We start from the raw sequence: 279531 nt of genomic DNA on the forward strand, positions 1-279531 counted from the left end.
CCGCTGGACTTCTGAAAAGATGTCCTTCCCGGGCAGTAGTGTGCCATCAGAGAGGGTGTTTAGTGTGGCAGGGGCCATAGTCACCCCAAGGAGAACTCGACTGACCTTTGTGAAGATTAATCAGGCATGGATCAGCCAGGATTTCCACCCACCAATGCCAGATGCATTGGAGTAGATTGACCATGGTGCTACACCAACACTTCACAAATATGGATAGAGCCAAACAGATTTAAGTCACTGCTCCCCATTTACAAACATTACAGCTAGCTTCATCACTGGGTACTGGTATTGCCACCCACCGCACCACTCTGTTCCCGGGTCACTTTCAGGACTCCTGATGCTGCTGCCACCTCCAGGCTGTTTCATTCAGCCACTATTTTGTCTCGTTATGCTTCTGCAAACTCCAGGCTGTGCAATTCAGCCACTATATGGTCTCCTCATACTTTGGCAACCTCCAGGCTGTACTCCTTAGGCTATCCCCACCACCAGGCTGTGTCATTCAGCCAATATATTGTTTTCTGATGCTGCTGGGACTGTCTTGGATATTACCTACAATTTTTTAATGGTAGCACTAGCAAACATACATGCTCAGTAGAGATTTCAACATTGATCTTTTAATGTTAGGGGTTGTGAAGCCCTCTTATGTACGCATCCTACCGCCTGATCCAGGCTGTGTGGTTCAGGAACTACCTGGCTTACTGATGCAGCTGGGCCTGTGCCTACATTTTTTTGATGTTAGCACTAGCTAACATACATCTTCTATACAGATTTCAATATTCACCTTTTCATGTTAGGGGTTATTAGACTGTGTGTTTCAGCATTTTAATGTTAGGGGTTGTGAAGCCCTTTTGTAAACTTATGCTGATGCCTGCTTCAGGTTGTGTGTTTCAGGAACTACTGTGCTTAGTGATGCTGCTGGGCTTGGGCCTTAAATTCTTTGATGTTAGCACGAGGTAACATACCTCTTCAATAGATATTTCAACATTGATCTTTCAATCTTAGGGGTTATGAAACCCTCTTGTGTACTGCTGATGGCTGCTCCTGACTGTGTGTTTCAGGAACTTCTTGGCTTACTAATGCTACTGAGCCTTAAATTTTTGGATGTTAGCACTAGCTTACATACATGCTTGAGATTTCAACATTGTTCTTTCAATGTAAGGGGTTATGAAACCCTCTTGTGTAGTGCTGATGCCTGCTCCTGACTGTGTGTTTCAGGAACTTATTGGCTTACTGATGCTGCTGGGCTTGGGCCTTACATTTTTGGATGTTAACTCTAGCTTACATACATGCTTCATTGAGATTGCAACATTTATCTTTCAATCTTAGGGGTTATGAAACCCTCTTGTGTACTCCTGCTGCTGACTGCTCCTGTCCGTCATTCAGCAAATACATGGTTTAGTGATGCTGCTGGGCTTGGGCCTTAAATTTTGGGATGGCAGCACTAGCTAACATGCATCTTCAATAGACATTTCAACATTCACCTTTTAATGTTATGGGTTGTGAACCCTTCTTGTGTACTCATGCTGCTGCCTACTCCTGTATGTGTCATATAGCAACTAAATGGTTTAGTGATGCTGCTGGGCCTAGGACATTACCTACATATGTTTATGGTAGAACTAGGTACCATACATCTTCAATTGAAATTTCAAAATTCATCTTTTATTATTAGAGATTGTGAGGCCCTATTGTCTCCTCATCTGCCGCCAACTTCAGGCTGTGCCATTTAGACACTATATGGTCTCCTCATGCTTCAGCCACCTCCAGGCTGTCATTCAGCCACTATATGGTCTCCATATATTGACTGTGTATTGTAGGAAACATGTGGTTATCCTTGAGTTACTCTCCCAGCATTATTGCCATGTTAATACCAGACCAGTAATAAAAGGACTATTGCCAAGGATTAGCAGAAACAGGCAACTGTGGATACTGACCACCGGCTGTTGGAATTGACTGACTATCTCAGGTGATAGATTTACCATTTTGAAGTTCCTCAGTTACAGTAGGCTTTAAGTTGTTCATTCTTTGTTGTGGTTCTTCAGTTGCAGAATTATGTTGTATCATGTTTTCCTGTTCCTCCGATGAGCTAATGTCACTGGAACAAACAATACCCATATTTTCTTCTAATGAAGGATCCTTTTCTTCAGAGAACATATGTATCATTTTATTCTTTTGAATGTCAGGTGGTATTTTGACAATTTCTGATTATAAAGGAATTTTGTAATCTGGGACACAGGTAAAAATAAGTATTTTTAAGCGTACTGTTGCACATTTTTCTGCCCTCATTAGTGCATTACAACATACCTACACCTACGTAGTGTACTATTTTGTACCTGTTAATCTGTCAAGGGTCTATATACTGTGAAAGGACAGCCAATAGTACACACCTTCTGCTGTTCTAGACAAATATTGTTTTAAGCAAATTGAAGCGTATTGGACTCCCCTCATATACGCAATAAGTGTGTCAGGCAGAGTAGTGACATTTCAATTTCAAAATCCTTAATTTCAATATCAAAATCTTAAATTTAAAAATCATAAATTTCAATGGTCTCCTGAGGCTGCTGCTGCCAACTTTAGGCTGTGCCATTCCGACACTATATGGTCTCCTCATGCTTCAGCCAACTCCAGGCTGTGTCATTCAGCCAATACCATATTTATCGGGGTATACCACGCACCGGCCTATAACACATACCCTCATTTTACCAAGGATATTTGGGTAAAAAAAGTTTTTTACCCAAATATCCTTGGTAAAATGAGGGTGCGTGTGTATACCCCCGATACACTGTTTCTGACCCTGCAGAAGCCCCCAGGAAAGGCAAGGGGAGAGAGGCCGTCGCTGCCCGCTTCTCTCCCCCTGCCTTTCCTGGGGTCTAGAGCCCTGCTGCTGCCGCTTCCCTCCCCCTGCTGTCGGCGCCGCTGCCCCTTCTCCCCCCTGGCTATCGGTTCCGCTGCCCCTTCTCTCCCCCTGGCTATCGGTGCCCCATTACCGGTGCCAATAGCCAGGGGGAGAGAAGCGGCGCCGGCAATGGGGCAGTGGCGCCGACAGACAGGGGGAAAGAAGGGGCAGCGGCACCCATTGCTGGCGCCGCTGCCCCATTGCCTCCCCCATCCCCGGTTGAATAATTACCTGTTGCCGGGGTCAGGTCCGCGCTGCTCCAGGCCTCCGGTGTGCGACCCCTGCGTCGTTGCTATGCGCTGCAAGATGCAATGACGAGTGACGTCACTCGTCATTGCGCCGCGCAGCGCATAGCAACAACGCAGGGGACGCCTAGGAAAAAAAACTTTTGTTATGGTAGCACTAGTTACCCAAAATCTTCAGTTTAAATTTCAAACTTCCTCTTTTTTTCTTAGGGATTGTGAAGCCATGGGGTCTCCTCATGCTACAGCCAACTCCGGGCTGTGCCATTCAGACTCCTTGTTAGATTAGGTCCTTTGTACCCACACGCTGGGGCCCGGGACACTAAAAAATGAGAGTTAAAAGTTCCATTTCAAAATCCTCAATTTAAATTTAAAAATCTTAGATTTATTTTAAAATTCAATGGTCTCCTCATGCTTTTGCCAACTCCAGGCTGTGTCATTCAGGCAATATATGGTTTACTGATGCTGCTGGGCCTGGGTCTGGGAATAAAAAATTTGTTATCGTCTTTGGTTTAAATGTCAGAATTCATTTTATAATCTTAGGGATTGTGAAGGCCTAGTGTCTAATCATGTTGCTGCCAACTCCTGGCTGTGCCATTTAGACACTATTTGGTCTCCTCATGCTGTAGCCAACTCCAGGCTGTGCCATTCAGGCAATATATGGTTTACTGATGCTGCAAGGACTGGGTCTGGGACAAAAATGTTTCTCATGGTAGCACTAGCTACCCAAAATCTTCGGTTTAAATATCAGAATTCATCTTATAATCTTAGGGATTGTGAAGGCCTAGTGTCTACTCATGCTGCTGCCAACTCCAGGCTGTGCCATTCAGGCAATGTATGGTTTACTAATACTGCTGGGACTGGGAATAAAAATGTTGTTATGGTAGCACTAGCTACCCCAAATCTCCGGTTTAAATTGTGAAGCCCTGGTGTCTACTCATGCTGCTGTTAACTCCAGGCTGTGCTATTCAGGCAAAATATGGTTTACTGATGCTGCTGGGACTGGGTCTGGAAATAAAAATGTTGTTATCGTAGCACTAGCTACCCAAAATCTTCAGTTTAAATTTCAGAATTCATTTTATAATCTTAGGGATTGTGAAGGCCTAGTGTCTAATCATGCTGCTGCCAACTCTTGGCTGTGCCATGTAGACACTATTTGGTCTCCTCATGCTTTAGCCAACTCCAGGCTGTGCCATTCCGGCAATATATGGTTTACTGATGCTGCTAGGACTGGGACAAAATGTTTTGTTATGGTAGCACTAGCTACCCAAAATCATCGGTTTAAATATCAGAATTCATTTTATAATCTTAGGGATTGTGAAGGCCTAGTGTCTACTCATGCTGCTGCCAACTCCAGGCTGTGCCATTCATGCAATGTATGGTTTACTGTTGCTGCTGGGACTGGGAATAAAAATTTTGTTATGGTAGCACTAGCTACCCAAAATCTTCGGTTTAAATGTCAAAAGTCGTCTTTTTTTCATAGGGATTGTGAAGCCCTGGTGTCTACTCATGCTGCTGCCAACTCCAGGCTGTGCCATTCAGGCAATATATGGTTTACTGATGCTGCTAGGACTGGGTCTGGGACTAAACATTTTGTTATGGTAGCACTAGCTACCCAAAATCTTCGGTTTAAATTTCAGAATTAATTTTATAATCTTATATGGTCTGCTCATGCTGCCAACACCTCCACACGGTCATCTAGACACTATATGGTCTCCTCATGCTGCCAACACCTCCACGCTGTGCCATTCAGCCACTAAATGGTCTCCTCATGTTGCCAACACCTCCAAACTGTGTCATTCAGCTACTATATGGTCTCCTCATGCTGCCAACACCTCCACGCTGTGTCATTCAGCCACTATATGGTCTCCTCATGCTGCCAACACCTCCACGCTGTGTCATTCAGCCACTATATGGTCTCCTCATGCTGCCAACAGCTCCACGCTGGGTCACTCAGCCACTATAAGGTCTCCTCATACTGATGCCATCTCCAGGCTCTGTCATTGTGCCACTCTGCGGCAGTGATTCTAAAAGTGATGCTGGTAATCTGCATGTCTTTCTGAATAACAGTATTATTTCACTACCCCAGCACACTCCATATCCATGTTAGAACACAGCAATGTTTTCTACACCCCTATTGAGGCTCTCTGTAGGCCAGAAATAGCCGTTTTTATTATAGATTTGCCACAAATAAATTCGGATCTAAACTAATTTTTTCAAAAAATTCAGCGAATCGGCCGAATCAAATTTGTCAAAAGTTCGCTCATCTCTAACCTTAATGAGTCCCTACTGAGTTGATCCAGAGGAAGGCAAAAAACCCTCATACTAGAGGTAAAAATTCCTTTCTGACTCCAAATATGGAAGTCAGAATAAATCCCTGGATCAACGTTCTGTCCCTATAAATCTAGTATACATAACCAGCGATGTTATTATTCTCCAAAAATGCATCCAGACCCTTTTTGAACTCTTTTACAGAGTTCACCATGACCACCTCCTCTGACTGAGAATTCCATAGTCTCACTGCTCTTACAGTAAAGAACCCCCGTCTGTGCTGGTGTAGAAACCTTCTTTCTACGTAGAAGAGGCCCTGTCCTCTATAGTGTTTACCGCTTTACAGAATTTAGCATCATCTGCAAAGATTGCTACTTTAACCCCTCTAAAAGGTCATTAATAAATATATTAAATAGGACAGGACCCAAGATGGACCCCTATGGTACCCCACTAGTAACAGTCACCCAATCAGAATAAATACCAATAATAACCACCCGTTTCCTATCACTGAGCCAGTTACTTCCCACTTACAAACATTCTCCCCAGCCCAATCCTTCTCATTTTATGCACCAACCTTTTATGTGGAACCGTGTTAAATGCTTTGGAAAAATCCAGATATACGACATCTGGCGATTGCCCCTGTTCCAGTCTGGACCTCACCTCCTCATAAAAGCTGATCAGGTTAGTTTGACAGGACCGATCCCTCATAAAGCCATTCTGATATGGGGTCATACATTTATTTTTATCAAGATATTCCAAAATAGCATCTCTTAGAAAACCCTCAAACAATTTACATACAACCGGGGTTAAACTAACAGGTATATAATTCCTTGGGTCACCCTTTGTCCCCTTTTTAAATATTGGCACATTTGCCATGCGCCAGTCCTGTGGAACAGCCCCTGTCACTATAGAGTCCCTGAATATAAAAAATAGGGGTCTGTCTATTACATCACTTAATTCCTTTAGAACACAGGGGTGAATGCCATCTGGACCTGGTGATTTGTCTATTTTGATTTTTTGTAGGTGGCACTGTACTTCTTCCTGTGTTAGACAGGTGACCTGTACTGGGGAGTTTACCTTATCTCGCAGTATTTCACATGCCATTCCATTTTCCTCGGTGAATACAGTGGAGAAGAATTTGTTTAATATATTTGCTTTTTCCTGATCCCTGTTTATAACTTCTTCCTCATCATTTTTTAAAAGGGCCTACACTTTCATTTTTGACCTTTTTGCTATTTATATTGTTAAAGAACATTTTGGGGTTAGTTTTACTCTCTTCGGCAAGGAGTCTTTCTATTTTTGCGGCTTTTATCTGTTTTTTGTTTAACATATTTTACCATTTTCTCTATAGCTTTTTAATGCTTCTTCGCTGCCGTCCTGTTTTAGTAGTTTAAATGCTTTATTTTTGTCATTTATTGCCCCCCTTAACGTTCTTATTCAACCATATTGTTTTATTTTATTTTTTTTCTGACCCTTAAATTCTCACTGTAAGATGTATATATCTTTTGGGAATAAAAGATATTTTTAAAAGTTTCCCATTTAGTGTCCGTATTTTTGTTTTTGAGGACATTATCCCATTTTATATTGTTAAGGTCTTCTCTGAGTTGATCAAACTTTGCCTTCCTAAAGTTCATTGTTTTTGTGGCCCCTCGAGAGAACAAGCTATAATGTATTATATTATGATCACTATTTCCTAGGTGTCCTTCTACTTGCACATTAGTTACTCTGTCAGGTCTGTTGGTTAATATTAAGTCCAGTAGGGCGCCCACTCTGGTCGGGCCCTGCACCATTTGTGACAGATAATTGTCTTTAGCTATAGTCAGAAACCTGTTTCCTTTATGAGATTCACAGGTCTCAGTCCCCCAGTTTATATCAGGATAGTTAAAGTCCCCCATTATTATCACCTCATTCTGATTTGCTGCCTTGTTTATTTGCCTCAGTAATTGATCTTCTGCCTCTTCCATTATGTTTGGTGGCTTATAGCAAACCCCTATCAGAATTATTTTTATTCTTATCTCCATATATTTTTACCCATAATGACTCCACATTATCGTTTCCCTCCCAAATATTCTCCGGCAGTGCGGCCTTCAGACTGGACTTTACATAAAGACAAACTCCTCCCCCTTTCTGTTTTGTCCGCTCCTTCCTGAATAGACTATAACCCTGTATGTTGACTGCCCAGTCATAGCTATCGTCCAACCAAGTCTCTGTTATACCTAGTATGTCATAATTCTCTTCAGACATTATCAACTCCAGTTAGTTTTATTGGTCAGACTTCTAGCATTAGTCAACTAGCAATTCAATGGTGTATGTCTTTTTTTTTCTATGAAGCCTCTCCCTATTAACTATTACTAAACCCTCTCTCCGCTCCACCCCCAGGTACATAATAAAGTCCCCCCTCTCTCTCTACACTATATTCCCCCTCTACCTCGTAGGTTCCCTCCCCCCAGTCCCTAGTTTAAACACCCCTGCATATTTACCCTCCCTGTCACAGAAACTCCAAGAAGACTGTGGCAGGGGAAATCGGGACCATAGAGGCCCGCCATGGAGCTTTGTAAGGGGGAGCCCTGAGGTGCCAAACTACACCGCCTGGCTAGACAACTGATCCTGCTGCCAGCCCCCAGGACCAGGAGGTAACAACCTCAATGCTTCCCATAGGAACAGGAAACACTGAGGGATTGTTTGGGGAGGGGCCTTTTAACCTCTTTGTGCTTAATTGGGGCAATCTCAGGTGTAGTGCTGTTGTTATGATGATGTAAAAAATTGTCTTTTTGGCAAATATTTGGGGCTTTCGTCTCCAAGCAGTACACTTTTCGGTATAAATGACACGTTAACTTTATTCTGTAGTTTAATATGGTTACAACGATACCCAATTTATATTGGTTTTGTTTTATTTTACTACTTATAAAAGTTATAACTTTTTGCAAGGAAATTAGTATGATTAACCTCTTGGGGATGCAGGGCGTATGCATACGCCCTGCATCCTCGATCCTTAAGGACTCAGGGCGTACCTGGTCCAGTATAACGGGTTTAAACTGTTCTCACCACCGGAGAACGGGTTAAACGTGGGTCCCGGTTGCTACGGGCAGCAAGGACTAATGCTGTCTAATGCCAGGCACGGCCGATCGGGCTGATGCCCGGCATTAACCCTTTGATCGCTGCATCTAAAACGAAAGTAAAAGAATCCTGGCAGCTCAGCGGAGCTGATCGGGACTATCGTAACAAAATCTCGATGTCCTGATCAGCTTACCAGACGACGGAAGGGTCCTCACCTGCCTCTCCATCGTCCGATCGGCAATCTACTGCTCCATGCGCTCTGTTGCTCAGGCTAGAGCAATAGAGCGCCGGTTACACTGATCAATGCTGTGCCATTGCACAGCATTGAACAGTGTGTGCAATCAGAAGATTGCATGTTGTAGCCCCCTATGGGGGCTATAAAAAAAAAGTGTAAAAAAAAATGAATGTAATAAAAGTTAATTAACCCCTTCCCTATTAAAGATTTAAATCACCCCCCTTTTCCCATTTTTTAAATAAAATATAATGTAATAAAGAATAAAAATAATCATATGTGGTACCGCAGCATGCGTAAATGTCCGAAATATTAAAATATTATGTTAGCTAAACCGCACGGTCGATGGCGTACACCTTAAAAAATACCAAAGTTCAAAATTGTGCATTTTTGCTTCATATACCATAAAAATATTAATAAAACACGATCAAAGTCCCATCAAAACAAAAATGGTATTGATAAAAACTACAGATGACAGCGCAAAAAATAAGCCCTCATACTGCCCTGTACATGGAAAAATAAAAGGTTATAGGGGTCAGAATATGGCAATTTTAAACAAAAAAAAATGTAACTACATGCACCAAAATTTGTATAAGTATTAAAATAAAACCTATATAAATTGGGTATCCGCGTAACCGTATGGACCTACAGAATAAAGATAAAGTGTCATTTTTACAGAAAAGTGCACTGCGTAGAAACGGGAGCCCCCAAAATGGCGTTTCTTTTTTTCATTTCACCCCATAAAATTTTTTTGGGGTTTCGCCGCAGGTTATAGTATAAAACAAGTGATGTCATTACAAAGTACAATTGGTGACGCAAAAAACAAGACCTTATATGGGTCTGTAGGTGCAAAATTGAAAGTGTTATGATTTTTAGAAGAGGAGGAAAAAATGAAAATGCAAAAATGAATTTGCTGAGTCCTTAAAGAGTACCTGTCATCATCTAAACTTTCCCTGATCCCCCTTCCCATCTGTCCCCTTCTCTAACTATGCCTATCCCTGTGTTTATTGAGGTTTAAAACGCTGTGGAAATACCTTTTTTTATCCCTCTTCATTAGCTCACGAACACTGTCTTTCTGAGGGGTGGAAGGAGGCGGGTCCCAGCAGGCATGATGTCACATGAAGCCTGGCTGGGGCTCTGCTTCTGCCAGTCTTCCTGTATGCTGCTCTCCCTCTGCAGCAGTGTTTCCCAACCAGGGCGCCTCCAGCTGTTGCAAAACTACAACTCCCAGCATGCCCAGACAGCCAACAGCTGTCTAGACATGCTGGGAGTTGTAGTTTTGCAACAGCTGGAGGCACCCTGGTTGGGAAACACTGCTCTGCAGTGTGCATACAGACTAAGTACAGGTGAGGGATGGCAGCCTGTATCTCTCTCCTGTGTCTCTCTGCACTAAAAAGTCAATGCTGAGAACCAGGGGCAGTGGGAGCAATTATAGAGGCAGTGATTAAGATGAATGTCAGGGGGGGGGGGGGGGGCACAGAGCAGGGAGTGCAGTGAGATAATACAATGTATAAGATAACGTGTGGTGAGGGGCAGGGAGAACACAGAGCAGGGGGGAGGGGGAGGTGACTGGCCTCTGTTATATGAGAGGCATGTGCAGGCTTGTAGCTCACAGGCTGGGAGCGAGTCCTGAGCTGAGAGTACTGAACTTCCGGTGGAAGGACCAGAGCCCTTCAGCATTAGTCCTAAAAGCTGTATACTTACTATGAAAAGCATAGGATGCTGCTTGCAGACCAGGCATAGAAGAGTGACCCCTAGTGGCCAAAAGTATAAAATGAAAAAACTGGTATAAATATTAATATTTTTTAATGAAGATATATTACAATATCTCTTCATTAATGATTATGAACAACATATTAAAAGTTTTTGTTGATGACAGGTGCTCTTTAAGGTGAAAATAGGCTGACTCCCTAAGGGGTTAAAATTTTCCTCTTCTGACCCCTATAGCACTTTTATTTTTCCATATACCAAGCTGTATAAGGGCTCTTTTTTTGTTCTGTGATCTGTAGGTTTTGATATAACTTTTTGACTGCTTTTAATTATTTTTTTCTGATATAAAGTGTGACCAAATATCAGTTTTTTTTTACATTTACACAACAGCATAGCATTGATCAGTGTTATTGGTGCTCTACCTGTACAGGCTGCTTGCATATTTGAAGCGTCTATCAGACAGAAAAAAGCAGGGTAAGTGAGCTCTGTGTCATTTAAGTTGATCAGGAGCCTGCAATTTCACTGTGGTAGTCCCTGAGCTAACCAGCAACTCATTTAAGCACTTTCAGACTCTGCAATCAACTGTATTCGAGGCATCTAAAGGGTTTATGTCAGACATCAACTTGATCAGTGCTGTCCGGCATCCACATTGGGTCCTGACTGTTGATCACAGACGGTACCAACCGAGCATAAAGCGCGTTCAGCTCCTGAGTGAGCTTCATAGACCAGGAGCAAGCGCAAGGTGTACATGTACGCCATGCGTCCTCTAGAAGTTAAAGGAGTTTTCCCAGCTTAGAAAATACAGGAAAGTGCCTGAGTAATCAACTTTAAGGATTACTATTCACCCACAGACAGTGCCTCCATTTACAGCTGCCGGCATGCCGCTCTATTACAGGGTTAAAGTTAGTGCTGTAATTACTTGTCTTCACACACAATACAGATTTTCTACTGACACATTGCTCTGTTGTTTCGCTACTCACCAAAGAGGACACTATCTGCTACCCAGCATATGAAACATTATTCCCCTTATGAGACAGGAAATGGTATTAAAAAATTAAAAAAAGGCTCATTTACATCCTTTTTTTATATTGATTTTGATATCGATGGATGATATATATTTAAAAGAATGAAAAAAAAAAATGCAATAGAACATACTGGCCCTGATTTATCAAAATGTGTGACAGAAAGAGTGGAGAGATTTTGCCCACAGCAGCCCATCACAGCTCAGCTTTCACTTTGCCAGAGCTCGATAATATAGAAAAGCTGAGCTGTGATAAGTTATTGGCAAATCATTTCAGTTTCTCACATACAGGGCCATCGTTAGAGGGTGGAAAACAGGGCAACTGCCTAGGGCCCCCCATCTTCCACGGGGACCCCTGCAGCAGCCACAGTGTTTGTTACTCAGGGAAGGAGTGTAGCACTGCAGCCAGCACCATCTAGAAGTGAGCCTCACTGCAGAGGTCACTCACATACTGTGCTGGCAGGGACAGGCTCCTTTAACATCCCCGCCCTTCCCCATCCTCCTCCTGCAGCTACTGGTAGATATCGCACAATGTAAAGGTGAAACTCGAAAAATTAGAATATCATGTAAAAGATCATTGTATTTCATTAATGCAACTGCAAAGGAAACATGAAGTGGTCCAAAATCTCCTGGTAGACTGATGCGTTGACCCTGGACTTGTATGATATATGTATGTGCATATGTATAGTTTTTTATGTATGTGATATGCAGTGGTGTATCTGTCATAGGCCAACAAGCCCCAGGCCTACCTAGTGCAGCACTTATTGCAGCGGTAGCCAAATAGCATGGCACCCCTAAAGTACAGGGTGGGCCATTTATATGGATACACCTTAATAAAATGGGAATGGTTGGTGATATTAACTTCCTGTTTGTGGCACATTAGTATATGTGAGGGGGGAAACTTTTCAAGATGGGTGGTTACCATGGCGGCCATTTTGAAGCCGGCCATTTTGAATCCAACTTTTGTTTTTTCAATAGGAAGAGGGTCATGTGACACATCAAACTTATTGGGAATTTCACAAGAAAAACAATGATGTGCTTGGTTTTAACGTAACTTTATTCTTTCATGAGTTATTTACAAGTTTCTGACCACTTATAAAATGTGTTCAATGTTTCCCATTGTGTTGGATTGTCAATGCAACCCTCTTATCCCACTCTTCACACTGATCGCAACACCGCAGGAGAAATGCTAGAACAGGCTTCCAGTATCCGTAGTTTCAGGTGCTGCAGAATGGGCAAAACAAAAATTGGAATAGGACCCTCAGTTTACGCAGAAGATTTTGTTCAGTGATGAAGCAAACTTTTATGTGAATGGAGAAGTTAAAGGGGTTATACAGGAAAAAACTTTTTTTATATATATCTCAACTGGCTCCAGAAAGTTAAACAGATTTGTAAATTACTTCTATTAAAAAATCTTAATCCTTTCAGTACTTATGAGCTTCTGAAGTTAAGGTTGTTCTTTTCTGTTTAAGTCCTCTCTGATGACACCTGTCTCAGGGAAACGCCCAGTTTAGAAGCAAATCCCCATAGAAAACCTCTTCTAAACAGGGCGTTTCCCTGAGACAGGTGTCATCAGAGAGGACTTAAACAGAAAAGAACAACCTTAACTTCAGAAGCTCATAAGTACTGAAAGGATTAAGATTTTTTTAATAGAAGTAATTTACAAATCTGTTTAACTTTCTGGAGCCAGTTGATATATATTAAAAAGTTTTTGCCTGGAATACCCCTTTAACAAACAAAACCACCGCTATTGGTCTGACACTAACCCACATTGGATAGATCCCTCCAAGACTGTTGGAACACAAAAATTGATGGTATGGTGTGGTATATGGGGTACAAAGATAGTGGGGCCATTCTTCATCAATGGAAACCTAAAGGCCACTGGATATGCAAAATTGCTACATGATGATGTGTTTCCCTCTTTATGCACTGAAGCTGGCACGTTCCCTGAGTTTTTCCAGAAAGATGGTGCACCACCACATTATGGGTGTCAGGTCCGAGCATTCCTAGATGAACAGTTTCCTGGAAAGTGTATTGGTCGTCGTGGGCCAGTTGAATGGCTCCCAAGGTCTCCCGATCTGACCCCCTTAGACTTTTATCTTTGGGGTCATCTGAAGGCAATTGTCTATGCTGTGAAGATACGCCATGTGCAGCACCTAAAACAACGGATACTGGAAGCCTGTGCTAGCATTTCTCCTGCGGTGTTACTATCAGTGTGTGAAGAGTGGGAGAAGAGGGTTGCATTGACAATCCAACACAATGGGCAGCACATTGAACACATTTTATAAGTGGTCAGAAACTTGTAAATAACTCATGAAAGAATAAAGTTACGTTAAAACCAAGCACATCATCGTTTTTCTTGTGAAATCCCCAATAAGTTTGATATGTCACATGACCCTCTTCCTATTGAAAAAACAAAAGTTGGATTCAAAATGGCCACCATGGTCACCACCCATGTTGAAAAGTTTCCCGCCCCCACATATACTAATGTGCCACAAACAGGAAGTTAATATCACCAACCATTTCCATTTTATTAAGGTGTATCCATATAAATGGCCCACCCTGTACACTAACATTTGTGTGAGTACATTTTTATATATGTATGTAATCAGTGTTTTCCAACCAATGTGCTGCCAGCTGTATAGGCTGTCTGGGCATGCTAGGAATTGTGGTTTTGCAACAACTGGACACACCCTGGTTGGGAAACACTGATTTATGCATGTGTGTGTATATATATATCAATGTTTCCCAACCAAAGTGCCTCCAGCTGTTGAAAAACTAAAACATTTCAGCATGCCTATGCCTGTCCGTTTCACAATGTTTTTATTGAATTTTATAAAACATAAGAAATGTAACATATAACATATTATGACATCAGATGTGTCAGAGTTTACATATGAACATGCAAATACCAGACAACTGCCTGATGCAGCAATTTTGATTGATTTTGTAGAAGTTATGGAGACTCACTATTTTATTGTTTTATTGTTTTCCTTCTTATTGTTATTATCTTGCTCTCAAATTTCAATTAAGGTCCCTTTGGACCTAATAGATCCTTTGTGAATATGCATAACACTGTTTGGATGAACAATTATGCTCCACCAGTCAAGGTTATTATGCCTATGCCTGTCTGGGCATGTTTAGAGGTGTAGTTTTGCAACAGCTGGAAGCACTTTGGTTAGGAAACATATATACAGGGATGAAAAATCATAAAACAGAATTTTGTAATACCTTTTTTTTTTTATTGTACTTCGGCTGCTTTTACACTATAAAAATACCTCCGTTATAAACGCCCTGGAAATCGGCCGTTAAAAAATCCCATTATAGTCTATGGGATTTTTCCAATAGCCGTTTTAACCCGTTATCGACCATTATCAATAATGGCTGTTATTTTGTGACGGGCACTATTTCTTCCATTCATTCGCCCGCCACAAAATAACAGCCGTTATTAATAATGGGGGCGATAACGGGTTAAAACGGCTATTGGAGAAATCCCATAGACTATAATAGGATTTTTTTTAACGGCCGATTTCCAGGGTTTTTATAACGGGGTTTATAACGGAGGTATTTTTATAGTGTGAAAGCAGCCTAAAAGTGTTTAATAAAATCCAGTAAAGAAATTATTATAAGTTTCTGCAAAATCCTCTTATTTTGAATCTGCATCATTGGACCAATATGGCTACTCCAATAATGTATGTGTATGTATATATACAAACACACACAGTAGTGTATTTCAGGGGGTGCCATTCAGCAAATATCTACCGCTATATGATCACTGTATGTGAGAATATTGGTCTACGTATAGTGGTTTTTATTTAGGAACAATATACCGGTATTGAGTGTGTCTAGCAAATATTGTGTGTCTAGAGGGACATATGCCTTGTGCTTCTGATCTTTTAATAAATATGCAACACTCCGGTCATGCTGCATCCTGAATTAACTAAATGTGACTGACTAGTTAGTTCGTTTTAGCTTTTGGGGCCCCACTTTTAATTTTGCACAGGGCCACATTAAGTCTAAAACTAGTGCTGCTCACATAGGTTGTAAAATGATTTTTTTTTGAACAGTGGCCCTGATATACAGCCTATTTTTCATATATTTAATCATCAGTTTTTATTTTAAGGCATGCGCAGTAACAGGATTTGAACTGAATCCTACAACTTTAATTTACAAAAAAATTATTTTTTGTAGAAACGTATAGTTATATGTTTAACAATACCTAAAAGAAAAATGCAGAGATATGCATAAAGGTGTTTTTTAGGTATATACGTGAAACATACATTAAAAAGGTAAAGTGAATCCAGCCTTGGAGATATGTGATGTCCTGTACAACTGGGGGGGGGGGGGGGGGGGGGGGGGCACAAATAAATTCAAATAAGAATCTATTATTTACCACCCCTCAGTTCCCGCAATCATCCTGTTTTGCCTCAGTGTGCTGCTCCGATCTTGATTAAGGTGATGGCAAGTAGAGATGAGCAAAGTTGTGAGGAATCGAATTACTGTAACTTCGCTCATCGCTAATGGCAAGAGTACAGAACATGACTGTCGAGGCCAATGATTGGCTGTGGTGGTTACGTGACCTCCACCTTCTTAATAAAGGCCCAAGTGCTGAATTAAGGCAGAACAGGGGATCAGTGTGGGGATGCAGTGAGCGGTAAGTAACTGATATTTAAATTTTGTTGGCATCTTTAAAAAAAAAAAAATTTTTTAAGTGGATAACCTCTTTGTAACCCAGTCTCACATGCAGTCACATGATCGTGCATCTAGTGTTAGAGAAATTTCCGCTACAGACAGTATATTAGTGAATAATACATATCAGTGCATACCAATCATTTGTACAAGTTGTATAGATTGGAAAACCCATTTTAAATACAATATAGTAAAAACCACATTTGTAAAAATAAAATAAACCCATTGCCGTTACTTTTATTTAACAGTTTTCTTTACTTTCAATATATATATATATATACATTTTCATTATAATGCCCCTTCTCTTTAGTATGATGCCGATAGGGAAACACCTCTACTAAGAATCACTGCCGCAACCTTAAAATTCTTATCTTAATAAATGAGAAGGATCACCATTATAAAAATATCCTGAGAAAATGTGTACTCTTACGCATTATAAAGCCAAACACCAATATTCCACTACACCATGCCACACTCATGGTAGTTTAGGAAACTGAGATTTGTTAGGGTCTTTACATTTACTTTAAAGTGTACCTGTAAAGTTTTATTTAAAAAAAAATAATTATTACTTTAATATCTATACAAGTAAGATAGATTGTATATGGTCTATCAACACTTTCTTTAAATTCACCACCTAAATACCTTAACGGTGGCAACGTTGTCCCGGCTGCCGCCATTTTTTTTAAAACTGTGAGTTAGGGGAGAGAGAGCTTCCTACTCAGTCTCCAGTGTGAAACCCAGCGCCGTAGAATCACATTACACTGGGTCTCGTGCTGTAGAACAGGTGCTATAGAGACTGATCAGGAAACTCAGTCTTCTTATGCACAGTTACAAACAGTGGGGAGCCAGGACAGCAGTGCCTCCATTCGAGTATTTTTGTGGCAAATTCAAAATTAAAGTAATTAAAGAAAATGGCTATTGTGCACAGTGTTGTACTATAGTCATATCATAAAACTTTACAGGTACACTTTAACTGTTTAAAGTGTAACTGAATTTCTGCCGGAGATTGAGCCGGCGGTGCTAGGACCGAGCAGACTGCATTGCTGCCCCCATAGACTGCAATGTATTTCTAGGTGGATATTTTGGGAGATCTGCTCAGAAATGCATTGCCATCTATGGGGACGGCAATTTAGTCTGCGTGGTCCTAGTGCCGCCGGCTCGATCTCAGTCAGAAATTCTGCCCAGAAATTCCAGTGTGCAAAGTTGAGAACTAATAATTTTACATTCCAGACTAACAGAAGAAGGGTTCTCAAGAGTCAAACTATTTTTGACTTTTGAAGCCTGCAGTTCTATTCAATAATTTTAAAAAGTCACGCTGGTCACCTGACTTAGAGACAGCTACAGCAGCCTTTGGCTATGTTTGCACATAGTGGGAGATTTAGCAAGTTGTTTTAGTCAAGATTCTTTTTGTTGCCTATAGCAACCAATGACACCTCATCTTTTGTGTCTAATATTTATCTGGTAAAACTAAAGCTGAGCTCTGATTGGCCAAAAAAGTCCATCCTTTTCCAGTTATTAAGTTGAAATAACATGGAAAATAGGCTGATATTGCACACATTTAATTTAAGAAGAAAAAAACTGTACTTTTTTGTGCAAAAGATGGCTGCAAAATGTTTGCAGGTAAAAAGATGGGATCAAAAACTGTGTGCGAACATACCCTTTCTGTGTTAGGATTCACATCTCAGCTTTCTTTACTCTCATGAGCATGATGCAGAGAATAAGGGGTATTGGGGCCTAACTGCAGTCAAATCTGAATTTTCAGGTTTTGAGAGCAGTTTAGGTTTTAGGGTTGTTAAAAATAAAATACCTTTAATAGTTCTTTTAAGGAAGACAGCAAGCCTTCACACACCTGCTTGTGTGCCCTGGTATAGATTTATATAGTTCAACAGGAACGAGTGCTCAGTATTCAAAGCTGCCACCAAAGCAAAATTCCGACTCCACTAATGCTTTGCTCATACAACATAGTGCTCTCATTAGTACAAGAAGGTTCAAATCATACGATGTAACTTCCCATAAAGTTATGCTTGCGTCTAGATCAATTTAAACACGAATGGCAGGAGAATGTAGAGTTATGTAGTAGAGACCTTGATAACGTAATAAAACTAGTGCCCCTTTCCTCTTAGCACACAAGGCAAAGTAAAGTTATTGTTCTATACACAGGTTAACTTCACGTTTATTCTGCTTATGTCTTGTGCATGAAGTGCTCTTGTGTTCCGTAATGAGGAGGTAATTGTGATCTTTGCCTTATAACTGAGGTTTTCTGGGCATATTGTGACAATACAGTTGGATACTAAATTGATTTAGTTCTCTAACCCTCCCCTGTTTTTCTCCAGAGGAAAGTGGAAACTCTACTTATGTCCAGACATTACAGAAGAGAATCATCTGTGCAGCCACCCTCCAGACCATAACGGAACTCCTGTAGGTTGGAAACCCCATAGAAGTGGATAAAAGCCGCAGCTACAACCAGGACATGAAAAATCTGGTGGGACTGAAACTGAAAAACAAAGAAGAAACAATCCTAATTAGACATGTTGCCCAAACAAAAAAATTACCTCAGAATGTACTGTAAAATATGGACTGAATCATAAAACACACCACTGAAGGGGCATTCTGGAGAATTTTTTTTGAGGTTAGTGAAGAGCGAAAGTATTATTATTATTATTTTTTTTTTTTTTTTAACTGTGCCATGAGCTCAGTCAGATAAAATAACATTTCTATAGAATAATCCTAACCCTAACAACAGGATATTCTATATATTGTATGGGCAATATTCACACGATATAGAATGTATAAAAATTCAACAACCACAGTGCCCTTTTCATTTTCAGGCAATCACCTCAGCCATAAGAAAGTGCTCAGAAAAAGGGATGGATAAACCATCCTACAGAAGAATATCCTGGCTGCCCCTGTTCTAGGCAGGGGGGCTAGAAGACCTTGGCAGTGCAGAGACAGCCTGTGCTCAGTGAGCAGCTAATACAGAGGTTCTGAATACACAGCACAGTACCTGCTGTTTCCTGAACACGGCACTACCAGAATCTTTTATACTAAAGTTGCTCAGATTGTCCTTTTGCATGTATTTGGATTATTTGCACCAGCAGATTGCAGAACATTCTTTAGAAAAGAAACAACCTTTCTGATACAGTCAAACGTTTACAGGTAAAATGTTATATCCTCCTCTACCAGCATGGTATATTGCATTTGAATGAAAATCTTATTTACCCAGATATCAAACTTTCCAGGGAAGAAGCGTTCAGGGATCCGTGCTGCATACAGCCCAGCTCCTGTTATATACATAACGGCCATCAAGAAGAACCAGCCCATCTGACCCACTGTAGTTGCTTTAACAAAGCCCTCTGCAATAGTGAAATGGAGGGTAGGGACAATGCCACTCAGACCAAGACCCAAAAATACACCTAGAAGGACAAAATCAATAATTTATTACCCTTGGAGTATAATACATGCTTAAAATATAGTAGTTTTATGTTTAGAATGCTTATGTAGGTGTATGCTACATGTTTACATAGTGGAACTTTGCTATTGAAAGGGCCCTACAAAAAATCGGCAATACATTTTCTAAAGGCAATTAACATGGGAACAGAGTATCTTTTTCTGCCAAGTTGAAAAATTCTTGCTGAGTGCCATAAATCAAAATAGCAGAGATCATACAATATAACACTTCCGTAAAATATCATGTATTTTAGCGCTTAAGTAGGACTTAAGAGATTTATTAATTTCAAGAATGTACGCATTTATTACATGAATGTCAATATATGTACTTACGATGACATTTTTCTGTAACTGTAGTTCTATAGGTTTGTGTACCGTACTGGTAGGCATTACTGGAAATAAATAAATGATAAGATCATGCACTTTTCCTTGTTACTCTTACTATTTAAAAAGTTTTTGTCCAAACATAGTACACTCATACAATTCGGTTTTCAGTGCTGTGAGGGTAATATTCCGGTCCCCGTTGAATTTTTATATAACAAATACAATGCTCAGTGTACTCCGTACTTCTGATAAATCGGCACACTATTGAAAAGGATACAATCTTGAGACTAACGGTATGAGGTAGCAACACCCCTATACAGTGACCCCCCGACTTATGATGGCCCGACATATGATCATTTCAACATATGATGGCCTCTCAGAGCCCATCGTATGTTGAAGGCAGCCTCGACATATGATGCTGCTGTGTGTCGGGGCCATCGTACAAACAGCTATCTGACAACTTCAGCAACTGACAGTTAGTTGTTTAATGTGCCCCCTGTGCCCAGTTCTGCCTCCTGTTACTCACATGCTGTCCTGCTAACTCACGCCGACTTCCACTGTGAGCTCTGTGTAAGCCCCGCCCCCCCAGTGCAGCCATAGCCAATAGCCTATAGCATCTTGCTGCAGGCATCCAATGAGCTGCTGGCTGCCCTCCCCTTCCTTTCCTATAGAGCTGTAGTCGGCAGGATGGTAATGGAGGACATTCTGTCCCCCCTGAAGGTATTTAAAGAACTGTACAGTACTGTATGCGATGTCACACATCACATACAATACATATACACACAATACACCCCATACATCAATGTTTCCCTATCAGTGTGCCTCCAGCTGTTGCAAAACTATAACTCCCAGCATGCCCAGACAGTCAATGGCTGTACATGCATGCTGAGAGTTGTAGTTGTGCAACAGCTGGAGGCAGCCTGGTTTGTTAAACACTCCCCATACACTCCACATACAATGGTCATCCCAGAACCAATTAGCAGTTTCCCATAGAGATATGTATTCAACATACAATGGTTCCGAGGCCCCAGAACCAATTACCATTTTTACATAGACATATGTACTCGACATATGATGGTTTCAACATATGATGGTTCTCCTGGAACCAATTAATATCATATGTTGAGGGACCACTGTACTCTATATGTGATATATCAAACAGTACCTTAGGATGGGTCATAAGAAAAAAAAGAGCTCCTTGGGGTGTCCAAGGAAAGCCCTGGCTGAGATCCGGATTAGAGATGAGCGAAGTTACAGTGATTCTATTCATCATGAACTTCGCATAAATTAGTTCAGCTTTCAGGTGCTCCGGTGGGCTGGAGACTCTCTCCTAGGACTGTAACCACCTTTCCAGCCCACCGGAGCACTTGAAAGCTGAACTAATTTATGCAGGCTAAAGTCAGCATCCACCGAGCCGAGAAGTTCGTGAAGAATCGAATCACTGTAACTTTGCTCATATATAATCTGGATCCTGTTTATGTACTATTCGGGTCAGGAGTGAGATTGCCCCGGCCGGTAGCGTCTCAACCTCGCCTATCCCGCCTGGAGTACACGGATGTGGTTAGAAAAAGTCAAGTGACGTAAGTACCGGGGACCAAGAAGGACAAAAAACTGACATGTTTCGAAAGCTTTTCGGCTTCCTTTGTCGAAGGAAGCTGTAAAGCTTTCAAAACGTGCCAGGGCTTTCCTTGGACACCCCAAGGAACTCTTTTTTTCAAATGACACATCCTAAGGTACTGTTTGATATATAACATATAGAGTATAGGGGTGTTGCTACCTCATACCGTTAGTCTCAAGACTGCATCCTTTTCAATAGTGTTCTGATTTAGCGTAAGTACGGAGTACACTGAGCATTGTATTTGCTATATAAAAATTCAACAGGGACCGGAATATTACCCTCACAGCACTGAAAACCAGATTGTGAGAGTGTACTATGTTTGGACAAAAACGTTTTAAATAGTAAGAGTAACAAGGAAAAGTGCATGACCTTATCATTTATTTATTTCCAGTAACGCCAACCAGTACGGTACACAAACCTATAGAACTACAGTTACAGAAAAATGTTTTTATATATGTAAGTACATATATTGACATTCATGCAATAAATACGTACATTCTTGAAATAAATACAAGCGCAAAATACATTATATTTTACCCTTGTATATTTATGTGGTGTGGTTATCAGGGGATTCCACCCATATTTTTCTAGCTGCTGTAGGCAATACTGTCAGTAGCGCTTGTATAAACATATAGATTACAATATAACACTTTGTTAATGAAAGGAGCCTTTAACAGAGCTGTCAATCACACTGCAGTCTCACAACTGAAAGGCAAAGCATTCATTTAATATACAGTATAAGCTTCACTTGTTTAACATAAATATAATGGGGAAGATCAAAACCAGTGTAGAGGAAGATTGTTGCCCATTGTTACAAATCAGATTGCTTATTTCATTTAAAAAAAAAAAAGCCTCTGAAAAATACAAAAGGCCTTCTATAATGATTAATAATAACATTACCTGCTCGTGTTGCTCTATGCTTTGGTGTTGCAAAACGATCCCATTGTGCTACAACAATTGCAGTGATGCCAAGCACACACACTATGGACAGGTATATGAGACGTGGCTGAGGAGAGCAGTAGAACGAGTAATACAGCCAGGGAACAAAACTTCCCATAATAAGTAGGGCAATGCCAGAGTAGTCCAGCCTGGAACATTGAAAGTGGTTCATACAATGAAAAACTGAAGGGTCACAAATCTGGCATTAAATCTTAAAAATAAATAATATCAGCTCATTCTATTAAATATGAAGAAATTATTCATGTGTTCTCTGTTTCCCTATCCAGATGTTAACAGCACTTATCTAATTTAATAGCAGATACATTTAAATCTGTAAGTCCTCAGGACAAAGTACAGGTTTACACCAATCTATATATATATAAAACTCAATGGCCCTTATTTACTAAGAGTGGAATGTAGGTTTCTTTGTGGGTTTTAATTCCCTACAATTTATTTTCCACGGTATTTACTAAGGTTTCCCTACACTTTTTTATTTTTTATACACATGTTCTGATCTGTAGGGTTTTTTTTCAATAGTAAATGAGGGCCAATGTGTGTGTGTGTGTGTGTGTGTGTGTTCCAGCATTATGTCCAAACGGCTAAAGATATTAACATGAAACTTGGCACACATGTTACTTATATGTCAACAACAAACATAGGCTAGGTGATTTAACCCTTACTCACCCCCATTTGCCAGGGTCAGGGTTTTTGTTTAAAGTCCCATACAAGTCTATGGGAAATATATGTTACTGCATAACTTCCAAACGGCTGGAGATATTTCGATAATACTTGGTCACATGTTACATATATGTCCACTTAATATATAGGATAGTTAATTTAACCCTTAACTACCCCCATTTGTGAGGGTCAGGGTTTTTGTTTAAAGTCCCATGCAAATCAATGGGAAATGTATGTTCCCACATAATTTCCGTACTGGAGATATTTCAATACCTAGTACACACATTACAGGTCGGGATGGGAGGTTGGGATGGGAGGATTAGGAAGGAAAAACCGGGCAATGCCGGGTACTCAGCTAGTATAAACAATAAAAAAGGGAAGTCTAAGTGATATGTAAAATGAACACAGGTAACAAGCTCTTTGACCTCTACAGATTTCCAGACTGATAGAGCCCTATAAAAAGCTCAATATTCTGCCCATGCTTCACCGTAGCATACACAATTGTTTAGGCAGTGCCAATATTCTCAAAATTCATTGTTGAAATCTGTGTTAAAATATCCAAAAGACAAGGTTATTGGTGGCATTGCATGCAAGTATTTGAACAGTATGGGATATGGGATATGAACACACACACTTACTTAGAGAATGTTCGGGATACTTTCTCTGAGTGACAGTACACTGTGTGAAACAACCAGGAAAAGCTGAGACACAACACGGCCCCCAAAAAGAACATTCCAAAAACCACCTTCTCTTGCAGGGGAGCCATGAAGTACATGTTAGGTCTAAGCATTGTCAAAACTCCCAGGAAAAGGAACAGAACAAAACCTGTACAGAGGGAAGTAATAAAAATCAAATGAAAGTGAGACAAAAAACAGAATTCTTACATGGTGTAGTTTTGTTATTCATGGGCCTAGAAGTGCCTCTGTGCTTTGGCAAGGGGATAAAGGGGGAGGATTTATCAAAACCTGTGCAGATGAAAAGCTGTCCAGTTGCCTATAGTAAGCAAAAAGATTGCTTCTTTAATTTTTAAAAAAGGTGATCTGATTGGTTGCTATGAGCAACTAGTCAACTTTTCCTCTGCACAGGTTTAAAAAATCTTCCCGATAGTGAGGACAAGAATGACCATGTGCACATGCACAGCTGAAGAGGTATGACAGCATATTATATGTCACTTTTTGGCAGTCATTGGATATACAGTTTGTCTAGCTAAACAGGGGTCCTGTTTCTTGCCCTTTCATATACAGCCATCAAGAGTAGAAGAGCTTCCATTACATAGTATTCACCAGAAATGTACCTAGTAAATGAGTCCATATATTTCCTGTCTCAGTATGTATCCTGAAAATGCTCCTGAAGCAGGCTCGGAATGAAGGCATTGGTGGACGGTGTCCATGTAAAAGATAATCATTGTCCTTAAGCCAATCTGGAAGCACATCATATGGAATAACTCTCCATCGGCCTTCCCACACCTTTTATTAAAAGAGGAATATTTAAATTATGACCTGAATATAGCAGTATTTTTTAAGAAAGCCAACACAGACATTGTTAAACCAGCCAGGATTTTTAAACACATTCATTTTATTATTTTCTTAGCCACCATATGTATGCAAGCTTCTACAAAGGGAACATTTACTACCTTTTTAACTGGTTAATCTTATACTAAATTATTTAAACTGCAGCTATTAAACTAGATGGGAGGACTAAGGAGATTATTTACTTCTTCCCACATTTAGCAATGCAGATTCATGTCAGAGACAAACTCTGGACCCGAGAGTTCTTTGTAGTCTTGGTAAAAAATAGATAACCCATTAGCTGCTGCACTAAAGAGAATGGGGGAGATTTATCAAAACCTGTGCAGAGACAAAGTTGCTCATAGCAACCCATCAGCTCGCTTCTTACATTCCTAACAAGGCCTGTGAAAAATGACAGAAGCGATCTGATTGATTGCTATGGGCAACTGGGCAACTTTGACTCTGCACAGGTTTTGATAAATCTCCCCCAATGTGTCTTTGGAAAGATAAATTAACTCTTTAATCATGCAGCAATTTTCATTCTCTCCTTCTGAGAGCTAGAAGCATTTAAAAAAATTTCTTGCTACACAGCCATTTGAAGTCTTCTTTTCTGAAGGACATATTGTATTTTAAAAAGGAATCTGTCAGCTGCAATTTGTAGTCCAAACTGCTGACATTGTTAAAAAGCTGTTAGGGCAAGGAGACACAGGGGATAGGGATGGGAGGGAGGCTCTATCAATGACAAGGCCACAGACACCAGAGAACAGAGGTAAGCCCTCCGGCTACCTCTATAGTGGATCTCCGCCCCTACGATCACGCTGCAGGGGGCGATCCACCCCACTTGCCCACCAGGGAGCATTCACATGTCCCTTTAGACGCCGCTGTCAGCTTTGACAGCAGCGATCTAAAGGGTTAATAGCCAGCCGAGGCGATCGCAGCATGCTGGCTATTAGCGGCGGCCTCCGGGTACTGAAAACAGCGGAGAGCTGCAGAGTACGGAGCCGACTGGACTCGGCAGCCCACTCCATACACCCTGAGCGCCGCCGTGCTTGTCAGGTCCGGCCCTGCTTGCCTGAAGCAGGGCTAAGGGCCAGAAAAATTCACCTGTCCGGCGCCCGGAACTGCATGTCCTGGGCGTCGGGCAATAGGAATTCCACATCCCTGGTACAAAATGAGGCAGCAAAAGGAGAAGTGTGTTCAGTATATACACTGCTCAAAAAAATAAAGGGAACACAAACAACACAATGTAACTCCAAGTCAATCCCACTTGTGTGAAATCACACTGTCCACTCAGGAAGCAACACTGACTGACAATTAATTTCACATGCTGTTGTGCAAATGGAACTGACAACAGGTGGAAATTATAGGCAATTAGCAAGACACCCCCAATAAAGGAGTGTTTCTGCAGGTGGTGACCACAGACCACTTCTCAAATCCTATGCTTCCTGGTTGATGTTTTGGTCACTTTTGAATGCTGGCAGTGCTTTCACTCTAGTGGTAGCATGGGACGGAGTCTACAACCCACACAAGTGGTTCAGGTAGTGCAGCTCATCCAGGATGGCGCATCAGCGAGCTGTGCCAAGAAGGTTTTTTGTGTCTGCTAGCGTAGTGTCCAGAGCATTGAGGCACTACCAAGAGACAGGCCAGAACATCAGGAAATGTGGAGGAGGCCATAGGAGGGCAACAACTCAGCAGCAGGACCGCTACCTCTGCCTTTGTGCAAGGAGGAGCAGGAGGAGCACTGCCAGAGCACCACAAAATGACCTCCAGCAGGACACAAATGTGCATGTGTCCAGTCAAACGGTCAGAAACAGACTCCATGAGGGTGGTATGAGGGCCCGAAGTCCACAGGTGGGGGTTGTGCTTACAGCCAAACACCGTGCAGGATGTTCAGCATTTGCCAGAGAACACCAAGATTGGCAAATTCAACACTGGTGCCCTGTGCTCTTCACAGATGAAAGCAGGTTCACACTGAGCACATCTGACAGACGTGACAGAGTCTGGAGATGCCGTGGAGAACGTTCTGCTGCCTGCAACATTCTCCAAAATGACCAGTTTGGTGGTGGGTCAGTAATGGTGTGGGATGTCATTTCTTTGGGGGGCTGCACAGCCCTCCATGTGCTTGCCAGAGGTAGCCTGGCCGCAATTAGGTACCGAGATGAGATCCTCAGACCCCTTGTGAGACCATATGCTGGTGCGGTTGGCACTGGGTTCCTCCTCCTAATGCAAGACAATGCTAGACCTCCTGTGGCTGGAGTGTGTCAGCAGTTCCTGTAAGAGGAAGGCATTGATGCTATGGACTGGCCTACCCGTTCCCCAGACCTGAATCCAATCCCGAGCACATGTGGGACATCATGTCTCGCTCCATCCACCAACGCCACGTTGCACCAGACTGTCCAGAAGTTGGCGGATGCTTTAGTCCAGGTCTGGGAGGCCACCTCATCAGGAGTATGCCCAGGCGTTGTAGGGAGGTCATACGGGCACGTGGAGGCCATAAACACTACTGCGCCTCATTTTGACTTGTTTTAAGGACATTACATCAAATGATGTGGTTTTCCACTTTGATTTTGAGTGCGACGCCATATCCAAACCTCCATGGGTTGATAAATTTCATTCCCATTGATAATTTTTGTGTGATTTAGTTGTCAGCACATTCAACTATGTAAAGACGAAAGTATTTAATACGATTAGTTCATTCATTCAGATCTAGGATATATTATCTTAGTTTTCCCTTTGTTTTTTTGAGCAGTGTATATGATAAATTCTAAGGTCCATACATTATGCAATGTGCCATCTTGATAAATATACCAAGTTGTGCCAAGTTAATTGATTTACTTGCCTTTTTTGTGCCATGCAGTATACGGGAATAAATCTGAAATCATTTTGTCTCTCGGCTAACAAAGTCAGGCCAGGCATATACTGTAGAAGGGATGCATTATGGGGGGGAAGGTTACATAAAACGCAGTACCGCAATCCTACATAACCTACATTTTAGGTTAGATAGCAATGTGCATATCACCTAAAAGTGGCTTAGTGATGCATCACAAAAAATTATTGTTTCATGCTATCACTAAAACAAATAAACCTACCAAGAAACATCAGACACAAAAAGTAGTACTGAAATCATATCCAAATTTTATCATAATCTCAAACAAATATAAAAACACAATAAAGTAGACAGAATCCAGAAAAAAAGTGCACTGGGGTGATTGAATATCAATAATGTGATTTAAATGAACTAAGCTGGGTAACAACTTATACAGAGACAATAAAAAAAATAAGAACATGAGCCATGTAATTCAGTACCTGAAGATTTAAGCTGGAAAAAATTGCATACACAAATTAAATTAATCTACGACATAAATAGACCCACAGCACATACATTTTAATGAAAACCCAAGGATAGACAGAGGGTGTGAATGGGAAGGGAGATAGATGCACTCTAACCATCAACATTTGATGAGCAACTGTGCTCGGCAATGAGAAATCTGGAGGGAGGAAAAAGAACAAAAGGTCCATTCCTAGAGAGAGCGCAACTCTGTCTGCCCTGCAGTATGCACACCCCTACACCGCTTTGCTTCCTGCTTCGTCAGCGGCATAGGGGTGTGCATGTCGGTGGCGGGTATTGAAGCTGACAGGGCTTTGTTTTTTCCCCCTCATATTTTAAATATCAAACACCTCCCTACACTTCTTTTTCTGGATTCCATCAACTCCATTTGGATATGATTATAGTCATACATGTTTCTTGGAAAGTTTATTAAGATAGAAATGTGACCAACTGTAGTGAAAAATTCATGAGATTTCACAAAATGAAATAGAATTGATTTAAGGCTAAGGAAGCATTCCGGCCACTCCCTGATAACCTCGACATTTCCTTACAAAAAGGTGGGAGTTATTGGGAGCTTGTTGCCACAAAAACTTTCTACCTTAAGAGAAGCTGGTAATGTTAAAAATAGTAAACAAGAAAAGGGCCTTGTGATTGCTTGTCCATTTGTGTATTAACACTGAAAGGCAAGGCTCAGTGTGCTAGTTCCTTGTAAAATGTACATAGGGCACGTAGATGAAAAAAGAAGATATTGCTATTAAAATGCGTTACAAAAATTAATAAAAGAAAATTGCAAAAACCTAAAATGTATCCAGTCCTTAAGGGGTTAATATCCTCACCTTATATACAAACTCTTCCATTTTTTCCATGGCATGATGTGCTTGAAGTGGTAGAGTCAGTACCCTAACCTCTTCCTCCTCCTCTTCTTCTTGAGGCCCCTTTGCTGCTTCATTCTCTTTTCCCTATAACAGAATCAGATTATTATGTCATTGTGTAACTTTAAATACTACTTGTGACAACATGTATGTTTCCAGACTATCGTTAACTATACTGATGCTAAAAAGTAACAACTGTTTAGTGCAACTATTTAGCTATGAAAAAAAATCTATAGATTGTTGGGTATTATGCATTCTCTCAGTTTCTTTAGGAGGCAGATAAAAAGGATTTTTGAACTCACTGTAAAATTAATTTCTCGTAGTCTTCATTAGGCGACAAATGTGACCATGGGTATAGACCTCCTAAGCAGGATATACCTACCCACTGGCACGGAGCTAATCAGTTTGTACCAAAGCAGTAGGAGAAGTCAAGAGAAGAGTCAGAGAACAAGAAAAGGAAGGAACTCCACTAACTGGAGTACCAACTAGTCAAAGAAAAAAAAAAAAAAGTGCTATGAGTGCTGTGTCCTCTAATGAAGACTACGAGAAAGATTTTAGGTGACACAGGAGACCATTAGATGTCCAAAAGGAGACACTGCTCCCAACAGAACAAATGGGGATAAAAGTCAACAAGCACTAATGGAAAGGAAGTAGCTCGAAAAGGGTGGAAGAGTAGAACAAGGGTTCTAGCAAGGAACGTGCCACAGTAAGGACTGTGGGGGAACATGTCCAAGAAGCAGATTTAGAGGATTATGGCCATCCAGTAAACCAGGAACATCTTACAACATAAAGCTAGGGAAAAACTACAAGGTTAGCTGTTTAAATGAGAGAAAGGGAAAAACTGTTCCAAACAAAATAAGGAAGGAATGACCTACAGAAGGTAAGGGAAGGCACGCAAGGTACATATAGTATAGTTACATAGTTAGACGTGTCATTTTTTGAACCGTCCGATCAAGTTTAACCATAGATGACCATACCCAGAAAGGAAACTGTGCAACACCTGAGACGTAAGGAAGATCACTCCCCCCCCCCCCCCCCCCCAAGTACCCCAAAGGAATAATGCTTAGAAGAGCCAAAAGTCCTGGATGAGTGACATGAGGTAGGAGTCGGAAGGAAGGCTACATGTGAAAGTACAAGGTTTTTGAAAAAAAAAATAGCAGGAAGCTGACTCTGCCTTCACAGCCTTGAAGGTGGATGTCCAGGTATCGAAGCAGAGACAGGAATGAAACTGTCCCTCTAGTGTTCAGAGTGGCTAGCAAAAACGTTAACAGATGTATTTAACCAATCACTGGTTAACCAATCACGTGCCCAGTTACAAGAAAGGTAGTAGGGAGGAATCAAGCAACTATAGGCCAGTGAGTCTAAAATCAATAGTGGGGAAATTAATGGAAACCGTACTAAAGGATAGGATTGTGGAACATCTAAAGTCCTATGGATTGCAAGATGAAAAACAACATGGGTTTACTTCAGGGTGATCACGTCAAACAAAGTTTAATGATTTTTTGGATTGGGTGACTAAAATGATAGATGGTGGAGTTGCAGTAGACATCACATATCTAGATGTAAGTAAGGTTTTTGACACTGTCCCACATAGAAGACTTATCAAACTACAGTCTGTGAACCTGGACTCCCATATTGTTGATTGGATTAGGCAGTAGCTGAAAGACAGACAATATAGAGTTGTAGACAATGGAGTATATTCAGAGCAAGGTCTTGTTACCAGTGGGGTACCTCAGGGATCTGTACTGGGACCAATTTTGTTTAAAGGGAACCAATCATCACTTTTTACCCCCTGTAACTATTAAAAACACGTCCTAGAGCATGTAACCATTGTTTCTGTAGTGCATGGCAATGAATAAAAAGCTACGAAAATCAACATAATTAATGTAACATAATTACAATTCCCAGCTTGTCCGGAGAGCCAAAGTCTGTCTGTGCATGCAGAGAGATGTACTTTTGCAACAGCTGGAGGCACACTAATTGTGAACCAATGGGTAACATGCCAGTGTTTCCCAACAGGTATGCCTACATTTTGCTACAAAGTTACAACTCCCAGCATGCCCAGAAAGCCAAAGGTTGTCCGTGCACGCTGAGAGTTGTAGTTTTGCAACAGCTGGAGACACACTGGTTGGGAAACACTGGTTTATCTCATTAGGTAGCGTCACTCAGTCAGGGTTGCTATGTTATAGAAGTTGCTCAACTACAACTCCCAGCATGCCCGGACAAGCTTTGGCTTTCCGGGCATGCTGGGAGTTTTAGTATTGCAACTTCTATAACATAGTGACCCTGACTGAGTGACGCTACCTAATGTGCTAAGCCAGTGTTTCCCAACCAGTGTGTCTCTAGCTGTTGCAAAACTACAACTCTCAGCATGTATGACTTTGGCTTTTCGGGCATGCTGGGAGTTGTAGTTTTATGGAACAATAAATCCATAAAACTGCCCCCCCCCCTCCCCCAGTGGATAACTATTACTCCCACTAATCCCCTAATCCCTCCATCTCTGCCCCCCCCCTTCATTGATTATCAGCACTAGTGATCATCAGATCCCCCCCCCACCACCACTCTTTTCAGTGTGTAACATAATTTAATACATACACCTAACTAAAATTTAGTAATCTACCCAAGAAGACAGGTGGGCAGGAGGATTGAAGTACAATATGTCCTATGTATCCCACGCCGATCTCTTGATGTTCTGCTCTGATCTCTCCACTGACAGCAGGAGAGTGTATGTATCCGGCTGGCACTAGGACCCAGCTGCACTCCAGCAGTCTGCAGACTCACGCACTCCTTTCCCTGCACGAGCTGACAAGAGAGACGAGGCTGATTCCACTGCGGCCGGGCTGTTAATCACGCCCATGTAGGCGTGTTTAGGACGGGAGGGGCGTGATTTCAGCTCTGGCCACGGTGACTAAATAGGAATGCAGCACCGCCCAAGTGACTACTTACAGAAATTAACATACAGCGCGGGACATTTTATAAGTTGATTTTCGGAGCTTTTCATTCATTGCCATGCACTACAGAAACATGGTAGGAACAATGGTTACTTGCTCTAGGACGTGTTTTTAATAGTTACAGGGGGTAAAAAGTGATGATTGGTTCCCTTTAATATCTTCATTAGTGATATTACAAAAGGTCGATGGTAACTTATATCTTTTTGCTGATTACACAAAGATATGTAACAGGGCTGATGTTCTTGGAGGGATATGGCAAATGGAAGAGGACAGTTTTAAATTAGATGGGCAAAGGTTTAAAAGTAATATCAGGAAGTATTTCTTTACTGAGAGAGTAGTGGATGCATAGAATAGCCTTTCTGCAGAAGTAGAAGCTACAAATACAGTGAAGGAGTTTAAGCATGCATGGGATAGGCATAAGACTATCCTTCATATAAGATAGGGCAAGGGACTATTCACAGGATTCTGATTATTGGGCAGACTAGATGGGCCAAATGGTTCTTATCTGCAAACACATTCTAGGTTTCTAAAAAGGAAGAATCAGAAGCCTCAGAAAGGCAGGCTTGCCTGGAAAAAAAAGACCAAGAAGATGCAAGTGGTAGATTAGCCCCTATGGGGGAAGGTATGGAAGATCTGGAAAATACTGGGGGTGACAATAACATATCTGACCCCACCAGAGCAATGGACGCCTTCTATCTGGATCCTCAATAGTTCACAGGGGCAAAGAGAGGCACAGGGAAAACATGTGCTTCCTGATTCAGATGGCCTTTTGTCATGGAAGAATGAGGCCCTTGGAGCCATACTGGTCTGCTCATCAGAGGAAACACAAAGGAAAGATTCCAGAATAGACAGAACATCTGTATGGAGTGTACAGCCCCCAGAAGAAGTAGCTAGCAACCCCAAACCATTCTCCACCAGGATGAGGCCAGTGACAGCTCAAGAGAAAAGATTATATATATATATATCTTTATTTGGAACATTTAGGAGGGAAAGAAATAGGTTTACACCATGCTTAGGTGCAGTCTTCAACGGCTCTGGGCAGGGAACTGTCAGAAGTGCTGTGGGAGGGAAGTATGCAGGGTAGGAGGACTGAAAAGGAAATTTGAGTAAAAGCAATGTATTCTGGGAACTGTCATACTGAGTAACTGCTCAACCAGGAAGTGCTACCAGTAAGTACAGAACTAAGGCAAATAGATTTTATATGGTTTTAGAACTGTGGCAGATAGGTAAGAAATGCTATATGCTTTATATTTTAACATTTAAGACATTACTCCATGCAATGATATCAATTAGGTGACAGCAGATCAGTTACAGCAGACACTGAGGCCTTTAGAAGGCTCACTGCCTGCAATCTGGTTGTGAGAAGCCAATCCGACCTGTGAACCACCATCGATGCTGTGTATAACTATTTCTATTCAGAACAGTTAAAATAGCCAGCACTTAAAATAACGCTGTGGTGGCCCTGGAAGCTGCTGGCTATGGAGTGGGCTGGGGTCCGAGGCCCACTCCATATAGCACTCTTAGGATGAAAATACTTGTTCTGGGTGGTTAAAGGGGTACTCCGGTGGAAAACTTTCTTTTTTTAAAAGAACTGGTGCCAGAAAGATTTGTAAATTACTTCTATTAAAAAATCTTAACCCTTATCTTTATTTTTTTTTATTACTTTTTTGTGTTGTCCACGGTGCTCTCTGCTGACATCTGATGCCCGTATCAGGAACTATCCAGAGCAGCATAGGTTTGCTATGGGGATTTTCTCCTGCTCTGCTGGCATCAGGTGTCAGCAGAGAGCACAGTGGACAACACAAAAAAGAAATTCAAAAAGTAAAGAATTTCCTCTGTAGCATACAGCTGCTAAAAAGTACTAAAAGGATTAAGATTTTTTTTTTATAGAAGTAATTTACAAATCTGTTTACAAAAAGTTTTCCACCGGAGTACCCGGAGTCATCTATATACTACATATGAATGGCCACCATATAATACTTCATTACCCTTGTAGAAGAAGCTGCATAGCCACCTAGCTGACCGTTCCAACTTTATTTACAAAGTGGCTGTCTTGAGAGGACAACTCATACTGAATGTGTCCTGTGGTTTTTGATATAGTGAAGTACAGCTTCAGACCATCATGTTAATCCACACATTTATTTTAAAAATTTCGACAGTATTAGGAAAACAAAAGCAGCACAAAACACACCACAGACACTTAATATATATACACTCAAAAAAGGAAAAAATGAGTGACCTATTTAACTCACACATAGCAATATACTTACACAGGTTGATGTCTGACTCTTTCTTTCTCTTCCAGTTTCCAACAGCGGTCCCAATTCTGTTAGCTCTAAGTCTTCACCCTCTCCCCTAGTACTGCTAGGCAAGCCACCCTCCTGCCCTGCTACTTTACAAGTGGCCATCTGGCCAGTGTATGAAGGGGCGGGGGAGAGGTATTCTACAGCCGTTTAACTGATGGCACGGTGTCTTGAACCTAATAAACCAGAAATATCTTATTTTACGCTTCCTGGAGATGACCATAGACAAAGAACAGGTTATTCAGTATCCATTTATTCTAAGTATCTTCACACCCTGGAATTTCCGCACGTGGAATTGCGCTTGAGAATTCCGCTATGTGAACTTTAACATTGGTGTGAATGGGTCTACAGATTTCGGAGTGTATACGTACCCTAATAGTCAGAGGCATCTAATGCAATACATTTATTTGTTGTGCATATAAAAGCAACAGTCACATACACCGACATACTCCAAATGTTTTGGCTTCCTGAATTGGCCCTGATTTACTGTGTGAGAGAAAAACTGGAGAGATTTTTCCCCACCAACCAATCACAGCTCAGCTTTCACTTTACCAGAGCTTGTTAAGATATGAAAGCTGAGCTGTTGGCTGTTATGCAAAATCTCTCCAGGTTTTCTCCCACACAGTTTGATAAATCAGGTTTATTATCAGAGCCAGGCTGTACAAGAAGATCACCGATAGTACTGATCAGTACTATGTTATAGGGCTGGGCGGTATACCGGTTCATACCGAATACCGAAATTTTTGTGCCGAACGATATGAATTTTTCCCCATATCACAATACCGGTTTGGCCCCTCCCCTTCGGGAATGAATTATCAGCCCAGTGCTGCACAGTCCCCACATCGGGGAACTAATCATATGTGACCTCCAAGCGCTGTTCTGCTTCTCCCGCCCCCCACAATTAATTATTAGCCCAGCGCTGCGCTGTCCCCATCGGGGAACTAATCACACATGTCACCCGCAAGCGCTGCCCTCCTCGTCCTGCTGTTTGTTGCGGCCACCGGCGCTGACACTCTATACCAGTGGTCTTCAACCTCCAGATTTTGCAAAACTACAACTCCCAGTATGCCCGGACAGCCGTTGGCTGTCCGGGCATGCTGGGAGTTGTAGTTTTGCAACATCTGGAGGTGGGCAGATTGAAGACCACTGCTCTATACTGTATCCCCATGCCTGGGCTGCAAAAGGTAAACAAAATAAACTTTAACTCACCTTCCAGTCTGGACCAGCTTCCCAGGGAATGAAACATCGGAGAGCCGGCAGCCGCAACAAACAGGACGAGAAGAGCAGCACGTGCGGGTGACGTGAGTAGTACCCCAATGGGGACAGTGCAGCGCTGGGCTAATAACAAAAAATTTTTTTTGGGGGGGGAATACCATTATATACCGTGGAACCGCCATAAGTTACAAAAATACCGCAATACACATATTTGCCCATACCGCCCAGCCCTACTATGTTATATAAAACAGGACAGTACATAGCAATCTAATGGTTGACAGTTCTCTATATAAAAGTCCACCCAATAAATAAAAATCACGCCTTTTCCCATAAAACTACATTTCCGAACCTCATTAAACTGCAAATACCAACTGAAAATACCCTCCACTTATATTGTATACCATATTACACTGTAATGAACATTATCATGTGTTTCTATCTCTACGGCTCTGGAGTTGTGAGTCCAATCTTCTATGATCCAGGATCTTAGACCTGACCGGTATAAAATTGTCATTTCATGAGAAACCTAAGCTAGTCACATACCCAATGTTGGTTTACTGTGTTTAACATTACTAATATCTTACCAGTAGTTTGATAACACAAAACTATTCCATTTTTCTTTATGGCTCCCTCTCATTTTCCTTACTTCTTTTTGTCATTAAAGATGCTAAACAAAGAGTTAAATTTGTTGGGCTCAGCCAATGTTTACCATAATGCATATGGGCACCTGAAGGGCCTGTCCACACTGCGGAATTCCACTTGCAACTGTGTCCCATTTCTTTTAATGGGAATTCAGTTGGCAGAAAGTACGTCCGCTCAAAGAATGAACATGTTCTGCATGGTCCTAGTGCCGAAGCATCTGGCAGCGCCCACTGCAAGCAGACATTCAGACAGCGGAAGTCTGCAGGCTAAATGTCCGTGGTGTAAATTAGCCCTAATACCAACAGTCTTGTGTAAAAGCTTCCTGTCAAAGCTGAAGGTCAGATTACTTATCTGTATTCACACTCCTGTCATGCATCAGATTCCAATGTGGACATGGATCTGCTCCATCTGAAGATTTATGGTGAATTTATAAAAAATAAAGACATGGGGGGAGATTTATCAAAACCTGTCAAGAGGTAAAGTTGCCCAGTTTCCCATAGCACCCAATCAGATTGCTTCTTTCATTTTTCAGAGGCCTTGTTAAAAATGAAAGAAGTGATCTGATTGGTTGCTATGGGCAACTTTTCCTCTGGACAGGTTTTGATAAATCTCCTCCTTTATCACTAGGTTTATGCTGTGATATTTGTGGGCAGAAATCCCTTTCTCCACACTCTCTCCTCTCCAGTCCATCCTTAATGCCGCAGCCAGACTCATCTTCCTCTCCAGACGCTACACCGACGCCTCCTCCCTGTGCCAGTCACTACACTGGTTACCAATTCAGTCCAGAATACAGTACAAAATCCTCAGTCTCACACACAAAGCCCTCCACAATGCTGCACCTCCCTTCAACTCTTCTCCGTCTACCATCCTACACGTTCTCTCCGATCTGCTAATGATCTCACATTAACATCTTCTATAATCCGAACTTCTCACTCCCGTCTCCAAGACTTCACTCGTGCTGCACCGGTTCTCTGGAATGCTATCCCTCAATCCCTCAGACTCAACAACAACATCCATAGTTTCAAACGTGGCCTAAAAACAGCTCTCTTCAGACAGGCCTACAACAGTCTCTAATTGTCCCCAACATATCCCCAACATATCCTCAACATATCCCCACACCTCTTGTTTGAATAGTTATTGTGTAATATTATGTCTGATACTTGTCTTTGTTTGTACCCCATAATTGTAAGCACTGCGGAATCTGTAGGCGCTATATAAATAAATAAAAATCCCTAGTGACAAAGGCTCTAAATACAATGATGTAGAACTTACATTGTTCTGTGCAGCACTTCTCCTGAACATTAAACACACTATTCTTCCTCATTGTGTGCATACTCTACAGTCCTCCATATGCATGTGAACTAGGGCTTGGCGGTATACCGGTTCATAACGAATACCGAAATTTTTGTGCTGCACGATATGAATTCCAACCCATACCACAATACCGGTTTGGCCCCTCCCCCTCGGGAATGAATGAATCAGCGCTGCGCATCAGGGTACTACTCACATGCATGTCACCTGCGAGCGCTGTTCTGCCACCCCCCCCCCCCCCCAATTAATTATCAGCCCAGCGCTGCACTGTCCCCATCGGGGAACTACTGACATGTCACCCACGAGCGCTGTTTTGCCACCCCCCACCCCCCCCCCCCAATTATCAGCCCAGCACTGTCCCCATCGGGGTAAATACTCACGTCACCCGCAATCGCTGCCCTCCACTTCCTCCTATTTGTTGCGGCCGCCGGCGGTGACACTCTATACCAGTGATCTTCAACCTGCGGACCTCCAGATGTTGCAAAACTACAACTCTCAGCATGCCCGGACAGCATGCGGAGGTCCGCAGGTTGAAGACCACTGCTCTATACTGTGCAGTATCCCTATGCCCGGGCTGCAAAAAACAAAAACTTTAACTCCCCTCCCGTTGGTCCGGTACCGGCCTCACCTGCTTCTTGGGGACGGGAACATTGCACAGCCATCAGCCTATCACCGGCCGCAGCAATGTTCCGCCTCGGCCGGTGATAGGCTGAGCCCACTGTCATATGTGAGAAGCCAGCCAGAGCTCCTTACATGACAGTGGGCTCAGCCTATCACCAGCTGAGGTGGAAAATCGCTGCGGCCGGTGATAGGCTGATGGCTGTGGAATGTTCCCGTCCCCAGCTTAAGGCCGATGTCGGAACATGCGTTAGTTTATTTTGTTTACCTTTTGCAGCCCGGGCATAGGGATACCGCACAGTATGGAGTGTCAGCGCCGGCGGCCGCAACAAACAGGAGGACGAGGGGGGCAGCGCTTGTGGGTGACATCTGAGTATTTACCCCGATGGGGACAGCACTGGGCTGATAATTTGGGGGGGGGGGGGGATAAGGAAATAACGTTATATAGCGTGGAACCGCCAAAAGTTACAAAAATACCGAGACACACACATTTGGTCATACCGCCCAGCCCCAATGTGAACTCGCTCTAGATTCCCACAAACCGCTGATTGGCAACTGCTTGTCCGCACTGTGTGCAGGCAGACATCAGTCAATAACCAGAGGTGGGAGCGGAGAACGGCTGCGCAGAATGATGTCTATAATGTTCAGCACCTCTGACGCTACTTTATGCTGTCCTCACAGAGCGGCATAAACCTAGTGACAGATTCCCTTTCAATGGGGCTGTGTGGTTTCTCATCTTTAAATATGAGATTTTATAGAATACGGAGATAAAAGATCTAGGGTTCGGGAGATGCTGGCTGGTCAAAGCCGTACACAGCAAGACCATTGAATTTAATAGGAAGTGTGCCATGCCTCATTCCTCTTACGGTGGCGGTGCAGGGAAACGGAATACTTGCTGCCAGGGTTAATTCACAGCAGATTGTTGGGGAGCAACATAGTATCAGCTTAGTATTGTGGCTTCTTTTATCATTGTTGCCCCTATCATCTAAACTCAGCTCTCCTAGTCTTGACAGGGAGGGGATGGTGAGGAAGATTTTACCTTACATAACGCTATGCATTATATATAGTAAAGTCACATGACAGGTTCCCTTTAAGTGAACAGACCAGTGCAGAGGGGAATTTAGCATGCACGTAAGGGTTTCTTCAATATTTAGATAGGTATAATGCATATTCTTGATATAAACTAGGGCCAATCCACCTCACTGCCTGCTCCTTATACAGGGGGCTGATCTCTCTATAGGGATCTGGGCAGTGATCACATACCAGATCCCTGTGAATAGATAAGCAGTACACTGCTCTGCTCTATATAGTCTACTGCTGCAGCACAGACAGTGTACAGCCTATTGTGTACGTGGATGGCCTCCATTGTACTGTCCATAGCCCACCCATTACACACAGCAGACACATACACCTGACTACATAGCGACATCACCAAGCGACTCCCCCGAGAGCAGGGACATAGAACAGGCAGCCGTGCATGTCTGCGCCCACGGAGGACTACAAGCGAAACCCATGCACGCGACCAGACACGCCAAACAACAACCTCAGCAACGCCAAACGTCGTCCTCGTCGCTATTAGGTAAAAGAATGACATGTTTACCTCAGGCTTCCACCTCTCCGGAACAACCAAGCCTAGGAAATGACAACATCCCAGAGCAACTTCCGGTGTCAGCGCCGAGCTCCCGGGGGCGGGCGGCTTCTTTCTGACACACGGACCTGGAGACTGGTGCAGTGCGGCTGGTGACTTGAAACACTGCCCTCTACTCTGTAGGAAACTAGCAAGTCTCTATGTCCGCGAGCTGCAGTACAACGGAAAATATAACGTCTTCCGTCTCCTCGGCGGCCATATTTCCGTAGACTGCTACTGTGGAGGACACAGCAGCTGGATCATGAACATTTCTTCCTCATGATAGATTTCTCATGGTCAACATTAGTTATCTGCTAATTTAGTTTTTTCTTTTTAAGTACACTATGTGTTATTTGCACATTTTTGGAGGAATCCTTATTGAATAAAATTGTATTGCATTTATTTATTTATTTATGCATGTATTGCAAGTATTGCATTTACAGCAATGTTAAGGGTACGTTCACACGTACAGTAGTAGTAGTAGTAGTATATGAAGCTGCAGATTTTATGTGGCAGATTTCAATGTAAACTAAATGACTGAACACAGCTTGAAATCTAAATGTTATTGAGATACAAATATAATAAAACATGTAAAACACATACAGCAGGGGTACAACAGAATACTGAGACAGGAGAGTAGAAGATGGGGGTGCATCTGACTAAGCTGTATTGCCAAAACGCGTTTGGGGTAGGAGGTAAGAGGCATTGGGGGAGATTTATCTAAGCTGTCTATGTCCCGCATCAATATAGACCAAATTACAGAGCGTAAGGCTGGCCTATCGTGCGCCTAATTTATCAAAAGGCGCACGGCTCTTGACAAATTCTGTGATCTATGCTTTAGACTGTAAACCTGCTCCAGTATGAAGTATGACTGACATTTCGGTGTACTTTCGGCCGATGCAACTTGTCGCTCAAAAGTTGCTTTTGATAAATTCAGCACCAATGCATTTTTCTGTATAAAATAGACTAGAAACGCATCATGTTCTAAGAATCCTCTAAAGCAAAAGTCGCACATATTTAGACTGCGATTTTCTGTGCGACAAATTTAGACAGGAAAAACAGGTCTAAATCCTTTAATAAATCTCCCCCATTGTCTTTTAGGGTGCATGATTTCCAGCAACTCTGCTTTTCTTTTGAAGTCCGTTTGGTGCTGTCTCTGGCCTGTGATTTTGCCATTTGTATCATCTACTATCCATATGTGGCAGCTTCATTTTACATGATATCTATCTGGAGAGTGACTACTATACTTATATATAGAAATAAAAATATTTTTGTTTCCTGTACTCCAGGATTAATTACAGGACTTTAGGTTCCTACATATGTTTCATGCATGCTCCCCTGTTTTGTACTTCTCATGATTGTATAATACAGATTTGAGCCCCCCATCTTCTACTCTTCTACTGTCTGAGTATTCTGTTGTACCCCTGCTGTATGTGTTTTACATATTCTTTATTATATTTGTATCTCAATCAAATGTATACTTTTATTTGCACATTCACTAGTTCATTATGGTCTCTGTGTTGGTGTGGATAGTTTTGGTGACCATAGGACACTTAGTCTCAGATTGCTATTGAGTTATAGGGTAATTACAGCTTGAAATCTGCAGCTTCAAATCCTGTGCATCAAATATGCGCAGGATACTGTACATGTGAATACATCCTAAGGGTAGGGTCACATATGCTGTATTTTGCAGCTTATTTTTTTTTGCAGTTGATTTTGATTTCAATGGAAAGGAAAATACACAGCTAAATACGGCACGTGTTACTCCGCCGCTGGGGGCGCACTACAATGCTCAGAAGAGAAGTCGTCACATTTGGCTTTTGGAAAGCAAATTTTGCTGAAATGGTTTTTGGGGGGCATGTCGTATTTAGTAGGGATCGGCCAATATTATCAACCGATAATCGCCATATTGGACATTATCGGTATCGGCAATTACCTTGCCGATATGCCGATGATGCCCTGCCCCGCCGCTCGGGCCAGAGACGACCATCGCCGCCGCTGCCCCATTGCCTCCCCCCATCCTCTGCCCACATACCACCACCGCCCCATCGCCTCCCCCCATCCCCGGTGTTATAATTACCTGTTCCCGGGGTCCGCGATCGTTCTGGCTCCTGCGATATTGCTGTGCGCTGCGCTGCGTAATGACGAGTGACATCCCCAACGCGACATCACCGTCAGTGTGCACAGTGACAGCGCAGGACGCCGACGGAGCCAGAAGGATCGCGGACCCCCAGGAACAGGTAATTATAACACGGGATGGGGGGAGGTGATCGGGCAATGGCATGTGTCCAGAGCATGAGGGGAGGCAATGGCGCAGCAGCGGTATGTGGGCAGAGGATGGGGGGGAGGCAATGGGGCAACTGTGGTGGTTAGACTCAGGACCCCAGGACAGGCAGGGGGAGAGAAGCGGGTGGCGGCGGCCTCTAGCACCGCAAAAGCCGCTGCAGTTTATTGATTTAAAGCGCCCGCTTTAAATCATTGATCTGCAACGGCTTCTGGAATATCGGTATAAGTTATCGGCTATAGACCTGAAAGGTCACAGATTATCGGTATCGGCCCTAAAAAAATCGATATCGGTTGATCCCTAGTATTTAGGAAGCCCCTTTGGTGCCAGAACATAAAAAAAATAAAAATAATAACATGTGGCATACTATTTTGAAAACTACGCCCCTCAAGGAGCGTAACAAAGGGCACAGTGAGCCTTAACACCCCACAGGTGTCTGATGAATTTTCCTTAAAGTTGGATATGTAAATAAAAAAAATTTCATTAAAATGCTAGTTTTTCCCCAAATTTACCATTTTTGCAAGAGGTAATAGGAGAAAATGCCCCCCAAAATTTGTAACCCTGTTTCTTCTGAGTATGGAAATATCCCATGTGTGGCTGTAAAGTGCTCTGCGGGCGAACTACAATGCTCAGAAGAGAAGGAGCGCCATTGAGCTTTTGGAGAGAGAATGTGGCTGGAATTCAAATCAGGGGCCATGTTCGTTTACAAAGCCCCCATAGTGCCAGAACAGTGGACCCCCCCCACACACACACGTGACCCTATTTTGGAAACTACACCCCTCACAGAATGTAACAATGGGTGTAGTGAGCATTTACACCCCACTGGTGTTTGACAGACCTTTGGAACAGTGGGCTGAGCAAATGAAAAATTACATTTTTAATTTTCATGGACCACTGTTCCAAAAATCTGTCAGACACCAGTGGGGCGTAAATGCTCACTGCACCCCTTATTACATTCCGTGAGGGGTGTAGTTTCCAAAATGGGGTCACAGGTGGGGGGGGGGTCTACCCTTCTTGCAGCATGGGGCTTTGTAAATGCACATGGCCTTCAATTCGAGCCAAATTCTCTCTCCAAAAGCCCAATGGCGCTACTTCTCTTCGGAGCCCTGTAGTTCACTTTACGTCAACACATGGGGTATTTATATACTCAGCAGAAATGGTGTTACAAATTATGGGGGGCTTTTTTCCTATTACCCCTTGGGAAAATGAAAAATTTGGGAAACACCAGCATTTTAGTGAAACATTTTTTTTTGGGGTGTTTTTGTCAGAACCGCTGTAAGGATGTGAAAATCATCTCAAATGTACATGGCACTCTCATTCCTGAGCCTTGTTGTGTGCCTGCAGAGCATTTTACGTCCACATATGGGGTATTTCCGTACTCAGGAGAAATTGCGTTACAAATTTTGGGGCGCTTTTTTTTCCTTTTACCTCTTTTGAAAATAAAAAGTATGGGGCAACACCAGCATGTTAGTGTAAAAAATTTTATTTTATTACAATAACATGCTAGAGTAGACCCTTAACTTTTCATAAGGGGTTAAGGAGAAAAAAACCTCCAAAATTTGGTAGGCAATTTCTCCTGAGTACGTAAATACCCCACATATGACCCTAAACTGTTGCCTAAACATACGACAGGGCTCTGAAGTGAGAGAGCGCCATGATCATTTGAAGCCTTAATTAGGGATTGCATAGGGGTGGACATAGGGGTATTCTACGCCAATGATTCCCAAACAGGGTGCCTCCAGCTGTTGTAAAACTCCCAGCATGCCTGGACAGTCAATGGCTGTCCAGCAATACTGGGAGTTGTTGTTCTGCAACAGCTGGAGGCTCCGTTTTGGAAACACTGCCGTACCAGACGTGTATATGTAGTGTTTTTTTTAACTTTATTTTATGTGTTAGTGTAGTGTAGTGTTTTTAGGGTACATCCACACAGGCGGGGGTTCACAGCGAGTTTTGCGCTAGGAGTTTGATACCCTGTACATTCAAACGGGGGGCAAACCTCCAGCTGTTGCAAAACTATGACTCCCAGCATGCCCTTTGGCTGTCTGTGCATGCTGGCGGTTGTAGTTATGCAACAACTGGAGGCACACTACATAACTACAACTCCCAGCATGCCCAGACAGCCAAAGGGCATGCTGGGAGTTGCAGTTGTGCCTCCAGCGTTTGCAAAACTACAACTCCCAGCATGCCCTTTGGCTGTGCATGCTGGGAGTTGTTGCTAGGCAACAGCAAGAGGCAAACAGCCTACCTCCTACTGTTAGATCCCTCTGCCGAAGACTGCCGGGACCGCCACTACTGGTGACCGCTGCCACACCGGACCCCGGGTAAGCCTCACACCCCCCACCGCCGATCACCTCCTCCCTCCACTGCCGATGCCACGCCGATGCTGCCCAGCAGGAAGGGTGATTGGTCGGCCTGTCTGGCCGACTAATCACAATGATCGTGAGGTGGCACCGATGCTACCTCACTCCTGCTGGTAAAGGGTAATAGGTGCCGTCTCGGATGCCACCTATCACCCTTTTTTTTCCGGGTCACTGGAGACCCGATTGACCCGGGATTGCCACTAATTTGCGGTGATCTTTGACATGGGGGGGGGGGGGGGGGGGTTCAGGACACCCCCAGGGGTTTGCATGGGGTGAACAGTTTCAGCAGGCATCACGGTCCTGGAATTCCCACGGGCGTACAGGTACACCCTGGGTCCTTAAGTACTCCACTGGAAAACATATATATTTTTTTTTATATCAACTAGTGGCAGAGAGTTAAACAGATTTGTAAATTACTTCTATTAAAAATCCTTAATCCTTCCAGTACTTATCAGCTGCTGTTATGATCCACAGGAAGTTCCTTTATTTTTTTATTTCTTTTCTGTCTGACCACAGTGCTGTTCAGAGCAGGAGAGGTTTGCTTTGGGGTTTTGCTCCTGCTATGGACAGTTCCTAAAATGGATAGAGTTATCAGCAGAGAGCACTGTGGCCAGGCAGAAAGGAAATTAAAAAAGAAAAGAACTTCCTGTGGAAGCAGAATTTACAAATCTTTTTACATTTCTGGCACCAGTTGATTTAAAATAAATAAATGTTTTAAAATAAATAAATAAATAGCTATCACGCCCCCTCCCGTAGGCTTGCATTGCGGGGCGGAGCGTGACGTCACACGCCGGCGCAGGCGTGACGTCACACGCCGCCCGCCCTGTAGTCGCCCGTAATCAGACCCGGAGCGAACACGCTCCGGGGACTGAATACAAACGGGGTGCCGCGTGCATGATCCCGGGGGTCCCCAGCGGGGTCCTTTGGATAGGGGATAAGATGTTTAAGCACCGGAGAACCCCTTTAAAGGCATATTATCCCACTGGATCACCTATACAACAATCAGAGCAGATCACTTCCCAGATACAAGGTTCACTCTTCCTCCTTGTTGTTACTACTATTTGGAAAACCAATTAATCAATGCTTATTTCTGGCTCTGCCTGTTAGATAATTCAGCAGTAAGCCTGGAACAGGAACACAGAGGCCCTTATTTACAAAGACTGGAGTGTCGGTTAGGTTTTTTTTTTCAGTGTACTCGTCTTTTTTTTTCCTTGTGATTTACTAATCTGTCGCATGTGTCGGGTATTTTTGTGTCACATGATATTAAATTCTGTCGCACTGGAAAAATAAAATAAACCAAATAAATAAAGTAAAGTTACTCTGCACAAGGATGTAACTTTACATTCATGATTGTTAATGGGTTAACAACCCAAAAGTTTAAAAAAAAAAAAAAAATATATATATATATATATATATAAAAAAAAATATATATATATAAATTTAAAAAATCTATTACATAATTTAATCATAAAAGCGTTGAGGGGTTAAAAATGCTTTTAAAGTATAAAACAAGTAATTTAATCATGAACACAATGGTCAGCTGTCCCTTCCTCAAAAACACTCCATTTTTCCATTTTCACTCGACCCCTGGGCTGTCGGTTTTTCAGAGTTGAGAAATCACACTTTTTTCAGAGTGATTTCACAATTACTCCAAGTGATTTTTCCATTTTGGCGGATTAACGCCCATTTTTTAGTAAACCACGCCCATTTTGTAGGTAAAATTTAACTCTCCGAGTGTTTTTGAAAATGTAGGTTGTGCACCTAAATTTTGGGCGAAGATTTGGTTGCACAAGGGATGCAACCAAATTTTGGCCGCAATAACCGAGAAAAACCGTTGGTTCTCCTTTAGTAAATGAGGGCCAGAGTTTTGAGTCCAGATCAGAGCTTAAAGGGTACTCCACTGGAAAACATTTTTATTTTAAATCAACTGGTGCCAGAAAGTTAAACAGATTTGTAAATAACTTCTATTTAAAATCTTAATCCTTAAAGTACTTACCAGCTGCTATTTGCTCCACAGAAAGTTCTTTTCTTTTTGGATTTTTTTTCTGTCTGACCACAGTGCTCTCTGCTGACACCTCTGTCCATTTTAGGAACTGTCCTGAGTAGGAGCAAATCGCCATAACAAACCTATCCTCCTTTGGACAGTTCCTGACATGGATAGAGGTGTCAGCCGAGAGCACTGTAGTCAGACAGAAAGGAAATTCAAAAAGAAAATAACTTCCTGTACAGCATACAGCAGCTGATAAGTACTGGAAAGATTAAGATTTTTTAATAGAAACAATTTACAAATCTGTTTAACTTTCTGACATCAGTTGATTTAAAGAAAAACGTTTTCCAGTGGAGTACCCCTTTAAGAGGATTTTTGCAGAGAGACCCTACCAGCCGCCACACCCCCTCGTATAGACATGAATGGGGAGTGCTTGGCGTGACGTCACGACCATAGCCGCTCGAACCTAGCGTTCTGAACATAATGTTCAGAACACCGGGTGCATGCACAGTGATTGCGGGGGACCTCTGCTATCAGACATCTTATCCCCTATCCTTTGGATAGAGGATAAGATGTTTAGGGGCGGAGTACCCCTTTAATACTCTATACTTCAAAAATCCAAATTGTTAAGCCCAATAATAGATATTATGACCATTTAAACTTGCCTCATCTGACTTAATATTATGGAATAGCACATCATGATTCTTTTGAGGTACCTCTGCTCATGTGTTAGTCATGGGGACAAGGGGATTACGAGTCCCCAAGTAATCACGTGGCAGGAAGCTTTGACCACACCCACCCGCCCACATCTCATTAGTTTATACCTGTCCTTTTTTTCTCCTCGAGTCCCCACGGATACTTCCTCGACCAACGCGCATCGCACTGCGCATGTCAGCAAGCTTGAGTGGGGATATAAGGAGATAAATTAGTGTACTTCTGGATGCCATTGCTGCTGGTCATGCTATTTTATCTAGACACTTCTGTAAATGGAGAATCTTCATTTCTCACTTGGTTACCTTTCAGTACAGCTTTTGTGTTTTTTGGTGATCTTGTGTCTGAAAATGCCTCAAAGTTTTTTGAATCTGCCTGACACATTCTGTTACAGTGGGTCAAAAAAAAGTATTTAGTCAGCCACCAATTGTGCAAGTTCTCCCACTTAAAAAGATGAGAGGCCTGTCATTTTCATCATAGGTATACCTCAATTATGAGAGGCAGAATGAGAAAAAAAATCCATAAAATCACATTGCCTGATTTTTAAAGAATTTATTTGCAAATGATTGCATTATGCCTCTCATAGCTGAGGTATACCTATGATGAAAATTACAGGCCTCTCTCATCTTTTTAAGTGGGAGTACAATTGGTGGCTGGCTAAATACTTTTTTGCCCCACTGTATGTTTATGGAGAGCTCACTTTTAAATCGCAAAGTAAAAAATTAACGCCATTGGTTTGCAAAAGTTATGAACTATATTTTGGTAGCAAAATCAGAGACAAGGACAAGTCTTGGGCTAGACATATATGTTGTGCATTCTTTGCTACTTTGCTTGCAAGTTGGTTAAGAAAGAAGCCTCGCCAAACGGCCTTTACCATTCCTATAGTATGGATAGAGACATTTTTCTGACTGCCATCTCTGCATTACCAAAATCACTTGAATTACAAGTTGAAAAATTCTGTACAGTATCCCAAAATACTCTCAGCCATTAGGCCGGTCCCTCACAGGGAAGAGCTACCCATTCTAGTACACCCGTAAACATGGAGTCTGGACAAGGTGGAGGGGGACCGGGTTCATGTTGAGGTGGAGGATATGCCCGATGATGAGAATTAGAGATGAGCGAACTTTTGAAAACAGTTTCGGAAAAATTCGGTTCGATCAGAATTTATTCATGGCGAATCTATAATAAAAACAATTTCTGGACTACAGAGAGCCTCAATAGGGGGTGTAGAACACTTTGCTTTGTTCTAACACGCATATGGCGTGTCCTGGGGTAGTGAATTAATACTGTTATTCAGAATGACATGCAGATTACAGGCATCACTTTTAGAATCACTGCCGCAGAGGGGCATAATGACAGAGCCTGGAGGTGGCATCAGTATGAGGAGACCATATAGTGGCTGAATGACACAGCATGGAGGTGTTGGCCGCATGAGGAGACCATTTAGTGGCTGAATGACAGCTTGGATGTGGCTGAGGCATGAGGAGACCATATAGTGGCTGAATGACACAGCGTGGTGGTGTTGGCAGCATGAGGAGACCATATAGTGGCTGAATGATACAGCTTGGATGTGGCTGAAGCATGAGGAGACCATATAGTGGCTGAATGACACAGTCTGGAGGTGTTGGCAGCATGAGGAGACCATACAGTGGCTAAATGACACAGCGTAGAGGTGTTGGCAGCATGAGGAGACCATATAGTGGCTGAATGATACAGCTTGGATGTGGCTGAAGCATGAGGAGACCATAAAGTGGCTGAATGACACAGCGTGGAGGTGTTGGCAGCATGAGGAGACCATAGAGTGGCTGAATGACACAGCTTGGATGTGGCTGAAACATGAGGAGACCATATAGTGGCTGAATGACACAGTGTGGAGGTGTTGGCAGCATGAGGAGACCATGTAGTGGTTGAATGACACAGCGTGGAGGTGTTGGCAGCATGAGGATACCATGTAGTGGCTGAATGACGCAGCTTGGATGTGCCTGAAGCAAAAGGAGACCATATAGTGGCTGAATGACACAGCGTGGAGGTGTTAGCAGCATGAGGAGACCATATAGTGGCTGAATGACACAGCTTGGATATGGCTGAAGCATGAGGAGACAATATAGTGGCTGAATGACACAGCGTGGAGTTGTTGGCAGCATGAGGAGACCATATAGTAGCTGAATGACACAGCGTGGAGGTGTTGCCAGCATGAGGAGACCATATAGTGGCTAAATGACACAGCTTGTATGTGGCTGAAGCATGAGGAGACCATATAGTGTCTGAATGGCACAGCCTGGAGTTGGCAGCAGTATGAGTAGACACTAAGGCTTCACAATCCCTAAGATTAAAAGACGAATTTTGAAATTTAAATTGAAGATTTAGGGAAGCTAGTGCTACCATAAAAAAATTTTTAGGCCCAGACCCAGCAGCATCAGTAAACCATATATTGGCTGAATGGCACAGCCTGGAGTTGGCAGCAGCATGAGTAGACACCAGGGCTTCACAATCCCTCATAATAAAAGATGAATTTTGAAATTTAAATTGAAGATTTAGGGTAGCTAGTGCTACCATAAAACATTTTTAGGCCTAGGCCCAGCAGCATCAGTAAACCATATATTGGCTGAATGACACAGCCTGGAGTTGGCTGAAGCATGAGAATAGACTGTATAGTGGCTGAATGGCACAGCCTGGAGTTGGCTGAAACATGAGGAGACCATATAGTGGCTGCATGGCACAGCCTGGAGTTTGTGGCAGCATGAGGAGACCATATAGTGTCTGAATGGCACAGCCTGAAGTTGGCGGCAGATGAGGAGACAATAGGGCCTCACAATCTCTAAGAATAAAATATGAATTTAGAAATTTCTATTGAAGATGTATGGTACCTAGTGCTACCATAAACATATATATATAGGTAATAGGCCCAGCAGCGTCAGTAAACCATGTAGTTGCTGAATGACACAGACTGGCGCTGGCTGAAGCATCAGTAATCCCTATATTGGATGAATGGCACAGCCTGGAGGTGGCTGAAGCAGGAGAATACCATATAGTGGCTGAATGAGACAGCCTGGAGGTGGCATCAGCAGTCCTGAAAGTGACCCTAATGCAAGGAATTTCTCAAACTGGGAACCAGCACCTTAATTATGTTTTGCAGTATCCATGGAGCCTGGAAGTGGCAGCATCAGCATGAGGAGACCATATGGCGGCACAATGACAGTTCCTGGAGGTGGTAGCATCAGCATGAGGAGACCATATGATGGCACAATGTCAGAGCGTGGAGGTGGTAGCATCAGCATGAGGAGACCATAGAGCAGCACAATGAGAGACCCTGGAGGTGGCAGCATTAGCATGAGCAGACCATATGGTGGCACAATGACAGAGCCTGGAGGTGGTAGCATTAGCATGAGGAGACCATAGAGAAGCACAATGACAGAGCCTGGACAGAGCAAGCAGCAGCATGAGGGCCATGCCAACTGAGCGTTAAGTCTGAGGAACCCACCGACTATTGACTGGGGGTGTTGGATGTCACTTGGGATGAAGTGGATGACCGAGTGAACCTCACTTGGGATGAAGTGGAATGACCTAGTGAACCGATTAATCATGGCTGCTGGGTTGCTGGTCGCGACACGACTGCTAGCTGACACCGGAAGCTCAGACCTCTTGCTGCTACTCCAGCTGCCACACACCCCTACTCTGCTTCAACCTCTGCCTGCGCCTGATGAATTTAGGCCTCTGCCACTCCTCTGTGCACGTCCTGGCACTACTCTGCCTTACATACTTATTGCATAAATGAGGGAGTACAATACGCTTCACTACGCTTAAAACAGTATTTGTCTAGAACAGCAGCAGGTGTGTACTCTTGGCTGTCCTTTCACAGTATCTGGGCCTTGACAGATTAACAAGTACAAAATAGTACACTACTTAGATGTAGGTATGTGGTATGCACCTATGAGGGCAGAAAAATGCTCTACAGTACGCTTAATAACAATATTGGTGTAAAACACCAGCCGGTGATTACTTTTGGCTGTCCTTTCACAGTATGCGGGCCCTTAACAGATTAACAGGTACAAAAAAGTACACTACTTAGATGTACATATGTTGTATGCACTTATGAGGGCAGAAATTGCGCTACTGTAAGCTTAATAAACGTATTGGAGTAAAACACCAGCCGGTGATTACTTTTGGCTGTACTTCCACGGTATGTAGGTCATTGACAGATTAACAGGCACAAAATAGTACACCACTTAGATGTAGGTATGTGGTATGCACTTATGAAGGCAGAAAATGCGCTACAGTACGCTTAAAAAAATTTACTTTAGTAAAACACCAGCCGGTGATTACTTTGGCCTGGACTTTCACAGCATCTAGGCCCTTGACAGATTAACAGGTACAAAATAGTACGCTACTTAGATGTACATATGTGGTTTGCACTTATGAGGGCAGAAAAATGCGCTACTGTAAGCTTAATAATTGTATTGGAGTAAAACACCAGCTGGTGATTACTTTTGGCTGTTCTTTCACAGTATGTAGGCCCTTGACAGATTTACAGGTAAAAAATAGTACACCACTTAGATGTAGGTATGAGGTATGCACTTATGAAGGCAGAAAAATGCGGTACAGTACGCTTAAAAAAACATATTTTAGTAAAACACCAGCCAGGGATTACTTTTGCCTGGACTTTCACAGTATGTAGGCCCTTGAGAGATTAACAGGTACAAAATGGTACACTACTTAGATGTACGTATGTGGTATACACTTATAAGGGCAGAAAAATGTGGTACAGTATGCTTAAATTTTTTTTTTGCACAACACCAGCAGAACACAACAGTACTGCAGCACAAAAAAGATGTGTACTCAACACAAACTCCAAACTGTTCTCTCCCAGTTGTTGCATAACTAGAACTCCCAACATGCCCTTTAGCTGTCTGGGCATGCTGGGAGTTGTAGTATTGCAACAACTGTAGACACACTGGTTGCGAAACATTGTCTGTTTCCTAACTCAGTGTTTCCCAACCCGTGTGCCTCCTGCTGTTGCAAAACTATATCTCCCAACATGCACCTACAGACCATGCATGCTGGGAGTTGTAGTTTTGCAACAGCTGGAGGCACATGGGTTGGGAAACACTGAGTTAGGAAACAGACAGTGGTGCGGAAACACTGCGGTAGTCTGTTACCTAACTCAGTGTTTCCCAATCCGAACCAGTGTGCCTCTAGCTGTTGCATAACTACAACTCCCAGCATGCACGGTCTGTCAGTACATGCTTTGAGTTGTAGTTTTGCACCCCCCCCTTGAATGTAGGGTACACTACACTACACTAACCCTAAATAAAGAGTGAAACACTACATATATACTACACCCGTACACTGTCCCCCCCCCCCCCCCAGTAAAAATTTTAAATGTCTTGTACGTCAATTTTTCCAGAACGGAGCCTCCAGCTGTTGCAACATAACTCTAAGTATTGCCGGACAGCAATTGACTGACCAGGCATGTTGGGAGTTTTGCAGCAGCTTGAGGCACCCTGTTTGGGGAAAACTGACCTACAGTATTTTTGGTGGAGGAGGCAAGTGTAACGTTTGCATCCTGGTACACCCCTATGAAAATCTCTAATTTAGGCCTCAAATGCGCATGGCGCTCTCTCACTTCAAAGCCCTGTCTCATTTCAAGGCAACAGTTTAGTGCCACATATGGGGTACGCTACAAAATTTTGGTGGCTTTTTCTCCTTTTACCCCTTATGAAAAGGTAAAGTTGGGGTCTACACCAGCATATTAATGTAATTTTTCTTTATTTTTTACACTAACATGCTGGTGTTGCCCCATACTTTTCATTTCATAAGATGTAAAAGAAAAAAAAGACCCCCAAAATTTGTAACAAAATTTGTAACACAAGTACGGAAATACCCCATATGTGGGCGTAAAATGATCTGTGCGGTGCACAACAAGGTTCAGTAGTGAGAGCGCACCATGTACATTTGAGGCCTAAACTGGTGATTTGCACAGGGGTGGCTGTTGGTTACAGCGGTTCTGACATAAACGCAAAAAAATAAATACCCACGTGTGACCCCATTTTGGAAACTACACCCTTCACGAAACGTAACAAGGGGTATAGTGAGCCTTAACACCCCACAGGTGACACCCCACAGGACAGATTTTGGGAACAGTGGTCCGTGAAAATGAAAAATTTAATTTTTCATTTGCACAGCCCAATGTTACAAAGATCTGTGAAACGCCAGTTGGGTGTAAATGCTCACTGCACCCCTTGTTACTTTCCTTGAGGGGTGTAGTTTCCCCAAATAGGGTGCCATGTGGGGTGTTTTTTGCTGTTCTGGCACGATGGGGTCTTCCTAAAAGAGGCATGCCTCCAAAAACCATTTCAGTAAAATTCACTTTCCAAAAGCCCAATGTCGCTCCTTCCCTTCCTCTAGTGCATCCGCAGATCACTTTACATCCACATATGAGGTATTTCCTTACTCGAGAGAAATGGGGTTTCAAATTTTGGGGGACATTTTCACCTATTACCCCTTGTGAAAATGGACAATTTAGGTAATATCAGCATTTTAGTGAAAACATTAAAATTTTTCATTTTCCGTCCAACTTCAATGCAAAGTCGTCAAACATCTGTGGGGTGTTAAGGCTCACTGGACCCCTTGTTACATTCCTTCAGGGATGTAGTTTCCCAAATAGTTGCCATGTGGGGTGTTTTTCACTGTTCTGGCACCATGGGGGCTTCCTAAATGTGACATGCCTCGCAAAAACCATTTCCGCAAAACTCGCTTTCCAAAAGCCCAAAGTTGCTCCTTCCCTTCTGAACCCTCTAGTGCACCCACATAGCACTTTACATCCACATATGATATATTTCCTTACTCAGGAGAAATGGGGTTTCAAATCTGGGGGGACATTTTCACCTATTTCCCCCTGTGAAAATGAAAATTTTGGGTTAACATAAGCATTTTAGTGAAAAAAAAAAACATTTTTCATTATCATGTCCAATTTTATTGAAAATTTGTCAAACACCTGTGGGGTGTTAAGGCTCACTTTACAACTTGTTGCATTCCTTGAGGGGTGTAGTTTCCCAAATTGTATACCATGTGGAGTGTTTTTCGCTGTTCTGGCACCATAGGGGCTTCCTAAATGTGACATATTGGAAAATTGCTGCTTAACTTGAAGCCCTTTGATGTCTTCAAAAAGTAAAAAGATGTCAACTTTATGATGTCAACATAAAGTAGACATATTGTATATGTGAATTAATATATAATTTATTTGGTATGTCTATTTTCCTTACAAGCAGAGAGCTTCAAAGTTATAAAAATACTACATTTTCAAATTTTTCATGAAATTTTTCAAGAAAATTTACCACTAACAAAGTAGAATTTGTCACGAAAAAACTGTTTCAGAATCAAATTCATAAGTACAAGCATCCCAGAGTCATCAATGCTTAAAGTGACAGTGGTCAGGTCCTTAGGGTCAAAATTGGCTTGGTCCCCATGGGTTTAAAGGTGTACTCTGCCCTAGACATCTTATCCCCTATCCAAAGGATAGGTGATAAGATGTTTGATCACGGGGGTCCCGCTGCTGGGGACCCCCGCAATCTCTCCTGCAGCCCCACGAGTCAACACTGCACGGAACTAAGTTTGCGCCGTGCATGATGACTCATGATACAGGAGCCATAGTATTGCGACGTCACGCCCCTCCCCCTCAATGCAAGTCTATGGGAGGTTACGTGACAGGGCATATTGCGAGTCATCACGCATGGATGACAATGCCACTTAAATGACACGCATTATATGAAAAGGCCACTTAAAGATGGAAGTACCAGGTCTGGACATGTTTGCTATTGGCCTTCCTAACAACTTTGATGCTCCCAAGACCGATTGGTACAGGCCAAATGCCATCATAGGATCTACTATACTTTCAACTTCACAATATGGAATCAATAGATTAGGCGTAGTGGAGTGCACATAATGTTGTCTGTCAATGCTGCATTGCATAGGTTTGAGAATATCCTTCAAGCGGAATGTTCTTGAACTCATGAATTTCCACTTGGGCACCACATGAATGATATACCCTAGGGACTCTCTATCTGGCTGGTGGCATTGTGTCTACACTGAGTTTATAAATTATTACCATACTTTGTAAAAGGGTCATGCATCTTTATTGGAAACATCCTAAAGTCCTCTCAAAAGGCACAGAACCATAAAATAAATGTTTATAAGAAGATCATTTTCACGAATTTCTGCAAATTGCAGAAATTAGTGAAAATGATATTCTTATAAAAATGCACATGGAGTAAAGTATTTTGAAAAGCTCGAAGTAATGTATTATGTCGTTTACTAATCTTTGCTTAAGAGTATGTTTTTCTGTTTAACCATTGTCCTGTTTCATTAGATAATAGTTGCAGGTAAGGATCTATTTTTGCATGGCTGTTCTGCAGACTAAATTGCTAAACATTACATGAACAAAATAAAAAATGTAATACTAAAGAAAGTCTTATTTGTTTATAGCTAAAATACACATATATAGATATGATATGGTTGGAAAACAATACAGTAGCATTATACAACCGTTATTTATAAAAACAAATAATAAACATTAAAAAACATAACACATATCTTGGTCATAACCTAACATGTTAAGACTTGGTTTACAAGCCAGTTTTATCATGGCAGGAGGACCACATAGTAAGATGATGACATCATCAGCAGGTGGTGGTAGATGCTCTTGGATCATCTTGGAGTCAATAAATCCCTTGCTGTATTTCCACTCTGGACACCAGCATAGAAACAGAGGAAAACGGTATATTAATAAATGAGCAGTATTAGATTTTGTCAGACAAAGTTTGGTGGGTCGTTATTGAGTGTATAGTAATGATTATATTAGATTTTAGTCCATTTTGTAACTGACCCATCACTCTAACGTGATGTGTAAAAAAAAAAAATCTACAGTAAACTTAAAACAGTAAGTTATACAGGGTGGGACATTTATATGGATACACCTTAAAAAAATGGGAGTGGTTGGTGATATTAACTTCCTGTTTGTGGCACATTAGTATATGTGAGGGGGAAACTTTTCAAGATGGGTGGTGACCATGGCGGCCATTTTGAAGTCGGCCATTTTGAATCCAACTTTTGTTTTTTCAATAGGAAGAGGGTCATGTGACACATCAAACTTATTGGGAATTTCACAAGAAAAACAATGATGTACTTGGTTTTAACGTAACTTTATTCTTTCATGAGTTATTTACAAGTTTCTGACCACTTATAAAATGTGTTCAATGTGCTGCACATTGTGTTGGACTGTCAATGCAACCCTCTTCTCCCACTCTTCACATACTGATAGCAACACCGTAGGAGAAATGCTAGCACAGGCTTCCAGTATCCGTAGTTTCAGGTGCTGCAGAATGGGCAAAACAAAAATTGGAACAGGACCCTCAGTTTACGCAGAAGATTTTGTTCAGTGATGAGGCAAACTTTTATGTGAATGGTGAAGTTAACAAACAAAACCACCGCTATTGGTATGACACTAACCCACATTGGATAGATCCCTCCAAGACTGTTGGAACACAAAAATTTATGGTATGTTGTGGTATATGGGGTACAAAGATAGTGGGGCCATTCTTCATCAATGGAAACCTCAAGGCCACTGGATATGTGAAATTGCTACATGATGATGTGTTTCCCTCTTTATGCACTGAAGCTGGCACGTTCCCTGAGTTTTTCCAGCAAGATGGTGCACCACCACATTATGGGTGTCAGGTCCGAGCATTCCTAGATGAACAGTTTCCTGGAAAGTGGATTGGTCATCGTGGGCCAGTTGAATGGCCCCCAAGGTCTCCCGATCTGACCCCCTTAGACTTTTATCTTTGGGGTCATCTGAAGGCAATTGTCTATGCGGTGAAGATACAAGATGTGCAGCACCTGAAACTACGGATACTGGAAGCCTGTGCTAGCATTTCTCCTGCGGTGTTGCTATCAGTGTGTGAAGAGTGGAAGAAGAGGGTTGCTTTGACAATCCAACACAATGGGCAGCACATTGAACACATTTTATAAGTAGTCAGAAACTTGTAAATAACTCATGAAGGAATAAAGTTACGTTAAAACCAAGCACATAATTGTTTTTCTTGTGAACTTCCAAATAAGTTTGATGTGTCACATGACCCTCTTCCTATTGAAAAAACAAAAGTTGGATTCAAAATGGCCGACTTCAAAATGGCCGCCATGGTCACCACCCATCTTAAAAAGTTTCCCCCCTCACATATACTAATGTGCCACAAACAGGAAGTTAATATCACCAACCATTCCCATTTTATTAAGGTGTATCCATATAAATGGCCCACCCTGTATATTGGGTAATAGTATAATGAAAATGCAGTAAATAACAAACATAAAGCTACAAAATTGGTATAACTAAATGCAATATTTAATAAATATTGTTGAGAAACATAGAGTAAACCACATTTAAAAAATACAAGCAAACTAATGCATAGGGACTTTAAAAAATTGTAGGTGAAAGTTGCTAGCTGATTTCTCCATTTTTATATACACTACACAAGTGTTGGTAAATGCCCCCCTTATTTAAGTACTTATTTAATGGTTATATTAATGGCCATGAATGGTCTTGTCTAGCATTACAAGTGTTTTCCAGGAATTATCCATGTTTAATTGATCTATGTCTGATCGGCATGGTGCCCACAACCAGAACTCCCTCCTGATGCTCTTTGAGTGAACTCCGGCACATACACAATGAACGGGGCCAAGTCCCACTCAGCTCCCATTCGATTTATTGGAAGAGGAGCTGCAGTAACCTAGTCCCACAACTACACAATGTATGGTGCACATCTTCTGGCCACATTCATAGTGTATGTGTTAAAGAGGTACTCCACCCCGTAAACATCTTAGATGTCTGATCACGGGAATCTGGCCATTGGAACCCTGTGTGACCTCCAGTGTAGCACCCCAGTCAACCTGTGCATGGAGCGAACTCCACTCTGTGTCTGATGAAGGGCGACCACAGCCATCATGCCCCCTCCATTCATGTCTATAGGAGAAGCATGACAGCTATGTATTAATGGTCATGCCCCCTCCAATAGACATGAATGGAGGTGGTGTGGCATGATGTCACAAACATGGAAGCTCCAAGCTTCCGTGTTCAGAATGCCGCAGTGCCCTATCCTTTGGATAGAGGATAAGATGTCTAGACGCGGAGTACCCCTTTAAAGCCATGGCTTGCCTGAACAGCTAATTGGAAGGGGTGCAAGGTGTCGGTACTCCGCCAATCAGACATTGATGGCCTATCCTGAGGAAGGGTCATCAATGTATAATGGTGTAAACATGCTGTTTTTACACACACACACACACACACACACACACACACACACACACACACACACACATATATATGTCTAATTCTATGTATAATTTTTCATAACTAGGTCCTTACCTTCTGAAGCACTATCCACAGTGAACCAAAGCTTAAAGCGTTCTGAATACTCATTCTGTAGCTCCATAAGAGCATTACATAGGATGATATCTTCTTCTGACTAAAAGGAGAAATAGTTTTAGATTTTTCTCTTTTTACACATTATCTGTTTGCTGTTCTTTTTTGTTGTAACTTTATTTACATGGTTGTCAATGATAACATAAAGGTTAACCATACAACACTTAGCCAATGAGGGAAACACAATTAGAGGATGTTCACACAGCTTTTTTTTCTTTTGTATTAAAGATACAAATAACTAATGTGACTCAAATAAAAATGTTTGTACATTATCTTGTGAGTCTGGCTTTGTGACACAAACTCAAACAAATACAAGTAAATTATTAAAGAGAAATTGACAGCTTGTTCACCCGTACTAAACCCAATTATATTGGGTTATAGTGAAGACAAATTGCTTAAAAAAGAGGGGTTACTCACATTTGTTGGTGAAATATTTCCTGAGCTCTGGCTGTTTATATTTCCATTTACTATTGCACAGCTTTGCGAAATGGAGCCGGGGATCCGAACTCCCCTGCCTCAAAAATATTCCCAGCCCACCCCAGTAATGAATATTTAAACGTCATCACTCTCATGTCACTAGGACGTGAGAGCCTGCAGTGGGAGAGGCATTAGCACCTGCACTCTACTTAATGTCTCAGCCATTTGAATATTCAAAACGGGGGACCTTTGGGGTGTCACTAGGATAGGAATGCATAGTAGAAGTATGGTGCATTATGGGGAGGGGGTGTGTGGGGGGGGGGAAGGGGGCAGTAATGGCACGGGAAGATGGAAAAAGGTGTTCCTTTTTTTTTTTATTAGGTTAATATGTCTATGCTTAAATTGTTAGTTTGGAACGTGCGAGGCATGTCCGATAGAATTAAAAAGTGTGCAATCTTTGATTATATTCGGAGGTGCCTTCCTGCGATCATATGTTTAGTCGAGACCCATAGGTCAAGAGATGAGCAGATACTACCAAGGAAGTGGGCCAAAGAAGAATACCATTCCAGACTCTCTTCGTACTCCGTGGGAGTATCAGTATATGTCCATAGGAAGGTACCATTCGAAACAAAAAATGCAAAGGTAGACAAGTATGGTCGATACGTATTTCTTTATGGAATGTGGGAAAATAGGGCCATTATTTTGGCCTTTGTTTATATTCCCCCACCTTTTAGAGTGGATGTTCTGAGGGACCTCGTGAGTTAAAGTGAAAGTATTATGCGGCATTATGGATAGTTGGAGATTTGAATAATGTAATGGACCCTAGTATGGACAGATACAAACTAGGTAGGAATGTAGGGGGGAGTGAAACAGCATTGGCGAGGTACTGTGGAGAGATGAATTGGGTTGATGGGTGGCGGAAATTATATCCAGGAGTAAGACAGTACTCATGCTTTAGTACTTCCTATAACACTGCTTCCCGAATTGACCTATGCCTTTGTGATAAGAATGCGATGACCTGGACCAGTAGGGTGCAGTATAGAGCTAAAACCCTATCGGACCATTGCCCAGTAGTGGTGGAAATTGGAGGTAAGGCAATGGGTGGGAAAAGGTTGGGCTTTCGGCTCAACCCCCACTGGATAGAATTAGTGGGAGACCAGGACTGGTTTAGACAGGAAATAGAGGCATTCTGGGAGATTAATCATAAGTCAGCGAATCCTCAGGTAGTGTGGGATACCATGAAGGCATACTTGAGGGGCCTATATATAGGGCGAATTAATAAAAAGAAAAAGGAATTTGTACAGGAAGAATCAACACTGAATAGTAAAGTGGCAACATTAGAAGCAGGGATAGATGAGGATAGTGGGGGGGGACGGCTGTTAGAATTGAAGGCAGCCCAAGAGGAGTACAAAGAATATCTACTTAAAAAGGCACAAAATAAACTATTCTTTAGTGGGCAATTTAAGTTTTTTGATAAAGGGAGACCAAATAAGACATTGTCAAGATTACTTAAAAATCAAGGTGAGGAATGTGGTATTATGGCTCTGAGGAGGGAGGATGGCAGCATAACCACAGAAACAGAAGAATGTAGTGGAATTTTTGAGGGGAATTAATATTCCAAGTCTGACAGAGGATGCCAGGGATTCCTTGGATGACCCAATCTCCCTCCAGGAATTGGAGGAAGTATTGGTATCAATTCAAGGGAATACATCCCCTGGGTCCGATGGTATTCCATTCCAGATATATAGGATATATTCAACCCTGCTACTTCCAAAACTGCTGGGTATCATTAATGAATCCTGGAGGGGGAGGGGTGTTCTCCCTAAATCAATGTGTGAGGCTAATATCAGACTCATTAGGAAAAAAGATAAAGATCCTTTGAATCTGGGTTCATATCGCCCTATCTCCGTGCTTAATACGGATATAAAGATAATAGGGAAAGTATTGGCAAGGAGATTAGATAAAGTGGTGGAGGTAGTGGTGGGGAACGACCAGGGAGGATTTAGGTCAGGAAGAACGGTCCACGACAATATCCACCAGGTGTATGAGGCAATCCAGAGTGGATCCCGGGGCCCCCGCTCCATTCTGTCACTGGATGCTACTAAAGCTTTTGACAGGGTGGAGTGGGAATACCTTTGGGAAGTTTTGAAGAGGGTGGGGCCGAGACTTTTGAGTTATATTCAGTTATTGTATACTAATCCGGAGGCGAGTGTAGTGGTGGATGGAATCCCCTCCTACCCATTCAAACTAAGTAGGGGAACAAGGCAGGGCTGCCCCCTCTCACCCTCTTTATTTTTAATTTATATTGAACCCCTAGCGGCTTGGATAAGAGATAACAATGTCTATGAGGGATTTGGAGTAAACGGAGAAATGAATAAGATCTTATTATTTGCAGATGATATCCTCCTTTTTGTAACTAACCCACAAGAAAAAATACATCGTATCATTAAGCAGTTCGAGGTATTTGCACCTCTATCTGGGTTGGAGATAAACTGGAGTAAATCTACTATGCTCCCCCTGGATGAAGATATGGGGGAGATGGCGGGAAGACTATCCGTGCTAAAAAAAACCGAATGTTTCCCCTATTTGGGAGTAAAAATAGCAGCCACAAATGATAGGTTTGTGATTAACAATATATGCCCCTTATTAAATAGCCTCTAGAGAGTAGAAGTATGGATTAAAATGCCTTTCTCGATGTCAGAAAGGATGGCGATAGTAAAAATGGTGGTCCTCCCACATATCCTTTTTTTCCTTAGTGCCTCGCCAATGTGGATCGGCAAGGGCTGGTTCCGGAAGATAGAAGTGATACTGGGCAGATTGTTATGGGGAAGAAAAAGGGTCCGTTTGAAGTACAGATATTTTATGGCCCCTGGAGATAGGGGGGGATTGGATATGCCCAACTTTCTTGTTTATTACCTGGCCGCGCAGTTGGTACGAGTCGTGAATTGGAGGAATTCTAGATATCTGGAGAAGATTGTAGTAGACAAGGAGAAAGAGAATATATATGAGGTGTTGGAATTAGATGATTATGAAGGGAATGGTTCAAATAACACGACGCTACTGCACAAATACAGAAAAGTATGGGAAAGATTAAAGGAAGAATTACATATAGAAAATAGTTTTGGGTTCACACCCTTATGGGGTAACAGCAAATTTAAAGAATTGGTGGACTGTGAGTCAACTTTTTGGGATAGTAAGGGTATAAAACGATTGGAACAAATATTTGATAAAGGACAACTTTTTTCATTTGAGCACATAAAAAGGGGGTATGACATTAGTGACAATGATTGGCTGTATTACTGGCAGGTTAGCCATGCAGTCCATAACACGATAGAAAAGGAGGTATATATAGCACAGAAACACAATTTGATAGAAGCACTAACCCAAATAGAACACTTTTAAAAAAAAGGAATATCAATTTTGTATAAGAAATTAAATAAGATTATTGGAGTAAGGGGGACCAATAGAATTAAAGAAAAATGGTCTGGGATAGTGGGTACTGTGTCTGAAGAAGAGTGGGACATTATGGCCCAAAATATAAGTAAGGTTTCTCGTAATATGGAACATAAAATTACAAAATTTAAGATACTACACAGGACCCACTATTCCGCGCTTCATTTATATAGGATAGGGGTGAAAAGTACGTCACAGTGTGTTAAATGTGGTTTGGAAGAAGCGGATTATTTACATAGCTTTTGGTCGTGTGAGAAGATATCTGTTTTCTGGGAATCTGTAATAAAAGAGGTAGAAAGTAAAATCCCTGTGAAGGTACCTCGTACGATAGAGTTTATACTGCTGGGAGCTATTGGTAAGATGGGGAAATTTGAGTGTCTGCTACATCGGATTTTGTTCTTCGCCAGACTGACCATACTAAGAAATTGGATATCCCCTGCAGATAGAGGAATGGAAGGAAGGGTTAAAAATCATGAAAGATAAGGAGTTTAGATGGATGAGGAGTAAGAAGGGCCAAAGAGAATGTAGAAAAATTTGGAATGTGTGGTTGACTTAAACATAAACAATTATTTACTAAAAATGTAAATTTTTTTTTTTTTACTTTTGTAAACAAGTATAAGTATGGCTATTTGGCCTTTTGTCTTTTTTTCTTTTCTTGATTGGTGACGTTGTTATATCTGAATGGTACAATGTATTTTTGTAAATTTTTATTATTTAAATAAAGGAAAATATAAAATGGACTGCAGCTACGTATTACAGCTATTGCCCAACTCCTGATCATTTGGACACACTTGCTGTGGGTAAAAGTTTGTGTAAATAGGGAGAAAAAATGATTGCATAGTCTTATTGCATAGTCTCATTGCTATTACAGTAAAGAACCCCTGTCTGTGCTGATGTACAATCTTTCTTGTAGACCAGTGTTTCCCAACTTTAGTTGGCTCTGGCACCCTGCAGAAAAAAATAGCTAAACAATTAGCAATGTGCAATACCTTTATATTTGTTGGCTATGCAGATTACAGTGTGTCTTTATGCAGCGACTTACAGGTAATGTTTTCTCTGTTTAAAGTTGTTCACTTTCCCTTTTCTTCTCCACACTTTTCCAGCATTGCCCTTCCCTTTTCCCCACCAAACAGTGCCAAACAGTAATTAATCTGCACAGTAAAGTAGGTGCGTAAGTGGGTTGGTGGAGAGGTCATTTGGGGAGGGGTAGGTACGTCCCACAATCCTATTGGGTTGAAAGGTTGCTCCAGTCCCTCCTGTAGGTAACTTGCCAACTGTATGTATGACCCTCCTGTAGGTAGCTTGCCACCTGTGTGTAGGACCCTCCTGTAAGTAGCTTGCCCCTTGTGGGTAGGACCCTCCTGTAGGTAGTTTACCACCTGTATGTATGACCCTCCTGTAGCTGTAGGTAGCTTGGCCCCTGTAGGTAGCTTGCCCCCTATATATAGGACCCTACTGGGGGTAGTTTGCCCTATGTATGTAGGACCCACCTGTGATTTGCTAGGTAGGTAGACAGGTAAGTGGTAAGTTTGCTAGGTAGGCAAGCAGGTCCCATCCCTGACCCCATACCCTCCAAACCTGTAGCAACCACCTAGATGCATTACTAAAGGCCATCTCTCACTTGTGGGAGAGAGGTGGCTGTTAGTAATATATGCAGGGGTGGGCATACAAATGTGCTGCTGAGCCAACTTACCAAGAGCAGTCAGCAAAATAGAGGGTTCTCTCTGGCGGGAAGCGTCCGAAGTTATGGGTGGGATTTTCTTCAGTGACGCTTCTTGCCCTAGTCCTTTCAGGAGAAAGTGTCAGCATCATAACATGAACATCCCGGAGATTTAAGACTCCATTTTTCTTCTGGAATGTCGCAGCATCCCTGGCAGGGTCTTACGGCACCTCAGGGTGCCACCTCAACCTGGTTGGGAATCACTGACTAAGGGAAAAGGTGACTTTTTATTTATTAAGCTAAGTGGATTTATTTATTTATGAGTTAAGCTAAGTGAGCCTTCCCAGAACAGTTTTTTCCAGGTATGTCCGAATGTAGGTAGATCCCACTTTATGTAGTAAATTTCCCCCATCAGGCAGATAAATCCACACATTGGGCAGGTATGATCTCGCCCAATTAGACAGGTATGTCTTCCCCATTAGGCAGATATTACATCCATTAGGCAGGTATTCAAGTAGGCAGGTAGTCACCCCAGTGGGCAGGTAGTCCCCCCCCCATTGGTAGGTAGTCCCCTCCCCGATAGCCAGGTAGCCGCCACCCCAGCAGGCAGGAAGTTTCCACCATAGGCAGGTAGTTCTCTCTATTAGGTAGGTAGTCCCCCTTTAGTCAATCACTAATGACAAGTGACATAACCACACACCTGCATCAGAGAAGAGGTCATGATGTGTTCCTTGTGTAGGCTGCAGCTTGAAGCTGCCTGCGGCCTACACCCACAGCTTTCAACTGTATGTATATGTCAAGTACACTGTCTCTATGGTAGGTACACCACTGCTTGACCCAGTTTTTACCACTATGCCAATAATATCTATGTCTTCCATGGTCAGCTATGCTGGAAAGCATTTGAGTATGCTCACTTGAGCTGATAGAGTCTGGACAAAACAAGCAGTTGATAACTTCTCTATTTGTTTTCCTCCTCAACATCAACATATTCTGATACCTATAGCTTTTTTTTTCTTTTATAGCCTTCCCATTTTGTTAATACTTGCACCCAAGGGCGTAGCTAGAATCCTGTGGGCCCTAGGTCCAATTGTAGAACATAAATTGTAGGTCGAATTGTAGAACAAAAAAAAATATACCAATATAATACAGTAAAAATATAATACTGTAAAAAGCAATATAATACAGTAAACAAAAAGTCAAATAATATCACCACACCATGACCCTTACCACTCACACCACAGCACACCATTACTGTTACGCCGAGCGCTCCGGGTCCCCGCTCCTCCCCGGAGCGCTCGCTTCACTCTCCCCGCGGCAGCGCTCCGGTCACGTCCTCTGACCCGGGGCGCTGCGATTCCGCTGCCAGCCGGGATGCGATTCGCGATGCGGGTAGCGCCCGCTCGCGATGCGCACCCCGGCTCCCCTACCTGACTCGCTCCCCGTCTGTTCTGTCCCGGCGCGCGCGGCCCCGCTCCCTAGGGCGCGCGCGCGCCGGGTCTCTGCGATTTAAAGGGCCACTGCGCCGCTGATTGGCGCAGTGGTCCCAATTAGTGTGTTCACCTGTGCACTTCCCTATATCACCTCACTTCCCCTGCACTCCCTTGCCGGATCTTGTTGCCTTAGTGCCAGTGAAAGCGTTCCTTGTGTGTTCCTTGCCTGTGTTTCCAGACCTTCTGCCGTTGCCCCTGACTACGATCCTTGCTGCCTGCCCCGACCTTCTGCTACGTCCGACCTTGCTTTTGCCTACTCCCTTGTACCGCGCCTATCTTCAGCAGCCAGAGAGGTGAGCCGTTGCTAGTGGATACGACCTGGTCACTACCGCCGCAGCAAGACCATCCCGCTTTGCGGCGGGCTCTGGTGAAAACCAGTAGTGGCTTAGAACCGGTCCACTAGCACGGTCCACGCCAATCCCTCTCTGGCACAGAGGATCCACTACCTGCCAGCCGGCATCGTGACAGTAGATCCGGCCATGGATCCCGCTGAAGTTCCTCTGCCAGTTGTCGCTGACCTCACCACGGTGGTCGCCCAGCAGTCACAACAGATAGCGCAACAAGGCCAACAGCTGTCTCAACTGACCGTTATGCTACAACAGTTACTACCACAGCTTCAGCAGTCATCTCCTCCGCCAGCTCCTGCACCTCCTCCGCAGCGAGTGGCCGCTCCTGGGATACGCTTATCCTTGCCGGATAAATTTGATGGGGACTCTAAGTTTTGCCGTGGCTTTCTTTCCCAATGTTCCCTGCATCTGGAGATGATGTCGGACCTGTTTCCCACTGAAAGGTCTAAGGTGGCTTTCGTAGTCAGCCTTCTGTCCGGAAAAGCCCTGTCATGGGCCACACCGCTCTGGGACCGCAATGACCCCGTCACTGCCTCTGTACACTCCTTCTTCTCGGAAATCCGAAGTGTCTTTGAGGAACCTGCCCGAGCCTCTTCTGCTGAGACTGCCCTGTTGAACCTGGTCCAGGGTAATTCTTCCGTTGGCGAGTATGCCGTACAATTCCGTACTCTCGCTTCAGAATTGTCCTGGAATAATGAGGCCCTCTGCGCGACCTTCAAAAAAGGCCTATCCAGCAACATTAAAGATGTTCTGGCCGCACGAGAAATTCCTGCTAATCTACATGAACTTATTCACCTAGCCACTCGCATTGACATGCGTTTTTCCGAAAGGCGTCAGGAACTCCGCCAAGATATGGACTCTGTTCGCACGAGGCGTTTCTCCTCCTCGGCTCCTCTCTCCTCTGGTCCCCTGCAATCTGTTCCTGTGCCTCCCGCCGTGGAGGCTATGCAGGTCGACCGGTCTCGCCTGACACCTCAAGAGAGGACACGACGCCGTATGGAGAACCTCTGCCTGTACTGTGCTAGTACCGAACACTTCCTAAGAGATTGTCCTATCCGTCCTCCCCGCCTGGAAAGACGTACGCTGACTCCGCACAAAGGTGAGACAGTCCTTGATGTCTACTCTGCTTCTCCACGTCTTACTGTGCCTGTGCGGATGTCTGCCTCTGCCTTCTCCTTCTCTACAGTGGCCTTCTTGGACTCAGGATCTGCAGGAAATTTTATTTTGGCCTCTCTCGTCAACAGGTTCAACATCCCGGTGACCAGTCTCGCCAGACCCCTCTACATCAATTGTGTAAATAATGAAAGATTGGACTGTACCATACGTTTCCGCACGGAGCCCCTTCTTATGAGCATCGGATCTCATCATGAGAGGATTGAACTTTTGGTCCTCCCCAATTGCACCTCGGAAATTCTCCTTGGACTTCCCTGGCTTCAACTTCATTCCCCTACCCTGGATTGGTCCACTGGGGAGATCAAGAGTTGGGGGTCCTCTTGTTCCAAGAACTGTCTAAAACCGGTTCCCAGTAACCCTTGCCGTAACTCTGTGGTTCCTCCAGTAACCGGTCTCCCTAAGGCCTATATGGACTTCGCGGATGTTTTCTGCAAAAAACAAGCCGAGACTCTACCTCCTCACAGGCCTTATGATTGCCCTATCGACCTCCTCCCGGGCACTACTCCACCCCGGGGCAGAATTTATCCTCTCTCTGCCCCAGAGACTCTTGCCATGTCCGAATACGTCCAGGAGAATCTAAAAAAGGGCTTTATCCGTAAATCCTCCTCTCCTGCCGGAGCCGGATTTTTCTTTGTGTCCAAAAAAGATGGCTCCCTACGTCCTTGCATTGACTACCGCGGTCTTAATAAAATCACGGTTAAGAACCGCTACCCCTTACCCCTCATCTCTGAACTCTTTGATCGCCTCCAAGGTGCCCACATCTTCACTAAATTGGACTTAAGAGGCGCCTATAACCTCATCCGCATCAGAGAGGGGGACGAGTGGAAAACGGCATTTAACACCAGAGATGGACACTTTGAGTATCTGGTCATGCCCTTTGGACTGTGCAACGCCCCTGCCGTCTTCCAAGACTTTGTCAATGAAATTTTTCGTGATCTGTTATACTCCTGTGTTGTTGTATATCTGGACGATATCCTAATTTTTTCTGCCAATCTAGAAGAACACCGCCAGCATGTCCGTATGGTTCTTCAGAGACTTCGTGACAACCAACTCTATGCCAAAATTGAGAAATGTCTGTTTGAATGCCAATCTCTTCCTTTTCTAGGATATTTGGTCTCTGGCCAGGGACTACAGATGGATCCAGACAAACTCTCTGCCGTCTTAGATTGGCCACGCCCCTCCGGACTCCGTGCTATCCAACGCTTTTTGGGGTTCGCCAATTATTACAGGCAATTTATTCCACATTTTTCTACCATTGTGGCTCCTATCGTGGCTTTAACCAAAAAAAATGCTGATCCCAAGTCCTGGCCTCCTCAAGCAGAAGACGCCTTTAAACGACTCAAGTCTGCCTTTTCTTCGGCTCCCGTCCTCTCCAGACCTGACCCTTCCAAACCCTTCCTATTGGAGGTTGATGCCTCCTCAGTGGGAGCTGGAGCTGTTCTTCTACAAAAAAATTCTTCCGGGCATGCTGTCACTTGTGGTTTTTTCTCTAGGACCTTCTCTCCAGCGGAGAGGAACTACTCCATCGGGGATCGAGAGCTTCTAGCCATTAAATTAGCACTTGAGGAATGGAGGCATCTGCTGGAGGGATCAAGTTCTCCTGTTATTATCTACACCGACCACAAGAACCTCTCCTACCTCCAGTCTGCCCAACGGCTGAATCCTCGCCAGGCCCGGTGGTCTCTGTTCTTTGCCCGATTTAATTTTGAGATTCACTTTCGTCCTGCCGATAAGAACATTAGGGCCGATGCTCTCTCTCGTTCCTCGGATGCCTCAGAACTTGAACTCTCTCCGCAACACATCATTCCACCTGACTGCCTGATCTCCACTTCTCCTGCCTCCATCAGGCAGACTCCTCCAGGAAAGACCTTTGTTTCTCCTCGCCAACGCCTCGGAATCCTCAAATGGGGTCACTCCTCCCATCTCGCAGGTCATGCGGGTATCAAGAAATCTGTGCAACTCATCTCCCGCTTCTATTGGTGGCCGACTCTGAAGACGGATGTTGTGGACTTTGTGCGAGCCTGCACTATCTGTGCCCGGGATAAGACTCCTCGCCAGAAGCCCGCTGGTTTTCTTCATCCTCTGCCTGTCCCCGAACAGCCTTGGTCTCTGATTGGTATGGATTTTATTACTGATTTACCCCCTTCCCGTGGCAACACTGTTATTTGGGTGGTCGTTGATCGATTCTCCAAAATGGCACATTTCATCCCTCTTCCTGGTCTTCCTTCTGCGCCTCAGTTGGCTAAACAATTTTTTGTACACATTTTTCGTCTTCACGGGTTGCCTACGCAGATTGTCTCGGATAGAGGCGTCCAATTCGTGTCTAAATTCTGGAGGGCTCTCTGTAAACAACTCAAGATTAAATTAAATTTTTCTTCTGCATATCATCCCCAGTCCAATGGACAAGTAGAAAGGATTAACCAGATCTTGGGTGATTATTTGCGACATTTTGTTTCCTCCCGCCAGGATGACTGGGCAGATCTCCTCCCATGGGCCGAATTCTCGTATAACTTCAGGGTCTCTGAGTCTTCCTCCAAGTCCCCATTTTTCGTGGTGTACGGCCGTCACCCTCTTCCCCCCCTCCCTACTCCCTTGCCCTCTGGTCTGCCCGCTGTGGATGAAATTTCTCGTGACCTTTCCATCATATGGAGAGAGACCCAAAATTCTCTCTTACAGGCTTCATCACGCATGAAGAAGTTCGCGGATAAGAAAAGAAGAGCTCCCCCCGTTTTTTCCCCTGGAGACAAGGTATGGCTCTCCGCTAAATATGTCCGCTTCCGTGTCCCTAGCTACAAGTTGGGACCACGCTATCTTGGTCCTTTCAAAATTTTGTGTCAAATTAATCCTGTCTCTTATAAACTTCTTCTTCCTCCCTCTCTTCGTATCCCTAATGCCTTTCACGTCTCTCTTCTCAAACCACTCATCCTCAACCGTTTTTCTCCCAAATCTGTTCCTCCTACTCCTGTTTCTGGCTCCTCGGACATCTTCTCGGTCAAAGAAATTTTAGCTGCCAAAAAGGTCAGAGGGAAAAATTTTTTTTTAGTGGACTGGGAGGGTTGTGGTCCTGAAGAGAGATCCTGGGAACCTGAGGACAACATCCTAGACAAAAGTCTGCTCCTCAGGTTCTCAGGCTCTAAGAAGAGGGGGAGACCCAAGGGGGGGGGTACTGTTACGCCGAGCGCTCCGGGTCCCCGCTCCTCCCCGGAGCGCTCGCTTCACTCTCCCCGCGGCAGCGCTCCGGTCACGTCCTCTGACCCGGGGCGCTGCGATTCCGCTGCCAGCCGGGATGCGATTCGCGATGCGGGTAGCGCCCGCTCGCGATGCGCACCCCGGCTCCCCTACCTGACTCGCTCCCCGTCTGTTCTGTCCCGGCGCGCGCGGCCCCGCTCCCTAGGGCGCGCGCGCGCCGGGTCTCTGCGATTTAAAGGGCCACTGCGCCGCTGATTGGCGCAGTGGTCCCAATTAGTGTGTTCACCTGTGCACTTCCCTATATCACCTCACTTCCCCTGCACTCCCTTGCCGGATCTTGTTGCCTTAGTGCCAGTGAAAGCGTTCCTTGTGTGTTCCTTGCCTGTGTTTCCAGACCTTCTGCCGTTGCCCCTGACTACGATCCTTGCTGCCTGCCCCGACCTTCTGCTACGTCCGACCTTGCTTTTGCCTACTCCCTTGTACCGCGCCTATCTTCAGCAGCCAGAGAGGTGAGCCGTTGCTAGTGGATACGACCTGGTCACTACCGCCGCAGCAAGACCATCCCGCTTTGCGGCGGGCTCTGGTGAAAACCAGTAGTGGCTTAGAACCGGTCCACTAGCACGGTCCACGCCAATCCCTCTCTGGCACAGAGGATCCACTACCTGCCAGCCGGCATCGTGACAATTACCATTACCACCCACATTATCACCACACAGTGACTTCATAATACACTGTTACCAAATAAAACTGTTTTTCCATGATCACTACAATTATTTCTAATACTACCATACTTTTACTGAGTAAAGAAACCACTACATTAATACCAGTATTCCCCTGTCTTCATGCTAGCCTCCACATAAAAAGTTAGATCATTGAAGCCACTGAAAAAGAAACAGTTAAAGGGAATCTGTCAGCTCTACCATTGAATAGCTGTTAAGTTATAAAAGCAAACTGAACCTTTCCTGGAGCTTATGGTGGTTGCCATACTTATAAAAATCATCTTTTTTTTCTCAGCTAAGTGTCAAGGAGGCAGAGCCAAGCTGCTCAAGTGCTGCAGACTGAAATGCTTCCTTGCTCACCCAGACCTTCCAGTCCTACTTAACCAACCTACAGGGCTCTGTACATCAATCAAGGAAGGGCTTGGGGGAGAGGACAAGTCAGGAGATTTGCCAAGTTGTGAAACTTGAACAGCTCAGCTCCACCTCCTTGACACTTGACTGAGAAATTATAAGGCAATTTTACAAATTTGGCAACCCCCATCAGCTCCAGCAAAGGTACTATTTGTTTTTATACCCTAACAGCTACCCAATAGTATCTGCAGTTCATAGCAAACAGAGCTGACAGATTCCACTTAAAGGGGTTATCCAGCAAAACTGTACCCAGGCTGTCTGATAAAAAAACAAACAAAACTCTCTTGCTCCTCTGTAGCCTCTGTTATCATGACGCCTGGTCTCTACCTCACACCACTGCCAGGGGCGGCAGACAAAACATCACTTTGCTGCTTAGCCAATCACTGGCTGAGGTGATATACTAATTTAGCCAGTGATTAGCTGAAGCGCAATGTGAAGTACAGTTTTTATTTTATTTTATCAGACAACCTGGGTATGTTTCAATCCAGAATAGAAATGTGCATGGAAAGTGCAAAGAAGAAGTGCTATGAGAACATCTTTAGGGTCAGAGTACCAAACTATTCTTCTGTTATAATTATAGTCACAGATATTTTATTATAGCCTAGCAAAAAACATTACATAAGTGATGGAAGGGAAAAGTTTTGGGTTTCTCCATAGCAACTATTCAGGTCACAGGTCCACTTAAAAGCAATGGTTGCATACCCAGGGTTTAATACGATATTAAGTGGTTTTAAAGATATCTCAAAATCAGTCATCTGACCATTGGGGGGGGGGGGGGGGGGGGTGGATGGGCAGTATAGAATCATTATTATGTTACAGCTTGGGCTTACTGGACAATGTTTTGTTACTCTGATGGGCTAGTCCAATGTTGTTGGTTACTCTTGGCTTTTATCACAGCTTGGTTTTCATTTTACCAAAGATCAAGAAAGAAAAGCTGAGCTCTACTTGGTTGCTTTTGGCAACTAAGTGTTCATTTTTTAATTATTTAGAAAAATAAGAGCACATGTCACTCACCTTATTGGCAAACAGTAAAACACATTTGGTTTCATCTTCCGGGTCATGTAGAATAGTTTGGATCAGCTGAAGCATTGGGGTAAGGCCTAGAAAACATAAACATACACACTGTTCAGCCATAACATGTAAACCACCTGCCTAATATTGTGTAGGTCCCATCCAGGCCACCAAAATAGCCTGATCCAATAAGGTATGGACTGTACTGTGGCATCCTGTGTGTCAAATGAACATCCACATGAATGTTAGAATCCAAGTTTTCTCAGGAGAACATTGCCCAAAGCATTTCACTGCTTCCATCAGCTTGCTTTCTTCCGATAATACATTCTGGTGCCATCTTTACTCCAGAGACAGGGGCAGACTGACAACTCTCAGGGCCCTCGGACCAACTAAAGCAAGGGCCCCCTGTGAGACTCCACCCTGGCCACACCTCTACCATGTCCCTATTCCACCCAAATCCCTCCTCATGCCCCACCCCTACACACAAAATAAAATTGTATATATATATATATATATATATATATATATATATATATATATATATATATAAACATAGGTAGGATAAGGTAAGATAATTTTCCATGACCAGTAAAACCAGTATACAAGGAGGAAATATGTAACATCCCACAATGACTGGATAATACCGCCATACTGTCTTGAATAAAACCACTATACACAGACTAGTATTCCCACATACAGTACCCATATAGCGGTAGATACCAGCTGTACACAGGATCAGCAGTACCATATACAGTGGGGGAAAGAAAGTATATTGTGCAAGTTCTTCCACTTAACTACTTAACCCCCAATGGACCAAGCCCATTTTCACCTTAAGGACCAGAGCATTTTTGCACATCTGACCACTGTCACTTTAAGCATTAATAACTCTGGGATGCTTTTACTTATGAATTCAATACCGGATTGTTTTTTGTGACATATTCTACTTTAAAATAATGGTAAATTTTCGTTGATACTTGCATCATTTCTTGATGAAAATTAAACAATTAGAAAATTTAGCATTTTTCCAACTTCAAAGCTCTCTGCTTGTAAGGAAAATAGACATACCAAATAAATTATTTATTGATTCGCATATATAATATGTCTACTTTATGTTTGCATCATACAGTTGACATGTTTTTACTTTTGGAAGACACCAGAGGGCTTCAAAGTTCAGCAGCAATTTTCCAATTTCTCAGAAAATTTTCAAAATCTGAATTTTTCAGGGACCAGTTCAGTTTTGAAGTGGATTTGAGGGGCCTTCATATTAGAAATACCCCATAAATGACCCAATTATAAAAACTATACCCCTCAAAGTATTCAAAATGACATTCAGAAAGTTTGTTAACCCTTTAGGTGTTTCACAGGAATAGCAGCAAAGTAAAGGAGTTTTAGAATTTTTACAAGGGGTAAAAGGAGAAAAAGCCCCACAAAATTTGTAACCAAATTTCTCTCGAGTAAGGAAATACCTCATATGTGGATGTAAAGTGCTCTGCGGATGCACTAGAGGACTCAGAAGGGAAAGAGCGACAATGGGATTTTGGAGAGTGAATTTTGCTGAAATGGTTTTTGGGGGGCATGTCGCATTTAGGAAGCCCCCATGGTGCCAGAACAGCAAAAAACAAACAAAAAAAAAAAAAAAACATGGCACACTATTTTGGAGACTATACCCCTCAAGGAACATAACAAGGGGTACAGTGAGAATTAATACCCCGCAGGTGTTTGACGGCTTTTCATTAAACTGGGATGTGTAAATGAAAAAAAAAAAATGTTTCACTAAAATGCTTTTCCCCCAAATTTTTCATTTTTACAAGGGGTAGTAGGGGAAAATGCACCCCAAAATTTGTAACCCTATTCCTTCTGAGTATGGAAACACCCCATATGTGGATGTTAAGTGCTCTGCGAGTGCACTACAATGCTCAGAAGAGAAGGAGCCACATTTGGCTTTTGGAAAGCAAATTTTGCAGAAATGGTTTTTGGGTGGCATGCCACATTTAGGAAGCCCCTATGGTGCCAGAACAGCAAAAACAACCCCACATTGCGCACTATTTTGAAAACTACACCCCTCAAGGAATGTGACAAGGGGTTCAGTGAGCCTAAACACCCCACAGGTGTTTGACGACTTTTCATTAAAGTGGGATGTGTAAATGGAAAACATTTTTTTTTCACAAAAATGCTGGTTTTTCCCCAAATTTTTCATTTTTACAAGGGGTGCCCACCACAAAAAAATTTTGTAACCCTATTCCTTCTGAGTATGGAAATACCCCATTTGTAGATATTTAGTGCTCTGCAAGTGTGTTACAATGCTCAGATGAGAAGGAGCCACATTTGACTTTTGGAAAGCAAATTTTGCTGAAATGGTTTTTGGGGGGCATGTCGCATTTAGGAAGCCCCTATGGTGCCAGAACAGCAGAAAGCTGTGACACCATTTTGGAAACTACACCCCTCAAGGAACCTAACAAGGGGTGCAGTTATCATTTATCCCCAAACAGTATCAGGGTCTAAATGTCATTGTACCCCTTCTTACATTCCTTGAGGGGTGTAGTTTCCAAAATGTGGTTACATGTGGGGGGGTTTCCACTGTCCTGGCACAATGGGGGCTTTGCAAACACACCATGCTCCCAACCTCCATTCCAGCCAAATCCACTCTCCAAAAAGACTGATGGCACTCACTCCATTATGAGCTCTGCAGTGTTCCCGCACATCACTTTACATGCGCATATGGGGTATTCCCATACTCAAGAAAAGTTGTGTTACAAAATTTGGGGGCCTTTCCCCCCACTTATCCCTTGTGAAAATAAAAAAGTGTAGGGCTACACCAACATGTTAGTGTAAAAAATAAAAAAAATGATTTTCACGGCTCATTGTTCCAAAAAATCTGTCAGACACTTGTAGGGTCCAAATGCTCACGGCACCCCTTGTTACATTCCTTGAGGGGTGCAGTTTTCAAAATGGGGTCACTTGTCGGTTATCTTATTTAAGTTTTTATGTCTGAACCTCTGCAACTAACAACCATTGTGGTACAAATCACCAGTTTAGGCTTCTAATGTGCACGGTGCTCCCTCACTCCTGAGCCTTGCCATGCACCCGCAAAGCCCTTTACGTCTACATATGGGGTATTTCCATACTCTGAAAACATTACGTTACAAATTTTGGGTGTCTTTTCCCCTATTACCTCTTGATGAAATGAAAAAAATGGGGCTACATTAGCATGTAAGTGTAAAAAAAAAAAAACATTTTTTTTACACTAATATGTTGGTGTAGCCCCAAGGTTTTCATTTTCAGAAGGGGTCAAAGCTCCCCCTAAATTGTAAAGCAATTTCTCCAAAGGACAGAAATACCCCATATGTGGCCCTAAACTGTTGCCAGGGAAATGCAACAGGGCTCAAGAGTGAGAGAGCTCCATGCACATTTGAGGCCTAAATTAGTCATTTGCACAGCGGCGGCTGATAGTTTCAGAGTTTTACTTACTGCAGTGTTTTGGTACACCGCTTGTAAGTAAATTTCCCCCGATTGTAGTGTTTCCCAACCTGGGTGCCTCCAGCTGTTGCAAAACTGTGACTCCCAGCATGCTGGGAGTTGTAGTTTTGCAACAGCTGGAGGCAGCCTGGTTGGGAAACACTGCCCTTCTGTGTTGATCCAGAGGAAGGCAAAAAATAACCTTATGAGGCGGATGTCAATTTGCCCCATACCAGGGGAAAAAATTCCTTCCCGACTTCAAATATGGCAATCAGAATAAATCCCTGAATCAACGTTCTTGGGACTTTTTGGGGATTATTACAACCAGGGACTGAAAAGTCCCTGTGTTGCCAATGCATCGGAAAAGGTCTGTACATAGCCATGGTCCCAAGCTCATGTACAGCGTCACCAACACATTGGAAAAGAACAAACACACTGTACAACACCGCATGGCTCGTGTACAAAGCGCAGTTAATGTGGGTAAGGATAAAAAGGGGTTATATCGTAAATGTAATACTCCATAGACATATGATAGGCCTTGAAGCATTCTTTGATGCAGAGGCCTGGTTTTTCAGGACAGGTGTCACACTGGAAAGTGGTGTCCTTTCTTATCCCTTTTTTAAGACAGACTTTGCATCTTTTCTGGGACCGTCCCTTCTTTCCAGTGTGGGGGACCTCTCCTGGAAAATTTTGCTGTCAATGTGTGATGTCAGTGTGATGGTGCAAGGTGTAAAGCCACCAAACCTCTGGGTATCCACTACTAGTCCCAGCAAGTCACCAAATTAACCCTTTGATGAACGTGTTTCACCAGAGCTTCCTTCAGAAAGGTGAGCTCCTATATTTAGAGATCAAAGACCAGAGCTGATTAATTAAACATTTAATCTGAAAAAAGGTATCACAATGTTACGTATAAAACATACAAATGACATACAGGTGCAAAAATATATAAAAGAGTTCAGCAAGACAAGTGCAGAAAGCAAAAAGAAAAGTCCTTACAGCATAATGGTATAGCAGTCCTTGTGAGTGAGAGTCCAGCTGTATCTTAGGATGTCTTGTCAGCTTTTGCCACAGGTTTGAACAAAGGTTTGTCCAGCATCTCAGTTTTATAGTGGCTTTTTAGGAGGGAAAACTTCATTACCCCCTTCCCTCTAATCCAACCAGGTGGGGGAAATCTCTGTTCGGGTCCCTTAACTCATTTTGATTTTATGATGGGACCAGAGACATCTCATATCCGACTGCTACAAAGGATTTTGACTTCAAAAGTTTAACACAGGCAGACAGACCCCCCAATAAAACTGGAATCCACAAAAACAAATACACAGTCTGAATGAACACTCACCCATGCCATAGATTATACATTATACACAAATACAATCATAATACACATGTAGTATACCATAATCAGGTCTTGGGCCTGACAGTTGCCCTGGTACAAAACGGGGGCCTACAGTTCCAGAGGTACTTGGGCCCGCTCCTTCCCAGTCTCCAAAGATCAGGGCCTTGATCACTACCTCCTGGAACTTCCTTTTGGGGGATGTCGGCCTCTGCAAATGTATTAGTGAAATGATCTATGACTGGCCTGATTTTGAATTTCGGGACTGGCACGTTGCCTTTTCAACATAATGTAAACATTTGAGGATGGCCTCAAAGAGCGCCCGTGGCATGGCCATACGGTAGAGTGGGGTATTATACAGAACATCCCCACTCCAGTATTGCCTAATGGTCGGCTTTTTGACTAAGCCCATATGCAGCATGAGGGCCTAAAATGTCCTCATCTCAGCTGCATTGATGGGAGCCCATCTATAGGGCCTTGCCAAAAAATAATAGGGGTGCTGGGTCACAAACTGTTTGGCGTACAAGTTTGCTTGGGCCACCATCAAAAAGTCCATTTCAGTGAGGCATCTGGTGTCAATTTAGATTCCTGGGCGGCCAGCAATCAGTGGCGCATAATCGTCCGGAACTGGGGTCCAGACAGGGTCACTTGTACGATTGACAGGGAACACTGTACAAGGGACAGAGCTACTAGTCTGGGGGACAGGGCTACTAGTTTGGGGGGCCTCTACCGACATTGCCTTGTGGCGCACGCACCACCGCCTTCTAGTGGGCTCATCATTAGTGAATGATGAGGAAGAGGAAGAAAAGCTGGGATCTTCCTCTTCCCCATCACTGACTGATTTGGCATCAGAGGCAAGCATGGCGTATGCCTCCTCTACCGAAAACACCCTACTGGCCATTAACAATTTTTTTTTTTGGGGGGGTAGGGACAGGGACAGGGATTGTAATTGTGTGTGTGTGAAAATGTAGTGTTTTTACATACTTAAAAAAAAACCCTGCACAAAACAGAAAGAAAAATATAGGGGCAGGCTTCATCAGCAAAACACACTGATGGGTCATATAGGGGCAGGCTTCATCAGCTATACCCACAGAGCAGTGCTGCTCCAGAACCCAGGAACTGTCCCTGCCTGTACTACAGCTCATCCTCACTCACCAACGATAAGTCACTGGAAGCAGCCGCCGCGCACTTCCTGCAGGTCTGTAGATGCTTCACATGCCGCTCCCGCCGCACACTAGACCCGGCTGCAGCCGCTGCAGAACTCCGCTCACTGCCTGGACTCGAGTGAGCAGGCAAAGTGGGGGAATGAGTTTTCAAAGTTGTTAGACTGTGCTGCCATTGGTCGGTTGGTCCTGACCGACCAATGGCAGCAATCGGAGGAGTGGCAACCTTGCCACCTCCCTCCTTTACTGAATGGTTATTGGCTTGGCCAGCGCTAATCACCATGTATTACCAGGTCACCGGGAGGCCGAAATGAACCTCAAACAGTCACACTCAAAACTCCAATATGGCCAAGACCAAAGAGACAAAATTGTAGACCTGCATCAGGCTAGGAAGACTGAATCTACAATAGGCAAGCAGCATGGGGTAAAGAAATCAACGGTGGGAGCAATTATTTGAAAATTGAAGACATACAAGACCACTGATAATCTCCCTCGATCTGGGGCTCTACTCAAGATCTCACCCCGTGGTGTCAAAATGATCACAAGAATAGTGAGCAAATATCCCAGAACCAACACGGGGGGACCTAATGAATGACCTGCAGAGAGCTGGGACCAAAGTAACAAAGGCTACCATCAGTAACACACTACGCCGCCAGAGACTCAAATCATGCAGTGCCAGACATGTCCCCCTGCTTAAGCCAGTACATGTCCTGGCCTGTCTGAAGTTTGCTAGAGAGCATTTGGATGATCCAGAATAGGATTGGGAGAATGTCATATGTTCAGATGAAAACAAAGTAGAATTTTTTGGTAAAAACTCAGCTTGTCGTGTTTGGAGGAGAAAGAATTCTAAGTTGCATTCAAGGAACACCATACCTACTGTGAAGCATGGGGGTGGAAACATCATGCTTTGGGGCTGTTTTTTCGGCAAAAGGACCAGGACGACTGATCCTTGTAAAGGAAAGAATGACTGGGGCCATGTATCATGAGATTTTAAGTGAAAACCTCCTTTCATCAACAAGGGCATTGAAGATGAAACATGGCTGGGTCTTTCAGCATGACAATGATCCCAAACACACCACCTGGGCAACAATGGATTGGCTTCGTGAGAAGCATGTTAGGGTCCTGGGTGGCCTAGCCAGTCTCCAGATCTCAACCCCATAGAAAACTTTTGGAAGGAATTGAAAGTCCGTGTTGCCCAGCGACAGCCCCAAAACATCACTGCTCTAGAGGAGATCTGCAGGGCCACCGACAGGGGGGTACAGCCAGTACTCCAGTAAGGGGCCCGAGCTTCAGCTGCTGCAGCACAGAAGCAGGGTACCGCTGTCTACACAGAGGTCTCCTGCTTCCATTGAGATGAACTTTTGTTATTGACCAAATACTTATTTTCCACCATAATTAGCAAATAAATTCTTTAACAATCAATGTGATTTTATGGATTTTTTTCTCATTATGTCTCTCATAGTTGAGGTATACCTATGATGAAAATTACAGGCCTCTCTTCTTTTTAAGTGGGAGAACTTGCACAATTGGTGACTGACTAAAAACTTTTTTTCCACACTGTAAGTGATTATATACAGGACCAGAGCTGCGATAGTAAATGTTGGGGCCCCTTACACAGCTCAAGGCCTGCCCCTCCCCTGCTCGCTATCCCCCTTATCTATGAAAAAATTTTGGAAACACAGGACAAGAAAAACCATGAGCCCTTTAGTTTATAGAGAAGAGAAGGAGGGATATTATCAACATACATACCATCATACTGTTACTGACCTAATACAGTATACTGAGAACAATATTACCAGTAATACCAGTATACAAGGAGGAATATTATCACATACATATTACCATAATATTGTTACTGACCTAATCTGATATTATTGGTAATATTGGTCTCAGTATACTGGATTAGGTCAGTAACAGTATGATGGTATTATGTGTGGTGATAATATTCCTCCTTGTATTCTGGTATTATTGGTAATCTTGGTCAGTATACAGGAATACAATGAGGAATATTATCACCATACATATTACCATCATACTGTTACTGACATAATGCTGTATAATGACTAATATAATAATATACTAAAATAATAATAATACCAGTATACAAGTGAGAATAATACCTCACACCATGACCACCACATAGTGACTGTATAAAAACCACTGAACAAAAAACCAATGTCCCCCATACACATAAGCACTGCAGACCATTTAAATGGGTACTCCACTGCCCCAGCATTCGGTATGCCTCTTCCTATAGACTTGCATTCAGGGCCAGACTGGGGATGAAAACCAGCCCTGGAAATAATTGCAGACCAGCCCCACAGCATCGTGTCAGCCATCGGTAGCCACGCCTAGATTCATCACTTTACAGTACACTAATATATATATATATATATTTATTTTAATTTTTTAAATTTTTTTTATTTATTTTATTTATTTCCTCTATGTATATTTTGAAGAAATAAATTGCTACTGTATTTTACTATGGCACCCCTCCGTAAAAAAAAAATTGCGGGGCACCCTGACCAAAGTTGACGAGCAAAAAAATATATAATTTTTTTTTTTAAAACCCGCAATGCACACAAATTCCAATATCTATTTATCAGTGGGTATGTAGTTTAAAGTGCTGCTTTATACAGCAACTCACCAATGACGTCTTCTCTGATCAGCGTCGTTCGTCTGGTCCGGACCGTCCTGATAATTTCTTCCAGCCACAACTCTTCACCGTTAAACCTGCAAAACAAATCTATTAGGCTCCGCACGTTACCAGCGTCAGCCTCCAGATTCCCCTTTTACAAGTGAAGAGGAATACAGGGGCGTATAGGTGTAAAGAGGTAACAGAGGGGGTGTACATGGGAGACAGATGTGTAGAGGAGTGTACAGGGGAGACAGGGGGCTGTACATGGGTGACAGAGGGCTGTACATGGGTGAGAGAGGGGTGTAGAGGAGTGTGCAGGGGAGACAGAGGGCTGTACATGGGTGACAGAGGGGTGTAGAGGAGTGTGCAGGGGAGACAGAGGGCTGTACATGGGTGACAGAGGGGTGTAGAGGAGTATGTAGGGGAGACAGAGGGCTGTACATGGGTGACAAAGCTCTGGCCGGCTTCTTACATGACAGTGGGCTCAGCCTATCACTGGCAGGGGCGGGACATCGCTCCGACCGGTGATAGGCTGATGGCTGTCCGACGTTCCCGTCCCCAGCGTAAGGCCGACGTAGGTAAGTTAAAGTTTATTTTCTTTATCTTTTGCAGCCCAGGCATAGGGATACAGCGTACAGCAGTGGTCTCAAACCTGCGGACCTCCAGCTGTTGCAAAACTACAACTCTCATCATGTCTGAAGCCTCAGGCATTATGGTATGCAGTTTTGTAACAGCTGAAGGCAGACAGAGCAGGCGGACACTGACCGGAGCGGGCAGCAAATTTTGCGCCCCCCCGGACTGCGGACCTGGCCGCCCCTAAGCAGGCGCTTGGTCCGCCTAGTTATAGAGCCGGGCCTGGGGCTGGGAGGCGGAGCCGGAGCTTATAAGCTTCTTCGCTATGCGGCCGCTGCTGCTCTGCAAACAAGGGCCTGATACTAGTATCAGGCCCTTGTATTCTAGTGTAGTGTAGAGTGCATGGGCGGGCCGCGGCCTGACCGCACTGTGCCGCAGGCAGCCCGACCGTACTGCGCCGCAGCCCGCAGCCGCGCTGAATATATAAACATGGGTCAGCCATTGTACCTGAGCAATTGGCCAGCCATTGCCGGCCCCAGGTTGAGCGGCCCACAGGGAATTTTCCCGGTATCCTGCTAAGCCAGTCCGGCCCTGCTTGCATTGAGGGGGCATGGTGTGATGCCACGAGGGGCATGGCCGTGACATCACGACCCCCGCAGCCCGCACCCAGCGTTCAGAACTAAATGTTCTGAACACTGGGGCAGTGGAGTACCTCTTTAAGTGATTACAGTGCAGTTACATCTACTGAATCACAGTAAGAGTCTTCTTGGAGTAGTTATTTTTCCTTTTCTTCTCTGTCTTGCTGAGACCGCCATGAAGTCTTCTTCCATCCATGACTCGTATTCACAGAATCTGCTGGACAACATACATATTTGGCACCTCACTTTTTCAGCACGTTCCCCACCTGTTCCCTACCCTCAGTGCCCCAAATAATTCCTCCCTTGGTGCCCTGCATAGTATAAGGGGGTAAGTATGTGTGTTGGTGGGAAAGGGTAGGGGCAATTGGTGGTGTGTAGGTAATTTCCCCTCCCCTATTAGTTAGTGCCCTCAATAGGTAGGTATGGAATTCCCCCCATAAGGTAGAAGTCTGTAATGCCCCCATTAGGTAGGTAGTAGATAATGCCCTCAGTGGGTAGGTTGTAGTTGATTCCCCCAGTAAGTAGTACATAATGTTCCCAGTTAGGTCGTAGGTAATGCCCCCAACAGGTAAGCAGTACGTAATGCCCCCGGTAGGTGGTCGATAATGCCGAGGTAGGCCAGTAGCCTGTCCTAGTCTCTAAGAAAGGAAGGGCATGGGGGGGGGATAGATAGACAGAAAAATAGATAGATAGATATAAGATAGATTGACAGTAGATAGGAGATAGACAGATAGATAGATAGATATAGATAGATAGATGATAGATAGATATGAGAGACAGATATGAAATAGATAGATATATATGAGATAGACAGATATGAAATAAATAGATGGATTGATAGATAGATAGATATGAGATAGATAGATACAGTGGGGATCAAAAGTTTGGGCACCGCAGGTAGAAACTTGTATTAATGTGCATAAAGAAGCCAAGGAAAGATGGAAAAATCTCCAAAGGCATCAAATTACAGATTAGACATGTCAACAAGTCACAATATGTCAACAAATGTTAGATTTTATTTCCATCATTTACAGAATTTATAGCATGCACTGCCCCCTTTGCAAAGCTGAGACCTGCCAGTGTCATGGATTGTTCTCATCATCATCTGGGAAGACCAGGTGATGACAATCTCAAAGGTTTTAAATGCCCAGACTCATCTGACTTTGCCCCAACAATCAGCACCATGGGTTCTTCTAAGTAGTTGTCTAGAAATCTGAAACTGAAAATAGTTGACGCTCACAAAGCTGGAGAAGGCTATAAGAAGATAGCAAAACGTTTTCAGATGTCAATATCCTCTGTTCGGAATGTAATTAAGAAATGGCAGTCATCAGGAACAGTGGAAGTTAAAGCAAGATTTGGAAGGCCAAGAAAAATATCAGACAGAACAGCTCGCAGGATTACGAGAAAAACTATTCAAAACCCACGTTTGACTGCACAATCCCGCCAGAAAGATCTGGCAGACACTGGAGTTGTGGTACACTATTCCACTATAAAGAGATACTTGTGCAAATATGGTCTTCATGGAAGAGTCATCAGAAGAAAACCTCTTCTATGTCCTTCCCACAAAAATCAGCGTTTGAACTTTGCAAATGAACATATAGACAAGCCTGATGCATTTTGGAAACAAGTTCTGTGGACCGATGAGGTTAAAATTGAACTTTTTGGCCGGAATGAGCAAAGGTACGTTTAGAGAAGAAGGGGAACAGAGTTTAATGAAAAGAACCTCTGTCCAACTGTTAAACATGGGGTGGATCAATCATGCGTTGGGGTTGTATTGCAGCCAGTGGCACATGGAACATCTCACGAAAATGGAAAAAATGGATTCAATAAAAAATTTCAGCAAATTTTGGATGCTAACTTGATGCCATCTGTGAAAAAGCTGAAGTTAAAGAGAGGATTGGTTCTACAAATGGATAATGATCCTAAACACACCTCGAAATCCATGGGGATGTAAACTGAAGGTTTTGCTATGGCCTTCACAATCTCCTGACCTCAACATAATTGAAAATCTATGGATAGACCTTAAAAGAGCAGTGCGTGACAGACAGCCCAGAAATTTCAAAGAACTGGAAGACTTTTGTAAGGAAGAATGGGCAAAGATACCTCAAACAGGAATTGAAAGACTCTTGGCTGGCTACAAAAAGCATTTACAAGCTGTGATACTTGCCAAAGGGGACAGTACAAGATATTAACTCTGCAGGGTGCACACACTTTTGCAGATGCCATTTTTTTGTTTTCTGTTATTTTGAAAGTGTAAATGATGGAAATAAAATATAACTTTTGTTGACATATTATAAGAATGTCTAATCTGTAATTTGATGCCTTTTGGAGATTTTTCCATCCTTCCTTGGCTTCTTTATGCGCATTAATACATTTTTTTTTACCTGGGGCGCTCAAACTTTTGATCCCCACTGTAGATAGATAGGAGATAGACATGAGATAGATAGATATGAGATAGATAGATAGATAGATAGATATGAGATAGATAGATTGGAGATAGATATGAGATAGATAGATATGAGATAGATGGGTAGGTAGATAGATATAGACAGACAGACAGATAGGAGATAGATATGAGATAGATAGATAGATATGAGATAGATAGATAGATAGATATGAGATAAATAGAAAGATATGAGATTGATAGATAGATATGAGATAAATAGATAGATAGATATGAGATAGATAGGTATGAGATAGATAGATAGATCAGTGTTTCCCGACCAGGTGCCTTCAACTGTTGCAAAACCATAACTCCCAGCATGCCTGGACAGCCAAAGTTATGCTGGGAGTTGTAGTTTTACAACAGTTGGAGGCACCTGGTCGGGAAAAACTGAGATATAACAAAGATATGAGATAAACAGATAGATATGAGATAGATAATAGATAAGTAGATGATGATAAATAGATAGATCAACAGATATGATATAGATAGATAGATAAATAGATATGAGATAGGTATATAGATCGATCATGTCTCGCCACGTTGCACTCCAGACTGTCCAGGAGTTGGCGGATGCTTTAGTCCAGGTTTGGGAGGGCATCCCTCAGGGGATCATCCGCCACCTCATCAGGAGCATGCCCAGGCATTGTAGGGAGGTCATACGGGCATGTGGAGGCCACACACACTACTGAGCCTCATTTTGACTTGTTTTAAGGACATTACATCAAAGTAGGATCAGCCTGTAGTGTGGTTTTCAATTTTTGTGTGATTTTGTTGTCAGCACATTCAACTATGTAAAGGCAAAAGTATAGGATGTGTTATCTTAGTGTTCCCTTTATTTGTTTTGAACAGTGTATACAGATAAATAGATAGATACGTGTTTCCCAACCAGGTTGCCTCCAGCTGTTGCAAAACTACAACTCCCGGCATGCCCACCTTGGTTAGGTAACGCGGAAAAATTTTGCATTCACCTCCCACTGATCCCCAAAAAGCAATTTGCCCCTCATAAAGTTACCTATTAGATGGATGGCGTCAGCGTTGGGCAGGGAAAGTCTTCCTGTTCCTCTTCGGCGCGGGCGGTTGTTGTAGTCAGTGGTGGAACGGGAAGCAAAGCACCTGCCTGCTCCGCCAATGGAGCTGCAGCCTGCATGCAGAGGAGTGTGGGGGAGGAGCATCTTAACTGCTCTCCTCCCAGAGAGGCATTGCAGCTGCGGCCCCTGCACTGACTGAGGCTGTCCTGCAACGGTGGGTCCCCTCCCAGGCTCGAGTGTCTCACCATCAACGCGGCCCCTCTGCTGCAGCTGCCACGGGGGGGGGGGGGGGGGGGGGGGTACAGTGGAGGCCCGAGCCCCTTACTGAGGTCCTGGCTATACCCCCCTGGTGGCGGCCCTGAGCACCGGCCGGTCAGTCTTCCCCTGTCCATAGACACATGTACCCATCATCCACATTATGTAAAAGAAAACATGACCAGGGCAATTTTTTTCATTCTTTTACAGTCCAGAGTTATCAACTGCGTAAAGAGAACACCTCACTAATCCTGCTGTTTTGGAGATGCTCTGACCCAGAACCTTGCCAAAGTAGCTTAGATTCTCATGTTTTACTCTTTGAAACCCATCAACTTCAAGAACTGACTGTTTACATACTGGCTAATATATGTCATCCCTTGACAAGTGCCATCATTTGTGACAAGTAGGACTGTTGCAGGATCATGTCTGCAGGATTTGCCTGCTGTTGCTCAGAGATGCACAATTTTTTTTCAATGCATGCGTTTTTTTCAATGCATTTTTTGACATCAGTTTGGAAAAGCATCTCCACCTTGACCCAGGCAAGGCATTATGATACTTTTAAAATAATAGAAATTAGGAGGATGCTATAAAAGTTTTTTTTGTGCCATAAGGGAACCTCTCCTTAATGGTTATAAGGGGGACATTTATAAAAGCATTTAGTAGACTTATTTTTGCTTATATTTGTCTCTCAAACGTCTCACGTGCGACTAGGCACTTTTCAGTGCAATTTTTGACTGGTCGAGCGAGAAGAGCAAGCAAATTTTCAAAAATGACTTGCAGTGGTCAGATATTTATAATGTCGCAAAAAAGTTGCACGCCATCAAAAAATGCCATACATTTACTCCAGCTTGACCCTGGCTTGACCCTGACTTACACAAGCCAAAATGGAAAACAGAATGGAGGAAAAAAGCTGAGGTTTCTTTTGGTTAAGTGCACGAAAGGTCTGATAAATAATGCTCTGTGAGCTCTGTGTAAGGTATGCTCAATCTACTGTCATCTCTTCACATTCGCTGTTCTAGTGACTTATCTAGCCATTGCATTCCATTGCATTACTTTTACATGACAGTTGACACTGGGGGGCAGCTAGCAGCTGTATTGAGTTATTTGCACTTTTTTTTTTTTACAGGTTATGGGTCATATTTTTTCAATTGTATTTTTTTAACCCCTTAAGGACCCAGGGCGTATGGGTACGCCCTGGCTTCCTGGTAGTTAAGGACTCAGGGTGTACCTGTACGCCCATGGGAATTCCGGTCCCCGCCGCACGCTGGGCGGGGACAGGACTGGGATGCCTGCTGAAATCATTCAGCAGGCATCCCGTGCAAATGCTCCTGAGACCCCCCCCATGTCAATTCAGACCGGCGATTTCAATCGGGTCTCTGGTGACCCGTTGACTTGGAAAAAAAGGGTGAATGGGGCTGTCCGAGACAGCATCATTCACCCTTTCCCAGCAGGAGGGAGGTGGCATGGCTTCCACCTCGCGATCACGTGATTGATCAGTTGGAACGACCGATCAATCACTGTCCTGCTGGGCGGCGATCGGGGCCGGCGGGGGTCTCCTACCTTTTCCTGGTCCGGCGGGCGCCCCCTCAGGAGCGGCTGTTGCGGTCCCGGTGGCAGGAGCGGTGGCAGCAGCGGCGAGGTCCCGGCATTGCAAGCGGCAGGATACAGCAGGAGGTGAGGCCTGTTCACCTCCTGCTGTGGCTTAGCAACAACCCTCAGCATGCACAGCCATGCTGGGAGTTGTAGTTTTGCAACAGCTGGAGTTCCAACTACAACTCCCAGCATGCCCTTTGGTAGTCTGTGCATGCTGGGGGTTGTAGTTGTGCAATGGCTGGAGGCACATTTTTTCTATGAAAAAGTGTGCTTCCAACTGTTGCATAACTACAACTCCCAGCATGCACAGACTATCAAAGGGCATGCTGGGAGTTGTAGCAGTGTGCCTCCAGCTGTTGCAAAACTACAACTCTCAGCATGCCCTTCGACTGTCAATGCATGCTGATTGTTGCAGTTTTGCAACAGCTGGAGACACATTGGGTGTGAAACAGAATTTGTTACCTAACTCAGTGTTTTGCAACCATTGTGCCTCCAGCTGTTTAAAAAATACAACTCCCAGCATGCACTGAGAGACTATACATGCTTAGAGTTCTAGTTTTGCAACAGCTGGAGGCACACTGGTTGCAAAACACTGAGATAAGTAACAAACTCAACCAATGTGCCTCCAGCGGTTGCATAACTACAACTCCCAGCATGTATGGTCTGTCAGTGCATGCTGGGAGTTGTAGTTTTGCAACAGCTGGAGGCCCCCCCACCCCTTGTGAATGTACAGAGTACATTCACACGAGCGGGTTTACAGTGAGTTTTCTGCTGCAAGTTTGAGATGCAGCAAATTTTCCGCCGCAGCTCAAACTCACAGCTCAAACTCACTGTAATCCCGACCATGTGAATGCACCCTAAAAACACTACACTACACAAAATAAAAAGTAAAACACTACATATACATATACCCCTACACAGTCCCCCCCCCCCTAATAAAAAAACAAAAACATCTTGTATGGCATTGTTTCCAAAACGGAGCCTCCAGCTTTTGAAAAACAACAACTCCCAGTATTGCCGGACAGCCACTGACTGTCAAGGCATGCCGGGAGTTTCGCAACAGCTGGAGACACCCTGTTTGGGAAACACTGCCGTAGGGTATTTTGGTGGCGGATATAAATCCCCAAAATAGACCTCAAATGCGCATGGCGCTCTCTCGCTTTGGAGCCCTGTCGTAGTTCAAGGAAATAGTTTAGGGCCTTATATGGGGTATTTCCTTACTCGGGAGAAATTGCGTTACAAATTTTGGGGGCTTTTTCTCCTTTTACCCCCTATGAAAAGATAAAGTTGGGGTCTACACCAGCATGTTAGTGTAATTTTTTTTATTTTTTACACTAACATGCTGGTGTTGCCCTATACTTTAAATTTTCACATGCGGTAAAAGGAAAAAAAAACACCCCCAAAATTTGTAACACAATCTCACAATCACAATTCTCCTGAGTACAGAAATACCCCAAATGTGGGTGTATAGTGATCTGCGGGCGCACAACAAGGCTCAGGAGTGACACGGAATGTAACAAGGGGTATAGTGAGCCTTAACACCCCACAGGTGTTTGACGAATTTTCATTAAAGTTGGATGTGAAAATGAGAAAATGAAAAAAAAAATTTTTTTCACTAAAATGCTGGTGTTACCCTAAATGTTTCATTTTCAAAAGGGAGAATAGGAAAAAAAGCCCCCCAAACTATGTAACCCTATTTCTTCTGAGTATAGAAATACCCCATACGTGGATGTAAAGTGCTCTGCGGACGCACTCCAAAGAAAAGGAGTGCCATTGGGATTTTGGAGAGAGAATGTGTCTGAAATTGAAGGCCATGTGTGTTTACAAAGCCCCCATAATGCCAGAACAGTGCCCCCCCACATGTGACCCCATTTTGCAAACTACACCCCTCACGTAATGTAATAAGGGGTACAGAGAGCATTTACACCCCACAGGTGTCTGACAGATTTTTGGAACAGTGGTCCGTGAAAATGAAACATTTTATTTTTCAATTGCACAGCCCACTGTTCCAAAGATCTGTCAAACACCAGTGGGGTGTAAATGCTTACTGCACCCCTTATTAAATTCTGTGAGGGGTGTAGTTTCCAAAATGGGTTTTACATGTGGGGGGGGGTCCACTGTTCTGGCACCACAGGGGGCTTTGTAAACGCACATGGCCCCTGGCTTCTGTTTCAATCAAATTCTCTCTCCAAAAGTTCAATGACGCTCCTTCTCTTCTGAGCATTGTAGTTTGCCCGCAGAGCACTTGACGTCCACATATGGGGTATTTCCATACTCAGAAGAAATGAGGTTACAAATTTTGGGGGGCTTTTTCTCCTATTACCCCTTGTGAAAATGAAAAATTTGAGGTAACACCAGCATTTTAGTGAAAAAAATCTAATTTTTCATTTTCACTTCCAACTTTAGCAGAAATATGTCAAACACCTGTGTTAAGGCTCACTGTACCCCTTGTTATGTTCTTTGAGGGGTGTAGTTTCCAAAATAGTATGCCATGAGTTTTTTTTGCACCATAGGGGCACCATAGGGGCTTCCTAAATGCGACATGCACCCCAAAAACCATTTCAGCAAAATTTGCTTTCCAAAAGCCAAATGTGACTCCTTCTCTTAAGAGCATTGTAGTATGCCAGAAGAGCACTTGATGTCCACACATGGGGTATTTCCATACTCAGAAGAGATGAGGTTACAAATTTTGGGGTGCATTTTCTCCTATTACAACTATTCAAAATTTTAAAATTTGGGGGAAAACTTGCATTTTAGGTAAAAAAAAAATTACACATCCAACTTTAACGAAAAGTTTTCAAACACTGTGGAGTGTTAAGGCTCACTGTACCCCTTGTTACGTTCCTTGAGGGGTGTAGTTTCCAAAATGGTATGCCATGTGGGTTTTTTAGCTGTTCTGGCACTATAGAGGCTTCTTAAATGTGACATGCCCCCAAAAACCATTTCAGAAAAACTCACTCTCCAAAATACCACTGTCGCTCCTTCCCTTCTGAGCCCTCTAGTGCAGCCACAGAGCACTTGACATGCACACATGAGGTATTTCCTTACTTGAGAGAAATTGGGTTACACATTTTAGGAAGATTTCTCTCCTTTTACCCCTTGTAAAAATTCAAAAACTGGGTCTACAAGAACATGCCAGTGTAAAAGATGAAGATTTCGAATTTTCTCCTTTAATTTGCTGCTGTTCCTGTGAAACATCTAAAGGGTTAACAAACTTTTTGAATGTCATTTTGAATACTTTGAGGGGTGCAGTTTTTATAGTGTGGTCATTTATGCGGTATTTCTAATTAGAAGGCCCTTCAAATCCACTTCAAAACTGAACTGGTCCCTGAAAAATTTCGATTTTGAAAATTTTGTGAAAAATTTGAAAATTGCTGCTGAACTTTGAAGCCCTCTGATGTCTTCCAAAAGTAAAAACATGGCAACTTTATGATGCAAACATAAAGTAGACATATTGTATATGCGAATCAATATATAATTTATTTGGAATATCCATTTTTCTTATAAGCAGAGAGCTTCAAAGTAAAAAAAATGCAAAATTTTCAATTTTTTTAAAATCAAATTTTGGAATTTTTCACCAAGAAATGATGCAAGTACTGATTAAATTTTACCACTAACATAAAGTAGAATATGTCATGAAAAAACAATCTCGGAATCAAAATGAAAAGTAAAAGCATCCCAGAGTTATTACTGCTTAAAATGAGAGTGGTAAGATGTGCAAAAAATGGCCGGGTCCTTAAGGTGAAAATGGGCTGGGTCCTTAAGGGGCTCTTTAAATCAATGAACTGCAGCGGCTTTTTCAGGTCCAGAGACCTGCTGTCGCTGCCCGATTCTCTGCCCCTGCCTATCCTGGGGTCCAGAGACTGGCGGCACCGCTGCCCCATTGCCTCCCCCATCCCCAGTTTTTCTGACCCCGCAGAAGCCCCCAGGAAAGGCAGGGGGAGAGAGGCCGTTGCTGCCCGCTTCTGTCCCCCTGCCTTTCCTGGGGTCTAGAGCCCTGCTGACGCCACTTCTCTCCCCCTGGCTATCGGCGCCGCTGCCCCATTGTGTCCCCCATCCCTGGTTTTATAATTACCTGTTGCCGGGGTCGGGTCCGCGCTGCTTCTGGCTCCGGTGTGGCGTCTCCTGCGTCGTTGCTATGCGCTGCGAATGACGAGTGACGTAGCGTTGAAGACGTCACTCATCATTGCGCCTCGCAGCGCATAGCAACGACACAGGAGACGCCACACCGGAGCCAGAAGCAGCGCGGACCCAACCCCGGCAAGAGGTTATTATAAAACCGGGGATGGGGGAGGCAATGGGGCAGCGTTGTATCGGGGTATACACATGCACACACATGCACCCTCATTTTACCAAGGATATTTGGGTAAAAAACTTTTTTTACCCAAATATCCTTGGTAAAATGAGGGTGTGTGTTATAGGCCGGTGCGTGGTATACCCCGATAAATACTGTAATTTCATTTTTTTTTATTGTGGTTGCATATAGTTACATAGTTACATAGTTAGTATGGTTGAAAAAAGACATACGTCCATCAAGTTCAACCAACGAATTGAAGAGAAGGGGTATGGTGATCAACTCTTGGGATAAATCTGCAGTTACTGTTGGTATGGGTGGACTGGGGTTATCAATTTTGTACAAAGATCCATATTGTCATGGAAGGGGATATTATCCCTGTCATCTCACTTGGTAATTTCTAACATACAAATATTTTGGGAACAGACAGAATATCTATACAGTACTATACAGTATATCTATACATCACTGGTTACTGTCCCCTCTTGTTGGGCTGAGCACTTTGAATCTGGTCAGCAGGTAAGGAGTAAAACTTTTTAACCCCTTGGTTGCTATACAGTTACCAGCAATCTATTTAGATCACTGGTTACTGTATACAGTCTGGAAAAATGGTTAGTGCAAAGTACAAAATGCAAAGCAATTGCAGGCTGTGTTCACACATTAAATTTAAAGTAAAAGGCATATTAAAATATACTATGTAGACACAGCCTGCTTACCTTTTACCCGTCCTGCTCCAGTCTGTTCTTCATCTGTATTGGAGCCTTTAGTGACCGTGACTTTTTTAGGTCTCTTTTACATTGCTGTCGGGCTCCGTTATGTGGAGCTCTGTCAGCAATTCCGTCAGGTTAAGTGTAGAAAAATATTGTACATGCACAATTTTTTTTCTCTACTAAACTCTAGTAAACTACCGGATCTCCGACTGAGTGAGTGGGGTCTGTCGTGACCTGGCAGTGTCCATTGCGCCCAACTCGTTTCAGGGTCTGTTCTATGCAAGAAGAAAAAAAAATAAAAAGCTGAACGGACCCTGAACAGGACGGGTGCAAATGACAATTTGAACTTAGCCTTAGGCAGAAAGTAAACAATGAGTTATTTTTGGAAGCAGGACAAGTGGGCAAGCATGAGGATTTTAGTGACTAGGCTAGATGACTGGGTTAGAGCATTTCCAAAACCAGTATAATGGGGTATTTATGGTATGCAGTGTTTAGAACTTACCAGAAGTAGTTCACTATAGGAATAGTATATCTCTCACAGGATGATGGTGCCTGTAAGATAAGAAACCTGATTGCCAAACACGCCAACCCTAGAACAGGGGTACTCCGGTGGAAAACTTTTTTTTTTTAAATCAACTGGTGCCAGAAAGTTAAACAGATTTGTAAATTACATCTATTAGCACATCTTAATCCTTCCAGTACTTATTAGCTACTGAATACTACAGAGGAAACTCTTTTCTTTTTGGAAAACAGTGCTCTCTGCTGACATCTCTGTCCAGTTTAGGAACTGTCCAGAGCAGCATATGTTTGCTATGGGGATTTTTTCCTACTCTGGACAGTTCCTAAAATGGGCAGAGATGTCAGCAGAGAGCACTGTGGTCATGATGTCAGCAGAGAGCTCTGTGTTCCAAAAATAATTTCTTCTGTAGTATTCAGCAGCTAATAAGTACTGGTAGGATTAAGATTATTTAATATAAGTGATTTAAAAATCTGTTTAACTTTCTGGCACCAGTTGATTTAAAAAAAAAAAAAAAAAAAGTTTTCCTCCGGAGTACCCCTTTAACCCCTTCAGGACCGAGCCAATTTTGGCCTTAAAGGGGTACTCCTGTGGAAAACTTTTTTTTTTTTAAATCAACTGGTGCCAGAAAGTTAAACAGATTTGTAAATTACTTCTATTAAACAATCTTAATCCTTCCAGTACTTATTAGCTGCTGAACACTACAGAGGAAATGGTTTTCTTTTTGGAACACAGAGCTCTCTGCTGACATCATGACCACAGTGCTCTCTGCTGACACCTCTATCCATTTTAAGAACTGTCCAGAATAGGAGAACATCCCCATAGCAAACATATGCTGCTCTGGACAGTTCCTAAACTGGACAGAGATGTCAGCAGAGAGCACTGTGGTCATGATGTCAGCAGAGAGCTCTGTGTTCCAAAAATACTTTTTCCTCTGTAGTATACAGACCCTAAAAAGTACTGTAAAGATGAAGATTTTTTATTAAAAGTAATTTACAAATCTGTTTAACTTTCTGGCACCAGTTGATTTAAAAAAAAGTTTTCCCTGGGAGTACCCCTTTAATGACCAAGGCCCATTTTTCAAATGTGACCTGTCCCAATTCATGTTGTTATAACTTAGGGACACTTTAACTTATCAAAGTGATTCTGAGATAGTTTTTTTGTGACAAATTGTATGTAATGTTAGTGGTAAATTTTGGTCAATAAATTCAACATTTGTGTGAGAAAAACTCAAATATTTCAGGAAAAATTTAAAAATTTAGCATTTTTACCGAGTTCCAGATTCTCTACTTTTAAGAAAGATAATCCCACAACATAAAGTAGTTATTAATTCACATTTACAATATGTCTACTTTATGTTGGCATTATTTGTTAAAAGTTGTTTTACTTTTTTAGGACATTATGGGGCTTAGAAGTTTGGCAGCAATTTTCTAAATTATAGAGAACATTTCAAAATCAGATCTTTTTAGGGAACAGTTCAGTTCTGAAGTGGATTTGAGGGGTCTGCAAGAACCCCCTATAAATCACCCCCTATAAAAACTGCACCCCTCAAGTTAATTAACCCTTTAGGTGTTTGACAGAAATTAAAGCAATGTGGAATTAAAAATTTGGATTTTTTTTTTTGCTCCACAACACAGCGGGTGCTAACAGGAAAATACAACTCAATATTTATTCCCCTAATTCTGACATATTTAGAAATATCCCATATGTGGCCCTTGTGCGTCCCATGACTTACACACAGGCCTCAGACATGACGGAGCACCGTGTGGATTTTGGGTCTTTCTATTTTTAGTTAGTACTTGTCACCCTATTCTAATATTGGTAACGTTTTTATTTTTAACCAAGGGAGCTGTCTGAGGCCTTTTTTTTTTGTATTGGTAGCGGTTTTGAATAGTACTATTTATGGGTATGTCTGACATTTTGATCACTTTTATTACATTTTTAGTGAGGTGGGATTACCAAAAAGCAATAATTTTGGCAAGATTATTATAATTTTTTTTACGGTGTTCACCATGCAGTATCAATGACATGGTAATTTTATTTTGCAGGTCGGTACAATTATGGTGATACCTCATTTATGTACTTTATTGGATGTGTATTTTTTGTATTTTTATACCGACAATCCTCTGTGATAGCACATTTTTTTCGTGAGGAGTTGACGTTTTAGTGGTACCATTTTGGGGGTACATGGGACATTTTGATCACTTTTTATTTTAGTTTTACAGAGGCAGCATTGATATAAAGCCATAAATTTGGCAAGGTTTTTATTAATTTTTTTTACGGCGTTCATCATGCGGGAGGAATAATGTGCTTGGGTTGTTACGGATGTGGCGATACCAAATATGTGTATATAATTTTTGGGGGAAGGGAAAGAAAAATTGTGTATGTTTATTTATTTATTTTTATGTATTTATTATTTATATTTATTGTTTATTTTTTATTTATTATTTATTTAGAGTATTTTTTTAAACTTAACTTTACTTTCTTTTTTTACTGTCCAACTAGGGGACTTGACACTTATAATACACTGCAGTACAGATCTGAACGCAGTGTATTATCCCTATCAGTGTAACGCTGACAGCTGTCAGCGTTTCACTGATACACATAGTAGATCAGGCTTTGCCTCTGGCATAGCCTGATCGGCTTTCGTAGCCAGGTAACCAGGGGCCATTTGTTGGGGTCTCATTGGAGGACAGAGGGAGCTTTCTCCCTCTGTCACCAGCAATCAGTGCTGCGGTCACATTGACCACAGCACTGAAGGGGTTAACTGTCAGGATCGGAGCTCCTCGCTGCTCCTGACAGCTGCATCGGATGCCCGGCGATATGCGATTGCTGGCCCCAGCCGCCGATCACTGCTTGCGGCGCCGTGATCGGGATTAGACGTATAGATACGTCCATTTGCGTTAAAGCACGGGAAAAATAGATGTATATATTCGTCCATTTGCGGGAAGGGGTTAAGGAGGAAAATCCCAAAAGGGAACCACACCCTGAGTAGTCCTTGTGAGAAACAACACATACAATGAACAAAAAGTGACAAAAAGCATTAAATCAGATGTGCACTGTGAAGTTCAGCCCACACATCTGGGGGGATCTAGAATAATATCTCATAGTGACCACAGTGGTGCTATGGGCAAAGCTAGACAGTTTTGGTTTAAGCAGTTCGAGTGGGACCTAAGGGGTAATGTTTCTCCAAGAGGAAAGTGTCACGAAGAGATATGGAAATTTATAGGCCATTCATGATCCACTGGGACTTCTTGGAAGAAGGATATGCACAGCAACTCTTCTTTTGGATGCCAGTTTTTGGATCTGGGCCATTGTGTTTACTTACCTGTTCCACCTGCTATCATTCCAACATGACGGGCAAACTTCCTCTCAGCTAGGGATCTCTTGTTTGATTGAATAGCAAAGTAACCTCATAAAATGAAGAACAAAGAAATCATACTTTTAGTGTGTCTTAGAAATTTATGTCCAGATTATTTTAACTGTGGTCTATAGGGCTTATGTCTGATACTGATACAATGCATTCCTGTCAGCTAAATGGGATTGATGCAATGCCGACCCAATATTGTATTTATGGGCTCTTAGGTTAGCTAAGTAGGTTCGGGTGTGGTGTATTTGTTGCAGATCTTTAGTGTGGATTTCTAATGGAGAAAGTGTCAAAAAAAGTAGGTAAACCTATCTAGACTTTGTACATAAATAAAGCCATACATTCTTATGTTGTTTAACCAATTTAGGGCGAGTACTGGTATATCATGTACAGTGCTGCCCCCTAGGTTTTTCCGTTAAGATTGATTTATAGTCAGTGAGTGATGTCTGCATATGCTGATGTTAGTTATTAACTCATTAAATGCCACAATTGTTGGATTTAAGACGATTGGCAACAGGAGTGGCATCTGTCAGCTGTCTAACTGACACCCCTGCAATGTGACTTTACAGGTGGCCTTCTGAAGGTAAGTATAGAATTTTGATTTAAATGACGTGTTTGATAATATTTGTGAGTAATAGCTGTGTAATAAAAGCAAGTTATTTAACACAGAAATAGAATACCTTTTCCTTGATATACAAAAAGTCCTTTTGGACCTTGGAATTCAATAGTTTCCCCTATGGAGAGATTGTCAAGGTACTGGGACATTTTACCTCCTTCTGGAAAGTCTGGGTTTTGATCTTTAAAGTAAACCTTAAATAAAAGAAAATCAGAATTAGAGCAATGTGGTTATATTCCATTCTCTAGTCTTTAATTCTGTGGAATAATTTGTTTTTCTTTTCCCAAACATACACCGAGCATGGTCATTGCCTATATTGGGTAATCACACATTTTCCTTGTAATTGTTGAAAAATTACCATAAGTATTGAATTGTATAGGGTGAGTAAACAAGGTTTACTAATAATGACTATTGTAAAGCCAGCAATTGGTGCTCACCAGTGTACAGTGTATCCTGGCACTCAACTGTGCCAAACCACGATCTCTGCCTCACCTCCCCGCTGACAGGTCCAGACTTCCTCCTCTGACCTCTGTCTTGCTTCTTGTACTTTGCACCACTTTTGAGTTCCACAAAATAAATGTATAGGTGTAGGAAATGGACAGAACTAGTTGACTATGTTTGGACGCAGTATACCTCGGCTTACCTTTTTAACATGAGATGTAAATCCAGCTGGAGACACATGAAAATACAGTATGGACTAAGAAGGTGTACAGTGGGTATCGGGATATGTGTAGTACAGAACCTGAATATTAGCATGTGTATTATGAGACCTAACCACATTCTATTAGTGTTTATGATTAAAAGTACATTTAGGGTTTGACACTCAACTAAATTAAATGCTGGCTTGACAAACTCTTAGTTTGTTTGGGATTTTTTAAAGGCCTTCCTTAGAGGAAATCTTTTTAGAGAAGTTAGTTATAAAAAGGCATATGTAGACAAGTTGTTGACTATGTAGGAAATTTTTTTATAGATCTGCCTTTGTTTTATTTTATCTCCCTGAAAAAGCCCTAGATCAATATGCTGCATTCCTAAAAGATAAACCGCAAAAAAAAATAATATATATATATATATTTTTCCAGGGACATACAGTGTATATGTAAAAAGTCTACACACTCACACATTTTAAAATACCACGTTCTTGTTATATTAAAGAAAGAGAGAAAGATAAATTATGCCAGAACCTTTAATGCAACCTATAAACTAAAATCTTTGAGGGGGAAAAGAATAAATACATAGCACACTATAACATGATTATTGTGTACACCCTTAGACTAATACTTTTGTCATGTCTGGGCAGGGAAGGAGTGCAAACAATTCTCGCCCACTCCCCCTATCCCTGCCTACTTATGTACATGTCCTAGGTGGCGGGTCCATAACCAGAGTGACGGTCCCTACTTACAATAAGTGAGGGCAGTCCAGACAAAATAATAAACTATAATGCAGACGGAGGTTGGGACTCTGAATGAAATCACTCAGACTAACAGAAAAATAACTAAACATACACACAATAAGTCGCTGTCCACAGTCCGAGTCGATACCAAGAGGTCACAGATAAGTCAATTCGCAAAGCCAGGAGAAGAGTCAGAGAGCGGAGCCAAAGGGTCAAAATGCCAGATATAACAGATGCTAAATAAATGCTAGCTAGGAGTACACAGAGCTCTTAAGCAGGCAAAGATTGGGAGTAGACTGCCAGCTTATATAGGCCCAGACCAGGTGCTCACATCAAGGTCAGCTTACCAATCCAGACAGCTGGCGTAGCCCAAACCAAAACAAAACAGAGAGAGCTGTCAGAACCGTTTAACCCCACGGGTTATGACAACTTTATTGAAGCATCTTTCGACTTTATTAGAGCAATCAGTCTTCTTCGGTAGGAGTCTATTAGTATGGCACATTTTGACATGGTAATATTTGGCCACTCTTTTTTGCAAAAGCGCTACTAAACTGTCAGATTGCTCGGGCATCTATTGTGCACAACCCTCTTCAGATCACCCCACAGATATTTAATTGGATTAAGGTCTGGGCTCTGGCTAGCCATTTCAAATAGTTAATCTTCTTTTGGGAAAACCTTGCTTTTGCGGATTTGAATGTGTGCTTCTTTGGATTGTTGTCAGCTTTCTAATGGACAAATTAGACAAAGTGCCAAAATTGCATATTTGGAACTGTTCATGATTTCCCTCCACCATGACTAAGGCCCCGGTTACAGCAGAGGAAAATAAGCCGCTAAGCATGATGTTGCCACCACCATGCTTGACTGTATGCAGTTCTTTGAGTTTTGTGCAGTGTTGTTTTTGTGCCTAACATATCTTTTGGAATTATGGCAGAAAGGTTCAACCTTGGTTTCATCAGACAATAACTTATTTTTTCACTTGATTTTGGGCAACTTGATGTTTGTTATTGCACACTTTAGCTGTACTTAAGAAAATAGCTTAGGTATAAGAAAAGACTTCCGTTTTGCCACTCTACCCATAGCCCTTTTATATGAAGAATATAGTAGATTTTTGTCATATGTAGCACACAGCCTTTACTTGCTAGACATTCCTGCAGTTCCTTTAATGTTGCAATAGGCCTCTATGCCCCCCCCCCTGGCCTGTTCTTCATGTCATTTTATCAATTTTGAAGGGATGTCCATTTCTTGGTAATTTCTCTGTTGTGCCATATTTTCTCCATTTGATAATAACAGACTTGGGCTCTAAATAAGCCAATTACAGAGCAAGAGCTTTAAGAAGCCTGGGTCGGGTGGCCTCTCTTTCAAGCAGTATAGAGAATATGGGGGACAGTTATCATTGCATTTAGAGCTGTTTTGTCATCTATGTTTTGCGCCTATTGTGCGACTTTTCAAATAGACATACTTCATAATGTTGTCTTGCAGTACATCATTTATCCTTTTAACCATGCAGTGGTCATGCTTTTATTTATTGTGACTTTTGTAAAAATTTGCTAATTTTGGCGAAAAAGGCTAAATCGAGGTGCAAATTTACACCATTTCAAAGGAGATGTTAGAAACACCTCTACACTAAGGAAGTGTACCAAGTACTGATATCGCATCAAATTTATCATTGTCCTTGTGACTTTCGATAAATTTGTTGGGCGCACGTCAAAGACACTGTAAAAAAAAGGGTGGAGAAAAACAACTACACTAAACATCCTTTGATAAATGTCCGCCTATGTGTTTCTACTGATGCTTTTGGAAACATTTTATAAATCCTGTGATACTAATCCGTGAGAGAAGCAAAATAGTTTTGAATTTGAAAAAAATATAAAGACTCACCGAACAGAGTCATAGCAGCCCATTTCTTTACTCAATACTGAATGAAAAATCTCAGCTAAGGTTGTTTGATAAAGGCGCTCTGATAAGCTTTGAGATGATTAAAAGTTTATTGTTACATTATACGCTTCGGCCGCACACGCTGGCTGTGAGTGCATGGTCCCATTACCTGCTGCTGCCGGCGGGCCTGAGACTCGCATCGCGGGATGCGCCCGCATACCAGCCCCAGTTCGTTACTCACCTGGTGTTTCTCCTGCCCCCGCCTCTGCCTCTCTGCTCCGGCGCATGTGTCCCCGTCCCCTAGGGAGCGCGCATCGGAGCTTTAAGATTTAAAGGGCCAATGCGCTCATTAGTGTAATTCCCCTGTGACTCATTGATAAATTCCTCCACCCTCCTCGCTTCCCTGCCGGATCTTTGTTGCCTTGTGCCTGAGAGAAAGCATTCCTGAAAGTTGCCTTGCCGTGTATCTGATTCTTTGCTCCTTGACTTGACCTTGCTCCTCTGCCGCCTGCCTATTGACCTCCTGCTACGTCCTGATTACGCTACTGTGCCATCTACCTTGACCTTTTGCTATACTGACTACGAGCTGCCTTATCTCTCCTGTGCCTCGCATTTCCTTAGCCGCCTGTGTGGTCGAGCCGTGCCAGGGGTAGTGACCTGGGTGCCACCTGCCACAGCAAGTCCATCCCACTTTGCGGCGGGCTCTGGTGAAAACCAGTGGCATCTTAGACTCCGCTCTCCGGTATGGTCTGAGTCATCTGCCACACAGGTCCAGCAGATCCGGAGTTCCTATCTTCTGAAACGTGAGTGTTACAATTATATGGGTAAAGGGACTCACTAAAATGTTGGTATATACAGATTTACGATAAATATAGAGCTACTATGATTAAAAAGATTTTCATGATGGAACTACACAACTTAAAGTGGTCCTTCAGCGAAAAGTGTTTTTTTGAGTGGCCCAGTCTACCTGCTTTAATAAAACCAGACCTGTACATACCTCCTGAGCTCCCCTGGTAACACTGCCCCACATCTCCAATGCTCTCTTGTGCCGTGTACTTGTAGTCAATATGTCAGTTGCCACTTAGCAAAACACTAGTAGCAGTGGTGTCAGGCAGTGATTAGTGGTAATTGCTGTATTGGGCCCAGCCCTGGTCTCACCCCCCTCTGGGACTCAAGTCATCACATTGCTAATCAGTCAATCACTGAATAAGGTGGGACACCGCTGCAGCCAGTTATTCTCTAAGCAGCAAATGACATATTGACAACCAACACCCACAAAAGGAGAACTCCAGTTACCAGAGGGAGGGAGGGAATGCGGGAGATATGTGCAGGTTTGATTTTTTTAAAAGCCACAGCTTGAGCATCTTTATAACAAAAAACTTCTTTCCAGATAATCCCTTTAATAGATAAAGGGTAATTGAAAACTATTAGAAAAAACAACAGTGCAATTTCCTGCCTCTGACATTTTTTCTGGCTTTTTTTTTCTGGCGTTTTTGCATTTGAGTGGAAATTGCATTTTTGGGGATGGGATGGGCAAAAATGAATTTAACAAAACGTTTACTTTTTATAACCAAATTTTTATAAATTTTTTATAAAGTGTGTGTGTTTCACTTTTTTTTCTCAATTTTTGCCTTTTTTTAGGTAGTACTACTACTCCCAGCATGGAATAGAGATTCGGAGCAACTCTACACAGCTCTCGCATCTCTGCTCTGTGCTCCAGGCCGGCCAGTGATGTGAATAGAACATCACTCATTCATATTTTCCGCCCAGAGTGGAGATCGGCCGGATGGTTGCAGCCAATCACAGCTCTCAGCGGGAAATATGTATGAGTGATGTTCTATTCATATCACTGGCCGGCCGGAGTATAGTGCAGAGATGCGTGTGCTGTATAGAGCCGCTCCGCATCTCTGCAATAGACAGGACGATCGCATCGGGTGTCAGGAGTGACACCCACTGTGATCTGTCCTTAACTGCAGGTACTACTACTCCCAACATAGAGCACACTGTGCTCCATGCTGGAAGCTGTAGTACCTGCATTAATAGACAGATCGCAGCAAGTGTAACTTCTGACACCTGCGGTGATCTGTCTATTAATGCAGGTACTACAGCTCCCAGCATTGAGCAGAGTGTGCTCCATGTTAGGAGCAGTAGTACCTGCAGTTAAGGACAGATCACAGTGGGTGTCACTCCTGACACCCGATGCGATCGTCCTGTCTATTGCAGATATGCGGAGCGGCTCTCTACAGCACTCACATCTCTGCACTATACTCTGGCCGGCCAGTGATATGAATAGAACATCACTCATTCATATTTTCCGCCCAGAGTGGGGATTGGCCGGATGGTTGCAGCCAATCACAGCTCTCAGCGGGAAATATGTATGAGTGATGTTCTATTCATATCACTGGCCGGCCGGAGTATAGTGCAGAGATGCGAGTGCTGTAGAGAGCCGCTCCGCATCTCTGCAATAGACCGGACGATCGCATCGGGTGTCAGGAGTGACACCCACTGTGATCTGTCCTTAACTGCAGGTACTACTACTCCCAACATGGAGCACACTCTGCTCCATGCTGGGAGCTGTAGTACCTGCATTAATAGACAGATCGCAGCAAGTGTAACTTCTGACACCTGCTGTGATCTGTCTATTAATGCAGGTACTACAGTTCCCAGCATTGAGCAGAGTGTGCTCCATGTTAGGAGCAGTAGTACCTGCAGTTAAGGATCACAGCGGATGTCTTTCCTGTATAATGTACAGGGTGGGCCATTTATATGGATACACCATAATAAAATGGGAATGGTTGGTGATATTAACTTCCTGTTTGTGGCACATTAGTATATGTGAGAGGGGAAACTTTTCAAGATGGGTGGTGACCATGGTGGCCATTTTGAAGTCGACCACTTTGAATACAACTTTTGTTTTTTCAATAGGAAGAGGGTCATGTGACACATCAAACTTATTGGGAATTTCACAAGAAAAACAATGATGGTTGGTTTTAACGTGAGTTATTTACAAGTTTCTGACCACTTATAAAATGTGTTTAATGTGCTGCCCATTGTGTTGGATTGTCAATGCAACCCTCTTCTCCCACTCTTCACACACTGATTGCAACACCGCAGGAGAAAGGCTAGCACAGGCTTCCAGTATCCATAGTTTCAGGTGCTGCACATCTCGTATCTTCACAGCATAGACAATTGCCTTCAGAAGACCCCAAAGATAATAGTCTAAGGGGGTCAGATCTGGAGACCTTGGGGGCCATTCAACTGGTCCACGATGACCAATCCACTTTCCAGGAAACTGTTCATCTAGGAATGCTCGGACCTGACACCCATAATGTGGTGGTGCACCATCTTGCTGGAAAAACTCAGGGAACGTGCCAGCTTCAGTGCATAAAGAGGGAAACACATCATCATGTAGCAATTTTGCATATCCAGTGGCCTTGAGGTTTCCATTGATGAAGAATGGCCCCACTATCTTTGTACCTCATATACCACACCATACCATCAATTTTTGTGTTCCAACAGTCTTGGAGGGATCTATCCACTGTGGGTTAGTGTCAGACCAATAGCGGTGGTTTTGTTTGTTAACTTCACCATTCACATAAAAGTTTGCCTCATCACTGAACAAAATCTTCTGCGTAAACTGAGGGTCCTGTTCCAATTTTTGTTTTGCCCATTCTGCAGCACCTGAAACTATGGATACTGGAAGCCTGTGCTAGCATTTCTCCTGCGGTGTTGCTATCAGTATGTGAAGAGTGGGAGAAGAGGGTTGCATTGAAAGTTACGTTAAAACCAAGCACATCATTGTTTTTCTTGTGAAATTCCCAATAAGTTTGATGTGTCACATGACCCTCTTCCTATTGAAAAAACTAAAGTGGGATTCAAAATGGCCAACTTCAAAATGGCCGCCATGGTCACCACCCATCTTGAAAAGTTTCCCCCTTCACATATACTAATGTGCCACAAACAGGAAGTTAATATCACCAGCCATTCCCATTTTATTAAGGTGTATCCATATAAATGGCCCACCCTGTATAGATGCGACCGGCCACTCTTCTATGGTTCCCTGCACTGCCGTATATATACACCTATTCATATTTCCCACAGAGAGTTGTAATTGGCTGGAACCATCTGGCCAATCACAGCTCTCGGCGGGAAATATGAATATGTGTATATATACGGCAGTGTAGGGTACCATAGAACATCGTCTATAAATTATACAGAAGGATGGCAATGGGTGTCAGAAGTACAGGTACTACTACTCCCATCATAGAACAGTTTGTTCCATGCTGGCACTAGTAGTACTACCTAAAAAAATGTAAGAAAAAAAAAGTGAAACACACACTCACAGAAAATTTTTATTTATGTCGCCTACATTTTTAGGTCCCTGCCCGCCCACATAAATTGATCCCTGTTTTGAAAATTAATAGAAATTTTGTTATAAAAAAGATCAATTTTGTTAGACACAATTTTTTCCATCACTACTGTATCTTTTTTTCTCCTTTTTTTAATGGTACCCTACCAAATTTTATTAAAAAAGGTATCTTCATCACTTTTTTGGATCGCTAAAGTCCAAAAAAGAATAAAAACCGCCTGCAAAAACGCCAAAATTAAAACACACATGTCGTTTTTTTGCCATTTTTTTTACTCCCATAGACTTCTATGGGAGAAAAATGCCATGATTTCAGGGAAAAAACAACATAGGCTCAACATGCTACGACTTTGCAAAACCGCCAAGGAGCTAAAAAAAAGAGTGAAAAAAATGCCAAAAGGATAAAAAAAAAAAAAAACGCCAAACTGAAAAACGCAAAGTGGAAGAAGTTTTAAGATTTCTCATTGATTTACATCTAACATCTGGCCGCAGCATTTTTTCAATGAAAAAACGCCATGGGGAGTGTTTTGGCATTTTTTGGGGGAAACTTAGTCTTACACATTTTTATAAATCAGGTTTATTGTGTGTTATTTTGACACCCAAAATCCTGAGTATGGGGGGGGGGGGGGGGTGATGTTTTATGAGGAATAAAAAATATATTGTATATTTTTTTTCATACATGTAATTTGAGTTAAAAAAAAGGATTTGACAATTATTGACAATTATCGTTAGAAACGTGGTATAAAACATAGGAAACTATATATCAATTTAGAATTATAGATGATGTGTACGCAATGTAGACATTTCTAAGCAAGCATTTGTGACAAGCTTGGATATAAATTATATTTGATATTTGAACTTTCTTCCTGTTTTTTATGTATTTCTGTGACAGTATTCATGTGCACCTTAGATTTATTGTTTATTTATTTGGTATATTGTTTCTAATGTACTAGTGATTTTAACACACACACACACACACACAGAAAATATGGTTGTATTTTATTGAAAACTAGCTGAGTACCCGACATTGCCCGTTTTTTCCTTCCTAATCCTTTTTGGGGAGGAAAATAAACAAAGGAGGAAGCTTTTAACTTCATATTCAGTCCTCATATATTGTTGTCATATCCCAACCCCATATCCCGACCTCCTATCCCGTCCTCCTATTTCGACCTCCTGTCCCGACCTCCTATCCCGTCCTCCTATCCCGTCCTCCTATCTCGACCTCCTATCCTGTCCTCCTATCCTGTCCTCCTATCCCGTCCTCTTATCTCGACCTCCTATCCCGTCCTCCTATCCTGTCCTCCTATCTAAACCTCCTATCTCAACCTCCTATCCCGTCCTCCAATCCCGTCCTCCTATCCCGACCTCCTATCCCGACCTCCTTTCCCGTCCTCATATCTCGACCTCCTATTTCGACCTCCTATCCCATCCTCCTATCTCGACCTCCTATCCTGACCTCCTATCCAGACCTCCTATCCAGACCTCCTATCCTGTCCTCCTATCCTGACCTCCTTTCCCGTCCTCCTATCTTGACCTCCTATCCCGTCCTCCTATCTCTACCTCCTATCCCAACCTCCTTTCCAGACCTCCTATCCTGTCCTCATATCCCGTCCACCTATCATGTCCTTCTGTCCCGACATCCTATCCCGACCTCCTACTCGACCTCTTATCCCGACCTCATATCTCGTCCTCATATCCTATCCTCCTATCCTGACCTCCTATCTCAGCCTCCTATCCTGACCTCCCATCCCGTCCTCATATCCCGACTCGTAATATATGTACCAGGTAATGAAATAGCTCCAGCCGTACGGAAATTATATGGAAACATACATTTCCCATTGATTTGCATGGAACTTTAAAAAAATAAAAAAACCCTGACCCTCACAAATGGGGGTAGTTAAGGGTTAAATTAACTATCCTATATTTTAAGTGGACATATAAGTAACATGTGACCAAGTATTATCGAAATATCTCCAGCCGTTTGGAAGTTATGCAGTAACAGATATTTCCCTTTGACTTGCATGGGACTTTAAACATAAGCCCCGCCCCTGGCAAATGGGGGTGAGTAAGGGTTAAATTACCTATCCTATGTTTGTTGTTGACATATAAGTAACATGTGTGCCAAGTTTCATGTTAATATCTTTCGCCGTTTGAAGGTTTTTGTGGGACATACATACATACATACATATATACATACACACACACACACGTTGAGTTTTATATATATAAACTAGCTGAGTACCCGGCGTTGACCGGTTTTTCCTTCCAAATCATTTTTGGGGAGGAAAATAAACAAAGGAGGAAGCTTTTGACTTCATATGCAGTCCTCGTATATTGTTGTCATTTCCCAACCCCACATCCCGACCTCCTATCCCGTCCTCCTATCTCGACCTCCTATACCGTCCTCCAATCTCGAGTTCCTATCCCGACCTCCTATCCAAACCTCCGATCCCGACCTCCAATCCCACCCTCATATCTCGACCTCCTATCTTGACCTCCTATCCCATCCTCCTATTTCGACCTCCTATCCCGTCCTCCTATCTCGACCTTCTATCTCAACCTCCAATCCCGTCCTCCTATCCCGACCTCCTATCCTGACCTCCTTTCCCGTCCTCATATCTCGACCTCCTATCTTGACCTCCTATCCCATCCTCCTATTTCCACCTCCTATCCTGACCTCCTATCCCGACCTCCTTTCCCGTCCTCATATCTCGACCTCCTATCTTTACCTCCTATGTCAACCTCCTATCCCAACCTCCTATCCAGACCTCCTATCCCGTCCTCATATCCCGTCCTCCTTTCCTGTCCTCCTATCCCGACCTCCCATCCCGACCTCCTTTCCCGACCTCCTATCCCGACCTCCTATCCCGACCTTATATCTTGTCCTCATATCCTGTCCTCCTATCCCGTCCTCCAATCTCGAGCTCCTATCCCGAGCTCCTATCCAAACCTCCGATCCCGACCTCCTATCCCATCCTCCTATCTCGACCTTCTATCTCAACCTCCTATCCCGTCCTCCTATCCCAACCTCCTATCCCGACCTCCTTTCCTGTCCTCCTATCTCGACCTCCTATCTCGACCTCCTATCTCAACCTCCTATCCCAACCTCCTATCCAGACCTCCTATCCCATCTTCATATCCTGTCCTCCTATCCCGTCCTCCTATCCCGACCTCCCAACCCGTCCTCATATCCCGACTCATAATATGTGTACCAGGTATTGAAATATCTCCAGCCGTACGGAAGTTATGTGGGAACATACATTTCCCATTGATTTGCATGGGACTTTAAACAAAAACCCTGACCCTCACAAATGGGGGTAGTTAAGGGTTAAATTAACTATCCTATATTTTAAGTGGACATATAAGTAACATGTGACCAAGTATTATGGAAATATCTCCAGCCGTTTGGAAGTTATGCAGTAACATATATTTCCCATTGACTTTAAACATGGGACTTTAAACATAAGCCCCGCCCCTGGCAAATGGGGGTGAGTAAGGGTTAAATTACCTATCCTATGTTTGTTGTTGACATATACGTAACATGTGTGCCAAGTTTCATGTTAATATCTTTAGCCGTTTGGAAGTTTTTGTGGAACATACATACATACATAAATACATACACACACGTTGAATTTTATATATATATAGATGCAAACATATTTGTCTCTTTGTGTGAACATACCCTAACACACACAAATTTTCTGTGTTTTATCTTTGCCTTGGCTTGTTTTATGAAAGTTGCAGGAAGGTACTCTTAAGAAGAAACTTTTTTTGCTATGCTTTTTAAAACAACCGATGGTATCTGGTTTCTAAAAAGATATCTTTAATAATAGGCAAGCTATAGAAGCCGTCATATCCATTGAAACAAGCCATTCATCCACCTGCTGCCTCAGCTGGGAGTCTCACTTACCTGCCGCATAGACTTGCTTCATACGCTGCTATATGCACAAGTATCCTGTTCTGGCTGGTTAAGCAGAGGTCCGATACCAACATAGCCGCACGCCGCTGCTACGGACCTCCGACGTGGGAGTCTCATGCCAGAGCCCCGCTGCTAGACGGATTCCAACCAACGCCTACCAGTCATACTACATCAACTTTACCATCCTCGGCCCGTCACAGCACGGAGGCCAGCGGACAGGGTGAGAGACATTTAATCCCTTGACATTCTTGAGCAGCTCAGTCTGTCAATCAAAGACTGTTTCATTGCTATAGCCATCCAATTGCCGGACCAACAGCTTATGCCAGACAATCGGCTGATAACTTAACAACAGCAGTGCTATATTTATTCATATATACTATTAGGGCCCAATGGTAAAATATTACATATACTATTGCTCAGTCTTGTTATTCATATTTATGTTTTATTAATCTAATTTTAAAATTGTTTTTATATTGTGAATAACATTGTATAATAAATTGTTTTGCATTCCCATCAATCAAACTGTCTACAATTTTTGTTCATTGTGCATCATCCTTGAGGTGTGGTTAATATATTATTATTAGATTAGTAAATTACTTCTATTAAAAAATCTTAATCCTTCCAGTACTTATTAGCTGCTGAATACTACAGAGGAAATTATTTTCTTTTTGGAACACAGAGCTCTCTGCAGAAATCATGACCACAGTGCTCTCTTTTGACATCTCTATCTATTTTAGGAACTGTCCAGAGCAGCATATGTTTGCTATGGGGATTTTCTTCTACTCTGGATGGTTCTTAAAATAGAGATGTCAGCAGTAGTGTTGCTCGCGAATATTCGCAATGTGAATTTTATTCGCGAATATCGCATATTTGTGAATTCGTGAATATTCGCGAATATAGCACTATATATTTGTAATTACGAATATTCATTTTTTTTTTCACAGTACACATCACAGTGATCATCCCTCTCTGCTTCCAACTTGTGTGGTGTAAAGAAGGCTGTAATACTACTGTGTGAGACTGGCGTGCAAATTTTCGCATATGCGAATTTTTGTATATGCTAATTTTCGCAAATGCTAATTTTCGCATATGCTAAAATAAAACGTGAATATTACGAATATGCGAATTTTGCGAATATATGACGAATATTCGGCCATATATTCGTGAAATATCGCGAATTCGAATATGGCCTATGCCGCTCAACACTAGTCAGCAGAGAGCACTGTGGTCATGATGCCAGCAGAGAGTTCTGTGTTCCAAAAAGAAAAGAATTTCCTCTGTAGTATTCAGCAGCAAATAAGTACTAGAAGGAGTAAGATTTTTTAATAGAAGTAATTTACAAATTTGTTTAACTTTCTGGCACCAGTTGATTTAAAAAAAAAAAAAAAAGTTTTCTACTGGAGTACCCCTTTAACTCTTTCCTTGCTGGGCCCAGCAAGATTTAACAGTAAACTAGCGTTCTATACAGATCACTGGTTTACACAACTTTTGACATGTCAATCCAACCTGCCTGGCTGGCATAGAGATCTGTCATTTCTATGCATATAATGCAATGCAGAGAAAGATCTCTTTAAGGAAGCTCACTCAACTTTCCCAATCTCTACTATTGGTACAAGTAAACTCTACTATGGGTACAAGTGGACAGTGAGAACCATAATTAATGGCATGAATATATTCTACACTTAAACTTTTTTCTTCAGCCTCTGGAATTCCACAAGTAGCTGTATTATCAACATGCTAACAATGTAGATGTCAGAAGACTCTGGAATTAAACACAATGGGGGTGATTGCTCAATACCTGTGTAGAGGAAGAGTAGTCCTGTTACTCATAGCAACCAATCAGATTGCTTCTTATATTTTTAATCTGATTTGTTTCTAGAGGCAACTGAACCACTCCTAAAACACAGGTTTTAACAAATCTTCCCCAATGGATCAGGTCACTGGCCATCACTTAGGCAGACAAAAAAAGATGTATAAAATGCCAGGCACGATTTCGACCTCCAGTTTCCCAAAATCCCCCCCCATGCCAAAAAAAGGACAAGAGCAAAATTACCAAGTCACTAAACAATATTACATAAAATAAAGCAATATGTAAGACCTCTAAAAGCATAATTGTACACATACTAGCATATAGTATTACCTTTATTAACAGATCAACGAATCCTTTGTCCTCACAACATAATGGAGTGTAAGGTCTCACCACAAGATTGTCATTGATTCTAGCTGATAGGTAGATACATTTACCTATGAGAAATGTGTATGAATTTTAGATAAAAAATACAATTAAAAAAACTGCATTGGGGGAAATTTATCAACACTGTTACAAATGTTAGTGCAGGCCCAGTACAAAGCTTCACAACTTTCTACTCTTCTATATCAGGGTCCCAACTTTTTAGAAAGTGAGCAGGAGACCCAGAAAATGGCATATCCCTAAGACATAACCTTTTATGTTGTGCAACAATAAAGCACTCTATGAAATAAAAATCTTTTCTTGTTTGCAAAACATTCTTGGTTTTGCATTCACTTTGCTAGAGAAGCGCCATTTTAAAGTTGTATTTTCCATGGCCTTGTGTTTGTTTCCATATACATTATACCGGCTGGCTACTGCTGAGCTTGGATGAAACACTGGGGCGGCTGACCTCACACTTGCTAAAGGCCTGGAGAGATGTTGAGCTCTAAGCTAGAGCCCTGCTTCGGGATTGGGGTCCCACTGGTCTTGCGGGACCCAATAAAAACCTAGCGTTCACAGGCTTTAATTAAGTTGTTGCAGGCTGGAGTTGGCGGTCACAGAACATACAGCAAACCCTGCAAAATCCCCCACAGTCCTGCAAACCTCTGAAATGGCTGATGAAATTGCACAAGTGGGTGTTGAAATGGCACAGGGGTTACTATTTTTTAAAGTAATGACAAAATATTTGCAGGAGCTGGAGGTGACAGCAAGGAAAGGTACAGTTTGCTTTTCTACATTAACAGCTATTCAACAGTGTCTGCAGCTCTTAGCACATACAGCTGGCAGATTCCCTGTAAACTTACTTACCAGGTGGAATTCCCAGTGTATGGTTTGTGGATGGAAGAGCAAATCGAAATCTCCTTGTATTATGATTTATAGCCTACAATTAAAATAATAGTTGATTAATAAGTATTCATATTCAGATACTAGAAAGGATGTTATGATAAAATGTTCCATGTTACATAAATTAATAGAGAAATTAATTAGCTAAATTTTCTGTTCCTGGCAGAAGGGCATGGCTGGTCTAATACGAGTGGATTATATGTACATTTTTGAGTATATATATATATATATATATATATATATATATGCATATTACTGATGTAAATCCTGGTTTAACTGACTTTCTGATGACAGTTGTCAGTTCAGGTCACCAGACCTGTGTTCGTGCCAGGACTTGCGTCTCTAATACTTTCTCAAAAATGTGCATATAATGTGCTTGTGTGAAACCAGCCTATATGTGGCATAACAATTTGGTGAAAGTTAATTGAGGTGTGTTTCTCCGCTCCCCCAATGTAATTGTTTTCATATGCTGCAGTGTGATGTGTCGGGCTTAGAAAACACCCGGTCCTAATGTATCATACTGGTACTTAAAGAATTGATGGCTGACCTCCACCTCCGCTACGCAGTCCTCCACCCCCCATGCCCCCTCCCTCCCCTTCCAATTCATCCCCTTCCCCTTGTGCCAGGTTAAAATAAAAAAAATTAAAAAAAAACAAAGCAAAACATAAAGACATACTCACTTTTCCCACACATCGATCTCCTCTGGCCGCCTTCTTTAGCCTCCACAGTGGAGGCGCCGATGAGTGATGTATGTCTTTTTATCTTGTTTTTTCCCCCCCTTTTTTTATTTTAACCTGGCACAAGGAGGGATTGGAAGGGGAGGAATTGGAAGGGGACGGAGGGGGCACCCACATACCTGGCTTCCCCCAAATACTTGGCCATCTTCATACCTAGCTACCTAACTAACTTTATAACTGGCCTACATACCTGGCTGCCTAACTACTTATCTACATACCTGGCTATCTAAGTACATGCCTGGCTACATAACTACCTACCTACATATCCAGCTACATAACTACCTCTCCACCTACATACCTGGCTACCTAACTAAATACCTAGCTACATATCTGGCTGCCTATCTATCAAACTATATACCTATGTACCAGGTTACTTACCTACATACTGGGCTGCCTAATTACCTACTTACATACCTGGCTACAGAACTACCTACTTACATACCTGTCTACATAACTACCTAGCTAGCTACCTGGATACCTACATACCTGGATACCTAAATACCTAATTACATACCTACCCACATACCTGACCACCTAACTACATAGTTAGCTACCTACCTGTCTACCTACATACCTGCTTTTTCTGTGAAGGACACCAAGGTGGGCATTATTTTAGTCTGGGGATCCAAAGATGGGGAGATTGTGTGAAAATGGGATGGCACTGGAAAAAGAGTCTAACATGTTTGTCCTGCATATGTTAAATGATAAGTTTTGGCTGGAAGAAGTCGACATGGCAGTCTGAACTGGACAAAGAAGAAAAGAAAAGAAGACGCCTCTGATCAGAAAAGAATTGTGAGTCCCTAGATGTAACTGTAATAACTTATATGGTGTATATATCCTATGTACAGATGATATCTACCTCTATATTGTCCTGTATATAATCACTTATATGGTATACTGATCCTATGTTCAGCATGTATCTACCACTATAGTTTTATTCAGTACAGTATGGCGGTATTATCCAGTTATTGTGTGCTGGTATATATTTCCTCCTTGTATACCAGTTTTATAGGCCATGGAAAATGATCTTACCTACATTAACCCCTTAATGACCACGGACGTAAATGTACGTCCTGGTTTGGCGGTACTTCGCACACCAGGATGTACATTAATGTCCTGTGTATGACCGCGAGCATCGGAGCAGTGCTCGCATCATACACTGCAGGTCCCGGCTGCTATCAGCAGCCAGGGACCCGCCGGTAATGGCCGACATCTGCAATCGCGCGGATGTCCGCCATTAACCCCTCAGATGCCGTGATCAGTACAGATCATGGCATCTGCAGCAATACGCATGTTAAAATAGATGATCGGATCGCCCGCAGTGCTGCTGCGGGGATCCAATCATCTGTAATGGCAGACGGAGGTCCCCTCACCTGCTTCCGTCCGTCTCCCGGCGTCTCCTGCTCTGGTCTGAAATCGAGCAGACCAGAGCAGAAGATCACAGATAATACTTATCAGTGCTATGCTTTATGCATGCTGAAACAAAAGACAGACAGCGCTCTGTAGTGTATTATCCCAGGGATGCACAAGGGGAGAGGGTAGGGTAAATTGCACGCTTACCCCAGGGAGTTACACTTCACCAAGTGCAATGATGGTTGGAAGTTAAATGATATGTAATGACTGCAGCCTTTCCTCGTCCGGTAGTAGTTCATAGAATGTATTAGCAGTCAAATGATTGTTATAGATAAAAAAAGTAAAAAAAAAAGTGAAAATCCCCTCCCCCAATAAAAATTAAAATTGTCAGTTTTTCCCATTTTACCCCCAAAAAGCGTAATTTTTTTAAAATAAACATATTTGGTATCACCGTGTACGGAAATGTCCGAACTGTCAAAGCATAATGTTAATGATCCCGTACGGTTAACGGCGTAAACGTAAAAAAAAAAAGTTGAGCTGCTTTTTTGTCACATTTTATTCCCCAAAAAATTAATAAAAAATGATCTAAAAGATTTATATATGCAAATGTGGTATCAATAAAAAGTACAGATGACGGCGCAAAAAATGAGCCCCCATACCGCCCTATATACGGAAAAATGAAAAAGTTATAGGTGGTCAAAATAGGGCGATTTTAGATTACTGATTTTGTACAAAAAGTTTTAGATTTTTTTATGCGGTACAAAAATTTTAAAGTATCTAGCCATGGGTATCATTTTAATTGTATTGACCCACAGAGTAAAAAATACATGTCATTTTAACTGGAAAATTTGAAGTGTAAAAACGAAACCCTCCAAAATGTGCAAAATTGTGGTTTCATTTAAATTTCCTCCCTAAAAAATATTTTTTTGGGTTCGCCGCACATTTTATGGTAAAATGAGAGCTTTCATTACAAAGTACAATTGGTCACGAGACGAGGAGGAAAAAACGAAAACGCAAAAATAAAATTGGCCTGGTCCTTAAATGGGCAGTGTCAGATACAAAAACTTTTGATATGTTGTAAACCAGTGAAAAAGCCAGTCAGACAACTGCCCCCTGCCTGCTTGGACAAATGCTAGTTATGCTGTGTCCATGCATCATCACCTATGTCATGGACCCACTTCCTTGATTGACAGCTGTGAGCGCAGGAAAAATCCTCCCACTGTCAGCTTGTGTCCCGCTACTGTCAGTGAGGACAAGCTGGAAGTTGTAGTTTTGCTAATTGTAGGGGAGATGTGAGCAGACAGCATACTGAGGGAGGGGGCGGAGACCTGCACAGTGAGGCCACACCCCCTTCCTTTGAGAGGAATTCAGACTAATGAGCTAAATTAAAAGTGTAATAAAAAATAAAAATAAAGGTGCTAGACACATAAAAATAGATGTACATGGTCAGGATTAGGTACTGAGTGATATATTTAAAAAAATGTTTTTTGTTGGATCTGACGGGTATGCTTTAAGGTTAAAATGGGCTTGGTCCTTAAGGGGTTAATGTGACATTATAACATTTATACACATATATATATAACATTTTATTTTGTGTGTAGGGGTGGGGCATGAGAAGGGATTAGGGTGTCATAGGGGAGTGGCAGAGTTGTGGCCAGGGGCGGAGTTTCTCAGGGTGTTCTGGGACTAACATTTACCCATCCCTGCTCCTGGCTGTGTCCTGGCACCTTCATCTGTACTGAGGCCTGTAGAGATCAACTAGAGCAGGCACTGCAGATGTTTTGGACTACATTTCCCATGATGCTTTGGAAGCATTTTAGCTGTAAAAGCATCATGGGAGATGTAGTCCAAAACATCTGCAGTGCCGAAGGTTTCTTATGGTTGAACTAGAGGCTGCAGTGCTGAACATAGCATCCAGGACACAGGAGAAGGAAGAGAGTAAGTTTTAGACTGTGTTCCAACATAGTGTTTTTAAGATGTGTTTTTTCACTTTTGGGTGCTCTTACCTGCTGTGCTAGTGGAAGCGGCTAGTGTATGCGGTTGTGGACTACGAATGGGACCTGAATATGCCAAATTTAACAGTGGCAAGTCCAGTTTTTCCTCTTTTTTTTATTTTCAGATAACAGTATCCATGTCGGATTCAAGAACTATGTCAATGACTGGTGGATTTTTTTTTTCAATAAAATGGCCAAATAGGGTGTCAGGGTGTTACTTTTTTTTCAACCGTGTTATTGTTCTTTATTCACTTTTCAGGTTTAGTATTAGAGTTTTCTAATAAATGATTTCCATTAGCCACTAAAAGGGCTAACACTAACTCCTGCATTGAGTGGGGAAAGAAGTGTGACCAATCAAAAATATGTCCCTATGATGTCTAATTTCAAATAGTCAGATGTTCTTTTGCAAGTATATGGGATGTTTTAAAATGCAGTAAAGCTTAAGTATTAAGAGCACTTACCATCTTGTGAATGAGTCGTAATCTGTATTTTCTGTTTGGATCCTTCAGGGTCACGCATTTCCTTTTTTTATTGATCATGTAATTTCCTGCAGCCACACCAAACATAGTTAACAAGACCATTCCAATGGCAACAAACGCCCCTTTTATCTGTAAAAAGATGCAATTTACATGATTAAAATAGTGCTCCACCATGTTAGCCAGAAAAATCTATGATGTTAATATGATGTTAAATACCTTTGTGTCAAAAAAGACAAATATACTATAGTAATAGTGGGGCATATTTACTATTGCAAATGCCTCAGAATTCTGGTACCATTGAACACAGTTGAGTCCATGAAAACATACTGTAAATCATATTTATTATGTGTAAACATTTTTTTTCTGTTTAAGTGTTGTGTCTTTACTAGAAAGAAGTCAACTATAAGGGTCATGGCTTAAAAAATACACCAAAAATTGGACACAAGAAAATGGCACAATCTAGCACAAAAGTTATGAAACAGCAAGAGCCATTGTGATAAATCTGGCAGATTATTAGACTGTCTAGTCCAAGTTTACAGTGTTTAAGAATGTGTCAGTTTTAGAAAAATATACCTTTATCCACTAGACTCTTGATAGGAGTTGATAAGGTTCATTAGGAACCACTGAGAGAATTGGAATCCTGAGCTTCTCAGGGAATGATTTCAGCTTGGAAAGTGACAAATATACAAACCAAAAATCCAGACCTCAAAGACTTCACTAGGAAACTAGTGCATAATGATTACTAAATGGATATAAGAATTCAAATCTCAGTTTATTATAAAAAAAAACAATTTATCATATCAAGGATAATAATTGTTAAACAGTCAATCAGAGATATGAAAAAGCGGTAACTCACCAGCTATAGCAGGATAAAATCTTAAATACTTTATTTCTTGCATATTAAAATCTGTAACATGATAACATGGTGGGGAGAGGGAGGACGGGTGAGGACGGCTGTAGCTAATTCGTGCGCACCTGGCGCTTCGTTAACGAAGCCTAACGAAGCGCCAGGTGCGTGCAAAGTAGCTACAGCCGTCCTTAACCGTCCTCCCTCTCCCCACCACACTATCATGTTACAGATTTTAATATGCAAGAAATAAAGTATTAAAGATTTTATCCTGCTATATCTGGTGAGTTGCCGTTTTTTTAATCTCTGATTGACTGTTGCACATTCGGGACTCGACATCTACCTGTTTTAGCTGAGCACCTCCAGTAAGCACTTTACAACCAGTCTCTACATTTGCACCTTATCTACCGTCTTCTATGTTCACAAGTAGTAGCCTACTCCACACTGTCTTTTTGTTCATAATAATTGTTAAAATTACAGTATTTTCTTGTAAAAATAACACATATATATTATCCCACACAGGGCCCTTGTGATAGGATACTCAAGAATAAACATATACAATTATATAGGTATACACCAATACTGCATGAGTAACATTATGGGAGGTAGTAGATTATATATGAATGATTGTATAAATGTTGGTTCCCAATCCAGCAATGGCTAAGATGTCCCGGCTCTTTATTAACCGTGTCAACAGTTGGATTGCGTACAATAAGCATGTTAGATTTAGGGACAATTCTCATATATAAAACTCAATGCTCCGAGAAGTGGATTAGATACAGCTCACCACAGTCTGGTTGCCTTTGTCTGTCCTTAGAATCGAACTGCGACAAGCTCAGTAGGATACGTGCAGGTAACTCCCAACAGCGCAGGCTGGATGTAATACAGCTAGCTCTGGTCTCATACTGTGACAAGCTCAGAGGGATGTGAATGGCTAGCTCCTGCATATGTGCTCGACCCTTTCCTTAGTAGAATGAAAGATAAATGATGGAATTCTCTTTGTCTTTCAAGGGTTGGGCACATACGGACTGTGGTGAGCTGTATCTAATCCACTTTGCGGGGCATTGAGTTTTATATATGAGAATTGTCCCTTAATCTAACAGGCTTATTGTACGCAATCCAACTGTTGACACAGTTAATAAAGAGCCAGGACATCTTAGCCATTTCCGGATTGGGGACCAACATTCATACAATAATTCATATATAATCTACTACATCCCATAATGTTACTCATGCAGTATTGGTGTATACTTATATAATTTTATATTTTTATTCTTGAGTATCCTATCACAAGGGCCCTGTGTGTGTTATATATATATATATATATATATATATATATACAGTAAATTTGAGAAGCCGTATTAGTCCAGTGATGCAAATCATAAAATGTTGCAGTATCTTGTAATACCTTTTTTATTGGACTAACAGAATTTTGTAGAGACAAGCTTTCGGGATTCCTCCCTTTATCAAGTCCTCCCATCTTGGCCTTCAGACAACCACACAATTTAAAACAAAAGCTGGTCAGCCGAAAATTACCTCCAGAAAGAACAGACACTGGGATCAAACCCTGCACCAAACCCCGCTGTAAACTCTGCCAACCTATCTGCACCAAGATGGAAGCCACCCACAACAACAAGACATATAACATTAGGGGGCTATTCTCCTGCACATCCCCAAATGTGGTCTACATGATACAATGCACCAAGTGTGACATGGGATGCTACATTGGTGAAACCAGCCGGAAACTCAACGAAAGGATGAATCTACACAGACATTCCATCAACCGCCATAAAGAAAAGGACTACTGCACCCCAGTTGGACACCATTTTACCCAAACAGGCCACTCCATACATGACCTTACAATCAGGATACTGAGAGGGAATTTCAAAAACACACAAGAGAGAAAGACATTTGAAGCCAATATGATACTGTTTTTTGACTCGAAAAACAGGGGACTCAATGTGGATTATCCACAAAACTGGGAACCTAGGCAGACCAATAATAACAGGTATGGACACATTAACAGAAAAGATCTATGGCTTAGTAGAAAACCTATTAAAGCCCTTTGTCAAAAACACCAGCAGCTTCATACAGGACACCACTGACTTTCTTAACAAACTCAATCAGATTACAAACTTGCCTGCCAACTCCATATTAGTAACAATGGATGTAGAATCCTTATACAGAAACATCCCACACAGAGATGGAATTGATGCCTGCTCCCTGTTCCTCTCATCCCAAACCCACAACCGGAAATACAGCCCTGGAGTCATCACTAAACTAATAGAATTCCTCCTAACACACAACTACTTCAGTTTCAACAGTGACATATATCTACAAATGATGGGCACTGCAATGGAGACCAGGATGGCACCACAATATGCCAACCTATTCATGGCTGACCTTGAACAACGATTTCTAGACACACACTTCACAAACCCTACAGATACTACCATTACATTGATGATATTTTCATCATTTGGACAGAAGGAAAAGAAAAACTCAGAAAGTTTCATGATGCCTTTAACACATTCAATCCATCTATCAAACTCAAAATGGACGTCTCTACAGAAAGTGTGAACTTCCTAGACACTACTGTCACAATAAACAGGAACACACTACAAACGTCTGTATACAGAAAACGCACAGACCGATCCAGCTATCTACATAAATCTAGTTTCCATCCATCACACACAAAGAAAGGCATCATTTACAGCCAAGCTACCATGTACCATCGCATCTGCTCCAACCCTGATGACAGAGACATACATCTACAAACACTGTCTGAGAAATTCAAACAAAAAGGATACAAACCTAGGACAATCAATAGGAAAATACACTCCACCCTTCAAACACCACGGGAACACCTTCTACAATACAGAGAGATACAACCATCACCACGCATACCACTGGTAGCCACATACAATCCGGCCCTTGAAGAAATACGCAAAATTATCAAGGACCTGCAGCCAATATTGGCGGAAGATGAGATGCTAAAAGAAATCTTCCCTGAACCTCCCATCTTGGCCTTCAGACAACCACACAATTTAAAACAAAAGCTGATCAGCTGAAAATTACCTACAGAAAGAACAGACACAGACAATGGGACCAAACCCTGCACCAAACCCCGCTGTAAACTCTGCCAACATATCTGCACCAAGATGGAAGCCACCCACAACAACAAGACATATAACATTAGGGGACTATACTCCTGCACATCCCCAAATGTGGTCTACATGATACAATGCACCAAGTGTGACATGGGATGCTACATTGGTGAAACCAGCCAGAAACTCAACGAAAGGATGAATCTACACAGACATTCCATCAACCGCCATAAAGAAAAGGACTACTGCACCCCAGTTGGACACCATTTTACCCAAACAGGCCACTCCATACATGACCTTACAATCAGGATACTGAGAGGGAATTTCAAAAACACACAAGAGAGAAAGACATTTGAAGCCAAAATGATACTATTTTTTGACTCGAAAAACAGGGGACTCAATGTGGATTTGAGCTTCTTATCTCATTATCAAAATGTCTTATAACCTGTACTGTACTGGATTCTCTTTTGCATCTCACTTTGTCCTGCTTAATTACATTCTCTCCCTTGCTCCCTCCTCCCTCCCCCTTTTTCTCATCCTTATCTATTTAGTCTATGTTCCTATAACAGGACAATTTATGGCCCATCTTAGTGTGAATTCTCCACATCTATTGTCTTCACCCCTGCATATTTGTGAGATGTAACCTGTGTCTTCTACTTGTGAGCTTAGATTTGCTTTGGACTTGATAAAGGGAGGAATCCCGAAAGCTTGTCTCTACAAAATTCTGTTAGTCCAATAAAAAAAGGTATCACAAGATACTGCAACATTTTATGATATATATATATATATATATATATATATATATATATATACATATATATATATATATATTTTACAAGAAAATACTGTCATTTTAACAATTATTATCCTATGATGAATAGTTTTTTTTTTTTACAATAAACTAACATTTGAATTTGAAGCACGGTCTCCTTATAAATAATTCTTATATCCATTAAGTAATTATTATGCACTAGTTTACTAGTGAAGTCTTTGAGGTCTGGATTTTTGGTTTGTAGATTTAATTGTGCCCCATAGGGTATTGGTGAATATCCAGTGTAACCTTAGACTTTACAGTTGTGAGCTGCGCCCCCACGCTCTCTTTTTACAAAGTGACAAATGTGTCCAGCCTGTGGGAGCTAGGAGTACACTGGAACGTGTTTGGCTTCCCTCGCACTGTTCCTTACTTGGAAGAGGTTAACCACACATACTGATCCTATATCAGTGATTGCCTTGTGCATTCACCTGTAGACACAATTCTTTCTTCTTGCACTCACAGCACACGCTCTTTTAACCTGAGTCTCTAACGGCCTTTGACCAGGCCATGGGCATCCAATTCTTGGGTATATTTCTTGAGGTCCATACCTTTACCCTGCTGGAGGGTAATATTAGTGCGACATTGTACAATTGTTTTACGCAATTTTCAGTGCCTAGCAGCTGGTCAGAGTTTACTTTGAGGAATATGAGTGTAATAAATCCCAACAAATTGTAAAGTGTGTCACACTTTTCCAGGAGAGAGCTATAGTAAATAAGAAAAAAAAGTTGTGAGATTATTTGTCCATTTTATAGAAAGTGACTATGGGAAGGAGGCTTTTGAAACTGGAGATGGTATTGAAGCCCCAGGCTCAAGTTTGGAAACCACTACAACACCCATGGCTCCAGCCAGTGAAAATATGTTACCAAACTCATATAATGAAGTTGCAGATGAGTCCCCCCTTTCACCTACTATTAGGCATTGTGAGGCATTCACTATTATAGCTAATTAATAGAGATGAGCGAACCGAATCTGGCGATCCCGAATTCGACCCGAACTTTTGGATTTTTCTGTGTCGGCAAACACTCTGGCTTTACTGGTTCAGCTTGTGCGAGCTGACAAATAGAAAAACCAGAAAGCAGGTCTGTCATGTGATTTGCTGCTTTCTGTGTCAATCAGCACAAAGACTAATAGGACACAGCAAGGGGAGGGCATTTTTCACAAATAAGAGGGCAGTGACGTCACCCACTGCATACAGAGCCGAAGGAACTGCAAGAGTGAGACAGAGAGAGGGAGAGAGACAGAGAGAGACATAACTAGGGACAGTTAGTGATTAGAAAGATAGAGATACAGATTAGAAAGAGAGAGAGAAAGATAGATAGATATTGATTATAAAGAGAAACCTTGTGTGTGTGTGTGTGTGAACAGGAGTCAATTAACATGCAAGAAACCTATAGGGGCTCCTATACAGCAGGATCCTATACATCCTTCTCACAGCCTCTGAAGGGCTCATCTTTTGCTACCACAAATCCAAAGCCTTTTTCAATGCTCATACCTGCAAATACCTGAATTGAATAGTGTTCCTCAACCAGCTACAGTAGCCAGTGATCTTTATCTAGCCTGTAGTTCTGGTGCATTTCATGTTGTTCCGCAAACACCATCAGTACTCATTGTGCTGTCATCTCTGCCAGTCAAAAAGCGTGTTGAAGTTACATGTATCTAGCCTGTAGCGTTAATACAGGTCTGTATAGTTCCGCAAACAAGGTCAGTACTCATTGTGCTGTCATCTCTGCCAGTCAAAAAGTGTGTTGAATTTACACGTATGTGGCCTGTAGTGTTAAAACAGGTCTTTAGCATTTCATATTATTCTGCAAACACCATCAGTACTCATTGTACTGTCATCTCTGTCAGTCAAAAAGTGTGTTGAAGTTACATGTATGTAGCCTGTAGTGTTAATACAGTTGTGATTCATTTCATATTGTTCCGCAACCACCTTCAGTACTCATTGTGCTGACATCTCAGTAAAGCAAAAAGCATTGAAAGCATTAAACTTAAATTTGAGAAGTAGGTTGGTGAAAAATCACCCAAAAAGGATAACTCGAAAAAAAAAATGTCTGGAAAAGGAGTTGGTGGACAGGGTAGAGGGCAGAAGACCGCCCACCATGTTCTCTGCCAGTAAGAATGCTCGTGGCAGTTCTAGTAAGGTAGCAGCAACAGCAGCCAGGTGTCGTTTGGTAGTAGTGGCAGCCATGTCAGCCATCCCAAGTTCTCACTGCCTGAGAGAAGTTATGTGGTTTCACAGGATGATCTGGTGTTACTGGATTATTTCTGTCATACGACTTCTTAGGAGTAAGACGATGGTGAGTAGAGATGAGCGAACTTACAGTAAATTCGATTCGTCACAAACTTCTCGGCTCGGCAGTTGATGACTTATCCTGCGTAAATTAGTTCAGCCTTCAGGTGCTCCGGTGGGCTGGAAAAGGTGGATACATTCCTAGGAAAGAGTCTGAACTAATTTATGCAGGAAAAGGCATCAACTGGCGAGCCGAGAAGTTTGTGACGAATCGAATTTACTGTAAGTTCGCTCATCTCTAATGGTGAGCCACCGGTCAGTGAATTCCTTTTCATCTACACTCACATGGGGAAGTGGAAAAGTCCATCCTAGACACTGTGCTACCTCTTCTCTGGCTTTGCCTCCCCCTAATGCTATGCAGAAGGATAGCACTAGCCACAAGGAGGAGTTGCGTCGGGACAGTCATGCTTTGGAGTGTGTTGGCGAGGTCAATCACAAGCTGGACTGATGATGGTAGGCGTGGTGGGGAAACTGTAAGGAGTCAAAGTGGCTATAATAAGGGCGGAGCAAGGAGCTCAAGAAGTCCATGCAGAGAAGAGTGGTGTGGAGGATGAGTAGTTTGACTTTGATGATGATGTGGTGTTGGACAGGATGTGGGAGCCACCTGGGCATGAGCTGACGTGTTCAGAGCAGGAGGGTAGTGTGAGTGTCAGCGAAGAAGAGTGTAACCAAGGTAGGGGAAGAAATCCTGAAGCATAACAGGCATAGGGCTGCTGGTCTTATGAGCTTGGGTGCATGTTCGGGTTCTAACATAAAACCATCCCGAGGAGGGGCACAGTCAGGTGGTGTAGTCTCTGTCCGATATTCTGATGTGTGAAACTTCTTCTCCACCTTACCTGATGCAGAGAACGTGGCAATATGTCGTCTCTGCAAACAGAAAGTGAGCCGTGGCCAGAGTCTGAGTGTAGGGACTACGTCTCTACACAGGCATATAAAGTGTCAACACAAGGGCGCGTGGGACATTCGAGACACCCCACAACTTGAGGAAAATGCTGCTGCTGCTACTACTGACGATCCTCCAGATCTCTCCGAACAGTCTAACAGCCAGGCCTCTTCCTCAGGCAGCACATTTTAGGGATTTGCCCCATCTGTGTCGTGTCCTCCTCCTCAGTTATCCATTGGGGAATCCACGTCCTCCAGACAACAGTATTCTCCCAGTCACCCTGTTGTAGTGCACCTCAATTCCTACCTGGCCAAGTTGTTCATGGCGCAGGCCCTCCCATACCATCTTGTGGACTCCACAGCCTTCAGGCAACTAATGGGGTGTGCCCAGCCCAGGTGGCGTGTACCTAGTCGGCACTTTTTTGCAGAGAAAGCTTTCCCAGCTTTGCACAATCATGTGGCGGAGAGGGTGGGACACTCTATGAATTGGTCTGTATGCAGAACAGTGCATGCCATGGTTGATACGTGGAGTAGTAGCTACGGCCAGGGGCAATATATGTCTTTTAGGGCCCCCTGGGTTAACATACTGCAGATTGAGGTTCCACCTCAGCAAGGCCAGGACATGGTTGTCATGGTTGTGCCGATTGGGTTGAAATGGTGACATCCCCCGCCTATCCTCCTTCTCCACGAACAGCTTGGTCCCCATGGGGAAGAGCTTAGCTTATTCTCCTCCTCCCCCCCTCTTTCATCACTTCAAAATCAAGCGCTGCCATTCTGTGTTGCACCTGCTGAGCCTGGGCGAGAAAAGCCACATAGCGGAGGAGCTGCTGTTCTGTCTGCAACAAGAGGTTTCACACTGGTTCACAGGTCGTGAGCTGACACTGGGGCAAGTCACAAACATCGTCAACGCACTGCTTGCAGGTGGCAGGACACACTGTCCCTGTTTGGGACACGTGCTAGACCTTGTGGTCAAATGTTTCTTAACAACTTGTCCAGGTGTCAAGCCAGTGGTGTCTACGTGCAGGAAAATTTTCATTTGGTTTAGCCTTTTGATGTTTTTTTTTTATTTTAACTTTTTTATTGGTTTTAAAACGAAGAAATCAAGGCAGTACAGTACAACATACTGGAAAATACCAGAAACAAGGTACATACATGAACTTTCAACTCCGTGAGGAGTTACAAAACAGAGTATACAAGAATATGGAAGTAATATTGTACGGATAACAAACTGAGTGGGCATTACATATATGCAGATAGTATAGTGGAGCACTGTTAGGATTCGGCAGGCTGGATGTGGATCCTCGGTGTCAGCGAGGGATTGGCGTGGACCGTACCGGTGGACCGGTTCTAAGTTGCTACTGGTATTCACCAGAGCCCACCGCAAAGCGACCAGGTCGTATCCACTGGTAACGGCTCACCTCGCTGACTGCTGAGAGTGGCGTGGGACAGGAGGACTAGACAGAGGCGAGGTGAGACGTAGCAGAAGGTCAAGGCAGGCGGCAAAGGTTCGTAGTCAAGGGTAACGGCAGAAGGTCTGGTAACACTGGTAAGGCAATCACAGGAACGCTTTCACTAGGCACAAGGCAACAAGATCCGGCAATGCTGGGAAGGGGAAGTGAGGTTATAAAGGCGTGGAGCAGGTGGGAGCTAATTACACTGATTGGGCCAGGCACCAATTAGTGGTGCACTGGCCCTTTAAATCTTAGAGAGCTGGCGCGAGCGCGCCCTGGAGAGCGGAGCCGCGCGCGCCAGGATGTGACAGCCGGGGACCGGGACAGGTAAGTAGATTGGGATGCGATCAGCGAGCGGGCGCGTCCTGCTATGCGAATTGCATCCCTGCCGGCAATGTCAGTGCAGCGCTCCTGGTCAGCAGGTCTGACCGGGGCGCTGCAGAGAGAAGAACGCCGCGAGCGCTCCGGGGAGGAGCAGGGACCCTGAGCGCTCGGCGTAACAAGCACTTCCCATTACTTTATACCATCAGTAACCCTCTGTCTATAATTAACATAGATCAACAGTCGTGGAACCGTAGAAAAACTAAACATTAAAACATCTGGCCTATTGGACATAACACTTCTAGTTCCCTACCAGAATTCGTTACAGGTAAGTCTGACTCCAATAGCAGGAAGTGCCAACCGGGGAGGTCATTATATGTATCATTAAGTGCCAACCCATACTCTCTCTACACATATCAAAAAGAAGTGCCAACAGGTAAGCTCTTGAGGAATCAAAAACAAAAAATAGGAAAGGATTATAGTCAAGAAGAAAAAGTAGGATGGGGAAAAAGAAATCAAAAGAGACCGATAGAAGGACAGACATTCAATTATTAGTCCCGCCAGGAAGGGTCCAAAATGTAGTGAGGGCTGTGGAGCCACAGGTCCCATTGTCGTAGGAATTGCACGTCTCTGGACTGTGTGAGTGCAAACATTCTCTCATATTCACAGGATAGGTTGACATAAGTCAGTACTTCAGACAGAGTAGGGGCCATCCGTGTTTTCCATTTCCTAGTGATGCATAACTTAGTAGACATGCACAAGTGGGCTATTAATGCCCTAGCGTGAGGAGGGTATTTCTTTAAGCGAAGGAGAAGCAGAGCTGTATCCGGGGACAATACAATGTTACTGCCCAGTAATCTATTTATCACCAATTCAATGCCTTTCCACACAGGGGAAAGCAGGGCACTCCCATAAGGTTTGCAGCAGTGTCCCCACAGCCCCGCATCCACGCCAGCATTCAGTAGTACAAGAAGGATCGACTTTATGGAGCCTGTAGGATGTGTAGTACAATCTATGTAGGGTCTTAAACATCGCTTCCTGATGTCCCGTGCATTTAAAGTGCGTCTAATATTCCGAAGGGCTGATTGTCAGTCATCCAATGAGATGGACATATTTAGATCCCTTTCCCACCTAGACATGTACAGAAAAAGTTGCAATTCAGATTTATTGTCTATGCATCCCCTTTAGCTTTCCCGAGTCAAGTAGGCTTCTAATTTGCAGGCTCTTATAAAAATCTTTATGGAGAATACCAAATCGCATGCGAAGGGATGGGAAATGTACCGTCCCACTGTCACTCAGTAAGTCAGTAACTGTGTGTATGCCAGCCTCTCTCCAGGACGATAAGTCCAGGTCATCTATATGTAAAGATAGGAAGTCAATAGGGATAGACCCTGTCGGACAAGGAATGGGATTGGGGAATGACATCAAAGCGAGTCGCCAAACCCTATCCAATACATCTATAGCCGAAAGTCGAGAGGTAGGTTGTTTTGTCTTAGTAAGGGCTGCCAGTATTCTAGACTCTAGAGAGCACATAGGACTATAGTACTGTTCCAAGGCTACCCACAGCTTATCAGAGTTCCCTGCACACCAATAGCGCATTTGGTCTAAGATAGCAGCCTTATAGTATCCCTCCCTGTCAGGTCTGCCCAGGCCACCCACTTGCCTATTGTGTGTCATAATGCGTTTTGGTATTCTAGAATGTCGCTGAGACCAAAGGAAGCCATCTAGGAGTTTATCAGTGGAGAGAAAGAGTGATTTAGGGATGGGTATTGGTAAGGTACAAAAAAGGTACAATAATTTTGGGAGCAACATCATCTTGAAAGCCACTAATCGGCCAAACCAAGACAAAAAATGCTTGGAATAAGCTGCAATAGAAGAGGATAGGACTGATAACAGTGGGACAAAATTGGCCTGGAGTAGAGATGTGGAAGGGTTCGTTAAGTGGATGCCTAAATACATTATGAATTCGGGTAGAAAACAGACATGGTGCACATCTACAATCTTGTATAATGATCTGATTGCTTCTCAGCATAATATAAAAAACTAACAGGTTGTTAGTATACATTTTTGACCAAAAAGTACAAGCCCACTCGCCACGTCAAGGCCACCTATTTAGAGTGGGTCCTTAACGTCCCTAGCATAAAATGGCGTAGCACTGGGCGGCGACCACCACCGCCGCGACACCAGCCCCCCCGTGGGTGGCCTTGACGTGGCGAGTTGGCTTGTACTTTTTGATCAAAAATGTATACTAACAACTTGTTAGTTTTTGATATTATGCTGAGAAGCAATCAGATCATTATACAAGATTGTAGATGTGCACCATGTCTGTTTTCTACCCGAATTCACACTGTTTTCTATCCCCTCCTTTTTTTTGTGTTAACATGTGCTGCACTCTTCCCCACCCCCTCAGCCCAACCCTATATAAGTAGTAGTTAGCTACACAAGGGCCATTTCTTTCCTAGCAGCCTCCCAGTCTGACTGGGAGAGCATGGTAAGTGAGCTATTACACCTTGTTCACACTGGTGTGGTGCTGTGGGGCGTCCCTCTGTTAGCCAACCTACAGCAAACTTTCTCCTAAATACATTATCCAAGGAGAAAGTTTGCTGTAGGTTGGCTAACAGAGGGGAGGAGATGCCTACTGGCAGCGCCTGGGACTTTGAAACGTTTAATTTATAGTACGATAGTGTGCTAAAGTGGCCAATAAGGTGGAAGAGTGAGGTCAGGGATTTCATGGGATTGGTTAGGGTCAGTATCACATCATCTGCAAACAAAGCAAGTATGTGTTACGTATTGCCCAGTAATCTTCACCCCGGTAATATCAGTATGACGCCGTATAGCCTGGGCCAGCGGCTCTATCGTGAGTAAGAATATCAATGGCGACAGGGGGCATCCTTGGCGGGTGCCGTTCGACAGGGTGAACCGGTCAGATCTAGCACCCGTAGTGAAAACACTAGCCGCTGGTAGAATACAGGCCTTGGATTGCAGTGAGGATGGAACCTCTAAAACCAAATGCCTGCAAAGCAGAGAAAGTAAACTGCCAGTTCACCCTATCGAACGCTTTCTCTGTGTCTAAGGTCAAAAAGACCGCAGGGATTCCCTGGAGCTCACAATGCTGCAGTACAGAGATCACACTTCTCGTATTATCTGGTGCCTGTCTCCCCAATGTGAACCCCACTTGGTCTCTGCCCACCAGTTTTGGTAAGTAGGATTTAAGGCGAGCTTCGATAATTTTAGCATACAACTTGCGTCTCCATTTAGGAGAGAGATTGGGTGATAATTAGAAGGCTGGTCAGTGGGCTTGCCCGGTTTAGGGATCGTGGTAATTAAAGCATCGAGCATCTCCGAGGAAAGGGACCTGGTTTCCATCGCCTTGTTAAACACGGCAGGATATGTGGTAACAAAACCGGGAGAAATCTTTTATAATATTTGTTTGGGAGGCCGTCTGGGCCAGGCGCCTTCCCCGTCGGAAAGGAACTCACAGCTTTGGATATCTCTTGTGTAGTGATGGGAGCATTAAGGGCATCGAGTGCTGGGGAGGACAATTTAGGTAAATGAAGGGAGGAGAGAAATGTATCAATGGAATCCTGTTGGGGCTGTCGGGAAGTAGGGTCTAGACTAAGATTATAGAGTGTCTCATAGTAGGACTTAAAGGCATTCGCTATTTGACATGGGGAGGTCTGTGGTGTTTGTGTCACAGGGTGTTTAAGTGAAGAAATGCACTGTTTATAGAATGCTGGTTTCAATTCTTTTGGCAAGAAGTGTGCCCGCTTGGTTATCTTGCATGTAAAATGACATTTTAGATCTTCTAAGTGTCCTGCCATAATCATACAAAAGTAATTTACGTAGCTGAGTTTGTTCAGCGCGTAATTGAAGCTCAGTATTTGCAGAGTAGTGCTTCTTCTGAATGACATCCAAGACGGCAATCTTATCAAGAGACTCCTGAAGCGCTGGAGATCTGCGCCGTTTCAAGGAAGCTCCCAATTGTATAAACTTTCCACGGATCACCGCCTTTTGTGCCATCCACAAGGTCTGAGCCCCAATGTCAGGCGTTGCGTTAAGGTTAAAGTATTCCTTCAGCGCTTCCTCAAGAGATAAGGAATGTTCGGTATGAGCAATTATGTGTGTGTTTGCCCTCCATACAAAATCATTGTGGTTGGAGTGTTTGCTTGATAAAAAAAAATAATGAATAAGTAACAGCGAGGTGTCAGGGGGTTATAGACACCGTATCTGGAGTACGTGGGATACGAAACTACTGGTTGTAAACAGCAGAATCCGCAGAATTCACTTAAAAGGACACAATGGGCGAGTTCCAGCATCTCTGAAATCAGGCAGGGGGTCCAGAGGATCTCGAATGGGGTCCCCGAACTGGAGGCCTATGTTGAAGCGCTGCCAGAAATCCCCATAGATTCAAAGCTGCAATCCCATCTTTCACATTGGAGAAAACATGCATCTTGTTTTCCCTGTGTACTAGTAGTTTAGTTGGAAATCCCCAATGATAAAGAATCTCAAAGTGTCGCAGTTCAGCCGTCAGTGGGTGAAGGTTCCTTCTAGCCTGTAAAGTGGCGGATGAGAGATCAACGAACAACTGTATGTCCTCATATGGTGCAGGCAGGGATTTATGTTTCCTAGAGTATTGAATAAGCAAGTCTTTTGTGTTATAAAAGGTGTATTGGGCCAGCATATCCCGAGGGAGATGCTCTGGTAAGGATTGAGGTTTTGCAACTCTATGGGCCCTATCTATGCTGTATTCAAAACGTTCCAAATCAGGGAGAAGATGGCGTGACAATTCTGTGACATATTTAGCCAGCTGGTTATTAGGAATCGTCTCCGGGATCCCCCGGAATTTAATATTATTACGCCTGTTGCAGTCCTTAGCATCAGTAATCTTTTCTTGAATCGCCATGACAGCATCATCTAGGGCGTTGTGGGCATCCACTAATCCGTTATGTGCTGCCGCATAGGACGCCATTTTAGATTCAATATGGGACACTTTTTCCTCTAGCACTACAACAGATGATTTCACAGGGAGTAGCAGTGATGAGAAGTCCTTATGCAGTGAGGACCGAAGTAGTTGCAGCATGTCTTTAAGTGCATGTTCGGAGGCCGCCTTATCAGATGTTTGGTAGGCTGCAAATAAGTCCCCTTCATCTATGTGGGAGGATGGTAGCGATTCCTCACCCTGTATAGTTTCAGTCATAGTCTCAGGGCTCATTCTGGGCCTTTACTTTATAGGGCTTATCTGTGGCGAGGACATGGAGCGGTGCGGAGAGACCCCCTCGCAACCCGAAAGTGCGGAGTCATCATGCAGAGGCAGGGGCAGGGTATCGTCCTCTTCTCCCCCTCCCGCCATGTCCAGATCGTCTGCCTGCTCCAGGGAGCCCCACTGAGCAGGTAAGAGGCAATGTTCCTGAGCCCAGGTCATAGCAGTAGTAGCTCCTACCTTCGGGGAGTCCAACGCTTGCCTCCGCTGCGGCAGCGGTATCTGGGATCTCCGGCTTTCAGAGGCTCCACTGAGAGGCGCAGGGGAGCCAGCGCCATGTTTCTTTGCTTGAGAGACCTGGAATCGCACGTCTTGTTGGTCCGCTTTCTGCCCATATTGTTCATAGTGGGCTGAGGTGCCTCTGTGTAGCTTTTTGCCATCGCTAGTGGGCTAATAACGCGATTTACAGCGGGTCCAGCTCAGAGCATTCTGTTCAAGCGGCCATTACAGCACACGGCCAAGCCACAACCCCAGCCGTTTGATGTTTTTAAACATGACTTGCTTCACCTACAGCACCAAACGGTCTTCCCCAACACCGCCTTATTTGTTACGTTCCTACATGGTGGAACTCCACCTTACACATGTTGGACCTCCTCTACCAGCAGTGCAAAGTGGTGAATACATTTCTCATGCAACAACAAGATGATTTCTGGAGCCAGGGTTATTTACAGCTCAGGAATTGGCAGCTAATCAGGGACATTTGTCACGTGCTCGTGCTTTTTGAGGAGGCTACAAGATATGTCAGCAGGGAAAACAGTGGCATTGGGGATGTAATGCCTCTGATATTCCTTTTGGAGCAGACACTAACAGCAATGATGGTAGAAGGAGGGATGGAGGAGACTTCACATCTTGATGGCAGCAGTATAGATGTTCTCCTTGAGGAGGAGGAGTTGGATGAGAGGTAGTGGGACCTGAGGAGGAGGATTTGGAGATGGACTCCATGGAAGAGAGAGGGGATGAGGACCTTACTCAAGGCGACACTTTTGAGGATGAGGAGGAGCATGACCAACTTTGGCAGTATGGGACGGAGGTAGAACAAACTGGGCCCTCAGAAAAGCTGGCAAGGATGGCTATGTGTATGCTTTTCTGCTTCCACAATAATAAGCATATTGTGGGCTTGAAGGGAAGAGAGGAGTACTGGATAGCCTCACTCTTAGACCCTTGGTATAAACCCAAAATGGGGGAATTTTTCGAACCTTCTGAAAAGGAGGCTATATTGGATTTGTATAAGGAGAAACTACGCAGCCAGCTTGCCATGGCTTTCCAGCAACAGACACATGGTGAACGGGGGAAAAGTCTATGCTCTCCACAAAGTCAATGCTCCACTACCTCTGCCAGCACTACCCCAGCAAGAGGCAGGAGCATCAGCAACAGCGTGGCGGCATCTCATGCTGTACGCTAGTGACATCTGTTTGCCATCTCACGCTGTACGCTAGTGACATCTGTCCGCCATCTCATACTGTACACTGGTGACATACGTTTGCCATCTCATGCTGTACACTAGTGACATCTGTCCGCTATGTCATGCTGTACGTTAAAAACATCTGTCTTCCATCTTATGCTGTACGCTAGAGATGAGCGAATCGAAGCTGATGAAGTCATATTCATTCCGAATTTCATGAAAAATTTGATTCAGAACGAATCTGAATTTCCTTGTGCTTCATGGTAACGAATCACTTCATTCACCATTTTGTGCAAGCCGGGGGACTAAAATGACGGCTACACGTGTGAGGACATGGGGCAAGGAAATCAGGGAAGGCAGGTAGGCGGGATCACCCTGAATCACATGGCGGCATGCAGCCTATCAGCAGCCAGCCAGCCCTGTGATGTCAAAGCCCTATATATTCAGCAGCCATTGACTAAGACGAGCATTTCCAGTTTTGCTGAGAGAGCTGAGACTGTGTATCACAGTTACTGACAATACAGCGGCAAATCCATTCACCTCAAACCCGCAGTCGTTCTGGCTAGAGAGAGAAAAGACACTGTGTGGTCACTAATAAGCGTTACTGACAATACAGATCATCCAGTTGAGTTCAGAAATGGGAGCAATCCCCATTGAAAGACTGCAAGCAACCATAGTGCAGGCAGGGACAGTTCCGAGACAGAGAGAGCGCTTTTTTCTGTTGCAACCATACTTGGGTGCATTACTGTTAAAAAACTGAAAAATATATGCACTCCGCAGTTCTACGTTTTTTTTTTCTAGTTAAAGCTAATAGGGGGCAGTAAGTGTAAAAGCACTAAAAGACTTACGCACTAGATTGTTACAATCATTTCTGATGCAACCGTATGGGGGTATATTACTCTAAAAAAGTGATATTTATACACACTCCACAGTTCTACATTTTTTTTCTGGTTAAAGCTAATAGGGGGCAGTAAGTGTTAAATTACTAAAAGTCTTACACAATAGATTTTTACGCTTATGTCTGGTGCAACCGTACTGGGGCGTATTACTCTAAAAAAAGTGAAATATATACACACTCTCCAGTGCTAAGCTTTTTCTGGTTAAAGCTAACAGGGAGCAGTAAATATAAAAGCACTAAAAGACTTACATACTAGATTGAGATTGTTACGCATATTTATGGTGCAATCTCACTGTGGCATATAACAAAAAAAAAAGGGAAATATATACGCACTCCGCAGTTCTATGCTTTTTTTCTGCTTAAAGCTATTAGGGGGCAGTAAGTTTAAAAGTATTAAAAGACTCACATACTAGATTGCTACGCTTATTTCTGGTGCAACCGTACTGAGGCGTATTACTCAAAAAAAAAGTGAAATACATATGCACTCTCCAGTGTTAAGCTTTTTCTGGTTAAAGCTAACAGGGAGCAGTAAGTGAACAGCTCTAAAAGACTTACACATTAGATTTTTACATTTCTAGTGCAACCGTACTGGGTCGTATTACTCAAAAAAAGTGAAATATGAACGCACTCTGCAGTTCTACGTTATTTCTGGTTAAAGCTAATAGGGGACAGTAAGTGTAAAAGCACTAAAAGACTTACGCACTAGATTAAGGGAGACTTGTTTCCAAAGCGCTTCTCCTCTTAGTTAGTAAGTGGTATGCCAAGGCAAAAAGGATTTTTGGTATATAAAAGAAATGTATTGCAACAATTAGTTTCGAGCCTTATGCAAGGCTCTTCCTCATGCATATAGAATACACTGCAAACACTCATGGTTAAAAAGCCCGGGCTTACTCTGCATCCGGGTGAAAGGTCACCACATTATACAAATTACAACATCATAAAACAGAGAAACAGGGGGAAAGAATAAATATATATACACTCTCAGTAAAACATATAGTTATAAACTATAAAAGCTGGAGGCTCCCAAATCAGCTGCTAATCACGGAGCTTCAGGTTGCCATTACGCATGCGCTACTGTGTAGCGATTTGTAAACAAGAGGAGGAACATCAAACACATGGCTCTGAATCACTAGAGCGCATGCGCTACTATGTAGCGATTAGTAAACAAAAGAGAAACGTCAGACAGGGCTGACACATGGCTACAATTCACTGGAGAGCACGAACTACTTTGTCACAGTCTATTGTGATACATAGACAAAGTAGCCGTTCACCGTGATGTTCATGCTATGATGAGATATTCAAATTGAACACTGTCTGTGTTCTTATGTTAACCCCAGCGCATGAATGGCTTGAGCATGACAGCTCAATGGTACGGGGCGAGCAGCATAATGAAGCATACATAATGGGAGGGGATATAAAAATTATATAAATAGGCCAAGCTTGAAACCGGCACAGGGTAACTAAAACTAATGTTGTTGGAACAGAGGTAAGTTGTTTTCTTTTTTCTTCATTAGTATGGAAGATTGGTTGTAAAATTAAGAAAAAGGAATTGATTTCCACATAAAAATAGCAGTCTCTACATACATAAATTAATTATAATCTAGAGCATCATTGTTCAAATTTAGGGACAGTCTATCAGAGGCAGCCATAAAAGAAGCAGCCACATAAAAAACAATCAAATCTCCATGGTGATAATAAATAAAATATTACCACCATACTGTATTAATAGTGGTATAATTATTGTAATTATCCCCGAAGGGATATGAAATTTTCAAGATTGTTAAAATCTCAAAAAAAGGCATTTTGAATACACAACCAGCCTGATGGGAGGAGGGGGATTATAGAGGGGCCAGTGATGGGTGTAAAACAGCAGTATGATTAAAGGCTCATAATACCGTTTCCACCATTTCATTGAGCCCCTTTGGTGCAACTGTTGACAGCTTGTACAACCAGTAAATCTCTTTTTTCTTTAACGTATCAAAACGATTTGCAGTGTCGACTGGAATATAATCAATTGGAGTGACCGTATAAATGTCCTGCTCTCCTGGGTTTAAGCATGGCACAATGTCTGGAGACCCCATGGAGAAGCTATTTGTTCTTAACATTTTGTCTATGCTTATTTAACTGATTATGAAGGGGTTGTATGGTCCGATCTACATATTGCAGTTTACATCTGCACTCAAGCAAGTATATAACATAAGAAGAACTGCATGTTAACCTGTGTTTTATTGTGAATTCTTCCCCAGTGACATTTGAGGAAAATACAGTCCATTTATTTTGGATCTCCTTGCAGCACAGACACCTCTTGTTGTTACACCTATACGATCCTATGGGTAAGAGAGATTTCTTTAATGCTGGTTTGTGCTGTTTAATGATACTAGGTGCTATGATATTTTTTTTAGGGTGGGGGCCCTCCGGTACGTGACAGATGGTTTATTTGGAAGGATATTGTTCAGAATCGAATCACTCTGCAAAATATGCCAATGCTTGTCCAAAGTTTTTCTGATATTGCTAGCAGAATCACAGAAGGTGGTGATGAAGTTAAGTTTTTGCACTTCCCCGGTCCTCTTACTTTCCTTTGGTTTCAGGCATTCTAGTTGTGTCTGATCCTTGACTTTATTGTAAGCATCCCCGACAATCAATCTGGGGTACTTCTTTTCTTTAAATCTATTACATAGGATCCTTGCCTGTGCCTCAAATGTCTCATTATCCGTGCAGTTTTTCTTAATCCTTTTATACTGCCCGTACGTCACATTATTTAACCATTGCTTTTGGTGGGCACTGTCATACTCCAGGTAACTATTTACGTCCACCATTTTAAAATATGTGGATGTGATGTAACTGGAGTGATTATGTGCGATGTTTAGATCCAAAAATTTTATGTGGTCCTCACTGAATTCAATGGTAAACTTGATCCCCCAGTCGTTCGAATTAAGATGGATCAAGAAGGAATCTATGGATGCTGGTGGACCTTTCCATAGGAAAAACAAGTCATCAATGTAACGGCGGAACAGTTGGATATGGGAATGGTATTCTGTTGACCCCATGATGTATTTGTTCTCGAACGCCCCCATGAATAGATTGGCATATGAGGGCGCCACCTTTGAATCTATAGCCGTACCATTACATTGATGGTACACTTGTTTATTATACAAAAAATAGTTGTTATCTAATATGAATTTTAAACTTTTTATGATGAAATTCCTATGTTCCTTGGTGATGTTAGTGTCATTGGCCAAATAATCATCCACACACTGCACTCCAATGCTATGACCAATATTGGTGTAAAGTGATGTGACATCACAGGTTATTTGGTATACACCCGGTTCCCATTTCATGGTGAGCAATTGTTCTATGAGCTGGGTTGAATCACGGAGGTAGCTGGGTAATGATGTGACATAGTCCTGAAGATACAAATCAATATAATGTGACAAATTACTTGTCAAGCAGTTGGTGTTGGGTATGATTGGACGCCCCGGAGGTTTGGTGAGATATTTATGAACCTTAGGCAAAAAATAAAAATATGGCCTATTATCATTGTTATATTGCAGAAATTTGTGTTCTTGTTTGTTCAGGATACCTACAGATAGCCCATCATTAATCAAGATGTTAAATGCGGCAAGGACCCCTTTGTATGGATCTCCAGTGATGCTCCTATAGAATTTAGTATCTGTTAATATATGTGATGATTCTTCTTCATAAAAATCCAAACTCATCACTATTACTCTGCCTCCCTTATCCACTAGACAGATTACCAGATTTTTGTTCTTTTTCAGACTGGCTAGGACTTCTTTTTCTTTTTTGGATAAATTACTCTTGTTTAGATCTTTTTTGTCTTTCCCCATTCTTTGGAATTCTTCCAGTACCAAGTCCAAAAAAACTTGGATATGGGATCCCTGTGCATGCACTGGGTAGAAGGTCGATGGGGCTTTCACATCCTGATGGTTAACACCATTGGATGACTCAGGACTAGAAGTTATGTCTGAATGTTCTTTATTCTCTGTTTTGAGAGCAAAGAAACATTGTAATGTTAACTTCCTTATAAAACGGTTAAAATCTAGAAAAAGTTGGAAGTCGTCACCTGTTGATGATGGGCAGAAGGAAAGGCCTTTCTGTAGTAACATTATTTCATATGGATTGAGAGCCTGGTCAGATATGTTAAATAATTTTTTTAGTAGTTTTCCCAGTGGTTTTCTCATTCATAGTTATTGGTCCTGATGTTGACAGATTTGTTTGTCTTTTCTTTTTCTTGCCTCCTCTTCTCCCTCTACTTCTTCTATTTTTCGTTTGCTCCTGTTGCCCAAGAACATGCTCGGGATTCGGATCGTCCTCTGTGTACCCAATACTAAAAAATCCGGTGAGGTTGTGATTTGTTGATTTGATGCTTGATCCTCAATCTCCTTTATAAGTAGAGAGATAGGAGATTTTTGGGTGTCATTAAAGGGATCATTTGGACAAACTTCACTACTAATAAATTTAATATGTTCATCCCCCTTCTGTGGGTCACCAGCTTTCTTAAGGAAGGGAGCTAGACACCCTTTATTACTGATATTATTAATAATGATGATGTTCTCTTCCTGAATAGTGTCTGCATCCCTCATTGATTTCTCAGTTGGTGAGACCGCTTCATGTATGGAAAGATTGAAATCAATTAATTGTCTCATTGGATCCTGCATCTGAATACTTGGTCCTGTTTGTATCCCTTGTGGGTTGCATACCTGTTTCCACTTCTCATTAAAATCTTTGTATTTCTTAGAGAGGCTCATACTGGCTTGTAAAAATAGAGAATTAGGTGTACCCAAACTAGTTCTCCTTTCCACATTATTATGTTTGACTGGAGTAGCAAATCCAGCTTTGGCCGGTGTAGTTGCTACTAGCTGGATCTCATCTAAACCTCCAGGTTTTTCTTTTTCAGAGGCCATGTTAGTAACTTGTGGTTCTTCTAGTGGTTTAACCAAATCTTCAGGGGATCGAGATCCTACATCCATCCTGGTAGTGGGTCCTGTCACTGCTATACTTTTTATATTGTTTCCATGTGTTTTTGGTGCCACCGTGTGCTTCGGTGTTCCTTGAGTTCCGGTTTTGGAGAATTTTCTGTACTTAGTATTAGTGTAGTATTTAGTGCTATAATGTTGATCCATATCATTTTTATTCATTGTTGCTGAATTATTTTCTGAATTCTTTTGTACCCGGATGTTACTCCTTGTTTTATTTGTGGTTAGGGTAGTTTTAGCTTTATTCACAGTCTGAATGTCTGTTTCATCATCCTGATTTTTTGCAGTTTGTTTGTTCCTGGCCCAAGGATTACCTTGTTTGTAATCTGACCAGTCTCTATGAAGCTTATTCGCTTTCTTTTGGATTATTTATTTTTTCCATTTTATTTAGGCGACTACTGATGTTATTGTTAGCTTTATGATAATCCTCAAGCACATTAAATTTGTCAAGTTGCTGTAAAATATTACCTATACCCCTGTTCAATTTATCACATAATGCATTACGTTTTTTACATAGAAAGACCAACAATTTAAATGTACATGAATCAATTAACTCAAACCACTCATTAGTATACACTTCATCATTTTGAAAGTGGACCCAAATGTGATCCTAACATTCAACATTATAACACTAAATACTACACTAATGCTAAGTACAGAAAATTCTCCAAAACTGGACCTCAAGGTACACCGAAGCACACGGTGGCACCAAAAACACATGGAAACAATATAAAAAGTATAGCAGTGACAGGACCCACCACCAGGATGGATGTAGGATCTCGATCCCCTGAAGATTTGGTTAAACCACTACAAGAACCACAAGTTACTAACATGGCCTCTGAAAAAGAAAAACCTGGAGGTTTAGATGAGATCCAGCTAGTAGCAACTACACCAGCCAAAGCTGGATTTGCTACTCCAGTCAAACATAATAATGTGGAAAGGAGAACTAGTATGGGTACACCTAATTCTCTATTTTTACAAGCCAGTATGAGCCTCTCTAAGAAATACAAAGATTTTAATGAGAAGCTGAAACAGGTATGCAACCCACAAGGGATACAAACAGGACCAAGTATTCCGATGCAGGATCCAATGAGACAATTAATTGATTTCGATCTTTCCATACATGAAGCGGTCTCACCAACTGAGAAATCAATGAGGGATGCAGACACTATTCAGGAAGAGAACATCATCATTATTAATAATATCAGTAATAAAGGGTGTCTAGCTCCCTTCCTTAAGAAAGATGGTGACCCACAGAAGGGGGATGAACATATTAAATTTATTAGTGGTGAAGTTTGTCCAAATGATCCCTTTGATGACACCCAAAAATCTCCTATCTCTCTATTTATAAAGGAGATTGAGGATCAAGCATCAAATCAACAAATCACAACCTCACCGGATTTTTTAGTATTGGGTACACAGAGGACGATCAGAATCCCGAGGATGTTCCTGGGCAACAGGAGCAAACGAAAAATAGAAGAAGTAGAGGGAGAAGAGGAGGCAAGAAAAAGAAAAGACAAACAAATCTGTCAACATCAGGAACAATAACTATGAATGAGAAAACCACTGGGAAAACTACTACAAAAATATTTAACATATCTTACCAGGCTCTCAATCCATATGAAATAATGTTACTACAGAAAGGCCTTTCCTTCTGCCCATCATCAACAGGTGACGACTTCCAACTTTTTCTAGATTTTAACCGTTTTATAAGGAAGTTAACATTACGTTTCTTTGCTCTCAAAACAGAGAATAAAGAACATTCAGACATAACTTCTTTCATGAGTCATCCAGTAATGGTGTTAAGCATCAGGATGTGAAAGCCCCATCGACCTTTTATCCAGTGCATGCACAGGGATCCCATATCCAAGTTTTTTCGGACTTGGTACTGGAAGAATTCCAAAGAATGGGGAAAGACAAAAAAGATCTAAACAAGAGTAATTTATCCAAAAAAGAAAAAGAAGCCCTAGCCAGTCTGAAAAAGAACAAAAATCTGGTAATCCGTCCAGCGGATAAGGGAGGCGGGGTAGTAGTGATGAGTTTGGATTTTTATGAAGAAGAATCAACACATATATTATCAGATACTAAATTCTATAGGAGCATCACTGGAGATCCATACAAAGGGGTCCTTGCCGCATATAATATCTTGATTAATGATGGGCTATCTGAAGGTATCCTGAGCAAACAAGAACACAAATTTCTGCAATATAACAATGATAAATTTAATTTTTTGCCTAAGGTTCATAAATCTCTCACCAGACCTCCGGGGCGTCCAATCATATCCAACACCAACTGCTTGACAAGTAATTTGTCACATTATATTGATTTGTATCTTCAGAACTATGTCACATCATTACCCAGCTACCTCCGTGATTCAACCCAGCTCATAGAACAATTGCTCATATGAAATGGGAACCGGGTGTATACCTAATAACCTGTGATGTTACATCACTTTACACCAATATTGGTCATAGCATTGGAGTGCAGTGTGTGGATGATTATTTGGCCAATGACACTAACATCACCAAGGAGCATAGGAATTTCGTCATAAAAAGTTTTAAATTCATATTAGATAACAACTATTTTTTGTATAATAAACAAGTGTACCATCAATGTAACGGTACGGCTATAGATTCAAAGGTGGCACCCTCATATGCCAATCTATTCATGGGGGCGCTCGAGAACAAATACATCATGGGGTCAACAGAATACCATTCTCATAGCCAACTGTTCCGCCGTTACATTGATGACTTGTTCTTCTTATGGAAAGGTCCACTAGCATCCATAGATTCCTTCTTGATCCATCTTAATTTGAACGACTGGGGGATCAAGTTTACCATTGAATTCAGTGAGGACCACATAAATTTTTTGGATCTAAACATCGCACATAATCACTCCAGTTACATCACATCCACATATTTTAAAACGGTGGACGTAAATAGTTATGACAGTGCCCACCAAAAGCAATGGTTAAATAATGTGACGTACGGGCAGTATAAAAGGATTAAGAAAAACTGCACGGATAATGAGACATTTGAGGCTCAGGCAAGGATCCTATCTAATAGATTTAAAGAAAAGAAGTACCCCAGATTGATTGTCCGGGATGCTTACAATAAAGTCAAGGATCAGACACAACTAGAATGCCTGAAACCAAAGGAAAGTAAGAGGACCGGGGAAGTGCAAAAAACTTAACTTCATCACCACATTCTGTGATTCTGCTAGCAATATCAGAAAAACTTTGGACAAGCATTGCCATATTTTGCAGAGTGATTCGATTCTGAACAATATCCTTCCAAATAAACCATCTGTCACGTACCGGAGGGCCCCCACCCTAAAAAAAATATCATAGCACCTAGTATCATTAAACAGCACAAACCAGCATTAAAGAAATCTCTCTTACCCATAGGATCGTATAGGTGTAACAACAAGAGGTGTCTGTGCTGCAAGGAGATCCAGAATAAATGGACTGTATTTTCCTCAAATGTCACTGGGGAAGAATTCACAATAAAACACAGGTTAAGATGCAGTTCTTCTTATGTTATATACTTGCTTTAGTGCAGATGTAAACTGCAATATGTAGGTCGGACCATACAACCCCTTCATAATCGGTTAAATAAGCATAGACAAAATGTTAAGAACAAATTCCTTCTCCATGGGATCTCCAGACATTGTGCCATGCTTCACCCAGGAGAGCAGTACATTTATACGGTCACTCCAATTGATTATATTCCAGTCGACACTGCAAATTGTTTTGATACGTTAAAGAAAAAAGAGATTTACTGGATGTACAAGCTGTCAACAGTTGCACCAAAGGGTCTCAATGAAATGGTGGAAACGGTATTATGAGCCTTTAATCATACTGCTGTTTTACACCCATCACTGGCCCCTCTATAATCCCCCTCCTCCCATCAGGCTGGTTGTGTATTCAAAATGCCTTTTTTTGAGATTTTAACAATCTTGAAAATGTCATATCCCTTCGGGGATAATTACAATAATTATACCACTATTAATACAATATGGTGATAATATTTTATTTATTATCACCATGGAGATTTGATTGTTTTTTATGTGGCTGCTTCTTTTATGGCTGCCTCTGATAGACTGTCCCTAAATTTGAACAATGATGCTCTAGATTATAATTAATTTATGTATGTAGTGACTGCTATTTTTATGTGGGAATCAATTCCTTTTTCTTAATTTTACAACCAATCTTCCATACTAATGAAGAAAAAAGAAAACAACTTACCTCTGTTCCAACAACATTAGTTTTAGTTACCCTGTGCCGGTTTCAAGCTTGGCCTATTTATATAATTTTTAAATCCCCTCCCATTATGTATGCTTCATTATGCTGCTCGCCCCGTACCATTGAGCTGTCATGCTCAAGCCATTCACGCGCTGGGGTTAACATAAGAACACAGACAGTGTTCAATTTGAATATCTCATCATGGCAAGAACATCACGGTGAACGGCTACTTTGTCTATGTATCACAATAGACTGTGACAAAGTAGAGCGTGCTCTCCAGTGAATTGTAGCCATGTGTCAGCCCTGTCTGATGTTTCTCTTTTGTTTACTAATCGCTACATAGTAGCGCATGCGCTCTAGTGATTCAGAGCCATGTGTTTGATGTTCCTCCTCTTGTTTACAAATCGCTACACAGTAGTGCATGCGTAATGGCAACCTGAAGCTCCGTGATTAGCAGCTGATTTGGGAGCCTCCAGCACTGCCAAAGCAGCTGTATGGCACTCTATTATATGTTTTTAAAGTTTATAACTATATGTTTTACTGAGAGTGTATATATATTTATTCTTTCCCCCTGTTTCTCTGTTTTATGATGTTGTAATTTGTATAATGTGGTGACCTTTCACCCGGATGCAGAGTAAGCCCGGGCTTTTTAACCATGAGTGTTTGCAGTGTATTCTATATGCATGAGGAAGAGCCTTGCATAACGCTCGAAACTAATTGTTGCAATACATTTCTTTTATATACCAAAAATCCTTTTTGCCTTGGCATACCACTTACTAACTAAGAGGAGAAGCGCTTTGGGAACAAGTCCTCATTTTCTGTGTCCCAATTATGGTTCACACACCTGGAATCTCACTACAATACTGAGCGTCTCGTACACTCAGAGAGGATCCTGGAGCTGCTGACCTCACGTCGACTGAGCGATATTACTCGCCTACATAGGTGTTGCGCCCTCAGCATAACGCCCTCTGGTAAGCGTTAAATTTGTTTTCTCAAGGGGCTTGCCTATCCTAACATACCACAGTAGGAGCGCATCTCTTTTTTTCCCTTTTTTTTAAAAATATATTACGCACTAGATTGTTACGCTTATTGCTAGTGCAACCGTACTGGGGCGTATTACTAAAAAAAAAAAAAAGGGAAATATATACGCTCTCCGCTGTTCTATGCTTTTTTCTGGTTAAAGCTAACAGGGAAGCTCTAAAAGACTTACACATTAGATTGTTACATTTCTAGTGCAACCGTACTGGGTCGTATTACTCAAAAAAAAAAAGTGAAATATAAACGCACTCTGCAGTTCTAAGTTATTTCTGGTGTCATTGTGGTGCCATATGATCTCATGCTGCTGGTGGCACTTTAAACTCATTAATCTCTTTAAACTCTTCAATTGACATCTCAAAAATCTCTTTAATCCCTTCAATTGTGATGCCATATGGTCTCATGACCCTGCTGCCACATCCAGATTGTGTCATTGTGCTGCTCTGCGGCAATGATTCTGATAGCGATGCCTGTAATCTGCAAGTCATAGTCAATTACAGTATTATTTCACTAACCCAGCACCCTCCCTATGCGTGTTACGGCAAGGTAAAGTGTTCTACACCCCTATTGAGGCTCTCTGTAGCCCGGAAATAGCCGTTTTAATAGCGATTAGCCGGGAATATATTCGGATCGAACCACATTTTTTTCAGAAAATTTGGCGAAACGGCTGAATCAAATTTTTGAAAAATGTGCTCATCTCTACTGTACGCTATTAACATCAGTGAGCCACCATGCGCTGTACGCGGGCTACTACTAAAAACACCAATCCACCATCACCCTACTTCCAGCCAGGTCTACACATACACAACCCATCATCCCCAGAAAAGGGACAATTTTTTCAGCTTTTCATACAAGAGCAATTTCTTCTTCAGTCTTCAATATTTCATAATGATAATTCTGTTAATACTCCCAAAAAAGGGACAATTTTTGGAACGCTTAAAAAATCTATGCTGGCCTCTTCACTTGCTAGACTAAGAACCTGTTACTACTCGCAAAAAGGGTTAATTTTTGGAATGCTTTGAAAAATCTATGCCGGCTTCTTCACTTGCTAGACTAAGAACCTGTTACTACTCCCAAAAAACGGATAATTTCTGGTACGCTGGGATAAAGCCACGGTGTCTTCCCATGCCTCTGTGTGCATATTATCACTGGCAGGCATCTACCAACAACCAGGCATACTTAATGTCACTTTGTTTTGGTGTGAATAAGCCAAAAAAATGGGCAAGCTGGAATAGTTACCATGGGTTACCACATGTAGCCATAACTGAGCCATTAAAAACACTTTAAAACTACTTGAATACATTCCTTACAGTTTAAGGGTACGTTCCCACGAGCGGATCCCCAGATCCATTATGCTGTGGATCTGCCGCTGAAGGACCACTGTATGCTGCCTTTACAGGTGCCTGCTTGGTGCGGCAATACTCTGCTACGAGCAGACACACTGCTATGTGCGAGTTGCCATGCGCATGCGCAGTATACTCGCACATTGCATGAGCTCTCGACCTATCTCATAGAGCAGGGGGAGCGGCTGCGATGTGTGCAAGTACACGGCGCATGTGCAGCGACTCGCATATCGCTTCAGTGTGTCTGCTTGTAGCGGCTTATTGCCGCTCCGAGCAGGCACCTTTAAAGGCAGCATAGAACGATCCTTCAGCAACGGATCCGCAGCATAATACGTGCTGGGGATCCACTCGTGTGAACGTACCCCTAGACAGGGGATTAGAGGTGTTAAGCAGTGTTATAAATGTGTTTTGGGGCTTTTTTCATTGCCAGTTCGAGTCGAACCAAGCCGAACCAAACTTGCGATTTCCGAGAAGTTCGTCGAGTCTGGCGAACCAAACTTTTCAATAGTTCGCTCAACTCTATTAATTAATAGCTAGTTACTGCTTTTTTCTGACATCACTGTAACATTGTGCCATTTACTGTAAAAATTACGAAATTTTTACAGTGGTCTCAGTAAATAGTGGTAATATTGAAGTGGTTATTAGCGTGAACACAGCCCAAAGGGGTTATGCAGCACTGAAGAACCTAGGCATAGGGGGATAACCCAGATTCTCTTTGTTAACAGGGTAGATTAGCAGTACAAACCCCCCACAAAGCTTTAAATGCTGTGGTTATTATTGATCACAGCATCTAAAGGTTTAATGGCGGGCATCAGCATGATTGCTGATGTCCGCTGTTACCAGCTGACAGCAGCCACTTTCCACTGTGCATATAGACAGCGCAGCTCCTGTGCTCCCTTTATGTACCGGATGTTAATATACGTTGTGGTTCTCAAAGTACCAGGGCATCCGGACATACATTTATGTCTATTATCATTAAGGGTTAAAATAACCTTAACATAAAAATAAAAATCCACATAGGAGGCACTGGATTGCAGTTACTTAATGCTTTATTCGTCAGGTCTCAGATACAATGGCCAAATAGATAAAAATAAAAATGCTTTTGCTTGCCACAGTCTGACTCCTATTACTTTTTTAGTTTTACATTTACAGAGCACCATGAGCTATAATTGCTGGTATGTACCATTGTGAGACACCTGCCATGTCTTCTGAGCCCTCTCCATAGTCCCCAAGTGTGTCGACCATATGTTAAATATATGAATTTGTTTGTAGCTTTGTGTAGTTCCTACTAAATGTAATATTTTAATGTTTTAGTGCAGTGTCTTCCTGTAGTCACAAGATGGCTCAGCTACAGTATTAAAGGGGTATTCCAGGCAAAAACTTTTTTTTATATATATCAACTGGCTCCGGAAAGTTAAACAGATTTGTAAATTACTTCTATTAAAAAATCTTAATCCTTCCAATAGTTATTAGCTTCTGAAGTTTTCTGTCTAACTGCTCAATGATGATGTCACGTCCCGGGAGCTGTGCATGATGGGAGAATATCCCTTGCATGATGGGAAAATATCCCCATAGGAGCTGGACAACTCCCGGGACGTGAGTCATCTGAAAGCAGTTAGACAGAAAACAGCAACTCAACTTCAGAAGCTAATAACTATTGAAAGGATTAAGATTTTTTAATAGAAGTAATTTACAAATCTGTTTAACTTTCTGGAGCCAGTTGATATATAAAAAAAAGTTTTTGCCTGGAATACCCCTTTAATAAATAATACACTTGAAGAAAGGAAACAACTGGCCACTCACCATATTCATCTTCTTGCTTTATTGGATGGTAGAATACTCACATGGAAGAAGCTGGAAGAAGCACTGTGTTCAGTGTGAAACGCTGCTTGTTGCCTGTGTACCCCCCGCTCCTTCCCTCTTCCTTTGTATCCATGGGAGCATTCTACAGGGTGGGCCATTTATATGGATACACCTTAATAAAATGGGAATGGTTGCTGATATTAACTTCCTATTTGTGGAACATTAGTATATGTGAGAGGGGAAACTTTTCAAGATGGGTGGTGACCATGGTGGCCAATTTGAAGTCGGCCATTTTGAGTCCAACTTTTGTTTTTTCAATAGGAAGAGGGTCATGTGACACATCAAAATTATTGGGAATTTCACAAGAAAAACAATGATGGTTGGTTTTAACGTAACTTTATTCTTTCATGAGTTATTTACAAGTTTCTGACCACTTATAAAATATGTTCAATGTGCTGCCCATTGTGTTGGATTGTCAATTCAACCCTCTTCTCCCACTCTTCACACACTGATAGCAAAACTGCAGGAGAAATGCTAGCAGAGGCTTCCAGTATCCGTAGTTTCAGGTGCTGCAGAATGGGCAAAACAAAAATTGGAACAGGACCCTCACTTTAGATTTTGTTCAGTGATGAGGCAAACTTTTATGTGAATGGTGAAGTTAACAAACAAAACCACCGCTATTGGTCTGGCACTAAGCCATATTGGATAGATCCAATCTCCAAGACTGTTGGAACACAAAAAATGATGGCATAGTGTGTTACATGGGGTACAAAGATAGTGGGGCCATTCTTCATCAATGGAAACCTCAAGGCCACTGGATATGTGAAATTGCTACATGATTATGTGTTTCCCTCTTTATGCACTGAAGCTGGCACGTTCCCTGAGTTTTTCCAGCAATATGGGGCACCACCAGATTATGGGGGTCAGGTCCGAGCATTCCTAGATGAACAGTTTCCTGGAAAGTGGATTGGTCATCGTGGGCCAGTTGAATGGCCCTCAAGGTCTCCCGATATGACCCCCTTAGACTTTTATCTTTGGGGTCATCTGAAGGCAATTGTCTATGCTGTGAAGATCCGAGATGTGCAGCACCTGAAACTACGGATACTGGAAGCCTGTGCTAGCATTTCTCCTGCGGTGTTGCTATCAGTGTGTGAAGAGTGGGAGAAGAGGGTTGCATTGAAAATCCAACACAATGGGCAGCACATTGAACACATTTTATAAGTGGTCAGAAACTTGTAAATAACTTATGAAAGAATAAAGTTACGTTAAAACCAAGCGCATCATTGTTTTTCTTGTGAAATTCCTAATAAGTTTGATCACATGACCAACTTCCTATTGAAAAAAACTAAAGTTGGATTCAAAATGACCGACTTCAAAATGGCCACCATGGTCACCACCCATCTTGAAAAGTTTCCCCCCCTCACATATACTAATGTGCCACAAACAGGAAATTTATATTACCAACCATTCCCATTTTATTAAGGTGTATCCATATAAATGGTCCACCCTGTACCATGCAATAAAGCAAGAAGATGAATATGGTAAGTGGCCGGTTGTTTCCTTTCTTCATGTGAATACTTGCTGCTACTTTATAATACCTGAGCACCACCAACATCGGTTTTGCAAAATCTATCCTAGCCTGTGGACCGGCTCTATACTTGTATATCGCATTGCCGTAGTAGCGCTCTTTTTACCTAGCTTCTGTTCATAAATATTACACTACTTGCAGGAAGTAGAGTCATTGGCACAGATCTACTAAGGCTGCTGTGCCAGAATTTTGTCGACAAATGTTCGAATTTTGGTGTGCAGCAATTAAGACAAATTTAAGTCTAGTTCATCAAAAAGAACAGACAATGTGCCTAATCTAACAAGGAGTAGTGCTTATTTTGAAAGGGATGTAGCATGGGAAAAAAGGTGGTGTAATCTAAATTGCAATGCCATGCGCCACAAATGTGCTAAAATCTAAGTGCATGGTTTTGGCCTACAGTAAATATGAAGAACAGAAGTTCAAACTCACACTACAAGTCTACCAATGCTCCAAACTTATCAATCTCACTGATCAAGCTACTAGAGATTGTTCAGTAATCCTCTTTTTGTGCTAAATTTGCACACAGAGAGGAAGACACTGGACAGAAAGCAGTATACATGGCAAATGAAACTACATTTTTGTCACATATAGCTTCTTCATACCTCATACTTGGCAGTATTATTTATGTACAGCGTAGTAGTATGCTATTTTTATGAAGTTACTCATTTTAACCTCTTCAGGACATAGGGCGTATGGATACACCCTGCATTCCGAGCCTCAAGGACCGAGGGCGTATCCATACGCCCGTGGGAATTCCGGTGCCCACCACTAGCCGGTTGGAGACCGGAGCCGGTTGCCTGCTGAAATCGTTTAGCAGACATCGCAGCATATCGCCCAGGGGGGTCATTATGCCCCCCCATGTCGGCGATGGACAATTCAGCCCAGCGATCTGCGGCGATTCCGGGTCAATGGGGTCTCCAGTGACACGGTGTCTCTGACGGCCCCGAACAGCCATAGCCAGCAGGGGTGAGGTGGCACTGGTGCCACCTCACGATCGCCCTGATTCGTCGGCCGGTTTGTCGTCCGACCAATCAGGGCACCAGCTGCGGGTGTTACTCCCGTAACCCGCTCAGCCCCTCTTCCGGAGGACGTGAGCGGGTGCGGGAAGAAGACTTGGGAGCTGGGGACCCCGATCCCCGGCGTCAATGTTGGGATCAGGGCCCCAGGAGCGGCGGCGGCGAGGGACTGACCTGTGTCCCGGAGCAGCAGTAGGAGGTGAGTGACAGCCTCCTGCTGTTGCTTAGCAACAGCTCCCAGCATGCAAAAAGGGCATGCTGGGAGCTGTAGTTATGCAACAGCAGGAGGCAGACAACCACAACTCCCAGCATTCCCTTATGGGCATGCTGGGACTTATAGTTTTGCAACAGCTGGAGGCACATTTTTTCTATGGAAAAGTGTACCTTCAGCTGTTGTATAACTACAACTCCCAGCTTGCACAAACAGCTAAAGTGCATGCTGGGAGTTGTAGTGGTACATCTGCTGGTTGCATAACTACAACTCCCAGCATGCCTGTTGGCTGTCGGTGACTGCTGAGAGTTGTAGTTTTGCAACAGCTGAAGGCACACTGAGCTAAGTAGCAAACCAGTGTGTCTCCAGTTGTTGCATAACTACAATCCCCAGCATCCCCAGCCAAAGTAGTATGCCTCCAGCTGTTGCATAACTACAAGACCCAGCATGCCCTTCCGCTGTCCGTACATGCTGGGGGTTGTAGCTTTCGCAACAGCTGAAGGCACACTGGTTGCAAAACACTGAGTTTGTTACCAAACTCGGTGTTTCACAGCCAGTGTGCCTCCAGCTGTTGCAAAACTACAACTCCCAGCATGCACTGATGGACCGTACATGCTGGGAGTTGTAGTTGTGCAACAGCTGGATGTTCCCCCCCCCCCAATGTGAATGTACAGGGTACACTCACATGGGCGGAGGTTTACAGTAAGTATCTGGCTGCAAGTTTGAGCTGCGGCAAATTTTCTGCCACAGCTCAAACTGCCAGCGAGAAACTACTGTGAACCCCCGCCCGTGTGACTGTACCCTAAAAACACTACACTACACTAACACAAAATAAAATAAAAAGTAAAAAACACTACATATACACATACCCCTACACATGCCCCCTCCCCTCCCCAATAAAAATGAAAAACATCTGTTACGCCACTGTTTCCAAAACGGAGCCTCCAGCTGTTGCAAAACAACTACTCCCAGTATTACTAGACAGCCACTGACTATCCAGGCATGCTGGGAGTTTTACAACAGCTGGAGGCACCCTGTTTGGGAATCACTGGCGTAGAATACCCCTATGTCCACCCCTATGCAAATCCCTAATTTAGGCCTCAAATGTGCATGGCGCTCTTACTTTGGAGCCCTGTCGTATTTCAAGACAACAGTTTAGGGTCACATATGGGGTATCGCCGTACTCGGGAGAAATTGTGTTACAAACTTTGGGGGCTATTTTCTGCTTTTACCCTTTTTAAAAATGTTAAATTTTTGGGAGAACAAGCATTTTAGGTAAATTTTTTTAAAATTTTTTTACATATGCAAATGTTGTGAAACACCTGTGTGGTGTTACGTTCCCGAGGGGTCTAGTTTCCAAAATAGTATGCCATGTGTTTTTTTTTTTTGCTGTCCTGGCACCATAGGGGCTTCCTATATGCGGCATGCAAAAATTTTTATATAATCATATGATTATTATTATTATTAATAATTTATTTATTTATTATCTGTATTATTTTATTTTTAATGTGCATAACTGGTATTGAAATACATTCTGAAATAATTTATTTGGGAATAATATTGTCCAGCCTAGTATATCTGTGACATGGTAATTGTATAGAAATTCTTTTAAAACAACAGTTTGCTAGAAAAAAATATAGAAAAAGATGAATGTGCAAGTTTGAAAAATGAATTAGGGGTATATACTAGTGAGTGCGTAAGTGTGCTGACTGATCAAACCACTTATAGGAAAAATGCTTGGAGACATGACCATACAGAATTGATATTATAGGTACTGTACACACATGGCTGATTAGTTGCAGAAATTTCTCTCACTGAAAATATGTTGATGCATTGCATAGGGTTGTTGTGTCAGCATGTGCATAGATTTTTGTAAGCTCTCTTTAAATTCCTTTTTTTTTAAATAAAAAAATATGATTAAAAATCATTTCTACAAACCAATACAGCAAAAAAATGCCAAATGTTAATATATTTTTAATTTTAGCTTTGCAGGAGTTTTACAAACCATTTTTGACCACAAAATATAATATGGGAAAGTACCCTAAATAAATCTGATATATACGTTGGGTAATAATGTTGTTTAATCTTTAGCATATTCACTAGTCACCCAAAAGTACAAAAGCATTCTGTACTGGAGAAATACAACACATTACGTAAGTACATGCAAAATCGTTTAAAATTAAAGTTACTTACCTGGGGAAATCCCATAGTATGGCATCAAATATGGAAAAACAAATCAGCCAGTAAATAATTGAACTACCTGGCTGAAGAGGCTATTAAACTAAAATAAAGTGCATAATGTATTAGCCACATCCAGACCTAGTGAATGTGAGTACGTAAGGTACAGCTTGTGATCTCGAGAAGGAGATCTAATTTAATGGAAGCATGATATGATTGCCTACCCTTGTGGGAAGCAGCCTGGCACAGTTAATGCCCCTCCTTTTATGCTCACATTGTGCATATGTTTCATAGCTCTGTGAATTCACAAATAGATACTCAGAGTGTTCTTTCAGTTTGGCATTCTCTTTTCATAATTTTATTACTATGAACTATAAAGTTATTAGACTTAACATAGAACTTCTGTAGTTGAGTCTTAGCTGCACAAGATATTTTTCCAGATTTTCTCATGTTAATTTAGCCAACATAAAATTTCCCATCCTTTCACTTTTTTCACATTTTGTTGTTAAATGAGTACTCCAGGATTTAACATTTTTTTTAAATTTGTTTTAAATGTGAAAAAACTATTTTTGAAATTGTTGCACCTTTATTAGGAAGAATAAAAACTTGTTTGCATGAACATAAGTATTCAGACTCTTTGCTATGATACTTGGAGTTTATCTCTTGGGACCTCCTACTTCTCTTGATCATCTTTTAGATGTTTCTACACCAGAGTCACCTGTGGTAAATTCAGGTAATTGGACATGATTTCCATAGACACAGCCCTGTCAATTGTAAGACTCACGTTTCAGAAGACGGGAACTTCGGTGGATGTGCATCCGCTAGACCTGTGTGGCAGATGACTCGGGCTGTACCAGGGAGCGGAGTCTAAGGTGCTGCTGGTTTTCACCAGAGCCCTCCGCAAAGGGGACAGACTTGCTGCAGCAGGCTACACCCAGGTCGCTACCCCTGGCACGGCTTGACAACACAGGCGGCTGAGGAGATGCGAGGCACAGAAGGGATAAAGCAGCTCGTTCGTAGTCTGGATAGCAGAAGGTCAAGGCAGGTGGCACAGTAGTGTAGTCAGGACATAGCAGGAGGTCAGTAGGCAGATGGCAGGGGAGCAAGGTCAAGTCACAGAGCAAAGGATCAGATACACAGTAAGGCAACTCTCAGGAATGCTTTCTCTCAGGCACAAGGCAGTAAAGAACCGGCAGGGAAGTGAGGAGGGTGGAGGAATTTATCAATGAGCCACAGGTAAATTACACTAATGAGCGCACTGGCCCTTTAAATCTTAAAGCTCCGGCATGCACGTGCCCTAGGGGACGGGGACATGCGCGCCGGAGCAGAGAGGCAAAGGCTGGGACAGGAGAAGCACCAGGTGAGTGACGGACTGGGGCTCACATGTGGGCGCATCCTGTGATGCGAGTCCCAGCCCCGCCGGCAGCAGCAGGTAATGGGACCATGCACTCACGGCCAGCGTGTGCGGCCGGAGCGCATAACGTAACATCAATATAAGGTCTTCCAGCTGACAATGCATAAACCAAGCCATGAAGGAGAACAAACTGTCAATAGAGTTCACAGAAACGATTGTGTGAAAGCATAGATCTGGAGGATGGAATAAAAAAAAATCTGCTGCAATAAAAGTTCCCAAGAGCGCAGTGGCTTCCATAATTCTTAAATGGACAAAGTTTGGATCAACCAGGACTATTCCTAGGTAAGGGCCCTGGTAATATTGAGAGATGAGCAAGAATCTAGTGGTCACTTACTGAGCTCCAAAGATTCTATTTGCAGATGCTAAAAAAGTCCAGAAAGTCATCCATCCCTGCAGTACTCCACAATCAGGGCTTTATGGCAGAGTGACTCTGCATGGAGTTGAAAAAAAACAAAAAACAACTAAAGGATTCTCAGAGACTGAGAAATAAGATTCTCTGGTCTGATAAAACCAGTGCTTTCCAACAAGACATTGGAGGGTATTCATCAAAAGTGGAGAAGTTGCACAACTTTTTACTCCATTAATTCATATGGTGGAAAATGTGTACCTGCACCAAATTTATTACATTGTGCACAGCATGTGAAAAATCTGGTGCTGGTCACATTTCTTAGTTCAGTATATGATGCTTCCTCTTTGACTTTTTGTGCGACTTTTGAACTCATGCGACAAATGTGTGACTTTTTAATAATGCTGTCCACAGTCAGTTTGTAAGCCAAGTCAGGACTGGTGTAGATTTGCACTTCAGTTAGCGTAGTTGCGCCAAAAGATGCGACAAACAGAAAAGTTGCACATCATAAATTCATGACCACTGCATGATATCAACTGAAATCACAATTGGTATGTTCTTTTAGAAATACCTTCTAAAGCAAAGGTCGCAATGAAAAATCTCTAAACAGTATCTTAGACAAACTGTGCTAAAAATTTACCCCACAAAACCCAGGTAAAACCAATGATAACTTCTTCCCCACTGACTCAAAGAATACAGCAAAGACAACATAAGACAACTCTGTGAATATTGTTGAGTGGCCCACCAAGAGCCCTGACTTCAACCTTGTTGAGCATCTCTGGAGAGGCCTGAAAATGGCAGTCCATCGATGGTCAACATTCAACCTGACAAGGCTTGAGAGAATCTGCAGAGAAAACTGATGTATTCGCTGCCAAAGATGCTTTCACTAAATACTAAGTAAGGGTCTAAATACTAACTAAATGCAATATAATGCAATATTTTAGTTTTTCCATTACAATAAATTGGCAAAGATTTCTAACATTCTGTTTTCACATTGTCATAATGGGGTACTAAATGCAGAATAATGGGGGAAAACGAATTTTTTTTTGCAATTTTAGCACAAGATTGCAACATACCAATATGTATGAAAAAAGTAAAAGGGTCTAAAAACTTTCCGAATGAAATATATGTAATACAATACAGTGACCCCCCGACCTACGATGGCCCCGATATATGATGAAATCGACATACGATGGCCTCTCAGAGGCCATCGCATGTCGATGTCAGCATCGACGTATGATGCTTTTTTATGTCGGGGCCATCGCATTAAGTGCTATCCGGCAGCGCCAAATGCTTAAGCTGCTGCCGGATAGCAGCTTAATGTTCCCCGTGTGGTGTGGTAAGTATTACTTACCCCTCCACGATGCTCCAGGGTGCCCTCCAGGTCCAGCGCTGGTCTTCCGGTGTCTTCTCGGCCCTCTCCGATGATGTCAATACGCTGCTGCGCACGCCATCCAATAGGAATGGCGTACGAAGCGGCGTAATGACGTTGCTACGCAGGCCCAGTAAGGCCTTGCGGAAGACAGAAGAGGACCGGAGAAGACAGAAGAGGACCGGAGAAGACCAGGAGAGCCCAGCGGAGGCCCGGGATCACCATCGGGAGCGGCGGGGACACCATCTCGAGCGGCGGTGACAGGTGAGTACAGCTTCCTATACTATACTTTACATTGCACGAATCCCTCAACATACGATGGATTCGACAAACGATGGCTCGTTTGGAACGAATTACCATCGTATGTTGAGGGACCACTGTATGTTGAAGTTTTTTTTTCCCCCTAGTTGTTTTGCATTGTAGTAAAAGATCTTGCTGATATCACAGTTTTTCTTTGGTCATCTAAGACAAAAAATATTATGAAGCAGTTTTCTTGGATCAATAGTTAAAAGACTAGAGTTTAAATAGAAATTCAGCCATTACTGTATATTGTTTAGGATTTAACCCCTTAAGAATGCAGGGTTTTTCAGTTTTTGAATTTTTTCCTCATCACCTTCAAAAAATCATAACACTTTCAATTTTGCACCTACAGACCCATGTTAGGGCTTATTTTTTGTGTCACCAATTGTACTTTATAATGACATCAATTATTTTACCACAAAATTTATGGCAAAACCAGAGAAAAAATATTTGTGGGGCAAAATTGAAAAAAAAACAAAAAAAACAAAACACCATTTTGTCATTTTGGGGGCTTCCAGTACACTTTTCGGTAAAAATGACACCAGATCTTTATTCTGTAGGTCCATACAGTTACAAGGATACCTAATTTATATAGGCTTTAAAAAATACTTAAAAAAATTATAACTACATGCACCAAAATTAGTATGTGTAAAATTGTCATGTTCTGACCCCTACAACTTTTACATTTTTAAGTATACGGGGATATATGAGGGCTCATTTTTTGCACCATGATCTGAAGTTTTTATCGATTCCATTTTCGATGGGACTTTTTGATTGCCCTTTATTCATTTTTTTAGGGTATTTTTAGGGTGGATTTCTTTTTACGTTTATGTACGCCATTAATCGTGTGGTTTAATTAACATTATATTTTCATAGTATGGACATTTACGCACGCAGCGATACCACATATGTTTATTTTTATTTACATTTTTTTTGGGGGGGGGAAAGGGGGGTGATTCAAACTTTTATTGGGGAAGGGGTTAAATCACAATTATCAACAATTTTTTTGCACTTATTTTTTGCAATGGTATTGCCCCCATAGGGGACTATAACATGCAATACCTTGATTGCAGACACTGATCAATGCAAAGCCATAGCATTGCATTGATCAGTGTTATCTGTGTTCTTCTGCTCCAGCCTGGATCTCAGGCACGGAGCAGCAGAGTGACGATCGGACAATGGGAGACAAGGTAAGAAGCCTCCCGCTGTCCTCTCAGCTGTTGACCGCGGCATCTAAAATGGGAGAAAATCGTTGCCGGTTAGCTCAGTGGGCTGTTCAGGACCGCCGCGGTGAAATCGCGGTGTCCCGAATAGCCCACTGAGCTAACCGGCAATGATTTTCTCCCATTTTAGACGTCACGGTCAACTTTGATCGCGGTGTCTAAAGGGTTAATACCGGACATCAGCCCGATCGGCGATGTCCGGTATTAGCCGCGGGTCCTGGCTGCTGATAGCAACTGGGACCTGCCAGGTATGAAGCGCGCTCAGTTGCTGAGCGTGCTTCATATAACGGGAGCCGCTACGAGTGTAAGTTTATGCTCGTGATTGTAAAGGGATTAAAAAACATGCCCTTTTTTTGAAAAAAAAAGAAAAGTTCAGTAATGCACATGGGCAGGGGGAGAAATTGCCTTCACCCATGTGCAGTTGGATAGAACATATAATCATATAATTAACATTTTTAACATATTCAGCATTTTTATTAAATACAAAAACATTCTGCTACACCACTACACCACCAGGGACAAAATTATTTTTTTTTTTTTGCAATATATTTTTATTCAACATTTTCAGAATAATACAAAAACATATCAGAAATATCACGATCCCCATCTGGGAAAAATAATGGACCGCGATCCAACATACAATACAACAACTGTCTTAAAAATGACAAAAATTGAGGTGCTGTAGTGAAGGGATGCAGAATTCCCTCTCTCCCCGAAGACTCAATAAGCTTAATCCTTACAGTCTAAACTGAATCAGGAAGTTGTAATGCCCCCAGCGTCCCTTTCAATGATTCCGTAAGGTACCATGTGGTGTGTCTAAAAGGATATACTATGTCCGCTACCTCCCGGGGATTATAGTGGGTAAGAATGAACGGTGTCCATTTTTCAAAGAAGCGTGCCGTGCCAGAGTTGCAATGGCGTTCAGCATCCAATCTGTCCACCCCTAAAAAGAACTTCAGTTGAGTTATTAATAACTGCTGGTCCGGTACCCGGTCCTCCAACCACCGGAGAAACAAGCATCGGAGAGCAACCAGCAAGACCACATGTATTATTTTAGGGATCCTCTGGATCCCCGTCTGATCCCCCTCCGGAGGACGAAGCTGGTGAAATATAAGGGTCTGAATTTTAAAAGGAAGACTTACCCGCCAGTGGTCTCTGATGTAGGAGCAGACCGAACGCCAGTAGCCAGCCGAGTGAGCACAGTCCCAGATCCCGTGAAAAAGATTCGTCATAGGTGTAAGACATTTGGGGCAGTGTGTTATACGCTCAGGGAAACAAGGCGACGGTGGGATGTTAAAGCCGTACAAGGCTGCGTGGGAAACTTTAAAATAGGTCTCCCTCCAACGTTCATTTATAACTTGTTTACAGACCGCTTCCCATCCCGTAAGTATAGTCTCATGAATGTCTGGGTCCCCAGTCCATCTCTCCCACGTGGTAAACAGGCGTTTTGGGTCGAATTTCAAAAGTCTCCCCCGTAAAGCTAGGTATAGTTGGGAAATGGAAGTCTTCCTCGGACCATCCCCCACTATGTCATCAAAAGAGTGGACAGGGGCTTCAACTGTCAGGTTCCTAAGTCGGGTCGAACAAAAGGAGTATAATTGATTTGCATAGATCAATTGAGTTCGGGGTAAAGAAAATTTAGTTATCATCTCTGCAGGTGAAAGCCATGACCTTCGATCCTCGTCCCATAAATCTCTAGCCCTCAAAACCCCCTCCCTTTCCCAAAGAGCAAGCCAGGTAGATGAAGTCCCTTGAGAAAATTCAGGGTGTCCTCTGAGTGGCATTCGCTTGGACAACAAGTGCGGTAGGCCAAAAGTCTTACGGAGCTCCTTCCATGTGATAATGGTATCCCTAAGGACCTGCGAGCTCTTGACCTGCGGGGGTAACTTAGCGTAGGAAGTATGTAGTAGGGCTGTCAATGACCACGGTGCCGCCAGCTCTCGCTCAATCAATAGGTTAGAGAAGTATGATGAATCATGCAACCAATCCATCACATTGCGGAACAAGCACACCAAGTTGTAACCCCTCACATTGGGAAGGTTGACCCCCCCCTCCATCCTACACAGCATCAACTTTTTAAGCGCAATTCTGGGTCTCTTCCCATGCCATATGAATTTAGTGAATGCTGCGTTGAGTGTCCTGACATCTACGTGCTTCAGCAATATTGGGAGTGTCTGCAAAGGGTAAAGTAACCTTGGAAAACTTATCATCTTCACCAGATGACAACGTCCCATAAAGGACAGCGGAAGGTCTTTCCACCGTGCTAACTCGTCTCCTATCTTCTTAATCACCGGGGTAAAATTCAACGCATATAGTGTATCTGCGGTTCTCCCTATCCTAATCCCCAGGTAGAGAATGGAAGAAGTGCTATAAGTGATCCCTAAATCCCCGGCCATACGCCCCCAGTGAGGCGGGCCCTTCCCCAAAGGAAGGAGCACACTTTTGGATGCGTTCACTTTATAGCCCATGAAACCTTCCACCCCGGCTAGAAAAGACAATACCTTGGGAACATCCCGCCCTGGGTCATCCAAGAACAGTAGTACATCATCCGCAAACAGGGATATTTTGAGTTCTCTGGAACCTACCGCTATGCCTTTGTACGTATCCGAAGCGAGCAGAAAGCGCGCCAAGGGTTCAATTGCTAGATCAAACAAAAGGGGCGATAAAGGACATCCCTGTCGTGTCCCTCTATGCAGTTGGATATATGGAGACAAAAAGCCCGGGGTATACACCCTGGCTGCCAGGCCAGAATAGAGGTTTTCCAGGAAACCACTGAACCTCCCTGTGATACCAAAGCGTTCTAGAACCAAATGCAACCAATCCCACCGGACATTATCGAACGCTTTTTCCGCATCTAGAGCGAGCAGTGCAGGGTGGGGCATAGCCGCAGGCCTTCTGCCTACACTATCCATGACTGCTAGAACCTTCCGTATGTTCGTGACAGCTGATCGCGTTTTTACAAAGCCCACTTGATGATCCCCTATCAACTCGGGCAACAGTTTCGCTAACCGGTCCGCTAATATTTTGGTAAGTAGTTTAACATCCTGATTAATAAGTGATATTGGACGATAGGAGCCAGGATCTAGCGGATCCTTGCCCGGCTTGGGGAGAACCTTAATGAAGGCTAGTTTTGCTCCCGCCGACAAGTTTCCACCAGACAGGACACCATTAAAATAAGCCGTCAGGGCAGGAGTGACTTGATCAACAAGGGGTTTATAAAATTCCCCCGGATAACCGTCCGGTCCCGGGGCCTTCCCATTGGCTAGAGATCTGATAGCCCCCCTAACCTCTTCTACTGTGATGGCTATGTTCAGCTCTCGTCGTTGGTCCTCAGACAGCTTTGGGAGACTCACTTTGTCCAAAAAGTCCCGGCCCTCAGTACCTGCGTCAGGTGGAGCGGAATACAAGTCTGTATAGTAAGCACCCAATAAAGCACTTACAGCCTTCGGATCTCTACTAATGTGGCCCTGGGTGTCTTTCAGAGCAAGCACATGCGTGGATGAATGTGGGCCCTTCGCCAGTCTAGCCAGCAAGCGACCTGCCTTGTTTCCTTGTTTAAACATCTGGAGATCGTAATGTGAGCGATAAACCCGCTCCCTCCTATCTAACCATAGTTCATAGTCGGCACGTGCTGTCTGCCACTCCAGTTTATTGGGGGGGGTCGAGGAGGACACAAACTTGGAGTATGCTGCGGCTAAGCGAGAACTGGCGGCCGCATGGCCCTCTTGCGACTTACGTTTTAACGTGGAATGATAGGCCATTATTTTACCTCTCAGGACTACCTTGGCTGTCTCCCAGAAAAGGGCAGGGTCCCCTTCATGTAGGGCATTGTCAGTTTGAAATTCCAGCCACCACCCCCGAAGAAGATCTTGAAAAGACTCATCCTTCGCTAAATAAGAAGGGAAGCGCCACAAAAAGTCGGTCCCCCTCGGGTGTGATTGCCGAAACTCCAACACTACAGGGGAGTGGTCAGAAATGATCAGGTCAGAGATGTCCGTTACAGTCACCCTAGGGCAAAGGGAAGGACTTATCATGAGGTAATCAATTCGGGACCAGGAATTGTGTGTGTGGGAGTAGTGCGTGTACTCACGACCGTCGGGATGAAAATGTCTCCAGGCATCCACCAAGCCTGTACTGGATAGGAACGGTTGCAGGACCCTGTCACTCTGTCGGATGGCCACTGGCGTCGATGTCGCCCCTCTCCTGTCCACCAGAGGATCCACCACCGAGTTCAGGTCACCTCCAACCACTACCTGTAGACCTGCTGAACTAGTTAACTCATCTGTTAGGGAACGAAAGAAAGAGGCGTTATCTCCATTCGGTGCATATACATTATAAATAGCATAAGACTGCTCGCCATGTACTAAGGAAATATGGGAAAGACGTCCCTCATCATCATGTGTATGGGAGATCAAATGGTGTTGGAATGCCTTGTGTATCAGAATCAATACACCCGCCTTTCGGTCCACCGCCGGGGAACCATACACACCACCCACCCACAACTTCCTCATTCTAGGGAAATCGGTTGCGGTCAGATGTGTCTCCTGCAAAAGAACCACATCCGGCCTCAAGCGCTTGAGATATCGAAGGATGGACATTCTCTTCTGAGGTGATCTTAGACCCTTCACATTCCACGAAACAATTCTACACATCGTGAATACAGTGAGGAAGGGTAGCAGTAATGCACAGGGAGACGTAGGGACTCAACACAAAAATCCATCCAAGGGAAACTCCCAGAACTATGGGCAGACAGGGGAAGAGCAGGGATCGCCAGCGCAAGTTATCGAAGTACCTCAGCACATGACAAGAGCTCGCAGAAGGGGAGCGCCACAGTAATCCTAAACCCTTCAACTTAGAGTGTGCCCCTGCTTGCGCAGCTCGTAAGAAAAAAACATTGAAATTATATAAAAAAAAACATGAAAAAACCATATCTGTAACTCCAACAGTGAGGGAAGCCCTGTGTGGAAAGATGGCAACCCTCTGACTGGATGTGGACCTCACTTTTTTCAGACATGAGAGGAGACAGGAACACCCCTCCCCACACCCACCCGTATACATGACCCCGCCCCGCTCCCTAAACACGCCCATCAACGTTATACAAAGAGCCGCCATGGCCCAATCTGTAATAATGGAACAGTCCCCCCAAAATATCATGGCTAATAACTCAAAATCTCAAGTCCCAAGAGTCCAGCACGGGGGAGAAGGATGAACAATACCCGTTATACAGTGCAGTCCCATATTCTCAGCCATGGTAGAAATGAGAGTAGCTTCTATGATGTCATCCTGGATCAGCTGCTCTGCAAGATCGTGCGTCCGTGTAATTTATCGGAAGCTAGGAGAAAAGAAAGAAAAAAGAGAGGGGGGGGTGCGTGGAAACAATAGCTGGAAGACCTGGATTCAGTCCGGTGATGAGGATCTGCTACTACGGCTTCTGCTCCTCCGTTTTGGAGACTTCTTTCTTTTCCTACCCTCTGCAGGGGATCGGTCTCTCCCCTCCTTACGACGGGCGGGTCTCTGTGCCAGGGGACCTTGATCTCTCGAGGGGTCTTGGCGGGCAGGTGAATGTCTGGGGTGTCTCTGGTGGTCCGCTAGCACATCTCGCAGTTCCGCCTCGGCTGCTGACGGAGTCTGGTAGGAGCGAATAGATCCATCCGGCATGTGCACTTTTAATGTGGCTGGGTATTGCAGTTGAAAGCGGCGTTTGGCATTGTATAAGGCAGTGCAAACATTGCTGAAAGCTTTCCTTCTCTTCGCTACATCAGCCGAAAAATCTTCAAATATCAGCATCTTCTTGTTACGGAATGTCAGAGGTGTTGTGCGCTTTCGAAACGCCCTCAGGATGCTAACCTTGTCGTTGTAGTCGAGCAGTTTAAATATGACTTGGCGCGGACGGCTATCTGCACCCGCCTTGGAAGCAACATTACGGTCAGGCAATTTGCCTATACGGTGTGCCCTTTCCACCCTGCATTTGTGTGGCAGACCCAGCGCCTTAGGTAGATCACTCTCGCAAAAGTCTTGAAGGTCCGCAGGAAGGAGAGACTCAGTAACGCCTACCAAACGCAGATTGCTGCGCCGTGAACGGTTCTCTAAATCTTCCAGCTTTCCGCTAACATAGCATAAATCCGTGTCCATTTGGCGCAATTTGGTAGCCAGGCCGCTGTTCTCATCCTCAAGCGCAACAATTCTATGCTCCATCTCGCCAATGCGGCCCTCCTGAGCGCCCAAGTCCGTGCGTATCTGCGTTAGGGTGTCACGTATGGTATTTTCTAAAGTTTTCTGTATCGTGGGGGTGATGAGAGAAACTAGCGCTGCGGCCAGTGCCTGTAAATCAGGGTGGGCCGGTAAACCCCCCACAGAGGGTCCTGTGGTCGTGGCATCTGAGAGCTGGACCCCCAGACCAGGGGATTCTGCAAGTTGAGAGAACAGGAGTTGGCTACCAGTCACTTCCATTGCAGCAGGAATAGAGGCGCCGTTTGTGGTCCCGTGCTGAGGGGTAGGGGGGCGGGGGGGTCCAGAGGGCGCAGAAGATACGTGCGATCCAGAGACTGCCGGGCCCTGAGGTCCCTTGTGAACAAATTTATCCATGACCTGGCTGTTATGTCCGGTATGAACTCACTCCCTAGAGTCAGTGTGGGAATGTCTTGTTGTAATAGCAGCTCAGCAGGGAACAGGGAAGAATAGTCAGTTGCGGCTCAGAGGGGCCAAGATGGCGCTGAGTGGCGCTGTGCAGGTACTCAGCTGAGTACACCCGATGAGGGCCCCCTTTCCCCGTACCGGAGCTTGTCCTGACTGCGTGCGCCCGTTATTGTGCTCACCGGGTTCTCCGCAGTCTTCCTTAGGCCGCCCAGCTGTGATCGCGGTCCCCTCTCCGGCACCCGCTATTGCAGTCAGCTTCCGGAACTCCTGTATCGCTGCGCTGCCCGGTGTATCACGGGGAGCGAGATCTTCGCTGCTGGCTGAACTCCGTAGCCCCCACGGGAGTGCAGGTTCGAGCAGGGACCTCGAGCGGGGCAAAGTCGCCCGGTACTGTGCCGTTCTGGGGTGTGGGGTATAGGAGCTCCGTCCCTCCGCTCCTCACATGGCCGCGCCGGAACCGGAAGTCGACAAAATTATTTTTAACTGTGTAAATAAAGAAAGGCAGGAGGCACAGTTCCAATTGAAAAGTACAAAGTCCAGGACATTAAAGGAGTATCCCAGTGAAGTCAGCATAACAGAAATCAGGTGTAGGATGGTATGGGTGGTGCATGGCATAATAGAAAGTACAATCATCAACATTAGTAAATGGTAGAATTGATTCCTGCACTTACCGCGTCCATCACTGCATCAAATGAGGCTCCATGGAGAGGGAGGGAGAGAGATGGTAGACGGGGGGCTCAGAGGCAACGACCGTTGGTTTCGTGCTAATTAGTAGTGTTGCTCGCGAATATTCGCAATGCGAATTTTATTTGCGAATATCGCATATTCGCGAATATTCGCTAATATAGCACTATATATTCGTAATTACGAATATTCTTTTTTTTTTTTTTTTTTTTTTTTTTTTTTTTGTTTGTTTGTTTTTCCCAGTACACATCACAGTGATCATCCCTCTCTGCTTCCAGCTTGTGTGGTGTAAATAAGGCTCTAATACTACTGTGTGAGACTGGCGTGCAAATTTTCGCATATGCGAATTTTCGCTTATGCTAATTTTTGTATATGCTAATTTCCGCATATGTTAATTTTCGCATACGTGAATTTTCGCATATGCGAAAATAAAATGAGGATATTACGAATATGCGAATATTCGCAATATTCGTCCATATATTCGCGAATATTCGCGAATTCGAATATGGCCTATGCCGCTCAACACTACTAATTAGCAGTTCTTCCGGCCTAAGAAGAAGGCTGGGAGGCCGGGGGGCTGGAAGAAGTGCTAATTAGCACAAAACCACCGTTTGTTGCCTCTGAGCCCCCATAGTAATTGCCTCTGAGCCGCGTCTACCATCTCTCTCCCTCCCTCTCCATGGAGCCTCGTTTGATGCAGCGATGGACTCGGTGAGTGCAGGATTCAATTCTACCATTTACTACTGTTGAAATTTCATGAGGTTTTTGCGGGACAGATGATATCATTCTCTAATTCTATTTCCAAGTACCTCATTAATCAGGTGGCCAAGCAACAAAGTTGCGCTGGACAGCTATTGTTTTTGCTCAGATTATTATTATTATTATTCCACAAAAAATTTTGGATGCTTTTATTTGCTGCACTGTAAATCCAAACCTCATGTGACTTTGCATAGTGGTAGACCCATGAGATGTGCATAATCTTATATAATATAAAGGTCACAGGTCACATGGTAAGGCCGCCATCTTGGTTTGTGTGGCAGTATTGCACAGTATTCAAAAATCTTCTTCTTTGGAACCACTAAAGCTTCAGGTATATTTTTTTGCTGCATGTGGTAACACTGTTGTGCAGAGTCAGATTTGTTCATAGTAAGACTTTTGGTCACATGGTGTGGCCGCCATATTGGATTGCACAATATTCAACAAACATCTATTCTTAAACCATTTGGCAGATATGTTTATTGTTACCTCCTGTACCAAGTTTGTAAAAGCTGGTTCCTTTGCATATTCAATATGGCCACCGCTCGCCAATAACATTTAGATATCATTAATATTACTGAACATTTTTTTGAATGTGTGAAAAATATACACTGTTAATTAAAAACTTATGTTTTTTTGCACAATAGTAGAGTACTCTATTGTGCTTAAGATTTTTGTAACATAAAGGTCATAGGTCACATAAGCTGGCAGCCATCTTGTTTTAGGTGATAATATTGAGTGCTATATGCAAAGCCATGTTTTTCTGAAACCATTAAAGATAGAGATGTATAAATAGCCGTGTATGGTTACACTGTGACCTAGACTCATACATGTTTGTTTGACGTCATTCAACCTTATGGTTCGGTGGCCATGTTGAGTAATGTAAATATCAACAATTATTCCTATTATTTCTTTGGGGCTTTTTGTAATATGCCTGTAATTGTCTCAATGTTACTATGCATAATCTGTTGTAACATAGAGGTCATAGGCCAAATGGTCAGGCAGCCATATTGGTTTGTGTTGCATGTTTTTGAAACCTCTGCATTTCTGCAATCCCTAAAGGTACAGATTTACAATTTGGTATATTTGGTTGCACTGTGAGCACAATTATGACTTTTTCATTACAAATCTATTATTCACATGGTTTAGCCGCCATGTTGAATTGCGCAATATTCAACAAACATCTTCTCTAAAACCGTTTGCTAGAATAACTGATAATTTGGCAGACTTGTTCATGGTTAAAGCTGGTTCATTTTCATAATCAATATGGTCACCGCTCCCAAATAACATTTAGATAGCATTAATAATGATATGCAAGAGTATGTAAAGGAGCGACAATGGGATTTTGGAGAGTGAATTTTTCTGAAATGGTTTTTGGGGGGCATGTCGCATTTAGGCAGCCCCTATGGTGCCAGAAAAAAACACATGGCATACTATTTTGGAAACTACATCCCTCAAGGAATGTAACAAGGGGTCGAGTGAGCCTTAACACCCCACAGGTGTTTGACGACTTTTCATTAAAGTCGGATGTGTAAATTAAATAATGTTTTCACTAAAATGCTGGTTTTCCCCAAATTTAAAACTTTTACAATTGGTAATAGGAGAAAATCCCCCCAAAATTTGTATGGAAATACCCCATGTGTGGACGTCAAGAGAAGGAGTCACATTTGGCTTTTGGAAAGCAAATTTTGCTGAAATGGTTTTTGGAGGGCATGTCCCATTTAGGAAGCCCCTATGGTGCCAGAACAGAAAAAAAAAAAAAAAAAAAAAAACACATGGCATACTATTTTGGAAACTACACACCTCAAGGAACGTAACAAGGGGTATGGTGAGCCTTAACACCCCGCAGGTGTTTGACAAATTTCCGCTAAAGTCGGATGTGTAAATGGAAATTCATTTTTTTTCACTAAAATTCAGTTTTCTCCTCAAATTTTACATTTTTATGAGGGGTAATAGGAGAAAATGCCTCCCAAAATTTGTAACACCATTTCTTCTGAGTATGGATATACCCCATGTGTGGATGTAAAGTGCTCTGCGGGCAAACTACAATGCTCAGAAGAGAAGGAGCGCCATTGAGCGTTTAGTGAGAGAATTTGGTTGGAATAGAAATCGGGGGCCATGTGCGTTTACAAAGCCCCCCGTGGTGCCAGAACAGTGGACCCCCCCACATGTGACCCTATTTTGGAAACTACACCCCCTACAGAATGTAATAAGGGGTGCAGTGAGTATTTACATCCCACTGGCATTTGACAGATCTTTGGAACAGTGGGCTGTGCAAATGAAAAATGAAATTTTTCATTTTCACGGACCACTGTTCCAAAAATCTGTCAGACACCTGTGGGGCGTAAATGCTCACTGCACCCCTTATTACATTACATGAGGGGTGTATTTTCCAAAATGGAGTCACATGTGGGGGGGGGGGGGAGTCCACTGTTCTGGCTTTGAAAACACACGTGGCCTTCAATTCTGGACAAGGGGCATGCTGGGAATTGTAGTTGTGCCTTCTGCTGTTGCATAACAACAACTCCCAGCATGCCCTTTCGTGCATGCTGGAAGTAGTTGCTAAGCAACAGCAGGAGGCCAGCCTTACATCCAGCTTCTGCGCTGTGATGATCCACCTGCCGTCGCCACCGAATCCACTCCTGGGGCCCCGCTCCTGCCCACTCCTGGGGCCCCGATCTCAGGTGCGGCCTCCCGGCACTCGTTCTTACCCTCAGAAACAGGGACGGAGCGGCTGCAGTTAGGGAGACCCCCACAGCAAGCTTCCTGAATCAGGACGATTGTGAGGTGGCACCAGTGCCACCTCACTCCTGCTGCTAAAGGATGATAGGTGTCATCTCGGACGACACCTATCATCATTTTCTTTCGGGTCACCGGGAACCCCCCCCCCCCAGGCATTTTCACGGGATGCCTTCTGATTGATTTCAGCAGGCATCCCGGTCCGTTCCCTGTGCGGTGAGCGGCGGGGACCGGAAATGCTCAGGGCGTACAGGTACACCCTGAGTCCTTAAGGAGGTTAAATGCTACACATATAATGACATGAAAACATGAACATGTGAAATTGCAGTTGGAACCTAAGTAACCCTATAGTTAGACACTTCACAGATACCATGAATCATTAAAGGGGTACTCCGGTGCTTAGACATCTTATCCCCTATCCAAAAGATAGGAGATAAGATGCCTGATCGCGGGAGTCCTGCCACTGGGGACCCCCGTGATCTTGCATGCGGCACCCTATTTGTAATCAGTCCCCGGAGCGCGTTCGCTCCGGGACTGATTACCGGCGACTACAGGGCGGGCGGCGTGTGACGTCACGCCCCCGCCCCCGTGTGATGTCACGTTCCATTCCTCAATGCAAGCCTACTGGAGGGGGCGTGACAGCTATCACGACCCCTCCTGTAGGCTTGCATTGAGGGGCGAAGAGTGACATCACACGGGGCGGGGGCGTGACATCACACGTTGCCCGCCTTGTACTCACCGGTAATCAGTCCCGGAGTCAACACGCTCCGGGGACTGATTACAAATGGGGTGCCGCGTGCAAGATCACGGGGGTCCCCAGCGGCGGGACTCCAGCGATCAGACATCTTATCCCCTATCCTTGGTATAAGATGTCTAAGCACCGGAGTACCCCTTTAATCATTGGGAAACTTAGCAAACTTTAGTTATTTTTTATGTTGCTTAACCCCTTAAGGACCAAGGACGTACCGGTACGTCCTTGGTCCTGCTCCCGTGATATAACGCGGGGTTGCACGGTAACCCCGCATCATATCACGGCGGGCCCCGCGTCATAGTGAAGCCGGGACCCGCCGCTAATAGCGCGCAGCGCCGATCGCGGCGCCGCACGCTATTAACCCTTTAGCCGCGCGCTCAGAGCTGAGCCACGCGGCTAAAAGTGAAAGTAAAAACTGCCGGTTAGCTCAGTGGGCTGTTCGGGATAGCCGCGGTGAAATCGCGGCATCCCGAACAGCTTACAGGACAGCGAGAGGGTCCCTACCTGCCTCCTCACTGTCCGATCGCCGAATGACTGCTCAGTGCCTGAGATCCAGGCATGAGCAGTCAAGCGGCAGAATCATCGATCACTGGTTTCCTATGAGAAACCAGTGATCAATGATAAAGATCAGCGTGTGCAGTGTTATAGGTCCCTATGGGAGCGATAACAATGCAAAAAAAAAGTGAAAAAAAAAGTGAATAAAGATCATTTAATCCCTCCCCTATTAAAAATTTGAATCACCCCCCTTTTCCCATAAAAAAAACACAGTGTAAATAAAAATAAAAATAAACATATATGGTATCACCGCGTGCGGAAATGTCCGAATTATAAAAATATATTGTTAATTAAACTGATCGGTCAATAGCGTGCGCGCAAAAAAATTCCAAAGTCCAAAATAGTGCATTTTTGGTCACTTTTTAAATCATTTAAAAATGAATAAAAAGCGATCAATAAGTCCTATCAATGCAAAAATCATACCGTTAAAAACTTAAGACCATGGCGCAAAAAATGAGCCCTCATAGCGCCCCATACACAGAAAAATAAAGAAGTTATACTGGTCAGAAATAACAATTTTAAATGTATTAATTTTCCTGCATGTAGTTATGATTTTTTCTAGAAGTACGACAAAATCAAACCTATATAAGTAGGGTATCATTTTAATCGAATGGACCTACAGAATAAAGATAAGGTGTCATTTTTACCGAAAAATGTACTACATAGAAACGAAAGCCCCCAAAAGTTACAAAACGGCGTTTTTTTTTTTCAATTTTGTCGCACAATGATTTTTGTTTCCGTTTCACCATAGATTTTTGGGCAAAATGACTGACGTCATTACAAATTAAAATTGGTGGCGCAAAAAATAAGCAATCATAAGGATTTTTAGGTGCAAAATTGAAAGAGTTGTGATTTTTTAAAGGCAAGGAGCAAAAAACGAAAATGCAAAAAGGAAAAAACCCCGGTCATTAAGGGGTTAATATATCTGTTACTAAGAGTATCTGTTTCACTAATAAATTTCCTTTCCCTTTTCCCTGTCAAAACATTTGGTTTTCTAAAGATACAACCTTCACAAATTGTCCATTTTAAATGCTCACATGCATTGCACTACATTACTAACACTGTCTATTACTGTTACACATACACACTTTGCTATTGTTGCAATATAAGAAACATTTATTTAAAGTGAGATTCTCCTTACATTATATTTCTACATACATTATATATTAATATACATTGTCCTTCCTTTATGTCTTTGTTACCTTTTCACAGGTGTCACATATTTCCTTTAGTGCACATTGCCCCTTTTATATGATTAGATGTATTTCATCTTTGTATAGCACAATGTTTACTAATTATTATAATCCTTTCATTGTTTTGGCATGTTTTTGCACAATATATATATCTGCTTCTATGCAACCATTAAAAACACAGATGTATAATTTGTTTTATGTGGTAACAGCATGACCAAGATTATTATTTGTTCATTACAAGTCGATTGACAGCCATCTTGGATTGCGCAATATTTTGTATGCATAGTTTTCGCTGAAATTACTGGTCCAAACAATGTGAAAATTAGCACACGTTTGTGATCACTTTCTCCTTCACAATTGACCACAAGGTTTTGCAGCCATATTGGATTGCGCAGTATTCTTTATTCACAGTTTACTCTGAAATTGTCAGTCAAAACAATGTGAAAATTAGCATACATGTTCATTATCACTTTATTTACCACCATTGATGACATGGTTTGGCAGCCTTATCGGAATGCGCAATATTATGCATACGTGGTTTTCTCTTAAATTAATTGTAAGAACAATGTGAAAATAGGCACACATGTTCGTGATCACTTCATGTACCACAATTGATCATTAAATTTGGCGGCCATAATGGATTGTGCAATATTCTGCTAACACAGTTTTCTATAAAATTACTGGTAATAACAGTGCCAAAATTAGCACACATGTTCGTGATCACTTTCTGTACCACATTTGATCACCATATTTGGGAGCCATATTGTATTTTGCATACATTTTTTTTCTGAAATTTCCGGTCAGAACGATGTGAAAATTAGCACACATGTCCATGATCGCCTTCTCCAACATCAGGGGTCACAGCAATCGTGTGCTATAACCCGGCTGTGCAGCTTGGCTACCTGCATTGCTGCTTGCAGCTATACTTTACTGTTATTATTATTAACATTTTTTTTGGGGGGGGGGGGGGTTCTGTTGATGTACCATCATAGACAGTTTTTTGATAGGACGCTTTATATTTTTTGATGGTACCATTTTGGACTACAGTTAAAGGAAAGGTTGCCAGCACACGTGAAGACTTTTCAAGAAGCTGGCCCAGCGATCAATATGTCCACCTTATGCTATGAAAACACATTGGACCCCTTGATGTATGGAAACAACAAAACCTTTAAAGCTATTTTTGGTATCTGGCACCAAACCCATAAGTCTCAGATCCCTTAAAGGAAAACTGTCATCAGTGTTACTGCACTAACCTGTTGGTACAGGCAGGTAGTGCGGCTTACACTGATGATAACTATACTTACTTTTCCATGGTCTCGTTCTTCCATTATCTTTCTCCAATTCTTTCATTCGGGCGGCAGGTGGAGCTTCCTGAGGTCACCGCTGCTGTTTCCCCAAGCCCTGCTCACAGCAGGACCCATCAGAGAAGCAGAAGCGGTGATGTCAGGAAGCTCCACCCATGCCTCAAGCTTGCTGCTGGAACAGAAGGGAAAGAGGAACATAGCGGGAGAATAGAGAGACAATCGGGGACAGGTAAGTATGGTTATCATCAGTGTCACCCACACTACCTGCCTGTACCAACAGTTTAGTTCGGTGACACTGATAACAGTTTTCATTAAAACATACCAGTCCTGTCACATAAAAATTATGCTTTTAAATGTTACTTACTAAGTCATGTAGATGCTTTACACAACTTTTTTCTGTGCCTGACTTCTGTATTTGGCTTTATCCAATCGTTGCAGACTGCTCTTTAAGCCCCTCCTCTCTGGAGAGCTAGTCCCGCCCTCACTTTCTGGACTTTGTCCTGGACATCATTGCCTGTGCTTCAGCTGGGGCAATGATATTGCTGCAGCCGGACAGGATTATGTTCTAGATGGTATAGGAACCACTAGTGGTCTTTTTTTTTTTTTTTTACAAGCCATTATTTTTATAAAAAGGAGATAAACATTTTTTATGACGTATATTAGCGAGATGAATGTTTTGCCAAGATGTACAACATATGAAAGATTTTTACATTGCCTATTTAAAGAAAATCTGTCAGCTCTGTACTAGGTACAGACAGATAGATGCTAAGGGGATAAAATTATCCATATCTTTAGTTTTTTTTGATTGTATATAAAAGTGCCTTTTTTGATAGCAGGTACAATGTCATAGAAGTGGTGCAGAGCCTCAGCAGCACTCCTTCTCCCTCCCCCTTCCATTGTACACTTTATGATTGATGCACAGGGCTCGGCTTTAAGCCTTGTATGTCAACCAGTCAAAGCAGGGGAGGGGAGGGAGAAGGCGTGCTGCAGAAGTTCAGCAATACCTAGCTGCTAACAAAAAATACACTTTTTTTTATACAGCAATCAGCCAAACTAAGGTATGGGTAATATTATCCCCCTAGTACCAATCTACGGGATCTAATGCTCCATACCAGGTCCAAAGTTGACAGATACTCTTTATGTCCTGCAATTTGTGAGGTTTGGTATTTACGGGATTGACTTGTATTTCCAACATATGACACAAATGCTGTATTTAAGCTCTAGGAAATTTGTAGACTAATTTGACAAGCCTTTGTCATGTTCCTCACATCGATTCTGAACAATTTTTGATGCTTGTAAAGGCGCATTATCCTATTGTTAGAAGCTACCACCATAAATGCTTTTGGTCAGTACATGGTTCTCTTGTTGGTGTTCATTTTGGCCAGTATTGGTAGCAAAATTCAAAAGTAGTTCCAAAGCAAAGAAAAAGGGGCAAATGTTTCCATTATAGTTTTTCTCTGTGTGGGTTTAACTCCTGGTTTTGGCTAAAAATACTAAATGAGGACCAAAGTAAGGACCATATACTGGCAAAAAATACAACATGTATAGCCAGTGTATAGGTAAGTAGTACAGTCAAAGTAACATTCATACAAATGCCAGGACAAAAGGTTTTCCAGTAGAACATTGCCTACCTAGAGCACCACAACCCTTTGCCTACCATGCATGGTACATCCTGGTGCCATTTTTTCCCCAGGTAGCTAGTACATCCCATGCACATGATGAATTTAGAAGAGCTACTATAGCTTATCTGTGAGATCGGCGGATCGGACCAGATAGCCTAGAATGTACATGACTCAGGTGCTAATTCCATGTTTGTTTTTTCTACTTTTGAAAGGTGCTATCCACTGCATATTGGAAACAACCTGCAAGACCTGCCATTATGCCATTACCTAGCCTTTATAATTAGCCCCTTGTCAAAGTTGCTCAGATCCTAAAAGTTTTTTCTAATGACAGTGGCCATTTAAGCTTGCACAATTTTCCTGCTTCCAGTACATAATTTTCAAGAACTGACTGGTCATGTCATTTGTTGCCTAATATATTCCACTTGTTGACAGGTGCCTTTGCAATGACAAAATCAGTGTTACACACCTAGGGCTCTGCCCTAGTAGGACTTACCATCCCAATTTTGCAGCTTTTTCCCAAAATTCTGGTAAAAATTGTGCAATTCTGCAGTGAATAGCGGAATCATACCATGATTATGGAAATAATTCTAAAATTTTTACTGTGGTTATGGAAAATAGCTATTAAATTGTGTTGTTAATTAGCAGCGGTACCTCTAATTAAATGGCCCATGTGAACACAGCCTTACCTGTCTACCTGTCAACTTTCAAAGGTATAACTGATCAGTATAAATATACTTTTTTCTATATCTATATTAATGACAATACATTATGTATAGCACCACTAAAAACACTAAGTTTTTCTAATGATCGCGAAAATAAAGCCAATTTTAGAGCTGTCATCTCTTTAGAGAGAATCTTAAAAAGAATTCACTAAGTGGTCTGCTGCTATTTAATATTCTGGTACTCTAAATGCATTTTCCTAAATGCTTTTAATAACACTTTAGCAACTCCCCCATTACTCATAAACTGAATACCCATAATCACATTGCTCATTAATGAATAATAACAGTCTCTTCACCGAAAATCTAGAAACTTAATGTGCAATTGTGCCGAGGTGAAAGTATGTATGTCTTGTTAATTAAAAGCCAAAACAATTAAAATAAAGCAACACTTCTAAGATTAAGTGATTGCACGTTGATTAAAGCAAGATATCTGATCATTGTTATGATAATCCATGCCATTTACTGATTTTATTTTTTACTATTTAGTAAAATTAATGAAGAATACCTGGCAAAACATATTCACAATTACACCACGCTCGACAATGTATTTTTGCCCCATGTTTGGGCCATGAAAGTCTTTTTACTACTTAAAAAGGCAATATCTTTTTAATTTTGAGTCCTATTGAACTCAGTACACACACATTCATTTTACAGCCATGAAGCCACGTTTCCATACAATTTTTTTTCTGCCGTTTTGTTTTTGAGCCAAAGCCAGAAATGTATTCTAAAGGAATGGGAAATATTAAGTAATATACTTATCCTTCCTGCTGGATCCACTTCTGACTTTGGCTCAAAAACTGCAGTGGCAGTTTTCCCCCCAAAAAACAGCAGAAAAAACCTGTGTGGAAACCTAGCCTACTCTTACAGCCATAATTAATTATGTTATATTTAGTGCTGATTAGGACCAGAAAAACATCTAGCCATAAGATCGGACTGGTTGCATCATCCTTATATTGAGAACACCGATAGGAAGAGATTAAAGCACAGCAGAGAAATAATTATAAGAAAAATACAAAACTTTATTTCATTCATGAAGACATAATAAATATAAAAGACATCAAATAGAAAAATAGAGCACAAAAAGGCACCAGATACAGCTGAACAACAGTGAGTATAGAGACTGGCTAAATAGCAGCATATATGATATCATGGACAGTTACTGAAAGACAAGGAGTAAGGGTATAGGGCATCAGGCAGAAACACTTCCCTGAGGAAGCATTTTAGAAAAGTGAAACGATCGTTGGGGTCTGGTGGGTATGGTCTGGCATCCTGTATTATGTTGTTATCTCTGTATGATTTACCCATGGCAGGCTTTGGACATATTCATTAGTATTTGAGGCTCAAGTGCTTCTGCCTGATGCCCTATACCCTTACTCCTTGTCTTTCAGTAACTGTCCATGATATCATATATGCTGCTATTTTGCCAGTCTCTATACCCACTGTTGTTCAGCTGTATCTGGTGCCTTTTTGTGCTCTATTTTTCTATTTGATGTCTTTTATATTTATTATGTCTTCATGAATAAAATACATTTTTCTATTTTTCTTATAATTATTTCTCTGCTGTGCTTTAATCTCTTCCTATCGGTGTTCTCAATCTCATGCACAGTCACTTACCCTAGTGTAAGGTGTTTTTTATATAGCTGGCCATTTCCCTGCTACTGTATCCCAAGAGACTGTTTAATGAAGTATGACTTATCAAAATAGTTCAGTTATTATTCAGTCCCTTAACATCCCAAGTTAAAAAATTCATGATATTTTTTACGTTTGTATTGTTGATTGTCCGCACTTAATCATCCAATATGGTAACCAACAAAGGTTAGCCACTTAGGGACCAGGGGCGTACAGGTACTTCCTCGCTCCCTGGTACTTAGGGACCAAGGGTGTACCTGTATGCCTGTGGGAATTTCGGTCCCCACTGCGCTGTTTACTGTTTGGGCATGCTGGGATTTGCTGTTTTGCAACAGCTGGAGGGCTACAGTTTGGAGATCACTGTGCAGTGGTCTCTGAACTGTGGCCCTCTAGATCTTGCAAAACTACAACTCCCAGCATGCCCAAACAGCAAACAGCTGTCTCGGTATGCTGGGAGTTTTAGTTGCGTACCTCCAGCTGTTGCATAACTACATCGCCCAGCATGCCCTTCAGCGATCAGTACATGGGAGTTGTAGTTTTGAAACAGCTGGAAGTCCCCCCCCCCCATGTGAATGTACAGGGTACATTCACACGGGCGGGTTTACAGTGAGTTTCCTGCTTCAAGTTTGAGCTGCGGCAAAATTTCCGCCGCAGTGCAAACTCCTAGTGGGAAACTCACCGTAAATCCCCGTCTGTGTGAATGTACCCTAAAAACACTACACTACACTAACACAAAATAAAGGGTAAAACACTACGTAAAAAAACCCTTACACTGTCCCCCCCACCAATAAAAATGAAAAACATATCCTACGGCAGTGTTTCCAAAACGTAGCCTCCAGCTGTTGCAAAACAACAACAACTCCCAGCATTTTTGGACAGCCATTGACTGTCCAGGCATGCTGGGAGTTTAGCAACAGCTTGAGGCACCCTGTTTGGGAATCACTTGCATAAAATACCCCTATGTCCACCCATACGCAAACCCTAATTAAGTCCTCAAATGCACATCTCTCGCACTTCAGTATTTCAAGGAAACAGTTTAGAGCCACATATTGGGTATTTCCGTACTCGGGAGCAATTGCACAACAAATTTTGGGGGGATTTTTCTCCTTTTACCCCTTATCTAAAGGAAAAGTTGGGGTCTACACAAGCATGTTAGTGTAAAAAAAAAAAATGTTTACACTAACATGCTGGTGTTTCCCTAAATTTTTCATTTTCACAAGGGAAAATAGGAAAAAAGCCCCCAAAATTTGTCACCCCATTGTTCCGAGTAAGAACATACCCCATATGTGGATGTAAAGTGCTCTGTGGGTGAATTACAATTCTCAGAAGAGAAGGAGCGCCATTGGGCTTTTGAAGAGAAAATGTGCCCGGAATTGAAGGCCACGTGTGTTTACAAAGCCCCCATAGTGCCTGAACAATGGTCTGTAATTTTTCATTTGCACAGCCCACTGTTCAAAGATCTGTCAAACGCCAGTGGGGTGTAAATGCTCACTGCACCCCTTATTAAATTCTGTGAGGGGTGTAGTTTCCAAAATGAATGACATAACCTTAATTTAATTAGAAACCATGTTTAATTTGTCATGTAGGTCACAAAAATGTATTATTTCTTGCAGTATATTATCAACAATGGGTAAAACAACAGCTGAAAGAAAGCGTATGCAGCTAAGAATGAATGAATAAGAATGAATCAAAACAGCTTCAGTCAGTACCGTACATAGTTGTGTCAGACTACATGGCCAGGGTCGGATTAAGGGCATCATGGGCCTGGTGCTGAGGATTTTGATGGGTCCACAAGTCACCACAACCCAACAGTGGGGTTGCGGCCATTTGTGGGTTGCAGTGGAACTCAGTTTACTAACATTATGTGCGACATGTGCGATACACAGTATGACTTAGGTAGGTAGCCAGGTAAGTAGCTTGCTAGGAAGATTGTTAGCTGACTAGGTAGGCAGCTAGGTAGAAAGCCAGGTAGATAGCACACACATCTCTGTACACATTGCCTAGGCTCAGCTGCTTCTTGTGCTCGGCCCCAGCACGGATCTCCAGTTCAAGCAGATGATTGCTATCTCCTGATGCCGTCCTGTCTACAGGAGATGGGGCTGGCTCTACTGCAGGGAGCACTATAAAGGTTCCAGCCCTTCCCTCCATGCTGCCAGACACTTTCCCATTGTACTGCCTGTGTCCAAGAATGAAAATGCCGCCCCCTTCCCCTGCTATGAAATGACACCAGCCAAAATGCCCCCACATCCATTATTTTATATAATTAAATAGACTAGTAACATTTGGGGCCCCGGACCAAATAAAGCAAGGGCCCCCTTTGAGACTCCACCCCTGTTCCACTTCTCTGCCTTGCCCCCATTCCAACACAACTCAAATATAGAAATATAATATACTGTATACTGAGACCAATATTAATAATAATAGTAAACAGTCATGGCCGCAAATGTTGGTACCCCTAACATTTCTCAAGAAAATTAAGTATTTCTCACAGAAAAGGATTGCAGTAACACATGTTTTGCTATACACATGTTTATTCCCTTTGTGTATATTGGAACTAAACAAAAAAAAAGGGAGCAAAAAAAGCTAATTGGATATAATGTCACACCAAACTCCAAAAATGGGCTGGACAAAATTATTGGCACCCTTAACTTAGTATTTGGTTGCACACCCTTTGGAAAAAAATAACTGAAATCAGTTGCTTCCTATAACCATCAATAAGCTTCTTACATCTCTCAGCCGGAATGTTGGACCACTCTTCCTTTGCAAACTGCTCCAGATCTCTCTTATTGGAAGGGCGCCTTTTCACAAAAGCTATTTTAAGATCTCTCCACAGGTGTTCAATGGGATTTAGATCTGGACTCATTGATGGCCACTTCAGAACTCTCCAGCGCTTTGTTGCCAACCATTTCTGGGTGCTTTTTGACGTATGTTTGGGGCCATTGTCCTGCTGGAAGATGCAAGATCTCGGACGCAAACCCAGCTTTCTGACACTGGGCTGTACAGTGCGACCCAAAATCCCTTGGTAATCCTTGCACACATTCAAGGCACCCAGTGCCAGAGGCAGCAAAGCAATCCCAAAACATAATTGAACCTCCAACGTATTTCATTGTAGGTACTGTGCTCTTTTCTTTGTAGGCCTCATTCCATTTTCGGTAAACAGTAAAATGATGTCCTTTACCAAAAGGATCTTTCTTGGTCTCATCTGTCCACAAGATGTTTTCCCAGAAGGATTTTGGCTTACTCAAGTTCATTTTGGTAAAATGTAGTCTTGCTTTTTTATGTTTCTGTGTCAGCAGTGGGGTCCTCTTGGGTCTCTTACCATAGCGTTTCATTTCATTTAAATGTCAATGGATAGTTAGCGCTGACACTGATGCTCCCTGAGCCTGCAGGACAGCTTGAATATCTTTGGAACTTGTTTGGGGCTGCTTATCCACCATCCGGCTATCCTGCGTTGACACCTTTCGTCAATTTTTCTCTTCTGTCCACGCCCAGGGAGATTAGCTACAGTGCCATGGGTTGCAAACTTCTTGATAATGTTGCGCACTGTGGACAAAGGCAAGTCTAGATCTCTAGAGATGGACTTGTAACCTTAAGATTGTTGATATTTTTCCACAATTTTGGTTCTCAAGTACTCAAACAGTTCTCTTCTCCTCTTTGTGTTGTCCATGCTTAGTGTGGCACACACAGACACACAATGCAAATACTAAGTGAACTTCTCTCCTTTGTATCTGCTTTCAGGTGTGATTTTTATATTGCCCATCCCTGTTATTTGCCCAAGGCGAGTTTAAAGCAGCATCACATGGTTGAAACAATCTTATTTTTCCACAATTTTGAAAGGGTGCCAATAATTTTGTCCAGACCATTTTTGGAGTTTGGTGTGACATTACGTTCAATTTGCTTTCTTTCCTCTCTTTTTTGGTTTAGTTCCAATAAACACAAATGAAATAAACATGTGTATAGCAAAACATGTGTTACTGCAATCCTTTTCTGTGAGAAATAATTCATTTTCTTGAAAAATTTCAGGGGTGCCAACATTTACGGCCATGACTGTATATGGTACAAATTATACCACCATAAAATGACTGAAAAATACCACCATACGGAGTAAAAACCACTTTACACAGACTAACAATACCTTTAATACCAAAATACAAATAATACAACGGCCAAATAATACCACAGCATCTGGAACACACTTTAGTATACATCACATAGTGACTGACTAATGCACCATACTGTAACTGAATAAAACAACTGTACACAGACTGGTATTCCCCCCCATACAGTGCCCATATAGAGGTAGACACCAGCTGTAAACAGATCTGTATACCATATAAGTGATTACAGTTACATCTAAGGACTCACATAAGACATCTTTTCTGATCTCATCTGGCTCAGACTGCTATGGCGACATCTTCCAGCCAAAACTTTTTGTCCCGCATCTGCAGGACAAACATGTTAGACTCCAGTGCCCTCCTCTACACAATCTCCCCATCTATATGCCCCAAACTGTTATAATTTCCCCAGCCAGTTAGGAGCGTGGGCCGTTAGGTAGGTAGACAGCCAGCTAGGTAGGTTGACAGCCTGGTGGGTAGGTTGGTAGGTAGACAGCCAGGTAGGTCTGTAGACAGACTGGTAGGTAGCTAGTTAGGTGGATAGCCAAGTATGTAGGTTGGTAGGAAAACAGCTAGGTGGGTAGCTATGTAGGTAGCCATCCAGGTGGGTAGGTAGACAGTCAGGTGGGTGTTAAGGTAGCTAGACAGCCAGGTAGGTCGGTGGCTAGCTATGTAGGTAGAAATCCATGTAGGTAGGTAGACAGCCAGGTTGGTAGCTGGCCAGGTTGGTAGGTAGGTAGACAGCCAGGTGGGAAGGTACGTAGATAGACAGTCAGGTAGGTAAGTGGAATGCAATGTAGGTAGGTTTGTAGGTAGACAGCTAGGTGGGTAGGAAGGTAGGCAGTGAGGTGGGTAGGAAGGTAGACAGTCAGGTAGGTAGGGAAACAGGTGAGTAGGTAGGTAGGCAGTTAGGTGGGTAGGAGTGTAGGTAGGTAGACAGTCAGCTAGGTAGTAAGGCAGCCAGGTGGGTAAGTAGGTAGACAGCCTGTTAGTTAAACAGGTAGGGAGGAAGCCAGTTGAGTAGGGTGGTAGGCAGCTAGGTGGGTAGGCAGACAGCCAGTAGGTAGGTAGCCAGGTTCCCCCCAGGCCCAGCACAGTACCCCATGAACCCTAAGTAGGTAGACAGCCTGTTAGTTGGGCAGGTAGAGAGGGAGCCAGGTGAGTAGGGAGGTAGGCAGCTAGATTGGGTAGGTAGACAGCCAGTAGGTAGGTAGCCAGCCCCCTAGCCCCAGCACAATACCCCATGAAAACCCAACATCACTCGCTAGCCCCCCCCCCCCCCCCAGTCACTTGTTTGCTCGCTTTGTGCCAGGCTTAGTCAAAAATAACAAAAATAGATACTTACTTAGTCCCACGGAGCTCAGCCTGGAGGCATCCTGCCTTCTTCGCTCGGCCTCTTACATGTCATCTTACGGCGCCTGCTTCAGGACAGAGTTCATGGCCTGATTGACTGGCAGCAGTGGCGTAGCATGGGTTGTCAGCACCCGGGGCAAGGCAAGTAATTTGCGCCCCCTAACCCGTGGATTTTAGCACTCGAGTCTCTTCCACTAGATTAGTTAAAGAAACCCTTACCCCCTAAGCACATGTATTGTTTGTTATGAAAATACTGATGTAATTAAAGTAAAATGCATCTAAATACAAGTTTATTTTCAAACACTTTATTGAGTGCGAACATGCATTACACATTCTCCACATTTTCGGCAGGTCTATGAATACAAATCTACAAATGTAGTAACCTAGCATGGGCCATGCTATTATATGTCGTCTCACAACCATCGTAAACGACAAAAAATATCAAGAACAAAAACTAAACATCAAAATGGAACAATGCCCTGGAGATGATCCAAGGCACATGACTTTGGGTATTATAAGTAAGCGGCAAATGTCAGGGGGGCATTATATGTGCATTATATGGGCATATGACAGGGGGCCCCTGTCATGTGCCCCCACATATATTGCCCCCTGACATGTACCCCTCACATATAATGCCCCCCTGTCATGTGCCCCCACATATATTGCCCCCTGACATGTGCCCCTCACATATAATGCCCCATGTCCTGTGCCCCTCACATATAATGACCCCCTGACATGTGCCCCTCATATATAATGCCCTATGAGGGGGCAGGACAGGGGGCATTATATGTGAAGGGCACATGTCAGGGGGGGCATTATATGTGAGGGGCACAGGACATGGGGTATTATATATGAGGGGCACATGACAGGGGGAGGGGGTCCTGTCATGTGCCCCCACATATAATGCCCCCCTGACATGTGCCCCTTACTCATCATTTGCCCCTCTCACTTATAATTTGCTCCCCCCTCCCCTTTCTCACGCCCGTCACCTTTCTCCCACGCTGCGGCTGCTCCATTCCTGCAGTCAGTGAGAGCCACGGGGACGTGATCTCCGGGCGCCGGCGCGATGATGTTATAGTTCAGGAAGAGGGGCAACAATCTTGGGGGGGGGGGCAACTGCCTTCACAGTGGTCGACGACCCTACGGCTCGGATCGGATTCGCACAGCCAGCACTGCAGAGAGAGTGAGTGAGCCAGGCAGGGGCAGAGAGCTGCTAGTGCGAGCAAGCCCCCCCAGATGTTGCGCCCGGTGCGGCCGGCCCCCCCTGCACCCCCCACGCCTCTGACTGGCAGGCAGCTTTTTACTGTATGTGCACGGGCGCAAACAGTTGAAAGCAGCGCTCGCTCTCCTGGATCTCCATTAGTGAACGAACTGGGCCTATTTTAACATAGGGGCCGTCCGCCCCTATGTTAATCTATCCTGTACATGACACATGACAAAAATGCAGCGTCAGTTTACAGTGAAGAAATAATAAATGATTTCAAGCTCTCCCATCATGGTAAATTTTTGTTGTAAAGTGTAGAATACCATTCTGATGGTGCTGCCCAACACTTCAAACAAAAGTTCTCTCTTTCATTTATTACTCTTTAATGTTCAGTGTTCATGGAACTTTTCAGCAACATCACATGGCATGACATGTGCCAAGAAAATCTGCAAAAATATCAATTTCTTATATGTAAGTGAAATAGATATCACTGAAAGAAAGGAGCCCCTGGATGACTGAGGCTAAGTTTCTACTTGTTTTTTCTTCACACCTGAAAAAACGCCAGAAAAACTGCCAGTGATTTCCCCTGCGTTTTTGCATATTTTTCTGGCGTTTTTACCTTTGTGTGGAAATTGTGTTTTTTGCCCCTTTGGCAGGAGTGACACCTGCTGCGATCTGTCCCTTACTGAAGGTACTTCTGCTCCCAACGTGGAGCATACTCTTCTCCATGCTGGGAGCTGTAGTATCTGCACTAATAGACATATTACAGTGGATGTAACTCCTGACACTTGCTGTGATTGTCCTTTATAATCTGGAGAAGTGGGCGGCTGGTCGCACTTCTCCGGTCCCCTGCCCGGCACTGTACTGCGCTGTGATGTGAAGTTCTCTTCACATCAGAGATTCATATATGCCGCTGAGAGTTGCAATTGGCCGGCACCAAACGGCCAATCACCATACGGCCATTCACAACCAGGGCCGACCTTAGGTGTTCAGGCGCCCTGTGCGAGCTAACCTTGTGGCGCCCCCACCCCTATTACCCCATAAACATACACAAAGTGGAAAAAAATCTTTGTAACAAATATTTTTTTTATATTTAATCATTCCCCTGCCCCCTTAATCAGTCCCATGTCCCCCTTAATCAGATGCTCGATATGCAGAAAAAATTGGAAACACAAAAGGGAAGCGCAACAATGTGCTGTAAAAGTTTTCAGATATAACGAAGACAAAGAGGTGAAAAAAACTTGCTCACCTTCTGGTGTTGTGCAGTGGGCACAACACCATATCGCGCTTGTATCCCGTTGCAAAGGGAATAGGGAAATCAGGGGGTGCAGCTCACACCGTGGCGTCCTGGGATTCCTGGACGTCTGGAGAATGCAAGAGGTGAAGATCCCCGGGGCTCCGGTTCACGTGTAAAAAAGGTGTGTTCGAGCGCTCACTCCTGTAGAATAGCTTGGCTGGGATCGTGGCAGTAAGAAGTAGCCGGACACGGTTAAAGATATAATAACCGGATTTTATTTGGATAGATCACAGATAACGCGTTTCGAGGGGTGGGACCCCCTCTTCGTCAGATCAATGATGTGGCAGATGTGGGAGGCCACTAATTTATGCAAAAAAAGCCCGCGAAATTTAACAGCAATTACTGGGTACAGATTAAAATACAAATATGCATCTGTGCAATACACAGTGTTGAAGATGTCTCAAATCCAAAGCAAAACATAAATTTAAATTTAACACATATTACAATTAACATGAATGGTGCTTGGGTGGCAGATCAAATAAGGTATTACTGCTATTAGCCTGGTCTTCCGTTCGGGGAGCTGAGCAAGTAGAAAAATCAAAGCGCTGCTCTCCATGTTGCGGAGTCATCTCAAAGATAGAGGCACAACTGGACCGTGGTCTTCCCCTGTATGGGAGACCCCTCATCCAGGTGCTCGGGAGGAAATGTCCCAAATTACAAAAAAGTTCATAGTAGAAGTGCATATCCTGCGCTGGATTGATTTAACAAACGCAGGCATTGGCATTGCAATAGAGCATATTCTATGCAGTAGTGCTGTAGTGTATATTGATGTCATTGATACATACATATATATATATACACATGCGCAGTTGTACACACATCCTCCCATGTATTCTTCTTTGGTTGATTGCTGGGCTGGGCTGGTGGGGGTCTTCTTTATTGGTAAGAGGGCAGGATGACACATTCAGTGAATGAGCTCTGTAGCCTCATTCAGCCCATGGGGTTGGAGCGATTCTAGTCTGTAAATCCAATACATCTCTTTCTTTCCCAGAGCTTCCAGGCGATTGGTAACATGTGCTGGGATGTAGTCAATGGGCAGGATGGATGAAATTCCTGTGGCCCCATTGTGTTTGGTCGTGACGTGTCATGACAAACCTTGAAGCATAAATCCCTTTTTTATATTACATCTGTGCTGGTTGAGTCTTTGATGTAATTTCTGAGTGGTTCGACCCACGTACTGTTTCCCACAGCAACAGTTGATAAGGTAGATGACGAACTGGGATTGGCATGTCAGATGGAATGGTAGCTCAAAGGTTTCCCCTGTATAATGGCTTCATTTGTTTGCAATTTTGACCTCTTAGTTGTTATGTAATTAATAAGCATTTCAGAACATTTGGTTAATAGACATTCCCATTCATTTTTATACATTACATCATCTTTGAAAGTGGGGTCAAAGGTCAAGCGGAGTCCCCTCGGCGCAAGGCATTCATGTAAGTAAATATTCAAAAAATCAATGTCAATACTATGCCTTAATTCATCTAATAATACATTTTCAAGATTATTAAACATTTCAGTCATTATCATTTTATCCTCAGATGCCAGAGAATCATGGTCACAGTCAATAGCCTGAGGTGTGACCTGTTCCGTATATTCCGCAATAAGTCTGCCACGGTCTGTGTGGCGTCTAGTGAAGTATTCCATGAGGGCAATGTGCTGCTAGTTAGTGTTTCCAGCCCAAACTTCGAAAAGGCAGAGGGCTCCCCGACACTTGACTTGCAGGTGCGGTTTTGAGAAGATGCTCGATATGCAGAAAAAATTGGAAACACAAAAGGGAAGCGCAACAATGTGCCGTAAAAGTTTTCAGATATAACGAAGACAAAGAGGTGAAAAAAACTTGCTCACCTTCTGGTGTTGTGCAGTGGGCACAACACCATATCGCGCTTGTATCCCGTTGCAAATTGAATAGTGAAATCAGGGGGTGCAGCTCACACGGTGGCGTCCTGGGATTCCTGGACGTCTGGAGAATGCAAGAGGTGAAGATCCCCGGGGCTCCGGTTCACGTGTAAAAAAGGTGTGTTCGAGCGCTCACTCCTGTAGAATAGCTTGGCTGGGATCGTGGCAGTAAGAAGTAGCCGGACACGGTTAAAGATATAATAACCGGATTTTATTTGGATAGATCACAGATAACGCGTTTCGAGGGGTGGAAACCCCTCTTCGTCAGATCAATGATGTGGCAGATGTGGGAGGCCACTAATTTATGCAAAAAAAGCCCGCGAAATTTAACAGCAATTACCGGGTACAGATTAACATACAAATATGCATCTGTGCAATACACAGTGTTGAAGATGTCTCAAATCCAAAGCAAAACATAAATTTAAATTTAACACATATTACAATTAACATGAATGGTGCTTGGGTGGCAGATCAAATAAGGTATTACTGCTATAAGCCTGGCCTTCTGTTCGGGGAGCTGAGCAAGTAGAAAAATCAAAGCGCTGCTCTCCATGTTAAATTTAAATTTATGTTTTGCTTTGGATTTGAGACATCTTCAACACTGTGTATTGCACAGATGCATATTTGTATTTTAATCTGTACCTGGTAATTGCTGTTAAATTTCGCGGGCTTTTTTTTGCATAAATTAGTGGCCTCCCACATCTGCCACATCATTGATCTGACGAAGAGGGGGTCCCACCCCTCGAAACGCGTTATCTGTGATCTATCCAAATAAAATCCGGTTATTATATCTTTAACCGTGTCCGGCTACTTCTTACTGCCACGATCCCAGCCAAGCTATTCTACAGGAATGAGCGCTCGAACACACCTTTTTTACACGTGAACCGAAGCCCCGGGGATCTTCACCTCTTGCCTTAATCAGATGCAGTATAGTTCCCCCACATTAGGTGCAGTATAGCTCCCCACATTAGGTGCAGTATAGTTCCCCACATTAGGTGCAGTATAGTTCCCCACATTAGGTGCAGTATATTTCCCCCATATTAGGTGCCATATAGTTCCCCACATTATGGGCAGTATAGTTCCCCCACATTAGGTGCAGTATAGTTCCCCACATTAGGTGCAGTATAGTTCCCCACATTAGGTGCAGTATAGCTCCCCACATTAGGTGCAGTATAGTCCCCCACATTAGGTGCAGTATAGCTCCCCCACATTAGGTGCAGTATAATGTTCCCCCACAATAGGTGCAGTATAGCCCCCCACATTATTTGCAGTATAGTCCCCCACATTAGGTGCAGTATAGCTCCCCCACATTAGGTGCAGTATAATGTTCCCCCACATTAGGTGCAGTATAGTCCCCCACATTAGGTGCAGTATAGCTCCCCCACATTAGGTTGGCAGTAAAGCTCCCCACATTAGGTGCAGTATAGCCCCACATTAGATGCAGTATAGCCCCACATTAGGTGCAGTATAGCCCCACATTAGGTGCAGTATAGCCCCACATTAGGAAGAAGCTGTTTCCCCACATTAGGTAGTAGCAGGTTCCCCAAATTCGGTAGCATTGTCGTTCCCCCATTCCCCCCCTCCCCCCACCGACTCACACACACAGGCAACCACACATGCACACACACACACACAGACAGACAACCACACATGCACACACACACACACACACACACACACACACACAGACACCCTTAAATACACATAGACAACCTTACCTGTCCTGTGCTGTGCTTCTCTTCGGCAGCGCCCTGACAAGTGATGTCACTGAAGTCCTGTGCGGGTCTGCGGAGGTACGTCACATGTGCGACGTCCCTCTTCAGACTCCGTCCGCCAGCCAACCGGAGACGCGGAGGAGGTCGGGGTAAGTGAAGCCTTCCGGTGTAATGAAGAAAACTGTGCCCTGTAGCGGAATGTGACCCTCTGCATAGGGACACAGTTGAGGGAGGGTAGTGGGAATGTAATGAGATGGAGCGGCCTGCAAAGCAGAAAACTGTGTCCCTGTGCGGAGGGTCACATTCCGCTACAGGGCACCGTTTTCTTCATTACACAGGCATTTAGCGCTGCTTGCATGAAGCAGGGCTAAATCTCGGGCGTCGGGCAATACAAATGATATATACTTGGTGCAAGCTGTGTCGGCCGCCCGGCACCCCTGTTTCTATGGCGCCCTGTGCGGCCGCACAGCTCGCACATCCCTAAGGCCGACCCTGATCACAACTCTCAGTGTCAAATACAACTGTTAGGATACGGCAGGCTGGTGGTGGATCCTCTGTGTCAGTGAGGGATTGGCGTGGACCGTACCGGTGGACCGGTTCTAAGTTGCTACTGGTATTCGCCAGACCCCGCCGCAAAGCGGGATGGTCTTACTGTGGCGGTAGCAACCAGGTCATGTCCACCGGTAGCGGCTCAACCTCACTGACTGCTGAGACTGGCGGGGTACAGAAGGACAAGGCAAGAGCAAGGTCAGACGTAGCAGAAGGTCAGGGCAGGCAGCAAGGGTCGTAGTCAGGGGCAACAGCAGAAGGTCTGGAATACAGGCTAGGAACATACACAAAACGCTTTCACTAGCACAAGGCAACAAGATCCGGCCAGGACTGGAAGGGGAAGTGGGGTTATATGGGCATGGAGCTAATTACACAGATTGGGACAGGCACCAATTAGTGGTGCACTGGCCCTTTAAATCTTAGAGAGCTGGCACGCGCGCGCCCTAGAGAGCGGAGCCGCGCGTGCCAGGACGTGACAGCCGGGGAACAGGACAGGTGAGTAGATTGGGATGCGACCCACGAGCGGGCGCGTCCCGCTATGCGGATCGCATCCCCGCCGGCAGTGTCAGTGCAGCGCTCCCGGTCAGCAGGTCTGACCGGGGCGCTGCAGAGAGGAGAACGCCGCGAGCGCTCCGGGGAGGAGCAGGGACCCGGAGCGATCGGCGTAACAACAACTTCACATCACAGTGCAGTACAGTGCCAGGCAGGGGACCAGAGAAGTGCGACCATCCGCCCACTTCTCCAGATTATAAAGGACAATCACAGCAGGTGTCAGGAATGACATCCATTGCAATATGTCTTTTAGTGCAGCTACTACAGCTCCCAGCATGGAACAGTCTGCTCCATGTTGGGAGTAGTAGTAGTACCTAAATAATGTCGAAAATAAAACTGAAAAGTGGTAAAAATAAAAACACTTTATAAAATACATAATTAAATTATTAATAAAAAGTTTCACAAAATGTATTTAAAAAAGATATACATTTTTACAATTACAAGGCCTCTTTATAAATTTTTTATATTGATGGCTACATTTTTATGTCCCTGCCCGCTCACATTGATTGTTCCCTGATTGAAAATTTATAAAAATGTAATTTAAAAAAATCTGAATTTTTTTCCCTACAATTTTTTTCAGCCCTACTGTATCTTTCTTTCTTTTCAGAAGTGCAGGATCAGTGAGGTACAGAGGGGTCAGGCATAGGCAGAGTCAGGATATCAGGCTCAGGTCAGACGCAAGTACACAGGACAAGAAACAACAGATCAGACACGTTCGCTTGTAGAAACTACAAAATTGTTTAGGAGCCAGGAGATGGGTTGAGAAACCTTATATAGGTGATGCTTGCCTGGGATTGGCAAAGGAAACTTTAGTGAAGCATGCACATGCACCAGGATATACCGTATTTATCGGCGTACAACACGCACTTTTTAGGCTAACATTTTTAGCTTGAAGTCTACCTGCGTGTTATACGCCGATAAGCCGCTGCAGTTCAATGATTTAAAGCATGCGCTTTAAATCAATGAACTGCAGTGGCTTTGCAGGTGCAGAGACCGCCAGCGCTGCTGGCTTCTCTGCCCCTGCCTGTCCTGGGGTCTAGAGCCCTGCTGCCGGCCCTTCTCTCCCCCTGGCTATCGGTGCCGCTGCCCGTTCTCTCCCCCTGACCATCGGTGCCGGCGCCCCATTGCCGGTGCCGATAGCCAGGGGTAGAGAAGCGGCGCCGGCAATGTGGCAGCGGCGTCGACAGACAGGGGGAGAGAAGGGGCAGCGGCACCCATTGCCGGCGCCGCTGCCCCGTTGCCTCCCCCATCCCTGGTTGTATAATTACCTGTTGCCGGGGTCGGGTCCGCGCTGCTTCAGGCCACTCGTCATTGCGCCGTGCAGTGCATAGCAACGACGCAGGGGACGCACACCGGAGGCCTGAAGCAGCGCGGACCCGACCCCGGCAACATGTAATTATACAACCGAGGATGGGGGAGGCAACGGGGCAGCAGCGCCGGCAATGGGTGCTGCTGCCCCTTCTCTCCCCCTGGCTATCAGCGCCGCTGCCTCATTGCCGGTGCCGCTTCTCTCCCCTTGGCTATCGGCGCCGGCAATGGGGTGCCGGCACCGATAGTCAGGGGGAGAGAACGGGCAGCGGCGCAGATAGCCAGGGGGAGAGAAGCGGCGGCAGCAGGGCTCTAGATCCCAGGAAAGGCAGGGGGAGAGAAGTGGGCAGCGACGGCCTCTCTCCCCCTGCCTTTCCTGGGGGTGTATTGGGGTATACGCATGCACACACACGCACCCTCATTTTACCAAGGATATTTGGGTAAAAAACTTTTTTTACCCAAATATCTTTGGTAAAGTGAATGTGCGTGTTATAGGCCGGTGCGTGGTATACCCCGATAAATACAGTATTACAATCCCCTGTACCACAGAGAAACAACAGTGCTTCAGCTCACCCCAGGTGCGCGCGGACAGGGCGTGAACCTCACCCAAATTGAACGACAGAAGAAAGAGGAGTCCAGCGTCCAATAACTCGGAGGATAATATTTATTTCACCAGATGGTCATGACAGGAACACAGGGTACAGTGACGCGTTTCGGCCTTACAACAAAGCCTTAGTCATACACTATGACTAAGGCTTTGTTGAAAGGCCGAAACGCGTCACTGTACCCTGTGTTCCTGTCATGACCATCTGGTGAAATAAATATTATCCTCCGAGTTATTGGACGCTGGACTCCTCTTTCTTCTGTAATCCCCTGTACCAGTAATGATGCGCCAACAAGACTGAGTGGGCACCATAGGACATCGAGCGCTGTCAATTACTCATACTAGCTGCATATAGCTACGTTCTCTGGTGCAGCGCCATTTGTACCAGCAGCTAAGTTTTACCTGCATTTACAACGACAGTAGCGCTACCAAACATCATTACAAAGACATTTGAAAAGTTGCATTGATCAGCGAATTTGGTGCGGTGCCATCCGTGCCAGCAACTTACTAACTGTACAAACTTTATCAGCTGAAGTAACCAAACATAGAATATTTATATTGTATCAGGTGCATCAGAAGTTAGAACTGTTGTATTCAGTATCCAGTAGTTTTTTATCCATGTATTTTATTTATCACTAACTGGTATTTTATGTACTTTATGCATTTAAATTGTGACACGTCTAGAGCAAGGGCCCTGCTTAAAGACCTCACAACATACATTTAATTACTTAATAAAACATAATTTTCTAAATACTGGACTATCTCACTAGTACTTACCTTTCTATTTTCTTTTTTGCTCTCTCCTTTTCCAGTAACAGCCTAGAAAGACTGTTTTTACTCCAATTAAATTTAAAAATCTGTTTAACTTTCTGGCACCAGTTGATATTAAAAAAATTGTTTTCCACTGCAGGACCCCTTTAAGTTCTCTCTATGACAAACAGGATTCTCCAAGAATGAACTTTTTGGCCTCAAATTTAAAGGAGTAGTCCAGGATTAAAAAAATTGTGTGTAGTTAACTCTGTCTATTGTAGTTAACATTGTCTATTACTTACGTAACCGATCTGCAAGGGAAAACTGCCTTCTGCTTTTGTTTTTGCCCGAGCTGAAGTTCAGTAGTTTTACAGAGAATCCCGACAGTCGACCACCGCATTGCAAGCCTCTGCGGCCATTTTATGATCAGGGCGTCATGGAAGCCTGCCGAGCCGCCCGGCCTGTCCACACTTTTGACATGCCCATCTAATGAATATTCATCATCCACCTGTGTGTGTGTGAGCAGCGGAGATTGGCTCTGCTGTGCTGCCCCCTCCAGCCAATCACTCCGCCTGCCAAGTGCAAGCACAGTGCAGCCTCGGTCCGAGCGCTTGGAGCTTTGAGCAGAGGGGGAGTGTGCAAGCACAGCAGGGCGTGTTTGTAATCTGCCGTGCGGTGTACATTATTGAAATTAGAAGTGGTGATTATAGCTGTGAACGGCCATGTTATTTTCTGTATAATGCATGCTGCCTACCGGGAGATGTAGTTTATAGGTGTGCGCACATCGTGCCCATAACCAGGAAGTACAGGGAAATTCATAGGCTGATAATGGGCAAACGGGAGCAGGAAAATACATTTCAGACATGGCAGACACATGATGGGAGCATGTGCAACAGTATGGCAAGTACTTATTTTTTGATTTTTCAATGCTGGGTATCTCCTTTAACCTCTTAAGGACCAGGCCATTTTACACCTTAACCCCTTAAGGACCCAGCCATTTTACACCTCAGGACCCGGCCATTTTTTGCACATCTGACCACTGTCACTTTAAACATTAATAACTCTGGAATGCTTTTAGTTATCATTCTGATTCCGAGATTGTTTTTTCGTGACATATTCTACTTTAACATAGTGGTAAAATTTTGTGGTATCTTGCATCCTTTCTTGGTGAAAAATCCCAAAATTTTATGAAAAATTAGATAATTTTGCATTTTTCTAACTTTGAAGCTCTCTGCTTGTAAGGAAAATGGATATTCCAAATAATATTTTTTTTATTCACATATACAATATGTCCACTTATGTTTGCATCATAAAATTGATGAGTTTTTACTTTTGGAAGACACCAGAGGGCTTCAAAGTTCCGCAGCAATTTTCCAATTTTTCACAAAATTTCCAAACTCACAATTTTTCATGGACCAGTTCAGGTTTGAAGTGGATTTGAAGGGTCTTCATATTAGAAATACCCCACAAATGACCCCATTATAAAAACTGCACCCCCCAAAGTATTCAAAATGACATTCAGTCCGCGTTTTAACCCTTTAGGTGTTTCACAGGAATAACAGCAAACTGAAGGAGAAAATTCACAATCTCCATTTTTTACACTCGCATGTTCTTGTAGACCCAATTTTTGAATTTTTACAATGGGAAAAAGGAGAAAATGTATACTTATATTTGTAGCCCATATATTTTTCTCTCGAGTAAGCACATACCTCATATGTCTATGTAAAGTGTTCGGCGGGCGCAGTAGAGGGCTCAGAAGCGAAGGAGCGACAAGGGGATTTTGGAGAGTACGTTTTTTTTAAATGGTTTTTGGGGGGCATGTTGCATTTAGGAAACCCCTATGGTGCCAGAACAGCAAAAATCCCCCACATGGCATACCATTTTGGAAACTAGACCCCTTGAGGTACGTAACAAGGAATAAAGTGAGCCTTAATACCCCACAAGAGTTTCACGACTTTTGCATATGTAAAAAAATAAAAATAAAATGTCACTAAAATGTGTGTTTCCCCCCAAATTTCACATTTTTGCAAGGGTTAATAGCAGAAAATACCCCCCAAACATTGTAACCTCATCTCTTCTGAGTATGAAGTTACCCCATAAGTTGACCTGAGGTGTACTATGGGTGAACTACAATGCTCAGAAGAGAAGGAGTCATATTTTTTTTTTGAGAGCAAATTTTGCTCGGGGGCATGTCGCATTTAGGAAGCCCCTATGGTGCCAGGACAGCAAAAAATACCCACATGCCATACCATTTTGGAAACTAGACCCCTTGAGGAATGTAACAAGGAATAAAGTGAGCCTTAATACCCCACAGGTGTTTCACGACTTTTGCATATGTAAAAAAAAAAAAAAAAATGTCAATAAAATGTGTGTTTCCCCCCAAATTTCACATTTTTGCAAGGGTTAATAGCAGAAAATACCCCCCAAAATTTGTAACCCCATCTCTTGTGAGTATGGAGGTATCCCATAAGTTGACATGAAGTGCACTATGGGCGAACTACAATGCTCAGAAGAGAAGGAGTCATATTTGGCTTTTTGAGAGCAAATTTTGCTCGGGGGCATGTCGCATTTAGGAAGCCCCTATGGTGCCAGGACAGCAAAAAAAAACACATGACATATCATTTTGGAAACTAGACCCCTTGTGGAACGTAACAAGAAATAAAGTGAGCCTTAATACCCCACAGGGGTTTCACGACTTTTGCATACGTAAAAAATAAATAAAAAAAAATCACTAAAAGGTGTGTTTCCCCCCCAAATTTCACATTTTTGCAAGGGTTAATAGCAGAAAATACCCCCCAAAATTTGTAACCACATCTCTTCTGAGTATGGAGGTACCCCATAAGTTGACCTGAAGTGTACTATCGGCGAACTACAATGCTCAGAAGAGAAGGAGTCATATTTGGCTTTTTGAGAGCAAATTTTGCTCGGGGGGCATGTCGCATTTAGGAAGCCCATATGGTGCCAGGACAGCAAAATAACCCCCACATGGCATACCATTTTGGAAACTAGACCCCTTGAGGAACGTAAGAAGTGAGCATTTACCCCCCCACTGGTGTCTGTCATATCTTTGGAACAGTGTGCTGTACAACATTTTTAATTTGCACAGCCCACTCTTCCAAAGATCTGTCAGACACCAGTGGGGTGTAAATTCTCACTGCACCCCTCATTACATTCCGTGAGGGGTGTAGTTTCCGAAATGGGGTCACATGTGTTTTATTTTTTTTTTTTTGCGTTTGTCAAAACCGCTGTAACAATCAGCCACCCCTGTGCAAATCACCTCAAATGTACATGGCGCACTCTCCCTTCTGGGCCTTGTTGTGCGCCCCCAGAGCACTTTACGCCCACATATGGGGTATCTCCGTACTCGGGAGAAATTGCGTTACAAATTTTGGGGGGCTTTTTTCCCCTTTACCTCTTGTCAAAATGAAAAGTATAGGGCAACACCAGCATGTTAGTGTAAAAAGTTTATTTTTTTACACTAACATGCTGGTGTAGACCCCAACTTCACCTTTTCATAAGGGGTGAAAGGAGAAAAAGCCCCCCAAAATTTGTTAGGCAATTTCTCCCGAGTACGGCGATACCCCATATGTGACCCTAAACTGTTGCCTTGAAATACGACAGGGCTCCAAAGTGAGAGCGCCATGTGCATTTGAGGCCTGAATTAGGGATTTGCATAGGGGTGGACATAGGGGTATTCTACGCCAGTGATTCCCAAACAGGGTGCCTCCAGCTGTTGCAAAACTCCCAGCATGCCTGGACAGTCAACGGCTGTCCAGCAATACTGGGAGTTGTTGTTTTGCAACAGCTGGAGGCTCCATTTTGGAAAGAGTGGCGTACCAGGCGTTTTTCATTTTTATTGGAGAGGGAGGGGGGCTGTTTTTTACTTTTTATTTTATTTTGTGTAAGTGTAGTGTAGTGTTTTTAGGGTACAGTCACACGGGCGGGGGATTACAGCGAGTTTGAGCTGCCGCGCAAAATATGCTGCATTGCAAACTTGCAGCCCGATACTCACTGTAAGCCCCCTGCCCATGTGAATGTACCCTGTACATTCACAGGGGGGGGACCTCCAGCTGTTGCAAAACTACTACTCCCAGCATGCCTGAGAATGTTTGGGAGTTGTGGTTTTGCAACAGCTGGAGGCACACGGGTTGGGAAACACTGAGTTAGGAAACAATGTTTCCCAACCAGTGTGCCTCCAGCTGTTGCAAAACCACAACTTCCAAACATTCTCAGGCATGCTGGGAGTAGTAGTTCGGCAACATCTTTAGAGCCAGATGTTGCCGAACTACAACTCCCAGCATGCTTGAAGTTGTAGTTTTGCAACATCTGGAGGACTACAGTTTGCAGACCACTAATACAGTGGTTCCCAATCTGTGCCCTTCCAGATGTTGCAAAACTACAACCCCCAGTATGCCAAAACTGTCCAGGCATGCTGGGAGTTGTAGTTCTGCAACATCTGAAGGACCAGATGTTACAGAACTACAACTCCCAGCATGCCTGGACAGTAAGGGCATGCTGAGGATGTGTAGTTTTGCAACATCTGGAAGGGCACAGTGGTCCAAAAACTGTGGACCTCCAGATGTTGCAAAACTGCAACTCCCAGCATGCCCAGACGCCAAGGGCTGTCTGGGCATGCTGGGAGTTGTAGTTTACAGGGTCCTATTACAGCAATGCATGTCGCTTTACGGCGACGTGCATTGCTGTAAAGGGCCCGACCGTGGCTGAAGATATACTCACCTGTCGCCGCCGCCGCCATCTTCCTGGCCGGGATCCGGGTCTTCGGGGACGAGGTAAGTACCGGGGCCGGTCCCCAGCCCTCCCCCGTCCCCCGCCGCGTCCTCCGGTCTTCCTCCCGTCCTCTCCGTACTTTCAGGGGCCGGGCAGGACGGGAGGAAGTAACCGCCCCCCCTCCTGCGATTGGTCGGTTAACTAATCGACAGATCGCAGGGTATAGGAGGAGGTGGCAGGCTTGCTAACTCGCTCCTATACATTAGCATGGTCCTGGCTGTCTGTGACAGCCGGGATCATGTGAAATTACCGGGTGGTCGGGTCCCAGAGACCCGATCAGCCCGGTATCGCCGCAGATCGCAAGGGTGATTTCCCTTGCGATTTGCGGCGATCGCAGACATGGGGGGCCTACATGGCCCCCCTCGGCGTTTGCCCTGGATGCCTGCTGAAGGATTTCAGCAGGCATCCGGTTCCGATCTCTGCCCGGCGAGCGGCAGAGACCGGAAAACGCCAGGACGTACGGGGACGTCCTGGGTCCTTAAGGCCCAGGGTGTGGGGACGTCCCCGTACGTCCTGGGTCCTAAAGAGGTTAAAGGGGTACTCCGGTGAAAACCTTTTTTCTTTTAAATCAACTGGTGGCAGAAAGTTAAACATATTTGTAAATTACTTCTATTAAAAAATCTTAATCCTTCCAGTACTTATTAGCTGCTGAATGCTACAGAGGAAATTCCTTTCTTTTTGGAAGACTGATGACATCACGAGCACAGTGCTCTCTGCTGACATCTCTGTCCATTTTAGCAACCATGCATAGCAGATGCATGCTAAGGGCAGCATGGTGGCTCAGTGGTTAGCACTGCTGCCTTGCAGTACTGGGGACTTGGGTTCAAATCCCACTAAGGACAACAATAAATAACATGTTATTATTATTATAACGTCAGCAGAGAGAACTGTGCTCGTGATGTCATCAGAGAGCATTCCAAAAAGAAAAGAATTTCCTCTGTAGTATTCAGCAGCTAATAAGTACAGGAAGGATTAAGATTTTTTAATAGAAGTAATTTACAAATATGTTTAACTTTCTGCCACCAGTTGATTTAAAAGAAAAAAGGTTTTCACCGGAGTACCCCTTTAAGGACCAGAGCGTTTTTTGCAAATCTGACCACTGTCACTTTAAACATTAATAACTCTGGAATGCTTTTAGTTATCATTCTGATTCCGAGATTGTTTTTTCGTGACATATTCTACTTTAACTTAGTGGTAAAATTTTATGGTAACTTGCATCCTTTCTTGGTGAAAAACCCCAAATTTGATGAAAAAAATGTAAATTTTGCATTTTTCTAACTTTGAAGCTCTCTGCTTGTAAGGAAAATGAATATTCAAAATAATTTTTTTGGGGGTTCACATATACAATATGTCTACTTTATGTTTGCATCATAAAATTTATGAGTTTTTACTTTTGGAAGACACCAGAGGGCTTCAAAGTTCAGCAGCAATTTTGAAATGTTTCACAAAATTTTCAAACTCACTATTTTTCAGGGACCAGTTCAGGTTTGAAGTGGATTTGAAGGGTCTTCATAATAGTAATACCCCATAAAAGACCCCATTATAAAAACGACACCCCCCAAAGTATTCAAAATGACATTCAGTAAGTGTATTAACCCTTTAGGTGTTTCACAGGAATAGCAGCAAAGTGAAGGAGAAAATTCAAAATCTTCATTTTTTACACTCGCATGTTCTTGTAGACCCAATTTTTGAATTTTTGCAAGGGGTAAAAAGGAGAAAATGTTTACTTGTATTTGAAACCCAATTTTTCTCGAGTAAGCACATACCTCATATGTCTATGTTAATTGTTCAGTGGGCGCAGTAGAGGGCTCAGAAGGGAAGGAGCGACAAATGAAACCCAATTTCTCCCGATTCAGAAAACACCCCATATGGGGGTGAAAAGTGCTCTGCTGGCGCACTACAGGTCTCAAAAGAGAAGGAGTCACATTTGGCTTTTTGAAAGCAAATTTTGCTCTGGGGGCATGCCGCATTTAGGAAGCCCCTATGGTGCCAGAACAGCAAAAAAAAAACCCACATGGCATACCATTTTGGAAACTAGACCCCTCGGGGAACGTAACAAGGGGTAATGTGAACCTTAATACCCTACAGGTGTTTCACGACTTTTGCATATGTAAAAAAAAAATTTTTTTTTACCTAATATGCTTGGTTTCCCCAAATTTTTACATTTTTAAAAAGGGTAATAGCAGAAAATACCCCCCAAAATTTGAAGCCCAATTTCTCCCGATTCAGAAAACACCCCATATGGGGGTGAAAAGTGCTCTGCTGGCGCACTACAGGTCTCAGAAGAGAAGGAGTCACATTTGGCTTTTTGAAAGCAAATTTTGCTCTGGGAGCATGCCGCATTTAGGAAGCCCCTATGGTGCCAGAACAGCAAAAAAAAACAAAAAAACAAACAAAAAAAAAAAACACATGGCATACCATTTTGGAAACTAGACCCCTCGGGGAACGTAACAAGGGGTTAAGTGAACCTTTATATCCCACAGGTGTTTCATGACTTTTGTATATGTATTACCTAAAATGCTTGTTTTCCCAAAAATTTTACATTTTTAAAAAGGGTTAAAGCAGAAAATACCCCCCAAAATTTGTAACACAATTTCTCCCGAGTACGGCGATACCCCATATGTGGCCCTAAACTGTTGCCTTTAAATACGGCAGGGCTCCAAAGTGAGAGCGCCATGCACATTTGAGGCCTAAATTAGGGACTTGCATAGGGGTGGACAAAGGGGTATTCTATGCCAGTGATTCCCAAACAGGGTGCCTCCAGCTGTTGCAAAACTCCCAGCATGCCTAGACAGTCAGTGGCTATCTGGCAATACTGGGAGTAGTTGTTTTGCAACAGCTGGAGGCTCCGTTCTGGAAACAGTGGCTTACCAGACGCTTTCATTTTTATTGGGGAAGGGAAGGGGGGCTGTGTAGGGTTATGTGTATATGTAGAGTTTTTTACTTTTTATTTAATTTTTTGTTATTGTGGGGGGTTCACAGTAGTTTCTCGCTGGCAGTAGTTTCTCGCTGGCAGCTTGAGCTGTGGCAGAAAATTTGCCGCAGCTCAAACTTGCAGCCGAATACTTACTGTAAACCTTCGCCCATGTGAGTGTACCCTGTACCCTGGGGGGGGGGACATCCAGCTGTTGCAAAACTACAACTCCCAGCATGTACGGTCTATCAGTGCATGCTGGGAGTTGTAGTTTTGCAACCGCTGGAGGCTCAGTTTTGGAAACAGTGACGTACCAGACGATTTTCATTTTTATTGGGGAGGGGGGCTGTGTAGGGGTATGTGTATATGTAGTGTTTTTTACTTTTTATTTTATTTTGTGTTAGTGTAGTGTAGTGTTTTTAGGGTACAGTCGCACGGGCGGGGGTTCACAGTAGTTTCTCGCTGGCAGTTTGAGCTGCGGCAGAAAATTTGCCGCAGCTCAAACTTGCGCCCATGTGAGTGTACCCTGTACGCTCACATTGGGGGGGGGGGGGGGGAGAAACATCCAGCTGTTGCAAAACTACAACTCCCAGCATGTACGGTCTATCAGTGCATGCTGGGAGTTGTAGTTTTGCAACAGCTGAAGGCACACAGGTTGTGAAACACCGAGTTTGGTAACAAACTCAGTGTTTTGCAACCAGAGTGCCTTCAGCTGTTGCAAAAGCTACAACCCCCAGCATGTACGGACAGCGGAAGGGCATGCTGGGTCTTGAAGTTATGCAACAGCCGGAGGCATACTACTTTGGCTGGGGATGCTGGGGATTGTAGTTATGCAACAGCTGGAGACACACTGGTTTGCTACTTAACTCAGTGTGCCTTCAGCTGTTGCAAAACTACAACTCCCAGCAGTCACCGACAGCCAATGGGCATGCTGGGAGTTGTAGTTATGCAACCACCAGATGCACCACTAAAACTCCCAGCATGCACTTTAGCTGATTGTGCAAGCTGGGAGTTGTAGTTATACAACAGCTTAAGGTACACTTTTCCATAGAAAAATGTGCCTCCAGCTGTTGCAAAACTACAAGTCCCAGCATGCCCATAAGGGAATGCTGGGAGTTGTGGTGGTCTGCCTCCTGCTGTTGCATAACTACAGCTCCCAGCATGCCCTTTTTGCATGCTGGGAGCTGTTGCTAAGCCACAGCAGGAGGCTGTCACTCACCTCCTGCTGCTGTTCCACGATGCCGCCGCACACGTCAGTCCCTCGCCACCGCCGTCGCTCCTGGGGCCCCGATCCCAACAGGGACGCCGGGGATCTGGGTCCCCAGCACCCGGGGTCTTCTGCCCGCACCCGCTCACGTGCTCCGGAAGAGGGGCGGAGCGGGTTGCGGGAGTGACACCCGCAGCAGGCGCCCTGATTGGCCGGCCGACGAATCAGGGCAATCGTGAGGTGGCACCAGTGCCACCTCACCCCTGCTGGCTCTGACGGCCTGACGGCCCCGATCAGCCAGTAATTCCGGGTCATAGGGTCACTGGAGACCCGATTGACCTGGAATCCGCCGCAGATCGCTGGACATAATGACCCCCCTGGGCGATATGCTGTGATGCCTGCTGAACGATTTCAGCAGGCATCCGGCACCGGCTCCGCTCCAGCTAGCGGCGGGGGCCGGAAATGCTCAGGGCGTATTCATACGCCCTCGGTCCTTAAGGACTTGGAAACGGGGGCGTATGGATACGCCCTATGTCCTTAAGGGGTTAAAGAAGTAGTCCAGAATAACAAAATTGATCCCCTATCTTAAGATTTAGTGTTAGATCACAAGGGGTCCCAGTGGTCAGATCTCCCGGCCAGCACCCTGGCTCTCTGCATGAATGCAGTGTGTTGACCACGAATGCTTCATCTCCAGCTATCTCATAGAGATGCAGTGAGGGGGTGTGTCAGCCACAGCTTTGTGCGGTGGTCACCATTCATGAGGAGAGTGGGGCGCCATACAGGAGATTGCGGGGGTCCCAGCTGTCAGACCCATGTGATCTGACACTTCTCTCCTATCCTGCAGCCCAGTTAATATTGTAGAGAACAACTTCCAAAGCTTTCTTTAGTTTACATATATTCCTGAATCTATTGCACAATATTACAAAAAAATGCTTCTTTAAAATGGCGCTGATGGCTGAATAATAATCTTCTAGTCAGAGCACACCCTTTATGTCCACACAGGTGAGCGACAACTCTGCATGGGAAACTGCAGAGAATTTTTTTTGAAAACATAAATGTTGTATGGTTTTAATAGATATGTAGATTGGTCTAACCCGGGGCACCTTAAAGCTATTTTGTTGGATGCCATGTTTGTTGAAATGAATCATAAAGACTGTTATGTGAGATCATTAAGAATTATAAAATAATTATATTAGCATTTGATCTGAAATTCAGTTCTTATCTTACACCTGGGGCCGATTTAAAGCAGACTTTTTATTTATTTATTATTATTGTACTAAAATTAACCTAGAGAGGAAACTGTAGAAAATATTCTGTAGGTTTCTTCTAGAATGTTTCCATGATTTAATAATAGCAAACTTTGCTGAACAACTGAAATGAGCTGGTAATGATTCATGAACATGGCTTATGGAAGTGTTCTTTTAAGCCTTTTCATCCATTAGATCATCTCAGTCTCTATGGGGCTGAGCCTTTTCTATCCTGTCAAGAGTCTTGGCTTCTGTAAACGTTGTTCAGATAAAAATATAAATGGGATTTTTGGCTCCTCCGGAATATGAGATGCCCTAAAATGCTGCTTGTGTCTGTCAATCAATGCAAGGTAATTAACAGAAGCATTACATTTTAATAATACATTGATTCTCTGGCTAAACATTATACTCCCTATAAATAGTAACATTGCTTCCTCTGTATAGCTACTGTATACCTGTTTTATATTCATGTAACAGCATAAAGGTTTTACATTTATGAAATCATTTAGGAAATTAAGCAGACATTCTTGACGGCACCGCCATCAAGACTAAAAGTCATTCTATACCTTTTTTTGTAAACTGTTTATTTATAAGATTTTCCTATATTTTCATGACAAAAGGCAAAAAAAGAAAAGCACACAAGTCTCAAACAGGTAATTCCAGACATATATCACTTAAAACATAGGTGTTGCTTTGTATCAAACAGGAAAAAGGAAAATAATTCTGGCAGGAGAAAGCAAAGAAAAGTCAAGGAAGAAAAATAAAAGAAAGTTCTTCTCATCTGTGAAATGCACCCTGCGGGCTTCCTCAAAACCTATCCTATAGCAGGCAGAGATCTCTCTAAGTAGGAGTCGCAGGAGACAAATAGTGTTCGCGAATATAGTGCTATATATTTGTAATTACCAATATTCGTTTTTTTGTTTCTTTTTCCCAGTACACATCACAGTGATCACCCCTCTCTGCTTCCAGCTTGTGTGGTGTAAAAAAGGCTCTAATACTACTGTGTGAGACTGGCGTGCAAATTTTCGCTTATGCAAATTTTTGTATATGCTAATTTTCGCTTATGTTAATTTTCGTATACGCGAATTTAGTGGAAATAAAACGGGAATATTACGAATATGCAAATTTAGCGAATATATGACGAATATGGCCTATGCCGCTCAACACTAGAGACAAAATAGTGTGAATGAGGTCAACTCTTTAGGTATTCCAGATATCATATCCCTAAAGGGGTACTCCACTGCCCCAGCATTCGGAACATTTTGTTCAGAACACTGGGTGTGGACTGCAAGGATCGTAACGTTACTGCCATGCCCTTCTCCGCCTCAATGCAAGTCTATGGGAGGGGACGTGATGTCCCGCACCCAGCGTTCGGAACAAATTGTTCTGAATGCGAGGGTAGTGGAGTACTCCTTTAAAACTTATCTGACACTATCACAGGTGTTGAAATATCTCTCAGTTCCCACCAAGAACCTATGAGGCATTTAGCTGGCCTTAAAATGTGGAGAAATACTGTACCTTGGTGGAAGGCTTGCTTAGGTTCTTTGGAGGGATACTTAAAGGGGTACTGCGGTGGTCAACGTGTTTTTCCGTTTTTTACTTGCCCTATTTGTTTTGTTTCATTTCTATTTCTTGTTGTTTAGCCTACTCTATTTCCGTTCTTTGTTGTCTTTTTATCCCCCACTTTGTTTTCCTATCTTTGCTTTTATTTCCTGTTTCTTGCTGTACTGAAAACTACAAATCCCAGCATGCCACATGCCTTGGTGGTTTGGGGTGGCTCCTTTTTTTTTTTTGTTTGTTTGTTCCGCCCTTTACCCATCCTACTATTTTCCCGGGTCAGCCCCCTTATACACAACACACTAATATAATCAGCCCTGGTTGAGATACACTGGCATACACACACAAAAGGTACTACAACTCCCAGCATGTGTCATTCAGGAGTCTTCAGTCTGTGGTATAACACCAGCATGCTGCCTCTTTAGTCTCCTGGGGGTTGTAGTTCACCACACCACTGTAGGGCATACACCAGTGTTTCCCAACCAGGGTGCCTCCAGGTGTTGCAAAACTACAACTCCCAGCATGCCCTGACAGCCTTTGGGCATGCTAGGAGTTGAAGTTTTGGAACAGCTGGAGGCACACTGTTTGGGAAACACTGGTGTAACATGATGTGTATGCTGAATAGGCTAGAACAGTGTTTACCAACCAGTGTACCTCCAGCTGTTGCAAATCTACAACTCCCAGCATGTGCAAAGTCTGTCAGGGCATGCTGGGAGTTGTAGTTTTGCAACAGCTGGAGGCACACTGGTTTGTAAACACTTGCATACACACACACACAACAGGGACAACAACTCCCAGCATGTGTCATTCAGGAGTCCCCCCCTCCCCCTTCACATATAGGTGGAGATTTATCAAAACCTGTGCAGAGGAAAACTTGCCCAGTTGCCCATAGCAACCAATCAGCTTGCTGCTTTCCTTTTTATGAAGGCTTGTGAAAAATGAAAGAAGCAATCTGATTGGTTGCTTTGGGCAACTGGGCAAGTTTTCCTCTGCACAGGTTTTGATAAATCCCTCCCATAGAGATCATTCCCAGTATGTGATTTATTCCCCTGCAGTCCATACATCCCCAGCCCGTGCACCTTCTCATTCTCCCCTTCAGATAACACTTATCTTCTCTGTGAGGTCCTTCTCCTGTGCAGACCTGTGTCCTTAGAATACAGAGCAGGGGGGAGGGGGGGGGGAGCTGTGTACTCAGCTGGATGAGATGAGGGGGCGTGGCTTATTCCTCTCATGCAGACAGAGAAAAAAAAAAAAAAAGCTGTGACATCTTGTCCACAACAGACTCAGAACTGTGGACAACAATAAAAGAAAACCCTCTGAACTACAGAACTTCCTGCCAACAAACAGGTAAGAAAAACACACACATGCTGCCAAAACATATAACATGTATATTGCATAAAAACAAAACTTACAAAGAAAATGCCATATAGTCAAAAAAATTTACCACCGGAGTACCCCTTTAAGAGGCACACCATGAGGGGCATTTACTAAGGGGTTTAGTAATTTTTTTCGGACTATTTTTGGCGCAAAATTGTCGCAATTGTGCCTGCCCTATTTTTCGTGCGACTTTCTCTAGCAAGAGCAAGAAAGTAAATTTTTTTTTCCCGCTTGATTTACGCTAGTTTGCATTTTTGTCTTGCAGTGGTCAGGTATTTATTAACTGCGACAGTCGCAGCTGCGCAATAAACAGTCGCAACGGCCGTAAAAATTTGCTAAATTTCCTCCAGCTCCAACATGGAGCAGGAAAAGCTACTGCCGCCCGGGCTCTGACATACTTTCTCCCCGCTACCCTCACTTTGCTACAGGGACACTGCAGTGATTTACATCCCCCCTCTCACCTGCCAGCGCCACACAACTCCCATCTGTCTGCTAACTGTTGCAAGACTACAAGTCCCAGCACGCCGGATGTATATCAGTGTCCCCATAAGTGAGGGTAGCGGGGAGGCAGTATGAGGAGCCCGGGCGGCTGCACTGTAATGTCAGGGTGTTGTAGTTTTGCAACAGCTGGAGGGCCACATTTTGCAGACCACTGGTTTGTGGTCTGTCAACTGTAGTCCTCCGGCTGTTGCAAAACTAAACAGCTGAAGGGGACCGGCGAAGACGTTCACTTACCCTTCCGAGGCTCCAGCGACGATCGGTGATGGAGATCGTCGGGCGGCACTGTCGCGCGGCAGTGTCTTGCGGCAATGTCGTGTGGCGCTGGATCCTACAGAAGCCGGTAAGTTGCCCAAGCCCTAAAACAGCCTGGGAGTTTTAGTTTTGCAACATCTGGAGGCACCCTGGTTGGGAAACACTGGCCTAAAACAGTGTTTCTCAATCAGGGTGCCTCCAGATGTTGCAAGACTACAACTCCCAGCATGCCTGGACAGCCTTTTGCTGTCCAGGCTTGTTGGGAGTTGTAGTTTTGCAACATCTGGAGGCACCCTGGTTGGGAAACACTGGCCTAAAACAGTGTTTCCCAACCAGGGTGCCTCCAGATATTGCAAAACTACAACTCCCAGGTTGGGAAACACTGTGCCCGGCCTCCGCCCCACCTTACTGTAAGGGCATGCTGGGAGTTGTAGTCCTGCAGCTGGGGGCAGGGGACAAGCTTGTCACTTGCCCACACATCTCCTGCACCACACAACTACAACTCCCAGCATGTCCTTACTGTAAGGGCATGCTGGCAGTTGTAGTCGTGCGAGGCGGGAGATGTGTGAGCAGGTGATAATAAATGTACTTACCCATTTTTTTTTCTTCTCATTTCAGATCCGTGTATCCTGTGGACTCCTTCGGATTCGGTGGACTACTTCGAGGACCAGCGTTTTTCTTTGTTTGATTTTAATAAAATGGTTAACGAGGGCTTGTGGGGGAGGTTTTTTTGTAAGAAATTTTTTTAAAACCTGTTGTGTTTTTTCCTTACTTTACTTGGCAGGCTTAGTAGTGGAAGCTGTCTTATAGACGGAGTCCATTACTAAGCTGGGCTTAGCGTTAGCCACAAAAACAGCTAGCGCTAACCCCCAATTATTACCCCGGTACCCAACGCCACAGGGGTGCCGGGAAGAGCCGGTACCAACAGGCCCGGAGCATCAAAAATGGCGCTCCTGGGCCTAGGCGGTAACAGGCTGGTGTTATTTAGGCTGGGGAGGGCCAGTAACAATGGTTCTCGCCCACCCTGGAAACATCAGGCTGTTACTGTTTGGTTGGTATTTGGTAGGGTCCCCCCTATTTTTATTCTCAGCCAAATACCAACCAAACAGTAACAGCCTGACGTTACCAGGGTGGGCGAGGACCATTGTTACTGGCCCTCCCCAGCCTAAATAACGCCAGCCTGTTACCACCTAGGCCCAGGAGCGCCATTTTTGATGCTCTGGGCCTGTTGGTACCAGCTCTTCCCAGCACCCCAGAAGGAAACCTAGCAGCCAAACCTATTCAGACAGCAGGAAAAAGGAACAGACTGTTTTTTCTACTATATGAAGTAAATTTCCCACTTTTGCCTATGTGTGCCAAATTTATTAACGCCGTGCAACAATTTAGTAAATTTGATGCACATAGTCAAAAATGAAGTAGAAAAAAACAGGGTAAAAACCAGACTACATAGTAAAAGATTAGTAAATGCCCCTCCTTAAGGTCTAGAGGAATGATACTTCCCAAGACTTCTCTGAGGAGGGACTGAACTCCTCTCCAGTACAGACTAAGGATTCTACGATCCCAAAAGACGTGTGGAAGGGTACACAAACAATTACCACATCAACAAAGAGAGGCAACGCCTCTGGGGTATGATACCAATGAAAGAGGATTCTGTATTGATTTTCCTTATACGAAGAACATAAAGCTTTTGCTGCCTGGGACCCAACTTTTTGCCACAATTGAATAGAGAGAGGTCTACCCAAATAACATTCTCATTTAAACATCTATGGATGTCAAATTTTGTAGTCAAATGATAGTAGAAGGCCTTTAGTAGACACATTGGCCCTCATTTACTATTGCAAGCCCGACATGTTTTGTCGGGATGTGCACCAGAAATTCAGTCTGTGCCAGAATTTGCGGCAGAATTTTTTAAAAAACCTGACTAACTCTCCATTTTACTAAGAAATCAGGAAGGGGGCATGGTCACTGAAAAGGGGTGTGTTCCCAACATTTTCACAAAAAAACAACATATTTACTAAGGTTTCCACAGAAAATGTGGTGGATTTGAGCTGAGGAAAACCCTACAGATCAGAGGATGTGTAAAAAAAGCAAAGTGTAGGGAAAGTGGACAATGTAGGGAAACCTTAGTAAATACTGTGGAAAAAAAATTGTAGGGAATTAAATCCCACAAAGAAACCTACACTCCACTCTTAGTAAATAAGGGCCATTATCTCAAATTCAGTTTATGAAAAGGATTTCTAGGATTTATGTGATGGGTAGAGATAAGCGAATGAAATCTGACGAATCTGAATTCGAATTTCATGAAAAATTTCATTCGTAACTAATAGGAATATCGCGGCGATTCTATCGCGCAAATCGCTCAATTAAACTCCATTTAACCCCTTCGTGCTGAATGCCGCCTTTATACGGAGGATGATGCGATACCTTCGCGCATTCCGAAGGTATAGGCGGCGTTGATTAAATGCACGTTCAAGCGGCGCTGATTGGATTAATAAGCTAAAGTCCCGGGGTGTCTGGCGGAAGACTACTCCCGCTGGACACCCCGGAACCCCATTTGATTAACCCGATCAGCGATCAGGTGTGCAGGCACGGCGGGTGTGTGGCTGGTTCGGCAGGGGGTTCGGAGGTCCGGTGGCATGTCCACGATGACAGGGGTAAGTGCCCTCCCCCTTACAAGTTGTAAAACTACAATTCCCAGCATGTCCAGACAGTCTGGGCATGCTGGGAGTTGCAGTTTTGCAACACCTGCAGATATTGCAAAACTACAACTCCCAGCATGCCCAGGGAGTTGTAGTTTTGCAACATCTGGAGGGTCACAATTTAGAAACCACTACACGGGTGGAGACCACTGTGTAGTGGTATCTAAACTGTGGTCCTCCAGATGTTGCAAAACTACAACTCCCAGCATGCCCGGCTGCAAACGGCTGTCTGGGCATGCTGGGAGTTGTAGTTGTGTGCCTCCAGCTGTTGCAAACCTACAACTCCCAGCATGCCCAGACAGCCATTTGCTGTCTGGGCTTGCTGGGATTTGTAGTTTTATAAGATCTGGAGGACCACAGTTTGGAAATCACTGTGCAGCGGTCTCTAAACTGTGGTGCTCCAGATCTTGCAAAGCTACCAGCATGCCCGGCAACAAGCGGCTGTCAGTTCATGCTGGGAGTTGTAGTTTTGCAACAGCTGGAGGCACACTGGTGGGTAAACACTGAGTTAGTCTGTTACCTAATTCAGTGTTTTTCCACCAGTGTCTGTCAGTTCATGTTTAATGTTGTAGTTTTGCAACAGTTGGAGGTTTGTGCCCGTTAACACCCCCTCCCCCCACAATGTGAATTTACAGGGTACATTCACACAGGCAGGGCTTTACAGTGAGTTTCCCAATGCAGGTTTGAGTTGCGGCAAATTTTCCATCGCAGCTTAAACACCCAGCGGGAAACTCACTGTAAACCCCGCCCATGTGAATGTAACCTAAAAACACTGACTACAGTACACTACCACAAAATAAAAAGTAAAACACTACATATACACCCTTACACATTCCCCCCCCCCCACCCCCAATAAAAATGCGTTTCCAAAACAGAGCCTCCAGACGGCCATTGACTGTCCAGGCATGCTGTGAGTTTTGCAATAGCTGGAGGCACCTTGTTTGGGAAACACTGGAGTAGGGTATTTTTTGGCAGCGGAGGCAAGTGTAACACTTCCATCTGTGTCTGCCCCTATGCAAATCCCCCATTTAGGCCTTGGAGCCCTGTCGTATTTTAAGGCAACAGTTTAGGGCAACATATGGGGTATTTCCGTACTCGTCAGAAATTGTGTTACAAATTTTGTGTTTTTTTTCCTCCTTTTACCCCTTATGAAAATGAAATATTGGGGTCTACACCAGCATGTTAGTGTATAAAAATGAAATTTTTTTCACTAACATGCTGGTGTTGCCCCATACTTTTCATTTTCACAAGAGGTAAAAGGAAAACAAGACCCCCAAAATTTGTAAAGCAATACTTTCTGACACAAATGCAAAAAAAAAAAAAAAAACACCCACATGTGACCCCATATTGGAAGCTACACCCCTCATGGAAAGTAACATGGAGTATAGTGAGCCTTAACACTCCGTGGGTGTTTGAAAAATTTTCGTTCAAGTTGGACATGAAAATGAAATTATTATTTTTTTCATTAAAATGCTGGTGTTACCCCAAAGTTTTCATTTTCACAAGGGGTAAAAGTAAAAAAAAAAGCCCCCCAAAATTTGTAACCCCATTTTGTCTGAGTAAGGAAATACCCCAAATGTGTATGTAAAGTGCTGTGCGGGCGAACTACAGGGCTCAGAAGAGAAAGAGCACCATTGGGCTTTTGGAGAGAGAATTTGGCTGGAATTGAAGGCCATGTTCGTTTACAAAGCCCCCCATTGTGCCAGAACAGTGGACTCCCCCCACATGTGACCCCATTTTTGAAACTACACCCCTCACGGAATGTAGCAAGGGGTGCAGAGAGCATTTACAGCTCACAGGTGTCTGACAGATTTTTGGAACAGTGGTCCGTGAAAATGAAAAATTTTCATTTTCATTTGCACAGCCCACTGTTCCAACGAACTGTCAAATGCCAGTGGGGTATAAATGCTCCCTGCACCCCTTATTACATTCCGTGAGGGGTGTAGTTTCCAAAATGGGGTCACATGTGGGGGGTCCACTGTTCTGGCACCATGGGGGCTTTGTAAACGCACATGGCCTCTGACTTTTATTCCAACCAAATTCCAGCTAATTTTTCTGTCCTCTTTGTTCCACAAAAAATGGTCTGCTGATTATACTAGTCTTTAGATGGTATAATACATACCCAGCAGTCCATTCCTAATAGTCTGTGAGAGAGTGCAATTTTGAGTTTAGTACACAGCGACTGTGTGCTGCAGTACTGTTGTGTACTGCTGGTGTTGTGCAAAAAAAATATTTTTTATCGTATTGTAGCGCATTTTTCTGGCCTCATAATTGCATACCACATACTTACATCTAAGTAGTGTACTATTTTGTTAATCTGTCAAGGGCCTAGATACTATGAAAGTCCACGCAAAATTACTCACCGGCTGGTGTTGTACTCAGATACTTTTTTAAGCGTACTTTAGCGCAATTTTCTGCCCTGATAAGTGCATACCACATACGTAGATTTAAGTAATGTACTATTTTGTACTTGTTAATCTGTCAAGGGCCTAGATACTGTTTAAGGACCGCCAAAAGTAAACACCTGCTGCTGTTCTAGAAAAATACTGTTTTAATCATAGTGAAGCGTATTGCACTCCCTTCAGATACGCAATAAGTATGTCAGGCAGAGTAGTGCCAGGTCATGCACAGAGGAGTTGCAGATGCCTAAATTCATCAGGCGCAGGCAGAGGTCACAGCAGAGTAGGGGTGTGTGGCAGCCGGAGTTGCAGCAAGAGGTCTGATCTCTCGGTGTCAGATAGCCGTCGTGTATCGACCAGCAACCCAGCAGCCATGATTGATCGGTTCACTCGGTCATCCACTTCATCCCAAGGGACATCCGATACCCCCAGCTACAGTTGGTGGGTTCCTCAGACTCAACCCTCAGTTGGCATAGCCCTCATGCTGCACCTCCAGATTCTGTCATTGTGCTGCTCTATGGTCTCCTCATTCTAATGCTACCACCTCCAGGTTCTGTCATTGTGCTGCTCCATGGTCTCCTCATGCTAATGCTACCACCTCCAGGCTCTGTCATTGTGCCGCCATATGGTCTCCTCATGCTGATGCTGCCCACCTGCAGGCTCTCTCATTCTGCTCCATGGTCTCCTCATGATAATGCTACCACCTCCACGCTCTGTCATTGTGCCACTATATGGTCTCCTCATGCTGATGCTACCACCTCCAGGCTCTGTCACTATGCCACCATATGGTCTCCTCATGCTGATGCTTCCACCTCCAGGCTCTCTCATTGTGCGGCTCTATGGTCTCCTCATGCTGATGCAACTGCCTCCACACTGTCATTGTGCCACCATATGGTCTCCTCATGCTGATGCTACCACCTCCAGGCACTGTCATTGTGCCGCCATATGGTCTCCTAATGCTGATGCTGCCACCTCCAGGCTTTCTAATTGTGCTGCTCTATGGTCTCCTCATGCTGATGCTGCCACCTCCAGGCTCTCTAATTGTGCTGCTCTGTGGTCTCCTCCTGCTGATGCTACCACCTCCAGGCTCTCTCATTGTGCTGCCATGGATACTGCAAAACATAATTAAGGTGCTGGTCCCCAGTTTCAGAAATTCCTCTGCATTAGACCACAAATAAGTATTGAGGATATGCATTACGTAAAAATTAACTTTTCATAGGATAAAATATATGGACCCAATTTTTTTTTTTATACCTAACAAAAGGAAAGGTGTGCAAAAAACACCATGTGCCACCAATACCACCAACTATTTATGCGATGCAAAGACCTCTAAAAGGTGGAAGGGAACAACGTATGGTCCATTGTAGCAAGTGTGAGTAAAAATTTCCCCTGTAAGGCATTACTCTCGCACTATTAATTCCCTTCTTGGCAAGTGTTACTAGTCCTAAAAAGGGTGGCTCCACACAGAAACCTCTCCCTATTACCAACTAAAAACCATGGTAATGGCAATGTTTTTAGGTGGAAATAGGGAGAGATTCCTGTGTGGGGCGGCCCTTTTTAGGATGAGTAACACTTGCCAATAAGGGAATTAATAGTGCGAGAGTAGGGCCTTACAGGGGAAGTTTTTACCCCCACCAGTTACAATGGACCATACGTTGTTCCCTTCCACCTTTTAGAGGTCTTTGCATCGCATAAATACATTGTGGTATTGGTGGCACATGGTGTTTTTTGCACACCTTTCCTTTTGTTAGATTTTTTTTAAAGTAGTTATTTATTAACGTTTTGATTATGTATACAACACAAGAAAGTGTAACATGCAACAAGTGCCTCCGGAGGCCCACAGATCAATTCCATCACAATGACAGAAATATAATAACAGGAAGGGCAATCAAGAACATAAGGAAAGTGAATCCCCGGTACCATCCGGAGAAGTCCCACACCACAAGACAAGCAGACATTCACACTACCACACATCAAATGAGGGCCATCAGGAGGAGGCCGAGCTGGAACACAATGATCACGCTCAATGGAGAAATAAGGAGAAAAAGGGTCCACAGGAAGGATCTCCTTCAGCCAGCTTTCCAGGAACAGCACAGTATCATTCCCTTCTACCTTTTCAGGGAGGCCCACCAATCGTATGTTATTTCGACTCAAGCGGTTTTCCATGTCATCCATCCGACTTGGGACTCCCGTGACTCAGAATCAACCTACTTCGGTATGGGGTGTAAGGTGTCTTCCACCGCCGAGACTCTGAGCTCCACCTTTTCAGCGCCCTCACGTAACTTTTGGGTCTCATGTCGCAAGATAACAAATTCCTGCCGTAGCTCTTCCACTTTAGTCACCATAACAGATTGACATTGAGGTAAAGGCAGCCAAGAGACTGGCCTTTCAGGGGACAGCGACTGCTGGGGAGTCGACGACCCTTCAAAGAGTGATAAAAGCGGATCAGAAGAGTCACCTCGAGGACGGTCTTGGGATATAGAGAACTGGCTCAGCGCAGAAACTTTATTAGCAATTGGGGTCTGAGCGCCAGGGAATTCAATCAGGGTTTTGAGTGCAGAGGGGCGGGAGCTCCAGCACGTGTGACCGCTTAGCCCAGCATCCAAGCCACCTACAGGCTCTGTCATTGTGCCGCCATGTGACTCCTTGTTAGATCTGGTCATTTGTAACCACACCCTGGGGCCCGGAACATTAAAACTTGGGAGTGTAATCTTAAATTTCAATTTCAAAATCTAAAATTTCAATTTCAAAAAATCGATATCATCTTTTCAAGACTGAGGCCCTATGGTCGTCGATGTCATAAAGTAGCTGGGGAGTTACCACAAGAATCCAATGAAACAGGTTGGAGCAATCACAATGAACCATTACTGATTAAATGAAACATTTGCAGTTCCACAACAGAGTAAGACAGTGGGATGGGGGGGGGGGGGGGGTGTGATAGGCATGGGCTGGAACAGGTGGTAGCTTCCATAAAAAAATCTATTTACTCTCTTAAATTTTGACGCCATATGGTCTCCCTGCTGCCACATTCAGACGCTTTTAGCCCGGCAACCAAGCCATGCCTCCTCCCTTTTGTTAGATTTAAAAAAAAAATTGGGTCCATATATCTTATCCTAAGAAAAGTTACGTTTTACGCAATGCATATCCTCAATACTTACTTGTGCACACCAATACTGTGAAAAAACAGACCATTTTCTTCTGCCTACCTGCCTCAGCTACTATTCTGATCCTTCCACCCGCTTGATGCCACACATCTGATGCCAAGTTCTCCTTCTTTCACCCACCTTCGTCACCGGGTACTGGTATTGCCACCCACCGCACCACTCTGTCTTCGGGGCACTTTCAGGACTCCTTATGCTGCTGCTGCCACCTCCAGGCTGTCTCATTCAGCCACCATATGGTCTCCTCATGCTTCAGCCACCTTCAGGCTGTGCCATTCAGCCACTATATGGTCTCCTCATGCTTCAGCCCACTCCAGGCTGTGCCATTCAACCACTATATGGTCTCCTCATGCTTCAGCCAACTCCAGGCTGTGCCATTCAGCCACTATATGGTCTCCTCATGCTTCACCACCTCCAGGCTGTGGCATTCAGCCACTATATGGTCTCCTCATGCTTCAGCCAACTCCCGGCTGTGCCATTCAGCCACTATATGGTCTCCTCATGCTTCAGCCACCTCCAGGCTGTGCCATTCAACCACTATATGGTCTCCTCATGCTTCATCACCTCCAGGCTGTGCCATTCAGCCACTATATGGTCTCCTCATGCTTCAGCCAACTCCAGGCTGTGCCATTCAGCCACTATATGGTCTCCTCATGCTTCACCACCTCCAGGCTGTGCCATTCAGCCACTATATGGTCTCCTCATGCTGCCATAAACTCCAGGCTGTGCCATTCAGCCACTATATATTCTACTCATGCTGCCGCCAACTCCAGGCTGTGCCATTCAGCCAATATATTGTCTCCTCATACTTATGCCACCTCCAGGCTCTGTCATTGTGCCGCCATGTGACATGTGACTCCTTGTTAGATTTGGTCCTTTGCAACCACATGCCGGGACCCGGGACATTAAAACTTGTGAGTGTAATCTTAAATTTCAATTTCAAAATCTTACATTTCAATTTTAAAAAAAATCGATGTAATCTTTTCAAGATTTAGGCCCTATGGTCGTAGACGTCATATAGAAGCTGTGGAATTACCACAAGAATCCAATGCAACAGGTTGGAGCGATCACAATGAACCATTACTGATTAAATGAAACATTTGCAAGACAGTGGGAGGGGGGTTGGGCAGTTAGAGGCACGTGCTGGAACAGGTGGTAGCTCGCCTCGCAGCAAACCGCCAGCTTTATGCTCACCAGAATGGGTACTCAAAAAAAGTAAATAAATTCAAATAAAATAAAAATAACATAAAAAAATCAATTTGCTCTCTTCAATTTTGACGCCATATGGTCTCCCTGCTGCCACACTCAGACGCTCTGCAGCAGTAATTCTAATAGCGATGCCTGTAATCTGCATGTCATACTGATTAACAGTATTATTTCACTAACACAGCACACTCCCTATGCATGTTAGAACAAAGCAAACAGTTCTGCACCCCAACTGAGGCTCTCTGTAGGCCAGAAATAGTTGTTTTTAATACAGATTTGCCGTGAATAAATTCGGACTGAACCAATTTTTTTGGGAAAATTCGGTGAATCAAATTTTTCTAAAGTTCGCTCATCTATAGTAGCCATATTCCTGCTAGTCACTTCATCCTTTCACTGCAGAGAGATGTTTCTTACACAGAAAAGTTTTTTCAGCAGTGTTTCACCTCCTAGTCACGTCAGCGTTCTGTTGGACAGAGAGCAGTGCATTTTTCACAGAAAATAATTCTTACTGCAGCGATAAACCTCCCAGTCACTGTCTACAACGTTGTATTACAGAGAGGGGCAAAGAGCTGTGTGTTGTCTCATACGTTTGAACAAGCTAGCTCAGCTGGAGAAATGTTAGGAGAGGAGGGAGGAATACTTTTTTAGCGCAACTCTGTGTCCTCGTTCCACAAGAAATGGTCTGCTGGTTATACTAGTCTGTAGATTCTATAATACATACCCAGCAGTCCATTCCTAATAGTCTGTGTAACAGATTTAAAAGAAATTGACTAGAGGAACATAAAAATTACACAGTAGTTGTAATTTTAAAGCACCACTGCCATCTAGTGGCCACTAAGCACATTTTTTCAACTTTTTACCATTGAAACAAAGGTTAAGTTTTAAATATTGTTTAGGGGGATCTTTAGTCAGGGTTATATCTGAAGGGGTAGTTCCCCAAGGAGTTGAATTTTCTATAGTTGTCCCTAAGATCCTCTGGGGACTTTTTTTTGGTGTCATTGAGGTATTACAGAGAGGGGCACAGAGCTGTGTGTTGCACAGAAGAACTCCAGCGATTCAGCTCAAGCACAATCCTGCCTAGAAGCACTGATAGGAAAGGGAGTGAAATTGAGAGAGAGTGCAATTTTGGGTTTAGTACACAGCAACTGTGTACTGCTGGTGATGTGCACAAATACTTATTTAAGCATACTGTAGCGCATTTTTCTGCCCTTCATAAGTGCATACTACATACCTACATCTAAGTGGTGTACTATTATGTACACTCTCAACTGCCTAGATACTGTGAAAGTCCAGGCAAAAGTACTCACCGGCTGGTGTTGTACTCAAATACTTTTTAAGCGTACTGTAGCGCATTTTTCTCCCCTCATCAGTGCATACCACATACATACATCTAAGTCGTTTACTATTTTGTACCTGTTAATCTGTCACGGGCCTAGATACTGTGAAAGGCCAGGCAAAAGTAATCACCGGCTGGTGTTGTACTCAAATACTTTTTAAAGCATACTGTAGCACATTTTTCTGCCCTCATAAGTGCATACCACATACCTACATCTAAGAAGCGTACTATTTTGTTCCTGTTAAACTCTCAAAGGCCTAGATACTATGAAAGTCCAGGAAAAAGTACCCATCGGCTGGTGTTGCATTTTTCTGCCCTCATAAATGCATACCACATACGTACATCTAAGTAGTGTACTATTTTGTAACTGTTAAACTCTCAAGGGCCTAGATACTGTGAAAGTCCAGGCAAAAGTAATCACTGGCTGGTGTTTTACTCAAATACTTTTTTAACCGTACTGTAGCGCATCTTTCTGCCCCCATAAGTGCATACCACATACCTACACATAAGTGGTGCACTATTTTGTACCTGTTAAACTCTCAAGGGCCTAGATACTGTGAAAGTCCAGGCAAAAGCAATCACCTGCTGGTGTTTTATTCAAATAGTTTTTTAAGCGTACTGTAGCTTATTTTTCTGCCCTCATAAGTGCATACCACATACATACATCTAAGTATTGTACCATTTTGTTCCTGATAAAGTCTTAAGGGCCTACTATAAAAGGCCAGCCGAAAGTACACACCTGCTGCTGTTCTAGTCAAATACTCTTTTAAGCATAGCGAAGCATATTGTACTCCCCTCATATAAGCGCTAAGTATGTCAGGCAGAGAAGTGCAAGGACATGCACAGAGGAGTGGTTGGGGCCTAAATTCATCAGGCGCAGGCAGAGGTCGCAGCAGACTAGGGGCGAGTGGCAGCAGAAGTCACAGCGAGAGGTCTGATCTCCCAGTATCAGCTAGCGGTCATGTCTCGACCAGCAACCCATCTGCCGTCATCAATTGGTTAACACGGTCATCACAAGTGACATCTGATACTCCCAGTCAACAATTGGTAGGTTCCTCAGACACAACCCTCAGTTGGCATGGCCTGGGAGCATTCCCTGTCCTCCCATTGCCTCTGTCCTATGCTGCTCCCTCCCCTACAGAAGTATATTATGCTGTGGGTTCAGCTACACTATTCAGTGAGGACAGTTCAGAAGCTACTGCCCAGCCGAGCCGCTATTCTTCACATGCTTGGCCTTGGCAAACGGAGTCACACAGGGGAGGAACTGCTAAAAGAAATCGGAGCATGGCTTACTCCACGAAAACTGGAAATGGGAACCATGGTGACTGACAATAGGAAGAACATCTTGTCTGCATTGCGATAAGGGAGGCTGAGCCATTCGCCCTGCATGGCACACGTGTTCAATCTGGTTGTCAAGTGGCTCCTGAAGTGTTCCCCCCATTTGCAAGACATCCTAACAATGGGAAGGAAACTTTGCATGCACTTCAGCCACTTGTACGCGGCAAAGCACACCCTCCCAACATAGTCTAATTTGCGACGTTGCCACACATTGGAATTCCACCCTCCATATGTCTGACCGACTATACGAACAGAGAAATGCCAGCACCGATTTCTTGATGATCCAAGCGGATAGGGGTTATATGTAACTTCAACGTCAACCAGTGGCAGCTCATACGTGACACCTGCCGTTTGCTCAGGCCCTTGGAGGAAGCCACATTATTAGTCAGTCGCCAGGATTATGGGATGAATGACATAATTCCACTGCTTAATTTCCTACAACACGTGTTGGAAACAATGGCTGGTCAGGGGTTATAGATAGCTGTATGTAGTATATACAGAAGATGGGGTCCCCTTACCTCCCTCGCTCCCTGTCCCCGCCGGGTCTGTGTAGCTCCGCCCCTAGTGATGACATCATTAGGGGCAGAGCTACAGATGGGATGCAGAGTGGTAAGTATGAGTATCTGTTCACATTGTACGTTTTGGATAATGTGAACAGACTCTTCTGCCAGTGTCTTCCCAGACAGGGAGACTCCAGATGTTGCTAAATTACTGTTTTGCAACAATTGTAGGCTCTCTGTTTAGGAAGACTCCCACAGCAGAGAGTGGCAAAAATGTCCTAACCAATTTTTTGCGTTTCTTTTTTCTTCTCTTTTAAGATCTGTGTATGCAGAGGATTATGGCGGATTCGGAGGACTACTGAACTAGATTTTTGTTAATACAATGGCTAACAAGGGCTGTGGGAGAGTGTTTTTTAAAATAAAATAATTTTTCCAATGTGTCATGTTTTTTTTTTTATTCAAGTCTTAGCGATAGCCCCAAAAACAGCTAGCGCTAACCTCCAATTGTTACCCAGGTACCCACCGCCACAGGGGTACCCGGAAGAGCCAGAACCAACAGGCTTGGAGCATCAAAATTTGTGCTCTTGGGCCTAGGCTGTAACAGGCTGGCGTTATTTAGGCTGGGGAGGGGCAATAATAATGGTCCTCGCCCACCCTGGTAACGTCAGGCTGTTGCCTTGGCTGAGAATAAAAATAAGGGGAACCCTATGCGTTTTTATTTATTTATTCATTTATAAAAAAAGAAATAAAAAAACGCATAGGGTTTCCCTTATTTTTATTCTCAGCCAGATACCAACCAAGCAACAGCCTGACATTACCAGGGTGGGTGAGGACCATTGTTACTGGCCCTCCCCAGCCTAAATAATGCCAGCCTAAGCCCAGGAGTGCCATTTTTACCCCTGTGATGGTGGGTATCAGGGTAATAATTGGGGTTAGCGCTGGCTGTTTTAGGGGTTAACGCTAAGCCCCAGCTTAGTAATGGATTCTATCAATAAGACGGCTTCCACTACTAAGCCTGAAAATTCAATAAAAAAAAAAAACAAGACACATTGGAAAAAAAATTATTTTAAAAACACTCCCACACTGCCATCGTTAACCATTTTATTAAAAGAAAAAAAATACAGTTCATCCGCAGTCCTCTGAATCCGCTGTAATCCTCTGCATACACAAATTTGAAACGAGAAGAAAAAAAAACACAAAAATTGGTTGGTACATTTTTGGCACTATATTGCAATGTCTCACCAAACAGAGAGCCTACAATTGTTTCAAAACTACAACTCCCAGCATGCCCAGACCGCCTTTGGCTATCTGGGCAAGCTAAGAATTGTAGTTTAGCAACAGCTGGAGTCTCCCTGTCTGGGAAGACACTGCCAGAAGGGTATGTACAAAACGTACAATGGGATCAGAGCCTCAGACTTACAAGCTTGGCTCCTGTCTGAAGCTCCGCCCCCTAATGATGTAATCACAAGGGTGTGGAGCTACACAGAACCCGCCGGGACTGGAGGGAGGTAAGGGGACTTCTTCATCTTCTGTATACACTATATACAGCTATCTATAGATAGCTGTATATAGTGTATACTGCCCAAAGGGTTAAACTACACTGTCCAACAGTGTAAGTTAACTCTTTCCTTGCTGGGCTGCAGCATAGCGCATAGCTCAGCAAGGGGTTAAGTTAGTCAGCAATGTGTATACTGTATACTGCATTGCAGGCACACTATAAGTTCTTGCTGGGCAGTAGATATAGGATGTAGATATCAGCTGTTCTCCTGGCTCTGTAGCTGTGAGCACAGTTGAGTCCTGAAATTCACATCAGGGCGATCTCAACAGGTGTCATGAGTGACACCCGCTGTGATCTGTCTCTTACTGCAGGTACTACTGCTCCCAACATGGAGCACACTCTGCTCCATGCTGGGAGCTGTAGTACCTGCATTAATAGACAGATCGCAGCGAGTGTCACCTGTTGCGATCTGTCTATTAATGCCAGCACCACAGTTCCTAGCATGGTGAAGAGTGTGCTCCATGTTAGAAGCAATAGTACCTGCAGTTAAGGAAAGATCACTGTGGGTGTCACTCCTGACATCCGCTGTGATCCTCTTGTATAATGTGTAGATGTGGGCAGGCGGCTAGCCAGCCACTCTTCTATGGTCTTCTGCACTGATGTATATGTACACCTATTCATATTTCCCACAGAGAGTTGTGATTGGCTAGAACCATCAGGCCAATCAGAGCTCTCTGCGGGAAATATGAATAGGTGTATATATACATCAGTACAGGGGACCCTAGAAGAGTGGCCGGCCAGCTGCCTGCATCTATACATTATACAGGATGATCACAATGGGTGTCAGAAGTGACACCCGGTGTGATCTGTCAATTAGTACATGTACTACTTCTCCCATGAGGGAACAGTGTGTTCCATGCTAGGAGTAGTATTATTACCTAAAAATTTAACAAATAAATAAATAAAAGGGAAAAAAGTTAAAAACACACACACTTTATTCAACACGTTATTAAAATACATTATTAATAAAAAGTTTAACAAACTTAATTTTAACAAATATATTATTTTTACATTTAAAGTACTCTGGTGAAAAACTGTTTTTTTTTTTAATCAACTGGTGCCAGAAAGTTAAACAGATTGGTAAATTACTTCTATTTCAAAATGTTAATCCTTCCATTACTTATTAGCTGCTGAAGACTACAGAAGAAATTATTTTCTTTTTGGAACACAGAGCTCTCTGGTGACATCACAAGCACAGTGCTCTCTGCTGACATCTCTGTCCATTTTAAGAACTGTCCAAAGTAGGAGAAAATAACCATAGCAAACATATACTTCTCTGGTCAGTTCCTAAAATTGACAGAGATGTCAGCAAAGAGTACTTTGCTCGTGATTCAGCAGAGAGCACTGTGTTCTAAAAAGAAAATTATTTCCTCTGTAGTATTCAGCAGCTAATAAGTACTGGAAGGATTAAGATTTTTTTAATAGAAGTAATTTATAAATCTGTTTAACTTTCTGGCACCAGTTGATTTAAAAAAAAAAGTTTTCCACCGGAGTACCCCTTTAACCAGTTAAGGACCCAAAGCATATGGAGACGTCGTGACACCCTGGTACTTAAGGACCCAGGACGTACCTGTATGCCTGTGGGAATTTCGGTCCCTGCCGCGCATAGGGCGGGGACCGGACCGGGGTGACTGCTGATATCGATCAGCAGACACCCAGCGCAAATGCCCAGGGGGGTCATCAGACCCCTCCCCCCATGTCGGCGAATTCACACCAGCGATTTACGGCAATTCCGGGTCATACGGGTCTCCAGTGGCAATGCAAAGAGTCAAATTACTGTAGTTCTTGAGTGAATGTAAAGTGACCCGAGCATCTAAGATCATAGCATGGACCTCGATGCTTATTTACAAGATTTACAACATTTTAGTTTCAACATTTGCCTTGCAAAAATGTTCACTATGTGTATGGGCACTTTAACATATAGACATAATTTTTGCAAAATAGAATGTTCATTTGCACCAATAAAGGCAATCTTTAGTTAAATTCACATCAAATTTCACATTTCATTAAGTTTAAGATCAACAAAAATTTTAAGCAATATTCAAGCAGAAATGTAGCCATTTATCAATTTTGAAGGCTCTTTGTCAATCACTTTTTATAGTAATTATAGTAAATAACCATCACAAAGAAAGTACAAACATAAAAAAATAAATGCTATTATTAGGGCTTCCTAGTACATGCAATCTCAAAATATGAAGATAAAAAACTCAGTTGTATTTACAATGAAATTGGTAAAGCAATTTAAAGCATTGGGTAATCAAATACAACCATTTTAGTACTTCTTGCTACTAACAACATCATTTCAAATACTTGTTATATGCTGGTTCCAATATTAAAGTGACATATAAAAAAAAAAAAACTTATTTAAAACCCTGAAAGGTAATTTACAGAGTTCAATGTTTAAGTGAAGATAGAAATTGTCTTCTTTGTGATGTTTGTGCTGTCAATTCAAAATAAAATGTCTTTTTATTACCCATGTTCTGTAGTGATGGGGTTAAACTTATAAACATATATATATATATATATATATATATATATATATATATATATACAAAAAATATTGACCAATAGGGAACCTCTAAAACTAGGGAACCTTTTATTGCGTCAAGTAAAAATACACACAGTTGCAAAAAGTAAAACATTTAAAAAAGAAAAGTCTATTAGGCCATCATAAAGTCCACAAGTTCAGGATATTGTAGAAACCGCGCATTCAATATCCACAATAGCTAAAGTCCATCTCCAAATCCAATATATATATGTTAGTCAAGGTCACAGTTCACACAGTGTGATTCCTGCCGCATCAGGAAAAATAAATCAGGCCGCAGATGTACCAATTGCACTCCTCCATACGTTAACAAGGTAGTTGTGCGCAATCTGTGATAGTATTGTTTGATTCGTACAGCCACAACTATACTACTTCAATTTGTCCGCAAATCACTGCAATGCGATGCTAGATATAAGTTGCAGTGCACAGTCTGCGATATTCTTGTGTAGTTCAAAAGCCGTGACAATCCAGATCACTGCATACACCTTAGACAAATGGCAGTGTATATATAAAGCGCCCAGATGTTCTCAACAGTAAATTAGGTACACTTACAATTGGAGATTTTCCTAGTCTTGATGACGGAAAATATAGATTTTATTAAAGACAGGAGGCGAATATTATACTAAATCTTCTTTACTAACTCAAATAGTAGCAAACAAAGGGTTAAAGAAAAAACAGTGTAATGCACAAAACTTAGTGTAATCATGTGTACAACATATGTGAACAGTCAATCATATTAAGGCATATCTGATATACAGGGTGGGCCATTTATATGGATACACCTTAATAAAATGGGAATGGTTGGTGATATTAACTTCCTGTTTGTGGCACATTAGTATATGTGAGGGGGGGGGGGGGGAACTTTTCAAGATGGGTGGTGACCATGGCGGTCATTTTGAAGTCATAGTTACATAGTTAGTACGGTTGAAAAAAGACATACGTCCATCAAGTTCAACCAGGGAATTGAAGGGTAGGGGTGTGGCATGATATTGGGGAAGGGATGGGATTTTATATTTCTTCATAAGCATTAATGTTATTTTGTTCCAGGAATGTATCTAACCCTGTTTTAAAGCTGTTAATGTTTCCTGCTGTGACCAGTTCCTGAGGTAGACTGTTCCATAAGTTCACAGTTCTTATGGTAAAGAAGGCATGTCGCCCCTTGAGACTAAACCTTTTCTTCTCCAGACGGAGGGAGTGCCATTTGTATGGGCCATTAATATACTTATATACATTTATCATATCCCTCCTTAAACGTCTCTTCTTAAGACTAAACAATTGTGACTCCTTTAATCGCTCCTCATAGCCAGGGCCAGATTAAGACTGCCTGGAAGACAGAGCACTTCATTATGATGCCCCCCCCCCCCCCCCCGATAGTCCCCCTTCCCTTCCACTGAGACCTGTTGCGGGCCTTTCAAGTAAGGAACACACTGAGACCAAAAATAGGCCTGGGTATATTAGACTATGTCCCCCTTTTTTTTTGGGTGGGTGTCACAGGAGTCAGGCCCCCGTTAAAATAAAATGGCTGCATGGTCTAAAACCACTTCAGTTCAAGTCACTCTTTCCAGCTGTTGTAAAGCTACAACACCCATTATGTCTGGAGAGCTTCAGGCATTATAGGAGTTGTAGTTTTGTAACAGCTGGAGCCTGAAATTGGGGTACAGACGAGAGATCTAATGGAACAGTCAGGAGAATACATAAACATAAAATGACTCACAGGAGACGTCTTCTCTGTTGTCTTTCCTTTTCTTCTTCATCTGGTCCAGACGCCATGTCTTCTTCATCTGGTCCGGATGCCATGTCTTCTTCCAGCTCCATCTTCCTTTGTAAAGTTTGACGTCCGGACATCATTGGTTCCTCACTCTGCCAGCCGATCCTCATCCTCTGTATATAGACAACAATCATTATAACCCTTCAAGAGACTGTGCATCCTAAATATAATACTGCCAAACCCTGTGTGCCCTGTATATTATACTGCCAAACATCATGCCCTCTAAAAATAATACTACCACACACTGTGTCTTCCGTAGTGTGCACAGAGCAGCAGCATCCCATTGAAAACAAGCAAAATTCTGCTGGCGGAAGTTCGTAGTGTGGACGAGCCCTAATTCCCCCAGACCTCTCTGCCCCCCCAGACCCCTAAGTCCTCCTCCAGACTCCTGCTCCCAGAGACCCCTAAGGCTAGGTTTCCACCTTTTTTACCTGCAAAAACACAGAAAAGCTGCCACTGCTTTTTCCTGTGTTATGGTAATTTTTTTGGCATTTTTTTCTTGTGCTTTTGCCTTCTCTGGAAACTTAGCCTTAGTCCTCCCCTGGTCCTTAAAGGGGTACTCCACCCCTAGACATCTTATCCCCTATCCAAAGGATAGGGGATAAGATGTCTAGGGGTGGAGTACCCCTTTAAGTCCCCCCCTTCAACACTCCTGGTCCTTCTCCACTATTCCACTTTTCTGCACCCCCTACCCCCCCCCTCAGTCCCCTTCACACTCCTCTGCCCCCTTTACAAAACCCACACTTACCTTACCTCACCCCCCCCCCCCCCCAAACAACCTAACTTCAGCCCCCCATGCCCTCCTGGTCCTTCTCCACTACACTTTTCTCCACCAACCCCACCCCCAGTTCCCCCACACTAGGTTGTAGTTCCCCCACAGTAGGTTGCAGTTCCCCCGCATTAGGTTGTAGTCGCCCCACATTACGTTGGCAGTGTCCCCCACAGACATACAGCCTCCAGCCATATACAGTGTATGGCTGGAGACTATATGTCTGTATACTGCCGCACTTCAGTGCTCCTACCACCGCTCCTCTGGTCCGGGGTCATGATCTACTGGTATGGCCTAGGAGCCAAAGCAGCAGGTCCCGGGACCGGATGAGCGGTGGTCGGAGCACTGAAGATGAAATGTAGGTAACTTACCATGCGTGCATCCTCGTTGCTCCACTCCTATGGGTGCTCGCATGGGTCGTCAGTGATGTTCCTGAGTGCGCTACCTCCCAGCGGCCCCTGTGTTTTTAAAGTTATTGCGGTGCCACAGAAAGGTAACCAGCACATCCTTGTGTCCCGAAAAAGATCTTTCAGGACACAGGGATGTCCTGCTGAATGTGAGGGGGGAGGGGGAATTACAGTATTTATCTGCGTATAACACGCACTGGCATATAACACATACCCTCATTTTCACAGGAAAATTTGAGGGGAAAAAAATAAATGTAAAATAAATGACTATAGCTCTGAACTCTATGCCTCCTCATCCACCCAACTTTAAATCCCCTTGATCCTCAGTTTCCCCCCCTCCTTCCTCCCCCTTTTATCAGGCTCTGTGCCATATTGAACCCCCCCCCCCCCCGTTTCCTTTCCCATGTTTTCCCCTGCTCATCATTCTCCCCCCTGCTCATCATTCTCCCCCCCTCCTGCTCATCATTCCCCCTCCGGTTCATCATTCCCCCCTGCTCATCATTAACCCCCCCTGCTCATCATCCCCCCCCCCCAGCTAATCATTCCCCCCCTGCTCATCATTAACCCCCCTGCTCATCATCCCCCCCTGCTCATTCCCCCCCTGCTCATCATCCCCCCCTGCTCATTCCCCCCCTGCTCATCATCCCCCCCTGCTCATTCCCCCCCTGCTCATCATTCCCCCCATGCTCATCATCCCCCCCTGCTCATCATTGCCCCCTGCTCATCATTCTCCCACCCCCTGCTCATCATTCTCCCCCCCCCTACTCATCATTAACCCCCCTGCTCATCATTCTCCCCCCTGCTCATCATTAACCCCCCTGCTCATCATTAACCCCCCCTGCTCATCATTAACCCCCCTGCTCATCATTAACCCCCCCCTGCTCATCATTAACCCCCCTGCTCATCATAACCCCCCCCTGCTCATCATTAACCCCCCCTGCTCATCATAACCCCCCCCTGCTCATCATTAACCCCCCCTGCTCATCATAACCCCCCCTGCTCATCATAACCCCCCTGCTCATCATTAACCCCCCCTGCTCATCATTAACCCCCCCTGCTCATCATTAACCCCCCTGCTCATCATCAACCCCCCTGCTCATCATTAACCCCCCCTGCTCATCATTAACCCCCCCTGATCATCATAACCCCCCTGATCATCATAACCCCCCTGCTCATCATAACCCCCCCTGCTCATCATTACCCCCCCCCCCCCCCGCGCTCATCATTCCCCCTGCCAATCATTCCCCCAATCATTGCTCCCCCCGCTTCCTCCTTTTTCTATTTTTCATATTTCCTTACCTGGCCGTGCTCGGCCTGCTCAGGTGATGCGTCGGGTCATGTGCGCTGTGAGAGTGACGTCTCCTGCGGCTCCTCTGCACGGCGTCAGTGACGTCACTCATCATTTCCTGCAGCGCTGGGGTGTAATGAAGTAAACTGTGCCCTGCAGGAAATGATGAGTGACGCCCCTGATGCTGTGCAGAGGAGCCGCAGGAGACGTCACTCGTCACAGGCCACATGACCCGACGCATCACCTGAGCCCGCCGAGCGCGGCCAGGTAAGGAAATATGAAATATAGAAAAAGCAGGAGGAGTCCGGGGCGGGCCCACAGGAGCCACCGCTGGTCACTGTTTTAATGTGGCCGCGGCCGGGCTATCGGGGGCCCTGATCTGCTACTGAGCAGCCCGCAGGAATGTCCCGAATGTGACGGATCCCCCTGCAGGCACGGGGCCCGGAGCAGGTGCTCCATGAGCGCCAATGATGATCCGGCCCTGCTCATAGCTAATATGTTCCATGCCCCATATTAGTTTAGTCGCACGTCTCTGCACCCTTTCCAGCTCCACAGTGTCCCTTTCATGGACTGATGCCCAAAACTGAACAGCATATTCCAGATGAGGCCGTACCAATGCTTTATAAAGGGGGAGTATTATGTCCCTGTCCCTCGAGTCCATGCTTCTTTTTATACATGGCAATATCCTGCCGGCCTTGGAAGCAGCAGCCTGACATTGCATGCTATTCTGTAGTCTGTGATCTACAAGTACACCCAGATCCTTCTCTACCAGTGACTCTGCCAGTTTAATCCCCCCTAAGACATAATGCATGTTATTAGTACCCAGATGCATAACTTTACATTTATCCACATTGAACCTAAATTGCCAAGTGGATGCCCAGACACTTAGTCTATCCAAGTCATCTTGTAACCTATACACATCCTCTATAGACTGTACCGTGCTACAAAGCTTGGTGTCATCTGCAAAGATAGAAACAGAGCTGTTAATGCCATCCTCTATATCATTGATAAATAAATTAAACAACAGCGGGCCCAGTACTGAACCTTGGGGTACACCACTAATAACCGGGGACCAATCAGAGTACGAATCATTGACCACCACTCTCTGGGTACGATCCATGAGCCAGTGTTCAATCCAGTTACAAACTAAAGTTTCCAAACCCAAAGACCTTAACTTACCTGTCAGACATCTATGAGGGACAGTATCAAATGCTTTAGCAAAATCCAGAAACACTATATCCACAGCCATTCCTCTGTCAAGGTTTCTACTCACATCTTCATAAAAGCAAATTAGATTGGTTTGACAACTTCTATCCTTAGTAAACCCATGCTGGCTATCACTTATTATACAATTATCCCCTATGTATTCCTGTATGTAATCCCTTATAAGTACTTCAAGCAATTTACCCACAATGCACGTTAAACTTACCGGTCTATAGTTTCCTGGGGAAGACCTAGAGCCCTTTTTGAAGATTGGCACCACATTCGCCTTGCGCCAGTCCCTTGGCACAATACCAGACACCAGTGAATCTCTAAATATCATGAACAGGGGTACAGATATTACTGAACTTAGTTCTCTAAGAACTCTTGGGTGTAATCCATCTGGCCCTGGAGATTTGCTTACATTTAGATTATTTAACTTACCTTGTACCATTTCTACATTAAGCCAGTTCAGTACATTACATGATGTGTCGCCAGCACTGACCTGTCCAATGTCAGCTCCTTCTTCCTTAGTATATACAGAACTAAAGAACCCATTCAGTAGCTCTGCTTTCTCTATATCGCCTGTGACAACCTCCCCATTATCATTATTAAGGGGTCCTACATGCTCTGTCCTTGTTTTTATATATCTAAAAAAATATTTAGGATTAGTTTTGCTTTCTTTGGCCACCTGTCTCTCATTTTGAATTTTTGCTGTTTTTATTACATTTTTACAGATTTTATTAAGCTCCTTTTACTGTTTAAATGTTATAGCTGACCCATCAGATTTTTATTCCACATCCTCAGAATCATCACACACTATGGCATAGTTCACACTGACTTTCATACCACTTCTTACATACAGACAGACTCCACCACCTTTTCTGTTCATTCTATCTTTGCGAAACAATGTAAACCCCTGCAGATTGACAGCCCAGTCATGCCAGGAGTCCAGCCGTGTCTCAGTGACCCCAACTATATGAATATGTTCCTCCAGTATCAAGGCCTCAACCTCCCCAATTTTAATTGCAAGGCTTCTGGCATTTGTGAACATACACTTTACATTTCCATCCTTTATGTTATTGGGGTTAATGGGATTCAAGGGTGTAAGTTTTATTTTCCTATGAAGCCTATTCCTATTAACTATTCTAACTCCTCCCTCCGCTCCACCCCCAGGTACATTTATAATTCCCACCTCTCTATCTACACTATCTTCCCCCTCTATGTTGTAGGTTCCCTCCCCCCCCAGTCCCTAGTTTAAACACTCCTCCACCCTTCTAGCCATCTTCTCCCCAAGCAAAGCTGCACCCTCCCCATTGAGGTGCAGCCTTTCCCTACGGTAGAGCCGGTATCCGACAGCGAAGTCAGCCCAGTTCTCCATGAACCCAAACCCCTCCTTCCTACACCAGCTTCTGAGCCACTTGTTTACCTCCCTAATCTCCTGCTGCCTCCCTGGTGTGGCTCGTGGTACAGGTAATATTTCAGAAAATACTACCTTGGAGGTCCTTGCCTTAAGCTTGTGGCCTAAGTCCCTGAATTCATTTTTAAGGACACTCCACCTACCTCTTACTTTGTCATTGGTGCCAATATGTACCATGACTGCTGGGTCCTCTCCAGCCCCACCCAGCAACCTGTCAACCCAATCCGCGATGTGCCGAACTCGAGCGCCAGGAAGACAACGCACTGTTCGGCGATCCCGGTCTTTGTGACAGATCGCCCTGTCTTTCCCCCTAATAATTGAGTCCCCCACTACCAGTACCTGTCTAGCCTGCCCTGCACTCCTCCCTCCCTCCTTACTGGAGCAGACCCCCGCCTGGCGGGAAGAGGCAGAGTCCTGCTGCAGTACTGCTAGCTCTGGAATGACATCCCCCTCATCTGCCAACCGGGCAAATTTGTTGGGGTGTGCCAGTTCAGGACTAGCCTCCCTGACACTCTTCCCTCTACCCCCGTTTTCTAACTGTAACCCAGCTAACTGCCTGACTGTCCTGCACCTCCGTCCCACTATCCTCCCCCAGCTCTACCCCAGAGAGTACTTGCTCAGTGAGCAGGAGACTCCTCTCCATGTTTTCACTGCATCTCAGTGTTGCCAGTTGCTCCTCTAGATCCAGGATCTGGGCTTCCAAATGAACAACTCGCACACACCCTGCACAACAATATGCACCCTCAAACTGCTGTTCAAGGATTGCGTACATTGAACAGGATGTACACCTGACTGCATGTTCCAACATGGAGGTCATCTAATTATGGGGACATTTTTAATCCAACTTTTATTTTTTTCAATAGGAAGAGGGTCATGTGACACATCAACCTTATTGGGAATTTCACAAGAAAAACACTGGTGTGCTTGGTTTTAACGTAAATTTATTCTTTCATGAGTTATTTAATGCAATTTTAATTTTATGTAATTTTGGCTACTGAAGAATGAGACCTCTGTCTTGAAACGCATATAGCCCTGTTTGCCACTTATGTCTACCTTCCATCAGCACCTTTGTGACCACGTGAACTCTATGGTATAGCCCTTTGCAGTGCTGCAGTACCCTCAATCTTGGACCACCACTGGGATCGCACGCGCAACCCAGCACGAGGACGCCAGTTCAATTACCTGTTCACACCATCCTGAAACCACTTTGGCCGGACGCATTATCCGTGCCCACCTCCACCCCACGGGACCACTGGAGCAACCACACCTGGGCCTGACGCAACTCTGTGCCAGCTCTGAGTGTCAACTTTGCCGCAAGACAGCGTGAGCTACACTCCACTACAGACTGCAGGTACCATATCGTATGCACAGCATTTACTGAAAATTTCTTACAATACTGTGAACAAACCTGGCATTTTATACACCACTATTGAACTTAACTCGCTGCACGGACATCACTTTATCAATACCATAGACTCTATTTCTCCAAAATTTGACATTTATCAAAAGGTGGCTGATCGTTATATCTTTCTATTATTTTATATTTTTAATATACTTTTTTATCATTTTTTTATGCTTTAATATTTTAACAGTTGTATTACATTAAATACATCTTGTGCAAGGGCCCTGCACTGATGTATATTGTATTATAATTTAATAAATGTAATTTACATTATTTATGCTTCCAACCTCAATTCGGGATTATTTAGAAATATACACTCTAGTAATTTTGCCTTCTTCCATTTCTTTATTTCTTTTTTTTTACTGCCTCTAGAGGACTGGTTCCTGTATATATCAATTATACATCACTTTCCACATATTTTTAGGTCTGTGGGCTATAGACCTACCCAGTTAACCTCGAGTCAGCTTAGGCTTAGTGAGCTACACAATTTTTGTTGTATCATTTTAAGAACTGTCCAGAGTAGGAGAAAATCCCCATAGCAAATATTTGCTACTCTCAACCGTTCCTAAAATGGACAGAGATGTCAGCAAAGAGCACTGTTCCCATGATGCCAGGAGAGAGCAATGTGTTCCAAAAAGAAAATAATTTCCTCTGTAGTATTTCCGTCTGGAGAAGAAAAGGTTTAGTCTCAAGGGGCGACACGCCTACTTTACCATAAGAACTGTGAACTTATGGAACAGTCTACCTCAGGAACTGGTCACAGCAGGAAAAATTAACAGCTTTAAAACAGGGTTAGATACATTCCTGGAACAAAATAACATTAAAGGGGTACTCCGGTGCTTACACATCTTATCCCCTATCCAAAGGATGGGGCCATAAGATGCCTGATCGCGGGAGTCCCGCAGCTGGGGACGCCCGTGATCATGCACGCGGCACCCCGTTTGTAATCAGTCCCCGGAGGGTGTTCGCTCCGGGACTGATTACTGTCGACCGCAGGGCCAGCGGTGTGTGATGTCATGCCCCCGCACCCGTGTGACGTCACACTCTGCCCCTCAATGCAAGCCTACGGGAGGGGGCGTGATAGCTATCATGCCCCCTCCCGTAGGCTTGCATTGAGGGGTGGAGCGTGAAGTCATACGGGAGCGGAGACGTGATGTCACACGCCGCCGGCCCTGCTTCGACCGTAATCAGTCCTGGAGCGAACACGCTCCGGGGACTGATTACAAACGGGGTGCCGCGTGCATGATCATGGGCGTCCCCAGCTGCAGGACTCCCGCGATCAGGCATCTTATCCCCTATCCTTTGGATAGGGGATAAGATGTGTAAGCACCAGAGTACCCCTTTAATGCTTATGAAGAAATAAAAAGTCCCATGCCTTCTCCAATATCGCGCCACACCCCTACCCTTCAATTCCCTGGTTGAACTTGATGGAAGTATGTCTTTTTCAACCATGCTAACTATATTCAGCAGCTCATAAGTACTTGAAGGATTAAGATTTTTTATTAGAAGTAATTTACAAATCTGCTTAACTTTGTGGCACCAGTTGATTAAAAAAAGTTTTCCACCGGAGTACCACTTTAATGTCTCTGGCTTTTTCAGCCTCAGCCTCTGTTAGCCAATAGCCTAGGGTGTGTCTATTTAAAGTCAGCCCAGCCTAGCCTCAGGGCTGGTGATTGACTTAATTTACTGATGGATTTCCTGATGTCTATCTGCTAACATGCTGGCTATGCTGCTAATGGGGCTTGGTGAACACTCTTTGTTTGAGCTTTTAATTTGCTATCTCTGTTTTAGCATGCACTTTGTATTTTCTGGTTTTAGCCATGTTAGATGGCATGCTCTTAGTTGATTTTAAGCTGTGTTCGTTTAGTCGATTTTAGGATTTGTTTATCTTTTCTGCTATGTGTCTGTTCACACGGTGTTTTCTCTTGTATCCATTTATGTGAAGTTCTGTGCTTTATATTTCTGTTTTCCTACTGGGCCAGTATCCTGACCACATGGTGGAGTGTGCTGCTGGCCAGTAGTCAATTTGGATTTATTATTAATGGATACTCCTATAGTGGAGTGGAGTTTCCAGTTTGTGTGTCCAGTGTGAACAGTGTCCTATGTTAGATCCCTGTTAATGCTCCATGGGACTCCTTGTCTACTGGAGGTGTTCTGAAGGCATTGCGATTATTCCTGTCTTGTGTTCAGTGGGAACAGTGCTCTATAAATATATCCTGTGTATCTAGGCATCCCTATTACCTTTCTATGGGGACTTCGTGTCTACGGGAGGTTTGCATAGGGAATGCGAATATTCCTGATTAGCGATAGATCCCTATTTCTGGTCCATGGGGACTTTGTGTCTACTAGATGTTCTGGGGGATTATGCTATATTCCTGTCTGTTCCTAAAGTCTGTTGACTTATCCGTTTTCCTGTCTGGTGTTTTGAACTCTATATGTTTATTAGTTCTTTATTCAGATCTCTGGAGTTCTGTATATGACTACTGATCTATAGTGTCCTCTATTTACGACCACGGATCTATAGTGTCCTCTGTTCATGACCACTGAGTCCTCTGTTCATGTCCAATGATCTATAGTGTCCTCTGTTCATGTCCACTGATATGGTGTCCTATGTGCTGCTAACTGATCTGTGTCCTCTGAACTTATACTACAGAGTTCTATGTTCCTGTTATGTTTCTGGTTTGTGACCGACTATATATTAGTATGTGTTTTTATTAGGCCCCTGCACTTTAGTTCAGGGTGGGACCGGCGCCCAGTTGTCGATCCACCAGTTAGGGTGGATGGGCAAGTAGGCAGGGAGAGTGGTTTAGGGGCAGTTTAGGGCTCACTCTCCCTGTCCCCCGGTCGGTCCCTGACACATTGAACCATGGGATGTATAGTTTGAGAACGAAATCCAACAGGAAATCCATCATGTAAGTACTAAAATCACCTTATGGTGGATAACCCCTTTAAGAGTAGTAACGCTTGGAGTCAGGTAGCAGAGGTCAAGCTGTATCAAAATATGGTATAACGCTATACAAAGACAATAAACTTCTTTCATTCCCAGTCCTTCAAGATACTTATTACCTCCCAGACTCTGACCTAAAGACATGTAATTCTCTGGTCAAACACTTAAAAAAGTTTCCCCAAACCACGGTGTCTCTTTCAAAGGAAATGACGAACTTAATGGAGCTATCCACAGAATCCATAAACAGATTAACCACTAAACCGTTATATCAGTTGTTTAACGACGACATATACGTCAATAATAACCCACAGCAGTCTAAATGGGAAGCAGAATTGAATACTATTATACCTAATTACGAGTGGGCTCAAGCGTACACTACTTTAAAAAAGGCTACATCCTGCATTAATCATAAAGAACAACTTTTCAAAATGACCTCCAAGTGGTATTATTCCCCAGCTAAACTCAACTCCATGATTCCCACTTGTTCCCTTTTGTGCTGGAGAGGATGTGGACAAATAGGCAATATTAGCCACATATTTTGGACATTTCCCTCTCTGCATAAACTAAAAAAAGATGTGAATGAATTAATCCAATTGATTTCACGTAGAACTGTCACCTTATCTCATGAACTAGCCCTCCTGAATATAGGCCTCCACACAGCAGATGCTAAGTATTGAACTCCAATCTGTCATATCCTCATAACATATAGGTCATTGATTGCATCTAAATGGAAGTCTGCTAATATACCTACGGTTGCTGAAATTATTGAGGCAGTTAAAACCAACTGCTTCTACGAGATAACCTTTGCCTGGAAGTACAACTCCGGTGTGAAAAGTGAGGAATGTTGGAGAAGTTGGAAGAAGCATTTTCTGACCTAGATGACATTGAAGCGGATTGTGCCCTTTGTAACTAACTTTACACTTGTGACCCTTTTTACACATACCTACATACAACCAATTTCCAGGTTCGGTTTGTTTGAGTCAAGAGAGGGGGGACTACGGGATCCGGATATGCCTTCAACGAGACATATGAAGTATCCGGGTATACCTAATAATACCTGTTGATCCTTTCCGTTCCTCTTATTAATTGTGAATGACTAGTATTATATTGTACATTCCATGTATGACTGTCAATACACGACCATTATTATTACATTTGTACTTTTTGGACCAAACTCATTATCCTACCGAGTGATATTTCCGTAATTACATATGATCTATGTATATTTTCTTTTGTGTTTTATTCTTATATTGTTTCTTGTAGGGCCATGAAGTTATAATGGCCTGTGTTATATGTTTGTAAATTCTTGAAAAATTCTATAAAAACATTTAAGCACAAGATATGGTATAATGGACAATCTAAAGAGTAGTTAGGGAGCCAGGTCACAACAGGTCAAGTTCAAGTACGGGATCAGAAACAAACGTAAGCTAAATTTAGGGTAGTGACATGGGCCATTATAGGGCAGATTTAAATAACTATTGGTTTTTCACATGTCATTCCTCTCCATCCAACCATGAAAGGCGACTAGTTGGGGGAAGATGCAGTACTAAAGGCATACTGTTACGCCGAGCGCTCCGGGTCCCCGCTCCTCCCCGGAGCGCTCGCTACACTCTCGTTACTGCAGCGCTCCGGTCAGATCCACTGACCCGGTGCGCTGCGATACCGCCTCCAGCCGGGATGCGATTCGCGATGCGGGTGGCGCCCGCTCGCGATGCGCACCCCGGCTCCCGTACCTGACTCGCTCTCCGTCGGTCCTGTCCCGGCGCGCGCGGCCCCGCTCCCTAGGGCGCGCGCGCGCCGGGTCTCTGCGATTTAAAGGGCCACTGCGCCGCTGATTGGCGCAGTGGTTCTAATTAGTGTGTTCACCTGTGCACTCCCTATTTATACCTCACTTCCCCTGCACTCCCTCGCCGGATCTTGTTGCCATTGTGCCAGTGAAAGCGTTTCCTTGTGTGTTCCTAGCCTGTGTTCCAGACCTCCTGCCGTTGCCCCTGACTACGATCCTTGCTGCCTGCCCCGACCTTCTGCTACGTCCGACCTTGCTTCTGTCTACTCCCTTGTACCGCGCCTATCTTCAGCAGTCAGAGAGGTTGAGCCGTTGCTAGTGGATACGACCTGGTCACTACTGCCGCAGCAAGACCATCCCGCTTTGCGGCGGGCTCTGGTGAAAACCAGTAGTGACTTAGAACCGGTCCACTAGCACGGTCCACGCCAATCCCTCTCTGGCACAGAGGATCCACCTCCTGCCAGCCGGCATCGTGACAGTAGATCCGGCCATGGATCCCGCTGAAGTTCCTCTGCCAGTTGTCGCCGACCTCACCACGGTGGTCGCCCAGCAGTCACAACAGATAGCGCAACAAGGCCACCAGCTGTCTCAACTGACCGTAATGCTACAGCAGTTACTACCACAGCTTCAGCAATCATCTCCTCCGCCAGCTCCTGCACCTCCTCCGCAGCGAGTGGCCGCTTCAGGCCTACGACTATCCTTGCCGGATAAATTTGATGGGGACTCTAAATTTTGCCGTGGCTTTCTTTCTCAATGTTCCCTGCACTTGGAGATGATGTCGGACCAGTTTCCTACTGAAAGGTCTAAGGTGGCTTTCGTAGTCAGCCTTCTGTCTGGAAAAGCTCTGTCATGGGCCACACCGCTCTGGGACCGCAATGACCCCGTCACTGCCTCTGTACACTCCTTCTTCTCGGAAATTCAAAGTGTCTTTGAGGAACCTGCCCGAGCCTCTTCTGCTGAGACTGCCCTGTTGAACCTGGTCCAGGGTAATTCTTCCGTTGGCGAGTACGCCGTACAATTCCGTACTCTTGCTTCAGAACTATCCTGGAATAATGAGGCCCTCTGCGCGACCTTTAAAAAAGGCCTATCCAGCAACATTAAAGATGTTCTGGCCGCACAAGAAATCCCTGCTAACCTACATGAACTCATTCATCTAGCCACTCGCATTGACATGCGTTTTTCCGAAAGGCGTCAGGAGCTCCGCCAGGATATGGACTTTGTTCGCACGAGGCGTTTTTTCTCCCCGGCTCCTCTCTCCTCTGGTCCCCTGCAATCCGTTCCTGTGCCTCCCGCCGTGGAGGCTATGCAGGTCGACCGGTCTCGCCTGACACCTCAAGAGAGGACACGACGCCGCATGGAGAATCTCTGCCTGTACTGTGCCGGTACCGAACACTTCCTGAAGGATTGTCCTATCCGACCTCCCCGCCTGGAAAGACGTACGCTGACTCCGCACAAAGGTGAGACAGTCCTTGATGTCAACTCTGCTTCTCCACGTCTTACTGTGCCTGTGCGGATATCTGCCTCTACCTTCTCCTTCTCTACTATGGCCTTCTTGGATTACGGATCTGCAGGAAATTTTATTTTGGCCTCTCTCGTCAACAGGTTCAACATCCCGGTGACCAGTCTCGCCAGACCCCTCTACATCAATTGTGTTAACAATGAAAGATTGGACTGTACCATACGTTTCCGCACGGAGCCCCTCCTAATGTGCATCGGACCTCATCACGAGAAAATTGAGTTTTTGGTCCTCCCCAATTGCACTTCCGAAATTCTCCTTGGACTACCCTGGCTTCAACACCATTCCCCAACCCTGGATTGGTCCACTGGGGAGATCAAGAGTTGGGGCCCCTCTTGTTTCAAGGACTGCCTTAAACCGGTTCCCAGTACTCCTTGCCGTGACTCTGTGGTTCCCCCTGTAACCGGTCTCCCTAAGGCCTATATGGACTTTGCGGATGTTTTTTGCAAAAAACAAGCTGAGACTCTACCTCCTCACAGGCCTTATGACTGTCCTATTGACCTCCTCCCGGGCACTACTCCACCCCAGGGCAGAATTTATCCTCTCTCTGCCCCAGAGACTCTTGCTATGTCTGAGTACATCCAGGAAAATTTAAAAAAGGGCTTTATCCGCAAATCCTCCTCTCCTGCCGGAGCCGGATTTTTCTTTGTGTCCAAAAAAGATGGCTCCCTACGTCCTTGCATTGACTACCGCGGTCTTAATAAAATCACGGTAAAGAACCGCTACCCCCTACCTCTCATCTCTGAACTCTTTGATCGCCTCCAAGGTGCCCACATCTTTACCAAACTGGACTTAAGAGGTGCTTATAATCTCATCCGCATCAGAGAGGGGGATGAATGGAAAACGGCATTTAACACTAGAGATGGACACTTTGAGTATCTGGTCATGCCCTTTGGCCTGTGCAACGCCCCTGCCGTCTTCCAAGACTTTGTTAATGAAATTTTTCGTGATCTCTTATATTCCTGTGTTGTTGTATATCTGGACGATATCCTGATTTTTTCTGCCAATCTAGAAGAACACCGCCAGCATGTCCGCATGGTTCTTCAGAGACTTCGTGACAATCAACTTTATGCCAAAATGGAGAAATGTCTGTTTGAATGTCAATCTCTTCCTTTCCTAGGATACTTGGTCTCTGGCCAGGGACTACAAATGGATCCAGACAAACTCTCTGCCGTCTTAGATTGGCCACGCCCCTCCGGACTCCGTGCTATCCAACGTTTTTTGGGGTTCGCCAATTATTACAGACAATTTATTCCACATTTTTCCACCATTGTGGCTCCTATCGTGGCTTTAACCAAAAAGAATGCCAATCCTAAGTCATGGCCTCCTCAAGCGGAAGACGCCTTTAAACAGCTCAAGTCTGCCTTTTCATCGGCTCCCGGGCTCTCCAGACCTGACCCATCTAAACCCTTCCTATTGGAGGTTGATGCCTCTTCAGTAGGAGCTGGAGCGGTCCTTCTACAAAAAAATTCTTCCGGGCATGCTGTTACTTGTGGTTTTTTTTCTAGGACCTTCTCTCCGGCGGAGAGGAACTACTCCATCGGGGATCGAGAGCTTCTAGCCATTAAATTAGCACTTGAGGAATGGAGGCATCTGCTGGAGGGATCAAGATTTCCAGTTATTATTTACACCGATCACAAGAACCTCTCCTATCTCCAGTCTGCCCAACGGCTGAATCCTCGCCAGGCCAGGTGGTCTCTGTTCTTTGCCCGATTTAATTTTGAAATTCACTTTCGGCCTGCCGATAAGAACATTAGGGCCGATGCTCTCTCTCGTTCCTCGGATGCCTCGGAAGTAGAGCTCTCTCCGCAACACATCATTCCTCCTGACTGCCTGATCTCCACTTCTCCAGCCTCCATCAGGCAAACTCCTCCAGGGAAGACCTTCGTCTCTCCACGCCAACGCCTCGGAATCCTCAAATGGGGTCACTCCTCCCATCTCGCAGGTCATGCGGGCATCAAGAAATCCGTGCAACTCATCTCTCGTTTCTATTGGTGGCCGACTCTGGAGACGGATGTTGTGGATTTTGTGCGAGCCTGCACTGTCTGTGCCCGGGATAAGACTCCTCGCCAGAAGCCCGCTGGTCTTCTTCATCCTCTGCTTGTCCCCGAACAGCCTTGGTCTCTGATTGGTATGGACTTTATTACAGACTTACCCCCATCCCGTGGCAACACTGTTGTTTGGGTGGTCGTTGATCGATTCTCCAAGATGGCACATTTCATCCCTCTTCCTGGTCTTCCTTCAGCGCCTCAGTTGGCAAAACAATTTTTTGTACACATTTTTCGTCTTCACGGGTTGCCCACGCAGATCGTCTCGGACAGAGGCGTCCAATTCGTGTCAAAATTCTGGAGGGCTCTCTGTAAACAATTCAAGATTAAATTAAACTTTTCTTCTGCATATCATCCTCAATCCAATGGGCAAGTAGAAAGAATTAACCAGGTCCTGGGTGATTATTTACGGCATTTTGTTTCCTGCCGCCAGGATGACTGGGCAGATCTTCTACCATGGGCCGAATTCTCGTATAACTTCAGAGTCTCTGAATCTTCCTCCAAATCCCCATTTTTCGTGGTGTACGGCCGTCACCCTCTTCCCCCCCTCCCTACTCCCTTGCCCTCTGGTTTGCCCGCTGTGGATGAAATATCTTGTGATCTTTCCACCATATGGAAAGAGACCCAAAATTCTCTCTTACAGGCTTCATCACGCATGAAGAAGTTTGCTGATAAGAAAAGAAGAGCTCCCCCCATTTTTTCTCCTGGAGACAAGGTATGGCTCTCCGCTAAATACGTCCGCTTCCGTGTCCCTAGCTACAAATTGGGACCACGCTATCTTGGTCCTTTCAAAATTTTGTGCCAGATTAATCCTGTCTCTTACAAACTTCTTCTTCCTCCTTCTCTTCGTATTCCTAATGCCTTTCACGTTTCTCTTCTTAAACCACTCATCATCAACCGTTTCTCTCCCAAACTTGTTTCTCCCACTCCTGTTTCCGGCTCCTCGGACATCTTCTCCGTAAAGGAGATACTGGCCTCCAAGAAGGTCAGAGGGAAAACTTTTTTTTTAGTCGATTGGGAGGGTTGTGGTCCTGAAGAGAGATCCTGGGAACCTGAGGACAATATCCTAGACAAAAGTCTGCTCCTCAGGTTCTCAGGCTCTAAGAAGAGGGGGAGACCCAAGGGGGGGGGTACTGTTACGCCGAGCGCTCCGGGTCCCCGCTCCTCCCCGGAGCGCTCGCTACACTCTCGCTACTGCAGCGCTCCGGTCAGATCCACTGACCCGGTGCGCTGCGATACCGCCTCCAGCCGGGATGCGATTCGCGATGCGGGTGGCGCCCGCTCGCGATGCGCACCCCGGCTCCCGTACCTGACTCGCTCTCCGTCGGTCCTGTCCCGGCGCGCGCGGCCCCGCTCCCTAGGGCGCGCGCGCGCCGGGTCTCTGCGATTTAAAGGGCCACTGCGCCGCTGATTGGCGCAGTGGTTCTAATTAGTGTGTTCACCTGTGCACTCCCTATTTATACCTCACTTCCCCTGCACTCCCTCGCCGGATCTTGTTGCCATTGTGCCAGTGAAAGCGTTTCCTTGTGTGTTCCTAGCCTGTGTTCCAGACCTCCTGCCGTTGCCCCTGACTACGATCCTTGCTGCCTGCCCCGACCTTCTGCTACGTCCGACCTTGCTTCTGTCTACTCCCTTGTACCGCGCCTATCTTCAGCAGTCAGAGAGGTTGAGCCGTTGCTAGTGGATACGACCTGGTCACTACCGCCGCAGCAAGACCATCCCGCTTTGCGGCGGGCTCTGGTGAAAACCAGTAGTGACTTAGAACCGGTCCACTAGCACGGTCCACGCCAATCCCTCTCTGGCACAGAGGATCCACCTCCTGCCAGCCGGCATCGTGACACATACCATTGTCAGTAGGCTTTAGCTATATTTTGAAAGGCTATTAAGCACAATAGCATCTAAGTCTTTTGTGAATAATGTATTATTTTTACGTAATATACTGTGGATCCCATTAATGTAGATATTTATTTATGTAATATTATTTATTATTAAGTGCCTAAAGTCAATTTTAATAATTAATCCAAACATACTATACAACACTTACATCATGTTGTGTCATGGTTTAAATTATTCTTCCAAATGTATCTCCAAGTGTCTAAACAATTGACAATGGCGCATAAAGATGCTGATCACAAAAACCTTGCAAAAAGGGTATATACATACAAGAAGAGATTGCTATATATGATTCATGCATAGACCAATACCCATTCACGATACTATCATGTGCAGGGTCCCTAAAGTATCACATTTCACATACAGTGGAAAACACCAGTCACGAGTATGCACCCGATAAAACGTACCAAAATGTAGCTTCACTCGTACACCGCAATGATCATGACCTACAGCAAGTGCATAACTGCAAGATGCCCATCTGCACCGCTAAAACTCAAAAAGTGACCACATATGTTGCCTGAATACTGCCTTCAACTGTCGTCCTTGTGTTTGTACTGGTGTCACAAGAATGCAGCCACTTCACTCCGTGACAAATGAAGAGTGGATATAGACTCTACTGCATGGGTGATCTCCCCATCCGAGAGCGCTTCAACCTGTGGTTTCACACTGTATGGTATAATGGGTATTGATCTATGCATACATTCTATATATCAATTTCTACCTGTACCTACATGCCCTTTTTGCAAGGTTTTTAGTGATCAGCATCCTTATAAGTATTTTCTATTGTTGATTGTTTAACATCTTTATAGAGGTGGTTTACAGGATTCCATCACATTACACCAGACTGCATAGGGAACATGCATTTAATAGATTTAGAGCTGTGTCATATAATGTGCTCTCTCTATTTTTGGGACCCCATTGTAATTTTGTCATCAACAAATTGTAAACATCAATATTTAAATGGAAGATCATTGAATATTTATTAGGGCTTCATTGTTACATTGAGGACACCTGTTACGCCAGAGTCAAGCTGTGAAGACTGTACAATTAATTAAAATACAACCTGTCACAATGAGGTCAGATTCTACTTGTGCTCAAGCATTTTATTATTTAATGACGTCTTCCATTGTGAACCTCTCCCCAGACCAGACTTCCAGCTGTTTTGTAGTAACCTATCAATATCTGTAAAAGCTAGATCTTGTTCCTGAATAATGAGATGGTTGTTATTCATGAGATAGCATCTTCCTGTTTTTATTGGTAACCTTGACACCATGTCTTAAGATATACACAGTAAAGACTGTAGATACACTGTCTGCCAGGCCTAAGGAGCAATAGTTCTCTTTACCTTCATCCACTTCTTATAGCATTTACAATAGTTTGGGAATTTGGAGAAAGAATCAGAGCAACCAGGTGAGTAGGGAAAATGTCATGTTATGTGCCATGAGATAGAGCTTACTTATTGTCAACCTACGATGTATTACTGAAGATTATCTGAGACAGCATTAAAACGTTATACACTTCAACAGTTAGGTCTGTACTGTAAACATTTGAAATATTTCATAAGTTTTGTAACAGTGACCTTGGGTCCCAGTAGCTGGTCTGAAGGGAATCATGGTGACTTTCTGTACATTGTGAGCCCAGATGCACTAAATATACTGTCAATTTTTGCATGTTTTTCAAGGACATACCAGAAAATGTCTAAAGAGAAACTTTAAATTTACACAGTTTGTCTTTTCTTTTCCAACTAATAAAGCAAACAGTTTGCATCTAGAACATAGGGCATCTTATAGTATTTTAATCATTCATCACCCTTTACTTGCATTTACAGAAAAAAAAACCTTGCATTTTAGAAACATAACTTAGCAGGGAATAACAACCTCAGCAACATTGTATGTTACTCAAATGTCACATTGATAAGATTCCAGAACGTCTGTACTACTAGTATGATTGAATTCTACAGTGAGCTGGCTTCTTAAGTCGGATAATACTTTTTGCTAGGTTAATTTGGAATTTAGGACTTTGAGCCCCAGTAGGACCAGGTGCCAATGGGAGTGATGGCAATGGCTGTAAAATGCTTCAGAATCAGTTGGTGCTGCATAAATAAATAGCATGTTATTATTATTGAAGAGTTTTCATGACCACGGTCACTGTGTTGATAGAATTACAATAATGTTTTTATTTAGGCTTTGTTAATATGTTGTGGTAGTGTTGTATTTTTTGCTAAAAACTTAAATTCACAGCAAAAACTTTGATATAGCCAAAACTGGTGAATGTATTTGAGATATGTTAAAAATAACTTTTATTGCACATGTCCTCTTATAGAAGCTGAATGTAGGGAGACTCTAATGAAACCATCTCTGATCAGATGTTTTCATGTGGAGGAACAAAACAGTGAATATATAACTTTCTAGCTGGAGAAGCCATAAACAGCAGCTACTACATTTTGCCTGGGAAAAAGACTGATTGAAAAGCAACTTTTTTATCATATGTGGCTGGTTCAGAGATAGCAATTCAGAGATGACAATACTGCATCAAGACACTACCTCTGACAGCCGGGTGGGGTGGCGGTGGTCTGCTATAGTAAGGAGGGAAGAAGGAGTGCAGGGCAGACCAGACATGTGCTGGTAATGGGGGACTCTATTATTATGTGGACAGGCAGGGCAATCTGTCACAAAGACCAGGATCGTCAGTGTGTTGTCTTCTTGGCACATTGCAGATAAGGTTGATGGACTGCTGAAAGGGGCTGGAGTAGATCCAGCAGTCATGATGCACATTGACACCAATGACAAAGTAATAGCTAAAGGGAGTAATAGGTAATCATTTATAAATTATTTAACCCCTTAACGACCACGGACGTAAATGTACATTTACGTCCTGTGTATGACCGCGAGCATCGGAAGGGTGCTTGCGTCATACACGGCAGGTCCTGGTTGCTAGCAGCCGTCGGGGACCCGCCCGTAATGGCCGACATTTGCGATCGCGCGGATGTCCACCATTAACCCCTCCGATGCCGTGATCAATACAGATCACGGCATCTGCGGCATTGCGGCACTTTGATTGGACGATCGAATCGCCCGCATCGCTGCCGCAGGGATCCGATCATCCAGCATGACAGTCGGAGGTCCCCTTACCTAGCTCCGGCCATCTCCTGGGGTCTTCTGCTCTGGTCTGCGATCGAGCAAACCAGAGCAGAAGATCACCCATAATACTGAGCAGTTGTTACGCCGAGCGCTCCGGGTCCCTGCTCCTCCCCGGAGCGCTCACGGCGTCTCTCTCCCTGCAGCGCCCCGGTCAGTCCCGCTGACCGGGAGCGTTGCACTGACATGGCCGTCGGGGATGCGATTCGCACAACGGGACGCGCCCGCTCGCGAATCGCATCCCAAGTCACTTACCCGTCCCGGTCCCCTGCTGTCATGTGCTGGCGCGCGCGGCTCCGCTCTCTAGGGCGCGCGCGCGCCAGCTCTCTGAGACTTAAAGGGCCAGTGCACCAATGATTGGTGCCTGGCCCAATTAGCTTAATTGGCTTCCACCTGCTCCCTGGCTATATCACATCACTTCCCCTGCACTCCCTTGCCGGATCTTGTTGCCTTGTGCCAGTGAAAGCGTTTAGTGTTGTCCAAAGCCTGTGTTACCTGAACTCTTGCTATCCATCTTGACTACGAACCTTGCCGCCTGCCCCGACCTTCTGCTACGTCTGACCTTGCCTCTGCCTAGTCCTTCTGTCCCACGCCTTCTCAGCAGTCAGCGAGGTTGAGCCGTTGCTAGTGGATACGACCTGGTTGCTACTGCCGCAGCAAGACCATCCCGCTTTGCGGCGGGCTCTGGTGAACACCAGTAGCCTCTTAGAACCGGTCCACCAGCACGGTCCACGCCAATCCCTCGCTGACACAGAGGATCCACAACCTGTAAGCCGAATCGTGACAGCAGTGCTGTGTCTTATGCATAGCACTGCACAGTATTAGCAATCAAACGATTGCTATAGATAGTCCCCTATGGGGACATAAAAAGTGTAAAAAAAAAAGTTGAAAAATGTAAAAAAAAAAGAGTTGAAAAATGTAAAAAAAAAAAAGTAAAAAAAAAGGGAAAAATCCCCTCCCCCAATAAAAAAGACAATTGTCAGTTTTCCCCATTTTACCCCCAAAAAGCGTAATTTTTTTAAAAATAAACATATTTGGTATCGCCGCATGCGTAAATGTCCGAACTATCAAAATATAATGTTAATGATCCTGTACGGTGAACGGAGTAAACGTAAAAAATTAAAAAAGTCCACAAATGCTGCTTTTTTGTCACATTTTATTCAAAAATTTTTTTATAAAAATGATCTAAAAGTTTTATATATGCAAATGTGGTATCTAAAAAAAGTAAGCCCTCATACCGCCCTATATACGGAAAAATGAGAAAGTTATAGGTGGTCAAAATAGGGCGATTTTAGATTACTGATTTTGTACAAAAAATTTTAGATTTTTTTTAAGCGGTGCAAAAATATAAAAGTATCTAGCCATGGGTATTATTTTAATCGTATTGACCCACAGAATAAAGAACACATGCCATTTTTACCGTAAAGTGTACAGTGTGAAAACAAAACCCTCCAAAATGTGCAAAATTTTGGTTCTCATTTAAATTTACTCCCTAAAAATAATTATTTTTGGGTTTGCCGTACATTTTATGGTAAAATAAAAGGTTTAATTACAAAGAAAAATTAGTCACGCAAAAAACAAGCCCTTATATGGGTCTGTACATGGAAATATAAAGGAGTTATGGATTTTAGAAGGCGAGGAGGAAAAAAGGAAAATGCAAAAATAAAATTGGCCTGGTCCTTGAGGTGAAAATGGGCTTGATCATTAAGGGGTTAAGGGACTTATGCAGTAAGCTTAACCCCTTAAGGACTTAGGATGTACCTGTACGTCCTAAGCCCACTCCCGGTGTTAAAAACGGGGTTCACGCCGTGACCCCGCATCACACCGGGTCGATCCCGGCTGCTAATCAAAGCCGGGACCCTGGGCTAACAGCGCGCGGCATCGATCGTTGTGCCGCGCGCTGTTAACCCTTCAGACGCGCCGATCAAAGTTGACCACCGCATCTGAAAGTGAAAGGAAATCTTCCCGGCAGCTCAGTCGGGCTGATTGGGACATCGCAATAAAATCGCGATGTTCCGATCAACTGGGACGCAGGCGGAAGTCTCCTTACCTGTGTCCGCGGCGTCCGATCGGGGTTTGATTGCTCCAAGCCTGAACTACAGGCTTGAGCAATCGAGCCCCATCTCGCTGATGCGTGCAGAGCTATGGCTCTGCAGGAATCAGCATAGGAGATCAGTGTGTGCAGTGTTATAGGTTCCTATGGGAGCTATAACATTGCAAAAAAAAGGTGAAAAAAAAGTTAACAAAGGTCATTTAACCCCTTCCCTAATAAAAGTTCAAATCACCCCCCTTTTCCCATAAAAAAAACTGTGTAAATAAAAATAAACATATGTGGTATCGCCACGTGCATAAATGTCAGAACTATAAAAAAAAAATATCATTAATTAAACTGCACGGTCAATGGCGTACGCGCAAAAAAATTCTATCATGAAAAATGAATAAAAAGCGATCAAAAAGTCAGGTCAATACAAATTATTGTACTGCTAAAAACGTCAGATCACGGCGCAAAAAATGAGCCCTCATACCGACCCATACGCAGAAAAATAAAATAGTCAGAAGATGACAATTTTAAACGTATAAATTTCCGTGCATGTAGCTATGATTTTTTCCAGAAGTACGACAAAATCAAACCGATATAAGTAGAGTATCATTTTAATCGTATGGACCTACAGAATAAAGATCAGGTGTCATTTTTACTGAAAAATGTACTGCATAGAAACGGAAGCCCCCAAAAGTTCCAAAATGGCGTTTTTTCTTCAATGTCGTCGCACAATGATTTTTTTTCCGTTTCGCTGTAGATTTTTGGGTAAAATGACTGATGTCACTGCAAAGTAGAATTGGTGGCACAAAAAATAAGCCATCATATGGATTTTTAGGTGCAAAATTGAAAGGGTTATGATTTTTAAAAGGTGAGGAGGAAAAAACGAAAGTGCAAAAAACGAAAACCCCTCAGTCCTTAAGGGGTTAAGACAAGACCTCCAAAGGTAATATTTTCTGAAATATTACATGTACCACAAGCCACACCAGAGAGGCAGCTAGAGATTAGGGAGCTAAACAAGTGGCTCAAAAGCTGGTGTAGGAAGGAGGGGTTTAGGTTCATGAATAACTCGTTCAACTTTTCTATCAGATAAAGGCTCTACAGTAGGGACGGGTTGCAGCTTAACGTCGAAGGTTCAACTGTGCTCAGGGAGAAGATGGCCAGAAGGTTGAATGAGTGCTTAAACTAGGGACTGGGGAGAGGGAAGCTACAATATAGAGGGGAAAGACAGTGTAGAGAGCTGGGGTCAAGTAATAAAACCGCGGTTGGAGTAGGGGGAGGGGTTAAATCAGAAATAACTCATAACAGGAAAGGAAATATGAATATAAACATCAAGTGTATGTTTATGAATGCCGCAATAATAAGATTGAGGAACTAGAATTATTAATGTTGGAAGAAGACTATGACGTAGTGGGGATCAGTGAGACATGGTTGGATTGGCTGTGGGCTGTAAATTTGCAGGGTTACAATCTTCAGAAATGACTGTACAAGTAAGAAAGGGGGAGGGATTTGACTATATGACACATTCTACAGGAAGACATAGATAAGGAAAATGATCATGTGGAGTCTCTGTGGGTGGAAATAAGGGAGGGGATAAGAACAATCAATTAATGATATGGGTTTGCTATTATTCGCCAAGTAAAATGAAAGCAGCAGACAACATACTAATAATACAAAAAGATGGGGCAGCAAAGATGGGAAATTGAAAATTTTTTATGAGCATCCTAAACAAACCTTGTGAATGACATATACTTTATGGAAATAAACATGTTTGGTAAATTTTGGTAAACCAAAACAGTTAGGGATGCGATGAATGATGAAAGGAAAGCATTCGAAATACTAAAATAAGAAGATAGTAGGAAGGCATTAAAAATGAATAAGGAGATGAATTAATTCTGTAAACCAGAAATAAAATTAGCAATAGTTGCAACAAAGAGAACGATTGACATATAAAGTAGAAAGAACCCAAAATATTCTTCACATAAATAAAAATGTTGGCCCCCTAAGAAATTATCTGGGTGTAATGGTGGATGAGGATGAGGAAAATGCCAATCTACTGAATGCCTTCTTCTCTACTATATTTACACAGTAAAATCCAATGTTAGATGATATGAGTAGAGATAATGTAAATTCCTCAGCAAATCTCACCTGTTTAACCCTACAAGAAGTGCAGCTTTGCCTTATTAACATTAAAACACACATCTATCCCATAGTTTTGCAGGAATTAAGTACTGCCCTAGACAGACCTGAATTCCTTATATCTATATATCTATTTATCTACCATATTTTCCAGCATATGAGACGACTGAGTGTATAAGACGACCCCCCACTTTTACAGTTAAAATATAGAGTTTGGTATATACTCGCTGTATAAGACTACCCCTCTACCGCCCTTTTACAGTACCATACCATTGTTCCCACACTAGGTAGGCAGCATAGTTCCCCCTAAATTAGGTTGTCAGCATAGTTCCCCCACATTAGGTTGTCAGCATAGTTCCCCACATTAGGTTGGCAGTATTGTTCCCCCCCCACATTAGGTTGTCAGCATAGTTCCCCCCACATTAGGTTGTCAGCATAGTTCCCCCTACATTAAGTTGTCAGCATAGTTTCCACACATTTGATTGGCAGTATAGTTCCCCCACTTTAGGTTGGCAGTATAGTTCATTCACTTTAGGTTGGCAGTATAGTTCCCCCACATTAGGTTGGCAGTATAGTTCCCCCTACATTAGGTTGTAGTTCCCCCACATTAGGTTGTCAGCATAGCTCCCCCACATTAGGTTGTCAGCATAGTTCCCCACATTAGGTTGGCAGTATTGTTCCCCCCCCCCACATTAGGTTATCAGCATAGTTCCCCCCACTTTAGGTTGGCAGTATAGTTCCCCCACATTAGGTTGGCAGTATAGTTCCACCACATTAGGTTGGCAGTATAGTTCCTCCACATTAGGTTGGCAGTATAGTCACCCCCACATTAGGTTGTAGTTTCCCCACATTAGGTTGGCGGTATAGTTCCCCCACATCAGGTTGTAGTTCCCCCACATTAGGTTGGCAATATAGTTCCCCCACATTAGGTTGTAGTTGCCCCACATTAGGTTGTAGTACCTCCACATTAGGTTGGCAGTATAGTTTCCCCACATTACGTTGACAGTATTGTTCCCCCACATTAGGTCAGCAGTATAGTTCCCCTACATTAGGTTGGCAGTAAAGTTTTCCCCACATTTGGTTGTAGTTCCCCCACATTAGGTAGGCAGTGGCCCCCCCACAGACATACAGCCTTCAGCCATACACAGTGTATGGCTGGAGGCTGTATGCCTGTGTACTGCCTCACCTCAGTGCTCCGACCACCGCTCCTCCGGTCTGAGGTTACCATCTACTGCTATGGCCTATAGGCCATAGCAGTAGGTCCCGGGACTGGAGGAGCGGTGGTCGGAGCACCGAAGATGACGTGCTCCGCTGTTTCTATGGGCGCACGCACGGGACATCAGTGACGTCCCTGCGTGCGCTACCTCCCGGCGGCCCCTGTGTTTTTAAAGTTAACGCAGGGCCGCAGAAAGGTAATTGGGACATCCTTGTGTCCCGCAAAAATATTTCAGGACACAGGGATGTCCCGGATGTGACGGGGGAAATTAATCTCGGCCGGGATGCCCAGGGTATGGATAATCCATACACCGGGTGTCCCGGCCAACTGCAGCATCCGGCGTATAAGATGACCCCCGACTTTTGAGAACGTTTTACCGGGTTTATCCTCTTAAGGACCCAGGGTTTTTCCGTTTTTGCATTTTCGTTCTTTCCTCCTTACCTTTAAAAAAAATCATAACTCTTTTAATTTTTCCCCTAAAAATCCATATGATGGCTTATTTTTTGTGCCACCAATTCTACTTTGTAATGACGTCAGTCATTTTACCCATAAATCTAGGGTGAAACGGAAAAAAAATTCAATGTGAGACAAAATTGAAAAAAAAGCAATTTTGTAACTTTTGGGGGCTTCCGTTTCTACACAGTACATTTTTCGGTAAAAATGACACCTTCTCTTTTTTCTGTAGGTACATACGGTTAAAATGATACCCTACTTATGTAGGTTTGATTTTGTCGTACTTCTGGAAAAAATCAAAACTACATGCAGGAAAATTTAAGCATGCAATCTCCACCACAGCACAAAAAGTCAGAGGTCCAGGATAAAGTGGAAAGGCTTCCAAGTTTATTCACACCATAAATGTGATAGCGATGCAACGTTTCGGCAAACTGCCTTTGTCGAGCATACATATCATACAAAATACAAAACTTAAATACATCAAGGTGCTTTCTGATAGGTTCACAATCATCTGTGATACATTGTGCTTAATGATTCCATCCAACCCTCAAAGGGTGATTGGTTCCCATATGTGACATCATCACAACAAACAATGACTACTGCAATAAAGTGCATATTCTCACTAGAGTGACCATATGATAGTTACTAAATGAATAGAAGGGAATGTACATGGCATCAAAATCATAACAGGCTCTATTGATTGTCACTAACTGTTACATAAGTACTTACGATCTTTCCGTCCCAACATGCGTCTATGTGTTTGTAAACAAATGTACTGCGGCTACAGGAAAATTTATATGTTTAAAATTGTCATCTTCTGACCCCTATATCTTTTTTATTTTTCCGCGTATGGGGCGGTATGAGGGCTCATTTTTTGTGCCATGATCTGAAGTTTTTAGCGGTACCATTTTTGCATTGATAGGACTTATTGACTTTTTATTCATTTTTTTCATGATATAAAAAGTGACCAAAAATTCACTATTTTGGACTTTGGAATTTTTTTGCGTGTACGCCATTGACCATGCGGTTTAATTAACAATATATTTTTATAATTCGGACATTTCCGCACGCGGCGATACCACATATGTATATTTTTATTTTTATTTACACTTTTTTTTTATGGGAAAAGGGGGGTGATTAAAACTTTTAATAGGGGAGAGGTTAAATGATCTTTATTCGCTTTTTTTTCCACTTTTTTTTTTGCAGTGTTATAGCTCCCATAGGGGGCTATAACACTGCACAAACTGATCTTTTACATTGATCAGTGGTTTCTCATAAGAAACCACTGATCGATGATTCTGCCACTGACTGCTCATGCCTGGATCTCAGCCACTGAGCAGTCATTTGGCGATCGGACAGCAAGGAGGCAGGTAGGGATCCTCTAGCTGTCATGTAAGCTGTTGGGGATGACGCGATTTCGCCACGGCTATCCCGAACAGCTCCCTGAGCTAACCGGAATGGTTTCACTTTCATTTTAGATGCGGCGTTCAACTTTGAACGCCGCGTCTAAAGGGTTAATAGCGCGCGGCACCGCGATCCATGTCGCGCGCTATTAGCCACGGGTCCCGGCCGTTATTAGAGGCCGAGCCAGACCCGCTATGACGCGTTATAGATTGGGAGCGGACTCAGGATGTACAGGTACGCCCTGGGTCCTTAACAGGTTAAAAGTCGTCTTATATGCCGGAAAATTCGGTATATATCTATCTAAGATATATTTATCTTGTATAATGGCAGGGATTGTTCCACAGGACTGGCACTTAGCAATTATGGTACTGATATTCAAAATAGGGTCAAAAGAGCACCCTGAAACTATAGGTCTATATAGTTTAACATCCGTTGTGGGTAAGATTTTTTAGGGTTTTCTGAGAGATGCTATTCTGGAATATCTTAATAAAAAAAACAAAACCTTCTAACACAGCACCAACATGGGTTTATGATGGATTGGTCCTGTCAGACTAATCTGATCAGCTTCTATGAGGAGGTCAGTTATAGATTGGACCTTTTCTAAGACATTTGATACAGTAACACACAAAAGGTAAGTACATAAAATAAGGATACTGTGATTAGGAGAAGAATATATGTAATTAGGTTAGCAACTAGCTCAATGATAGGAAGGAGGGGTGGGTTTGAATGGAACTTACTCTGCCAGTTACAAGTGGGGTATCACAGGGGTCAGCACAATGTTTACTTTTTTCAATATTTTTCTTACTGACCTTGTAGAGGGATTATAGAGTAGAATTTCTACATATGCAGATGGTACTAAATTGGGTAAGGTGACCACCACAGAGGAGGATAATATAAAATTACAGAGGGATCTGGGGAAGTTGACGTTGGGCATAGACATGGCAAATTAAGCTTAATGTGGATAAATGTAAGTAAAAATGGCATAAAAATAACATGTACAATTATGTGCTTACTATCAAAGCAATTGGCATCAGCTTCATGTTTTTTTTTTTTTTTTTTTTTTTTGCCATCCTCTGGATCAACACAATAGGCTTCCTGATATTACTTTTAAACATTTGCCCCTCTAATTTAAAACTATGTCCTCTTTTGGTAGTTTTTCTTCTTTTAAATGAACTAGGTTAGTAGCTATTCTCTGAACTCTCTCTAGAGTATCTATATCCTTATGGAGATACGGCCTCCAGTACTGTGCACAGTATTTAAAGTGAGGTCTCAAGAGTGTTCTGTATAGCAGCATGAGCACTTGTCTCTTTTTACTGCTTATACCTCTCCCTATACATCCAAGCATTTTGCTAGCTTTCCTGCTGCTCTATTACATTGTCTTCCTACCTTTAAGTCTTCTGAAATAATTACTCCAAAATCCCTTTCCTCAGATACTGAGGTCAGGACTGTGTCAAATATTCTATATTCTGCACAAGGGTTTTTTACGCCCCAGGTGCATTATCTTGCACTTATCCACATTAAATTTCAGTTGCCAAAGTTCTGACCATTCTTCTAGTTTGCCGAAATCCTATTCCATTTAGCGTATCCATCCAGGAACATCCACCTGTTCTAGACTTATCTTTCCCCTCAATAGAAGGAAGTGTCTTAGAGTTAACACCTCTTGTGGCCTACTATGTTCTTAGTACAAGTTTAGGGGCATATGGATAGTTGTATAAATGAACCCCTTATTCACAGTCAAGAAGTTGGATAAGCAAATAACATGAGCATGTCGATATGAAAATACTATTTTAAATAGTGCAAAAACAGTATATAAGGGTGAATGCATGAAACACAAGGCACCAATACAAGATTTACACAGTAAATATATAGATCAGCTCACCCTTCCTATATGGATGGCGTTTGAGGCAGCATCAGCGTGGTATACGGCTTGGAAGCTCGGAGGAGATCACTAGAGCTGGGTCTCCAGGTGTAGCAATACGAAGGAAAAACAGGATATCCGGCTCCCAATAAGAAAAAATGGTTAAAAATCAAACTTTATTGAAAAATCATATAAAAGGGAGAAATAGGTGGAAAAATAATGAAAAAAAGAAAGGATAAAAACACAAACGAAACGCCAACACGTTTTGACTTCCCAGCAAGTCTTAGTCATGGCAAGTTCTGAAAGCACACTGTCAGGTATATATACACCAATAATCAACACGTGACATGATATGACACACCATACGCCCCTTCCATTAGACAATAGCCACTGGGCGGAACAAAATTACATATTTAGAAAATTACTTGTATGTATAGCCAACATTAGACAATAGAATGTATGTAGCTAAATAGGCGTGTGTGAATGTGAACCACCACAGTATTTTGTTCTGCAAGTACACTGAATGAATGGTATACATGAACCCATAGTGGAGACGTCATGAATGACATGCCTCTATGTTGTCATTCTTTCACGGAGTATAGAAAATCAGTACTCCAGAACTGAGGTATGTATAGCTGATATATCTATGTTGTTGTACTTACGGATATTAAACCTGGATGGAAACAAAATGTTATTTTGTTCCACCCAGTGGCTATTGTCTAGTGGAAGGGGCGTATGGCGTGGGATGTCATGTCACGTGTTGATTATTGGTGTATATATACCTGACAGTAAGCTTTCACAACTTGCCATGACTAAGACTTGCTGATAAGTCAAAACGCATTGGTGTTTCGTTTGTGTTTTTATCCTTTAATTTTTTCATAATTTTTCCACCTATTTTTCGCTTTTATATGATTTTTCAATAAAGTTGGATTTTTAACCATTTTTTCTCATTGGGAGCCAGATATCATGTTTTTCCTTGGTATTCCTATACCTGGAGACCCAGCTCTAGTGATTTCCTCTGAGCTTCCTAGCCGTTTACTACGCTGATGCTGCCTCAAACGCCATCCATATAGGAAGGGTGAGCTGATCTATATATTTACTGTGTACGTTTCTATTTGAATCTGATGTGGATTGGGCTAGCCCACACCTGCATAAGGGCTGGATAAATGTCATTATTATCGGATATAAAGCATTTGCAGTGGAATGCAATTTTCCTGGCAATAATTAATCCACAAGCATATATTTAATTTATATAGGTTGGAATCATAAATATTGTGTGTATATATACATATATAAACATATATATATATACCGGTATATATATATAAAAAATCCTTTTCTCTCATTATGACATCACAAACGAACAACACACTCATGCAACAAGTGACATCAAATTCACTGGATTTTTCCACTTTAAGTAGTGCGGCTGGCCATATACCTTTAGCTAAAGTGTTCTCAGGAGATACCAGCATCTAATGTGAATTTGACCTTAAGAAACCCATGTGGGATTTTGAACATCTTAAATCACAGCAAATGAAAACATGGTGGGACGCCACCACTCTGAGTCAGTATATAGAAAAACAGATGATCCCATGTTTGCTACGTATAAGGAAAAAATTACTGGCTATTTTTGATGAGGACTTTCTAATCAGATGGAACAAAATTCTGTCCAAATGTTCAATGGAACTGATGATGCTGATTATTGAAAAGGAAGAAATTAAACTAACAGATCTTGAAATAAATATGAACAAAATTATCAGCTCTCTGGAACCTTTCAAAAGCACTTCGGAATTTGACGCACTACAAAGCAAAATTAATGAATATTTAGCCAAATTGGAACAAACAATAATGGACATTAAAAGAAGCAAGTTTAAATGTGATCTTAAGGATTATACCACAAATACGGTTTATGACTGGCAAATGAAAAAACGACATGGCCCAAAATCAATCCTCAAAACCCCATATAATACACATGAAAATACAAGTCAGAAAAAGAATGTCAGTTTCAGCTCTTCTGACAATGAAAACACTGACTATGGTACTGACGCATCTGAAAATGATCTACCATATGATGATACAAGTTCAGTTTCATACCAGAGAGAAAATTCTCAAAAATCGCAGTCAAAAAACGGGAAACCGCACAGTATAAACATGGGCAACACGGCATCCACAAAAGGAAACGGAGGAAACACAGAGCAGGGAGAAAACATAAGACCAACAAGAACGAGACAACCGAAGTATCAGTTCAAACAAAAATAATACAACGGTTGTCAATTTATCTGCCACAATATTAACACAATCCCAAATTGAAGTTTTGGAGAAAGGACTTTCTTTGGGCCGACCTGTAATTTTGATCTATATAATACTCTTCTTGACGTCAATAAATTTGTAAGGCTTCTCACCATCAAGAGACATTATTTTGCATGCACTGATGCCGTTGATTTAAAAAAAAATCATCTTCAGACAATGCTCTTAATTTACGGGGCAAAAGTAGCATGCCGCTTCACAGCAGTTTCAATGAACAAGTGGCAGCACAAGCACTGACTTAATTCATAATACTAACACTGAAAAGAAGGAAAAACACCTTACTATGAAAAGTAAGTGAGAATGCACTTTCTAAGCTAGAACCCCGATAACGTGTATCAATCAGTGCACACAAATACATACAATCATTATAAATCCATATATTTTATTGAACTCACAAAGTTAAAACATACGTAGAAAAGTACAGAATACATAAAATGAGAGGCACTGGATCACTATAGAAAGGCAGGTATAGGTCTGTATATAATATAGTATACAGGAATAGTCACATGTATATATGGCACTAAGGGCTAAGGATACAAGCAAACCACAGTATAAGACTGTAACAAACGTGTGACAAAATGAAAAGAACATAGCCCAATGCCCAAGCAGATTATCAAGAATGCCAGACCATACCTACCAACCCCAACGATCGTTTCACTTCTAAAATGCTTCCTCAGGGGGTGTGGCTATCCTACAAACCAGATAACAAACTAGATATAAGGTAGGCTGGTTTGTAGGATATCCACACCCCCTGAGGAAGCAAAACGATCGTTGGGGTTGGTAGGTATGGTCTGGCATTCTTCATAATCTGCTTGGGCATTGGGCTATGTTCTTTTCATTTTGACACGTTTGTTACAGTCTTATACTGTGGTTTACTTGTATCCTTAGCCCTTAGTGCCATATATACATGTGACTATTCCTGTATACTATATCATATACAGACCTATACCTGCCTTTCTACAGTGATCCAGTGCCTCTCCTTTTATGTATTCTGTACTTTGCTATGTATGTTTTAACTTTGTGAGTTCAATAAAGTATATGGATTTATAATGATTGTTTGTATTTGTGTGCACTGATTGGTACACGTTATCAGGGTTTTAATTCATAATACTTAAATACATAAATCCTTTTTTTTTTTTTTTATCCCATCCACTCCAGATGTGAAAGTATGGATGTATTCCAGTAGCGGGTGGAGTCTGACCTACAAAAACTTAGTTCTGGGATATCTAATACAGAATTCAATTTAAGCAAGAAACATCGAGAGGCCATACGGGAACTAAGTGAAAATCGACAATCAGATAAAGGGGGCTCAAATGCTATCTTGGACAAAGCCCTTTATCAGAAAATCATACTGGATATGTTAGGAGATAATAACACATACCGCAAACGTAAATGTAATCCCACAGATTCTATCTCTACAGGTCTGAGAAAATTGTTACAAGACGGTGTGAGCCTGGGAATCCTTACAGAAAAACAATCTGAATACCTATTACCATCCTTTCCTAAGTGCCCTATTTTTCCAACGCCTTTAAAGGGGTACTACCGTGCTGACAACTTATCCCCTATCTAAAGGATAGGGGATAAGTTGCCTGATCGCGCGGGGTCCCGCCGCTGGGCACCCCCGCGATCTCGCACGCAGCACCCCGCTCTCATCAGGCCCCGGAGCGAACATCGCTCCGGGTCTGATGACTGCCGATCACGGGGCTGGAGTATCATGATGTCACGGCCTCGCCCCATGTGACATCACGCTCCGCCCCCTTAATGTAAGTCTATGGCAGGGGGCGAGGCAGCTGTCTCGCCCCTGCCATAGACTTGCATTGAGGGGGCGGAGCGTGACATCACACGGGGGCGGAGCAGTGACATCACGATCACCGGCCCCGTCATCAGACCTGGAGCGGATGTTCTCTCCGGGGCCTGATGAGAGCGGGGTGCTGCGTGCGAGATCACGGGGCTCCCCAGCGGCAGGACCCCACGCGATCAGGTAACTTATCCCCTATCCTTTAGATAGGAGATAAGTTGTCAGCACGGTAGTACCCCTTTAAGACCCATAGTGGCAGGCATAGACTCTCTTCTGGAAAAACTTGGTTCATGGCTGGAGAGTCTTCTACAGCCATTAGTATCTAGAACTATGGGCTACATCAAAGATACAAAATACTTATTGCAATCTATGAAGACAATGCATTGGAGAGAAGATGAAAAATGTGACTTCACAGCACTTTATACTTGTATTCCTCATAATCATGCAATAACTGCCATTGCTTATCATCTTGAAAAATACAGCACATATCATAATCATTTAAAGGAATACATATTACAGGTGCTACTTTTTTTGCTACAAAACTATTTTTCCAACTTTGATGGTGAATATTTTTTGCCCTATGGGGTCTAAATTTTCCCCATCTTTGGCAAACTTGTACATGTCGTATTGGGAGGAGTTCATTCTATCCTCACCAGCCAATCCCTTCCACCATCTGATTGGCTGGTATGGGCGATATATAGACGACCTCCTCCTAATATGGAGGGGTACATGAGTATATTAATTTCAAAGAATTTTCCTTTACTATGTCACTTGATGACAATGAGACAAATTTTTGGGATGTTTCCTTGTTTGGTAATGCCTAGAAAAATTGTGTATACACTAAGCTATACCGCAAGCCATGTTACAGCTTACTTCATGCTTCAAGCTGTCACTCACAACATGTGGTTAAAAATTTACCTATTGGTGAATTTGTCCATGCTAGAAGAGCTTGTTCTGATGTATCCTATAAAAAAGCATGTGAAGATATAAGAAAAGATTACATGCCAGAGGGTATGAATCCCATGTTATAGGGAGGGCTGAGGGTATTGTAATTTCAAAACCTGAGGGATATTATTTAAATATCAACAAATCTGACACAAAGTATATTCCCACTTTCTCTACCACATACTTCAAACAATTCAATGATATTCGTGATATCATTAATAAACATTTACCTCTCCTTAGAGCCGATGAAACCATGAGTTTAATTCTAGATGAAGGTATTAGGATAATTCCTCGTAGGGCTAGTACATCACAGAGCCAGTTGTCACCCAGTGAATATAGTGAATCTAATTATAAGTATGACACCTGGCTCTCAATGAGAGGTAATTACAAATGTGGCCACCCGAGATGCGGCACTTGTAAATATAGGAATAATTCTACTACTGTTTCGTCTTGCAAAATGGTAAACAACATAGTATAAAAAGTTTCATAAATTGTCAATCATCCCATATTATTTATACCATTATTTGTTTGGAATACAACCTGCAATATGTAGGTTGCACTACAAGAAAATGGAAAACGAGAATCCAGGAACATATGTATATACCTAATACCGACAGAAATGTGAATAGATCTCTATCGGGATTCACCAAACATGTTGTAGAGAAACACTCGGGCAATATACCAAAGTGCACAGTATCGGAAATTGAGAAAGTACGACCGCCCCGAAGAGGAGGGGAATGGGGTCAACAGGTTTTTAAGCGTGAAGCCTTTTGGATATTAAGCCTGGAGACACGCTACCCCGCAGGTCTGAATCATAGAAATTACTTATATATATATATTGAACAACTTTTTCTCCAGGTTTAATATCCTTAAGTACAACAACATAAATATATCAGCTATACATATCTCAGTTCCGGAGCTCTGATTTTCTATACTCCATCAAAGAATGACAACATGGAGGAGACGTGTCATTCATGTAGTCTCGACTATGGGTTCATGTATACTTTTCATTCAGTGTACTTGCACAGCAAAATACTGTGGTGGTTCACGTTCACACATGCCTATTTAGGTACATACTTTCTAATGTCTAATGTTGGCTATACATACAAGTAATTTTCTAAATATGTCAGTTTGTTCCACCGAGTGGCTATTGTCTAGTGGAAGGGGCATATGGCGTGTGATGTCATGTCACGTGTTTATTATTGGTGTATATATACCTGACAGGGTGCTTTCAGAACTTGCCATGACTAAGACTTGCTGATAAGTCGAAACGCGTTTTGTTTGTGTTTTTATGCTTACATTTTTTTATTATTTTTCCACCTATTTGTCGCTTTTATATGATTTTTAAATAAAGTTGGATTTTTAACCATTTTTTCTCATTGGGAGCCAGATATCCTGTTTTTCCTTGGTACCAATACAACATGCCCTTCAGGTATTCCCGTGGGATACTGTACCTCCATTGTTCCCAACTTAAGAGCTTTTAAAGACAATACAGTCAAAGAAAGCAAAACATCTGCATAAATGAGTATAGTGGTTACAATTCCCACATGGTAAATGCTAGGACATTTTTAATATATTATACATGACTATATGTATTCTGCATTGACACTTACTTGTCACTTATAGGGAATGTGTAATATGAAATACATTTTTATGCTAGACATATTGGGGAAGATTTATAAAAACCTGTGCAGAGGAAAAGTTGCTGTGTTGTCCATAGCAACCAATCAGATAATTTCTTTCATTTTTCAGAGGCTTTTCCAAAAATGAAAGAAGCGATCTGATGCTACGGGCAACTCAGCAACTTTTCCTCTGGGCAGGTTTTCCCCCATTGTGTTAAATTTGTTTAGTCTAGCCTAATCATGAACTGACACTACTCATTCTGTAGAGGAAACTCTAATCATGAACTGACACTACTCATTCTGTAGAGGAAACTTTTCAGCATGCTCCTATCATCACAGGGAGGCTTACATGAAAAGTTACACCATCATGGAGATAAGATTGGATTAGGTCATTCACAATAGGTGATGGACACAGTTCACTGCCTGCACAATCACCTCTGCACAGGTATACCTAGAAAATGTTCAAATAAAAGTCAATAGGATTCCCATTACTGTTCCTGTGTTCATGGGCTTGCTGTAATAATATCTCTAAATGTTGTTAACAACAGCTCAGGCAAGGTGACTACAATACAACTAGAGAAAAATATTTATAAAGGTGCCGTAAAACTTAGCATTTAATTGTATAGCTAGATAAAATTCACCACAATATTTGTGCAATATAATAATACTATCACCAAATCATAATTAAAGAAAATTTATGTATGTATCCTATTTATGATGATCGCCTGGTATGTTTAAGCGAACCATTCACAATACATATCTGATTGCATTAGGTATGCGTAAAGATAACCCCAAGTACACCCGATGCGTTTCTGCCTGGTTAGATTTACTCATTATCACATATATAACCAGGCTTCCTCAGGGGAAACACAACACACAAAGGGTTAATTAAACACTCAAAAGGGTTAATAATCCATATATAGAAAGTAATATGAATGGTCACAGCCTTTAATGACCACAATTATTAAAGCACAACACTGCAGCTCTAGGCCGCTCCAGGTGGAGCAAAAATTTGAATATAGTTAAAAAATTTTCATCCAATAAAAGACACTTTCCCTGTGGGTAACGATAAACCCACTCTGGAATGATACCAATGATAGCACGGGAATGTCTCAAAATTGCCTCCTATATGAATAATTCCAGGTCCACTGTACTGTGAATAGATGTACCAGATATCCTGAAAAAAGATCAAATACAGATACTAAATATATATAATAAAGAAGAGAAGAGGGCTTACCCTATCTTCATCAAAAGAGTTAATGATGGTTGTACTCACAATGAACTATAGGAGACCAGACCTGAGCTGCCTAGAAACAGACCAGGATACATCTTAGTTATAAAAAACAGACATACAACGAGTCCTCATACATTTAGACAAGTAAAGCATCACAAGGAGGACTTGTACTTACAGTGTAGAAAGCGAACAATCACGCACGTCCTGCAGTGGCAGGAGACCGGACCGTCTGCCGGGATACACGCGCCCTGTATGCGCGCCGGCGTCCTTTTGTAGACCAGCGCTTCCGGGACCCGTCACATGAGCACCACCCATGTGACGCTGTACATGGGCGTAGCTCTGTTCCCGGAGCCGAAAGGCTCCGGACATTACCGATTATTGACGGGGAGTGCTGGTTACAACCATTAACAGATTACTAAAGGCTGGCTCATATGGAAAGAGTGTGCAGGAACAAAGTATAATTTAGAAAGGATATATTCAATGGCAAATAATAACCCTGGTTATACAAGATTAGAATTGAACAATATTAGAAGCATGTTTTAGTGTATATAATCGTGGTACTAAATTCCAACCTACTATATACTTATATACACATGGGACTCCAAGGGGTCACCCTAATATTATAGAAAATCCAACAGAGATAAGAAAAAGAATATTGGGAAATGGTACTGAGGACAAGACCAGGAGCTTCTCACTGGCACCGCTAATAGGCATACAAAACGAGGGACAAAACTTATGTAAGGATGAAGAAGGGAATAGAAAAAAAGGGAGAAGAAAAATTGTTGTAGTTCTCCTCTCTCTATTAGACCTAGAAAAAATACTCCATTTAACAATTTAAACAAATTATATACGTAGCCATATTAAAACATTAGCCAAGCGTAGGTAACTTGCATATAGTTTTAACCCAATATTGATCCTACCGACCATATAAATACGGACCTCTAGCTAACATGAGTATAGGATATCGGGGGGGGGGGGGGAGGGAAGGAATAGCTGGGCCCTATGGGTCTACCAAACCCTAAGAGTCCCTAGAAGACGACCCTATACCTAGACGGCATGGACGCCCTAATAAGGGCGGTACCGTATACTGGAACCTCCTATAGATACCTATTATGCCCTAGGTATGGGTGGTACTAGACGTATCGGTCAGCTACAACCGTCCCTGTCTACCTATCATTCCACCCGAACAGGGGAAGAGGTCCGTAATATCATTTGATAAGCTATCTGAAAAAGTCGAAGATGTAATTATGTTAGGGTATGGGTTATAAAAATGGAGCAAAAGACAGCTGCTCATTCAATCCTCCTGGGGACATAGATTTGAACCTGAAAATCCACCTTGTTTCCCGTTGCATGAGGACTTTGTCCAAATTCCCCCCTCTTGGTGATGGTTTAATTTGTTCCAAACCCACGAAGGATAAACATTTATGATCACCTTGATGTATTGTGTTGATATGGGTGGAAATCGGGGTGTCCCTCTTGTGCCGTATATCACCCAAGTGTTCCAGGACCCTGCGTCTAAATTCCCGCAGGGTCTTGCCGACATATTTGGCCCCACATTGACAGAGGGCTAGATACACTATTGCCTTAGTACTACAATTTACAAAGCTCCTGATCTCATGCCTCAAACCAGTATCACCATACAATACAACCTTAGTTTTTTGTATACTCGGGCAGGCTTTACAATGCCCACAACGATAACACCCAGGAGAGGAATATCTGTCTAGCCAAGTCTGGTTGGATTGTACTGGTAGATGGGAATGCACCAGATTGTCCCCTAGGCTTCTCCCTCTCCGGAAGGTTATTTCAGGGCGTTCACCCACTACCTCAGATAAATCTGGGTCTAACTGTAGAATGTTCCAGTACTGATCAATTATTTCCCTCACACGTTTGGATTGAACATCAAAGGTACCAATAATTCTGAGCGGTTGTTTAGTGTCAGTTTTCGCCCTCGGAACGAGCAATTGTGCTCTGTCTTGTTCAAGGGCAAAACTATAAGCCGATCTTAAGGTATAATCTGGATATCCTCTTGTCAAAAATCTGGTGCGGAGATCCTTTGCCTACCTCTTAAATTCAGCCCTATCTGAGCAGTTCCTCCTGAGACGGAGATATTGCCCCCTCGGTATCCCCCATTTAAGGGGGACCGGGTGGCAGCTCTCCCATCTCAGGAGACAGTTGGTTGCAGTATCCTTCCTGTATACCGATGTCTGCAGGCCACCAGCACTGTCTTTACAGACATAGACATCCAGGAATGCCAGCCCCTCTTGCTGAATCTCAAATGTAAAGGATAGCCCCAAGTCGTTGTTGTTCAGCACCCGAAGGTACTCCTCAAATTCTAGCCTGGAGCCAGTCCATAAAATAAAAATGTCATCTATATAGCGCGACCAAAAGGTCGCGCTAATAGAAAGGTGTTCCCGCTCATCTGAGAAGGCGGTGGTTGCCTCCCACCAGCCCAGGGTAAGGTTGGCGTACGATGGGGCGCATGGGCTCCCCATCACCGTCCCCCTGAGCTGGTGGAAGTACCGCCCCTCAAAGAGAAAAAAATTATGGGTCAAAATAAATGACAAAAGATCCAGTACAAACTTATTGTGGGCGTGATGGTAGATACCCCTTGATGTAAGAAAGTGAGAGACCGCATGGATGCCGACTTCATGCGGAATCGAGGAATACAGGGCCTCCACGTCTATCGAGGCCAACCAGGTACCTTCTTCAATAGTGAGACCCTCTAGTTTATTCAGGAGGTCCAAAGTGTCCCGTGTGTAGGACGGTAATGAGTGAACAAATTCTCTAAGAACTTTATCCACGTAGATACCTATATTTTGCCCGAGACTCCCAATACCCGCCACAATGGGACGACCCTTCAATGGTGAAATACCTTTATGTATTTTGGGAAGTGCATAAAAGGTGGGCGTAACGGGTGTCTCGGGCAACAAAAATTCATATTCTTCATCAGAGATGAGTCTATTGGATTTTGCTTGACCGAGTAATTCTTTCAATTCACGAAGGTAACCCTGCGTAGGGTTACTAGATAGTTTTTCATAGGTATGTTCATCATCTAAGAGTCGCCTACACATGCTGACATACAGGCTTCTATCCAGAAGAACCACATTTCCTCCTTTATCTGAGGACTTGATGACAAGATTATCCCTCATCTCTAGCTCCCTTAGGGCCGCCTTTTCTTGGCGACTAAGATTGTTCTCCCTAAAGGGAATCGAGCCAGATATAGACAGAAAGTCCCTCGTCACCAAGTCCACGAAGACATAGATACATGAAATATCGCCAACAGGTGGAAAAGAGCGATTAGGTAGTTTACAGTTAGTATATGGGCCCTCGCCGACTATCCTCTCGTTATCCTCCAAGAGAGACATAAGTTGTCTTGTAGTCTGTAAATCTTGTACAGTCATACCATTCTCTCTAGCTTCTCTCCTTTCACGCAACTTGTGGAACTTGTGCCACCTCAGTTTTCTAGCATAAAGATGTATATCCTTAGTCCAAGTGAAAAGATCAAATTGCATGGTAGGAATAAATGAGAGCCCTTTCTTTAGAAGTTCTAACTGGGATAGTGTAAGATTATGTGACGAGAGATTAATAACTTGACCCTTATCCTCAGGATTTAGGCCGGATATCGACCTCTTTCTGGGCGATATCGCAGTTGATATTGGCCCTGTTGACTGTCTAAAAAAGACTGAGATGAAGAGGAGGATGTGGACGTATAATTTTGGGGAGCACTTGTATCCCCACGATTGCCCCATGGTTGAGGATTAGATGGATAGTAATGTTGTTGGGAAGGAGGGGGAGGGGGTCTATTTGAGTAATTCCTTGGTCCCCTTGGTCCCCTTGGTCTCCTGGGTCTGGAATTTTTTTTTACTATATTCTAATTTTTGCTCCACCTGGAGCGGCCTAGAGCTGCAGTGTTGTGCTTTAATAATTGTGGTCATTAAAGGCTGTGACCATTCATAATACTTTCTATATATGGATTATTAACCCTTTTGAGTGTTTAATTAACCCTTTGTGTATTGTGTTACCCCTGAGGAAGCCTGGTTATATATGTGATAATGAGTAAACCTAATCAGGCAGAAACGCGTCGGGTGTACTTGGGGTTATCTTTACGCATACCTAATGCAATCAGATATGTATTGTGAATGGTTTGCTTAAACATACCAGGCGATCATCATAAATAGGATACATACATTAATTTTCTTTAATTATGATTTGGTGATAGTATTATTATATTGCACAAATATTGTGGTGAATTTTATCTATTTATCTATCATTAAAATGTATTAATATATTGCTGGAGGAGGAGAAAGTCAATCTTGAGCTTCTGGGTAATAGACTCAAAGAACAAAAAGAGCTTGTGCTGCGGTTCAAGACTGACCCTGAATTTACATCTAAGGAAACTCAACTAAAGGTCTCCATAGAGCGCTTCCAATATAATTTAAAAGAGAGGAAGCATTCTCAATTTGTGCGGGACCTCCAAGAATTCCGAGAAAGTCGAGCTTATTCAGTCTTGACCCGCAATACAACACAGAGAGAACTTGATACGGACCTGTCAACCTCTGACACTGACCTGTCGGACGTGGACAGATCTACACGTACCAACAATAGGGGTAAAGGTTATTCCAGACCCAGGAGACCAAGGGGACCAAGGAATTACTCAAATAGACCCCCTCCCCCTCCTTCCCAACAACATTACTATCCATCTAATCCTCAACCATGGGGCAATCGTGAGGATACAAGTGCTCCCCAAAATTATACGTCCACATCCTCCTCTTCATCTCAGTCTTTTTTAGACAGTCAACAGGGCCAATATCAACTGCGATATCGCCCAGAAAGAGGTCGATATCCGGCCTAAATCCTGAGGATAAGGGTCAAGTTATTAATCTCTCGTCACATAATCTTACACTATCCCAGTTAGAACTTCTAAAGAAAGGGCTCTCATTTATTCCTGCCATGCAATTTGATCTTTTCACTTGGACTAAGGATATACATCTTTATGCTAGAAAACTGAGGTGGCACAAGTTCCACAAGTTGCGTGAAAGGAGAGAAGCTAGAGAGAATGGTATGACTGTACAAGATTTACAGACTACACGACAACTTATGTCTCTCTTGGAGGATAACGAGAGGATAGTCGGCGAGGGCCCATATACTAACTGTAAACTACCTAATCGCTCTTTTCCACCTGTTGGCGATATTTCATGTATCTATGTCTTCGTGGACTTGGTGACGAGGGACTTTCTGTCTATATCTGGCTCGATTCCCTTTAGGGAGAACAATCTTAGTCGCCAAGAAAAGGCGGCCCTAAGGGAGCTAGAGATGAGGGATAATCTTGTCATCAAGTCCTCAGATAAAGGAGGAAATGTGGTTCTTCTGGATAGAAGCCTGTATGTCAGCATGTGTAGGCGACTCTTAGATGATGAACATACCTATGAAAAACTATCTAGTAACCCTACGCAGGGTTACCTTCGTGAATTGAAAGAATTACTCGGTCAAGCAAAATCCAATAGACTCATCTCTGATGAAGAATATGAATTTTTTTTGCCCGAGACTCCCGTTACGCCCACCTTTTATGCACTTCCCAAAATACATAAAGGTATTTCACCATTGAAGGGTCGTCCCATTGTGGTGGGTATTGGGAGTCTCGGGCAAAATATAGGTATCTACGTGGATAAAGTTCTTAGAGAATTTGTTCACTCATTACCGTCCTACACACGGGACACTTTGGACCTCCTGAATAAACTAGAGGGTCTCACTATTGAAGAAGGTACCTGGTTGGCCTCGATAGACGTGGAGGCCCTGTATTCCTCGATTCCGCATGAAGTCGGCATCCATGCGGTCTCTCGCTTTCTTACATCAAGGGGTATCTACCATCACGCCCACAATAAGTTTGTACTGGATCTTTTATCATTTATTTTGACCCATAATTTTTTTCTCTTTGAGGGGCGGTATTTCCACCAGCTCAGGGGGACGGCGATGGGGAGCCCATGCGCCCCATCGTACGCCAACCTTACCCTGGGCTGGTGGGAGGCAACCACCGCCTTCTCAGATGAGCGGGAACACCTTTCTATTAGCGCGACCTTTTGGTCGCGCTATATAGATGACATTTTTATTTTATGGACTGGCTCCAGGCTAGAATTTGAGGAGTACCTTCGGGTTCTGAACAACAACGACTTGGGGCTATCCTTTACATTTGAGATTCAGCAAGAGGGGCTGGCATTCCTGGATGTCCATGTCTGTAAAGACAGTGCTGGTGGCCTGCAGACATCGGTATACAGGAAGGATACTGCAACCAACTGTCTCCTGAGATGGGAGAGCTGCCACCCGGTCCCCCTTAAACGGGGGATACCGAGGGGGCAATATTTCCGTCTCAGGAGGAACTGCTCAGATAGGGCTGAATTTAAGAGGCAGGCAAAGGATCTCCGCACCAGATTTATGACAAGAGGATATCCAGATTATACCTTAAGATCGGCTTATCGTTTTGCTCTTGAACAAGACAGAGCACAATTGCTCGTTCCGAGGGCGAAAACTGACACTAAACAACCACTCAGAATTATTGGTACCTTTGATGTTCAATCCAAACGTGTGAGGGAAATAATTGATCAGTACTGGAACATTCTACAGTTAGACCCAGATTTATCTGAGGTAGTGGGTGAACGCCCTGAAATAACCTTCCGGAGAGGGAGAAGCCTAGGGGACAATCTGGTGCATTCCCATCTACCAGTACAATCCAACCAGACTTGGCTAGACAGATATTCCTCTCCTGGGTGTTATCGTTGTGGGCATTGTAAAGCCTGCCCGAGTATACAAAAAACTAAGGTTGTATTGTATGGTGATACTGGTTTGAGGCATGAGATCAGGAGCTTTATAAATTGTAGTACTAAGGCAATAGTGTATCTAGCCCTCTGTCAATGTTGGGCCAAATATGTCGGCAAGACCCTGCGGGAATTTAGACGCAGGGTCCTGGAACACTTGGGTGATATACGGCACAAGAGGGACACCCCGATTTCCACCCATATCAACACAATACATCAAGGTGATCATAAATGTTTATGCTTCGTGGGTTTGGAACAAATTAAACCATCACCAAGAGGGGGGAATTTGGACAAAGTCCTCATGTAACGGGAAACAAGGTGGATTTTCAGGTTCAAATCTATGTCCCCAGGAGGATTGAATGAGCAGCTGTCTTTTGCTCCATTTTTATAACCCATACCCTAACATAATTACATCTTCGACTTTTTCAGATAGCTTATCAAATGATATTACGGACCTCTTCCCCTGTTCGGGTGGAAGGATAGGTAGACAGGGACGGTTGTAGCTGACCGATACGTCTAGTACCACCATACCTAGGGCATAATAGGTATCTATAGGAGGTTCCAGTATACGGTACCGCCCTTATTAGGGCGTCCATGCCGTCTAGGTATAGGGTCGTCTTCTAGGGACTCTTAGGGTTTGGTAGACCCATAGGGCCCAGCTATTCCTCCCCTCCCCCCCCCCCCCCCCCCGATATCCTATACTCATGTTAGCTAGAGGTCCGTATTTATATGGTTGGTAGGATCAATATTGGGTTAAAACTATATGCAAGTTACCTACGCTTGGCTAATGTTTTAATATGGCTACGTATATAATTTGTTTAAATTGTTAAATGGACTATTTTTTCCAGGTCTAATTGAGAGAGGAGAACTACAACAATTTTTCTTCTCCCTTTTTTTCTATTCTCTTCTTCATCCTTACATAAGTTTTGTCCCTCGTTTTGTATGCCTATTAGCGGTGCCAGTGAGAAGCTCCTGGTCTTGTCCTCAGTACCATTTCCCAATATTCTTTTTCTTATCTCTGTTGGATTTTCTATAATATTAGGGTGACCCCTTGGAGTCCCATGTGTATATAAGTATATAGTAGGTTGGAATTTAGTACCACCATTATATACACTAAAACATGCTTCTAATATTGTTCAATTCTAATCTTGTATAACCAGGGTTATTATTTGCCATTGAATATATCCTTTCTAAGTTATACTTTGTTCCTGCACACTCTTTCCATATGAGCCAGCCTTTAGTAATCTGTTAATGGATGTAACAAGCGCTTCCAATCAATAATCGGTAATGTCCGGAGCCTTTCGGGTCCGGGAACAGAGCTACGCCCATGTACAGCGTCACATGGGTGGTGCTCATGTGACGGGTCCCGGAAGCGCTGGTCTACAAAAGGACGCCGGCGCGCATACAGGGCGCGTGTATCCCGGCAGACGGTCGGGTCTCCTGCCACTGCAGGACGTGCGTGATTGTTCGCTTTCTACACTGTAAGTACAAGTCCTCCTTGTGATGCTTTACTTGTCTAAATGTATGAGGACTCGTTGTATGTCTGTTTTTTATAACTAAGATGTATCCTGGTCTGTTTCTAGGCAGCTCAGGTCTGGTCTCCTATAGTTCATTGTGAGTAGAACCATCATTAACTCTTTTGATGAAGATAGGGTAAGCCCTCTTCTCTTCTTTATTACAAATATTTAGTATCTGTATTTGATCTTTTTTCAGGATATCTGGTACATCTATTCACAGTACAGTGAACCTGGAATTATTCATATAGGAGGCAATTTTGAGACATTCCCGTGCTATCATTGGTATCATTCCAGAGTGGGTTTATCGTTACCCACAGTGAAAGTGTCTTTTATTGGATGAAAATTTTTTAACTATATTCAAATTTTTGCTCCACCTGGAGCGGCCTAGAGCTGCAGTGTTGTGCTTTAATAATTGTGGTCATTAAAGGCTGTGACCATTCATATTACTTTCTATATATGGATTATTAACCCTTTTGAGTGTTTAATTAACCCTTTGTGTGTTGTGTTTCCCCTGAGGAAGCCTGGTTATATATGTGATAATGAGTAAACCTAACCAGGCAGAAACGCGTCGGGTGTACTTGGGGTTATCTTTACGCATACCTAATGCAATCAGATATGTATTGTGAATGGTTCGCTTAAACATACCAGGCGATCATCATAAACAGGATACATACATTAATTTTCTTTAATTATGATTTGGTGATAGTATTATTATATTGCACAAATATTGTGGTGAATTTTATATAGCTATACAATTAAATGCTAAGTTTTACGGCACCTTTATAAATATTTTTCTTTAGTTTTGATCCGCAAGGTGAAGTCGCTAAGGCAGACGTGAGGCCCTACTACTTACGTAACTAGAAGAAGTACAATACAACTAGCAAATAGAAACATATTAGAATAAAAATGTAGGTGACACATTCCCTTTAAGATCTGTACTCCATGGCAGCACAGCCTTGTTTCAATGCATTGATACGATATGATTTGTTCAACTCAAGTGTTGTTATGTGACTAGAGGGGAGTTTATCAAACAATTTAGACAGCTTTTTTTTGTCTAAATTTGTTGCAGGAAAAGTTGCAGGCTGGTCCTGTGTGACTTATCCTGCGACATTTCATTTTCACTGTTACAACTTTCATGACTACGAAGTGACCGCATTTAGATCACTTTGTGCGAAAAGTTGCAAGGACCAGATATAGGAGAAATCACACCCAGAATCACACCCAGAAATTCAACCCTACCCTATATGTTTCCATCCGACAATTGTATTAAGGTCTGTGTGACTACAATTGTCGCACGGCCCACCACTGCTCTGTGACATTTAAACAGAGCAGTTCAGCGTGCATTCATCAACGTCCGTGCGCCATTTGATACATTTGGTGCACAGACCACTTTGCCCACAGCCTTTTTTTTCTAAACTGTACTAAAACCAAGTTCAGTTTTGATAAATACCCTCTATGTGTCAATGCATAGTTGACCATGTTTGTTTGCTATCCTTTTAAAGCTAGGTAGAGCTCTCCTTGAAAATCTCTAGCAGTTTACAGAACCAACGTTTCCGTAATTTAATTTGTTCAAGCTTTGATATTTACAAATACATCTTTCTGTTGAGAGACTGCCACAGTTGTATTCAGTCAAGATGACACTTAAATATATATTTCAAACATATAAAACACTAGAAGGTTTCTTTACTATTTATTACACAATGATCAGCCTTTCTTTGTAAAAACCTAGATGACCTCTTTAATCCTAAATGAAGGAGTAGTTCACATAGTTCTTATTCCAGCTTGCAGCAGGACACCAGAAAGCTTTCTAATGTTTTAAGCGTATAACATAAGCCAAGCCTTGTGTTTTCTGTTTGTTTTTCAGGTTGACATGGAGCCGAATTCTGGTGACAGAACTTTGATATATTAGGGTAAGGTTCACTAGGACGCATCATTCCATGTTAGTTATTTGCCAGTATTTCTACCAAAAAGTCCCATAGGGTCTACTGTCACCCTTAACCCCTTAATGACCAAGCCCATTTTCACCTCAAGGACCAGGCCAATTTTATTTCAGCGTCTTCGTTTTTTCCTCCTCGCCTTCTAAAATCCATAACTCCTTTAAATTTCCATGTACAGACCCATATAAGGGCTTGTTTTTTGTGTGACCAATTGTACTTAATAATGAAACCTCTCATTTTACCATAAAATGTATGGTGAACCCCCCAAAAATTTTTTTAGGGAGAAAATTTAAATGAAAACCAAAATTTTGCAAATTTTGGAGGGTTTTGTTTTCACACTGTACACTTTACGGTAAAAATGACATGGGTTCTTTATTCTGTGGGTCAATACGAGGAAAATGATACCCATGGCTAGATACTTTTATATTTTTGTACCGCTTAAAAAAAATCTAAAACTTTTTGTACAAAATCAGTAATCTAAAATCGCCCTATTTTGACCACCTATAACTTTTCCGTATATAGGGTGGTATGAGGGATAATTTTTTGCCCCATCATCTGTACTTTTTTTAGATACAACATTTGCATATATAAAACTTTTAGATCATTTTTTATAATTTTTTTTAAATAAAATGTGACAAAAAAGCAGCATTTTTGGACTTTTTAAATTTTTTACGTTTACGCCATTCACCTTACAGGATCATTAACATTATATTTTGATAGTTCGGACATTTATGCACGCGGTGATACCAAATATGTTTATTAAAAAACATTTTTACGCATTTTGGGGGTAAAATGGGAAAAACGGACAATCTTCATTTTTATTGGGGGAGGGTATTTTTCACTTTTTTTTTACTTTTTATTTTTACATTTTTCAACTTTTTTTTTTTACACTTTTCATGACCCCATAGGGGAATATCTATAGAAATCGTTTGATTGCTAATACTGTGCAGTGCTATGCATAGGACACAGCACTGCTCGATCGCAGACCAGAGCAGAAGACCCCGGGAGACGGCCGCAGCTAGGTAAGGGGACCTCCAGCTATCATGCTGGATGATCGGATCCCCGCGGCAGTGCTGCGGGCGATCCGATCATCCAATCAAAGTGCCACAATGCCGCAGATGCCTTGATCTGTATTGATCACGGCATCGGAGGGGTTAATGGCGGACATTCGCGCGATCGCGGATGTCGGCCATAATGGGCGGGTCCTTGGCTGCTGCTAGCAGCCGGAGCCTGCCGTGTATGATGCGAGCACCCTTCCGATGCTCGCGGTCATACACAGGACATAAATGTACGTCCTGGTGCGGGAAGTCCCGCCAAAACAGGAAGTACATTTACGTCCGTGGTCGTTAAGGGGTTAAAGGGGTGGGCCACCTTAAAAATGTTTTTTTTTTTTTTTTGCTAAGCACTGTAGTGGGTATAATGTATTACTGATACATAGAGCCTCCTCTGCAGCCCCATTCTCTCTAATCATGGAGCTCTGCCCCCACTTGTTGAATGAGCGTTCAGCTGCATACAGAAACATGGAACCGAGTGGGGGCAGAGCTGTAGAGAATGCTCTATGTATCAGTAATACATTATACTAACAGTAGCGAAAACATGTTGAAGGTGGCCAACCCCTTTAAATATAAACTCCTCACTATAAATCATAACTTTTATTAAACCCATAATAAAATATTTAAATACCAGAATAAGTGGAAAGAGATTACAAAATGTCAAAGTTGCCTAGCTCCAATGTGAATTGTATTGAAGGATGGATGACTCTCACTTGTCTAAATTATGGAGGTATAATTGCTCCCTCGTGCCTGTGTAAGTGGTTTGATCCACTTTGCAAAAACTGCATGAAAATGAGTATAGCGCACTGATTCCAACAGTTGCTGCGGCTATAGTGACAAAGACATGTTTTGCTGCATAGAGCTTCCTCAGACTTCAAGGGCTAATGGCTGAATGCCACTGGTTTGTTTGGTCATTTAAAGACTGTGATTATTACATTATTTTAGGGTGGAGAAGAGCAGGACTTATCAGGACACAAATAGAGATCAGCCTATAGGGGGATAACCTAAAGCCAATTCCCAAGTTTAGGTGTTTACTGTAAACTAATCGTATGGTGCATGGCAGCACAATGACAGAGCCTAAAGGTTGCAGCAACATGAGGAGACCATAATCTGGCAGATTGACACAGCCTGGAATTGGTGGCAGCACGAGGAGACCACGAAGTGGCAGAATGACTCATTCTAGAGGTGGTAACAGCCTGACAAGACCATAGGGCCTCAAAATAGAGAAGATTAAAGATATTTTTGAAATTGGCACTGGCACAGCCTGGAGTTTGTGGCAGCATTAGGAGACCATATAGTGTCTGAATAGCACAGCCTGGAGTTGTCTGAGGCATGAAGAGACCATAAAGTGGCCGAATGGCACAGCCTGGAGGTGGCTAAAGCATGAGGAGACCATATAGTGGCTGAATGGCACAGCCTGGAGTTGGCGGCAGCATGAGTAGAACATATATTGGCTGAATGGCACAGCCTGGAGGTGGTTGAAGCATGAGTAGACCATATAGTGGCTGAATGGCACAGCCTGGAGTTTGTGGCAGCATGAGGAGACGATATGGTGGCTGAATGGCACAGCCTGGAGGTGGTGAAGCATGAGGAGACCATATAGTGGCTAAATGGCACAGCCTGGAGTTGGCGGCAGCATGAGTAGAACATATATTGGCTGAATGGCACAGCCTTGAGGTGGCTGAAGCATGAGGAGACCATAAAGGGGCTGAATGGCACAGCCTGGAGCTTGTGGCAGCATGAGGAGACCATATAGTGGCTGAATGGCACAGCCTGGAGGTGGTGAAGCATGAAGAGACCATATAGTGGCTGAATGAGACAGCCTGGAGGTGGCAGCAGCAGCATCAGGAGTCCTGAAAATGACCCGGTGATAGAGTGGTGTGGTGGGTGGCAATACTAGTACCTGGTGATGAAGGTGGGTGAAAAATGAGGAATGTTTGTAACTGGGGAACAGCGCCTTAAATCTGTTTGGCACTATCCATATTTGTAAAGTGTTGGTGTGGCACCATGGTCAATCTACTCTGATGAATCAGGCATTGGTGGATGGAAATCCTGGCTCATCCATGCCTGATTCATCTTCTCAAAGGTCAGTCTCTCCACATTTTTCGTGGACAGACAAGTTCTCCTTGGGGTGACTATGGCCCCCGCCGCACTAAACACCTGCTCTGATGGCACACTACTGGCCGGGCTGGCCAGCTTTTTCAGGGCAAACTCTGCTAGTTGCGGCTGTAAATCTATTTTGGCTGCCCAGAAGTCCAGCGGATCTTCAAAGTGTGTTGGCATGGGCATGTCAAGGTATGTTGCAACCTGCTGGTTCAGGTCCTGCTCCAGGTCTACCTGCTGCTGATGAGTTGCTTCACTATGCGGGTGAAGAAAAGTACTCATCAGTGACTGTAGACTCAGGCTGCTGCTGATAGAGCTAATACTGCTCCTGCCACCCCCCCCCCCTCCCCAGCAACCATGGCAGTAGAAGGTGAGCGCAGGGGCCCCCCGACTACATTGGATGCCTCTGTAGTAGATCAGTTTGTCCTTCCTCTCAGTGGGTGTAAAAAGGCCCCTATTTTGTGGCAGTAGTAAGGGTCCAATAAAGTGGAGAGCCAGAAGTCATCCCGCTGCCAATTGGTGACAATTCGGCTGTCACGTCTCCAGTGCCCTGACCAGCCATCATTTCCAACACGTGTTGTAAGAAATGAAGCAGTGGAATGACGTTGTTCATCCCATAAACCTGGCGACTTACTAATAATGTGGCTTCCTCAAAGGGTCTGAGCAAATGGCAGGTGTCACATATGAGCTGCCACTGGTTCACATTGCAGTTAGGATTCCACTTGGATCATCAAGAAACTGGTGATGGCATTTCTCTGTTCGTACAGTCGGTCCAACATATGGAGGGTGGAATTCCAACGTACAGCAACGTCACAAATCAGACTATGTTGGGGGATACCATTTTGACGCTGCAGCTCAAGGAGGGTGTACGAGTGGCTGAAGTGCATGCAAAGTTTCCTTCCCATTGTTAGGATGTCTTGCAAATGGGGGGAACACTTCAGGAACCGCTTGACAACCAGATTAAACACGTGTGCCACGCAGGGCGCATGGCTCAGCCTACCCAGTTGCAGTGCAGACAAGATGTTCTTCCCGTTGTCACTCACCATGGTTCCCATTTCCAGTTTTTATGGAGTAAGCCATGTTCCGATTTCTTTACGAATTACTTTTAGCAGTTCCTCCCCTGTGTGACTCAGTTTGCCAAGGAAAACCATGTGAAGAACAGTGTGACACCGCCGTGCCCATCACACATGGTATGCTGAAGAGGCAGTGAGACTTGTCTGGGCTGTGGAGGCTGAGGACATGGTGGAGGATCAGGAGGCGGAGAGCGTGGAGGAGAAAGCGGCGTGACCTGTCTAAGTTGGTGTTGTGGCTGTGCAGGAACCACATTCACCCAGTGAGCAGTAAAGGACATGTATTGTCCCTGACCATAGTTACAGCTCCAGACGTCGGCGCCGCCGTGCACTTTGGTGCACACTGACAGGCTCAAGGACTGGCCCACCTTTTCAAAATTGTGCAGGGCTGGTACTACCTTCTTTGCAAAGAAATGACGGCTTGGCACTCTCCACCTCAGCTCGGCACAAGCCATCAGTTCTCTGAAGGGTGCAGAGTCCACCGCTTGAAAAGGGGGGGACTATAGCACCAGCAACTTAGACAGGAACACATTCAGCTTCTGGGCTGTTGGATGAGTGGGCGCATACTTTTCTCTCTTGGACATGGCTTCGCCTATGGATTGTTGGGGGAATGACTGACTAAAAGTGGGAGAAGCAGGAGCATCTGTAGCGACAGAAGATGGGTATAACACACAGCTCCCTTCGGCTGAGGTGGCGGAGCCTTGGCTGGCTGAAAGAGGGAGCAGCGTGCTACTGGGTGATGCAGCAGGCTGGACCACTACATTGGAGCCACGGTTCTCCCAGGCCACATTGTGGTGTCACAGCATATGCTGACACAGGGCCGTGGTACCAACATTGGGACCCTGGCCACGCTTCACCTTCTGCCGACATATCTTGCATGTGGGTATGTTAACCTCCTCTGGATGCTTGATGAAAAACTGCCAAACCGCCAAGTAGCTTATTTTCCCACCAACAATCTGCACTAATTGACTGCTACTGTTGCCGTCTCCAGGAACCCCTGTTCCACTACCTCCCGGGAAGGTAGGCTGCCACGAAGCCCGGGCACGTTTGGCTCCAGAATTTCCACTTCTGCCACTATGCTGACTGGAAACCATGCTACCACCTTGCTGGCTCATCTGCTGCCTCACAGGCAACCTGCAACCTTCTTTTCCTGATGATGATGAAGCCCCTTCTGCACTCGGCTCCAAAGTGCGATCGGCTTCATCATCATCGAGTTGTGTCTGCACCTCACTGATGTCCTCCTCAGGTTCCTCAACAGTGTCTGCTTCAGGACCCTGAATGTTAGCAACACCGCCTCCCACGTCACTTTTCTAATCACTTCTACACTTCTTGGCATGGGAGTAGCTGCTGACTGTCCTCTATTAGATCATCCTCACTGAATAGTGGAGCTGAACCCACAGCATAAGATACTTCTTTAGAGGGGGGAACAGCATAGGACAGAGGCAATGGGAGGACAGGGACTGTTCCCGGGCCATGCCAACTGAGGGTTGTGTCTGAGGAACCCACTGACTGTTTATTGGGGGTATTGGATGTCACTTGTGATTAAGTGGATGATCGTGTTAACCAATCTATGATGGCAGATGGATTGCTGGTCGAGACCCGACCGCTAGCTGATAACTGGAGCTCAGACCTCTCCTGCTGCCATTCACCCCTAGTCTGCTGCGACCTCTGCCTGATGAATTTAGGCCTCTGCCACTCCTCTGTGCACATCCTAGCACTTCTCTGCCTGACATACTTACTGCGTATATGAGGGGAGTACAATATGCTTCACTACACTTAAAACAGTATTTGTCTAGAACAGCATCAGGTGTATACTTTGGCTGTCCTTTCCCAGTATCTAGACCCTTGACGTATTAACAGGTACAAAATAGTACACTAACTAGATGTAGGTATGTGGTTTAAAAATAATGTATTGGAGTAAAACACCAGCCGGTGATCACTTTTTGACTGGACTTTCACAGTATGTAGGCCCTTGACAGATTGAAAGGTACAAAATAGTACACTACATAGATTTAGGTATGTGGTATGCCCTTATGAGGCAAGAAAAATGTGCTACAGTACGCTTAAAGTAGTGTAGTAAAACACCAGCCGGTGATTACTTTTGCCTGGACTTTCACAGTATTTAGGCCCTTGACAGATTAACCGGTACAAAATAGTACACTACTTAGATGTATGTATGTTGTATGCACTTATGAGGGCAGAAAAATACGCTACAGTACACTTTAGATAAAACTTATTTTTGCACAACACCAGCAGTATACAGTCGCTGGGTACTAAACCCAAAATTGCAATCTCTCAAAGACTATTAGTAAAGGACTGCTGGGTATTATACTGTCTACAGACTAGTATAACCAGCAGACCATTTGTTGTGGAAAAGAAGACACAGAATTGCACTGAAAAATTATTCCTCCATCCTCTTAAGGTTCATCAAGATGAGCCAGCTTGTTGAAATATATGAGGCAACACACAGCTCTCTGCCCCTTTCTGTAACGCAATGCTGTAGAAAGTGACTGGGAGGTAAATGACTGCATTAAAAATTATTTTCAGTGAGAAGAGCACTGCTCCACCAGAACGTTGATGTGACTAGGAAGTGAAACGCTGTGGGAAAAAGCTTTTCAGAGTGACACACACACAGGATGTCCGTCCTGTCTCTCTGCAGTGAAAGGATGAAGTGACGATACGGAATATGGCTGCCGATTATATAGGGCTGTGACATTACAGGGGTGACTGGCTGCTGATAGGTTGCATCCTGCAATGGATTCAGGGTCATCCTGCCTACCTGCCTTCCCGCCTTGCCTTCCTGCCTTCCCAGCGTTCCTTGCCACATGTACTGACATATGGATCTGACATTTTAGGTGCCCTGGAGCCTGAACCGCACTAAATGGAGTTTAATGAAGCGATTCGGGCAAAAGAATTGCGGCGATATTCACATTCGTTGCAAATGGAATGTATTGTATGAGGTTACAGTTAATATGAAATAAAGAGACAATTAAGTCACATATACATATAATGTGAACATAATATTTACTTGCCATTTTTACTCCTATGGTTTTCAATGTTATATAGAATTTGGCGTATATATACATCTGAGTGCCCTTTCTGTACTTACCATCTATAAATACAGAGGTGTGGTACTTTAAATTATGTAGCCTTTATACAGTAAATTATGTAACTGTTTATACAGTATATCTACATAAGCCAAGCAGTTGTTATATACTTCATACAGAAATGATAACACATGCGCACATTCCACACATTTGCATGCAACTATGCCGTCTCATAGACATGTCAATTCAATTCCAATCGCCATGGAATTCTGCCGTGTAAATAGTGGAGCAGAATCCCATTGAAATCAACGTCCGTGCAGAATATTCTGTGTGGAGATTCTGCTAAAATCTGGCAGAGGGAACATACCCTAAGGGTGCACTAGTACTATTTGTATCCAGATATGTTTTAATGCATTGGTGGGCCCAATGTAAAGTTTTCATGAGTGAGCCCCTCTCCTGTTGTATTCAATTATATTACAAGTATCTTCAATGGGCGTGCACTGAATGTGTTTTTCAGCACTTATTTTGCATCCCAACATAAACGCCAAGAAAGTCTGTGTGAACAAGGCTATAGAGGTAATTTATTAGAGAAATTAGGATGCAGTGTGTTTAAATTCCCTCAACCAATCAAACAACGCTCCTTTGGAGAGATAAACCCCGCAGGGATCACCCCAAACTAAGGACCCCCTAATTTATTAAAACTTAGCTTTTATTGGGCTCAGTTAAAAGTGGTTTATATTTGGTAACCACAGGTGGTGATTTAATCTAAAATGCACGTGCACCAGGTCATAATGTTTCTATTTGACTTCTTATATAACAGCTGTCTCTCTATATTGAATTTCTATATTACTTGTGTGCACTGTTTAAACCTGAAACACTATGACCTGTGTTGACGATCTAAAAACTTAAAGGGGTACTCCGGTGAAAACTTTTTTCTTTTAAACCAACTGGTGGCAGAAAGTTAAACATATTTGTAAATTACTTCTATTAAAAAATCTTAATCCTTCCTGTATTTATTAGCTGCTGAAAACTACAGAGGAAATTATTTTCTTTTTGGAATGCTCTCTGATGACATCACGACCACATTTCTCTCTGCTGATGTTATTATAATAATGCTTTATTTATTGTTGTCCTTAGTGGGATTTGAACCCAAGTCCCCAGCACTGCAAGGCAGCAGTGCTAACCACTGAGCCACCATGCTGCCCTTAGCATTCATCTGCTATGCATGGAGTGGCGGCACGCCGGTCCCTGCAGCTTCTTAGTGACTGCTATATCTGTTGTGGGTATTTTGCTAGCATTATTTGTACTATTACATACTTCAATTCTGATGTATAGATTGCCTATACACCGTAATATATAGCACCTTATTGACTTGCAGTGTTGCACTTTTCATACTGTTTGTATATATGTTACTTTTACTTATAATGGTGCTTATATATATATTTATATGTACTGCTTGATTACGGATTTATGTGCAATACCCCCATACCACCATCTCCCCTGCAGGATATCCGGTGGTGCCGTTTTTTGTGATGCATTGTCTTCCTCTTTGTGTGTATCTAATTTTAGTGCATACCAATAAAATTTGTTTTTACTCTTTCATCAAAGTGACTCTTTTTGGAGCTGTTTTGCTTTCTTTTTGTTATGCATGGTTGCTAAAATGGAGAGAGATGTCAGCAGAGAGCACTGTGTTCGTGATGTCATCAGTGTTCCAAAAAGAAAGGAATTTCCTCTGTAGCATTCAGCAGCTAATAAGTACTGGAAGGATTAAGATTTTTTAATAGAAGTAATTTACAAATATGTTTAACTTTCTGCCACCAGTTGATTTAAAAGAAAAAAGGTTTTCACCGGAGTACCCCTTTAAACCATCCTCTCTGACGTGTCTTTGATAAAGCCACGCACACCAGCAGGATGCTGACTTTATACGAAGTCCTGACTGGTGTGGGCTATGCAAAAATCTGTATGTATATGGGTACACTGTATATGCATGTGTCTGTATGTGTATATGCCTGTGTGTGTGTGTGTATATATATATATATATAAACGGGGTGATAAGCGAAGGGAAGCGATATCCGCACTCACCACAAGGTACAGCCGAAAGCTCCTATATGGAGATGCCGTGCGATCCGGGAGGTCACTGTAGCATAGCGTTCAGAAGACGATCACCGGTAATTTTGCGCACTTAGCACTTCATCCGGCCTGAGGCGGATATCGCTTCCTTTTGCTTGTAACCCCGTTTATTGATACTGCTTTTTTCTATTTTATCCTAGCACCTCCGCCACTTCAGCCATTACTTCTGGTTTTCCATTGAGCTACTTTTCTAGTGTTTTGTTCCCACGTTGGTGCACCTTTTCTGATAGTAGCCACCTCTGTTCACACTCCATATATATATATATATATATATATATATATATATATATATTTATTTATTTATACTCTATCAAAGTTGTAAGAAAGCTGTAGGTATCTGAATTTGGGAGTTATGGGGAGGCTCTATTAGAAGACACTGGGAGGCAAGAGTAAGGCTTTGTCATCTGTTTTGTCTAGAAGGAG

At 43.2% G+C, this 279531-nt stretch overlaps 2 protein-coding genes across 4 annotated transcripts; both read right to left on the reverse strand.

The window, feature by feature from the left end:
• Positions 1-16319: 16319 nt before the first annotated feature.
• ADIPOR1 (adiponectin receptor 1) lies at positions 16320-39624 on the reverse strand. Of its 2 annotated transcripts, none has more exons than XM_056557538.1 (8): positions 39470-39624; positions 34051-34259; positions 28794-28916; positions 24416-24587; positions 23760-23946; positions 22405-22592; positions 19335-19528; positions 16320-18609 (listed from the first exon to the last, which is right to left on the reverse strand). In XM_056557538.1, the coding sequence occupies exons 2-8, from the start codon at positions 34186-34188 to the stop codon at positions 18481-18483; spliced, it is 1131 nt and encodes a 376-aa protein (XP_056413513.1). In that variant the 5' UTR covers positions 34189-34259; positions 39470-39624; the 3' UTR covers positions 16320-18480. The 2 variants fall into 2 exon arrangements, with proteins under 2 accessions (XP_056413513.1, XP_056413515.1); XM_056557540.1 differs by lacking the exon at positions 39470-39624 and adding an exon at positions 39279-39368.
• Positions 39625-54340: 14716 nt separating this feature from the next.
• LOC130356274 (NADH-cytochrome b5 reductase 3) lies at positions 54341-202035 on the reverse strand. 2 transcript variants are annotated; one of them, XM_056557541.1, is made up of 9 exons: positions 201938-202035; positions 115977-116123; positions 111396-111468; positions 110499-110602; positions 96873-97002; positions 96154-96237; positions 72185-72270; positions 58255-58354; positions 54341-55580 (listed from the first exon to the last, which is right to left on the reverse strand). In XM_056557541.1, the coding sequence occupies exons 2-9, from the start codon at positions 116094-116096 to the stop codon at positions 55408-55410; spliced, it is 870 nt and encodes a 289-aa protein (XP_056413516.1). In that variant the 5' UTR covers positions 116097-116123; positions 201938-202035; the 3' UTR covers positions 54341-55407. The 2 variants fall into 2 exon arrangements, with proteins under 2 accessions (XP_056413516.1, XP_056413517.1); XM_056557542.1 differs by lacking the exon at positions 201938-202035 and adding an exon at positions 121191-121241.
• Positions 202036-279531: the final 77496 nt, after the last annotated feature.

This window comes from Hyla sarda, chromosome 2, assembly GCF_029499605.1.
Source record: "Hyla sarda isolate aHylSar1 chromosome 2, aHylSar1.hap1, whole genome shotgun sequence".
Lineage (NCBI taxonomy): Eukaryota > Metazoa > Chordata > Amphibia > Anura > Hylidae > Hyla > Hyla sarda.

Coding starts and splice junctions, on each gene's coding strand:
- ADIPOR1 (XM_056557538.1), bottom strand. CDS start 34,188: ATGGCCACTTGTAAAGTAGCAGGGCAGGAGGGTGGCTTGCCTAGCAGT. Junction 28,917..34,050: donor AGAGTCAGACATCAACCTGT/GTAAGTATATTG, acceptor ATTCTGTTATAG/GGAAAAGAGAATGAAGCAGC. Junction 22,593..23,759: donor GTATCCCGAACATTCTCTAA/GTAAGTGTGTGT, acceptor TCAATGTTCCAG/GCTGGACTACTCTGGCATTG.
- LOC130356274 (XM_056557541.1), bottom strand. CDS start 116,096: ATGGTCTTGTTAACTATGTTTGGTGTGGCTGCAGGAAATTACATGATC. Junction 72,271..96,153: donor AATGATAGCAGGTGGAACAG/GTAAGTAAACAC, acceptor TATGTTTTCTAG/GCCTTACCCCAATGCTTCAG. Junction 58,355..72,184: donor TTTTACTGTTTGCCAATAAG/GTGAGTGACATG, acceptor TTCTCCTTTTAG/TCAGAAGAAGATATCATCCT.